The sequence below is a fragment of the Populus alba genome, chromosome 11, assembly GCF_005239225.2.
Source record: "Populus alba chromosome 11, ASM523922v2, whole genome shotgun sequence".
Classification (NCBI taxonomy): Eukaryota; Viridiplantae; Streptophyta; class Magnoliopsida; order Malpighiales; family Salicaceae; genus Populus; species Populus alba.
The window spans coordinates 22,016,712-22,297,055 of record NC_133294.1 but is presented as its reverse complement, the minus strand read 5'-3'; the positions used below and the strand labels follow the sequence as shown (position 1 = coordinate 22,297,055).

The 280,344-nt window shown below is 33.8% G+C and overlaps 33 protein-coding genes, 3 long non-coding RNA genes and 2 pseudogenes across 71 annotated transcripts; 20 read left to right on the top strand and 18 right to left on the bottom strand.

Moving 5' to 3' along the window:
• Positions 1–6,558: 6,558 nt before the first annotated feature.
• Positions 6,559–8,148, bottom strand: LOC118040814 (tetrahydroberberine oxidase-like). Its single transcript, XM_035047865.1, has one exon. It carries the CDS (start codon positions 8,146–8,148, stop codon positions 6,559–6,561), a length of 1,590 nt encoding a protein of 529 aa, XP_034903756.1.
• A 7,579-nt stretch (positions 8,149–15,727) lies between these two features.
• LOC118040809 (tetrahydroberberine oxidase-like) lies at positions 15,728–17,660 on the top strand. The gene has a single exon (XM_035047859.2). The coding sequence runs from the start codon at positions 15,728–15,730 to the stop codon at positions 17,456–17,458; it is 1,731 nt and encodes a 576-aa protein (XP_034903750.1). The 3' UTR covers positions 17,459–17,660.
• Positions 17,661–19,351: 1,691 nt separating this feature from the next.
• LOC118040808 (uncharacterized) lies at positions 19,352–22,553 on the top strand. 4 transcript variants are annotated; one of them, XR_012171311.1, is made up of 7 exons: positions 19,352–19,505; positions 20,240–20,471; positions 20,554–20,619; positions 20,709–20,798; positions 20,879–20,935; positions 21,298–21,409; positions 21,533–22,552. It is a non-coding gene; the product is annotated as an uncharacterized lncRNA (long non-coding RNA). The 4 variants fall into 4 exon arrangements; XR_012171312.1 differs by having other exon boundaries at positions 21,763–22,549; XR_012171313.1 differs by having other exon boundaries at positions 20,240–20,450; positions 21,298–22,553.
• Positions 22,554–23,364: 811 nt separating this feature from the next.
• LOC118040807 (transcription factor bHLH52) lies at positions 23,365–24,751 on the top strand. Its single transcript, XM_035047858.2, has 2 exons — positions 23,365–24,380; positions 24,468–24,751. The coding sequence occupies exons 1-2, from the start codon at positions 23,688–23,690 to the stop codon at positions 24,669–24,671; spliced, it is 897 nt and encodes a 298-aa protein (XP_034903749.1). The 5' UTR covers positions 23,365–23,687; the 3' UTR covers positions 24,672–24,751.
• A 1,193-nt stretch (positions 24,752–25,944) lies between these two features.
• LOC118040829 (probable serine/threonine-protein kinase PBL12) lies at positions 25,945–27,639 on the top strand. Its single transcript, XM_035047875.2, has 2 exons — positions 25,945–27,178; positions 27,268–27,639. Exons 1-2 carry the CDS (start codon positions 25,945–25,947, stop codon positions 27,615–27,617), a joined length of 1,584 nt encoding a protein of 527 aa, XP_034903766.1. The 3' UTR covers positions 27,618–27,639.
• A 1,681-nt stretch (positions 27,640–29,320) lies between these two features.
• On the bottom strand, positions 29,321–33,750 carry LOC118040806 (alpha N-terminal protein methyltransferase 1). The gene is made up of 9 exons (XM_035047857.2): positions 33,447–33,750; positions 33,058–33,202; positions 32,419–32,477; positions 32,179–32,298; positions 31,758–31,859; positions 31,259–31,313; positions 30,993–31,090; positions 30,023–30,182; positions 29,321–29,747 (listed from the first exon to the last, which is right to left on the bottom strand). The coding sequence occupies exons 1-8, from the start codon at positions 33,723–33,725 to the stop codon at positions 30,057–30,059; spliced, it is 984 nt and encodes a 327-aa protein (XP_034903748.1). The 5' UTR covers positions 33,726–33,750; the 3' UTR covers positions 29,321–29,747; positions 30,023–30,056.
• Positions 33,751–34,779: 1,029 nt separating this feature from the next.
• On the top strand, positions 34,780–36,226 carry LOC118040805 (uncharacterized). Of its 2 annotated transcripts, XR_004686197.2 has the most exons (3): positions 34,780–34,835; positions 35,705–35,894; positions 36,021–36,226. It is a non-coding gene; the product is annotated as an uncharacterized lncRNA (long non-coding RNA). The 2 variants fall into 2 exon arrangements; XR_012171153.1 differs by having other exon boundaries at positions 34,780–35,894.
• A 217-nt stretch (positions 36,227–36,443) lies between these two features.
• LOC118040804 (uncharacterized) lies at positions 36,444–40,526 on the bottom strand. Its single transcript, XM_035047855.2, has 6 exons — positions 40,350–40,526; positions 39,400–39,552; positions 38,938–39,031; positions 38,724–38,806; positions 38,007–38,160; positions 36,444–36,970 (listed from the first exon to the last, which is right to left on the bottom strand). Exons 1-6 carry the CDS (start codon positions 40,500–40,502, stop codon positions 36,735–36,737), a joined length of 873 nt encoding a protein of 290 aa, XP_034903746.1. The 5' UTR covers positions 40,503–40,526; the 3' UTR covers positions 36,444–36,734.
• A 4,014-nt stretch (positions 40,527–44,540) lies between these two features.
• On the bottom strand, positions 44,541–48,433 carry LOC118040803 (probable WRKY transcription factor 14). Its single transcript, XM_035047854.2, has 3 exons — positions 47,298–48,433; positions 46,343–46,483; positions 44,541–45,751 (listed from the first exon to the last, which is right to left on the bottom strand). Exons 1-3 carry the CDS (start codon positions 47,960–47,962, stop codon positions 45,145–45,147), a joined length of 1,413 nt encoding a protein of 470 aa, XP_034903745.1. The 5' UTR covers positions 47,963–48,433; the 3' UTR covers positions 44,541–45,144.
• Positions 48,434–57,066: 8,633 nt separating this feature from the next.
• Positions 57,067–64,345, bottom strand: LOC118040802 (uncharacterized). The gene is made up of 14 exons (XM_035047851.2): positions 64,192–64,345; positions 63,501–63,749; positions 62,967–63,141; positions 62,414–62,497; positions 61,740–61,981; positions 60,749–60,974; positions 60,251–60,330; positions 60,093–60,177; positions 58,895–59,026; positions 58,680–58,793; positions 58,441–58,488; positions 57,824–57,911; positions 57,674–57,727; positions 57,067–57,584 (listed from the first exon to the last, which is right to left on the bottom strand). The coding sequence occupies exons 2-14, from the start codon at positions 63,746–63,748 to the stop codon at positions 57,436–57,438; spliced, it is 1,725 nt and encodes a 574-aa protein (XP_034903742.1). The 5' UTR covers position 63,749; positions 64,192–64,345; the 3' UTR covers positions 57,067–57,435.
• Positions 64,346–69,384: 5,039 nt separating this feature from the next.
• On the top strand, positions 69,385–75,415 carry LOC118040801 (suppressor of mec-8 and unc-52 protein homolog 1). Its single transcript, XM_035047850.2, has 15 exons — positions 69,385–69,517; positions 69,609–69,972; positions 70,356–70,404; positions 70,743–70,826; positions 71,128–71,231; positions 71,401–71,487; positions 71,571–71,624; positions 72,147–72,242; positions 72,824–72,951; positions 73,190–73,316; positions 73,406–73,465; positions 73,636–73,743; positions 74,085–74,185; positions 74,385–74,436; positions 75,023–75,415. The coding sequence occupies exons 1-15, from the start codon at positions 69,492–69,494 to the stop codon at positions 75,119–75,121; spliced, it is 1,539 nt and encodes a 512-aa protein (XP_034903741.1). The 5' UTR covers positions 69,385–69,491; the 3' UTR covers positions 75,122–75,415.
• A 1,435-nt stretch (positions 75,416–76,850) lies between these two features.
• On the top strand, positions 76,851–82,099 carry LOC118040798 (pentatricopeptide repeat-containing protein At4g21300). Of its 14 annotated transcripts, none has more exons than XM_073412574.1 (5): positions 76,851–79,549; positions 80,034–80,151; positions 80,221–80,376; positions 81,640–81,678; positions 81,905–82,099. In XM_073412574.1, exon 1 carries the CDS (start codon positions 76,890–76,892, stop codon positions 79,413–79,415), a length of 2,526 nt encoding a protein of 841 aa, XP_073268675.1. In that variant the 5' UTR covers positions 76,851–76,889; the 3' UTR covers positions 79,416–79,549; positions 80,034–80,151; positions 80,221–80,376; positions 81,640–81,678; positions 81,905–82,099. The 14 variants fall into 14 exon arrangements, with proteins under 14 accessions (XP_073268675.1, XP_034903736.1, XP_034903735.1 ...); XM_035047845.1 differs by adding an exon at positions 80,597–80,698 and having other exon boundaries at positions 81,640–82,099; XM_035047844.1 differs by having other exon boundaries at positions 80,221–80,698.
• Positions 82,100–82,959: 860 nt separating this feature from the next.
• On the bottom strand, positions 82,960–84,091 carry LOC118040800 (protein LIGHT-DEPENDENT SHORT HYPOCOTYLS 5). Its single transcript, XM_035047849.2, has one exon. It carries the CDS (start codon positions 83,961–83,963, stop codon positions 83,253–83,255), a length of 711 nt encoding a protein of 236 aa, XP_034903740.1. The 5' UTR covers positions 83,964–84,091; the 3' UTR covers positions 82,960–83,252.
• Positions 84,092–88,274: 4,183 nt separating this feature from the next.
• LOC118040799 (protein CHUP1, chloroplastic) lies at positions 88,275–93,363 on the bottom strand. Its single transcript, XM_035047847.2, has 7 exons — positions 92,166–93,363; positions 90,743–91,678; positions 90,269–90,400; positions 89,746–89,927; positions 89,539–89,650; positions 88,928–89,077; positions 88,275–88,640 (listed from the first exon to the last, which is right to left on the bottom strand). The coding sequence occupies exons 1-7, from the start codon at positions 92,952–92,954 to the stop codon at positions 88,560–88,562; spliced, it is 2,382 nt and encodes a 793-aa protein (XP_034903738.1). The 5' UTR covers positions 92,955–93,363; the 3' UTR covers positions 88,275–88,559.
• A 1,503-nt stretch (positions 93,364–94,866) lies between these two features.
• Positions 94,867–96,131, bottom strand: LOC118040797 (uncharacterized). The gene is made up of 3 exons (XM_035047835.2): positions 95,974–96,131; positions 95,228–95,387; positions 94,867–95,131 (listed from the first exon to the last, which is right to left on the bottom strand). Exons 2-3 carry the CDS (start codon positions 95,384–95,386, stop codon positions 95,084–95,086), a joined length of 207 nt encoding a protein of 68 aa, XP_034903726.1. The 5' UTR covers position 95,387; positions 95,974–96,131; the 3' UTR covers positions 94,867–95,083.
• A 1,609-nt stretch (positions 96,132–97,740) lies between these two features.
• LOC118040796 (uncharacterized) lies at positions 97,741–100,724 on the bottom strand. Its single transcript, XM_035047834.2, has 8 exons — positions 100,571–100,724; positions 99,969–100,134; positions 99,508–99,598; positions 99,352–99,410; positions 98,793–98,853; positions 98,346–98,436; positions 98,168–98,244; positions 97,741–98,059 (listed from the first exon to the last, which is right to left on the bottom strand). Exons 1-8 carry the CDS (start codon positions 100,596–100,598, stop codon positions 97,943–97,945), a joined length of 690 nt encoding a protein of 229 aa, XP_034903725.1. The 5' UTR covers positions 100,599–100,724; the 3' UTR covers positions 97,741–97,942.
• Positions 100,725–103,018: 2,294 nt separating this feature from the next.
• LOC118040794 (1-aminocyclopropane-1-carboxylate oxidase homolog 1) lies at positions 103,019–105,080 on the top strand. Its single transcript, XM_035047833.2, has 3 exons — positions 103,019–103,697; positions 103,847–104,168; positions 104,452–105,080. Exons 1-3 carry the CDS (start codon positions 103,168–103,170, stop codon positions 104,707–104,709), a joined length of 1,110 nt encoding a protein of 369 aa, XP_034903724.1. The 5' UTR covers positions 103,019–103,167; the 3' UTR covers positions 104,710–105,080.
• Positions 105,081–117,275: 12,195 nt separating this feature from the next.
• On the top strand, positions 117,276–122,325 carry LOC118040793 (UDP-arabinose 4-epimerase 1). 4 transcript variants are annotated; one of them, XM_035047826.2, is made up of 11 exons: positions 117,276–117,414; positions 118,424–118,561; positions 118,725–118,849; positions 119,230–119,343; positions 119,469–119,576; positions 119,679–119,770; positions 120,303–120,444; positions 120,605–120,699; positions 121,008–121,137; positions 121,603–121,747; positions 121,837–122,325. In XM_035047826.2, the coding sequence occupies exons 2-11, from the start codon at positions 118,501–118,503 to the stop codon at positions 122,076–122,078; spliced, it is 1,254 nt and encodes a 417-aa protein (XP_034903717.1). In that variant the 5' UTR covers positions 117,276–117,414; positions 118,424–118,500; the 3' UTR covers positions 122,079–122,325. The 4 variants fall into 4 exon arrangements, with proteins under 4 accessions (XP_034903717.1, XP_034903719.1, XP_034903716.1 ...); XM_035047828.2 differs by having other exon boundaries at positions 117,395–117,414; positions 118,427–118,561; XM_035047825.2 differs by lacking the exon at positions 117,276–117,414 and adding an exon at positions 117,421–117,558.
• Positions 122,326–126,228: 3,903 nt separating this feature from the next.
• On the top strand, positions 126,229–127,901 carry LOC118040792 (berberine bridge enzyme-like 17). The gene has a single exon (XM_035047823.2). It carries the CDS (start codon positions 126,229–126,231, stop codon positions 127,819–127,821), a length of 1,593 nt encoding a protein of 530 aa, XP_034903714.1. The 3' UTR covers positions 127,822–127,901.
• A 125-nt stretch (positions 127,902–128,026) lies between these two features.
• LOC118040791 (berberine bridge enzyme-like 17) lies at positions 128,027–129,766 on the bottom strand. The gene has a single exon (XM_035047822.2). The coding sequence runs from the start codon at positions 129,741–129,743 to the stop codon at positions 128,148–128,150; it is 1,596 nt and encodes a 531-aa protein (XP_034903713.1). The 5' UTR covers positions 129,744–129,766; the 3' UTR covers positions 128,027–128,147.
• A 2,170-nt stretch (positions 129,767–131,936) lies between these two features.
• On the bottom strand, positions 131,937–135,466 carry LOC118040790 (coatomer subunit epsilon-1). Its single transcript, XM_035047821.2, has 7 exons — positions 135,188–135,466; positions 134,996–135,085; positions 133,853–134,004; positions 133,308–133,443; positions 133,070–133,225; positions 132,815–132,894; positions 131,937–132,284 (listed from the first exon to the last, which is right to left on the bottom strand). Exons 1-7 carry the CDS (start codon positions 135,350–135,352, stop codon positions 132,191–132,193), a joined length of 873 nt encoding a protein of 290 aa, XP_034903712.1. The 5' UTR covers positions 135,353–135,466; the 3' UTR covers positions 131,937–132,190.
• Positions 135,467–140,046: 4,580 nt separating this feature from the next.
• LOC118040789 (uncharacterized) lies at positions 140,047–144,126 on the top strand. 2 transcript variants are annotated; one of them, XM_035047816.2, is made up of 3 exons: positions 140,047–140,205; positions 140,852–141,800; positions 143,636–144,126. In XM_035047816.2, exon 2 carries the CDS (start codon positions 140,939–140,941, stop codon positions 141,791–141,793), a length of 855 nt encoding a protein of 284 aa, XP_034903707.1. In that variant the 5' UTR covers positions 140,047–140,205; positions 140,852–140,938; the 3' UTR covers positions 141,794–141,800; positions 143,636–144,126. The 2 variants fall into 2 exon arrangements, with proteins under 2 accessions (XP_034903707.1, XP_034903708.1); XM_035047817.2 differs by having other exon boundaries at positions 140,051–140,205; positions 140,890–141,800.
• Positions 144,127–144,470: 344 nt separating this feature from the next.
• Positions 144,471–146,427, bottom strand: LOC118040788 (beta-amyrin 28-monooxygenase). Its single transcript, XM_035047815.2, has 3 exons — positions 145,336–146,427; positions 145,033–145,220; positions 144,471–144,941 (listed from the first exon to the last, which is right to left on the bottom strand). The coding sequence occupies exons 1-3, from the start codon at positions 146,276–146,278 to the stop codon at positions 144,621–144,623; spliced, it is 1,452 nt and encodes a 483-aa protein (XP_034903706.1). The 5' UTR covers positions 146,279–146,427; the 3' UTR covers positions 144,471–144,620.
• Positions 146,428–151,412: 4,985 nt separating this feature from the next.
• Positions 151,413–155,328, bottom strand: LOC118040787 (probable ribose-5-phosphate isomerase 4, chloroplastic). 3 transcript variants are annotated; one of them, XR_004686196.2, is made up of 9 exons: positions 155,047–155,328; positions 154,553–154,680; positions 154,069–154,138; positions 153,448–153,552; positions 153,179–153,274; positions 153,033–153,089; positions 152,408–152,525; positions 152,107–152,312; positions 151,413–151,754 (listed from the first exon to the last, which is right to left on the bottom strand). XR_004686196.2 is itself a non-coding variant. In XM_035047813.2 (9 exons), exons 1-9 carry the CDS (start codon positions 155,206–155,208, stop codon positions 151,670–151,672), a joined length of 888 nt encoding a protein of 295 aa, XP_034903704.1. In that variant the 5' UTR covers positions 155,209–155,324; the 3' UTR covers positions 151,413–151,669. The 3 variants fall into 3 exon arrangements, 2 of the variants coding, with proteins under 2 accessions (XP_034903704.1, XP_034903705.1); XM_035047813.2 differs by having other exon boundaries at positions 152,246–152,312; positions 155,047–155,324; XM_035047814.2 differs by lacking the exon at positions 152,107–152,312 and having other exon boundaries at positions 155,047–155,327.
• Positions 155,329–159,367: 4,039 nt separating this feature from the next.
• On the top strand, positions 159,368–165,216 carry LOC118040786 (subtilisin-like protease SBT2.2). The gene is made up of 10 exons (XM_035047812.2): positions 159,368–159,952; positions 160,725–160,878; positions 161,157–161,554; positions 161,736–161,831; positions 161,930–162,002; positions 162,414–162,696; positions 162,887–163,218; positions 163,380–163,650; positions 163,751–164,032; positions 164,607–165,216. Exons 1-10 carry the CDS (start codon positions 159,726–159,728, stop codon positions 165,035–165,037), a joined length of 2,547 nt encoding a protein of 848 aa, XP_034903703.1. The 5' UTR covers positions 159,368–159,725; the 3' UTR covers positions 165,038–165,216.
• Positions 165,217–167,499: 2,283 nt separating this feature from the next.
• On the top strand, positions 167,500–171,883 carry LOC118040785 (gamma-soluble NSF attachment protein). Its single transcript, XM_073412365.1, has 9 exons — positions 167,500–167,658; positions 168,064–168,131; positions 168,239–168,323; positions 168,436–168,594; positions 169,239–169,376; positions 169,488–169,566; positions 169,868–169,947; positions 170,308–170,437; positions 170,814–171,883. The coding sequence occupies exons 1-9, from the start codon at positions 167,612–167,614 to the stop codon at positions 170,916–170,918; spliced, it is 891 nt and encodes a 296-aa protein (XP_073268466.1). The 5' UTR covers positions 167,500–167,611; the 3' UTR covers positions 170,919–171,883.
• On the top strand, positions 170,966–174,024 carry LOC118040784 (uncharacterized; annotated as a pseudogene).
• Positions 174,025–175,115: 1,091 nt separating this feature from the next.
• On the bottom strand, positions 175,116–181,573 carry LOC118040783 (lysine-specific demethylase JMJ18-like; annotated as a pseudogene).
• A 2,193-nt stretch (positions 181,574–183,766) lies between these two features.
• On the top strand, positions 183,767–184,866 carry LOC118040782 (uncharacterized). The gene is made up of 3 exons (XR_004686195.2): positions 183,767–184,011; positions 184,110–184,194; positions 184,320–184,866. It is a non-coding gene; the product is annotated as an uncharacterized lncRNA (long non-coding RNA).
• Positions 184,867–186,258: 1,392 nt separating this feature from the next.
• LOC118040781 (CASP-like protein 1B1) lies at positions 186,259–187,272 on the bottom strand. The gene is made up of 3 exons (XM_035047808.2): positions 186,980–187,272; positions 186,717–186,840; positions 186,259–186,622 (listed from the first exon to the last, which is right to left on the bottom strand). The coding sequence occupies exons 1-3, from the start codon at positions 187,207–187,209 to the stop codon at positions 186,389–186,391; spliced, it is 588 nt and encodes a 195-aa protein (XP_034903699.1). The 5' UTR covers positions 187,210–187,272; the 3' UTR covers positions 186,259–186,388.
• A 1,400-nt stretch (positions 187,273–188,672) lies between these two features.
• Positions 188,673–200,156, bottom strand: LOC118040779 (vacuolar protein sorting-associated protein 2 homolog 2). The gene is made up of 19 exons (XM_035047805.2): positions 199,918–200,156; positions 199,616–199,660; positions 199,438–199,472; positions 199,281–199,331; positions 198,766–198,870; positions 198,591–198,662; positions 197,880–197,951; positions 197,479–197,559; positions 197,356–197,391; positions 197,187–197,248; positions 196,156–196,208; positions 195,218–195,303; positions 192,591–192,599; positions 192,295–192,430; positions 191,135–191,245; positions 190,287–190,399; positions 189,326–189,400; positions 189,148–189,201; positions 188,673–189,019 (listed from the first exon to the last, which is right to left on the bottom strand). The coding sequence occupies exons 1-19, from the start codon at positions 199,949–199,951 to the stop codon at positions 188,978–188,980; spliced, it is 1,272 nt and encodes a 423-aa protein (XP_034903696.2). The 5' UTR covers positions 199,952–200,156; the 3' UTR covers positions 188,673–188,977.
• A 9,609-nt stretch (positions 200,157–209,765) lies between these two features.
• LOC118040778 (ACT domain-containing protein ACR10) lies at positions 209,766–213,033 on the top strand. 3 transcript variants are annotated; one of them, XM_073412203.1, is made up of 7 exons: positions 209,768–210,130; positions 210,343–210,561; positions 210,948–211,053; positions 211,367–211,700; positions 211,874–212,158; positions 212,418–212,603; positions 212,695–213,033. In XM_073412203.1, exons 1-6 carry the CDS (start codon positions 209,977–209,979, stop codon positions 212,556–212,558), a joined length of 1,239 nt encoding a protein of 412 aa, XP_073268304.1. In that variant the 5' UTR covers positions 209,768–209,976; the 3' UTR covers positions 212,559–212,603; positions 212,695–213,033. The 3 variants fall into 3 exon arrangements, 2 of the variants coding, with proteins under 2 accessions (XP_073268304.1, XP_034903695.1); XR_004686194.2 differs by lacking the exon at positions 212,695–213,033 and having other exon boundaries at positions 209,766–210,130; positions 211,874–212,304; positions 212,418–212,558; XM_035047804.2 differs by having other exon boundaries at positions 212,418–213,033.
• Positions 213,034–213,227: 194 nt separating this feature from the next.
• On the top strand, positions 213,228–218,315 carry LOC118040775 (alpha-glucosidase). Its single transcript, XM_035047802.2, has 5 exons — positions 213,228–214,669; positions 215,135–215,838; positions 215,932–216,162; positions 216,289–216,935; positions 217,025–218,315. Exons 1-5 carry the CDS (start codon positions 214,419–214,421, stop codon positions 217,907–217,909), a joined length of 2,718 nt encoding a protein of 905 aa, XP_034903693.1. The 5' UTR covers positions 213,228–214,418; the 3' UTR covers positions 217,910–218,315.
• Positions 218,316–218,451: 136 nt separating this feature from the next.
• Positions 218,452–236,281, top strand: LOC118040774 (alpha-glucosidase). 2 transcript variants are annotated; one of them, XM_073412202.1, is made up of 5 exons: positions 218,452–219,028; positions 233,101–233,798; positions 234,109–234,339; positions 234,481–235,127; positions 235,323–236,281. In XM_073412202.1, the coding sequence occupies exons 1-5, from the start codon at positions 218,772–218,774 to the stop codon at positions 236,205–236,207; spliced, it is 2,718 nt and encodes a 905-aa protein (XP_073268303.1). In that variant the 5' UTR covers positions 218,452–218,771; the 3' UTR covers positions 236,208–236,281. The 2 variants fall into 2 exon arrangements, with proteins under 2 accessions (XP_073268303.1, XP_034903692.1); XM_035047801.2 differs by lacking the exon at positions 218,452–219,028 and adding an exon at positions 232,599–232,709.
• On the top strand, positions 224,443–229,174 carry LOC118040777 (G-type lectin S-receptor-like serine/threonine-protein kinase At4g27290). Its single transcript, XM_035047803.2, has 7 exons — positions 224,443–226,154; positions 226,861–227,001; positions 227,214–227,359; positions 227,678–227,888; positions 228,176–228,413; positions 228,491–228,641; positions 228,802–229,174. Exons 1-7 carry the CDS (start codon positions 224,888–224,890, stop codon positions 229,105–229,107), a joined length of 2,460 nt encoding a protein of 819 aa, XP_034903694.1. The 5' UTR covers positions 224,443–224,887; the 3' UTR covers positions 229,108–229,174.
• Positions 236,282–237,712: 1,431 nt separating the features above from the next.
• On the top strand, positions 237,713–242,613 carry LOC118040773 (alpha-glucosidase). The gene is made up of 5 exons (XM_035047799.2): positions 237,713–238,220; positions 239,228–239,940; positions 240,345–240,575; positions 240,718–241,364; positions 241,450–242,613. Exons 1-5 carry the CDS (start codon positions 237,922–237,924, stop codon positions 242,326–242,328), a joined length of 2,769 nt encoding a protein of 922 aa, XP_034903690.1. The 5' UTR covers positions 237,713–237,921; the 3' UTR covers positions 242,329–242,613.
• Positions 242,614–244,765: 2,152 nt separating this feature from the next.
• On the bottom strand, positions 244,766–255,439 carry LOC118040772 (vacuolar protein sorting-associated protein 54, chloroplastic). 4 transcript variants are annotated; one of them, XR_004686191.2, is made up of 19 exons: positions 254,472–255,439; positions 254,086–254,148; positions 253,915–253,994; positions 253,221–253,338; positions 252,660–252,737; positions 251,903–252,059; positions 251,652–251,740; positions 250,533–250,789; positions 249,433–249,604; positions 249,266–249,349; positions 248,751–249,166; positions 248,277–248,430; positions 247,688–247,769; positions 247,444–247,523; positions 246,784–246,945; positions 246,210–246,277; positions 245,624–245,704; positions 245,237–245,499; positions 244,766–245,018 (listed from the first exon to the last, which is right to left on the bottom strand). XR_004686191.2 is itself a non-coding variant. In XM_035047797.2 (18 exons), exons 1-18 carry the CDS (start codon positions 255,276–255,278, stop codon positions 245,364–245,366), a joined length of 3,084 nt encoding a protein of 1,027 aa, XP_034903688.1. In that variant the 5' UTR covers positions 255,279–255,439; the 3' UTR covers positions 244,766–245,363. The 4 variants fall into 4 exon arrangements, 2 of the variants coding, with proteins under 2 accessions (XP_034903688.1, XP_034903689.1); XR_004686192.2 differs by having other exon boundaries at positions 244,766–244,999; XM_035047797.2 differs by having other exon boundaries at positions 244,766–245,499.
• Positions 255,440–259,535: 4,096 nt separating this feature from the next.
• On the bottom strand, positions 259,536–265,762 carry LOC118040838 (uncharacterized). 7 transcript variants are annotated; one of them, XM_073412384.1, is made up of 14 exons: positions 265,455–265,762; positions 263,749–264,341; positions 263,273–263,457; positions 263,060–263,140; positions 262,930–262,971; positions 262,784–262,828; positions 262,180–262,284; positions 261,690–261,816; positions 261,492–261,572; positions 261,142–261,267; positions 260,790–260,852; positions 260,602–260,709; positions 260,377–260,481; positions 259,536–259,700 (listed from the first exon to the last, which is right to left on the bottom strand). In XM_073412384.1, exons 2-13 carry the CDS (start codon positions 264,080–264,082, stop codon positions 260,381–260,383), a joined length of 1,398 nt encoding a protein of 465 aa, XP_073268485.1. In that variant the 5' UTR covers positions 264,083–264,341; positions 265,455–265,762; the 3' UTR covers positions 259,536–259,700; positions 260,377–260,380. The 7 variants fall into 7 exon arrangements, 6 of the variants coding, with proteins under 6 accessions (XP_073268485.1, XP_073268483.1, XP_073268486.1 ...); XM_073412382.1 differs by lacking the exon at positions 259,536–259,700 and having other exon boundaries at positions 260,074–260,481; positions 265,455–265,760; XM_073412385.1 differs by lacking the exon at positions 259,536–259,700 and having other exon boundaries at positions 260,074–260,481; positions 262,180–262,266; positions 265,455–265,756.
• Between the last annotated feature and the right edge of the window lie 14,582 nt (positions 265,763–280,344).

Genomic DNA, 280,344 nt, shown 5'->3' with positions numbered 1-280,344 from the left:
TAATATCTGTGGGGTGTAAAATTACACGATAAAGTACACCCTCAAGTCCTAAAGATACAAGGTGTAAATAAATGCAATACTAAAATTCAAACTTTAGAATGGTTAGAATTTAATTCAATAAGGTAGAGACTCCCTCATGAAGAGAGATCTGCTTTGAACTTTAGACAAGACCAATGGATAGAAACCTAACCTAGAAAAAAAAAACAATCAAACAACAATGCAGCTTACCTTGGATAAGGTGCATTGGGGGCGATACGTCTAACCCTTACACAACCAATTCCTTACCCAGAAGCTCACGAAGCATAGGTTCCTAGTGATTATAATATTAGGTGGCGACTCTTGAACATTGATCATAATTTTATGATTAAATCCAAAAATTCTTCCCAACAACACACACCTCATTAGGATGCACAATATAAAAGCCTATGTTATTGCCGACAACATTGTGGCGCACCCCACAACAAATGAGATAAAAAATAAAAAGCAAAAAAGAAAGAAACAAAAAGACAAACATTGTCTAAATCCACAATATTCTTTCTCATAGGCTTCAATGAAAGCCTAATTTCTTTTATTTTTTTTATATAATTATAATGCACTATGTAACTTAGGTATTCAAGCCTTTCAGTATAAAATTATCATTGTCAAATGGTTGTCTCGTTGAAGAAGTGAAGTTAGAAATGACATGTGAATGGTGCCCAAAATACCACCTAACTTTAAATGTAAAAAAAAAATAAATAAATAAAGATACTCACATCAATCCATGAATTTGAAGAAAAAATAAAGAAGATAGAAAAACTTGAAATAGTAATCTAAAAGGCCAAAAAGTGTGTTCGCATATAAGAACGAATGCACATTAGCCTTTTCCAAATTTATTGATATTTACCATGTTTTTTATTACAAAATTAATGCAATTAATGCTTGTTTTGTACCATTATGTAATCATTGTGCCATTATGTAATCACTGTGCTATCACAGAAATGAAAGAGGGTCTAACTCGCTACACCAATCTTGTCATATCTATCATACTAAACCTTTATGTACTGTTTGAGATATATTTGGAGCTACAAATGACATTTTGCTACAATTCAAGTTCGGCTAAAAATTAGACATCTTAATATTTTCAACTATATATGGCAAGTTTAGAAATTCATTTAGACAGGAGTTCATGATGTGTTTGAAGGCATGACTGAAATATGCCAAAAAAATATACAAAAATTGAAGATTCGGGCTTTATAAAGAAATTTTAGCATGAAAACTTTATTTTTATTATCCTATTTTATTTCTTTGTTTTTTCTTTGTTGTATTTTTTTATTATTATATGCATATTCTTTTTTTTTCTTTTTTTTTTTTGGGAGCAGCTAGGTCAACCCAAACTGGTTAGCCTAGTTAAGGTTGACCCGATTGGGGTTGACCTGATCGAGTCAACCTAGAAACATACCGAAGGATAAAAAAGAAAAAAAAATTCAAAATGGATGAAAAGAACACAAAAAATTAAAAAAAAAAAACATAAATGGATCAAAACAGAAAAGATAAAAACAAATAGACGAATGTTCTTTGTCTTCCTCTAAAGCGTAGTTCTCGATCCAAAGCAGGTTTTGAACAAAAATGGCCTTGTTCTTGCTCATAAACCTCCCTAGATCAAGAATCAAGGGTTCAAAAATCTTGATGATTGACAAATCATATGATTTTTCCCCAAAAGGAGTTTCAGTTCGAAATCAAAACTCTAAGATTAAACTCGTTAAAACCTCTTATTGATGCTAGAAAAAACCAAATTATTTATCATATACTAAGGGCGAAACTAATTGAAATAAAAATTAAATCAAACAGCGTCTAAGACTAGCACTTAAGGCAAGATTCAACAGATGAATCTGACTTCAATGCAAAAAGAACTCCTTAGAAAGCTAGCAAATGAAAACGTGCCCAAAAAGGCCATTTTTAGGCTCTAAAGTGAGCCTTTCCAATCCCCACAAACCAAACTATTGATAAGAAACATGATTATGGCTAAAGAAACAAAAAAAAACAATGCATTGATTTCAAACCTTAATAACAATCAACTCAAAACAACAAATGATTTTGACAAAAGAAGTTTCAAAATCTGACCATTTTCACTTTAAATGGTCAGGTTAGCTACTTGGAAGCAGAGACTATCATTTCATTAATATAAAGCGCCCCTACCTCCTTGTTGTAACCTTTGGCAAGCTTAAAATCCAAGTTGAATGTAAAGAAACAACAGAAAAGCAATCAAAAACATGTCATGGCAAACAAAACTTCATATTAAAAAAAAAAAAAAGATCTCGTAGGTCTTATGGACTCCACTTTCAAGGTAAGAAAATGTATAGCTTTTTGGTTTTGAAAATCTAAATATGGATTGGTTCCTAGTATTGTCTCCCTTTCTTCTTGTCTTTAGACCTTCTTAAATCAGAGCTGAAGCCTTGGAAACATTCTAGGTCGGATCCTTTCCCTTTAGCCTATTTTTTTTTTCTTTTCTTTCCTTTTACTTCTCTTTGTTTTCTCCCTAGTTTTTCTTTATGTCCTCCTTTTTTTTTTTTTTTTGTTCTTCGACCTTCTTTTTTTATAGGTAGGTTAAGGCCTTGTAAATGGGTAGCCTAGTGTTTCAAACGGCTAAAACCTAACTAGTTTTGCTATAAGGGTGTTGGTTTTGGGTTTAGGTGGTTTTATAGGGTTTTTAGGGATCAAAGTGAGCTTTTCCTACCTTTGGATCTTAAGAGAAAGTTTTTAAAAGCTTAATATGATCCTTCTGGAGGTTCTTAAATGGAAACCAATGAGAAAGCTAAACACTCTTCTGCAACTGAATATCCCTGTCAAAGCTGACTAAGTTAGCCACTTTCAAGACTTCGTTAAAGCATCCCTAATGTCAATGTCATCTGAGACCACCTAGACTTGGTAGAGGGAATGCATGCCTTTTGATCGGACCCACTCTTGCTTGATTTGGAGGTCTACAGTTCTATATTTGATCATTTGAAAGTGTCAACTCAAACAGCGTAATATCTATAACTATGGTTTTAGTTTATTAGGGATAAGATGTTGTGAAGATTCATGGAGAAAATGGGATGTAAATGTTTGATATTGCAGACATGGGGTTGTAGAGGGGATGTTTCTTGGTCGAATGGTGGTGGTTTCTGCCTTTGAAGTGGTCGGAAATGTTGTATTCAGTCGTCTGAAAGTGTCCCCTCGATCAACCAAAAACTAAAGAAGAAAAAGAAGCACAATACTTGGAACGATGTTGTTTTAATTCATTCCTATATATTAGGGTTTTTCTTTTGATTTGGGATCTGTCAAATTTTAATTCAATACTTAATCTTCCAGTTTCGCTCTATTTTATCCTTATTTCCCTTCTTTTTTATTTCATGCAATTGCATCCCTCTCAAACTTCATTTATCACACCCAATTTCAAGCACATTTTACAAGTTAGTCCTTGATTTCTAATTTGTTCAATTACCCCCTAAATGACTACTAAACTTTTAATTTTTTTTATTTAACTCCTGATTCCTCACTGGTTCCAGCCCCTAAAGTTGAGCGTGTTTTGCAAGTTGATCCTTGGCTCACAGAAAGTTCAATTAAACCCGTATTTGCTCACTAGACATTTATTTTTATGCAACTAAACCCTTAATTTGACTAAATCAAATTGTTCAAGCTTCCAAATAAGTCCCTAATTACATCAATTATTTCAAAATTAACTTTCAAAGTTGATTTTTCTTGTGATTAAATCATCAATTAAATAATTAAATCCTTTTTAAAAAATATAATTGAATCTTTAAATAAAAAAAATAAACATTTTTACTACTTGTCGCACGTTGGAAAATCCGCGCGGCATCGGCTGGCGATTTTTTTCTCGTTAATGCGTTGCTTTGATTGGTTCGTTGGAGTCGCCACCTAGTAATTGATTGTAGGCTACTAGGAAACCGGATGTACTGGTCTTCTCAAAGATAGCGGGTAAGGGAAGGTATTAGCACCCCTAACACACCCTACCTGAGGTAAGCTGCTTCGCGAATTTGATGTATTAAAGAAGTTTTAATAATTGTCTTTTCATTGGATATTAGAAATACAACTTACATATAAGTTAATAATTCTTCACCGTGATCCAATCAAAATATTAAATTCTTCTTCAATCTTTGCGATTTTATCATAAAAAAAATTCATAAAACAAATACAAACACACACATACACTTTCACTATTTTTGTTTCTTTTATTTTCTTTTCTTTTTCTTTTCTTTTCTTTTCTTTTACATCCACAATACAAAATACAAATTTAAAACAATTAAACAAAAATTACATTAAAATTACAATAACAACCCCAAAACAATCTGGAATTTACAGGAACACCTTCTGCACCACCGAAACAGTGCTAGGAACATCTTCTGGGCATCTGAACAGTGGCGGCGCGTCTGCTCCACAACCCCAAACAACTGGTGGATCCTACTCGAGTTTGTATCCTACGCAATCCAGTTGGTTTTAGTTTTTGTTCTTGGTCACGGATCTGCTTTTTTCTTCTCCGATCTGCTCTTTCTTCTCCTTCGTAGGTCTGCTCTTTCTTCTCCTTCTTCAAATCAGCTTCTCCCCCCTTCTCCTTCTTCGGATCTACTTCACAGCGGGTCCGTTCGTTAGGGGTTCCGTCTTCTCCTCTGCTTTGAGTGGCAGGTCTGGTGGTTGGGCGGCGGCAACTGATCTGTGCTGATGAGGGCAGATCCATGGTGGTCTGAGGAGATGATGGGGACTGCTCTGTGGTGGAGGAGCTAGATGAAGACGGCATACGGATCTGGCGGTGGCTGGCTTCGGGCTGTTGTTTTGGCCGCTGCTATTGGAGGCTGAATGGAGAGGAGAGGGTGGTCAGCTCATGGTGGCTGAGAAGGAGGTCAGTCAAAGCTGAGTCCTTGATGGCTGCGGGTCGCTGATGGTAAAGAAGGAGGAACGGCCGAGAGGGGAAGATTTGTGGGAATGGGGAAGGGCCCTCTGATTTTCAGCCGAAAATAGAGGCACGACCGAGAGAGGGATAAGGGAGCTGTCTTCTGTGAGGTGAGGGGCCGAGAGTTTGTGTTTTGGGGAGAAGATGTTGGAGGTGAGGGCTGTGTGTTGATGGCTGTCAAGAGGGAGAAGGAAGATGGCCGGGCATGTGGGTGGTGCTGGCTTGGGGAGTCAGCGTCTGTTTTGGAGAGAAAAATCACAACCGGGTGGGGGGCGGCTCCTTGGGTAGATAGGTTGAGGGTTAGGTTTTCCCCCTTTTTTTTTATTTTTTTTCAAAATCCCCCCCTGCAAGTGTTGGAAACCAATATTTATAGGCAAAAATGTTGCCAAGTTTTCAAACTTAGTCCCTCAACTTCTTTATTTTTGTAAATTTGATTTTTTTTAATTTTTTTTGTATTTTTTTGAAAACAAACAATATCAACGTCAACTCGATGAGGAAAATCAATAATTCAAAAATATAACGCGTGAAAAGTCGAACGCGTTCGAAAGACCTTTAAAAATTTAAATTCTTTTTTAGACGATGTTGAAAATGCTAAAATGATGAAAATATATTAAAAAAAATACTTTTTGGATTTTCGTTGTTTTTCTCTATTTTTGGATTTTTCTGAAAATTTATCAAAACATGGGTCAAAAATTAGGTAACAACACAACTAAAGGTTTTTTGTCAATTAAACCTTGGATTGCTATTTTGGCCTATCAAAATTGCTTGGCATTCTTGTCTTTTATAATTGGGCTTCGGCATTTCTTTTCAAGTTTGCTTCGGGTGTATTTTCTCGCATTTATTTTATTATCATCTGTGTGTATTTAAAAATTGGATAGCAACAAAACATTAATAAAGCATGTAAATTTTACACTAATATATTATATTACACACCCTACACATGAATGGTGAGGATACTAGTTATGAATTAATTAACATCTCTAACTAACATCCATTTTCCTTTTTCATGAAAGAATTTATTAAAAACAATTAAAAGAGTTTCATATGAAAGCTAGATTATTTAATATCACTAACAATGAATGTTTATTGATTTAACCATATTACCATTAAAGAAAATCAAAGAAACCTTACAATTGTAATTAAATCTCCACTTTTAAATTTAATTAAAGACTTAGGGTTAGAAGTACATAACCCATTAGGGTTATATGCAATTCACATGCTAAAGTATCAATGAACTAATTCAACTCATAAAGGTATAAACTTTTAGGTGGGGTCTTAAGATATGATTTATATTATTCTCTAACACATTTATTCAAGTGATAGCCCTTTGGGCTTGAAACTTGCACAAACTCATATTACCTTATACTTAATTTTTATCAAATAAATAGAGATGATGAAATTCAAACATGTGACTGCTTGATCAACAAGGCTCTGATATTATATTAAAGAACTAATTCAACCCAATAACTTGAGCTTTTAAGTGAGATATCAAGTTATTATTTATATTATTCTTGAACACAAAATATGTTTGTTTGGGATATAAAAAAAGTACTAACCAGAGACTTAGAGATTATTTATTTAAATTTTAAATTTTAAGATCCTCACAATCAAATTAACATGCAACCTGATCTCTTCTATCCTGCATAATGATCGAGATAAGGGATGCTTTGTTCATTTCTAAAGAAATTATCTGGATCAACCGTTGCCTTCACTTGAATCAACCTGTTAAAGTTATTGACCTTGAAATATTTGAAACCCCATATACAAGCTTCTTGATAGGTTGAGTTGCCATGAATATTGTTGGTTCCAAGATCAAGATCTCTATAATTGACATATGCTGTACGAGGATGTTTTGCAACATAGGGAGCCATGAAATCATAAAGCTCCCTAATCCACTTCATATGCCAATTGATTTCCTTGATGCTCTCTTCATGCCAAAGCAATGCATAATGAATTTGGAATAAGTTTCCGGCTCTATGTGGAAATGGAATGCTAAATTCTGAAATCTCATTCATTTTCCCTCCTAAAATAGTAAATTGTAATTCAGCCATCTTGGCATCCATTTTGTAAAGCCTTTTCCATATCTTTTCCAAAGCATTTTTAGGTATAGGTTCCTGGACATAGTCAGATTTTCCTTTGAAAAACATTCTTCCCTGAGGATCCCTCTTGAGCAAAACATCCAAGGATGCACCATTTGGGACTCCGGCAAAGTAGAGGGTAGAATTGATCCAACTCATTTCAATGCAATCTTTTTTCGTCAAACCAAGCTCAGGAAAGTGCTGTTGAACTATCGGAAGAAGCCTATCAACTCTACCAAGAAACAAGGAAGTGAATGCAGCCTGTATTGTTGTGTTTCCATCTTGGCTAAAATTAACTCTCCTTAAGAAAATTCTCAATGCCAAATCTTCAGGAAACTTGTCCCCCAAATATTGCCACCGATGAACAAGATTTGTGGCATTTTGTTCTAAGGTTCTTGTGACATTGAATACAGTCACAACAGGTGGCACGTCGACCAAATTTATTTTCCAAGCAACAACAACTCCGAAGGTATTTCCTCCACCACCTCGAATGGCCCAAAATAGATCTTCTCCCATTGATTCTCTATCAAGGATTTTTCCTTCAGCATTAATTATTTTTGCATCAATAATGTTATCTGCGGCAATGCCATATTTACGCATCATCATTCCCTCCCCTCCTCCACTAAAATGACCACCAACACCTACAGTAAGTCCAACACCTGCTGGGAAGGCAAGAGTACTACTTTTCTCAGCAATCGTATAATAAACTTCACCTAAACTTGCTCCGGCTTGAACCCATGCACTCTTCTTTGCTAAATCAACAGTAATATTTCGAAGATCGATTAGGTCAAGAACGACAAAAGGGAGAGGAGAAACAGAAGAAAGGCCCTCATAGTCATGGCCGCCACTTCGAATTCTAATTTGCACGCCATGCTTTTTGGAACAAATAATGGTGGTTTGAATGTGGAATGCCTTCTTTGGTTTGATAATGACTAGAGGCTCTAGGGTTTTGGTTGCCCTAACCCTAAGGTTTTGCGTATAATTTTGCAAGAGGGATGAATAGGAGGGGTTGTTTGGAGTGTTAATGAAACTAGAAATGGAATTGGAGTTTTGCGAGTGAAGGCATTGAAGAAAATCTTCACGAGTATCCTTAGCTGAATTTACCAATGAGAAGGGAAAGAGAAGAAAAAACATATAAGCAAACATGGTTGAAGGACCTAGAGAATTCATGTCAAGACTCTGGGAAATTTTTAATTTTTTTGGTGAATAAGATCTTTAGATTAATTAGAAAAATAGGACTTTACAAATAGCCAACAATTAGATGGCAAAGAACCCAAAAAAAAAATCTATGAACCAACAAGCAAGAAACTGAAGTGTGCCCTCGCCAATTTTGAGAAGTCAATAGTTTTTCACTTAATTTCACCTACCCTTTTTAATTGATTTTATTGACTTCAGTTTTTTTTTTTAGAAAAAAAACAGTTTTATAAAATTTAATTTAATTTTTTCCGTTATTTTTATTGATAACTTGTATTGAAAAAAAAAAAAAAAACTCTCAAGTCCTGCATTTAGTGTTGTATCTTCGATCTTCCATTTCTGTTTTTGAGTATTTATGAGTCTCATGTGGGCTTCACTTGACGAGCCCCACACAGAGAGGCTTAAGGACCATGCCTCTTCAATATTTTCAGGCTTTAATGTTTTCAGGCTTCAATTAGTTTTAACATCTCTAGAGTTTCACTAAAAGGGGGTAATTAGATGGTAAGTTTCTTACTATTCCATATATATCATTTAATTTTTATTTTATCAATATATGTGTTTATAAATTTTTATTTTTTTTTATTATAGGGTTGAGTTATTTGCCTATTAAAACGAGGCATGAGCTGGGTTTAGAATATCATTAGATAGTTTAGTTAATATTCAATGTTGGCATTCGAACATCGATAGGGCATTAATTTCTCTAATATTAGAAGACTAAGGGCATGAACTGGGTTTAGAATATCATTAGATAGTTTGGTCCATATCCAGTGTGGGCATTTAAAAGCATCTCCAATGAAAAATGTCATTTTGAAAAGCCAAATAAAGAAAATAGCTTTTTGAATAGTGTAAATATAGCTTTTTGTATTATATGCATTCCAATGGTAAAAAGCTATTTAGAAAAGCCATTTATATTTTAATATATTTCATGTTAAATTAATTTTAATATAATTATATAACTAATTTAGATATTTTATATATAATATAATTATGATGTTATTAATTATATAATTAATATGAGTAATTTATAAAAGTAATATAAAATTAATGAAGTAATATAAAAGTTAAAAAATATAATTTAAAATTAAATTTAAAATTTATTTATATGAATATTTTTAATTTTAAGTTTTATATGTTATTGTTAAAAATTTAATTTTTTAAAAGTAAATTCAAATTCAAACTTATAAAAGTATTACGAATTGATATCAATTTCATAACAAGAAGCTCACATTCAATGTTTAGCAATTTTGTAGTTTTCATACATGCGAATTAATAATAAGCATTGCCTTCTACTTGTTCTAACATAACAATTTGATTATTTTTTGAAACTAAAAGAGAATCGATATACTGGTTTAATTGTATTTTCAAGAAGACAAAATATAATTGACCTCAAATTAAAACAGACAATCAAAATAAATATTTATCAAAGATAACAACATAAATAAAAATTGTCTTACTTAACCCATATTAAAAACATAAAATAATAAAGAAATAAAACTCATCACAAATATTAAATTAACAACAAAAGTTCTAAAAAATCAAGAGATATTAAAACGAAAATAGAAAAAGCTTTTAAACAAGCATACCTTTTAATTTCAGCTAATTAACACAACCAATGTTAATAATTAACCGGAGAATAATCGATTCTTGTTTTTTAAAATTTGAGAGAAGAGAGGCACAATACAAAAATTTAAAACTACAAGTTTTTTCTTCATGTATTTATAGACAAAATTTTCTATGTTAAAAAAAAAAAAAAAAAAAAAAAAAAAAAAAAAAAAAAGCTATTGATAGCCGTTGGCCATTTTGGCCATTTCTACAGTTAAATGTAGAAATGGCTCTTGACAAAGCAAAAAGCCATTTTGACTATTGCTTTGCCTCTGCCGTTGGAATGCCTAAAGTAAAGAAATAAAAGGCATATGTACTATGCCTTTTCGTTGGAGCTGCCCTAAGCATCGAGAGGACCTTTCCCTAATATTAGAGGAAAGAGAAGGACACGCATTTGGTGTATCTCTTATGGTACCCACTATAAATATTAAGTAGTCAAGTGCAAAGTAGATAACTTTTGAAAGCATCTAAATAATAAACTCATCCCAAGATAAGTGTTTTTTTATTCTACCTTCCTCAAAGCCTCAAGTAAAAAAGCAGAGATAACAAAGATTCCCTAACTCTTCAAGGATAAAGTTACAAGTTTTAAGAATTCAAGAAAAGAGCATGGTGAGATGAGTCATTTATATTACCATAGGTATCAAGTGGAAGTATGCATAGATTTTACTTATGATAATCCTTTTATGGACACAGACACTCTAACAAGTAAGTTGTTCATGCCTTCTCTAATATGAACCTCGTGGATAAAAAGATTCAAAAACCCATAATCAAATTGACCCTTTCTAAGAAAGCTAAATCTAGATTTGTGATTGAGCTTCATACAATGAAACTTATATTAAGACACCAATACTATATAAACAAAACCCTCATCCAATGCCTATGAAAAAACATGAACGATAAGTGTCGAAGATGGCACAAAGCTTAGTTAATTCTTTTATAATGAAGAAACAATGCAAATTCAAGGTCAAATTGAATGATTATTAGATGAATTTGCATAAAAATTAAGTTCAAGAAAATAATCAAATTTTTAATAGGCCAATTTAATTTAATCATGGGCCAAATTGATTTTTAATTATGTTTAAGAATTCATTTTGGTACAATTAAAGGATTTAATTAAGTGCAAAGACTTAATTACACATATATGGGTCAAATTAATTTTATTTGGAGCTTAATTGGTAAAAACTTAAGTTTAGGGGCCCAATTTGGGATTAATTGAAAAGATTGGAATTTTAAAAGACCAAATTTACCAAGTTAATTTATTGAAATTAGGGGTAAAATCGTAAAAAAAAATTAGGCATTGGAGTCATTTAAGGGTCAAATTGAACAATTTCACAGCCAACGACCAATCTGTAAAAAGGGCCAAACTATGGAGGCTTAATTAACAAACACCAAGGGTGAAATTGAAGAAACTTGAAAGTTTAATGGGCAATTAGGAGGTTAAATTGCATATATCCAAGACGAATGACCATATTGAAAATGGCACGCCAATCCGAGGTTAAAATTAATGTTTTTCTAGGGACTCAATTGCATAAAATTAAAAGTTTAAAGTTGATCAGGGGTGTATATGAGATAAATCAGAAATAAAAAGACCAAAATGAACTTGACTAAAACAATGCCTTTTTGGTTACTATTCATCTTCTTTTTTATTTTTCTCTGAAATGATACTTTAAGATTGATTGCCATAACTATAACCCCATGTGAATTGTTCAGACTAATTGACAGAACAGAAGTCTCAGCTCCGGCCTAAAGTGGCCAACTTAGATAGCCTTGAACTCTCAAATTTGATAGTTCATGGTGACTACTTTGAACCAACAGTTGGAATCTTTCCAAACAAAATCAAGGGCCAAAATTTTTCTCCAATGTATACATGATTATCCTCTTCCATCTCCTATAAATAGGGGTAGATCTCATGGCATGAGTATTAAGAAAATCAGGTCCAAAATTGAAGAAAAACCAACCACTTCCCCTAGTTTTCTACCATTTCTCTCCCTCTCTCCTCGTCTTTCCAACCTTCGAACCACGTTACCGCTAGCTCTTCTGCCACTAGCTCAACCACAAAACGCCAACACAACCATCAGTCTGCCACCAAGCAGCCATTATGGCTCTCTATCTTCTCCTTCCGGCCTTTCTCTTTCCTCTACAAACCTTTTTCTTTTTCCTTGCACAGCAGACTTTGGCCACTATTCCCTCAACTGACGCCTCCTAAGCCACCGACAGACCTACTCCAAGTCCAGACCACCACTGCGCCAGGTAGCCTTATTCTTCTTCTTCATTCTTTGTTCACAGCGTGAACACTAAACGTGAATTATAATTCAGGTCCATTGTTCATGTAGTGAACTTTGGACTAGGTCGGTGTTGGCCTAGTTCAAATGGTTAGGCTGGGCCCGGCCTAGAGAAAAAATAAAATGAAAGAAAAATATGTTGGGTCGAGATCGGCCCAATCTTTCTTGGGTTAGCCCAGCCCATATATATTTAATATATATTCATATTATATATATATATATATATATATATATATATATATATATCGGGTTATATATTTACATTGTAAGATACAGATCCGGTATTAAAATACCTGGTTTTCTCTGAAAAAATTCAAAAAAATCTCAAAAATTTTAAATTAATTTCTCTTTTAAAAAAACAAAAAAAAATGTTTTTTTTTGTTCATTTGGCCAAATCCAAAAAACAAATCCAAGCATATTTTCATAAAAACAAAAAAAAAAATTACATCTTTCTCATGTTTAAAAATCCAAAAATAGATATCGTAACCAATTTATAATTATCCATTAGGATTTGGCCAAAATATCAAAAACTCTTTTACAATCTTTTTTCTTTTGGAGTCCAAATGTAGACTTTAATATCCGTAGAGTGTAAAATTACACGATAAAATACATCTTCAAGTATTAAAGATACAAGACATAAAATAAATGTGATGCAAAAAATTTAAATTTAAAATGGTTAGAATTTAATCCAATAATATAGAGATTTTCTCATGAAGAGAGATCTACCTTGAACCTTAAAAAAGACCAACGAATAGAACCTGACTTAGAAAAAAAATCAAACAACAATGCAACTTACCTTAGGTAGGGTGCACTGGGAGTGATGTGTTTTCCCCTTACACAACCAGTCCTTTACCCGGACTCTCGTAGATCATATGTTTCTAGTGACCGTAATATTAGGTGACGACTCCTAAATATTAATCATAATTTTATGATTAAATTCAAAAACCCTTCCAACACACCACATCTCATCAGGAGGCATGATAAAAACCTTTGTCGTCGCCATACAACATCGCGGCGCGACCCCACGACATCTAGTATAAAAGATATTCTTCTTTATTGATCCACGTCATTATTTTTAACCTAAACATTAAGTGATATCCTAATCACATAAGCGTCTCCATCAATTGGATACTCAACATCACTACAATCCTTAAGTGGTGGCATCTAATCCTCCTTACTCTTATCACTTTTGGATACAATCTCCCCTTACTCTATCATAATCATAACCCTTTTATTTGAATATTTTGAAATGATATATCTATTCCTCAAATGCCTAAAACACTTAAAATCACATTTGTGATTAGTTGGAGTTTTGGATTTACCTTAGATAATAGTGGTTGGTTCTTTTTTCATGGTTTTAGATGGTTAATTGTTTCTCATGGTTGTTGGCTTTGATAGGGTAGTTTCCTATCTTCTATAATTTGGCATTCACAGTGAAAAACAATTGGTACCATTTTATTGGCGCATGCTACTTTTTTTTTTCAACTGTGTCTCTATCTTGATTAGCCAAAATTTTGTCTTTCATATTAAAATTTTAACTCAATTTTCTTCTCTCACTTCAAATTAAATGGTTACCTTAAAAAAATTACTCTTATCGTGTAATTTAAGGTCTGGTGGACATTCTAAATATATAAAAAAAAAATGTTAAGATTTGATATTGTGAAGGGGAGTCGGTAAGCTCATTTGCACATAGTTGTTAGATATAGCTAATATACTGTCCCAAACATGGTATTAGATCATAATTAAGATCTTGATTGAATAGTTGCGCAATTAATGGTTGAACCAATAAATGACAAATTAAAGATTAAATTTTTCTTTTCAAAGTTCAATGTTACGCATTTCAACAATTGGTTCAAGCGTCAAATAATTAATTTGGAACAAATAAATTCCAACCAATTTCTAATTTTTTGTTTAAATGATATAATAAGATTGAAATACTGGCCCGAGTCACTAGCTTATTTAGATTTATCCTTTGTGTTGAACTGGTAGCTAGCGGATGCTGGCAATTTAGTTTGAGTTTGACTGGTTGTTGTGTGGCAACTCGTTTTATCTGTCCATGCCCGCAGATGGTCAATATATATATATATATATATATATATATATATATATATATATATATATATATATATATATATATATATATATATATATTATTGAAAGAATTTATGTAAAAATTAAAGAATAGGATTCATATCGAAATAGAATAATTATTTTACAAGTGGATAGAAAATTAACACATTTTTTCCAGCAATTCTTCAATAGCTCTAATTAATGCACAATATTCTAATTGACAGTGGAAATTAAACACAATTTCTACTGGAATAAATTATATCAACTTGCTAGCTTTTCACTGAAACTGAATATATCTACCAACTTTTGAGCATATACCACAAATATAGTTAATGTAGAATATTTGATCCTCTAATTAAGTCACAACTCAGCCACGTAAACTTACAAAATCTCAAATCATTAGCCTAATTTGAGTTTGAGACATTATATATTCCGGTATTGTTCAATGAATCGTGCTTTTATACGATTTGACATGCTAGAGATGGCTAAATTAATCTCAAGTTGGACCAAATTATGTATTCTTACCAGAGATTATTCACTACATTCAATCCCTGAAAAGATAACTCAAGAAATTAAACGAAAAGGTTTAACTCAAGAAATAATACACTGCAAAGAAATTTCTTTATTTTTATCAACTACTCTCAACTTGGAATAATCTTGTACGTTTCAACTTTGAAAATCAACTGGATCATTTTGAAGGACAATAATCGCGTTGGACGTTTATAGGATTATCTTAATGGGAAATCTCTTGTTTTGGCAAACATTGATGAGAATTCCGTGCATAATAATGACTCTGAAAAAAACTATGTTCGGAGAGAAAGATTTATTGATATAATGGAAAACAACAAGATCCTATCAAACATAAAATTTACCTACCATGCATGCATGGATATGGAAGCTTGGGGTTATCTACAGAAGTAAATAAGAATTAATAACAAGAAACTTAGTCTATTCGATACTTATAAAAACCATTTGATCATTTTCTTAGTAAATTTACTTGAAGCTTGAACCCCGCCAATTAATTGATTTATGATTTATTATTCATGGATAAAATCTTTCTATTTTTTTGGATAATTATCAAGAAATAAAATATTTCTATTTAGCAGCGCATTAGGATGACATAGCTTTACTGTTTGGCATTGCGGCCAAACCGGCTTTTCAAAAAAATTCAAAAATTTTTTTTTTTTTTTTTTTTGCTAAAATTGAGTGCGGTTTGTACTTTTTGGATCGTTTTGATGTGCTGATGTCAAAAATGATTTTTAAAAAATGAAAAAACATTATTGGCATGTTTTCCGGCACGAAAAGCTATTTGAAAAGCAACCACTATCACACTCCCAAACACCCTACCTAGGGTTCAAACAAGAAATTAAAGGTTTACTGTAGATACCGATCATTGCCCGTCAACTTACAATCTATAAATCCAAAAACACAGTTTATTGAAATTTCGATGACTAGATTGTCATTGCCCATGTAATAGAGCAGGAAAATCTAAGCAAGCCAATGGTACAACACAAGTATAGTCAACTTCGTGTCTTGTCATACAAGTTGGCTATGATCCGCGTTTTGGAAATTTGATCATGGTTGAAACGTCACCATCTTCTCCATATGTGGGGCAAAAGAATTTCACAAACAAGCACGTTAAGAACTATATAAATAAGGGAGCCTCTAGCACCTTTCTGTGTGCACAAAAGATTATCAGAATCATGAACTCTCCTAGTTCTTTGATGATCCCTTTCCTAGTTATCTTTCTGTTTTCATTCTCAAGGTTAGCTTCAGCTGACCGTCATGAGGATTTTCTTCAATGCCTTGAGTCTCAAAACTTTAACTCCATTTCTAAGGTCATTTACACACCAATCAACTCCTCATATTCATCAGTCTTGCAGTTTTCCATACGAAACCTCAGGTTCAACACAAGTGAAACCCCGAAACCACTTGTTATTGTTACAGCTTTGAATGTAGCTCACATACAAGCTACCATTATGTGTTCCCAAAAACATGGCCTGGAAATTAGGGTTCGAAGTGGTGGCCATGACTATGAGGGTCTCTCCTATGTTGCGGTTGTAGTACCCTTTGTGGTCATTGATCTAATCAATATGCGAACAGTTACTGTTGATGCTGCAAGTAAAACTGCATGGATTCAAACTGGGGCCACTCTAGGCGAAGTTTACTACGGAATCGCGGAGAAAAGTAGAACTCTTGCCTTCCCAGCAGGTGTTTGCCCTACAGTGGGGTCTGGTGGGCACATTAGCGGAGGAGGAACTAGCATGATCATGCGTAAATATGGCATCGCTGTAGATCATATAATCGATGCACAAGTAATCGACGTTAAAGGCAGAATCCTTGATAGAGCATCAATGGGAGAAGATCTATTTTGGGCTATTCGAGGTGGTGGAGGTAATACCTTTGGAGTAGTTGTTGCATGGAAACTAGAATTGGTTCCAGTTCCAGCTAGTGTGACAGTATTCAATGTCACAAGAATACTAACAAAACAAGATGCATCAAAACTCATTCATCGATGGCAATATGCGATCAAAAAGTTCGACGATGATTTGTTCTCAAGAATTTTCATATGGGGAGCGAACTCTAATCAAGAAGGAAAGATAATGATACAAGCCGCATTCACTTCCTTGTTTCTTGGTGGAGTCGATAGGCTTCTTTCGTTGATGCAAGAGAGCTTTCCCGAGCTTGGTTTGGTGAAAGAAGATTGCATTGAAATGAGTTGGATCGAGTCTACGGTTTACGCTGCTCAATTTCCCCGAAATTCATCCTTGGATGTGTTGCTTAGCAGGATTCCTCGATATTCCAACACCTTTTTCAAAGGAAAAAGTGACTTTGTTAGGGAACCAATACCTGAAATTGCATTGGATGGAATATGGGAAAGGCTCAGCCAAGTCGATGACCAATTGGCTGAATTGCAATTTACTGCCTTCGGAGGAAAAATGGATGAAATTGCAGAGTCCAGCACTCCCTTTCCTCATAGAGCCGGAACTCTATACCAAATTCACTATGCAATCAACTGGAATGAAGAAGGCATTGAGGCATATGCTAAGTATACAAGTTGGATCAGAGAGCTTTACAGCTACATGGCTCCTTATGTTTCGAAAAACCCCCGACGAGCATATGTCAACTATAGAGATCTTGACCTCGGGGTGGACAACCTAGGCAACACAAGTTATAAACAAGCAAGCATTTGGGGTATCAAATATTTCAAGAACAACTTCGACCGGTTGGTGCATGTGAAGACTGCAGTTGACGCTGCTAATTTCTTCAGAAATGAACAAAGCATTCCTCCTCTTTCATCTTGGTAATGGTACATTCTAAAAGATTGCTGAGTATTTATAGATATAAGATATGATTTGTAATAAAAGATGTGCTTATCGTATGTAAAAGAATTACTTTGTATCGTGTTGTGCCATGAGATGTGTACTTGTCATAAAAGATTACTGCATATATTCTAATGAAGATTATGTGTGAATAAATAAATAAAATAAAGATTTACTTTGTATTTCATTACTTCATATTACGGGAGCCTATACGCTTCTCTTCAATGAAAATTCGAAATCCTCCCCTTTACCCTTAGGGTTTAAAGGGTGTCAGTTTTATCCCATAAGTTTGGTTTATATCAATTTGGACCTTGGTTTCAATTTTCTCCTTCATCCATTCACGTCTGCAATAATAGGAAAATATGTGAACAGCATAATGGAGGAGTAGTCCCTAGCAGAAATTAGGGCCTTTTCTGTTTCAGTTTCATACAATGATTTAAGTTGTCATTTTTAACTCTAAGTGTGTGTTTGTATTTGAGGTGGAGGTTGAGATTTAGGTGTGGGACCCATTAAAAAGTAAAAATAAAAAAAAATAGTTTTTTGTGGTTGAGGTTTGTGCATAAATGGGTTGTACCCAATCACAACCTCAACCACAAAAGCAAAAACAAACACACCCTAAATGGGCTATCAGGCAAATAATTGATTACGAAGCGGTAGTTTACATGTCTGTGCAACGGCTACGGATCATATCAAAATAAATTTTGAATATAATAAAAAATATTCATGTTATGAATAATTATTTAATATTATTATTTAAATTACTTCAGGGTTAATTTAAAAAAAAATTACTTGATTTTTTATTTAACTTGAATTTAAAATTAAACTATATAAAATTTACCTTAATATAATTCAATTGAATTGGTCAATCCAAAAACAAACTTAAACAATCGATAAAAGAAATTATAATGATAAAATTGATAAAAAAAAATCTCTTGATTTATTTTTTTATCTTGTTTAAATTTAAAATTAAATCATGTAAGAGTTGTTTTAATATAATCAAGTCACTTGATTTATACAAAAATAACCAAGGTAATTTTTAAAAAAAATCAATTCAGATAAAAAAAATATTGTATTGAAAAAAAAAAACAATTACTTTTTACAAAAATATATGTGGCACGTTTGAAGCAGGTGAGTTGATATTGGTACACATCTAGGGTTCGGCATTTCGAAGCGCATCATCTAGCAATCATACGCCAAGATGACACAAATCTTGAAAATATAATGACTATGTTTAGTACTATGATATATGAGATATTTTAAAAAATATTTTTTATTTAAAAATATTTTAATTTTTTTTCTTATTTTTCATTTGAATTTGTGACCGTTTATTTATAATATTGTTATTTATATGTGTTATTTTATCAAAACAAATTTAAAAAATATATATGTAGTGAGGTAGAAAACATGTTTTAAATTATTAATAGGTTGTCTGTGTTAGAGAATAATATAAATTATATTCTAAAATCTCACTTAATTACTTAAACTATTAGGTTGAGATGATTCTTTGACATAATATCAGAGCTTTAATGACCAAACGATCACGAGTTCGAATCTCATCATCTCCTATTTATTTGATAAAAATTAAATACATGATAATATAAACCTTAAACTATTAGATTAAAATGGTTTTTTCATAGTATGTTATTGCCTACTTAGTTTATTTTATTTTTACACATGCATTTTGAGAAATTAAATAAAATGATTAATTAATTATTTAAGAAATTAATTAATATCGGTAATTATGACACGTAAGGGCTAAATTGATAGATTGAGGATTGCACTGAAATAACTGCGATTAGAAATAACAAGCAATTGACCAAAGTACACTGATAATAGTTTTCCAATCAGCAGCTGAGGCCAAGTGGATACTTTGTCTTTGGCCCAGTAAAGTAAACATAGGAAAGATTGAAACTTTTGAGAGAGGAGAAAACAGAGAACAATAAAACCTCTCATAAACCCCAAACAATGAAGAAAGATCAAAGCTTTAGCATACTGCAACGTTCTGTCTCTCGACAAACTTGTCTTTGATAAGGTAAATTGTTCATCTTTCATTTTATGTTGCCTTTTCTTTGATGCTACACAAAGTTCGTTTCTTTGTAAGAGAAGGATTTGACGATATGGGTTAGGACTAAGCTTGCAAAGATTTCACCTTTGCTATGTTTGTGTCTGTGCTTTTTTTTCAATTGACATGAAATAAGAACATTGTTTGCTGGGTTGGTTCTGTTTTGTCTGTTGTGATGGAATTTATAGCTTAAGCTTAGTACAATGTTTTCTCATTGCTGTTGAATTGTTTTACTTGTGTTGTTTTGGGCATTTCAAGTCTAGTTTTAATCTTAAATTGAGGATGATGAAGATAATGGACTTTTCTCTGTTGTTTCTGCCCTTAAACTTGGGGAGATACAAGGCAAGTAACTTGCTCTTTGAGATGCTCCTCCCACCCTTTTCTATATTCAGTTTCAATGGCTAATCTCATGTCAATTAAAATTTGACAAATCATTGTGGCAAGTTTACCCTCATTATTTAGTGAGTTATGAGGTGTTGATCCTCTTGTTTTTTGTAAAGATCCCCAAACCTGAACCCGACTGTGGCTACAACATTGAATTATCTTAATTTGAAACCTAACATTGTTACCAATTTTGTTAACTGCCCTTTCCGGTTTGAATGGTATGTTAGGTGATTGGTGCCAGTTTATTAACCAATAATTAGCATCCCTTCAAATCTGTTAAATTTCAGTTTGTGCTGGCTAACATGTTTTGCTATTACTAGGATCATAAATGTGTCGCAGAGCTCAAGGAGAACCTGCTCACAGTATGCCAAGAGAAAGGGCATAAAAGATGATCTGAGAGTTCTTTTGGGAGAGCAAGCACACAATGTGATTCTCTTGGTCTCTCAACAAGTTGTTAATCTTCCACACCAGCTTTTTTCACCTTTTTATGATGCTGTGTTTGATGAAGTCTCATGGGCTATAGAAGATGAGGTTAGATGAAATATGGGATGGGTGAGCTTAATAAATATCTCTTTCTGTACATGCAAGAGAGAACTTTTCCTGTCTAGCTAACTTCTTGTTTGTTTATTTGAAGCCAACGGAGGAGCTCCAGAATTCATTCCTCTTTAAGTCATATCTACTACTTAGCAAAATTTAAAAGGTTTGCTTGCCCCAGATTCTTCCTCCAGCTCTCTCTCTTTGTGCCTCCATTACCTTTTACTTAAATCAACACTCATCTATCATGACCAGCACAAGAATGCAGACAAGAAAAACAGGTTAAGTATTGATTGTGAGGAAGCAATTATATACGTTAAGCCTGAAGATGAAATTTTTCACGAGGTATATATTCTTTTTGACATCTATAATAGCGTCATGCCTCTTCTCTTTTTACTGATTGTTTCCTATATATCACATTTCAGCTCTGTTCATGGTCCTTCAACTTTCCTTATCACGACGAGCAGGTTACAGCTCATGAGGCAAGTAGTAATTTGCTATTATATCTCGAAAGGGGTTATGTTGGTGATTGTATTTCAGAGTCAACTTCAAACTGAATGCTAGTGATTTTGAACTTAAAGATAGAACCAGTGGAACTCCTGTTAGTAAAATTTATGTTTTAAACTCTTGCCTTCATTTCCTCGCATAGTTGTTTACAGCATTCTTTTGCTCAAGTTCCCTGGATGGAAAAACCTCTAAATGCCACTATGTCACCGTAGACAAACCTCCATTTGTTTTTGTTGTGCTGTGTAGACGACCAAGTCTTTTGGCAGTGCATTATTGCTTCCCCTGGAAATTTACTTGTGATGGCTTTAAAAATAAAAATGTTTGCTAATTTTTACAGCTAAAAAATTACCAGCCAATGGAATTGGTAGTGGCTGTTGAGGCAGACAAAATTTCTACATTCCGAGAGCAGCTTCATTCATTGATTGATGAGCCCTGAATTCCTATTAAAGGTGCATTACATTTAATTAAACATGTCCTTTATTCATTATCATTATTTTCTTATCTTCTGATGCTGGTGACCAAAAAAAAAAAAAGCAAAATCAATTCCAATGCTTGATCTTAATTATGTGTAGGTATCTCAGGTTCCTAGTTTTGATTTCTTCCCAGCTGTAAACAATTTTGTAGACTCAACTCTTCTTCAACCTTGTTTACCGACAAGTTTATAGGAATTTTGTTTCAGATAGGCAGGATGACATTTGTTGTTGTGTTTTGAACACGTTGTGTTATTACTCTCTTTTATACAGTTTTCCCATTTCTCGTTACACTTCTCGGCCACAAACTGAACAGTATAAATGTTTTACAGCAAAGAGGCATGTCTGAACACTACAAGGGCAATGAACCTCATGTTTGAACAACATAAATTCCATGTTTTATACACAGTGCCCTTGGAGAGAAGCAAATCCCAAGTCTTTTATATGTGCACTTTCTGCAGAACTTTAAAGAAATCTGAAGGCACCAGAAACATATCCATCATGACCTCTAAGGCGCCATGGTCAGAGCGCACACAAACATTCGACCATGGCTTTGAGCGTTGACTGGATCTTTGCAATTACTGGTCATGGGCTCACATGACTGGATGTGCTTTCAGAATTCAACGGCCGGTGGCCATATATATGAGAGCGCTGGGGAGTCAAAGACACCGAGGACAATGGCCATGTATACTGAGAGCACGTGGCGATCAATTCTCAGCATGGGAATTCTAGTGAACCTGTCACGTATATATTCTAGGCAGCCTTAACTAGGAAGATAAATATTTTGCATAAGCCCTATTCTTTTCTAATTAATTGAAATCACTAAAGTTATCAAAATTGTATTGACGAGTCGTTACCAGGTAACTAACCAACATCAAGCTTGGTGGTTTTATTTTAAACTGTTTAGAAGTTAATATAATCAAAATTGATTGATTGGGATAAACTCAAATGAGACTTGATAGGATTAATTTCAAAAAAAATTAATAAATTATTTACAATAACATAAAAATAATATCGTTTAGAAGTTGAAACTTCTAGATTAACCGAGTAGATTTTTTTTTTTGGTTGTAGTAGATTTTTTTTCCCTTTAAATTTGTTTTTTTTTTTTAATCATGTCTTCATATTTTGCTTTGGCTTTATAAACTTTTCAATATACTATTATCTTAAAAACAAACTATGCTTAATATTACTAATTATTACTACCGATTAATCATTGAAGCGAAACAAATTAAATCAAGAGTAACTGCAAGGTTGAGTAATGAGGTAGTAAAATATAGCAGCCGCCATGCATGCAAAGTAACGGTTTATAGAGAACAAATGGGAAACCCTAGCTAGCTTGCAGCTAAAGAATAGTTGAGTGCTCCCCAATAATTAGGAGTTGGTTACTACATCTTCCACCCATAATCCCCCCCTTAATCTCCTACAAATACTCTAACTTCCCACTCCCCCACTCCTCTCCCTCTCCCCCTCTCTCTCACTCACACAGTTAACAATATTCAGCAAGTCTTCAACTTTTCAAGCTGTTTGCCTCTGTGTCCTGTTAGGTGTTAGTTTGATAAGGTTTGTTAGCGAGTGACTTTAGGTCTACCTGAATTCAAAAAGACAATATTATATCTACAAGTATCTTAATCTCAGGTACCGTATCTTTCTGTTTCTTTATCTCTTAATGTCTTGTGGATTTCCTTTTATATTTAGTATTTGTCTTTCTTAAGTATCTTACATTTGTCTTTTGTCCCATGATTTTGTCTGTATAATATTATCTTCCTTTGATCTTTTCTAAGCTGTTAGCTTCTTGGCTTTCTTCTTCAGCTTCTATCAATTCTTCTCTGTGTTTTTTTTTTTTTTTCCTATGCGCAAATGGGTTATGCTTCTCCACGCTATTTCTTCTTGTCATTTCATGTGTCTTCTTGTTGTTCGAACTCGAGATCTCTGAAGATGAGGAGGACATGGATCTATGTTCTAGTTGAGCTATAGGCTTGTTCGCCGGCCTATTTGTCTTCCTTTCACTCAAGAATTTGTTGGGTTTTTTTTATTATTGATTGCAATAACTAGCAGCACTCAAGCTTAGTAATTAGTACTAATTGTTGAAGTTAATGACAACTGATACATTTATCATGAATGATAGCCATAATTCAGATAAGTAACTGCTTTTTGTTGGCTTTTGTACTCTAATTAGTATAGACTTTCTGTTTAGCTTATGATTTCCCAAATTCTGATGGAGTTTGTGATCTTTTTTCTTTTCTAGATTCTATCTTCCATGGCTCTAAGCTTTTGTCCAAACTTGGGCTCATCGCTTCAGCATCACAGCCTTCAAGAGTTTACAGAATATCCACAAGGCGACATGGAGATGGGAAATGATCAGCTCTTTGCTTGCAATGACAACATGATGTTTTCAGATGCTTTCATCAACCCTTTGTATGAGGTTGAGGAGCAGCTAGTTTACTCGGATAGCTACACCGATCTCCTCCCATACTTCTCTTCTCCTTCAGATAACATAATCTCTCTCTCCCCCGAAATCTTTCCTCTCCAAGATTTTGAGTCCTACCACTACCCGAAACGCCCAAAAACCTACACAGATCATTTCAACTCAACTTTTGAACCGAATTTCTTCGAAGGATATGCTCCGAATCCCAATCCAGGACTCCCAGAATTATTTCCAGAAATCTCAGCCCCGGAACCTAAGTTTCAGGTTCCAATAACCTTTAATGTTGGGAGGACTGATCAGAGTGTGATGAATTCAAAGAAACCAAGTACTGGAGTGAGCTTGTCTACACAGAGCATCGCTGCGCGTGAGAGGAGAAGGAAGATAACCGAGAAGACACGGGAGCTTGGAAAGTTTATTCCTGGTGGGCATAAGATGAACACTGCAGAGATGTTCCAAGCTGCTTCCAAGTATGTCAAGTTCTTGCAGGCTCAAATTGGAATTCTTGAACTCATGGGGTCAACTCAGGTAAAATCTCATTCTCTTTCAAATTTCTTGGCAGGTACTGAAAATGTTCTTCAGATTTAGAACCTTTGTGTTAAATAAATGTTACAGGAAAACAAAGGGCCAATGCACACACAGGAACTTCAAACTCTCCTTGTAACGTCTCCAACAATTCAAGAGAAGTTGTACTCAGAAGAGAAATGCTTGGTTCCAAGAGATTTTGTCCAAACCATTGCTAACGATTGTCAAATCCAATCAAAACCCTTGATCATTGAGGAGATTGATCAGTTGTTGGGGGATCAATTGCTTGGATAGTTGATAGCAGTTGGATCAGTCAAGGGTGCATTTTTTGTGTGCTTTTTTGCTCATGTCTAAGTAGAATCTGTTGATAATTTTTTTTCCAGCTCTAATTATCTTCAGTTTAGTTGTTAATTGCTAACTTTCCTTGTTGTAATGTTAGCAATAGGTGCTGACTGTCAATCTTCCTTCTAGTTTTAGGTCCTAATTTTATCAATTTCTTGTAAATTTCTTGTTTTCATGAAATGTATTGATTAATTTCCTTTATTTAAAGAGTTTTCCTTTAATTGATGTAAAATATTAATAATGTTGATGTTGATGATTGACCACAATTATAAATACATAAGTTGTGTATATGATTAAAAAAAATACTAATTATTGAAAAAATACGTTAGCTATATTAATAATAACAATATATTTAATACAAAATATCATAACAAGTATTCATAATTATCATTATCAAATCTTGTTTGGAAATGGATTAAATTATAAAGTTCAGATAAATTATTTTTATTAAAATTACATTATTTTTTTAATTTATCAAGTTTGTTAGATTAACCGAGTTTTACTATATAAATATTTATTTATTAAACTTGAAATTCTAGTTAATCTTCAAATCACAAATTTTTTATTATTAAATCTGATTGAGTTTAATAATTATAGTTTGATTCATGCAAATAAATTTATTAATGATGAAAGACAAATCAAATTTGTAAAGTCAATAAAAACATGATCAGTTTAATAAAATTTCAATCTTTTCTAATTAAACATAAAGCCTGATACAAATTAAGTTATGCATCACAGATTTTCTAAGTTAACTTTTATAAACCAAAGTCTCAATGATGTGTAAACAAGAATCATATTGTAAGAATTTTTGTTAATAAGAATGCTCAAAACTTCAGTTTTTTTTTTTAATGGAAACAGTGTTATAAAATTATCGCGTCATGTATCAAAAACTAAATTGATATTTTTTTTTTTTTTGTTATAATATCATTGAATATTTTTTTAATCCACTAAAACTATGTCCAACTCTCTAATTTACTTGTATCGAGTCTATAGAAGAATATTTTACTTCACCTAAATCATTTAAGGTTTGAATTTTTGTTTAAATATTTGACCCAAAACAAATTGATGAGATACATTTGTCCTCTCCCTGGCATGGTAACCACCAAATTTGGCACCACAAATTCAAATAATAAACCTTCTAAAACTTCCACATTGCAAATGCGTGCAAACCGCTTGAAATTTTGGATATCTATCTGACTTTCAGAGACTTCTCTCAACTTCTTTCATGGCTTCTCCACGTTTTCTCCTTCTGTTCACAACATTATCACTCACAGTTTCTTCAGCAATCTCAGGATCCGTAGTAGAAGACCTTGCAAACTTGCAACCCCCATCAGATTTCAACACCACAATCATGAAAAACTGTCAACACAATCCTTCTCTCAGATACTGCAACTCCTCTTCTATGGACCTGAAAGAAATCTTCAAGTTCACCATTGTTGCAAGCCATCTTTGCAATGAGTCAAAGAATCCAAATTGTGTCCATTCTTTCGACCACATAGACCTGCGAAACAGGCCGAAGATGGCACCTCTCTACCTGTCATACAGTTTCTTTTGGAAATACTGCCCTTTAACCGTTCTTTCCATTGATTTGTCAAACATTTCTTTAAAGGGTAGTTTTCCTAAAGAAGTTATATGTTGTGACCAAATCCAGGCTCTTGATTTGAGCCTTAATGGCCTTACTGGCGAATTCCCAATCGAGAGCTTTGCTCCTCTTACCAACCTTACATTTCTCAACCTGTCATATAATTATTTTTCAGAGAGTAAAATCTCAGATTCTCAGTTTTTCAAAAGGTTTAATGATTCAAGTTTTATTCATTCTGGTATCCTTCCAAGTGACAGGAACTATACAATCAAGGCCATACTTTTACTAGTTGGATTTCCAATCTCTGTGATTCTAATGGCGGTTTGCTTTGGATGGCTGTGTTTTCAAAGGCCGGATTACTTACCAAGAATGTTTCAAAGAAAGCACAAGTTTACACCGTCAATGCTAAGGGCAGCAACCAACGGGTTTTCAAGAAAAAACCAGATGGTCAGAAGTGAAGGAGTAGAAATTTATAAGGGAACTTTGCGAGACAGTACTCAAGTCAGGATTGAAATTTACAGGGGTTGCATTTCAAGGGAGAAACGCAAGGAATTTGTTGAGGAGTGCAAGGTTCTTGTTGAACTATGCCACAAGAACTTAGTTCAAGTATTAGGTTGGTGCAGAACCAGAAATCAGAGAGCCATTGTTACTGAATGGACAGATGGAGAGACTATTGAGATGTGGCTATCAGGTTCAGCTCCTCCATGGAAGCAAAGGTTGAAGATACTAATTGGGGTGGTGGACGGCATGCGTTATTTGCAGGAAAATTGGCCTGAAGTGGTGTATGATCTCAGGATAAACAGTGTGTTGCTCGCGGACAATCATGAGCCAATCCTTTCAAGGTTTCAGGTTGGAGATCAATACAGCAACAACAAAAGTATGTGCTCTCCTATTCATAGCTATCCCTTATTTCTCTTGTTTTTGTATGGTTTGCTTGACTGATATCTAATTTTCTTGGTGCTTCAGAAATTCACAAGTTTGGAATATTTCTGCTAGAGATCATAACAAATAGGAGGTCACAGGAATTTGAGAGAGGTGAGGCTGGATTGATTGAGCATGTCAGAGATAATTATCCTGAAAACTTGCACAAAGTGATTGATGCAAGAATGAAATTGCCAGAAAATATGTTTGATCAAGCTAAACATGGAATAGAACTGGGATTGATGTGCACTGACCAATCAATCAGCAAACATCCAAGCCTGAATCAGATATCCCATATGATAAACAAAGTCTATGAGTCTTGCCTGGAATTAGCGCCCCAGAACCATAAAAGATCTCATGGAGATGGAGGTAAAGGACACAAACATGTTCAATGAAGATGATCTGATAACATCTTGGATCTTAATTACTAGTTTCAATTATATTACAGATTCTATAAGCTGCAAAATTTGCAAGTGACTATGTGTTAGAACTCAAGTGTATCGTATATATTCTTTGAAAGCAGATGCATTTGCTATTGTTTTTTAATGATTATATTGCAATAAAACATGGAAGATGCAACCTCAGCTCTCGAACCATTACAAGAATAGGCATCTTTTCGTTTGTTTGATGAAAAGTTTCCACAGGAAAAAACAAGATGAACAAAGTAAGCAGCAGAAACAGCAGAAACCCAGACCTAAAAGATCTGAAACTGGTGATACAGTCAAAGAACATCACATGTAGCAGTCAATGGATCGAACACACACCTATGGTCTTGAAGATGACTTCCTCGTGACTGCAGTTGTAGGAAAGGATTCTAGCAATGGCGAGTCCAGACTCTAGTCATGAGATGCAGATTGCCCAAACCAGCTGCAAAGTAGCATAACCACCAAGGTTCAATTCACCAAACCACATTAGCATCCCAAAGTACAAGTTATCAAGCCACACAACCTTTTGATAGCACCCCTAGGCAGACTGAGAAATAATTAAGCAGTAAATAAATGGCTACTAGCTGTTCAATCTCAAGATTTCTATTCGATCATCTGGAGTCTTCATTTTATCTTTGGCTAAGACCTAGGAGGCTGCTTGCCGGAGGTGAAAAATCTACTAGCGAGGTTAACATGGGCTGCTATTCTGCTGTTATTGCAGGCATACTTTATTAGCTCGGCCTAGCTAAGCAGGTTAACATGGAAAACCAATTATTTGAAGCTTAAGAGTTTTAAATTAAACTAAAAAATATTAATTTGATGAAATATAATAGTTGATCCAACCAAATTTGAGTTTGGATAACTTGAATGATTTAAAAAAAAAAAAACTGATCAGATCAACTTCAATGATTTTTAAAAAAAATAATAAAACAATATTATTTTGACTAAAATAATTAACCCAGATTAACTTAATTATCCATGGATTAACAGTGACCTATTGCTTCCCTAAACTAGATCTGTTGCAAGTATGCACTGGGCAATTCTAGTCCTGTTTCCTATTGTCAGCTATAAACTCTCTACAAATAAACAACACAGATGAAGTAGAAGTTCTTTCATTACTCAGAACCCCCAGCTGGTCAGGAATGCCTGATATTTCTAAAATCTTAGTAATTATTTGAAAGTTTGTCATAACTTTCTTAGCAAAAATGCATCTACAACGTAGTGGAATTTATATTGAGCCTTCAAATGCAGAGAAATCGAGTCCCTCAATACATATAAACATTGATTATTTCGACGAAACAGCGAGAAAATTGAACGAAATATCATAATCATTCCTTGTGGTGGAACAAATGAATATTATAACTATTTTGGGCACTGAAAATATTAAATTTCAAGGAGATAAGAACTTGAAGTTCAAACTCCTTGGCGGCCAGGTCAGTTTCTGACTGTAATTAAGAGTCACTGTTGGCTGCAGTAGAGCATCTCTAATGGTGTTATCTTAGTTATAAATGAGTATTTGGAATGTTTTTTATTTAAAAATATATTAAAATAATATTTTTTTTATTTTTAAAAAATTATTTTTGATATAGCATATTAGAATAATATTAAAAATATCAAAAAAAATAAAAAATTTCAAAAACACTTTTAAAATACAAACAAAAACAAACAGGACGTGCAAAAGTTTAGCTTGTTATTCTTTAATTCAACATTCAATTTCCAGCAGCAAGTTCATTCCATTTTCCAGCAGCAAGTTCATTATCATTTTCCAGCAGGAGGCTACTTACACCCACCCAAAAACGCTAAGCTGGTGATACACCATTCTATCTAGCAGTCAAAGGAACACAAAAATCTTGAAATATCCAGTGTTCTGTATTAAAAACATTTAGCAGACTCTAAATTAACCAGCCCATCTCGGATCAGCTATTATACTCTTGAAGGTGACTTCCTCACCCAACAATGGCAGGAATGAATTTGGTCAGTTCACCAAGCCAGAATCAAAGATAGCTATCAAAGCACCTGTCTCCAGCCCGTCAATTCATTAAGCCAAATTAGAATCCCAAATTACAGGCTTTCATGCTGCAGTAGCACCCCCTTGACCAACTGAGAAACAAGCAGTGAATAAATGTTTGTCAGTTTCTTTCACGGAGGTCACAGTATACCAATCGATTTTGCGAGTTGAAAACAAAGCAGAACTTTAAAGCATGTCATGGCAATGATAACATCTTAGATATTGTAATTAAACTGATGAGAAGAAGCTGCAGACATCTTTTTAAGAGGATTTCAAACTCGTTAAAAATGTAGAAAAAATAAGTTCACCATCTAATCTCAAATGGTTTAAGTTACAGACATTTGTTTCTATAGGAGTAGGTACTCACCATTTGCAACAATTTAAAGCTCGAGAAATTATTTTCATTTGATTATCCCAGGTCGATTGGCTTGAACTTTGGATCTGGCCTTAATGACTCTCTTCGGAATATCAGTTGTTAAAGCATACATCTTCACAGCAAATAGCTCCTTGGGAAGTCCCTTTTGTTCCTGATTAAGCCAATGAAAGTAATCAAATGAACAACATCAATGCAAAGTCTCTTTGGTGTGCAGTAGAAGCAGCAATTCACTCTCGAAATCTCTGCTCAACCATCAGGATTTTTTATTTTATATTTAGCTAGGACCTCGGATACTGCTAACTAGAGGTGAAAACTTTGCTAGTCAGGTCACATGGCTTCAGGGAGAGAGGAGAGCTCTCGAACACGAATCTGATTTTATTTTTTTTCCCCTACTCAAAACTCAAATTGGTAAATTACTCAATTAAAAATAATAAAAATAAATCTCAAATTTTAGTAAATACAAGTACAGCTATAAAGTTCTGTATTACACATAGATTAAAAATCAGTTACAATAATGATTGATGCGGCTAGTAGAGGACAGCTAACCAGAAATATGTGCTGACCCATACTGTCAGGTCCAAAAATGGGCTGCCAAATTGCAGTTCTGCACTGGGCATTTCTAGTGCAATTTTTGATCATCAATCCTCTAATATCTGTTGGGGTGCAACTTAAAGCATTGCATCATTACTTGTTTGTGCCCCAACTTAAAGCTCACGAGCTATTTCCCCACCTAAACTAACAACAAGAAACTTCATCTGTGGTGCAGGGATGCAAATAGACTGTTTTATCAAACTAACTGTCTAAGAGTCCCTTTGGGAACACATTCTCACATTGCTACACTTTTTGCAATGAAGCTGAATTGAGTAGGAAGAGTAGAGAATATTGATAGAAAGCCATATAAGGTGAACTAGTACAAGCACCTTTAGTTGTCTATTTCAAGTTAAAATGCATAGAAGCTAACCCTTGATTTGTAGAGATGCAATCCACACCGACTAAAGAGCCCCTTGAAGTATGAATCAGACCTGGTTATGCTTCGATCATCTTTGTCCAACACAAATCCTGAAAACATGCAGTTTGAGTTCAGAAGTCAATAACATTAGATCCTTGCAGCAACTGCAACTACACTTTTCTTTATGGACATCAAGCACTTCGAAGGTTTCAGAATCATCTTAAATTGAAAGTGGGCCAATACATTTTTTCACTATGAAATAGAAGGAAGCAAAGTACCACTTCTTGCAAGATTCTCCTTCAAGACAAAAAATCCACCAGGTTTGAGGCCAATCTGCAATCAGCATGAAAATTAAAGAAATGACAGTACATACTATGGAAATGTAAGCTCTCACCCCCAAAATGCAACCCCAGCCACCTAGATGGTGGAAGTCAAGAACATCATGTATTTGATAAAGTTACTCGTAAGCAATTAGACTTTTTAACTTCAAGATTTTCTTTCTAATTAATGATAGATGTAAATCTTACTAGTTTTTTATAGTACATGTTATAATTTTCTTGGAAAAAATGGCAACTACAAAATTGGTAAAATACAAAATAAACACTCGAAATAAGAGAAATGCAGTCCTTAATGAACACACAAGGACAAGTCATGTTATTTCAACAAAACAATCAAAAATTCAAGAAAATATCATAATCATTCCTTGTAGATGAATAAATGTACACTATAACTGTTTGGGTATTTAAAATATTAAACTCAAGGCCAACATTGATTTACCTTAGCCCTATTGAAAAATGACACAAAGTCATCATCTGTGAGATGCCCAATACACCACTGAACCCAGATAACATCATATCTTCCTACATCTGGTGTAAATTCCTAAAGGCAAAGGCAAGCAAACTTCATTTACTGAAGAAAAAAACAAAAGCAAAGAAAAAAATAGTGAAAGGTAAGCTGGGCTATAGCCATTAATTTACAATGCACATTATATTCAACCTTTTAAATGTACTTTTCGAATGTAGTGTGACTAGGAAAATCCTTTCAATGTATAATATACTGTAGGAAAGAAATAAATTTGGAAAATTATATATTGAAAAAAAAATAACTGATTCATTGTGACTCTGCAAACTAAATTATATTGATTCCAATTTCATCCTAAAGCAAATCAAGCTTTCAAATCAATCTAAAAGTGTGTTACCTGAAGGGGGACGCAATAAAAATTAGTGGCCTTGTGCTCATCCAATGCCATATGATTTTCCTGGACCAAGCTTTCACGGGCAGCATCAAGGAAATGCGACACTGGCTCAAGAAGATCAACCTGGAAAGTGAATGAAAAGATTAATGAGCTGCATCAGGATTTATAGTTTTAGAAAGGCACAAACAACTCATAGTTCATACATCTAGTAATATACATGGACATAAGGATCAATGGTCTTACCTCATTGAAATACCTTATGAGAAGATTCTTGGTGATTCTCCCAATACCAGAACCACAATCTGCAGAGTTTCAACTTTAGAGTACTGACAAGTGATGTGCATGGCCAATAATTAATCTGATTAAGATTCATGATCTTGAAATAGTAGTTAAAACTTTTTTAAGAATTAAATGATATCTGACACAATAGAATCCAATGACCAAGATGCAGCTTCAAAGTGTGTTATACGGGCACTACATACAGAGACTTTTGTTTTCCTAGCGAGCCAACACATAGTAGCATCAATATTCAGTGACAATTGCTATCATAATGATACCATTATAAATGTCAAAAGTGATACATGAGCTTCATTAGCATCTAGAAACAATTCTTACTCGAAAACTAGTCATGATTCTGTAGCACACCAACTAATCTAAACGCTCTATTCACTTCCCTTTCGTATATGAAACTTTCCCAAATGCTAAATGTAAATAGACAGCCTTGTAAGCAAAATTCAGCTTCACCCACCTAAATAAATACTAGAATCATTAAAAATATGTGTTTCGCATATAAAACATGTTCCCATCACCAAATGACAGTGAAAAAACTCAAAAGTTTGCTACTTTAAATTCAATACTCAATAACACAGTGAAAAAGAATACCAAGAGCAACAAGATGCCTGTCAATTCCTCCGTCAACAAACAGTTCAGCTAAAAGGGTCTGTAGAAACCCTTCACTTCCCTTCACATCAGCATCATTCACATGCCCATATCCACCTAACACTCCATTCACTGATGCCTCCACACCCTTCAAACCAAACCACAAAAAGTCCAAAACTTTATTAAAAACAACAAAAGCCCACTTTAATATCTGCATCAAACTTCCATTTTTTTTTTCAATTGGGTCCTCAAAAACACACCCATACACTTCAAAAAAACAAAACTTTTAACAGAAAACAGCAAAAACCCATTATATTACTCTCATCAATCTTTCATCTTTCTCAATTGGGAGCTCAAAAAACACAAATAAAGAAACAAACAAACAAACTTACTTCCCAATAAGCAACACCATCACGGTACCATTGAGTCTTCTTGTTAGTGTCTCCAGTGTGTTCTAACCACATTTCATCTGGATTTTTGAATTCACGGCCATCGGAATCTGTGCCCGCAGCTTCCATTGGAGACTGTATGGCAGCTGCTGTGTAGTGCTTGTGGAATCTCGTGGGATGGCAGTAAATTGTGGTTTGGAGGGAAAGATGGGATTTTTTATAGGGTTTTTGGGTATAGCATAAAGGTCCAAATCTATACGGATGAGTGTTAATTAGGTGCATTATTCAATTCAATCCATGACTTTTTCTTTTTTTCTTTTTTAAATTCAATCCATGTAAGGGAGTCATAAACAATAATTTTTTGGTATGCCGTTTTTTAGTCCTTATAGTTTTCATAACTTCTTACTTTAGCTCTCAAAGGTTTGAGAGTCTTTGGATTTATCTCTATTGAAAAGGTATCTTCTTGGAGAATTAACAAATTTTTCTTTGTAAACCAAAAACTTAACTCCTTTACATCTTTTCCATCAATGTTTGATGCTATTTTCAATTTTTTATGCAATAAATTGAAGTATCTTGAAGAAGATTTGATGTGATCTGGTTTTAAAATGTGATTATATTAGATGTAAGGATCAAATTGATAAATGTTTGATGTATTAAGGATAAAATTGATAATGTAAATTGCTTTAGGACAAAATTGAGATTATCACCATGCATTAGGTATTAAAATGAGGTTTTTCCTTCTTTCAATTACTACATCCTATAAGATTATGAGTCGAAAATAATTTTTTTTGTCTTCCATGTGAATTGAAGTATTTTAGCATGTAATTATGTGTTGAAGATGAAATTGCAGTAAATTGTTAGATGATTGACATTCATGCTTGTTTCAGTAAAGGTTATTTAGTGTTTTTATTTGCGTTTCAAAAATGTATTTGGCATAAAAAAATCTTTTATTTTCTGTCTTGTAGGAAAACCATGAACACACTATAAGTCTTATGAAATCAGTGAACTGTTTTGTACGAAATTCCACCACGCAATCAAGATACCCACAATCAGGTGCCAAGAGTAGAAGTAGCAAGCCATCAACTAGTTATTACTAGCCTTTGTTTTCTTTTTCTTTTTCTTTTTTTTTTTTTTTTTTTTTTTTGATTTACGTGGGTGTCCGGACCAGCTTGCGCGCACCACGACTAATCACACGGCTCACTGAACATCCTGCAAACCCAGTAAGCATGTAAGGCACCGCAGGGGTGACAGGCGTGCATGGTGAGATTTGAACCCAGGATACAGAGGAAAGGAACAAGTCCCTTTAACCGCTGGGCCGAGACCTCAAGTGCTGGCTTTTGTTTTCTTATTACATGGAGGTGAGGCCAAAACCGAGACAGGCTTTGTACTGAGGTAAGTTCTTCTGATTCAAGTACTGATTGATAAGAGACACTGCAAAATATAGAAGATACAATGTGAGGCATGTTCATCAATGCTTCTTACAATTTAGGAGAGCAAATGGCGACAATTTATGCGTCGCGGATGATAAATTTTTGGATTTTGTCTACTAATTTATTCTGTCATCTTTAAGATTGTGGTCTGAGTCTGACTTATGATAAGCAAACATGAAAAAGGGATGCTTAAACATACAAAGTTTAGGGATTTAGGTGGGTTTCATGGTTATGAACAGCTTATTGTGAATACACTATAACCGGATCATGTGCAAAGCCTAAGCAAGCTTATTTATGGACTAGTATAATAGAGTTAAGCTCAAGAAAAGACTGAACCATACTGATGATTAGTCGGACAGAAAAACTCGTAGCTTTTTATATGCCTTGTTGAATTAGGTTTAAATTCGGTCATGAGATTATACAGGCTTAGTTCTATAGAGAATTGATTGTCCATAACTAGTCAGTGTTGGAAAGTCCTTCAAACTAGTCTTAAAAGGATGAAACTAGTGGCAAGGATGATGTTCTTTGATTCGGTTTTGTTATTTTCTTTTTATTTTCTGGATTTCCATTTTGAATTTGAATTTTATGTTGTTTCTTCTATTTGATTCTTTTAAGGTTCAGCCATTGACATATTTAAGTATGAATGAGGGCTTTAGTTGTTTGAGATTCTTTTGTGCTTGTTTTCTTCGGCTGCGTCAAGTTATTTCCTGGAATTTACAAACGAAGAGTTTACGATGAACATCATGGGATTTAGATAACACAAGTGACTAACCTAGTCTAGAGTATATTCTTGTTTGTTTTGATGAAAAATATGTGACTATGACTACTTAGGTGCTTGCATATGTGAAACCAATATGAAGATATGCAGCTCTGTGATGAAAGTCCTGCCAGGTTCATCAACTCCATTGAATTTTATCCTGCAACATAATCAGAACGTATTGGACCAGTTCTTGAGCAAGATTCCTGGAGCTTGCAACATCGAAGTTGGATTCCCTGTCTCTACAAGTGTCAACTGTGATGCGTAAGTATATTATTGCTACCTTATAGGTTCCATTGATTCTCCTCACAGCTTGTGCACCCACTGATAACTAGCAAATGATCAATTGGGCCCTGGTGATTTGCTTATGCTTTGATTTTGGTTTTGCAGGATTCACTTGGATTTCTTACAGTGGATCGAAGTCGGGCAGTGACAGAGGAGTTTCTAGGAGAGTTGAAATTTACTGCTAGTTGAATAAACACTTTAAGGCAATGCATGTGGTCTGTAGCCAGACCCTACTTTGTTTCTCAATAATCATGCGATTTGATACCATAACAAGTTGGCTTTTTAGATTCAGATTTCATCCTTTTCATTTCTTCTTCTGCTTCCTCTTATGATCTTGTTATCTGCTGAACTTCAAATTTTGACATATTGCAAGGCATGCATTGCAGTGTTGTGCTATAATATAACTAGATCAAACCAAAAATATACTGACATTCTTGTAGTTCCATTCTGCTCTTCAGATCCAGCTATCTGACATGGCCCTAAAGACCAAGCCCAATGACAGCCACAATTGTCCATTTATTACTGACATCAAAAGAAATGCTGGCATTTGCAGACCAGCCCACAATTCAATAGCTTCGAAACCCACAAGATCAATGTTAGGAAAAATTAAGTTACAAACAAGAAACCAATAAATTATTCTCATACTTAGCTGCTTGAGGTAGCATGTTGTTCGTGATGAGGATTTGCATACTTTGCATCAGGTGAACAGAGGGAAAAGGATGGATCACTCAGTCAAATCAATTTATGATCAACGAAGTAAGGACATATACGAGTTGCGTGGTAACAAAAATAGTGACTTCATTTCAGTACAATAACCAATTACCAAGGAATTTCCTGGCCATCCCAAGCAAAAAACTTGCCATTATCATGGCTCTTTGCATTATTAATGATGCTTAAGAGCTGCTGCACTGAAAACTCTTTGGTGAAAAGCTTGCCATCGGGGACATTTCTCTGAAATGGCTTAGAGAGATCTGTGTCTACCGTGCCTGGGTGCAAAAGGATGCATATTATTGGATCCCTTTTTCGCGCAAACTCCACCGACACAGTTTTTGTCACTGCTACCATCAGCCAACAGAAGTATTACCACAAGAGAGATTCAAATAATGATTGCTTTAATGTGTATGTTTTAGCATGGGACGAAACAATAACAAAAGCTAAACGAGACTATTACCACCCAAAACAGATTTATGCATGCATGCACACCAAGATACCATGCTTCCACGCCCTAGTATTATTCATTCACTTCATGTGAATATGCATATTCTTAAAGGACTGCTGATCAAAGTGATTCTAAGACATTACTTAACTGAATTATATTAGTCAGAGGAAAGTGAAGACTGGAAAGTGTACTGATTTTTTTTTCTTTTTATGATTTTTAGGGTGGAATGGACAAGATGAAGGAGGTGACATCCAGCAAGGTTTCACAATATTTGAAAGAAGAGCATAGAAATCATAAACCAGGTGACATCCAGCAAAGTTCAACAAAAGTAAATGCCATGCAGGGAATCTTTTAGAATATTTTTCGAAGACCATAGAAATTTTCTTCACAAAGTAATTATTTCTTCACTAGTATTTCCTGCCTCAAAAAGACTTGGCTGGAAAACTTCTGGATATGCCTGTGTTTCAGGACACCAAGCATGTCCTTTGCATAGGCCATCTGTAGCCTGTGCATTGGATGGTCCAAACAAAGAAAAAAGGCATACCTCACATGCATGAATAGTGTCAAATCTTAGGCAACGGTGCCCGTGACAGATTCCTTGCCAAGTTGCACTCAAAAAAGTGTTGAAAGTTGACTTATGAAATATTCCTTGCAGAGGTGAAAATAAACATAAGCCAACATAGATGTCTTCACTAAAGTAACCATGATTCTTCTTGTCATATCTAATTGCAGTACTAGAAAATAAGACAGGTAGGAGCTGAAGCCAAGTTATCACATTCACATAAAACATGCTCAGGATCTGAAAGGACTAACCATGCAGTAATGCAACATTTCATTGCTTGTGGAAATGATTAAGGAACAGTTAAAGATGATAAATTGAAGCCATAAATCAAGAAATGCATGCCAAGGGAACTTTGCGGAAGAAATCATACACTGATTTAGAGCAGCCTTTGAAGATCGATATGAATGCCAACCACCTAGATGATTATCTCCAATTGATCCAACTCTGGCACTTAAATTGGCCACCACTGCAACATCCCTTTCAGTTCCAAAGCCTCCTCCAGCCTTAAGAAGAGGCCACATGTGCTGCAAATGGAAAACAACAATATTTAGCTCCATGTGAATCATTACCCCCTTAGAAGAAACAAAAAGGCAATCGAAAAACCCCTAGTGCAACAACTTTATCATTGCCTGATAATACTAATATCAAATCCGAATGCATCTCTTCAAGGTGAACACTGTTAAGGAGTTTCTGTGCCTGTAATAATTATTCTTTCAATACTAATAACAATTACTAGTAGTTATAAACAGCACTAGAAAATCAGATGCTTGAGTTTGTTTTCCTTTTCTGTGCTCGATTCATGCATTCATCCAAGGACCAATTTAAAATGAAGACTTCTTTTCTCTCATGAAAGAAAGGTTAAAAGTGATTCTTCCTGCATTTGGCTTTATGTATTGAAAGAAAAAAACTATTGAAAGCTGACTGGCTTTAGTACTTCAATACATTTGATACTTCAGCATTCATAAATATAGCTGATCTTAACCGGAAAAAACAGCTACGCCAAAATGAATGCAGAACTAGGTTCTTCCAAAGACATTTCACACAATATGAATTATCAGTCATTAACTAAAAACAGCATTCCCCGTACCTTGATCGCTAGAATAGGACCCACAGCATTGACCTCATAAGCCAGCATTAAGGATGACCTCTCTACTTTGCTCAATGTTGTTTCTGCACTGGAAACAAAAGAAATCAATTCTTTTGCCTACCTAAGTACAGTGGCTAAAGAAGACTAGCTTCCTGTTTGCTACAATATAATACAATGCTGATGTGAAAGTATACTGCTCAACTTTTATTCCTACCTGGTTGCAACACATTTGGTATTGAGAGGATTCCTGATGCATTAATCAGAAGGTTCAGAGAGCCATATTTCTCCCTTATGAACTTTGCAGATGCCTGAAATACGACATCATATCAGGAAATTCGAAGAAAAAATAAATATAACAGCACTTTCCTTCAGCATGTTGGCTGTTGGCAGTTGGCAGTTAATCAGGGTACACAAGTGTTAATGCACCAGATCATTGCTGTGAAAATGCTAAAGGAAATTCAGAAAAATTTCTGATCTCACAAGAGTCATTCCAACATCAAGCATTTTTGTAAGTTTAAAATAATGATATGGTCATCCCAAAGAATTTCATAAGGCAGGAAGCAGAAAAAACTGAGACAACTGAGTTCAAACGATGACTCAAAACAAAAGGCAGAGGTAAACTTTTCTTCTGGCCTGGACAAAGGCAGGAGATATCAACCAAAAAATGAGCACCAACCTCTATAGTACTTTCAATGGTCAGGTCTAATGGCATAATGTTAAGGCGCTCAGCAAACTTATTTTTCAAATCAACAAGTCCTGTTGCCCCGTTAGGATTTCGGCAAGTAGCAATAACATGCCCTTTGTCATTTTTTTCCAGAAGCTGTTTAACCTGCAGCAGGCAGTAAGCAATTCAAGTTTTGCGCACAGAATTAATAGATAGTGATGAAAATTACAATATGAGTTTATGTCATTTAATTGCCCCAAAAATCAGTTGGCATCAAGAATAGTACTAAATCAACTTATTACATAGTAACTTCTACCTCGGAAGAAAAACGAGAATGGTTATATTCTTAAATAAAGTCTACTACTCATATCCAACGGGATTCTAATAAGAAAACTGTCATAACAACCACACGATAAGCTAATCGGATTGGTCCAACGGGTTTTCAACAAAACAATGACACTAACTAAAGCTGAAAAGGCAATGAAAACTGACATGGAAAATGATTTGGCATTCTTATATTACTCCAAGGATGAATTAATCCACAAAAATTCTCTTCCATAAACAAAAACCAAAAACAGGAAGGCCCTTTTATTGATTATCATGGAAATGGTCCGCATTTCCAATGCCAGATGGAAAATTGAAAAAAAAAAACAAAAAAAAAAAACTAGCAGATCTCTAGAAATTCATTAAGATGATGACAAAAAAACAGAGAGAAACATTAGCAACCAATGTGATAGATATCAATCAATAGACTTAATTATGCATGCAGTTAATTTGATTACGCTAATCAAGAAATCTAAGCTCAATTATTAAGAACCAAATGCCAATCATTTAACTTAAACATTATTCTCCAGATCTTTCTTTACAAAAAAAACACCAACCCATTTTTAGCAGATGCAAGAAACAATTGAAGCAATCAAAAGATAAGAACTTTGCATAAAACAACTAAAGTAAAAGCTTACAAATTCAAGGCCAATTCCTCTAGAAGCTCCTTGAACCATAGAGACCCCACCTTCCCATTTGAGACCAGAAGATGCAAAACAAGCCCTTCTTATTGATCTGAAAGCCAATGGTGTGGCCATGAATGCATGGGACTTTGGAAGCCAAAGCTTCATTCTTCTCTCTTTTTTTAACTGTTTAGAACTGGAAACAGACATCTAAATAGTTCATGTTAATTGAGGCCTTAACTTATATTTTTATCCTTAATTGAGCACTAAAATCAAATTAAATTATCAATTGAGTCCTTATATCAATATTTTGTTAGTATCCTCTTGCACATTTTATGCTATAAAACATTTAGGTATTTTTAAAAAATTATGGTGAAATTTCTTATTAGAAATTGATGACCCAATTGGGAAATCCTAAGGCATATCTGTTACCTAATTGATGAAATATTTTGTATTGGGACCCAATTTAGAGTTGTATGATACATTAGGAACTGATTTGAAGTTTGTGAATATTAATTATTAGTTAGTTAATAGCCTCCTTTCCCGGTGGAAAATATCTTAAATGCACAAAATGAAAAGATTGCAGATTCATAGCCCAGTAGAAATATGGCCCAATATTATTTCACCTAGTATGGGCTTTTATAGACCCAATATTATGAATTGAGCAAGTTGTTAAACCATAACTTTCTCATAACATAAAAGATTTGTTCTTAACTAAAAGATTAAAGTGAAAAGATGTTTTGATGGAGATCTTTAAAATATAATCACAATTACTTCATGTTTTTTAATGCTTTCATAAGCTATAACAATGCCTTTACATTGTTTTTGATGTCGTGTTAAAAAATAATTTAATCCATAATAGAGTTGTCATGAGTTATTTTTATTTATTTTATTTTGTTACGAAGGAGAACATATTACTCTTATATCTATTTTTATTGGTTAAATATAGATGTAATATTATGATGGATTGAGAAAACAACTCACATACCATTGCAAATATCAAATGTAAAGAAAAGAAAATTAAACAAGAAAAAGAAGAAGAAAAAGAAAAAATAAATCATATATGTCAGTAAATTTTACGGCTAACTCGTTCTATCAAAAGAAGGTTTATCTCTCAATCATTTAAGAAAAAAAAAAGAAAATATAAAATTTTTGGGTGAATTTATGTCTTTTTCAAAGCAAAATGAACCATGAATTTATTTATCTAGATATAATTAACCATGTATTAGTGTTATATGTAAAGGAATTAGACTTGTTCATGGTGCCCATAGAATCAAATCTATGGCCAACAAACACCAATGAATTTATTTATGTATTATAATGATGGATTTGAATGCATCAATCGGCCCCACTTCACTCTAATAGAGAGAGGAAAAGATACTTCTTGCTTTCAACAACTTAATTTGGAGGGTTTTTAATTTGTACCACGAATTGACTGATTAAACTTGAGATTTTGACGTAATAGTGGAAGAGGCTTGTTCTCTTTCTTTGCACCAGGGTTCAAACCTTACTATGCACGTCTGTCACTCCCGCGGTGCCTTACATGCTTACTAGGTTTGCAGCATATTCAGTGGACTGTGGGATTAGTTGTAGTACGCACAAGCTGATCCGGACATCCATGTAAAAATAAAAAAAAATCTTTTACATGAACAATTATTTTTTGTTCCCACTATGGCCAAATTGAAGTTCATTTTGTTTCACGCTTTGCATCATCATTCATGACTTGAGTTTTATAAAAATGAATTATTTTTTTTCTGTATCAAATATCTATTTTTTTAATTCCCCGACTGAGATCATGACAGGGATACTTAATAATTTATAATGGTACGAAGATTCTATTATTTCTTAGTCATGACAATTGGAAATTTGTTTGTTCCAAATTTAATTTAATAATTACTCATTTTTTTAAGAATAATATATAGCAGAACAACTACTCTTTTGATGGTATTTCATTATCATTGTTATTAATTATTAATTTTGTTGATCTATCAGGTCTTAACCGGAGTTATGGTTCATAACTTGGCCTCAAGAGTCGAAATATAGGCTAAGTGGGTTAAACCGAATCAATTTAAAATAGTGTTGGTTCAAGATTAAAAATAAAAATAAAAATAAAAATAAAACAATAATAATTTTTTAAAATCAAATCAGTTATTGATAGGCTGTTAATTTAATTCCGTCAAATTTTTTTTTTATAAAAAGACTCAATATGAATCAAGTTATGGGTAAATTAAGTTCTAGATAATCTTATCATACAAGTCCGAGTTTAATAATACTTAGTATTAATTTTTATAAAAAGACAACATGTGAATCAGGAATGGAACATATATTAGATTAGCTAGGAAATCTTGCTAATGACATGATGATAGCATTGCAATAATTATGATTAACATTTTGATCAAAAACCTAGAAAAACATCAAATGATAGTTCATGTGCATGTTTTTTTTTTTTTTTTAAAAAAAAAAAAGTCTTGAGATAAGAAGCGTAAAAGCATGCTAAGAGATTTACAACCAAACTTTTCAAAAGAACAAATAGTGGTCATGAATCTTTTGATGTATGTAATCAATTAACTCCATTTCCTCCTTCCTTTTCAAAATCATTAGAACAGTTGTCCCATGAACCCTATTGCACCTAATTTTCCTTCTCTTGCATTATGACCATCATTCCATGGAACTTTTGACTAGTTTTTTTTTAATATATATTTATTATTTAGGGTGCATTTTACGGACAATGACATGCTCGTTTAATTATTAATATTTCATCACAGGTTTTAAAATTAATTTTTCATAATATTTATAGATTTATATGGTCGATATCTTTCTAATAATACTAAGAATATCATTATTGGAGCTCTTTTTTTTTTTTTCTTCTTCTTCTCTCATTCTTTGATTCTTTTTAAAATATGAATTTACATTTAAGAGGATGAATTAATTTGGCCACGCAAAAACAATTTGAGATTACTGTGCTAGTTTAAAATATAATATATTCCACTGTGTTGGGCTATGAAAGAATCAACTTTGTACTGTTATTTTCTCCATTGAAGTGACTTGATTTCAAAGGATATCAAAACTACATTAAAGGTGATGGATTTGACAGAACTTAGTGTCACTGTTTGGCATTTGGTGATCGATTGGGTAAAAGTTGTTTCCATGATTAATACAGCCCTGAAGTTTCCAATGCTGCAACAATGCCTCGTCTGGACAGGTGTTTACTGGAGTCACATTAATACAGATGATCTGAAAATATAAAAATATATTAATTTAAAATAAAAATAAAAAAATTTTAATTTTTTTCAAAAATATTTTTAAAACACAAAAACTATATCACCTTATTTTGGCATCATATAGAAGATCTTAACCTGTTTCCTAGAAAATCTTAACTTGTCTTCTGTCGAACTCTTTCACCATGCAACGAATAAATATAGAAGAGACATAAACAAAATTTATTTAGTTATAAAGATAGAGATAAAAACATTAAATAATAAATTTATATTTAAAATAATTTTATAATACATTTATGCACTTTGTACGTAAGTCTGGCAATTCACATGCAAAAGATTCAACGCCAGCCCCCATTTGGCTGCTTATATCAGTATTGCAGTGTTCTTTTTTTTTTATTATTCTTCCGTGCTTGCTTGAAAATTTTATTTTTTTATATTTTTAAATATTCTGATATCTTAATATAAAATAAAAAATATTCTTAAGATTAATTTTAGTACAATCTCAAACACTGCATTGACAGGAATGATTTTGGATGGAGAGAAGCTAATATGGGAAGTGTATTATATAGAAATTTATAAGAAATTTGTCTGTTCTTCCCTAAACCCTAAACACTCCATTGATAACTAGCACTGAAGTCAAAAACCAAGAAAAAAAAAAAACACAACACTACTGTGGATGGAGAAGAAAAGAAACAGAAAGCTGAGGAGCCCAAAGCATTGATGATATATCTCTCCTGCAAGCACGCATCCCTAGCGATCACGACTGAAAAGAAAGTTAAGCTTTTCTGAAAACATTTAGTGCTCGTTTCGCAAATTCAAGAGTTTTTGAAATTACTGTTGCACTGAAATACCAAACACCATTTTAATCAAGTATTATAGGCTGTTTGTTTTTATAATTGAAATTGTGTTTATATATGTTTGACTTAAAAAAATATTAAATTGATGTTTTTGATATGTTAATATCAAAATTGAAATAAAATCTAAATAAAAATTAATTTAATACATTTCTAAATAAAAAAAATTAAAAAAATATCTTAAATAATAATACCAAACAAATATATATATATAGAGACACACACACTCTTGTCATCTCCTTCCATGTTAATCCCATCAATGCAATAAAAGCATGTATGTGTATATATTTTTTAATATAAGGAATGCCCCCATGATGACCAGACGGAGGGTGGAGGTTGTGTGCTTGAATAATTGTTTCCACTTGAAAAGATGAAAGGGCAAGTCCCGTCTTGTATCAATCTCTTCACTGAGCTTTCCAGTCATGTCTGGTGTATCTACTTGTTTTAACTGTTGAAACCTTCTGTTCCACAGCTTTCTGTCCCATCCACCAATATTCCCAAAGGAATGCGGGGCTCTTTAGGTCTGCTCCCAATCAACCAGCACTGACTTTTTACCCTTCTTTCTCTGGATAATTTTCCCGGCTGTTTTGGTAAAAAAACAAGAAACGAAGGAAGAAGAAAGTGGAAAGAAAAAATCACCTCTCCACATGGGAATTTCAAAGCTGAAAGACAAGTGTTTATAGCAGCAGGATCACCCAGAATGGCTATTTTTGGTTGGGGAGTGGCATTGTTGTTGTTTCACTGTCTTGTTATAGAGTACCCCCTCTTTGCTTCTCCATTGAAATGCTCGTACGTGTCCTCAGACCAGTCGAAGATACTGAATGGATCCAAGGCCTTGCTCTCCTTCTTCTCCTCTCCATTGATTCCTTTTGTGAAGAACAGGTCAAGAGGGTCAGTATCTATCTCTCCCAGTTCAGCGAAGAAGTCTTGATCAGATTGACCTGGCATTGATGGTCTGTAACTCTGAGAAAAACCTTCACTGAATTCATTATCATCCATCTCCATTTGCTTCTCAATGTCATCAGACTCCTCTTTGACAGATGCACTTGCTGTTGAGCTACCACCAATGATATCCGTAGGAGACGATGTATCGTTGCTACTCTCCTTCTGATCTTCCTTTGTGTTTGCTGTTTTTTGTGCTTGAGCACCTGTGGAGCTCTTTGAAGCTGCGTTGCTCTTCGTAGGCTGAGACCTTGTTGAGCCAGCAAGTGCATTTCTCTGTGTTGGCCATGGATGGTTATGCTCAGAAGTGTAGGTGATGACCAACATGTTTGGATCATTTCGGCTCCGCTCTACTTGCTTCCTTGCTGAGCAACCCTTAGAGCTGCTGCATCTGTAGTAACCCCTGGAAGGAAAGACAACATGTTTTAACATTCAGTGCAATTCTTAACCAAACATTTACAGACCACTTTCACAATAATAATTACTCAAAGAAAATCAAAGTTCAAAACAGAAAACTGATCAGAAAGATGACAAGAAAACCACTAATTAATAGTTCACAACAATATTATATGCTAAGAAACTCAGTGTTTTGGATTCACTTCCACCTGCCAATCATTTGAGCATGCAAATTGGCAACTCTTTGAAGCTGTTGAGCTCAAAGAACAATAGTGCATACACATTCATCAATACTAGCACTGCAAGTTACAAACAGTCAATCAATGCTTAAAATTAATGTTGTTTATGCACCAAACAACAAACTGTTTGAGCTCGGTGTCTCGGGAAGCATTACTTGGGTTCACCAGAACTTTTTCAGGGCATTACTATGCAAAAATATATTGCATTTCATGTGCAAAAGGGAAATAAGAAGAAGAAGAATTAAATCAAGAAAATTTTTCCAGGCAATGATATAATTTGTCAGAGAGGATAGAGAACTGGAAAATCCAGCTGTTTGTTCTTTGTAATCTTATCAACTTTATATATATATATTACTTACCTTGGATAAGGAGAACCCTTGATGGGTTTTTGTCCATATTTTCTCCATGCCCACAAGTCAGATGGAACTACTTCTCCACTGGACCTGCTGTTTGCAGCTGCTGGTGCTGGAATACAAACCACCTTCTTTGCTTGACTCTTCCTGAAATAACAATACAAAAATTAATCTTGGAATTTTGTTTACATTTCCAAAATCTTAGACTCAAGATAGAAGCATTTAATGACAATGATGATGAAGAAGCAACGAACAAAGATAAAAAAAATTATCAAACTGTATTTGTACAAGAATTCGATTTCCATTTTGGGGCAGCAATGAATACTTGAGCTTGAGCTATGGAGATTGAAAAGGATGGTATGTTCTTAAAGATAATTATACACCAATCAAAACACATAGCTATCTTTTCAAGTGATCACTTGCGGAAAGGAAATGAATTAAGAAATAAATAATAAATAAAGTTGCTTGAGAGATAGCTACTACCATGAAAGCTAAGTCTGTGAATGTTATTATGACACCAGTGAGGCTACCTTTTCAGGTTACTTGATTAAATCCCATCAAAGATTTGATGTTCTGTTATGTAATGTAGACAGTCATTGAACAATCTCGCCTGAAAAGAAAGGCTCCCCCCCCACCCCCACCCCCTAGCTCCCTGTACAGTCAACGAAAGACTAGTACATATACTTTATCTGAAAACCCTAAATTCCTTGGATCCTGACCATCACCATGCTTTTACTCAAGTCTCAAGTTCCAAAAAAATTCATTGATCCTGCTATGAATAATTAATTAATCATAATATATATTATCATCATCATCAACTTCAATTAATGAAGTCAAGATTAAAAAAAAAAATGAGTACACACTAAAAGTTGCATAGGAATCAAAATTCAACTATATTAAATTCCATAGAAACAAGTGGGGCAACTAAATTTAATTAACAAGACAATTCTCAATTACTCACCTTCTCTTGATCCCCAGATTCCTTGGAGATGAGATCTGCACTGATCCAGTGTTGTCAATCAAGCAACCTTTTGAGTTATTGACATTAATTACATCACTTGAAACCATAGCAGACGGCCTGAACCCTGTCGGAGAAGAACAAGCAGCTATAACCGGAGAATTACAAGGTGAAACAGGCAGCTTTATGGGATTAGTTGGTGAGATCTGAATTCTTGAAAAAATATTGCGACGAGCACTAGTGGCGGCAGCAGCAGCAGCCTTATGCATCTCATGATCTTCAAAGACTTTTTGGTGAGCAAGAATGTTGCTACAACTACCAGCAGTAGCACTATTTGCACCAACAAAATTATTACTAGTGTGATCTTGATCAACACTAGTAGTACTAAGCATGTGATCTGCAGAACTTCGGCTGCTAAAATAGCTTGAAGCAGCAACGTTAAGCTCGTGAAGAAGGGGATCTCTCATGTTGCAAAAAGGATCACCAAAAGCATTCATTCTACTATCTCCCATAATTGATGATGATGCAAGAATATTCATTGGATCAGAAGGGAATTCCCAGTTTGAAACAGGAACATCTGATTGGCCTAAAGCTCCACCAGTACTAGCTCGAAGAATATCCGTTAAATCACCTTGATAATTATCCATTTTGAGCCCAAAAACCTGCATATACTAATGTAGAATCAAAGAATAAGGGGGAAAGGATGGTATAACTAGAGGATGGTGTTGTTTTTCTTGCACCAAACGTGGAAAAACAAAACATGCAAGTTCTAGCTTAGGCACAAGGATTCATCTTGTGAGATATTGGGGTTTTGGTTAAAACAAGAAAGCAAGCAAAAAAACAAGACAGGTTCTTGAAGGTTGAAAGTAGCTTAGGTACAAGGATTCATCTTGTGAGATATTGAGGTTTTGGTTAAAACAAGAAAGCAAGCAAAAAAACAAGACAGGTTCTTGAAGGTTGAAAGTAAACTGAGATGTGCTTCTTCTTTGTTTCATTAACAAACAAAAGAGAATGGTTTCTGAAGAGAGAGAGAGGGAGAGAGTCGCTGACTTTTCATACAAAAAGGATTCTTCTCTACACGCAACAAGGAGAGGGGGAGGGGGAGAGAGAGAGTTTTGGGAAGTGTTTTTTAAACTCAAATGAGAATAACGTAATCGAAGGGTTATTGAACGACCTAGCTGGTGATTTATCTTATGGTTAGTAACGACAAAATTAGAGAGTTCGAGTCTTATGGTTAACCAGGTATGCTAAATGCGGCCTAGGTCAAAGATGTAACCCCAGTTAAATTACATTGATGAAAATAATATTTTTAAAATTTTAAAATAATATTATTTTAACCAAAAAAAAAAAGAAAAACTTTGAATGATCACGTTGTAAGATTAACTACCAGGGTGATTGAGTCAAAATAAATCAATTTTAAATTAATTTTTTTCATAAAATCCAACCTAAGTTAAGAATTTCAGGATCGGTTCAATAACAATGAAAGCTTTATGATCATCAAAAATTATATTTCAAGTTATTTAAAAAAGTTATAAATCATCTTGATTGAATGAAGATAATATGTGTATATACAACATGGATGGTAAAAATAATTAATAGATTTAATTAGTCTAACATTAAAACCTTAAAAAAATAATCCTTTAAACATGGGATAAATCCAGACTTTGTTTCATGAAGAGTACATTAAAGTGCAACATTTTCATTAATTTTAAATGGGTCATTTTCGTATAAATGTTTTAGAAATTTATTTAAAAAGGGGAATTTTGAATTTTAATAAAGCTTAATTTGGCCCAATTGCCCCCCTTAAATCCGTTTCTGCTTCCAATCTATTTTATTTATCTAATATTAAACTTGTAAATATTTATCAAAACATCATTTATTATTTTGTATATTATACATAACTTTAAAAAATGTAGACGTTCAATTATTTCATAAAATTGAAATTACTCAAACAATTGAAAATAAGATTGAAAATCATAATTTTATGTCACTTATTTAGAAAAATGCACAAATATTATGATAGATCCCTAAAATAAAATGCAAAATAAAGTAGAGGACCAAGTATATATATATTATATATTAGTCTTAGTTTTGCTCTCTTGACACGATGTCTCTCTATCTTTTTTGAAGAACAAGTGACGGCGAAGTAAAGAGGCGGCAAGCAGCCGCATTTCTCGGAGGAACGTTTCGAAACGTTTTTATAATGCCCATTTGCCTTGTCTTATTGGAAACGTTTCAAAGGCAATGATGAGCGCATCACAACGTGCTTGTTTCTTTTGCTTTTCTTGGCTCTCTCATCCCTACTGTCCCACCAACAACAAAACAACAGGAATGCGCAATATATATTTAACGACACAAATAGTAAAAACTAGATTTTTTGCGGGGTAGATAAAGTTTTTAAGAACATAAAAAAAAAAAAAAAAAGATTTAAAAGTTATTTTCGTGTTTTTCTACCGAACTCACAATTCAAGTCATGAAACCATGATAAATTTATAAAAAAAAAATCAAAAAATACTATAAAACTTAATTCACAGTCAATTCAGGTTATAAAATAGAGATAACCTCGAAGAAATTAATTTAAAACAAATTATAAAACACAATCTCTGATAAATCTCATATGAAATAATAAAATTAAAAAAAAAAATCAAATCACTGTAAAAATGTTTCGTGAGAGTATGGGTAACAAATTTGCCTTCTCTTCTAGCATGGTAGTTTTTGTTAATAATTAATAATATCTTAAATCAATTTCTCATTCTTTGTGCCCATTTGATAATTATATACAAATTACCATGTTCCCATCAAACAATACGTGTGTGTGTGTCCTAGATTAAACAATTAATGACAATATTGTTAAGTTTTATGTAGCTCATACATGATGTGAAGTGATTAAGTCCAATGTATGGATCTGAACCTACACGTCACAACCGGCTACTCTTGCTGAAACATGCTAAGCACGAAATCAAATAGACAATTTGGATGCCATCTTGTCAACAAATCAAAAACCATGGGATACGTGGTAGTTTCTTTGGAATTACTGATGTGTAAATCAGCAATTCTTTACGCAATTTGACCTAATTTAACAAGTTAACTCAATTAAGTACCATCAATTCAAAAAAATTTATGTAAATTAGGTTTTATTTGAAACCAAAATATTATTTTAAGAATTTAAAAAATCATAAGTTGAATTTGACTTGCAAATCCATAGATCATTACACTCAATCCGCGATAAGAATATTGAATCAGATCAAATTCAGATTGGATTTTATAAAATTTCGTGAATATTTAAAATGTATTAAGCATATTTTAATTTCTTTTAGAAAGGTATACTAGAAATGAATTGTTAATCAAGATGCAACCTCTTTGATTCAATTGCAATTAATGAACCACAATCAACAACATTTAATCAAAACAGAATAATTAAATGTACTAATCAATGAAACCTAACCATATGTAGTAGGAAAAATTAAAAAATTGAAATTAAACATGGATGCCCCTTTAGGGTTTTCTTTATAAACAAGGGTTTAGAATCATATGTAGTCTGGAATTAAGAAAGATGAACATAGAATATTAGAAATGTTCTTAGGAAATCTTAACGTTAAAAACTGAGTTTCCATAGGGCAAAAAAGGATATATAGGTACGATTTTGTTACTAGATCTTCTGATGAATTAAAGAAAAACTCATGAACATATAAATAGATCTATTACAAGAATTGTAATTACATGTAGTTTCCTTATTTATAATAATGTAATAAAGGAAGCTATCGGCTAACCTATTATGTAGTGCAAGAACTTTGAAACTCTCAATAAATTACAAGATTATTCATGTTTTCCTGTAAATACTTCGACATCCAAGTTAGCAAACTGTAAAAGAAAAATAACATATAGAAGAAGGTTTTAATACAATATTTCATGAAGAAAAACTGTTCTTGAGATAGTTTTTAGTGATTTTTTACATTCAAATTAAGTTTTTTTTTCTTCTTCTTATGAATAGATTTTATACAAAATACCACATGGATTCCTAAAACATGTACAGCATAGGTGCAATCTAGACCCCCTAAATCCATTCAAAGTCAAAGATGGGTAGGCTTCTCTAATCATATATATATATACAGCATTGGCTTGGTCTTGTGGACGTGATTTAATTATCTTTGCCTTTTCTTCATTTCAGAATCCACTTTATCTCCCCCACTAAATTGGTCTCACAAAGCACTTTCCGTGATGTCCAGAAGTGGAGGGAGCTAGCTAGCTTTATACATAAATTAAGGTTTGAATAAGTGTTAATCATGGTCTTTAAGCACCATAATTAAACTTGAAAAGGACAATTATCATGGGATTTAGAAGCATAACTAATTAAACTAGGGTCTCTAGTGTATGTTTCATGTCGGGATGGCAAAGGACAAGCTTCTAAGATTGGTTTTATTTATATAATTAGGATCAGTCTAAACAAGTCTAAACAAAATGTCTTTTTTTAATCATAGTTTGGGATGCTGTTTTGTAATAAAGTTAATAGGATATATTTGGAAAAGTGTGGTTAATTATTTTTTAAAATATTTTTCGTATTGAAATATATTAAAATAATATTTTTTTTGTTTTTAAAAAAAATTATTTTTTAAAAAAGGTACAATCATGTTTTCATTGAATTAGCTGCTTACAAGGTTTTATCATTAAAATGTCAAATTATTAATTAACATGCCTCTTGCCTAAAAGTAAGGTTTTCTTTTATGAAGTTAGGTGTGATTCATTCAAAGATGGTGCTAAAATAAACATGCACACACAGTCTTGTTGATGAGACATATTGAAGTGATGACTGATTTGATCCTTGAGCTTTAATCAAGGGTTCCTTTTCATGTTATGAACATATATATATATATATAGCTCTAAAACTCTTCTTGAAAAATAATTCACAAGTCAGGAGGATTGAAGGATCAAAATGATAGGTTTTTGATCTGGTTTGTTCTACTTTTTATTGATTTAAAAAATCTAAACCCTAGATAAATTAGATCCCAGGTCGATTCACCGGATTTCTCCAGGGTTTACAACTGGGATTGTAAATTGAGAAAAAATAATTATTTGACGGGATGTTGATGTGAGAGAAGAAGAGGTGGCTTTTATTTCCTATGTGATGAATTGAAGCTTTCAATGGGCCAATGATCATCAAGGGAATCACCGACCCTATAATGTTTGATGAGACATTTTGAGAATCTTCTATGCCTAACTACTACTCTCTCTCTCTCTCTCTCTCTCTCTCTCTCTCTCTCTGAGCACTTCAAGTTCTTCAAAAGACCACCGTTGCCAGCTACATATTATTACACAATAAAGTAAAAGGCGTTGAGGAATTACTGTTCTCCACGCACTGTAGCCTTATCTTAGACTTTCATGGTGAATTCCTTTTTTATATATATATATATATATATAAACTTTTTTTTAATTTCACAATTATATTGCAAAATTATTGATGAATTTGGGTTAATTTGTTAAAAAATAAAGAGATTAAAAGAGAGGAGATCAAAATTAAAACACGGAGACAATAAAGAGTTTTAATAAGTTTATGTGAAATGTGCATTTTAATCCCTAATGTTTTCAATTATAAATATATGGTCCCTTCAATTTTAAAAAATTAAGAACACCACAACATAACTTTTTGGTGACCATGAATCGTCAAGATCTGAGTAAGACAAGTGATGCGTCGTCACCTACTAATTATTTTCAAACATTTAAGGAGACACTCCAAGCCTGCATGCTCAAGCTTTTTTTCTTGAAAATCGAGTGCTTGGTTAATTTTGGTTAAAAAACTATTTAGTTTAATTAAATTCACGACTTGGCTATGATTTTAATTAATTAACTTTAATTATTTAAAAATTATATTTTATAATATTTATTCGTTTGGTGATGAATTGCGGAACAAATTGCTAGTATTGCTTATAATTGCTGCTACTTCAATTCTAGAGCGTATTCAAAGCTTTGTGTCGGGATTAGGAAACCTAAACTTTTCTTGATAATTTTAATCAACTAATTAAGAACATTTAACGGACATTCAATATGATTCAGACAATCACAGCTTAATCTCTTCTTCCTGCTTTCTTTCTTTTTTAAAAAGAAAAAGAAATAAGAACACAAAGTCACGACATGCTATAGGATCCAAAAAACCATCACCCCAGTTACCTTTTGCATGGTCCAAGCATCGTTTAGTATATATTAAACAGACGTCCTGCACTCGATTAAATCCAATTTAATCTTAATTAAATTGACATTATAAAAATGTAATCTTGGATATATATATATATATATATAAAAGACTTGCCGAACGAACGTTCTTGCATGACAAAGCCCGAAGACACTCTTCCCCCACAACAGAACAAATTGAACTGGGATTCTCTGAGCAATCTAAACAGGGTTTTTGTCTTTCCACAACATTAATCAAAGCTCAAAAGCATCCATGGCCATGTGCACCACCTCCATTTATATATTATTATCACCATACACCATATTATAAAATTCGGTGATCTCTTATTTGGAGCACATTAATATGCCAACCGTCCACTTTCTCTGCTGATGACGAATATTTCTTTCAATAATCAATTAATCTAATCAAAATGTGGGGTATGATTACAAGAAATTAATTAAATTTAAAATTAAAACGGGGCATTGACTGCCTAAAAGTCTTGTTTTAATTGTCCTGCCTGACATGACAAAAAAATATACAGAGTGCTCTAATATAGATATGGCACGCTGGAGACACTTGCATAAGCATCTCACACCACCCTACGTAGGCCGTCCACCGGCAAGTTCACCGGTTACATAGATCTTGGCCATCGATTTCGTCCACATGGACGGCTTTGATCCATTGACGTTGCCACCTGGCACCTGTTCTTTCTCTCCTTAATTTAATTAACCATTTTTTTTAGATTTTAGCTTAAATTAATAGCTTAGTTTAGTTTATGAATGAGTTGATAGAAAGAATTCGTATGATTAATTCAATTAATTCATATATTCTCGTGTGTCTTAAATATTAAAATTCATATTAAACTAGAATTTAAACGATAAATAAAATATATTAAAAAAATAATAAGATTGAAACCAAGAAAAAATAGAACCCGGTTCAAAACATGTTATACTAAATTTTATATATAATCAAATAGTAATCAAAGTCTTGATTATGTGTTTTGCTTTTATGATACTATAAATTTGATATATGAACAAGTATTCATGAGATCAAAAACAAAATCACTAATCTATCTGTAAATGTTAAGGGAAAAATAAATGTTATTTCCGAGACCCCGAACTATATATATATATATGATAATAAATAAACCTCCAAGTAAAAAAATTGTGTTCATGACACTATGAGCCAATATGAGTGGGTTCCTACTTCTCACCACCATCCACGGTGCCTATTGTCTAGGTTCTAGTTAAAATTTAAAATTTAGAGAGAGACTTGTTTTAATTTTTAAAAGAAAAAATAAATTAAAGGAATGTCTTTTTATCTGTTTTTAACAATAAAAAACAAAACTTAAACGATAAAATCTTTAATTGACTTCAGTTAATATAAGTTAATCCATTTAACTTGATCTATTTAACCAACAATTTAAATTTTAAATCCAACCCTATTTTATAACAATGAAAGAAACAACTAGTTTTAATTGGTGTAACATTAAGGTCACAATGCCATCAACTAAGGGAGCTTTTTCACAAAGCAATGCAATCCAAGCCAGGCATTTTTTTGATGAAGATCACAATCTTGAGAACATGAGACCATAATATATATATATATATATAGGAATCAATATCCATGCTATATATGCACATTGGAAACAGCCAGACCATCATCTTAGTTAATTTATAATAAGGTTAATATTTAAATAAAGGTTATGGATAATTAAGCCCTAGGATTGTGTGGCATGTGACCCTTACCCATGTGGTATAATATACTCTACTCTCAATCTTTAGGGCATTAAATGGGGGATCTCTCGGTCTCTTAGAGATCCTAAGGCCCTTTAAGTGCAGATCAATTAAGTTCAGAAAACCATAGTCATGCATTCACATCTCTTTTTTATGTTTTTCATCCACTTTATCGCCTGGGAAATAGCAAGAGCTTCTTTTCTATCATTAATTAAGGCCCTTGGGATTATAAATAAAAAACAATTAGGCTAGAAATCAGGGCACGGTACCATGGCATAAGATGTAGCAAAGCTAGCTGTTTGATGCAAATGGTGGCATAGATTCTCTGCTTTGGAATGTAAAATAAATTTTTATATTTAAACAATTTTAGTATAAATTTTATATTTGAAAAACAAAAGTATATAAAGAGATATGTCTCGAATGTTTATTATTTTTATCTTGAAACAATAATTAAATAATATCTAAATAAAATAAAATAAAATAAAAACAAGATGCACATTTCATATTAGAGTCTATCTATTAAATAGGAAAAACATAAAATTACATCTTAACATTCACCTACGTGGCTAAGAAAAAGAGATGATGGGAGTGGTTGGTAGTATGTAATTGTTTTTTTGCTAAAAAATTATATTGTTTTTAATTTCTTAAAAATTATTACTGATATCGGCATATCAAAAATCTAAATCTATAATAATTTTAAATAAAAAATTTTAAAATTTTTAAAAAATATAATTTTAACTGCATACATAAACAACCCTAAATGTATTAACACTTTTATGTTTCATAGAAATTCATGAATTTGAATTATCTTATTTTCACATAATTTATAGGCCTCGTCTTGACACAAATGAAAATGAAGTATAATGAGATTTTTTACAAATCAAAACCCTTAAATATCAAGAAAATAATAACTATAAAAAGATTTTTCAAAATGTTTATTTTTATTCTTTCATGTCTCACTTATCAAAAGAACATTATAACATTTTATATAAAAAAAAAATTTAGAAATTCTCAGTAATACCGAACAAGAAAAACTATTCCCAATAAATAGAAAAAAAAAAACCATAATAATACAAGATAGAAAAAAAAAAACATAAGATTAACTAATAAAAAACCTATTTTCCCAAAAAAAAAGAGAGAGAGCTCATGTAATCAATATTTCACGACCAAAGATGTACTATATGCAGTCGTAGGGCCTTATATATATAGTACGTATTGACAATAAAAAATCAATGATTGAAAAAAAAAATCTCTATTTAAAGGTCTTCCTCCTCTACCTACGAATTGGGCCAACCCAACATTGGGCTACTGCACCAATGGCAACCCATCCCATGGCAATACCAAGAGTGAGAATTTCAACCACGAGGCTGTTTGTTTCTGCATTTATATTTATGCGTTGTGGAAATCACGTTTCAAGAAAAAAAAATATATATATATATATATATATATATATATATATATATTATTTTGATATATTTTTAAATAAAAAACACTTTAAAAAAACAACTAATACTACTCTCGAACATCCTTTTAGCTTGAAAAAATGTCGAATTGATGTTCATTTATTAAGGTGACAATATAAAAAATAACAAAAACAATCTAAACAGAAATTATTTTAATATATTTTAAAACAACAAATATTTTTTAAAATTTATCTTTACAAAAACAGGCATCACTAGAAACTCAATATGCAAGTTTCAAGCTTCGGTTTTTATTGAATCAATATCTTAATATCTTATCAGAACCAGAGCTCCAAAAGATCCCTCGGAAGAAAAAAAGAAAACCCTTACCCATGACAAAAACTGGTCTACGAGGCTCTGAAAATACCAAAATTCAATGCGAAGAATTTTCTTTCTTTCTTCACTAAAAGGAATTGATGCCAAAATGAGTAGATATTGTAGTTAGTAATCACATCAACTGATAGCAAGAATTTACTTCTGTTGTTCTACAGTAGAAGTGGATTCGATAGTCAACACAGGCTGAGGCCATGAACTATACCCTGAAGGAAAGAATTTGAGAATAAGAAGCTGATAAGACTAAAAGTTACTTTGCCCTAATCTTTCTTTTATCTAGTTGACTATACAAGAAATCATTTCTTCTACTTGGCGCATCAACGCTAGATACAGCATGCATATATTGCATTAACGTTTTCTTCTTCCTGATTTGCATTACAAGAAATGAAAACCCTCCAAATCAATTGCAGCAACTATAAAAAATCACGGCTCAAGTGTGTACTCTTCTACTATCTTCTTACAGGCTTGCTGTTGTTATGGTGTTGTGAAGTTCGAGTGGACCGCGGAGATAATTCAGGGCTTTCCGATACCTCGACTTGGGTGGGTAAGAGGTTTAGAAAGCTTCCTTGAGCATGCTGGTCAGAAGAATCAGGTATTTCTGCAAAAGGCATGGTAAAGTGGGAGTTAGAGAAAGTAGGTCGAACCCAAAGGAGGTTGAGATTCAGGGGGGTAGGCTGTGGTTTGTACCAAATAATGACTTGATAGTTGGTCTCTTTGGTGCAGTACTCTTTTTCCTCAACTCTGCATTCAAGAACACAAATGAAGACTGTTAGTCCTAATAAAAGATTTTCTAAACATGGAATCAAGCTATCCTAATCCTCAGGGTGATACACAGACCGACGGATGGCATATCATGATCATTATTGACAATCTCGTAATTCTTGTAAGTGTAACCAACAAAGTTCACATCCTTTGATGGAAGCATCTGCAAATAACAAAAGTTAGTGAGTTCATTTATCCAATGTTCCATGGAATATAGAAGACAATATCAGGGTATGAAGAAACGACGTTATCACGGGTAAAAGAGGCATGACAGAAACAAACTCGTTAGATGCAATCAGGATGAACAACTACAATACTCCACCATAGCATAAAATGAAATGTCGATCTAGGAGTCAAAACAGTGAGCATTCCCGATATATTTTTGTTCAGCATAGGACAATGCAAGTTGCAGAAAGTGTTCCACCAAGTACTTGGAAAGTATTGAGTATGGAAAATTCCTAATTGAGAAATATGCAAGTAATCCTACCATTCAGGAAAAGCTATTGCGGTTTTGATTTTAGTGTCATTGAAATAGCAAGTGCGTAGTACAGAATGGGTGTGAATCACATGGCACTACATTTTCAGTATCAAACTGAACTTGCACTGCAGTCTGAATTCAGAGTCTAGCAAAAATAAATTTTACTGAAAGGAACACGAATCCATGTTATGATTTATGAAAAGTTTAAGCTTACCTTTCTCCACGGACCAGATTTTGATGAAGATTGCAGAGAGGTCCCCATCTGTATACATGGATTTATCAAACATGTCAATTGTCACTGAGAGTAAAAGCAGCAGCAAAAACAAAACAACATGAAACAAATTCCAGCAAGATCAAAATGCATAGCGAACACCAATCACCATTCCCTTAAGAAAACAGCAAAGATACCTCTCAACAAAGGAACCAAGTCATAGATTTACAGCCATTCCTTACCTCTTCAAACTTTTCAAAATTCTGCGTATCTAACTCATCTTTGACCTCTGGTTTAAAAGCAGCTTCTACCTGATATAATCTGTCCCATTCGGTGCCTTTAAACCATGTGTGTGACTGAGGTGTAAACAAGTCAAACGCATGTTTTAGAAACAAATCTGTCATCCCTGGATTCAGGAATTCAACTAAAGGGGAAACAATGGTTTAAGTATGCTAACTTTTATTTCATGAGCTCCTTTGGTCCCAAGCCTCTGTTCTACATTGCATAGAAGTTTTCGGATAAGGTCTTTAGCCTCAACAGACAGCTTAGCTTCTTCAGGGAATTTCAAGTGATTTCTCCAATTGACAATCTGCATGGATCAATTGACCATTGTTTGATAAAATTTATTCAATCAAATACAGCAGCAAACCATCACATGATACTAAAAAATATACATTTAATTTCAATTCAGAGGAAAAAGACACATGTAATCCTATCAATAAGATGACAGTACAAGATAAATTAATCAACAGCAAAACAAGCTTGTACGTATTCAAAGTAAATCAAGATCCAAAACTAATTCATATGGGAGTCAGACCTAACACAGAAGTTGCCCCTTAATGGAGTTATAATAAAAGCTTTTTACCAAAACAGACTTCTTTTATTTTCCATGTTTCAGATCTTTTTTCTAAGATTAAAGAAATTCTTAAATAAGCAAGTTTCAACATATTATCTTTCACAGTAGAAGGATCATTCTACGGTACAGGATTTGATATTAAGTTATTCAAAAGTTTTCTTATGTCTTCTTATCTCAAAAGTTCTCTTGGTTCTTGAGTTATGCAGATGTGGTGTCTCTCAAAAGCACATTCCTAGCAAAAATCGTCCTGCAGGACACTAAATACGACCACGTTGCTTTCACTTTTATCTTATAACCACTGTCAGTGATCCAAATGGTGTTCTAGTGACATCGGAATATCAGGATCCACATCTGCCAGTCCAGATACTAGACAGACATTAGAGCAATAACTAAAATCCTTCCTGTCATGTACAGAATTTATCCCCTTTTCTCATGTAAACTCCTACAATATGTTTACTTCCTTAAAATGCTTTTTACGTTGGGAAATAAATGTTCTTACTGTCCTACTAGATGAAAAGGATTGAGATAAGGAGCGTGACATGTGCTGCCATCCATTAGTGGCATGCAGAATAAACTAAATTGATTGCTGTACTTTTAGACTTTCAGTATCTTGTTATTAAGCAGAGAAAATTTTCTTAAAGTCACATTTTCATGTCATTTTTATTCACACCTTTAGAAAAATAAATAAAAAAATCTACCTACATAAACATGCATGCATGTGTACAAAAACATGCATGGGCACATACACACATGCTTGATACATAGGTATGTCTCTAATAGATGAAAAAAGTTTTCTTACCTTTCTACACGTTGACATAGGTTCTTCAGAATAGAAAGGTGGATATCCCACAAGCATTTCATACATAATTGCCCCAAGAGACCACCTAATAGACATATTAATTAACAAAAGGAAAAAAAATAGAATGTATCAAGCATGCCATTGGTAAGGAAACTAACCAATCACACTCCATTCCATAGCCTTTCTTCAATAATACTTCCGGGGCAATGTAATCTGGAGTGCCAACTGTTGAATATGCCTGAAAAGCAAAATATGAAAATTAATACATGAAAGAACTGAACATATGAGAAAAACTTGAAAGCAGAGCTGCGAGAAATGACATGAAAATATCAAAATTTAAATGGGTCTTTTCAGCTTCCAAACTAAAGTATATAGCAAAATAATATAAGCATCAATATAACTCATTTCTTTCAGTTAACAGCTTACGAATTTTTAGAAGAAACAAGTTTCAATTTTGAAAACCATATAAATTAACTGCAGCAAAATAATTCCAAAATGAAAGAGACAGCAAGCAGCAATGCATAACGGCATCCATCAATTGGTGCTGTTTATTGTTTTATCAAGGCAAATCTCAGTATTAAATTATCCAGAAAACATAGTTTCTACCAATTGCAGAGAAGCTGTATGCAATCATAAATATAGCTGAGAGATCATACCAATGTTCGCCTATTCTTCTGCCAGTGAACAAGCTGTTCCTGCTGTGTCCGCCTTGGTGTAGGAGGTTTATTGCCCTCTGCTGAAGGTTTCAAGTTCCTTCCACCTGCATAATCATCCTCCCTAAAATTTGGAAAGCTACTGCTGTCTAAGGGCTTACACAGCCCAAAATCTGAAAGCTTCATATGGCCATTTTTGTCGAGCAACAAATTATCAGGTTTAATATCCCTGTTATAGAGAGGTAAGAATAGATTCTCAACATACATGACTGCAAGTGTATAGATGAAAATTTTAAAGCAATATGAAAATAAAAGGTGCACAAAATTACAAGTTGTGGAAAAAAAAAACATTTTTGCAACTAAAAGACAGCTACTAATACACCAACAGCAATACATATTCCATAGAAAAAGGCCAAAAACAAACTTGGTCAGGAATACCACCCACTAGATATGTTCCCTATAACAACTACAAAGTCAGCATATCATCGATATAGCTTAAGAAAAATGGATATGAAACAAATATGTTCACCAGGGCACCAAAACAGTAAGGATTTGATGTATACATTTTCAACTGTTCAATATCTACACCAATCTTTATCAATGGTAAATGTTCTTGCAGGTATGCCTCATGACAACTTGATGGTGCAACCGTGCAAGCATTCCCAGTTGAAGCATTAATAAAACATGTCTCATAAGGCTTCCTATATTTGTACTTATGATAGCACTCACCTTTTTGAACCACCAAATAGGCAATCCTAATCATTAATCTGAAGCATGTTAAGGAACATGCAGGATGTATTAATTTTGAAAGCCAATTTCTTTTTTAGAAAATGTGAATATATGAGTTCCCACTTCCCAGTATTAAATATATGAGGAGCATTTGTATTTGATGCAGATAAACATAGTATCAGTTCCACATAGATATAAACTATGTCTACCCAATAACAGAGACAGAACTAATGAAACAAAATGCATCAAAAGATTAATAGGAAACCTGTGGATGTAGTTGTGCTTGTGAATAGACTCAATTGCAAGAACTGTCTGCCCAACATAAAACCTGGCCTCGTCCTCAGTTAAGGTATCCTTGCGCATCAGCAATGTCATCATGTCACCTCCAGGGAGATATTCCATGATAAGATACAAATATTCATCATCTTGAAAGGAGCAGTACAGCTTGACGATACAAGTACTGTCAACCTCAGCAAGGAGATTCCTTTCGGCTTTAACATGTTCCACCTGCATGAGAAAGGAGAGAAAGTGCAAATAGGGATGAATCTTTCTCATAGGACCAACTAGATGAGATATCTGGTGTTTAGTAGTGAAGTTTCCATGACAATCCCATTGATAAAAAAAAATAAAAATTGAACAGGGTACAATTTTGCTTTTCTTTTCAAAAGACACCTATTTCTTCATCAAGCCTGCAGTTCATTTCTTTATAGCATTTCCTATAAATGATATGGCTGACACAACTTTACAAGCAAGTAGTGAAGACCGCAATGAACATCAATCTTAAGCACTTTTTGAAAAAACTGTGGAGCATGTTTGGCCAATAATGCAACTAGTAGGGGAGAATAACAAAATTCAGCACCACCAAAATGAAAATAAAGTAGAATGGACAAATAAATTGTCAAAATACATTGATCTGAATGAAGCACCACAGCGACAAACCTGTCCTCTACGAAGCATCTCGGATTTCTTGAGCTTTTTCATTGCATACACATTGCCAGTAGTTTTTTCTCTGCAAAGTCTCACCTATAGTGACCACATATGCACCATTAGTGAAATTATCAACTTCTGGATGAAAATTGCACATGTGATCACAATAATATAACTATATGGAGTTCATTGGCAAGAGGTAATGGCAAAGGAACAGGAAGGACAGAATTTAAAAAACTTCAAAACAATAACAATATGAAAATTTCCTCAAAACAACTTTTGACCGACTGAAAGAGAAATGAAAAGTTATCTTGTCAGCCCCAAGAAGATAATATAAATCAGCTCATCGACACGACTAGTGAATGAAGACAGAACTTCTAAGTTTTTTAGCATAAAATTTATTTTTCTACACTCAAGACTTCTGAACAGCCAAAAATCATACAGCTATATAAAAGAAATCATTGCATTCATAATTTAAGAAAGCACTGGATAAGATAAATATCAAACTGCTTCTAATGCAACAAAGAAACAATAACTTAAGAAAAAAAATTGAATGGAGAAACACCTCCCCAAATGCACCCCTGCCAATGATGGTCAAAAGTTCAAAATCATCAACCCCCATCTTATGTCTTTGACGACGCATATACTCAGTTTCCTTCTCCTCAAACTTCTTCAGTATATTCATCTGTTCTTCCCGAGAAACATCCGCATCTGCAAGCTTCCTCTCCAACATCCATCTCCTACATTGACCAACACACCATTTTAACTACAAAAAAAACTCTAACAAATCCAAACCCCAAACCACATATACCATCCAATTCAACTAACCTAACACATTCAATCTATATTCTCAAAATTCATTTAATTTCCCCGTGCATTCGATTTGCCTTAGTACCGGTACCCATGTCAGATTATGCGGTCAGTATCCAGCACAACTACTCTAACCTAAAAAGAAACACCAAAATAACACAGCAACATAACATTCTACATTATTCTAAAAACACCAACAAACCCACATAAAAAAAATATTCCAAAGCACAATAAATCAAACTAAATACCAGAAAGCACAAAACTTTAAACCCCAAAAATTCAAAATTACCTCTCTTTCCTGTCCTGCAAATTCTTCATCTGAGATTTATAATGATTCTCAATATACTGTTTAGCTGCATCCACTTTCTGCTTTGTAGCATGTGAAGGTGCATCATTAAGTGGTGGCTTACTACCACTATTAACAACACCAACACCACCATTATTATTCTTCTTTACACTCTCTGCTGCAGCTTCTTTCTTTTTTGAATTACTACTCCCTTGCTTAAATATCTTAAACCAACTCCTTGATGACTCCATTCTTTCTCAAATCACAGAATTTCAATCAAAATCACAACATAAACAAAAACCCTTTTTTTGTAATCACAAAAAGATACAATCTTTATCACAAAATAATCACTTTCCAAACACAAAAAGATACAAGCTTCACTTCACTTTTGTGTATAAAACACAAAACCCTAAAGAATTTTAGCCAAAAAAAAGGAAATTCAAATGGAAAGGATACAAATACAGCTAATTGAAAACTGTTTAGACTATGGTGCTGCTTGGGTTTTGAAAACTTGCCTTATAGATCATGAATCTCTTAATCCTAAGAAAAATAAATAAAGTTTCTATATGGTCTAAATTAGCATATAAAACCACAGTAAAAATTATGAAAAAAAATATTTTTGGAAATCAATCTAAAGGAATATAAAAATTTGTTAATATTGAAATTAGAATTAAAAATCATAAGAAGAACTTACTTGATTAAAATTATTCACAAGTGAGAATCAAGCTAGGAATTGCAGTAGTGGTGCATTTCTTTTCTTTTCTTTTCCCTTTTCCTACTACAAAATTGAAGAACCGAAAATGGGAAGAAAATAAAACATAGAATATATATTATAAAATTTTGAATATTATTATAAACTTTATATAGTTTTTTATCTATTTGATGATTGAGATTGTCAAATTACCAAATTATCCACATGGGTTGACCTCTTTTTTAAAGGTAGAGGACTAGAAGATGTGGTCATATGCCAATACGAGGGTTAAAGAGCACTTATTTTATCCATCATAAATTATTGGGATTTTGGCAAAGTAAGGACTAAACTATCAATTTGATCAATGTATCCTTGAACTATTATTTTTTAAACAATTAAGTCCTTTTGTTAAATTGAATAGTTAAAACTAATCGTCAAATTTCGAACGTCAATACATATTTTTGCAAAACCTGAATATACGATGTCAAGTGATGACCGGAAGTCTTAACGATTCTGACAGAAGGACTTGATTGGTCAAAACATAATAGTTTGAGGATACAATCAAATTGATTGTCCAGGTCTTATTTTGCCACAAATATAATAGTTTTAGGGGTAAAATACGCCCTATAACCATTACATGAGGGGCAAACCTGTCAAGTAAATTTATTTTGGATAATTAAACACCGTGCAAGTTACGGCGATTTCGAGAGAGAAGGTGCCGTGGAGTTAAGGGAAGACCCGGTAACCAACCGGTAATTTAAGGGCAGATGAAGGGAATGAATGACTGCCACGTGGGCGTATATGATAGGAAATTTCTGCCGGCTTTAAGTGGAAGACGACGTGGAGGCACGATGAAATGGCGATTGACACGTGGGACGAGAATAGAAGGCGCGCAGATTAGGATTTAACGCGTTTTGGAGGAGGAGGGAATCTTGGCCGTACACGTGTTGAGAGAATTATAGGTGACTTGGGTTAGAAACCGTGTGGGGTCATGAAATCACTGGTTCCCATTGGGTTATTAATATCTATGATTAATTAGGGGCTAATTACAAATATTTGTGAAACAACAAGCCATTACAATCGGTAATGTAATTGTGATTGTGTTTCAAAATATTTTTTATTTAAATATTTATTAAAATAATATTTTTATTTTAAAAAAATTATTTTTAATATCAAGATATTAAAATGATTTAAAAATAGTAAAAAAATATTAATTTAAAATTAAAAATTAAAAAATTAAATTTTTTATAAATACTTTTAAAATATAAAAATAAACAAAATCTAATAAGTTAATATGGATTTTGATGAGCTGATTAGGGTTTAATAGAAGAAAAGATTAACTATTTAAAAAAAAAAAAAAAACATTACATGATTAATAATTGAAAAGAATTGTGAATGCATTTGATTTTTCATGGAGAATAATGAAGTTTCTACAAAATTATTTTTTAGTAAACGCACGGTTAGAGGAAAAAAAACAAGAAGAGAAAAAAAATATATGAATTTGTAATTGAAAATAATGTAAGTTTGAGTCATGTTTCTTACGTGCACATACGCCAGGGACGTCACTGTAATTATTTATTAGGGGGGCAAATCAAAATATAACAAGATATAATTTTTTTTAACCTACAATATATAAGTTATAAAAATAAAAATATTGCATCATTAGTTTTATTAGATGATTAACTCATGTTGTGGTACATATCAAATCAAATTTTTCTTCAATATAAAAAAATATTTAAATGTTATTAATATTTTTTCTAGTAAAAAAAATTAAATTATATAAGGGTTTATTAAATATAACATAATTAACTTTACTGATCCAAAAATAACTTAAATAATTTGTAAATTTTGATTAAATAAAATTTTAAAATGATATTTTTTTTATATTAAAATATCAATATATTGGATTAACTTTGGATAACCTGGGTTAATGTGTTAAATTTATAACCCAGGTTATTAGACTATAATAATCTCATAGAAAGCAAATTAAAATAAATAATTAAATTTAATTCTCAATTAACCTAAACAAATAAAATTTAAAATTTGGGTTACCAATTACTTGCTCTAATTAAAGATTAATTAATCTTGCTGGCTCTGCCTTGGCCTTTGCCCTCTGCTCTTTTTGTTCTCGATTCTATTTTTTACCCTTTGTGTTTGGCTTAAAAAGAAGATAATTGAATTGAGAAATTTTGTTGTTTCTTTCCACATATAGCTAAGCGAGCTTAGCATAAACTAAAGAAAATTAAAGTAAAGAAAGAGCAAATGTCTATTATTCCTTAAATCTAGTAAAGGAATAGCCCATTTATTTAAAATAAAATAAAAAATTATTCTTTCCCATGTATTTAACCACTAAGTAACATAAAAAATTCAAATGATTTGCAGGGCCTGGGCTCGGGCCTTTGCTTCCCCCTAGCCCCTGCATCACGTGATTCGCTGCACCACGTTATTAGTTTTAATGTATATTCAAGGATCAAGTTAGCTAAATTAGATTATAAAGATTATCAAGGGCCAATTTTTTTCACTAATGATTATTTTAAGCTTGATTCTGCACTAACTTTTCTAGCTTATCACCCTTATTAGTAATAGTATACTCTCAAATGCTAACCTATTCACTAATAGCAAGTGTGACACACTAACTAATGACTTAATTTTTTAGAAAAATAAATATTATCTCTTTTCTCTTTCTATCGAGTAAGCTTATACAGCCCTAGTATCTACAAATACCATGTGTTACTAGGTAAAAAGAAAAGTAAAATCATATTTAAGGTATTTTAGGACTTCATTATCATCCGACAATTATATTTTTTTTATTAAAATGCTTGGGATGCAACCACCTTTTTCATAAGTGGTAAAAGGTTTTTTTTTTTTTTCCGCCTTTCCCCCATGTTTTTTTTATTTTATAATTATTTTTTTAATTTTATCATTCAATATTCACTTGATTTTAAACTTGTTTTGATAAATTGTTTAGGTTTGTTTTCTTTAAGATTATTATAGTCTCAAACAAATATCCTGATATTTGGTTTGTGCTCAATTTCACGAATATATATTTTTTATTGTATAATTAAGTGAAAGACAGTTTAAGAAACAAAGTTCTTAGACTCGCTGGAGTCCATCACCCAGATTGTTGATTTGGTGAGTTACATTGCGAAACCCGAGTTAATCCAATAAATTATCATTTCAATAATAATAATAAAAAGTCATCTTAATTTTTTTAAAAAAACCAAACCATACTTTTTACTTGTAACCCGGGGTGCCTCCCTCTAAGTCAATTACTTCAAATTAAGGCAATTCTAACACGGTTTAATTTTAAATCTAGACTATGCAAAGAGTCAAACCGAGATGCTTTAAGGTTGGCATATTAGGTTGTATTCAGTAATAATTCTAAGTAGTTTCTCATGATCTAAAGATTTTTTTTATGTTTAATTTTTTTATTCAAACTGCAATGTAGCCTTATAAATTAGTAAATTTCTATTATATTAGTGAAACTAAAGGCACCTTTATTAGCTTAAAAGATGAAATGTATTGAATATATAATCAACCATCAAGTAAGTTACTTTGTGGCAGTAGTCCCCAAACAATCTTGAAATTTAATTAAGTCTTTTGGCTAACTAAACATAGGTTAAACATCTCCCCACCAAAAATTGATACTGAGAGTTCTTTTCTTTAAAGATTTTGTGATAATTTAGCTATTTATGAGTATTTTTTAGGGAAGTTTAAAGATTAAGGCTATGTTTGTTTCCCGGAAAGTGGTTTTTGGAAAATTATTTTTTAAACTTTCATGTGTTTGTTTGCTATTAAAAAAGTTGGTCAATGGAAAACACTTTTCAATCAAAGAAAAATTTGGCTTGTTTCCAGAAAAGTGTTTTCCTGAAAAATTTGAGCGGAAAACACTTTCTGGAAGTTGTGAAAAATTTAGAAATGTCATATTATTTGCTAATTATATCAAATTTGGTCTTCAAACTTTTGATTGCAATATATATTTTATTTTGAATATTTATTTTTTAATTTCATCTCTTAAAATTTAATTTTTATATTAACTTTGGTCTTATTTTATTTGAAATAATTTATGAAATGTTAATTATTATTATTTTAATTTCTTCATCTTTTATTTTTTTTTTAATTTTTAGATTTGATCTCTATTATTTTGATTATTATTTATTTTATTTGAGATAATTTATGAAATTATATTTTTTTTTCAATTTCATTCTCATTTAACTTTTTAATTTGTAAGATTTATTCCTCATTATTTTAATAAACTTGAAAAAAATAAAATATTAATAAGTTATTTTTCAGTTTATTTTCCATGACATAACCAAATGTTGGAAAGTGTTTTTCAACTTATTTTCCATTATACTACCAAACATCATAAAATAATTCACTTTTCCGGAACTCACTTTCCAAAAAAAAACTACTTTCTAGCAAATAAACGGGGCCTTGATTATCTTTCCTTTTCTTTTGTGAAAATAATGAAGAAAATGAATATATGATGTTAGAGGGAACCCTCTATTAACCACTATGAACAAAAAAATTGATAAGTCTTCAATAAATATACATGTTTAAGAGTTTCTAATAGTTTTTAGTGACTATATTTATCTTGAAATTGATTAATAATTTATTTTAGAGAATAATGTTGAGATTTAATATCAAATGAATGATTAATGATGGATGAATTTCATTTTATGGTAAATAAGGTAGTCTAAACCATTCAAGTATAAAGTAATTAAACAGATTCAGTCAAAGGTTTCTAGTCACTAGATTAGAGGGGTTAATTCAAGTTAATTAATAAGATATTGTTTTTAATAATTTAAAAAATGACAAATCATGCTCTAATCATGTTGTAAATGAATTCAATAGGTTGACATGGTCAAATTAAGTCAATTTTAAATTATTTTTTAAAAATCTAGCATTTAAAAATGCAGATTAACTTGTTTTTCCAACAAATTCATTTTTTTTTTTTGTGGAAAGTTAATTTTTTTTTTAATATTTTGAATCATTTTGATGAGTTGATTTTAAAAATATATTTTTTTAAAAAAATTATTTTAATATATTTTAACATAAAAAATATTTTAAAATATAATCACAACCATTTTACTAATACGAGCCTAAAATAACTTTTAATAAAAGGTTAGAAACTCAATCGATAGAAGTTTTAACATTAGGACTAAATTGAGAATTGGGAAAAGTATATACACAAAACCGAACTCAAAACCAGAAATTTAAAAATTCACTCTCTTTCGTCCTCTTCTTCTCCAACAATATCAAAAACCCTAACACCTCCTCTCTCCCTCCTCAACACGCCAAACATGGCACTCGAAATCGAAGCTCGCGAGTAAGTTCTGCTTCCTCTCCTAAAAAAAACACGACACAGCACTTGAATTTCCTTCACCTGACACTTTTTTTTAATTGTTTTTCTGTTTCAGTGTAATAAAAATTGTGCTGCAGTTCTGCAAAGAACACTCTCTGCACCAGACATTCCAAACCCTACAAAACGAATGTCAAGTCTCCTTAAACACAGTAGACAGCATTGAAACATTCGTGGCAGACATAAACGGAGGAAGATGGGACACGATCTTGCCTCAAGTGGCGCAACTTAAGTTGCCGAGGAATAAGTTAGAAGATTTGTATGAACAGATTGTGTTAGAAATGATTGAGTTACGAGAATTGGATACTGCTCGTGCTATTTTAAGACAGACTCAAGCTATGGGTGTCATGAAGCAGGAACAGCCGGAGAGATATTTGAGGCTCGAGCACTTGCTTGTTAGAACTTATTTTGATCCTAATGAGGTGGGTGAGAAAAGAAGGAATGATTTTTTCTGCTTTTCTGTGTGTTTCATGGTTTGTTTTGTGATGGGTTTTCTTGATTTTGGTTAAATTTTGGATTTTTAATGTTCTTTGGTTTCGAAAGTGTCATCGGTGTTGTGCATTGTTGGCTCTTTTTAATGCTTGTGTTTTATGGTTTTTTTTTGTAATGAGTTTTTAGTTAAATTTTGAATTTTTTAATGGACTTTGGTTTCGAAAGTGTAGTCGGTGTTAGTACATTAATAATGGGATTTGAATGGAAGGTGTAGCTTACAATGGGAGTAGTGAAGATTTAGACTTCTGTTTCTAATGAGTGAATATCTGAGTTTTTTGGGCCTGAGACCTGGAAATTGTGTGAAATATGACAGGCTTATCAAGAATCAACCAAGGAGAAACGACGTGCACAGATTGCTCAAGGTTTTTCTTTTCTTGATTTTTCCCTCTGTTTGTGTGCTTAGTGGTTGCTGTGTAAATTTGTGAAGATTCTGGAAGTTTAAATTAGAGTCAACTGTAGAATAGAAAGCAGGGAATGAATACTGTCGAAATGTGAAGGATTTAATTGGTAAATCGAGGCAACTAGAGGAATGATTAACAGATGTTGTTTCGAACACTGTGAATCAAGACAACTAGAGAAAGGGTTAAATTTTTTTGTTTTCTATAACTTCCAGAGTAGTTGTTGGATCGTTGCTCTCGTTATGCTTTTGTTTCCCGTTCCTTTTTAGTTTTACGAGTGATTTTTCTTGTTCCGTATTCAGCCCTTGCTGCAGAAGTTAGTGTGGTTCCACCTTCAAGATTAATGGCTCTAATTGGTCAGGCTCTCAAGTGGCAGCAACACCAAGGTATGTTCCGCTTCAAAATGAAACTTTATACATAGTGGAGGAAGCCTCGTTAATATTGTTTTGTTTCATTTGGATGGTAAGGGAATTCATGTTGCCTCTAAGAAATGCTCTTCTTATTAAATTTTTCCTTTTGTTTCAGCATGCATGCTTTTTTTGGAGCTTTTTTCTTACGAACTTAATGTATTCAAAATCTGGATACTGCCTCTGCCCATGGGAGTGGGCATTGGGAAACGTGATACACTTTCTTGTCATTTACTTTCACTGCAAAGATAATGGAAGCTTTTTTGTTTTCCTCGTCCAGGGTTGCTTCCTCCGGGAACTCAGTTTGATCTATTCCGAGGAACAGCAGCCATGAAACAAGATATTGATGATATGTACCCAACAACTCTTACACATACCATAAAGGTAGGTGCATTATCCAAATTTATTACGCAGATTTTTTTGACTAAAAGCGATTGTTATTTTTATTTGGTATGCATGTATTACTTCGTAGTTTGTACAGTCATACATATATTTATATTGCATCCTTAAATTGTTAGCTCCTCATATTACACCCTGCTGTGTTCTTCTGCAGTTTGGAACAAAAAGTCATGCTGAATGTGCTAAATTCTCTCCAGATGGGCAATTCCTTGTTTCATGTTCTATTGATGGGTTCATTGAGGTATCCTTTTGGAAACTGTTTCCAGATGATGAAAGATTAGTGAATGGATATTCAGTGATATTTTATTTGTTGATCACCGCTAGGTGTGGGATTATGTAAGTGGAAAGCTCAAAAAGGATCTTCAGTACCAGGCTGATGTGAGTTTTCTTTTTATAATCCTTTATGTTTGCTTGCTTTTAATGTTATCAATACCAGGAAGGAGATAGTGTATCTCTTCTATTGATAAGTTTTCATGCATTCCCAAACCTCACCTGATCAATTCCTATACCATTATTTTGTCTGTCCATTATTATGGAATGACATCTCGAAAAATAAACATCTAAGGTTGATCCCTGCATCATATATCATCCAAAACTGAACACTCTTCCATTCACCACACTAAACTGATGCTGCTCCGGTGATGACATGCTCTGTATTATTACAGAATCCCAAATTAGGTCTTCATTGGTGTCCTGTATTTTGTAAAGGTTCACAGGCAGTCAATTAACTCAAGCATGTGCCAAAACATGAGTAGAGAAAGAGTGAAAAGTAGATAATTGGAAGGGATTATTTCCATTTATCCTTTGATTATTTCAAATTGATTTAGGATTAAATAGTTTTCAGTGGAGTTGTTCTTTACTAGTTGTATATTTACTGGTAAAAATGTAAAATCTTTCCAGGAAACTTTTATGATGCACGATGATCCTGTCCTCTGTGTTGATTTTAGCCGAGATTCTGAGATGCTTGCATCTGGAGCGAAAGATGGGAAGATCAAAGTAAGTCATACCCTTACATGCTTGCATCTATGTTGTAGCTCTGAATTCTCTCTCTTTCATATATCTTACATGATATCTAATTTTATCTTCTCTAGTTCTCTTGATGGATGTGGATCTTATATTATCCATAAAGCTCCCTTCCGAGAGAATAGAGGCATGAGTTTAATAGATCTTGTGAAGTACGAGTTCTTGAGACAATTTGGTAACTCTATTGGGAGGGGAAGTGGGAAGTTTTTCTCAAGAGAATCAGGTAGCTAAAAAATTCATGAACAAGATGAAATGTGAAAAGTTCTTAGGACCTGAAACTTTAGCTTTTATTAAGGTTGCATGTATTTGAGTTTATTGACTTGCAGATTTTAGGACTAAGAGAATGCTTCATGAGTGTAGGAAAACATTTTATTTTTATATACATAATGATAACATTGATGTTTTAGCTCTCCTTTACAATTAAGCTTGTGTTTTTTCAGCTGTGGTGAAATTTGCATTGCTGGGGAGGACATATGGAAAAAAATTGATTTAAATTTGGAATTTGACATTGCCGTCTTTTTAAGAAACTTAGTCTAGAATGTACCTTTTCTCAGGTCTGGCGTATAAGGACTGGTCAATGCTTGCGTCGTCTTGAACGTGCACATTCTCAGGGAGTCACAAGTCTTGCTTTCTCTCGTGATGGAAGCCAGCTGCTAAGTGCATCCTTTGACAACACAGCGAGGTTTGTTTACAGCAATGGACATTTTTTTGTGTGCACAGCAAATTAATTGTCTATATTGACCCTCTTAATGACTATAATGTAGCTCGTGGTTTGGAGATGACACCTCTTAAGACTAGTATCTTTTTTTTCTATGTAACCCATGTGGTCATTGAGTTTCTAACTTTAGTCATTTCCATATCCATACAACAATCATGTCCCCCTATTTTCTTTTAAATAACTATATTTTACTTTGTTGTAGAATTCATGGCCTAAAATCTGGGAAGTTGTTAAAAGAATTCCGTGGACACGCATCCTATGTGAATGATGCCATCTTCACTAGTGATGGGACTCGTGTTATTACTGCCTCCAGTGATTGCACGGTCAAGGTAAGTCACACATTAAAGTGCAGTGTTTTCATGAGGTTACACTTCTTTTCTCTAGCTTGCATAACAGATTCCAATTTTTTTCCTAATAGGTTTGGGATATGAAGAGTACAGACTGTATACATACATTCAGGCCACCACCGCCATTGAGGGTACTTTTTCTCAATGCAATGTGCATGATTATGAGATTGAGTTAGCTGAGTTGTCTTGTGTGGCTTACCTGGGATAGAATACTTTTAATTCATCTTGCTTCTTGCTATATGTCTTGCCTTTTGCCTTCTATAACACCTGGCTGATTATTGCTGCTTGTGTGGTTTGTTAGGGAGGTGATGCTTCTGTGAACTCTGTTCATCTTTTCCCAAAAAACACTGATCATATTGTTGTATGTAACAAGACATCATCGATATGCATTATGACACTTCAAGGACAGGTAGTTTCTCTTAACTCGAGCTGATGCTAATATTATGCCACTCATCTGTTGCTCTGCCATGTTTGGGTTTTGGGGTTGGGACCAAAATTTATATAGTGTACTTCTACTTTTTGGCTGCAAACCATGACATTTTGTAGCATCTTCTAACATATTTCACTAGCCTTAGACCACCACAAAAGCAAATATAAACTGATAATCATTCTATAGATAGATAACGATTCTATGTTTTACTGGTTCAGGCACTTTGTTTTTGTTCACTGAAACCTTTTCAGAGTGCATAAGTAGAGGAGTTTAGATAATTCATTATCAATGACATATTGCTTTGCGTGATTGTGATGCAGGTTGTGAAGAGCTTTTCTTCCGGTAAAAGAGAAGGTGGAGATTTTGCTGCAGCCTGTATATCACCAAAAGGGGAATGGATCTACTGTGTTGGTGAAGACAGGTATTCCTTTGTCCATCTGGTTCTTATGTAAAATTTACTACCTTGTTCTGTATTTATTTTTCTCATAAAATAAGAGTTATCTTAGAAATGAAGAGAGAGATGAAATGAAAATGTCAATCTATTACTGATAATAAGCTAGAGAGATGGGCGTTTGAGATGGTTTGATTTTGTTAATAACGGTCCTCAAAATTGATTGCAGGAATATTTACTGCTTCAGCTACCAATCTGGCAAGCTAGAGCATCTAATGAAGGTGAGTTTTCACTAGGGTGGCAGGATCTAGGGTTTTGGGTTGCTCTCTATTTTGTCCTTTTCCCCATCATTTATAACCGGCAACCAATGTACATTTTGTAAAAATAAACTTATTCTCAATCGAGTGTTGTGGTATAACCCCAGAAGGGAGACAATAAAAATGAGGGAAGAAAAGGAAGAATCTGGGCAGGACGTGGTCCTTGTTTCAACTACCAGGGAGGGCTTTTAGGGTGATATATGATACGGTTCAGGATAACAAGTTTACATGATGTTAAGCTGCTATGAAATTTATTTCTGCTAATTCATTTATGCCATCATTGCTTTTTGGGGCCAACAAATTTTAACCCCTAACCTCCATGTCCACGCTGTATGGATTGGAGTTGTCGTTTTTCTTAGTGTCAGGGACAACCTTCTCTGAGCATGTAGTTTCATGTTTGTGCATGAAAGTTGCAATACAGAAGCTGTCCTTAAAACCAGCTAAAGAAATTGCATACTTTGTCGTTTTGGCTTTCTGCTTATTATGTGCCATTTCGTGCGTAGGTCATTCTAACTTTGCAAGTGCATGTTTTGACCTTTGATACTGCCAGGTTCACGAGAAGGATGTAATAGGCGTGACCCATCATCCTCATAGGAATCTCCTTGCCACCTACAGCGAAGATTCCACAATGAAATTATGGAAGCCATGAATCTTCTGCATTGACCATATTTACTTCCCTCATGGAAGACTCCTTTTAGCTCTGTTATCATTTGTTAATCGCATCTTTTCAAGATCAACTTCCAATTGTCAAAGAGCCGCCTGTAACTGGCCTGTCAGGGTGCAAGATTTAGGAACTGATAGCAACTGACTGGTAGAGACCGGAAGACTTTCCTTGAAAATGACAGTTTATTTTCCTGCATTATTTGGAAGAGAGATTCTTTGATGTAGTCGAAGATTTTGATTACATTTCTTGTATAGCAAAACTAGTTCAAGATGGCTGTTATATTCTCTCTGTCAACCTGCATCACCCTCGCGTTCACGGCACGTGCGCGCGATGAATTATCTCGCCCCACGTACACTTGGAGCTGCCATTTCTGAACGTATTACTTCTGAGTTCTGAGCTGTTCTTATTTGCCCTGTTGAGTAGCAGCCACTCTCTTCCGGTTCAGGGGAGGATAGCCTTGAAGGAAGCTTTTCCTTACACCCCGTTTCACCTTCAATTTTTTTTTTTTTTTAAAGAAACCTATATTGCTTTGCTTTAAAGTACTAGAAAGGTTTTTGTTGCTTAGGCTTTAAGAATGGAAGGTGATTTTCATAAAAACAGTAAGAAGGTATGTTAGTTTTTAGTTTAAAAAGCGTAGTAATTTTTTTTAAAAGGAAAATTGTTTATTTTATTTAAAGAACAAAAATAGCTTTATTTTTTTTTTAAATTAACTAACTTTAGTTATTTTTATTTATACATGGTAATTAACTAGTATTTAATTACATAGTTAACAACCTTAAATATTTGAAAATTAACCACCCTCAATTATCTTATTTTAAGCATATTAAATTCTAGTTTGTATGAGTCTTAATTAAATCATTTAGTACTATTTACTAAAAAGAAAAACAATGAAATGTTTTGACTTTTCTTTCATTTTTACATTTATATATATATATATATATATATGATGATACTCAAAGAAAATTCATTTACTAAGCAATTCGTTTAATCTTTTTTTAAAGAAAGTATTAGATTTCTTAAAAGTAATTGTTTAATTTAAGTCTGAAAATTTTAATTTAGGTGATTTTACTACCAACAAATACAAGGGGGTCAAATGGCATAGCACTAAAAATATAGAATTTCTAACTTTGAGAGGTATGATTCAACTTATCATGTTTTAGATTTGCTCAACAAAGATCGCTAGTTCGAGTTTTATAAATTTTAGGGTTATTAGAAACTTACATGATTGTTAATTTTAGGACTCATGAGATTAGTTGAGGTATACACAAACTAGTTTGGACATCCACATAATCTAACTATAAAATAAATAAAATTTTCTTGTCTTTTAATTGTTTTCTCTCTCTTCTTTGATACCAAGAGAGTTAAATGACATAGCATTTAAAAATTAGAAATTCCTTCTCTTTTAATTGTTTTCTCTTCTTCGAAACTAAATATTTTTTTAATATGATGTAAATGCATATTTCCTACATCAGTTGATAAATAATTTTTTTAATGTAGATTTTTAAATTTGAACTCAGAAAAAAATAAATTTCCTTAATCACTCTATAATTATTTTGTTTTCGATACAATCATAAATAATTGGTGTGTTAAAAGTAACGATCTTAAACCAAAAAATAAGAAAAAGAATTTGTTTTTCCATATATACCCTTATTCTCTCTAAACCCAAAAATACCCCTCAATCATGACCGTTTAAACCCTGCATAAATAACTCATTAACCTCGTACCTGAAGGCCAAGAAACCGAAACACTGAGGATGTCCTACACAAAACTACCTTCAGTACACAGACATTTCACAAATACTTGGCTAAAGTCGAAGTCTTTACACACAAACTTCAAACAAGGCTTTAAAGATCCAATCTTCTTAAACACCGAACACTCTTTAGCCACCCAACTTGAATCAATCTTGCAAAAACCAAGTACAAAACTTGAACAAGCAAAACAACTACATGCCCAATTCGTTGTTAGTGGAATAAACATCACCAACAATGGCTTGTTGGGTGGGAAAATGTTGGGTATGTATGTGCTATGTAATAGTTTCGTGGATGCTAAGAAGCTTTTTTATCAGCTTGAGTTTTATTATGCCATGCCTTGGAATTGGATGATTAGAGGGTTAGTGAAAATGGGTTGTTTTGATTTTGCTTTATTGTTTTATTTCAAAATGTTGGGTTGTGGTGTGTTTCCTGATAAATATACTTTCCCTCCTGTGATTAAGTGTTGCACTGGTTTGAATAATGTGAGATTAGGGAAGGTGATTCAAGATATGATTTTGGAGATGGGTTTTGATTTGGATATGTTTGTTGCTAGTTCTTTTATCAAGTTGTATGCCGATAATGGCTGTATAGAGGATGCTAGGCGTTTTTTTGATAAAATGATTGATAAAGATTGTGTTTTGTGGAATGTGATGATTAACGGTTATGTACAGTGTGGGGAATCTGATAGTGCTATTAAGTTGTTTAAGGATATGATGAGCTCTGAAGCTAAGCCTGATTCCGTGACGTTTGCTTGTGTTCTTTCTATCTCTTGCTCTGAGGCCATGGTTGAGTATGGTAGACAGCTTCATGGGCTTGTTGTTCGTAGTGGGTTGGATTTTGATCCTCTGGTGGGGAATACACTAGTGACTGTGTATTCAAAAGGCAGGCAATTGGGCGATGCACGTAAATTATTTGATATGATGCCTCAGATTGATTTGGTGGTTTGGAATAGGATGATTGGTGGGTATGTACAAAATGGGTTTATGGATGATGCTTCGATGTTGTGTAATGAGATGATATCTGCCGGTATTAAACCAGACTCCATCACTTTTACTAGTTTCCTCCCATCACTTGCTGAGTCATCGAGTCTCAGGCAAGTTAAGGAAATTCATGGTTATATAGTGAGGCATGGTGTGATTTTGGATGTGTATTTGAACAGTGCTCTTATTGACTTGTACTTTAAATGCAGGGATGCCGTGATGGCATGCAAGATTTTTAATCTAAGCACAAAATTTGATATCGTTATTTACACGGCTATGATTTCAGGCTATGTGCTTAATGGTATGAATAAGGATGCTTTAGAAATCTTTAGGTGGTTACTTCAAAAGAAAATGATTCCAAATGCTTTAACATTTTCAAGTATTTTGCCAGCATGTGCTGGTTTGGCTGCTATAAAATTGGGGAGAGAATTGCATGGTTACATCACCAAGAATGAGTTAGAAGAGAAATGTCCTGTGGGAAGTGCAATTATGAACATGTATGCAAAATGCGGAAGATTGGATCTTGCACACCTAATTTTTGGAAGAATTTCCGAAAAGGATGCTATTTGTTGGAACTCAATAATCACAAGTTTTTCCCAGGATGGAAAACCAGAGGAGGCCGTTTATCTTTTTCGTCAAATGGGGATGGAAGGAGTGAAGTATGACTGCGTTACTGTTTCAGCTGCTCTCTCTGCTTGTGCAAACATTCCAGCGCTTCATTATGGGAAAGAGATTCATGGTTTCATGATTAAAGGTGCATTTGAGTCTGACCTTTTTGATATGAGTGCACTGATAGACATGTATGCCAAATGTGGGAAACTGAATATTGCTCGCCTGGTGTTCAACTTGATGCAAGAGAAGAATGAAGTTGCATGGAATAGCATCATTGCTGCTTATGGGTACCATGGTTACCTTGCGGACTCCCTTGCTCTGTTTCATAATATGTTGGAAGAAGGAATTCAGCCAGATCATATCACCTTTCTCACTATATTATCTTCTTGCGGCCATGCTGGACAGGTCGAGGATGGAGTTCACTACTTCCGCTGCATGACTGAGGAATATGGTATCCCAGCTCAAATGGAGCATTATGCTTGCATGGCAGATTTGTTTGGCCGGGCAGGCCATTTGGATGAAGCGTTTGAAGTCATAAAAAGCATGCCATTTCCACCTGCTGCCAGTGTTTGGGGCACGTTGCTGGGAGCCTGTCGGGTCCATGGCAATGTTGAACTTGCTGAAGTGGCTTCAAGATATCTACTTGATTTGGAACCAAAAAATTCTGGTTACTATTTATTGCTCACTCATGTACTCGCTGATGCTGGAAAATGGAGGAGTGTGCATAAGATACAACATTTGATGAAAGAAAGTGGAGTCCAGAAAGTTCCTGGATGCAGTTGGATTGAGGTAAAAAACACCACTTGTGTGTTTTTTGCTGCAGATGGAAGTCACCCGGAATCTCTTCAGATCTATTCTTTGCTGAAGAGTCTCCTCCTAGAGTTAAGAAAAGTTGATTATGTTCCTCAAGCTGTAGCTTGTTTTGGAAATGATTGAATGTTGAGAATTGGACATGGCACAAGAAATTTTAAGATAAATGCAGGAAATGGAGTGATGAAACAGATGCGATCATGAATGGTATTTGTGGCTCGAGCATCCTCTCTGTCTCATCTGATTTTGATCCAAACGAGGTTAGGAAATTGTTTGTGGTTTATTATTAATGTCTGTATGTGTCAAATAATGAAATTGGTTATTTTTAGTTAATTTTTGTCTTTGTAGTCCGGTGTCAAAAAAATGTTTTTTTTTTTTTTTGCTTCAAATTACTACATGCAACATGACATGCTTACCAAGAATCGAATAAAGAGAGAACTTGCACAGATTGCTCTAGTTTTTTTCCCCCTTGTTTACACTCTAAGTAGGTATTACACTAGGCAGCCTTATACTTTGAAAATGTGATTGTTCTCACTGTTCAAATGATGAAGCCTCATTAATACACAACATTTGTGTTGCATCACGTAATGGACTACCATGCTCTCTAGAAGTCAAGTTGCTTCTAAAATGCTCCTTTTCTTACAATTTTTAATTTTTATTTATTTTATGTACGCATCAACATTTGCTTTGGTGCATCTTTTCATTATTGTATTTACTGACCCTCAAACTTTGGCTACTTGGCAGTTGGCTTATTCAGGACGGGCTTCCTCTTGGGACACATTTCCCCTTATTTCTAGCAATGGCTGTTATGAAACAAGATATAGATGACATGTATTGAACAATTCTCGCACTCAACATTAAGGTTGGTGTATGTATCCATATCTATTATGCTCATGTATGTGCATTGCTGTTTGACACCATGTGCTACCAGTTTTCTGTTGGAATGTAGTTGGATCGGACAGGTTGGTTTGGTTTCTGGTTTTCCCATGCTACCAGTTTTAATTTATGACGAAACATTCTCTTGCTGAGGAAACCTTATTGGCATCTTATTGGCGTTCCCTGCTGATCATTGCCATATTCTTTTTCAGTGAGTTGCTCTCTGCTCACTCTTTCTTTTTCTGTCTAGCTTTTGGTTGCTTGCTTAATCCCCATGTCAATTTTAGTGTCTTGTCCTTGTAACACCTTGATTATCCCCATCCAAATTTCACGGGACTGTGAACTTTCACTACTGTTTTATTTGAACAGATATTAGAGCTCATTATCAACTAGATCAGCAGTTTGGTGATAACTCCTTTGATCGAAAACAGGATGAGTCCAGGTTACCAAAGATTTATCCAGAGCAATTGGTACTCCACAGCCACGGTGAACACTATGCTAAGTTTGGCGTCCTACTTGAATTTGGAACTGAGGTTAGGATGATCAATAGCATAGATTTAGAAGTCTGTTGATATACACAGAACTTTTGTAGTTGATTTTGACGTCATTGCTTTGGTGTGCAACATATAGAAGACTGCACATGGAGAGAACGATGATAGTAGTTAAAAATACCAACGTGTCTATTCTGTTTTAGTACTCTTAAGTGAGGGACCAATCTTGCAATGCCTAGAGTGGCAAAGATAACAAAAGGGCACAGTAAGCAACACAAATACCTCAATAATCAAGTAAACTCCTTACAAGAATGCCCTATTCCTGTATGTTCTTGTTGATAAATTCTCATGCTCCTGTAGCCAGAAAAAAATCTATAGACTAACAAAGATAATTAGCAAGTGTCACAAATCACTCACCCAGGTCTGGTTTATATTCGGCAGTTTGATGATTACCATCTTGGTTCATAGGCAGTTCTCAAGGATAAGAACTTACTAAAAGAAACATGACCATATCCTGAACTGGTATTGAGACTAAAGTCCGTGGTGTACTTTATTCTCTCCATGACATTCCTTGCCATTCTGAATTGAACTTGTGAATTGTTTGTCCTTGATATATTCATTATGTATATGACAAAGATGCATGATGTCTGCAAAAATTCTTTTCGTATCTGATGAGCAGTGGTACTCCGTAGTTGATACAAAGACATCCGGGAATCAACAATTCCCTTTATTGCTATATAGCATACAAAGTTGGAATAAAAGATAAGTATTGCTATTCTAATCCCACCATGCTTTGCTGCTTAAAGTGAGGACCAGATCCTCTTTCTCTGATTATTTTAAGAATTAGGCCCCATCTTTCATTGACATAACTCCAAATCTTACCAGCATAATTTGCACCTTTCTGTCTTAATTTGATTCTGATCTGGAGCATATATTTTAATGAACCAGCTGTCTGTGATAGCATTCTAGATTTTTTTCCACAGGTGTGCCACACAGTGCAGCCGTGCGCACATACAATTCAGGTAAGAAAACATATACATCTACAGGAGCCAACCCTTACTGCATAGGGAATTTTGGGCATTAAAGCAAAACTGCTGAGGTGAACTTGGTACCTAAAAGATCTTTCCAGGTCTATCTTGTTTGTTCAGGGTGGACAGTGTCTTATTCCTTAAAGAGTGCATTTCCTTTTTTGTATCTCTCTGTGTTTCATGACCGATGATGGAAGTCAAGCTGTGTCTTTCTTGGCAGGACTGCTGTAAATTCTAAGGGAGTTGGGAGTTCCTTGCAATTCTTCTTTTCATTGAAGAGATTCTATGGCTAGAATTAAATCACATCATTGAAGCAAGCTTTGATGATTCATCTGACCTGACAGGAAATTTGTAAAACACAAGATTATGTTATTTGCAACATGATTTTATCAAATGACATCACATTTGCATATTATACCAGCTCATGTAGGGCCTAATGTGTGCAACAGATGTCATCCATATAAGATGCTAATATCTGTAATCCTCTAAACAAAGTCATGAGATAAAAATCAGTTGGATGGTATAAAATAATGCAGAAAATATACCACTACAGAGTAATGATTAAAGTTGGGGGATCTGAATTGAAGGAAATAATGTGCTCAATTGCCCATCTAAAGCAGAAACCTCTACTCACCACTACTTTGCTAAGAGAAGGAAGTTGTCAACGTGAAGACTTGGTCTTCCCAATAGAGGATTTGTGGATATGAAAAGGTGTCTTGGATACAAGAGACTTCCCATAGAAGAGCAGACATACATATCTTTGGATTTTTCTTCAAACATTGCAAAAAGAGATAGGAAAGAGAGTTTCACAAGCAAAGGAAACTGAAACAGGAGCAGAAAAAGGGGACTTGGTCAAGAAGAATCTTAGGGTTTAACTGAATATGGCCTGTTTTTCTTTGTAAACAGAAGATTGTTTAATACCAATTATTTTATTTAATCTTCCAATGCCATCATTACCCTAGATAGAACTACCTGTATGAATTACTTAGTTTTCATATGGTAATCACGATTTCTCTCAGATAGTTCACCACAGACTAAGAATTTTATGTGGGACAATGAAATCCTTTTACATGTTCTGTGCTCAAATTGTTCCATCATGTTCATGAGATCAAACATATAGCCATAGGATGGACAATCAAGTTTTCAATTTGTTATGAAGATTATTTTCTGCTGTTTTTTCATTCCTATGCAGAATGGATTCTTTTGAATGAAAATTAAAATGTTACAGATAGGTCACATAGAATCGAAACCTAGCTAATACAAAATAAAACTCGATAGAGGAAAAAAAATAATCTTAGATATTGCTCACAGTCTCTGTGCTGTCTAAATCTTAGGAAAATCTCACAAACATTTTGATTAACTGATGATTCCTGGTTCCCATAGGATCCAAAATAGGAGAAAATGATGGCTTTCTCTCTTAATTACCAACACCTGCTAACACACCATTAGCACAGATAACTAGGAAAAGTACTTAAACATCGGATAAACCCTAACTTGCATTACAATATTACCTTACATATTACATATCCTTCTAAACCCTAGATCAATTAAGAACAACTTTTATTGGCTTAGTTGAACACGTACACATCCCCAACATTAATCACAGCAGCCCCATTTGACATGACATTTCTTGGAACGTATCCACCAGTTCCACCGTTACAAATACCTTGTTGATCATGGCTGTAACAGCTGCCATTTCCTGCAGTTTGTGACTTCTGCTGCTGCTTTTGTATTGGGTTCTTTCTCTTCTTCTTCTCATAAGCTATCCCTCTAGCTTTTGCCTGTGCATCTCTTACTTCCCTTAAGTACAATCTCACAGCGCGCGCACCAAAAGGGTTTGTCTCAGGCAGTCCACCGTTCTCTTCGAAGGCAGCACGGAGACGTCCGGTGAGAGCATCAAGGCTGCCCCATGCTTGCTTGAGAGGGCAAGAGCAAGGAGATGGTGGATGGGGGTGGCCAAAAAATGGACAACCTTGGTTATGCACCTTGGTCTTTCCAAACTGATCAAGATACCTCAAAAACTCCAAAACATGAGCTCCACTGCACCGTGACAGCGCCAGTGGCGGCCTATGGTTTCTTAGGTACTGTCCGAAAGTGTTCCAGTCTCGTCGCTTCTGAGATTCGTAACGACTCAATGGTAGTGATGATATTGGTGATGATGGTGGTAATAGCACTCCTTTCTGCAATTGGTGGCTCTTAGGAGTTCCTGACGAGCCACTTCCTGCAGAATTATGTGACATAGCGGCCGCAGAGGCGGCGGCAGCAACAGCAGCTGGCATGTTACAAGTCTTGTTGGGGATGGAGCTAATTAAGAGACTGCTTGTTTTCTTGAGGAATCACATAAAACGGGAAGAGGGGGAGGGAAAGAGGAGAAGGAATTCATGGAAGAGAAGAGAGACATGCAGAGAATATATTAGCGAAGAATCAAATAGAGGAATTGGAGGAAGAGGTAGTGTTGATGTGAGATGTGGAGAAGGAGACAAAGGAGGGACCCATGCAAAGAAACCTGATGACAGTTTGAATATCATGACAAAAATGTCACCTCAATTTTTTTCACCATTCCCTCCCTGTACAGGTGCTTTAAAGGGATATCTCCCTTGATGAACAAGGGATTGCAACCCTTTTTTGATATCAAGATTCAAACCTGTAGCAATCCATGGCATGCAAAACTCTCTCAAATCCTTCAATTCTGACGTAAATAATATATTTCTAGCTAGCTGAAGCAAGAAGAAAAACTATTAGTTTTTAATTATTTAATAGTTGATTTAGTAGTAAAAATCAAAGAGTTTTTATTTTTATAATTTTAAGTTCAATCTTTATGGTTATTGATATGATAACTACTAGAGGCTTATTCAGGATTCATGAAATTAATTGAGATGCGTGTAAACTAACCCGAACACTTATATTAATAATAATAATAAAAAAACTCTTAGTTTGTGTTCGAATTGATTACACTTTGAAAAAATAGATTTCCTTAACAAAGCTACAGATTATTACTTTTTTTCAAATATTTCAAGAGAGGATCATTCACAATTGCTTGTATGAATTTCTTGCAAACAAGAATGGAGTTGAATGATCACACAACATGTGATAGTTCATGTAACATTTATGTTCTTGCACTATAAGTGAAGACAAATATCATTTATAGAGCCTGCAAATTAGGACAGTAACTTGACCCTGCCATTAATACCACATTACAAGTTCGTGTCGATGCATGGCCCAAAAAGATTCTTGCTGTGATGATAAGATGTTTCACTGAGATCTCAGTTGTGTCCGACTCTGTGGATACACAACAACATATCCAAACTGACGAGTCCCATATGCATAGTTTCCATCAGAAAATATTATTTTCAAGGTACTATCCGAGCTGATTCGCAGGTTAGGAGGGTAACCTAAACTTTGATTTAAAAAAAAAAATATTGCTTTAATAAAAAAATATCAGTTTTTTCACTAATCTAGCCTAGATTAGATGTAAAATTAGCAGGTCATGTGATTGACCTCTCAAGCCAAGCCAGGTCTTATAACACTGTTATTTTGACCTTAAAAAATAGGAGTAAAACTGTAAAATTTACTTGCTGTGTTGAGGACACAATAATTTAAACAATAATGTCATCTCTTTGTATAATATTCAGGTCTATATATATCAATGATTACAAAATTGTCTATACCCCCCATCGGTTTCCAATTATTGATGAATTAATGTTATTTCTATGGTACATAATTCAAAGTATTTTAAAGAGGAATTAAAATATTATGTTGCAGTGCATAGCTAGCTTCCACACGCTTGCTATAACCTATTTGAAATTGTAATAACAATTACAGTTAATTAAAATATATTTTTTAAAAATATATATTAAAATTATATATATTTTAAAAAGTTATTTTTGTTATTAGTAAATTAAAACGGTTTGGAAATATAAAAAATATATTTAAAATAAAATAAAATAAAAAATTTTTAGTAAACACACCAACACACTAGATTCCCTGTGGCCTGAAACAAATCTTGATATAGGGTGCTCTGCAATTTGCGGCCGTGATCCGAAGAGATTTTTGTTGAGAAAAGAATTTAGACTTGAATTCTTTAGGAAGAAAACTTCCAAACCTCGGCTAATATCCGTTAGACAAACACCATCCTATCCCTATTCTTATTTTAGCTGCTTTCAAAAGAAGATGGCCAAAAAGAAGTTGGTAGTGATGATGATACCGCGATAGTGATAATATGATGATAATAGTAATTATAATAGTGAAAGAGAAGATATATAATAATAATAATAGTAGTAGTAGTAGTAGTAGTAATTTTGATGTTAATGAGATAACAACGATGATAAAAGAAGAGGTGATGGTAATGAAATGAAAGTAATAATTAATATAGTTGAATGATATTATAAATAAATTATTATTTATAAAATTTTATGAGTTAATTTTTTTTTTCTGTAAATGAACTAAGTTTTAAAGTTAACTATAAAATATTTTATATTGATTTGTTTTCCTGTAAAATATTTTACGATAAAAATATATAAAAATATATTTAAAAAAAAAATAAAAAAATAATTTTTTATAAAATATTTTATCATAATACAAATTCAAATCTTAGAAGCGTAACGTTTCAGTTTGATAAAGGTTTCAAGAGTGCAATTTGGAACATTGTTCTAATTTTGGAAACAAATGAACAACTTTTATGACTATTAAAAAGAACACTAAGTCTGTGTTTGGTTATTAGTGTTTGTTAAAAGTATTTTTTTGGTTTAATAATATATTAAAATAATTTTTTTAATATTTTTTTATTTATTTTAATATTAGCACCTCAAAATCACTAAAAAACATTAAAAATATCAATCCAGTGCTTTTTCATGCCAAATATATTTTAAAAACGTACGTAAATATAATCTCGACCATAAAAACAAACGATACCTGTAGAAGAATGTAGAAATTAAATATAGCCTGGTTTATTAGTGTTTGACATTGCAATAGTGATTATTTTTTAAAGTATTTTTTTATTTGGAAATGCTTAAAAATAATGTATTTTTTAATTTATTTTGATATAAGTATATTAAAATGATTTAAAAAAAAAATTAAAAATCAATTTAAAAAAAGAAGGAAAATTTTTAAAAACATTGCTTGGCCGTGTAGGCAAAGACACCCGTAGAGATTAATTACAAGTCTTTTCTTTTAAAGGTAGTTTCTCCAAAGTCTTAAAATTTTCTCCATAATCCCTGGGGGTTAAAAAGAGGAAAGATTCGAGGAAGGGTAAAATCGAGAATTGAAGGAGAAAATCAATTTGATTGACTAGGCAGTGAAGATCCTTCTTTCCTTTTTCTTTCTTGTTTTGTTTGGGCCACCAAGTTGCTTGCTTGCTTGATCTTACATCTTGTCAAATGTCAAATCCCCCAGGGTCCTTTCTTTTACCCCTCTTTTTTGCTGAGATTTTTTTTTAAAAAAATTATTAAAATAATCTATGTGTTTTTAAATTAAAAAAAATGATAGATTAATATTTTTTAAAAGAAGGTTTGTTTTTAAAAGATATTAAATTGATATTTTTAAATTTAATATATCTTTAAAAATCATGCTGGAAAACAATACAAAACAGTAATAATAATAATAATAATAAATTCACTTGTTCTTTTTATAGACAGTTTCATTGTTTTAAACTGTTGTTTTTTCCAAGTATACAGGCCATTGGCCTGGTTCCCTGGGTCCATGACTGGATTTCCCTTTTCTTTGTTTTTACTCTTTGGATCATCTGTCATTGCTGTTGCCTTCAATGGCAATTTGACATGGAGCTAGCTTCCATTTCCAATAAATGAGATGGAAATCCAATTCCTTCCTACCTGACAGATTTTTTGCAGAGAAGAAGGGTTGGTAGGTTGGTTTTATCATCATCTTGGCTTGGTTATGATGGAGTTTTTGTTATTAAAAAATAATATAAATCATATTCTGAAATTTTACTTAACAGTTTAAGTTTTTAGGTTAAGATAATTTTTTGACATGTTATCAGAGCCTTGATGACCAAGTGGTCACAAGTTCAAATCTCACCATCCCTATTTATTTAATAAAAATTAAGCACAAGATAATATGAATTTGTGCAAATTTCAAACCTAAAGGGTTTTCACTTGAGGAGGTGTGATAAAGAATAATATAAATTATATCTTGTAATTTTACCTAACACCTTAAGCTTTTATATTGAGATAGTTCTTTCACAGTTTTCATGGGACTTGAACTTGAAAAAAATGTACAATGGCCAAGAAGCATGAAAGCTTCAAATTCAAATGTTATTTGCAAGCTCCTGTATCTTCATTTTGGATGAGAGTTCTTAAGATCCCTGGTCCCAATGCCAGGAATCTGATAGAACTCCGGTGATCTGGAGAGGCCCTTTTCTGAATTTGAACACCAACAACTTCCCAAGCTTGCTTGAGCAGTAGCTTTCCAGACAGAGGTATGATCTAAGGAATTTGCTTGCCTTGTCTAGTTATTTGTCAAGAGAATTCAAAACAAGCCAAGGAGCTGACTGAACAAGAGCAACTGCACCAAGAAACTGTCCATGAGAGCCATGTGTGCCCAGAAAACAGCGAGGGGGCTTAAGTGGACAAATCTGACAGAAACCTTCCAGATAGAAAACTTGAGTATGAAAAGCTGTGCGCATTCTTATCAAATTTTACATTCCTTTGTTTTAAGAATGAGTAAAAAAGCTCAAACAAAATTGCTTCCTATATCACACACAAAACTTGTACAACTTTCAACTGTTTAAAACCCTGAGCAAACCACACCATACATTACATACACTACCCCAGCCAGATCTTCACTACATAGATTAGATATCCAGGTAAAGCTTATTGAGATGGCAAGCCCGAATTGCTCCCACTCCCCACCATTCATCTTTACTTTTTGTTAAGCAGGTGAGCAAGGTTGCGAAGTTCCTCAAACGCATGCATTGTTTCTGCATCAAATCCTCCAGCAAACTGCATAACGCAAGAAAAGAATCAATAACTTTTGCCATGCATCGTTCTATTTCCCCTTCATGAACACTATTTAGATGTTTCTGCCATACGCTTCCTTTGTTAGTCTCAGCTGTTTCTTTACCCCTATCTATGTTCTTAGTAAATGCCAACCAAACCAAACAGTTCAGTTCAACAATCACGTTCTAAATGCTACTTTTCTATGAGCACAAACAGGTATCTTATTGGTGCTTAATAGAACAAGAAAATATAAAATGAACAGCCATTAAAATGCTTATCACGGTACAAACCTGATGGATTCTGAAAGCAAATCTAACCCCTTGAAGTAGCATATAGTCCAGAGCAGGGTCTTTTTCTAGCGCTGCTGCTGCCTTCGACTGGATTTCCGTGGCTACCCTCTTCATGCACTTCTTCGCCAACTTAACTGAGCCAAACTTTATCTGCAACACAAAATTAGGAATTCATTTCCACGTGAAAGTCAGTAAATACCTCTTGCCTGAAATGAAGCATGAAAGGATTGGCAGGAAGATCTGTTATTAGAAAATGTCCAGAAAGCATCTAGAAAGTAAAACCCTAGTCATATGTAGGTTTAGCATTTCCAGAAATCATTTAGAAAGTAAAAGCCTAGAGTCGTATGTAGGTGGCATTAACATAAGTATGAAATTGTTAAGACTAATTTTTTCCTTTTCTCAACTGTATTAATCCAAACGCCACTCCTTTTCATATCAATACCAGGCTTTGCTGCTTGTTCACCTCTAGTACTTTGATCCAATCCTCTTATGAAGGAGAAGAAGGAACATAATTCATTTCTTTCTTTTATTGGCCTAAATCTTGTAATGTTTAACTTGTATAATATTGAAAACTAAACAAGAAAAGAATGGAGTGACTTACTGAAGCTTACCTTGCTAATAATCCCATTGTCAAGCATCCAATCCGAGGGAATTTGGGATTCTTTGCAATTGCGCATCAAGGACTCTCTTGTTCGTAGAAGGTTATAAACTGTATGCTCCATCCTGCAGATGATATCCAATTAATATATATTTATAAACTGGAGATTCGGCACAAAATTACTATATATCTGCCACGGTGCAAAATTTCAGATTCTTACTTCTCAGACAAAGCAACCATTTTCTTTAGAGCAAGGTCACATGGAACTCGGGGATCATCCTTGTAGTAAGACACTTCAGACTCCAATTTCTTGAGATCACTAAACCCAAATGCTGCTTCTCTCAACGTGTCAGCTTTCTTTTCTGGCCAATCAAAGTGCTTCAGGACTGCCCTTTCATCCACCTTCACATAAACGAATGGATTACGAGGATGATATGAAATCCTTTTGTCATTACTGTGTACAATTTTCCCTTGTTAATTCAACTCGAGAAGTATGGATGCCATGTGCATATAGAAGTTCCCTACTTCAAGTTCCATGTTTCATGGATTTTCAAGGTGATTGTAGCCCATGTAAATGCTTTCAAAGTATATCAAGTACATGCTGTAAAAAGTGGTATAGCAGTTGCGGAGCCGTGACAGCATTTGTGGGTTTTCTTCCTAACTTGCTTTATTCGTAGCCTATGGCAATAAAATTCTATGGAATCCTTTTACAAATAAGTTAATTCTATCCAGGAAAAACTTACAAGAAAGCCGAGTTCATCATCAAGCCACTTCACAAATGCTACAACATCTTCAATGGTCTGGTAAACAGCATTGTTGACCTCTCTGATCAGAGAATTGACAAATTCTCCTTGAGTTTCAACATCTGCCTTAATCTGAGAAAAAAAAATAAGAGAAAAAGAAAGAATCACTTTTAAGCGTTTGAACTTCTATACCGCGCAGAAATGTCAAACTCTATGGAAAGAAAAAATTCAGAACTGTTTCTTTCATTTCATATCCATCTGACAATAGTCGAAAAGAAAACAATACTTGCATTCTCACAGCAGCAAATTAATCCTAGAATGTTGCCAGCTTACAAGGTTTTTATTCCATTCCTCTCTATTCATAGTAACACAATAAAATTCAACATTTTTTAACACAAATAAGAAAGGGAATCCAAGCTATTCAATGAAATCACTTGTCATTGACCTTGGGATTAGAAGTAAGAAATCACTTACAGCAAGCAAATGTGATGACCGGTTCTCAATCTCACCAATCATGTTGCTCCGAACATTCGCAACATCTGAGGCTTCACAGATTCCTCCATTTGAAGACTCCTTTCTGGAGTCTCTCTTCATCAATGAATGGTAGAACTCTACAACTTGAGGTGCTCGCTGCACCACTCCTGCTGTAGTGCTCCTAACTGAGAACTTTGGAGGCGGTGGTGGGGGAGGCGGAGGCGGTGGTGGGAGTGGAACTTGAGCTTGAACTTCCTCTTTAGGTCCCGTAGAAACAGAGCATGAGGGTCTTGGAGGGGGATTTGGAACACGCAAAGTCCTTTTCTCGACATCTAATGGACCTACAATTTTGTTGGTCTCTTGGCAGTTTGCAAGGATTTGGGGTCTTTGCATTATATCCAACTCATACTTTTCGGAACTTACAAGCTCTACTTCGTTTTCCATTTCCTTTAAACACATAAAAACATCAGATTGCCTTCTCCTATTCGGTGCCAAATCTTCTAAACAGAGCTTTGATCCGCTTATAGAGTGTCTTCTTCTAGGACTTCTCCCATCTTCCGAGGGGACCCAATTTTTATCTTGGCATTCTAAATTTGGCAAATCTTCATCAGTAACAGGCCATTTCTTCAACTTTTTAATAAAATTCAGTCTCATTTTACTATTACTTTCTAAGTAGTCATTACTCTGGCAAGAAATTGAGCCAGCAGATTCATTACTCCTCTCTACCGATTTGGGGCTTGAGGCCTTGTCAGAATTCATCGTTGAACATGAATTACGCAATTCATCTCTTAAACATGAATTGACCCACCTCAGATAGGCTAGCTCCTCCACCTCATTTAGTCTGCTCATCTGTAGACCCTCAACTTGTTTACACAAATCTTCATTTGTGTGCCTTAGCAAAGATGTCTCAGCTTTTATTTTTGCAACAACATCACTCTGATAAATTCAAGAGAGAGTTTAGTAGTGAATCCTGGCTCGTTATGTTAAACTTAGACTCTTCAAGCAAAAAGAAAGGAGAATTCCATCAATTTGACATCATTGGCCCTCTGTTTGCTTTCCAATTAAATTCTTGAACCCATCATAAAAAAGTAACTAACAATGGATGTAGACTACAGCATGGATCAAAGAACTAACTTGTCATCGACAAGACAGAATTAAAAAATGCCAAAAGAATTAAACTTTTAATATCAAGACGGAATTAAACATTGCCAAATTAAATCTATTTTGTTTTCTAGAAAAAAAACTAAATAAATTATCCATAGATTCTACTTAGTTTATCTCAAATCATTATTCTTTCCAGTCCCTAATGCTGAAAACTTCTAAATTTGAAAAACTTAACTTCATTTTCTTTTCTACTACTACATTTTCTCATCACGTAAACAAAGCACACAGAACGAAAGGAACAAGAGTTGAATATTTATACCTCAGAAGACCTGGCAAGAGACGCCAATTGAGACTCCAAAGAACAGAGCTTGCAGGCAAGGTTCCTCTTATCCATCTGCAGCTCCTTATTCAATCTCCTCAATTCCACAACTTCCATTTCAAGATTCCCCAATGAACTCTCATTCCCTTCCCTTTTCAGTACCTCTTCACTTCTCTTCTCTGAAATCAAACACAACTCATTCACTTGTTCACAAAGACCACTTTTTTCAGACTCCAAAACCGCAATTCTCTTGCAAAGCTCATCCACTTCGTTTCTTCTAGCTTCAAGTTCCCTTTCAAGATCCACAACTCTTCCATTCCTCTTAACCTCTGATAACTCTGCTTGTAAATTAAATTCCCTTTCTTTTGATTCTTGAAGCAAGCTCCTTAATTGGTCTAATTCCACAAACAAATCTCTTGACCCTGAAGATTGTCTCCTGTGATTGGCCTGGTAGGCTTGTGGGTGCACCTGGCTTCCTGTAACTGAGCAGGTTAAATCACCAATAAGTGATCTCTTGACTCTTGAATGAGAATTCACAAGAGAGTTCTTTTGTTTTGTGGTCTCTGAGCTTGCTAGTGGAAGTCTCTTGGCTGTTACTGTGATTGTTTGCGTTTTGATCTTTTTATCTGCTGTGAAACCTTTTACTATATGTGAACCCCATGAAGACTTGATCTTTGAACCATTGTTGTTGTTGTTGTTTCCTTTAATGTTTTGTGGCTTTGGTGCTTGGTTTTGATCAGCAAATTTTACTGCTTTTGATTTAGTTTCAACTGTGTTTTCTTCTCTCATTTTGTTGAACAAAAAAAGATCAAACTTTCACCTCTATAAAACCTACACAAAAAACAAAAAAGGGTTTGGACTTCTGATCATTCAACCTACAATCAATTAAAACCCATAAATTCTTTGAAGCTCAAAAATGGGTTTTCTTCAACCAAGAGGCTAAGAAAGGTAACAAAAAATCAAAGCAGAAATCATGGGTTGGTCCTCAATGGAACAGAAAGCTAGATTCTTGATGGTGCAAGAACTTGAATTTGAAGTGGGAGCTATGTGAATGGTGGAGTGTACAGCGCTAGAAATGGAAGAAAAGAGTCCAGTTCTCAAGACGGACTGATAGAGTGGAGTGAGTGAAGGAAGGAGATTATTCGTTAGAAAAGGTGGCAGCTTTTCTTTATTACAGGATTTTGAACGTTTGAAATTTGAATTTGTTTTTCTTAAAAAAGAAAACATTTTTGTAGTTTTTGAGTTTATTTTTGTTAGGGTTTGAGGAGTACGAGGGAGAGTGTGCAACGGTCGTTTTCTGTGCCAGGTGGGGTCCACATTCCACACGATAGGGTTTGGAATACAAGTGAGGTCAAAACATTTAATGGGCCACTAATTGTCAGCTTGTTCATGATGAGCTGAGAGAGACCGGCAGAATTTGTTTTTTTTAAATATATTCTTTAATGTATTAAATAATATTGTTTTATTTATAAAATTTTTATTTTAATATATTTTAATTCAAAAAATTAAAAGATTTAAGTAATTTTATTTTTTAAATATAATTTAATAACAATGCTGAACAAGGTATAAATTCAATAAAATTCACAATCAATTCACTAGTCAATCAATATGAGATATATCCCAAAATAGTTTAATAACAAACTAGATGAGAATTAATTCTATAAAAAAACACTTAATTGACTTGATACATCAACTCAATTAAAATATAATTTGAATTTAATTATCTTTAAATTACTCTTTTGATTAACTAGATCTTAGACAAGATTTTTGATTAACTAGATCTTAGACAAGATTTATGTACGTGTATAATAATAAATAATGGAGGGTAGCCTTTTTAGATAATCAAAACCCGGAAATTTAACTTATGTTTTTTAGTTCAGATTATTTAAAAAAAAATTAGTGAATTTTATTATTAGATTTGATATTATTTTATTACAAGTTGCAATTCTCCTCCTTCACCTTTTTTTCTTCTTCAGCTCCTTTCTTCTCTTTTTCTGGTTCTTTATTAGTTTCGAATCTCTCTTTCTCCTGCATCATTTGCTTTTGCCAAATTCTCTTTTCTAATTTGAAGATGGGATCTAAATCCTCTCAAAAGGGTCTCATTGAGCAAATTTTGGTCTCTTGAAGCCATCCATGAACCTGGAGGGCTTGATCCAGAAAATAGGAAAGTTTGGGCAAAAACCCTAGGAAATCTGATGAAGACTAGGGGGATCTGATGACGTCACAATGAACCTTAAACTTCACCTTGACAGGGCTAGTTCTTCATGAACTGGCATTCACCACGACACACGACACTAGTCCTTGCACTTCCCTGTCATCAATGATGAGCTTCTGGTTGCACATCAGCACCCCATTTTCAGCTTGGAAGCCTGGAAATATGCAATAAATTGGGAAAGGTGCAAAGAATATTGGCTACAAAATTTTCAGCCTTCCCTGTCAGGTATTCAGTGAGGGCTTTGGTCCTACAACTTAACTGCTCAAATAACTGTCTCACAGATGACTGAGTCGACCTGAACCCCACATACTCTTAAAAAACGCACAAGAAATCTAAATCTAACCAAGCGCTCGGTAACTCGCGCGAATAGTCACAACAAGTAAGAAGCAAGGTATGATTGCCTGGTGAGATCGGTGTTTCCGCAAAGAGAGAGAAATTGAATGGGAACACACAGGGAGCTAGCAAAGAGGTCCAAACAACTAGGGAAACCCTGAAATTCAAACGTGCAGGCATTAAAGGTTAAATAGAGAACAAAGACTTCACCGGTGAAGTTTCTAGTTCCATTGGTAGCTGCAGCCAGCCAGCAACCATGCAATTATTTAACAAGAACCTTAGGAACAACACTATCCACATGCAAAAGCAAATAATCCTTCAAAACACGAGCACAAAGAACATAAAACCGATCATGACACAAACTCCCTCCTCATTCCTTTTTTCCAATCCCATGAGACATGTTATAGATTCCTCGCCCCTGAAGTAAAAACAGATAACATGTTCAAAATCATCTTAAGGCATGGAAAATCATCAACAAGAGTTGGTACGTAAAACTAGAGGCTAGACTACTCACAATAAGATAAAGTGTGGTGCCTGCGAATGCTAATGGAATGGCAACAGAGGTGATCTTATCAAGAGGTCCTTTCAAATATGTGTGCTTGTGAATGCTTTGGAAATATCTCTGTTTCTCTAATAGCTTCTCACGTGGTCGAAAAGGTTCTTCGATCGTCATCCTTAAATTTCAAATTACAACAAAAAATCCCAATCTTTTTAAGCACAAGCACAAATCCATCATGTTAACACATAAACAACATCGAACGAGTATTGAATAAACACAATAACCAAACAATAGGGCCTAGCCAAAAAACCCAGTTTCAGTCATTAAATGAAGAAGCCAAAAAACAACCCAATTCACAGAAGTCATAGAATTCTAATTTGGCACCCAGGGAAACCATCTTGACATGAAAAGATACTAATTGGGTAATTAAAAAAACAATCTTCACATGAATTAGATACTAATTGGGTGCCTTAAAGACAAAATATTTACATGGAAACTCTCAGATTTAATTGAAACCCATCAACTAAAAATGTTCAATAACTACATTCAGATAAAATAAAGATACAAACAAACATCATAAGACCATAATCAAAGCCTATAATCCAAATTCTGATGTACCAAACTGAATAAAATCTCAAAAAATTTAAAATGAAGGATTAATTCAAAGAATCCTAATGAGAAACAGTCCATTAAAAGCCAAAAAGGTTAGGGTTTTGAGAGAAGATATTGAAATGGATAGATTGAAAGAGAAAAGGGATTACCTTGATGAATGGAGCTTAAGAAAGTCTGGTTAGGATTTGGATGCTGAGAGAGAGACCAGAGAAGTTTGTCTGTGGAGAATTGACTGAGAGAACACAGTGAAGGTCTATTTTTTTGAGGTTTTTTTGTTTAAATTACACGTTTTTCCCCATAGTTTTGTGTAATTACACTATCACCTGTGATAAATTGAGAGAAAATCAAATCCAATATGAATAAGGATATTTTCACACAAACTAAATTTTTTTTTTCTATTTTCTCTCTCTTCCCATATAGGTATTTCTCAACAATTCCTCATGTAAAGAGACTAATTTCCTTCTCACTGAAGTATTTAGACAGATTGTTCATAGTTGAATTCAAACCCAATATGAGAAACAAACCATTAATTAATTTGGTTGAAAAACACAAAAAATTAATTTAAAAATATTTAGTATAGCGTTCTTTTGCTATTAGAATTACTAAGAAAAACGAATTCAAAGCTAGTTAAATTAAATTAGTGGAATTAATTAATTTCTAAATTAATCCCATGATTCAAAGACTGCAACATTTTTCATATAACATATTATTGATGCTGCTATTTTTTTCTTGTGAAATGGTATTGCTTAATTGTTTTCTTCTTCAATGCCCTTTTCCTTCATTATTGCTCCTTTGTGATTAGTTACCGACTAGAATTTCATTTGTGTTCTTCCCACTCATGGGTAGTTCTCTTGCAACTTAGGGTTTGGTATTGAAATTTCAACACATGATCATTTTTTAGAAATTAATTATTGTTTTAAAATGAATAAAATACAACAAGTGAATTACAAGCATTTGGGCCTAGGAACATTTTTTCGAGGCAGCAAATGCCAAATAAAATAAAATGATCCGTTTATTTTTGTTTTAGCATTTTAAAAAAATTAAAATTTTTTTTAATACTTTCATATATTTTAATACGTGCATATAAAAAATATATATTATTATAAAAAAATATATATATTTTACAATACAACTACTACAAATATCACTCTTATAATAACAATAAAACTTCAAGATAACAACCTGGTTATTAAACATTATAGGTTGACTCGTAACTCGGTTAACTCGATGGCTAGATCGATCCAGGTTTAATAAAAGATCAGTTGGAATAACAACTTGACAAAACCTAGTTGACCTAACAAGTCAACCCATGATCCAGGTGAACCCGAACAAGACCCCATGTTTTTTTTTTTTAATATGAGATTTAAAACTTATTAGTATATATACTCTATGTTCTCCAGAAAAAAAAATGGTTTTTTATCAATATAAGATAAAAAAAACTTTTTTATTTAAATACTTCAACTTAAAAAGATAACATAGTATCTTTTCAATGTGAAATTTAAAGTCATTTTACATATATAATTTATCCCTTAAAAAAAATTATCTTTTTTTAATATGAGATTTGAAACCTATTAATATATACTCTATATTTTTAAAAAAATTATTTTTTTAATATAAAATGAAAAGTAAAATAAAATATTCTTTTAAATTTTATTATTTACAATATATACAACCTATATTTACATTGATTTTTTCTTAATTTTTTTATATGAATATTAAAGTTTTAAATATATATATATTTTTTATTTTTCTAAGTTTACCCATAAAACCTAGGACCCAATCTCTTGACCAAATCAACCCCCGAGCCGGTTTTAATAACCATGAATTACAAGCATAATTCTCGAACCACAAATTATCACCCGCACACAGACCCTGAGAAGAGCTCAAAAGAAATGAAGCTGAAATTTAGCTCAAGGTTAAAACAAACTCAACAATAAAATAACATGCTGTCTTCGATTACCAAAATTACATAAAGAAAGGATCTTCCTCCTGTATCACCTTGAACTACAAAAATTCAACACCTACGGCAATTAACTTCAATTACACAGGTATTCTCTCAACGATTTTGATTGATTTCACATGAATACCATTGCAAATAGTTAAATGAGTTGCATAGGTTTATGCTGATTCAACATCTGATTCATCTAGACCTTCTCTATAAAGCTCAAAATCCTCAGGGCTCCATCGGCAAATTAAGTGAAGTCGGAAGGTGGCCATCTTGGTGCCTAGCAAGCGCTGAAATAAGTAAAATACATCAGCCACGTATCTTAACCAGAAGAAAAGAAAGAAACACTGTGAGCATGCTAACTAGCAAGCAAAGTTAAAGGCCATGCCAGAACTAACCAGTATGCGAGAAGATTCAGGCGAGAGAGGCTTCCCTTCTTCACAGACAACAAAGTTTGAAACAAGCTCTATCACACCTGCAGACCACGATAAATTTAATAACAGACCTCAAGTCCTTTGTGCATGTGTGTTGTTCGGGTATGCAAGAGACAGAAAATAGCAGAACGCAATTATGTACCCTTATTCAACCGAACAGGCATCCCTTGCTTGCGCAAGAAGGGCTCCATCTCATGAGTAAACTGTTCCAGGGGACCTTCCTTGAGTTCCACCTGAAAAACCCAGTAACAAGTTAGAATTAAAGAACTTATACACAGAGCAAAAGAGTAGGTAATTGATTTATAATGCGTCTAAACTAAGCATTTATATTTTGATGAAGATGAAATAAAAAATTTGACTGTTTCCAAACTGGAGACTTCAAGTGGATGTTAAAAAAGGACAGACTGAATAGCAAGTTAAAGATCCACGATGATATTTTTCTTAGTAAATTACAAAAAAGGTATGTATATACTAATCATTATACATGTGCATGGATGTATCTAGTTATTTGATTCAATGCAGCAAGGCACTGTTCAACCTATTCAACCAGTATGTAAGTCTACTGCCAGCCATAAAAGATCTTGCATACCGTTTGTGTTGCAGAGGTTCCTGTCCTTGCAAAGTCGTATTCCTCATACTCATTAAACAACCTGCAAAAAGACAACTAAAAACATTTAACTCATGAAGTTGTATTTTTATCACAGAATAGGTGCGCAAAATTGCCAGAAATTCAACCAAATCCATAAACATATTTTCAAGTACAAGCTCCCAATAAAGAACTAGAAGTGTTATATTATAAATGATCAGTGTATATGTCCCCCAGCTGACCCGTTACATATGGCACTGCCTTACATTTTTAGAAGCACATTATGAATATGGCCCTTTTGTCACAGGTAACAAGGCATTACTTATGTGAGTGGCTATCATTTTCTTACTGAGGAACATGAGGTTTCCTCTTCTTTATATTCAAATAATAACATAAATAAAAATTATTTGAGTAATTAAAGTTTCTTTCTACTTCATCAAAAAGATTACTGGAATAATTCTGATAACAGCAAGACACCAAGACCTCTATTTGGTTCCTCTATTTTCAAACAACCCAATAGAGTACAGGATGTAACATTTATCACAATAAGTACTCGGGTTACCTTTCAACTTCTTCTCTTGACAAGTTGGTAAGAAAAAGTCCAGAATCACCGCATACAAGCTAAGAGAAAAAATGCATAAAGAAAAGGTAAGTCATCAGCATTCTTTATCAAGATAGAAAGATGTAGAAACTATGGCTGTGTATATGTTCATGCTACCTTAGAAACTTTGTGAAGACCCGGCCTGATTTCATCAGCAGCAGATCGGCCCAGAGAAACCTGCATCACTTTGTTTGACCCAAGGAAGAATCTGACAAAACCATAACAGCAAGTTGATTACGTATAGAGAACCAAGTGCTCTACAAGTTGGTAAGATGTTGAAGAGCCAAGTGCTTGAAATTCCCATGAACTAATTGTTTCAAAAAAAAAAAAATGAGATAAAGTTTTGAGGAAAACAAAAACACAAGGAGTTTCATTCAAGAAGATGGCTATCTTGAATCACATATAGTTAAAAGGCATCCCCAAACAACAGAAGGAGTTTCATTCAGCAATCCAGAAGCAAACTATCTAACCCCAAACCGATCAACATTTACCATTATTAATTTCATTTATTGATGAGAAGACAATCTCTGGTGGCTTGTCTTCTACTAAAAAGAAACAAAAAGAAAAACAGAAGCTACCTGCTGGTTAATTTATGCTGTTCTCTGAACTCCTTGAATTTGAGATTCCTCATGTTTTCAAAACTAAACACATAAATAGAATTGTATTTCTCCACAGCATCCCTTATCGAATTCACTATAGACTCTTTATGCTCCCTCCCCTTCTTCTTTGTTTTTGATAATGTAACTGCATATCACACAACGAAACCTCTATAAATAACAAAACCGATCATCCATATTGCAAATTATCATCTTCTATGACCTCCAGAGTTATTTTTTTTATTCCTTTTTTTTTCCAACAGCAACATAAAGCATGAAATTACGCAGATTTTCTTGCCTATATAATTCAAGAGCAACACAAGCTCAAGATCCAAAATACTGAAACCCCAATTAAAAAAAAAAGGTTGATCAAAACAAGTTCAAAATCCCCACAATTACGCAACAAACTAAACCCAAAAACTACAGCTATCACCCAGACTAAGTTATACCCAGTTGTCTTTTAAGCCTAAAACAACAAAATCCCAAACACCCACAAGCCAGTTTTTCTCTCAAAGACTAAATTGCCCACACAAGATACGGTCACAGTCATGTATATGCTCAAATATGAGAAAGGCAGAGCAAACCTGGCCTGTTACGCTTAGACTTAGGCATGGTTAGTTTACGAAAGGCGGCTCCTTTACTACTTCAAGGGACAAGAGAAGGTTATAAACGAGAGTGAAGCAAAGATGCGAGCTTTGCTTGCTTTGGTTTAGGGTTTTAGACGGAGATAGCAGACCTTTTAAAGTGCTACCATTGTAATATTAATAAAACAAAAGGGTATTTATGTCCTTATGAAACAATAGCAATCTTGTACAGGTATATAAAGATTCAAAACATAAACCTGCACTATACACTCCCTCTCTCTCCAAGAGTAAGTGTTTTTGTGTTAAAATCTTTTGAATTTTTTAAATTTTATTTTTAATAATTCCTGATATTTTAATACGTTAATGTTGAAATTAAAAAAAAATATTATTTTAATATATCTTTACATAAAAAATAATTTAAAAAACAATATTAAAAACTTATCAGTTATTAAGCTGTAAGAGAATTAAAAAGTATATCTTACGTCTGCTAAATTTGTCTGAAAAAATGCGCTCCAAGGACAGAATTTCCTATTTCTATGATGGTAAGTTAAAAAGCTTTAAACTTTTTTAAAGCTGTTTTGTTCTTTGCTATCAATATTAGTGAATAATGTAGCGTCCAAATTTTATTATGCATTGCTTCTTAGCTAACAAAACTTAAATGAAAGTTTTATAAAGATGGGATCTTTTTTTGTAGGTGATGGGGGCAGTGTTTGTTTTGGACCAAACCATCCAATGAAACCACACAGGCTTTGTCTGACACGCCATCTTGTTCTCTCTTATGGCAAGAAGATGGAAGTTTTTGTATGCTAGTTATGCTAAAGATTCGAACTTTCTATTGTTTTGCTGAGTGATTTTTGGAAAATATGACGTGGGATGTTTTTGTTTGTGTTGAACTTGCCATGCAGAGACCCCACAAGGCATGTCCGGTTGAGCTTGCTCAGTTTCATTCAGAGGATTATGTTGAATTTTTTGCATCGGATTTCGCCAGATACTAAACACTTGTTTGCGGGGGAATTGGCTAGATGTATGGATTTTTAGTTGTGAAATCTAGTTAAGTTTTTTTTCCTTATTTGTGTTGTTAAGTATCTGTTGTTTTTGTGTTGGGCGTGGAAAGAGCTGGGGTTCATGGATAATTAGCTATGAAAGTGAATTTAATTTAGGCGAAGAGTGGGGTGTTATCTTCTTCGACATGAAAGTGAATTGTTTTTTTCCCTAGTCTAATGTGCTTGACCTTGTGAAGTCTGGCTCATGATTCGACATGAATGAAGCTTTAGTTTAGGCGAAGATTTATTGCATGATCTGCTGGGATTTCTCTCAATCTAGCTATGATATTCCATCTTGAGTGCATTAAGATGTAACTGTAAATCATCACATGACGCCATTTGTGGCCTGTAAGGCTTTCGAATTGGTGCTTTTGAGTTGGTATGGTAAGGAACCCCATATGGTCCATTTCTGTAGAGGGGAAAAAACATCTTTACATTTGGGATTCTGTGTACTTTAAATTAATCTCATTTTTTAGGAGATTTTAGCACATCTGTTTTTTTGGGATTCTGGGTACTTTAAATTAATCACATCTCCACTCTCAGTATTATCGTTTTACTGGACTGTTGGAGTCTGATCGGTAATGCTGGAGCTTCTTGAAATTCTTGCTACTGTACTGCATCAATTCATAATTCTCCTAGCCGATGTTTATGCATGCGTCGAGTTCTTTGATTAGAAGGATAGACTAGCTCTAATAGCAATACTGAGAGCGGAGATGAGCTAATGATCTGTTGCAATACTTTACAGTGGTGATGAACTATCTTCGTGACCATGTAGCTCTGCTGAAGCTAATCACACTCCATTTTGAGGGATTTACCCATGGAAGATGAAAAACTGAAACGAGTTTCAAGTTCCAATTTTGATAATACACATTAATCTCTAAAGTAAAAAGAAAAAAATTGAGAAGGATCTGACTCATATTCAAATAAAAAATTCCCTTCAATGGAAGGACAAGTGCCATAACTCCTGCCCTGGTGCAAGGCAGGCAAGCAACCAACCAACAACTGTAAGCCCAACCCAGCTTGGATGGACTAATTTAATGAATCATCATGAGGTCTTGTTTTATTTGTGTGCTTGAAAGTCAGATCTGGGCTAGAAATATAATCATTAATCTTTTGGTTCTGATAATATGATCATCCTTTTTATAATAAAAATATATTATAAAACAAAATATAGGTGGATTATCGTTATTATCAGCAAAAAATTCTTGCTTATCTATTTAAAAATTCTCTAATGATTAAGTTAGAATCGATTCAAGAAAAATTAATTATCCCTTTAAGTAAGGATTTTTCTATTAAAATAAAATTATCATTGTTAAAGTAGGGAGAAAATTTATCAGATCCATGCACATCTGGACTTAGAGATTGCCTGAGTCCATGAATAATGGTTCTTCCATGATCAAATTGCTGGGTCTTTACCTTTTCATGGTAAAACTAACCACGTCACTTTCAAAGGTGACGAGACTCCTTGTCCAAATCCTTAAGAGCCTTACATGTCTTGAAGTCAAAATAAAATCTCAATTGCCCCTCCTCCTACCATAAAAAATCAAGAACAACATGGTGATCACAAGCTCAGCTGAAGTTCAAGAATCAAACCACGACAAACAAAGTCAGCTCAAAGCTTTTGATGACACGAGAGCTGGAGTGAAGGGTCTAATAGATAATGGAATAACCAAGATTCCAAACATATTCGTTCATGACAAAAGATCAGATGTTTCAAGTGATATTTCTGATCAGCATGCGGCTGTTCCATTGATAGACTTCGAAGGCATAGATGAAGATAGAAGTCAGCGTGCAAAGGTAGTCGAGGGAGTAAGAGATGCTTGTTCCGAGTGGGGTTTCTTTCAAGTGGTCAATCATGGAATCCCAGTTAGTGTTTTGGAGGAAATGATTCGTGGAGCAGCTAGGTTTCATGAGCAAGAAAGTGAAGTGAAGAAAGAATGGTATTCAAGGGATTACACAAGGAAGGTGCTTTATAATTCAAATTTTGATCTTTACCAAGCCCCAGCTGCCAATTGGAGAGATACTTTGAGTTGTGTCATGGCTCCTCGCCAGCCGAATCCCCAAGACTTGCCTGATGCGTGCAGGTTAGTTGGTAATAGAGTTGGTAAAAGTATGGATTCATGAGAGAAAAAAGATTTGATTTTTGTTTATAATTGTAAAGTAGTTTTTAGCTGTTGCATTTAAGGTGTTTGTGCTATGCTTCTATTAATATGTCTATTTAATCGATTTGCAGAGATATAATGATTGATTACTCAAACAAAGTAATGGTTTTAGCACAAAGATTATTCGAATTGCTGTCAGAAGCACTGGGACTTGATCCTAATTACCTTAAAGACATACACTGTGCAGAGGGACTCTTTTTTCTGGGCCATTACTACCCAGCATGTCCTGAACCAGATTTGACTTTTGGCACTAGCAGCCATTCTGATAGTAGCTTCCTCACTGTTCTTCTGCAAGACCAAATTGGTGGCCTCCAAGTCCTCCATGAAAATCAATGGGTTGATCTTAACCCCATTCCAGGAGCTCTTGTTGTAAACCTGGGAGACATGTTACAGGTAAGTTCATGTCCGAATACATACTTCATTGGCTTGTCAGGTAATGATTGTGTAAAGTTTAATACCTCTACTTGATTGATGAATGATCTAAACTGAGCGGCAGAGAGTTATGATGACTTGAATTTGTACTTCAATTTGGAACCAAATCAGTCCACTCTCTGAGACAATGCTATTACAATTTTGAATGAGAGCTGCAACTTGCCATGCTCATGATCATAACCAGATGATGCTAGCAAGAACTGTAGGTCCATATGTCTTACCTTTTCTCCATGTCTTGGTGCAGTTAATTTCGAATGACAGATTTATTAGTGTCCAGCACAGAGTGCTAGCAAGAACTGTAGGTCCAAGAATTTCTGTGGCATGCTTTATAAGGCAACACCTTCCACCTGAGAATGCCTCGAGACTATATGGGCCAATCAAGGAGTTGCTATCAGAAGAAAGCCCCGCAATCTACCGAGAAACCACCGTGAAGGACTTGGTAACCCACTACTACGCAAAAGGGCTCGATGGGATCTCTGCATTGGAGCATTTCAAGCTGTGAAACTGGTTGTGAGTGTCTTCTTGCTCAAGCTCTAGCTAGAATGCTAGTGAAATGCTGTTCCTTCGAACGGTGACACTTATGTATGAGCGAGGTTGTCTTGCTTGCCGCCTTGTCTTGTTTCATATGTTTCCTCTTCGGATCCGTTGGACTTGCTTTGTGCTGGTGATAATATATTACCTGAAGCATGTATTTCGACTAAATTACATTTAGACATTTCATATCGGCTGGACTTGCAAGCTGGTTAGGTGTGGTTGGGTTGCTGTCATTTTTCGAGGCTAGCCTGGAAGTGGCAGCCGGCCATTTTTAAAAGAAAAACTACAGCAGGAAATGGTATGAAACTTAGGATCACTTCTCTTCCTTTTTTCGACGAATTTATCTCTCGTCATTCAAGAATCTAGTTTGACAACGATGGTTATTTTAAGCTCCCATTGAAGCAGATTGCCTTAAAAGCAATCACACACGTAGAAATCCATACAAAAGATAGTACATACCACAGTTCAAAGCTTCAAACCCAAGTTGTCCTGCACAGACGAACCAATGTGTTACAGTGAGCTCAACCGTGTTTGCTTTGGCTTTCTTTTTTACTTTTTCCCAGCAATATCATTGTATATTTTTGTTCAAGCCCACGACAGCTGGAGCAAGTCAGTGGATTGGTTCCATATTTATTACCAAAGGTGTGTTTGGTATTGTTATAGCTTTTATGGTTGCGGTTTATAAAAAGCAGTTTCATAACAAGTACTTTTTGTGAGGTTGATTTTAAAAAAAGTTGGTGTTTGGTTAAAACTGTAGTTGAAGTTGTGGTTTTAAAAAAAACAGTTTTTTATGTTTGGTTACAAAACTGTGGTTCAACAATTGTGGTGGAAAAAAAGCAGTTTTGTGTTTGGTAAAACTGTGGTTCAAAATCACTGAAAATAAATATCAAGACAATGTCGTCCAAGACCTGGTGCTGTGCTGACTTGAAAAGCGCCTTTAGAATTACGTTTCATGGAAATTAGAATTTTTTTAAATAATTGTTTTTATATTTTAAAAAAAAAGTTACAATGTTGACTCGCTTCATTTTCCTCCTCTCTCTCGTCGTCCTCCTTCTCTTCTCTCAGCTCTCTCCCTCTCTCTCAAAACTCCAAAACGCTGCCGCCGGAGATGACGATGAGGATCTTAGTTTCCTCGAAGAAGAAACCGACACCGTTCCTCATGGCCACGGCCACGACCAGGACCACTACCCCGATCCAGACCAATTCGACGAAGAATTCGACAACGAAGATGACCTCGACAACTACTCTGATCTCGATGACTCCGAATTGGATTCTTACAAGGAGCCTGAGATTGACAACAAGGACGTCGTCGTTTTGAAGGAAGGGAATTTCAGTGATTTTGTGACTAAGAATAAGTTTGTGACTAGGTAATTGATCTGCAACCGTAATCCGTTGGAGGTTGACCGTAATCCGTTGTTGGGAAAGTTTGGTGGTGAGAGAGACGTGAAACCGCATAAAAGAAACTGGACGTAGATCTTCAACACTGCTTTCAGTGAAATTTTTGGGTTTTTTTTTTTACCGTTGGGAAGAGTTATTGCAAATTGATGAGGGACAGAGGAGAACAGTTGGGAAAGCAATTGGAAATCGTTGGTGATGAGAGAGAGCAGAAACGCATGAAAAGCAAAAGATAATTGCTTTTCATTTTTTGCATTTGAAACGCAGTTTCTAATAGGACCCACGTCAAATTAAACTGTGGTTTGTGGTTAACCAAACGGGTGGTTTACTTCTTTTTTACAAACCGTAGCCGCACAAGTATTGTAAATTTGATTCCATCTGTAAGGTTGGAATTAGAAACTTGTAATTTAGAAATTATTTTTATTTTTGTAATTAGAAAACGCTTTTGAATTTATTTATTTTCTCAAATTAATTTTATTTATTGTTATGATATGTCAAAAATAAATATTAAAAATAAAAAAAATTCAAATAAAAAAATATTTAAAAAAAATCACTATCACAATATCAAATACTATTTTAAAGTAATTTACTATTTTAAAAGTAATTTACTATTTTAAAGTAATTTACTAATATTGACTCATTTGAACTCAGTTGAAACTCCTCCGTCTCATGTAGGTTAATTTTTAAGATTTTTTTTATTTTGAGAAAAACAAAACAATATCATTAGGCTATAATGATTGGCCCGATGATTCACGGCCCAATAACCCACATACTTTTCCAGATCAATTCTGGAATCAAATACAGCTATTATGATATTGATAGGGCCATGTCTCTGTGACCGTACACCAGCCTGCTTCCTCTGTTTTTGGGATGTTCTTCTTCCCTCAAGGTCTTCGAGCGCGTCGTGTTGAATCTTCCTGCATTGAGGTCCCTTTTTGCTAGTATTATCATATCATAAAGTTCAAACATAAACAGAAGAAAAGGCTAAAGAGTGCCTCAAAAACAATCCCACAAATTATGTTTTCTCTTTTGCTTTTGCAGTGATTTGGTGTGTTCATGGCAAGCACTTGGAAAGAGATGGATCTGTGCAGGGCAAACCTCACATGGTCCCATGGAGGCAAAAAGGACGTGACCACTTCGTTTCTTTGTCAAATGTGTAGGATGTAGGGTAGGGGTCAATGGATTGCTTCACTCGTCCACAACAATTTCTTCTTCTTTTTAATTTTTTTAATAGAAAGAGAAGAGCATGCTTGAGATCCCTGCTCACGAATTGAAAGAACATGCGTTTTTGTTAGTTTTAAGCTAGAAATTAATGTTAGATCAAGGAATGTCGAGGAGTAATGAGAGAGAGCTTCAAAAACTATCAAGGTTGTTTAGAAAGGGAGGGCATATTGAGAATCTTAAGATTATTGAGGACTATTATGATTTCTTAAGAAATTAAGGGGGGTGATTTTTCCGCTCTTCTCTTGAAACGTGTTTGTTTTTACGTTTCAAAAACGTTTTTTAATTTTTTTAATTTTTTTTGTTTTTAACTCGTTGTAATATATTGGTATCAAAAATAATTTTAATTATATTATTTTGATGTGTTTCTCGAGTGAAAATCAATTATTATCATACTTTTAAATATAACTTTATACGTAGCTGCATCTTTTTTATTCAACAATTTGTGTGTTCTTAAAACAAAAAATTATTGTCATATTTTCTAGTAATAAAATTTCTTATAAACAATAATGTATATATCATCAATTTCTTTCTACCAATCCTTCTTGAACTTGAGCATATGTTAAATAGCATAAGAGGAGAAACTACAAACTATGAAGCACTTAGAGTCGAGCTTTAAGCATCATATTGTATCTTCTAATTTCTTTTTATATTTAATTTTTTAAAATCTTGAAAAAAATAGATATCTTAACCATTAAATCATAATCAAACTGCCAACTTAATAAGTCGTTGATCAAGTCTCTATATACAATCCAATTAAAATTAAACTTGATTTTTTAAAAAAATCTTTGAAATAATATCATATTATCTTTCTTTTAAAAATAATATTAAAATAACATAAGAGAACTTGGGTTAATTTTTTTATTTTATTACCCCGAGACTCGACTGATTTAATAACTTTGAATCAAACACCTAAATTAACCAACAAATCACAATCAAACACCCCATCTAACCACACCTTGAGAAGAAAGGTGACCTGCCTGCCTTACAACTTCAGCCAACTACAAATTAAGGCACTTTGCTTTCAATCAACATCCACTCTCTGCAAAGATTGTCCGTGGAATCTGCAATTTCGTGTTTAAAATAGTTGGCCTAAATCGGCAGCTAAAAGGGGCGACTTTTCAACACTTTGCTGGTGGAGCATGCCGACGACTCTACAGGGTAAATACCATTGTGGTCCCTTAAGTTTATGATCCTGTTAATCTTAACCTCTCTCTCAAATCTTATACGGTTATGCTTCTAGTTCTTGATTGTTCAAGCCTCCCTGTCCACTTATATGCGTGCATGTGGCCATACTTGTCAGCCGTACAATTGGCATAATTTATGTCAAGAATTTTTTTTCTTGATTTAGATGTTTAAAATATGAAGTCCAATTCAATTAATGGCAATTAAAGAAAGGAATAGTGACAAAAAAAAAAAAAACTTGTATATAGGAACAGGAACCTTACCTATCCGCTACCTAGGAAAGAAAACCAAGGCATAGAAACCGCTTCATAGATGGTTTTTAAAATGTTTTTTTATTAAAAATATATTAAAATAATATTTTATTTATTTTTAAAATTAATATATTAAAATAATCTAAAAATATTAAAAAAATAATTTAAAATAAAAAAATAATTAATTTTTTTAAAAAATACAGAAATAAATCAACATATAGTTAACTTTTAGACCCCTCCAAGAGCCAATATATTAAGTATGATTTGGTCAAAAATTTATTGATTTTCTCTTTTAAGATATCGTAAGTTCGGTCCATGTCCATCAATTAATTGGCTTAATTCCAGTATATCTCCATCTTAATCACTACTTAGTCAAAGCAATCTAGAATTTTCAGAATTTCTTATCAATTTCATTTGATCTCTCTCTCTCTCTCTTATCCTTTTACCTAACCCTAATCCTATATCATGTAGACTTCAATTGGGCCATGGGAATTTAAGAAGAGATTAATTAAGTTAATTTACAGTATTAATTCAATCAAATTGAAGGCATTAAGAAATTAACACATACAATTAGAACAAGTAAAACACATAATCTTCTTCGAGTTCCCATGACTTCATCCACTCTTTTTCTAGGATTTAAGGACTAGAATTGTCACATGATCATGTTGCTTGAAACGATGGAAACATTTCATGGATTATCCCTTGATCATGCAAAGTCTTAGGATTAAGAAACGGATTAATAGTTAATTATTTTCCTTTAAATGGAAGCACCAAATTAAAGATCTCATCTCCACTTGTCTTTTTCCTCGAGATTTGAAAGCATGGTGAGAAGGGATTTGGAAGTCACTTATTAGAGGAGGCTCTTCTTCTTCTTCAAGTCTTGAGTGTGATTGGAAAGTCAAACAATGCAAGTGGCTGCAAGTCTGAAGTCAACACCAAGTTAGGTACTAAAAAAATTAGAACGTTGAAAAATAATAAGGTGACCAAATCCAACAAACCACCACTTGTAATATTTGTTTTCAGCCTAGCTAGGACTTAGACAACCGGCCATCCATTACCTGCATGGAAAGGGAATAATTCCTTTAGTATATGAAGGGTTCAAAACCATGGAAGTCATTGAGTTTTATAACACTCAACTTAGTTTCATGGGTTATCATTTCAAGACTTTGCTTTAACATGTTAAATTAGATGAGAATTGATATGATAAGTCAACTTGTAACTTGATACAAGGTTGGAATCCAAGCTGGTGAGTCAGTTCAATGACTTATCGATTTAAAGCTTTACTCGAATATGTTAAATTAAATGGGAGTTGACATGATGAGTTAACCTGCAACTTGATTGATTGGGTTAGGATTTGAGTGATATAAAATTTATTTAATTTTTACTCAATTTATGATTGAGATTTTAATAAGTCATGGATTAAATCGAGTTTTATAACTATGTTTATGCTATAACAAGTTAGACCATGCTGCAATTATGCCATTACATGTGCAACATTATTGCCATTTCCACAATATATTTATATTTAGAATACAACGAATGAATGTGATGATCCATGGTGGAAGGCGAAATATTAAATTAATTGATCTTCTTGTAACATCACCATAAAAAAGAAGGGAAAGGTTGTTTATTTGTCAATTATCATATGATGCTTTTTTTCTTTTTTACGTGGGTTTTTTATTAAAGACTTTTTGCGCATGGGAGAGCACATTTCATAAAGGGGGTTTCGTTTGGACGATTCTATTCTTGAGGATTTATTACATGAATGTCCATTCTACCAAAACAAATAATAAAATCAAATTGACCCGACTCATGGATTAAACCAAAAACCCAATAACTCGAGACTTAAACCAGATTAATCTTGAGATAAATCAAATATTAAAAAAATGTTTTCTTGAAAATGATTAGAGAAATACATCTTTAAAGTTATTTAATATAAACAATTAGTCAAAAACACACAAAATAGTGCTAAGATATTTTCCATTGACTCCAGAGAAAAATCCAGCTGCTGATCTGTATCTGCCTAGTGCTAATCCTTTGAGAACGTGGTGCCATCTCTATACCATGAGCTTTATTTTACCTCTATCGATCCATGGCTTATCTTAAAATAATAATAATAAATTAAAAAAAAAAAAAAAAAAACTAGAGCAAACGAGAAGGAGGCAGGTGGAAGAGTAATACAGACTTGTCCCATCACATCACTGCTTTATTTGCTTGGATGCTCATGTGTTTACAATATCCTCCTCACTCCCCTCACGCTACAGTTTTTGTATTTTGAAAGTAATATTTTAAAAAAATATTAATATTTTTTTTCTTTATTTTAAATTAATAATTTTTAGTATTTTTAGATCATTTTAATGTGATAATATTAAAAATAATTTTTAAAAATAAAAAAAAATATTTTAATATTTTTCTGAGTAAAAAAATACTTTGAAAATCACTTATAACCACACTCTTAACCATGTTTTATTTTTCACATAAGGTTTTATTTGGTATTGTTGTCTAGGTTTTTTTTTTTAAATATATTTTTTAGTTTTAAATTAACTTTTTATATTTTAAAATATTTTGATGTTAAAAATAAATTTAAAAAATAAAAATATTATTTTAATATATTTTCAAACAAAAATACTTTAAAAAATACCATCTACTACACTACCATCAACTTTTATTATTATTATTATTATTAAGCTAAGAGACAATTGCATGTCTCTTGTCCATGCATTACAGAAATGAATCGAAGCAATACTTTGTTTACGTAGAGCAGGTGGAATTTTTTATTTTTTTTATTTACGTGGGTGTCTGGACCAGATTGGACGCACCACGACTAATCTCACGGCTCACTGAACATCCCGCAAACCCAGTAAACATGTAAGGCACCACGGAGATAACAGACGTGCACGGTGAGGTTTGAACCCAGGATACAGAGGAAGGGAACAAGTCCCTTCAACCGCTGGGCCAAGACCTCAAGTGCATAGCAGGTGGAATTTTTATTAATATTTGTTGCTGTCATCACTTGTAAATTATTAATTATTATTTTTATTTGTTAGGAGAGTTAATTATTGGATCGCGTTGCTTCTAGGAATTGAAAACAAAAGGAGTAAATTACAAATATTACAGAAATGAATAGAAGCAATGCTTTGTTTATGCTTGTTGCTGTCATCACTTGTAAATTTTGATTAATATTTGTTGCTGTCATCATTTGTAAATTATTAATTATTATTGCTATTTGTTAGGAGAATTAATTATTGGATCGCATTGCTTCTAGGAATTGAAAAAAAAAAAAAGAGTAAATTAATTACTTGCTTTGTTTCAGTTTTAAGTTTCGTGAAACCAATTAGATTCCTGAATCCTTGATCAAGCGTTAAGGTTTTCTTTACATAGTCTTTAATTATTGCATGGGAAAAAAAAATAAATGGAGTTAATTAAGACAAGGTAAATGTCTGTGTTTCTTTAAACCTGGGGATGAAAATTTAAGAAGTTGTTTAAAATCAATTCTATATTGTAATTGAATTCAATTATACTATTTAATTTGAATTTAATTAATAAATAAATTTAATTTATCTTATTTTTTATATTATTCTTGTTACCTTCATTTTATTTTTTTAAATGTATCTGAAAAAGATAAGAAGACAGATATATTGAAAAAGGTTAATTTAACATTAAATTTATTTTTCTTAGAATTATAAATAAGAGGGGTTGATCTCAGATTTGCTTTTATAATATTTTTGGAGATTGAATTTCATTTTAAATTCAATTATTAAAACTAAAAAAATTAAATATAAATTTTCATGAAATTTTTTTAATTAAATTTAATTAAAAAAATACCATACTGAGTGATAAAAAAAAAAAAATTGACTAAACCAAGAGAGTAACGTATTTAGTCAACTAAATTGACTTATTGTAACGTATTTATATTATTAAAGTGGTAGTGTTGATGTTTTTTAAATAATTTTAATTTAAAAATATATTTTAAAAAAAATTTAAATTTATTTTTAATATCAAAACATTAAATTTTTTTTTTAAAAAAACCAATGAATTTTCAGACATGCAGTAAAAACAACCTGCCAGCGTCTTCGACCATTCAAGCTGTCTTCCTTTTTGCGAGGCCGACTTCTCTTTTTTGTTTTTTTATATGGGTCCCGCATAAATATCTCAAAAAAGCATAGTTACAACTTACAAGTGTCGGTTCAGAATCAGTGTCTCGATCTGGTCAAATCAATTCATTATTATTTTTTTACTAATATCTCGTTTTTCTTGTCGAAAAAAGAGTTTTTTTTTCTTTAAAATATTTTTTATATAAAAAACATGTTATTAAAAATAAAATTATTTTTTTATATTTAAAAATATTATAAAAAATAAATTAAAAAATATTTTTTAATATTTAACTATATCATAAAAATTAAACTAAAAATTACTATATCATATATTTGTATAATTTTATTTTATACGATGTGTATATATATATATATATATATATTAAAAAACTCTAAAATTAATTATACTTATATATTATAATAATTATTATAATTATATTATTATATAATAATTAAGTAATATACTAAAACGCGTATCTTTTTTACTGTAGCTAAAGTTTTTTTTTTTTTTTACAATTTTTTTTTTAGTTTTTTCTTCTGTGGCATTTTTTTTTGTTTTTGGTTTTTTTTCTGTAGCAGTTTTTCTTTTTTACATTTTTTTTTTATGCGTGGGTTTTTCACTGTAGCAGTTTTGTTTTTTTTTTCCTCGCTTTTGTTTCTTCTGTTTTTTACATATAATTAAGTAATATACTAAAACACGTAGCTTTTTCACTGTAGCTAAAGCTTTTTTTTTTTTGCAGTTTTTTCTTTTGTGGCATTTTTTTTTGTTTTTGGTTTTTTTTTTGTGGCTGTTTTTCCCTCTTTTTTTTTTGCTTTTGCTTTTGTTTTTTTTTTAAATGTTTTTTCACTGTAGCAGTGTTTTTTTTTTTAATGCGTGAGTTTTTCATTGTAGCAGCTTTTTTTTTCCTCGCTTTTGTTTATTCTGTTTTTTACATATAATATATCACTGTGCATACAGTGAAACACTTGACTTCTTTTCTTTTCTTTTCTTTTTCTGTTTTGCCCATGGTTTTTTTTTTTTTGCCTTTTTCTTGTGTTTTTTTTTCAATGATTTTTTTTTTTGTTTAATTTAGTTTGTTAATGTGAAAAAAAAATTAATTTAGTTATCATACTTTCATTATACGAATCTCGGTTTTTTATATATATTAAGCTGGTTGAGAACTTAGCTTTGTAGCTTTTTTAAAAAAGAAAAAAAAACACTATGGATTAATACAGTGTTTCCCTTATATAATTTTTGTTTGGTTGCAGTGTTTCCTCCATATGTTTATTTTTTAAATTATCTTTGATAAATTTATTTTTTTAATATTGAGTTGGTTGAGAATTTAGCTTTAGCTTTAACTTTCCCCACGTTTTTTCATTATAATTATTATTATATTGTATTATATTATATGACTGTTTTTTTCTTTTGTTTTTTCTTTTTAATTTTTTTTAATGAATTGTTTTTGTTTGATTTAGTTTGTTAATGTTAATTTTTTTCTTTCTCTTCATTAGTTTTTTTCATTTAGTTTGATTTGGTTTAAAGGGTTAACCCAAGTAATTCAATTTCTTTTTCTTTTTCTTCATTAGTTTTTTCATTTCTGTTGATTTTTTTTAATTAATCTATTTAATTATCATACTTTTATGATACGACCTTATAGCCAGACCCACATCCAATATTCTTGGGTTCGGTGTTACAGTCAGGCTCACTTAAACTTGGGTCATGCAAGTTTAATTTTATTATTAATATTATAAATATTACACTTAGGTCAGACGTTGCAGTCAAACCTAAGATTCTTGGGTATAACTTTGTAGAAAAACCCAAGATTTTTAAAATTTTATTTTTTTTAATATTTTTTTATACAAAAAAAAATGACCCGCGGCATCGCGCGGGTATCAAAGCTAGTATATATATATATAACATGTTTTGTATTGGAATGTATTTTCTAGCAATATTATATAAACTAAAGTATTATATATACTAATATATCAAATAATATACTTTTATCCTAATGTCTTTTTCAAATAAATATATTAGTAATTTATTATTTTATAATAATATTATATTTTAAATTACTTTATTAATGTATTATTGTTTATATAAAATTTTACTGACTAAATTTCTTACAACATGGTTAAATATAGAAAATTCAGAGAAATATTTGATATAAAAAAAATTTTCAGTCTAAAACAATATCATTAATTTTTTAAAAAATAAATAAAAGGACACCGTTTAAATAAAAAATATATAACTTGATATAAAATGTGACTTGAATGAGATTTCTAGGTGGTAAGTCATTGGATTAATTATAAAATGTGGGAAGCAATATAATTTTAAAGAAAGTTAAGCGGTAATCATTGAATTATTATAAAATTAATTTAAAGACAGAGAAAAAGCAGAGACAAGAGCAATGACATGGAGGCACGTAACTGGTGACAGACAGAGTAGATGATGAGTTACAGATACCCAAGAAAAAGCCTTCGCCCCGCTATTTCCGCTCGAAACTCGTTCGCCTGTCATTGACTGCCTCTCCCTTTCATGCATTCCTTTTTAAAAATATATTCCCATTACAAATTTCAAGAGATTGGTATTTTCTTTTATTAAATTACTTTTAAAATATGTCATATTGTGTTTTTGATATCGTTTAAATTAAGATTTAATCTCAATTAACATGCAACGTTCGAAGAACATGATATTTCATTTTAGATTACCAATTTCGTGGTATTGTTTTTTCAATTATACAAAAATTATATAGCCTTAGTTTTTATATTAAAAAAATGAATCCACATAGATTTGGGTTCATTAATTCATTATTTTGACTATTTTTTTCTTGTTTAGTGGAATTTAATGGAATTGGAGATTTGAATCGATTTTGAGTTTTTTTTTTTAAATAATTCTAAAAATACAACTTTCATATCAATCCGGTGCTTTAATAAATAAATAAAATTCTCTTAAGATTCAAGCTCTCAATATCGATTAATAAAACAAATGCATCGTAAAAAATATAATTTAACTAGTTAGATTCTAAATTTATTTTTTAAAAATCATTAATTTGAGTCCTACAAAACTCAGAATAATTAAAGACTTATATTATCATTAATTTCAGGCCCTGCAAAATTAATAACAATGTGCACATTAAATATCCACATTAATTAAAAAAAATTGCAAAATACTAACAATCCTTCTTGAATTGATTTCTGGGTACATATGTAGCAAATGATTCCATTTAGATTTTCGAATTCATTGGTTTCTTAACAAGGAAGATATGCAGCCACTTAAAGCAAAACACCTACATGTGTATATAACGTTTTGCTACTTTTATAGCTTGAAATTCAAAATTATAAAAATTTAGGGTACGTTTATTTTGTGTAATTTTTTTTTTGTAAAATGCCATGCGTATATAATATTTTTAAATATTTAACTTGAAAAATATCTTATGGTAAAAATATTTTAAATATAAAACACTTTTCAATAATAATAATGAATGGGAAGATAGTTGACAGAAAAATACATATAAATTACTTAATGGAACTTTATTATTTGAAAATATTTAAACTAAGATTGAAGGTTTATTGTTAAATGTTTTTTATAGATTATTTTTTTTTTGTAAAATATTCTACTGAAAATAAATATAAAAAATATTTTCTATTTTTTTTGAAGACAAACAAGAGAAAATCTAAAAAATATTTTACAAACCTTTATTATAATATATTTTCCTTAAAGTAGTTGCTATCTAAATCTATCATAAATTACAATATTTTCGCCATAAACTACAAATGTTTTTCTACATTATATTATTTTGAAATTATAATAAACTAAAATAACATAATATAATTATTAGAAAACCTAAAGAAAACATCATATCATCTTAAAAATAAATTCTTCTAAAGGAAATGCGTTGCACCCGAGCAAAAGTTTTATCTCTGGTGTTTCTCAGATTGCGCCACAATTATCACGTCGCCAAACCGATATGAGCATGATGATGGATGGAAAGTGTGATTGATATTGTTTTTAAAAATATTTTTTATTTTAAAATATATTAAAATGATATTTTTTATTTTTTTATTTTGATTTTTTTTTATATTATTATATTTAAATAATTTAAAAAACATAAAAAAATTTAATTTAAAAAAAAAATTAAAATTTATTGAAACTCTAGTAAAGAAGCAGTTCCAAACAAACACTTAATTTGATATTTTATTTTCACTCATGTTTAAATATATTTTAAAAATATAGTTATATTGAAAAAATATAAAATTAGTATTTTTTTAATGTTTTTAAATGATTTTAATATATTTAATTTTTAATTTTTTTAAAAAAACACCAAAATACTGAACACGAAATAATTAGTGTTAAAAAAAAATATTTTTCTTAATTGAATTTTCAAACCTCCGCTCTCTCTCTCTCTCTCATGTTCTCATTCGATGACAGCATGGAATGCACAGAGAATCCTCCGCCTATCACTACAATTCTTCTCTTACACGTTCAAACGTACCTTAACAACCGGAACCCTCCTTTCTCTCGTCTTCACTTTTTTTCTTCTTGTACTTGTACGCCTCTCTCTCCCCTCTCTCTCTAAATTCTTACAAGTTTTCTTCTCTCTTTAAAAATCTTTAATTAATTTCTGTAGTTAGAATTCTCTCCTCTTAACGTTTTCTTGATCATCTTTTTGTGGGTTCTGCATCATTTCTCATGTGAGTGCACATGTCCTTAAATTTCAAGCGTTTTCTTCCATTCTTTGCTGTATACTTGTATCTCCAGTAAAGATAGATCTTTTTTTGGTTCTTGACAAGGAAAATTGGTTTCTTTTGGGAAGTTCGTGAGTGGTATTGATGTTAGAATTTAAGTATTTTTCTTTGAAGTAGACTGCTGCTGATAAATATTTGAGCTTTTTTCTTGTTCCTGTTTTGATTGACTAGCTCTTTTTTGATAAAGATGTGATTTTTGGGATTTTTTCAGTGTTTTTCGAAATGGGTTTTGATTGATTGGTGTTCTTGGATCTTGAGGAATTCCCATTTTGGGATTTGGTTTGTTCTTCTCTCTGTAAAGTGTTTTTCCCCCCCTTATATTTGGTAGAAGCTTTATCATTTGTCGTTCTGGGTTGTCTATGGTGGACATTCTGATATCAGAATTTTGTTTTTTAATCTCTGGTACCAGTCATGCCCTGACAAACGATTGCTATGTCTGTGCATTTTTTTAATTGATTTTATTTTTTATGTAACAAATGGAGTTCTGAGGAGTGATTTCTTGTGTTTACTGGTTTTTTTGGATCTTGAAATTCTTCTCCCTTTCTCTCTTTTAACTGGTTTCAGATTGTAAAGAATTGAACTGAGTGGTGAATTTTCCTGGGTTTTTGTTTTTCCCCATTTGAATTGTAATTTTTTTTTTTTGTACTTGTAGTGTTTAACCTTTTGCTCTCGTTGTTTTGTTTTGGCTTCAAATACTTATATAGGGCCCAGCTGGTCTTCCTTTTGGTTCTGATTTTACCTTTCATGTCTTTTGGTTTCTTCTTTTTCAAACTCTATCATTGCTAATTGTTTGAATTTGATTTCATTGCAGCAGACTGGAGCAGAAAATCACTGATACTGAAACTTAGTTTTGAGAGAGAAAGGGACTGGAATTGAAGGACTCTCCAAATGCTAAACTTTGGCAGGACCAGAGCTCAGCCAAGGTCCAATAGATCTATATCTCTTGGAGGTCTGTTTCATGGCTCTACATTTTGACATCAAAATGCTCCCTCTTTACTCCCTTGATGTTTATGGTGATGCAATTGTTTGGTTGGCTTCTGCTTGCTTGAATTATATGAAGCTGCTAGTTGCTTTCAGGGTTTAATTTTTTGGTTTTGCTCATTCTGTTGCAGGCATGGATTATTCAGATCCAAAAAGGAAAAACAACGTTGTAGGAAAGATTCTTTTGGCTGCTACCCTCACAGCTTTATGTATAATTATGCTAAAGCAATCTCCGACCTTTTATTCTCCAAGCCCGGTAACTTCTGAATCCTTTGTTCATTTGTCTTCTGTTAAGTCAATACTCTTTTGGTGTGGAAGAGTTGACATAAAAATAATTAACAGACATTTTGATTGCTTGGACTTGTCCAAGCATCCTGTTTTTTCCACTGAAGCTGCAGAAATAGCATTTTGAAACTTGAAGCATGTTTATTATTTGCCCCTAGAAAAAACAGGGTCATCACACTCTAGGAATTGTATTGCCACCTTTACTTCTCCAGTAAAGGGCATTTGGATTTTTTTGTGCGCCTCTTTTAAAATGTGAAATCAGCTGTCCAAATCTCAATTATGTTCGGCCATTGAATTACAAATTGAGTTTATGTCATTTTTTTTTAACGTACATGATGATTTGTTTTTCAGTTCTCTTTGCATGAAGAAGGGGTGATCCATGTCCTAGTGACAGGTGGTGCTGGCTTTATTGGTTCCCATGCTGCATTGCGACTTTTGAAGGATGGTTACCGAGTAACCATAGTGGTATGTTCCTTGCATGAAATATAGCAACTTCCTTTCAGATCTGTTATCGCTTGAAAGATCCTGTTATCACCCGTGATGTTAATATCTCTATGTATTTAATGCAAAGAATTTCATATTGTTAACAGGACAACCTTTCTCGAGGAAACATAGGTGCAGTCAAGGTTTTACAAGAATTATTTCCAGAGCCCGGGAGGCTTCAGTTTATATATGCTGACCTGGGAGATCCTAAAACTGTATCCTTATAATTTGATATATTTAATGTATAATGCTGATTTTAGGTTGTTTATAAAGATAGCTGAACATGTTGCAACATGTTTCCTTCACCAAAATCCTAGGTTAACATTATCTTCTCACAAAATGCATTTAATGCTGTGATGCATTTTGCAGCAGTTGCATATGTTGGGGAAAGCACCATGGACCCCCTGAAGTAAGCTTTCTTTTTGGTTTCCTGTTGAACTTGCTGCAAAATAGTTTGTGTGATTACAAGTTTAGGTTTTCTTTTTCCATTGCCACATGGAATAATAAGAAGTTTTAAGGAAGGTATCACTGGAACCACTTTTCATACAAGGGATTTTTTGGATAGCCTGATTCTATGATTTGCATACAAGAACTGCAAGTAAGATTTAGATGATGGGATAACAGGCATTAAATTATTGCCGAATAGCCTGATTCTAATAGCTTAGGGAAGCCAATTTTGGTTGAAACTTCTGTTGTATCTTGCTTATTGTGTTTCTTAGTCCAATAATCATAGAAAATCCACTGGAAGCTATAGAATACGTACAGAACATTGATTTTGAAAACTGATATAATGTAAATCAAGTCTTGAGATTTTCTTTTATCATATATTTCACTTTGTATAGATATGGATCATCTTCTAACTGAAAACCTATATTCTCTGTCAAAATCAATACACTTAATCATGTGTCCAAAATGATAATATGCTTGTCCTTGTTGTGCAGGTACTATCACAATATCACATCAAATACCTTGGTAGTGTTGGAGGCAATGGCTGCAAATGATGTAAAGACTTTGATATATTCAAGTACATGTGCAACATATGGGGAGCCTGAAAAGATGCCGATTACTGAAGTAACTCCACAGGTTTGAGTTAAAAACTTTTTAACTGGCTTTCTTTTTTCTTCTTTTTGTCCAGTCTACAGTTTCATTTAGGACGAGAGTGCAAGAATGAACACTACAACTTGTTTTCCTTTTTATCAAGTTACATGATAGGTGACTGAATTATGTTTGTCCCTCAACTCAGGTACCCATTAATCCATATGGAAAAGCTAAGAAGATGGCAGAAGATATCATCCTTGATTTTTCTAAAAACTCAAACATGGCAATTATGATATTGAGGTTGGTGTTGAGTATCCTTATACCTTTTTCTTTGAATTGTTGACTTTCCAATAGCTGGCATATTCTTACTTGTTATTTTTGAAGTATTTCTCAAATGCTTTTCGTTCAATTTACTAGTTGATCTCTGGTTTTTTTTAAAGTATTCCTCAAATGCCCTTCAGTTTTTGAACTAACTGCAGAAGATGAGGCTTTGAATACAAAATTGATATTTTAAAGCTACATCCCGTCATTAAATGAAAGTTAAATAATGATAACTGCTCACTCTTAAAGGGTATGAAATGATGAATGCTTTTTCGATCAACTTTCAGATACTTCAATGTGATTGGATCAGATCCAGAAGGCAGGTTAGGTGAGGCTCCTAGACCTGAACTGCGTGAGCATGGACGAATTTCTGGTGCTTGTTTCGATGCAGCTCGTGGTATTATTCCTGGGCTGAAGGTACTCTTACTTGGTTTTTAACCTGGAATTTCCCCTTTAGACCAAAATTGTAACTTGACTGTTGAGTTATTTCAAGGCTAACCTGTGAAAAAAGTAGAAATTTCAGTTTGTATTTTGGTAGAATTGTATGATTCTGCAATTACTGGTGAAAAAGAGATTTTCTTCGTTCAATCTTTAAGAAAAAAGAATGTAGAGCACTGTGCCTTCCTGCTTTGTAATTGTTGTTACTCTGGTTTTCAGAACTCGGCTGGTTTAGCTTTAGGTGTTGATTTCCTTGCTGAAAATTTGAACTCTTTGGGAGTCTTGGATCAGGCTATTGGGACATTTATTGAGTTTTCATACCTAGAGATTGCTAATATCTGCCTGATTCCATATTCTTTGTGCCATGCCCTGATCTGTTGTAGTATTTGCATTACGATGAATGAAATTCTCAGAATGTGCTGGTGCTGTTTTCACTTTTTGCAGGTTAAAGGAACAGACTATAAGACCCACGATGGAACTTGTATAAGAGATTATATTGATGTTACTGATCTTGTTGATGCTCATGTTAAAGCACTTGAAAAGGCAATGCCTGGTAAAGTTGGAATCTACAATGTTGGCACTGGAAAGGGTGGGTGACCAAGTTTCACTGTTCTCTAAGTGGTTTTTCAGTCTTCTTGTGTTCTCAAGCTGTTGTTTGTTTCTTGTTTCTATTATCAGGTAGATCAGTCAAGGAGTTTGTTAAGGCATGTAAAAAGGCAACTGGTGTAGATATCAAAGTTGACTATTTACCTCGCCGTCCTGGTGACTATGCTGAAGTATTCAGTGACCCATCTAAAATTAACCTTGAGCTAAACTGGACAGCGCAATACACAGATCTCCAGAAGAGCTTACAGACTGCGTGGAGATGGCAAAAATCACATCAAAATGGGTATGGATCCCCTCTGGTGATGGCTTCTTGAACATTTAGGGAAGAGTCCATAGCAGAAATTTAACTCAGACCCCCGCAGCCCCCACGCAGCACCAACTCCAGTTGTGTTTCTCTTCTCCCTTAGAAGTGGGGTTTCAGATAAAGATCATTTTTTCACCTTCTAATATATAGTGTTAGGAGCGGCCAATTCATTACATGTATTCCAACCAATAATATCTCAATAATAAGATGCCCCTGGCGCAGGTGTAGCTTCTATGTTGATTCTACCCTTTTGTTCATACCCGTCGGTTATCATAATTCATGTTCAATAAAGCTGGTTTTTTGAGAATGGGGACTGTGCTGTTTGCCTCCAGAATCATTTCATTTAGCCAAGTTAACCTGAACTTTGTGTAGAGCTCTGCCATGGTCAAACCTTGAGTGGGTGTATGAAGCACCAAAAGAGAGCATTGAAGAAGCTGCTAGGGTTACAAGATTCTAGTTTATAAGAATGTTGACCACATGGCTCTTGACATTACCAGTTCCAGTTCCGGGCTGCCACTTTCAATAGAGAAATGCAGAAGAATGACTGGAAAAAAGCCAAGCAGGCATGAAAGAAAGGAATGGTCTGCAATGAATAGGCATTAAAATCCCAAAAGTGGTTGGAAATTTAAAATAAATGTAACGTAGAGAACAAAATATCTAGTGCTTATTTGACATGCATGGAGGCTCAAGGTTTCCACTTGCAGGTGTCCCCTAAAACAGGCACCAAATCCTGAGTGGTGTACGCTAATGACAATAGTAATGGTTATTACAAAATAGTTATGGAAGCAACGAGAATAAATATTTAATTATATATAGATAAAGAAGAATCAAGTGCATAAATAGTTAATTTTTTTGAATTTTTGAAAGGTTTTAATGAACTGTTTTATATATATTCATTGTCAGCAATGGTTATACACGAGTATGCGTGCGCGGATGCGGGGAGGGAGCAAGACCCCTCCTGCTTTGTCACCAACTAGGCATTGAAAATTATAGTAAATGAAATAACATGTTCATTGTATTAGATGGCACAGGCTTGCATTGCATGATTGGTACTGATTGTTCTGTCGAGAACTGTGAACCAGAATCATTCAAAGACAATCATTATAACAAGGACTAGAGCTTGTTCTTTCTCTCGGACAATATATTTTGTAATTGACATTTGTGTGAACCAACCAGCTAGATTTAATATTTTGTTTATGTAAGAGCAGCTAGCCCTCTTCAAATTATCATAAGAAATTGGAAGATTAGTAAAGATATCATCTCATTATAATCCTAGTTATAAAACCTTATCCTGCCGTGACGAGTCAGAATATGTTTTGTTACGGGCTTTTTTGAACCCAAGACTCCAGCCTCAGACATGGTGATCCTAACATTTTAGAATTCTAACGGTTCTCTGCAGTAACTTTGCACTAATCCACACAGCAATCAAATTTGTCTGAACATGCAGCCTGGAACTGAGAGACAAAACCTGAAAATGAATGCTTCCATGTCTACAACACTCTCAAAAGGATGCTCTTTAAATTTTTTTTTAAGGAAAATTAAATTAAATTTTAATAGCGACAAGATCTCTCCAAAAGAGAAGAACGGCACAGAAATTTTGGAAACAAAGGTTTTGATTAAGGCTCCGTTTGTTTGCAGGAAAGTGAATTCCTTTTGGAAAGTGAATTCCGGGGAAAGTGAATTCCTGGAAAGTGAATTCCGGGAAAGTATTTTCCGATGTTTGGTAGTGTTATGGAAAATGAACTGGAAAACACTTTCCAGTGTTTGGTTATGTCATGGAAAATGAGCTGGAAAATAACTTATTAATATTTTATTTTTCTCAAGTTTATTAAAATAATGAGGAACAAATCTTACAAATTAAAAAGTTAAATGAGAATGAAATTGAAAAAAAATATATAATTTCATAAATTATCTCAAATAATAATCAAAATAATAGGGATCAAATCTAAAAAATAAAAAAATAATAAAAAATAAAGAAATTAAAATAATAATAATCAACATTTCATAAATTATTTCAAATAAAATAAGTAACAATCAAAAAAATGAGGATCAAATTTGATAAATAAAAAATTTCAATAAAAAAAATGATAAGGAAAAAGCAAATAGTAATTATAAAAATAAGGACCAAAGTTAATATAAAAATAAAATTTTAAGAGATGAAATTGAAAAATAAATATTCAAAACAAAATATATGTAGCAATCAAAAGTTTGAGGATCAAATTTGATATAATCAGCAAATAATGATATTTCTAAATTTTTCACAACTTCCGGAAAGTGTTTTCCCCTCAAATTTTTCAGGAAAACACTTTCCAGAAAACCAAGCCAAATTTTCCTTTTACTGGAAAGTGTTTTCCATTGACCAACTTTCCTACTGGCAAACAAACACAAGAAAGTTTGGAAAGTAATTTCCCGGAAACCACTTTCTGGAAAACAAACACAAGAAAGTTTGGAAAGTGATTTCCCGGAAACCACTTTCCGGAAAACAAACACAGCTAAGGAAAACACTTTCCTGAAAACCAAGTCAAATTTTTTTTGACTAAAATTGACTGGAAAGTGTTTTCCGTTGACCGGAAAGTATTTTTCGTTGACTAGAAAGTGTTTTCCGCTGACCGGAAAGTGTTTTCCGCTGACCAACTTTCCTAATGACAAACAAACACAGGAAAGTTTGGAAAATGGTTTCCCGGAAACTACTTTCCGGGAAACAAACAAGGCCTGACCATGCATATTGTTTTTTTGGTCCACAAATTTATATATTTCATGAAGGCGACATGATGCTGAAAAATTGTATAATTGGCAAAAACAGGCCGTAGCTTTGAACTATCTGGTCTTGACTTCATCTCTTTCACATAGAAATGCTTGTAACTATCATAAATTCAAATTGAATAATTATTTCCATTGTTTGGAATATGACATATAATTCATAGTATTTTTTTCATTGCTTCAATTCAGTGTTATTAAATTCAGTTTGGAATGAAAAGTCAACTCAATAATATTTCGATTTAAAACCTGATTTGAACTAAGTTTTATATCAAATTAGATAAAATAAGTTGTTTCGGTCAAACCTGGTTATCATTATTTTTTATCATGCTAAATTTAGTTTAATTTTTTCAAAATTATGTTGTTTTGATTTTTTTTTAAAAAAATCTTGATGCAAATATATTTTAAATTGATGTAACTTAACTTGCAACCTATGAAACAGGACCTGAAATAGGTCAAATACCGAGTTGATTTTCTTTAACTAGGCTTCAACCCTTTTTAATTATCTCGCTAATTCCAGAAATCCATAAATTGAATGGGATTGAAAAAACGTAATATATAGTATTTAATATTTGATTCCTTACTGTTCTATATTCATTCATTCATTGGTTTATAAACTGAAAATTTTCATATAATAATTCTGAACAACATTAACTCAACCAAATTAAGGAACGTAACAGTCTTAATCTTAATTATAAGGAGTTTAAAACTTCTTTTAAATATTTAAACGCTCTTAATTCAAAAGTCTTTCCTACCAGCATTTTTAAACCCAATTCTACTTAGTGGATCAACCTAAGGAGTTTTTTAAGTGAGAATTGATAAGGTGAGATTAGGTTAATTTAGTTAAAATCTAATTTAATTTTAATTTTTTTTAATTAAAATAATATCATTTTAAATCACCCGAGTTAATCTATTAAATTTGGGTTATCACCAGCAGGGTTTTTACAACTTTCTCACAACTTGTTATCAAGCCAGAACATACCCCTGCAAGTGTGCATAATGGACCATAGCATTGCCAAAGTTCTTCCTTTGCAATGCATTTATGATAATGTGTGAGCCAGCTAAGTATGCAAGACTTTTTATGCGTCAGTCAGCCTCTTGAATTTCTGAAAAGAAACATTCCAAGATATATTCAAATTACACATTCAAAGTTTTTGACACGCAAGATAGAGAAAGCATTGAATATTTTGTGATACTGTTACTATGGATTAATGGAGAAAGAATTGAATATTTTGTGCTACTGTTACTTTGGATTAATGGAGAAAGAATTGAATATTTTGTGCTACTGTTACTTTGGACTAATTAATAGAGAGTTGCCTTCCTCTCTTGCTTAATTCCTATAAGTACAGGCATGCAAGCAATGTGTCTGCAAACGAAGCCTGAAGCATAATATCCTTAAAAAAATGAAGGCTTCCATGTCTCTGAGACTCTTCGTATTTTCAGTTCTTTTGGTCTTAGTACCGCTAGCAACTTCTGAAACATCTCTTGACAGGTTTCTAAAATGCCTTCCTAGCCACAGTGATTCCTCTTACCCTGTTTCTAGAGCCATTTACGGGATTACTAATTCCTCTTTCGAACCTACTTTGCGAGCATATGCAAAAGCCAGCAGATTTCTAACCTCATCAACCCCGAAACCGCTTGCAATCATAGCTGCCATGCATGAATCCCATGTCCAAGCAACTGTTATTTGTGCAAAGTCTAACGGCTTGCAAATCAGAATCCGTAGTGGTGGACATGACTATGAAGGCCTTTCATACGTATCTAATGTTCCGTTTATCATTCTTGATACGTTTAACCTCCGTTCTATCGACATAGATGTTGCGGGGAAGACGGCTTGGATTCAATCCGGGGCAACTACCGGTGAACTTTACTATAATATTGCCAATAAGAGCAATGTGCTTGCCTTTCCGGCTGGTGTTTGCTTGACTCTTGGTGCTGGAGGACACTTCAGTGGTGGGGGTTATGGGCCTTTGATGAGAAAACATGGTCTTTCGATTGATAATATCGTCGACGCGAAAATAGTTGATGTCAATGGCAAGATCCTTGACAGAAAGTCCATGGGAGAAGATTTGTTTTGGGCAATCAGGGGAGGTGGTGGTGCAAGCTTTGGTGTCATCCTTTCTTGGAAGATCAATTTGGTTGATGTTCCTCCCAAAGTGACAGCATTTACTGTCTCTAAGACGTTGGAGCAAGGTGCAACGGATGTTGTTTACCGGTGGCAAGAAGTTGCTAGTAAACTAGACAAAGAACTTTTCATAAGGGTCATGCCAGGGGTAGTCAATGGAAGCTCCGGGAGTAACAAGACTGTTAGGGTTTCCTTCATTGGCCTCTTTCTAGGACCGAGCTGCAAACTTCTTCCCTTGATGAAAAATAGCTTCCCTGAATTGGGTTTGCAACAGAAAGATTGCAATGAAATGAGCTGGGTAGAATCCACACTTTATTGGTTCGGTCTTCCAAATGGAACATCCATTGAAACTCTACTCAATAGGCCTACCCGAGCAAGCTTTTTCAAAAGGAAATCTGATTATGTACAAAGAGCCATCCCTAAGAAAGGCTTGGAAAAAATATGGCAGACGATGATCAAGGTAGAGCGAGTATGGATGCAATGGAATCCTTATGGAGGAAGAATGGATGAGATTCCAGCTACAGCAACTGCATTTCCTCACAGAGCTGGAAACCTGTTCAAGATTCAGTACTCCGTAGACTGGAGTGATCAAGAAGGGATTGAGGCTGCCAACCATCACATAGATTTGATAACACAATTGTATGATACAATGACACCATATGTGAGCAGCAATCCAAGGGAGGCATTTCTCAACTATAGAGATGTTGATATTGGTAGCAACCCTAGCAACCAGACCAGCTTTGAGAAAGCTAAAGTCTATGGCAGAAAGCTTTTCAAGAACAACTTTATAAGATTGGTGAAAGTCAAGTCAAGGGTAGATCCTGGTGATTTCTTCAAGTATGAACAGAGTATTCCAGCTAGTTTGAAATGAGTAGTAGAGCAAAAAAGAAATTGTTTAGTTCAAGAATAAATTATTAGCTCCGTAAGCTGAAAATGGCTTCGATCATATTCATCTTAACATGTAATAAATCAGAGTTAATAGAAAGATTGTGTTTTTGGTGTGTAATAGAAAGATCAATTCAAAAACTTCAATGAAATTTTAAAAATAATTTTATGTTATATTCTGAGCGGTGAGATTATTATTAGCTTAAAGAAATCTTGCAATACAGTTTTATTATGGGAAAAGCCCAAAAACAATCACAATACACAATATTAAACTTAATTTCAAAACAATTAATACAGACTTGTAGACTTTTACTACGCCCAACGGGGAGGAATACTTTGTTCATGCTTGAAGAAATTATCTGGATCAACCATTCCCTTGACTTTCACCAATCTTAGAAAGTTACCCTTGAAGTATTTGAGGCCATACTCTTTAGCTTCCTCGAAGTTGGTCCGATTGCTCGGACTGCTGCCAATATCAAGATCTCTATAGTTTTGAAATGCCTCCCTTGGGAACTTGGTGACATATGGAGCCATTGCATCATGCATTTCTCTTATCAGACTTATGTAGCGGTCTGTGGCCTCGGTCCCTTCTTCACTCCAGTTTATGGAGTACTGGAGTTTGAAGAGGTATCCTGCTCTGTGAGGGAATGGAGTTGCGGTATCCGGAATCTCACTCATTCTTCCTCCAATAGGGTTCCATTGCATCCACATTGGCTCGGCCTTGATCATCATCTTCCATATGCGTTCCAGAGCTTCCTTTGGAACAATATGGTTCACGTAATCAGACTTGTTCTTGTAAAAGCTTTGCGCTCCACGAGGCCTATTGAGGAGAACATCGATGGAGGTACCGTTTGGCAAATCAAACCAGAAAAGTGTGGATTCTATCCATCTCATTTCGATACAGTCGCTTTGCTGCAAACCCAATTTAGGGAAGCGCTTGTTCATCATGGAAATAAGGGCTCCACTTTGTCCGAGAAAGAGGCCATAGAAAGAGATTCTAATCGTCTTTGTACCTTCGACACTTCCATTGGCAACTTGTGGCATTGCTCTGATGAAAAGCTCTTTGTCTAGCTCAGTGGAAACTTGTTGCCACTGATAAAAGATATCAGTTGCACCTTCCTCCAAGGTCCGATCAACCTTGAAAACAGTCACTTTAGCCGGAACCCGAACCAAATTGATCTTCCAAGAAAGAATGACTCCGAAGCTTGCTCCACCTCCTCCTCTGATGGCCCAAAATAGATCTTCCCCCATCGTCTGCCTATCAAGGATATTACCATTGACATCTACTACTTTCGCATCAATGACATTATCCACCGAAAGACCATATTTCCTCATCAGAGTCCCGTACCCTCCTCCGCTAATATGACCACCTGCACCAACTGTAGGGCAAACACCAGCTGGAAAGGCATGCACGTTACTCCTGTTTGCAATATTGTAGTAAATTTCACCAAGAGTTGCCCCAGCTTGAACCCATGCCGTTTCGCTGGCAAGATCTATGTCGATGGATCGGAGATTGAACATGTCGAGGATGACGAATGGGACCTCAGACACATAAGAAAGACCTTCGTAATCATGTCCACCACTCCGGATTCTAACCTGCAAGCCATGAGACTTTGCACAAACTACTGTCGCTTGGACATGGGATTCATGCAGGGCAGTGACTATCGCAAGTGGCTTCGGTGTTTTTGGGGTCAGAAATCTACGGTTGTTGATGTATGTCAGCAGAACAGACTCGAAAGAGGGGTTGGCAGTGGTATAGATGGCTTCAGAAATAGGGTAAGAGGGAAGGCTATTATCTGGAAGGCATTGTAGAAACTTGTCAAGACTTGGATCAGAATTAGCTGCCAGTGATACAGACAGCAAGAGGGCTGAAAATACTGAGAGAATTACAGTCATTGAAACCTTCATTTTAAGGCAATACTTGAGGGCTGTTACACCTTGAATGCATGGCTGTATTTATAGATGGAAGGGGAGGGGAGGGAGCCAATAAGGAATGTTTCTTTTTGGGCACGTAACCCTAACCCTATTTTATCAATGCTAATATTGCATACTTTTACCATTCCCAACAACGTACTATTCCTCTAGACCCCGTCGCCTTCATTGAATATTTTGCGTACCTAGCACTATTGTCAATAAAGATGAGCGTAGATATATGCAAGCATGGATGGTTGAAGTCATGCATGGCGATGACAAAATATATAAACGAAAGAAAAAGGCATTGTGCTGTGCTATTAATCGTTCCATGATCATGATCATAATCAATGGAGCTTTCTACTACCACAAAGTTGTTAAATTCAAACTTCCATAAACATGGTGATGGCTTAATTTTCTTCCCCTCATCAGTCATGCATGAGAGGCATACTTATCGGTAATATACGGGATAATAATAAAAAATTCCCCTTTTCATTTGTTTCTGCTAGGTCAAGTTTCTCTGGCTAGGCTTCTAGTTGATTCACAGGAAACTTCTTGCAAGCTCTGGCTATGGTCATAACAATACAAGTTTGTGAATACGGTGGTTGAAAACGCTGTTCCCAGCTTCATACATGCTTTGATAGTTCTAGGGCAAACCTCAAATTAGTTCTCCCAATATAAAATGTTTCTTGATTTAGTCATCCAGCTATCAATTTATCAGTTGAACCCTAATTAGATTCGGTATTTCCTTATCAGTTCGTTCGTATTTATCTATAACTAAATATTTCACACCCCGCGATTGAAACTCACGGGTGAATATGTTGTGCAAAGCAAATTATAGGAATCTTCACAATTTTTATTAAACTCAACAAATTAGGAATATACAAGTCCTTTTATATGCTATGCAATCAAATTCTTCTGTTTCCTAATTTATCGACCCTAGTTTGCCCAAATCTTAGATGTGACTATGCCCAATTTTCCCTCCATTCAAAACACAAGAGCATTAGGTAGTATAAAATTGCTCCAATTGTGCTGCAATTTGCCTAAACTTATCTTGAATTGCAAGCTTTGATTTGATATTTTTGCACCCACGATTCCTAGAAAACAGGTTCAGTTAGGAAACACAAGCATGCATGCTTAATTATGACCATCTCCAATTATTTTAACAAACAGATACAGATGAAGAAAGGTAGAATGATAAGATCTGTAGTTAGGGATTAAAACGAGAAGCTCTACATAGTTGCAGGACTAATACGAGGTTTGTCAAACGTTGAAAGAGTAATTTCTGACGAATGGCCTAAAGGAAAGACCAGCATCAATTTCCTCCATTAATGAGGTATGATTTTTCTACAGTCCATATTTTCAACTATGGACACCTTGTATCAAAGTCCATAAAATGCTAATTCTGAAGAATAATAGAAGCTGAATAATCCTCAAAAAACAAAAAAAGAAAAGAAAAGAAGGAAAGAAAGAAACAGTGATGGCTTGAGTTTTTCTCTCTGAGCATGAGTTCCATTCATATTGATGGAAAGTTCAAGGTCAAGTTCCTATATTTTTGTGAAGTCTTCTTGCAAAGATTTCCATGGTCAAATGGTTTTGTTTTGATTAACGTATTAACAATATACAATATTCATTGAAACACTGCTGCTTCGCAAAAGCTGACCCGCGTAGCTAAATGAAACTAATACCTAGTTTTTTTCATGATATTTTTTAAATTTTATTATTTGGTATTAGAAAAATTAATCAATTAAAATTATTTTTCAATCAACAAAAAATTTAACATAAATTTTCTGAAAAGTATTTTTTTTTTATTGAGCTAAAAACACTTTTTAAAAGATGTAAAAAATTTAAAAATATCATGTTATTTACAGATTTTTTCTAATTTAATCCTCAAATTTTTCATTGTTATATATATATATAATTTTTTTTAATTTCATCTATTAAAATTTAATTTATCAATTTATCTTTATTTTTATAATTATTATTTATTATTTTCTTATTATTTTTTTAATTAAATTTTTTTATTTACTAGATTTAATCTTTATTATTTTAATTATTATTTATTTTATTTGAAATAATTTATAATTATATATTTTTTTACTTATTAAATTTAATCTTTATTATTTTAATTATTATTTTAGCTAAATAAATAAATATGTAGCGGATGCGAGGAAATATTACAAGATCACATCAGAAGAAGAAGAAAAATAGCACTGTCAAGTTTCAATTACATGCAGCAGCAAAAGTAATATACTTCATCAAACAAGACTTTAGCAAATACCACTAATAAGTAGATTTGAGCTCTACATCAAAAACATACTTTCCATGTTCAGTTGTATATTTCTTGGCTTTATAAAAGGTTTTGCACAATCCCAAAAAACAACTGTGACAAAAGTGAAGCAACAGCTTTCACCTCGTTAACTACAGCCAAAACCAACAAAACATCAAGCAACTGACTGAACTGCTCTTTCAAAGTTGTCTTCGGCGGATGACGCACGTTTAACAAGAACGTGGTCTGGATGTGAAAGCTTCAGTTGGCTGCAGAACACGGGGCAATTTCATTAATATGATTTAACAAGAGAATCTCGAAATGGATATTGGAGAGACATTAAACAGATCAAAAACTCGTTGGGACCAAAAACATATTATAGCCCGAATGATAACGGGATACGTAGCGAACCTAGGTAAGGCTAGAAATTTCTAGCCACCAAGATAAACAAAAATCTCAGTATGCTTCAGTAAAAGCTGCCTTTTGGTTTCGGATGAATAAAAAAGTAAAACTCAATTCCTAGCTAGTGCTAGGGGACAGTTATCACAAGTCACAACAAAGGTAAACTGAATAACTTTTTTTAAAAATGCCGAAGCTCCTAACATCATTGTCTTATGCTGACCTAACAACAATACAAACATGTTGACAAACTTTCTGGCTTGCCCTGTTTCCCATACTTTAATTTCTTGTTTTGGTAAAGCATTTAGGAAAAAGCGATTTGGATCATAAAATAATTCATTTTAATGTGACACAAAAGTATAGAATGATGTTAAAATTGATCATGCAAGAGATAGCTAACCTGAGATAACGTGAAGAAGATTTGCCAATGTGAAGACTGCATACAACCAAATTGGCTAGTGTCTCTGGATCCTTTGCATCCTGTTGCAGGTACCAAGGAAAACCCAGTCAGTTATATGAATTACACAATGCATTCATGTATTAGTATAACTTATCATAAACAGACAGTCAGTTTTGACATGTTAGAGAAAACTGAACATGGTGTTGTGAGTCGTGATCTCAGCAGACATTACAAGGTTCTTTGTTTTAAACTTGCCTTGTTTAGTGCTTCAAGCAACAGTGTTTCAGCTTCATCAAAGTTACCCATGTGCATGCAACAAACAGCCTTTCCATTCAAGATTAACCCTGTCATTGGGTACTTCTCAGAGAAATCTTGGAAGATGAGATATGCTTCCTGTATCTTTGATCCACCCTGGTTTATATAACAGCATATCAGCATGTCATCATTCCTTAAAACCTAACTAATTATAACTAAACGGAGAAGATGAGCTTACAACTGCCAGATTCAACCATGCAGTTGCAAGTTGAGTCAGTGTGTGGTCCTCATCAATCTGCTGCATGATCCTCAACTGTTTCTCTGCATAGTCTGACCTGTGCATCTTGAGGAATATTTGGACATTCAATGCATGTCTGCAAAGGGAGAAACAGTATGCATCAGGATTAAAAACCAATAAAAGGCAAACCCAGCAAGAATTTTGTTTTATCTCATTGACATGTGCATACAGATGTGGCGATTTATGATCTGCTGGGATTTCCTTGCCTAAGTATGTGAAAATTCCCATCATTTGGTCCATGGTATTTTCAATTTAACTCGAACATGAAAAGAAATCAGATAAGTGCCATAACAAAACCAAGAAAGCTAACTCCTACAACATACATGTGTATGTAGATACACCAGAATATCAAAAACATTTCTGCATCAACAATTTAATTAATGAATGAACAAGAACCAAGAAAATGCTAAGCATTCTAAACAGGGGTATGTTTAGTTGTTTAGTTGCATAATATGCTAAACAATTCTACATCAAATTGAACTCACAGTTCCATTGTGCCTCCAGCATTAGTGTGTTTCAGAGCCTCATTGTAATCCTCCTCGTGCATGAATATGATTCCAGCAATCAACCTCAAGATAGCATTGTTCGCAATAGCTGAATCAGCCAACCACTCTTTCAAGCTTGAAATCGTGGATTCCTGTTTAATTTACAAGCAATCACTAAGACAGACTTCACACATTCTTGACCTTTATTTCTTTTACTTCACCTTACATACAATAAAATAACCAAATCATTAAAAAACAATTTCTGTTTCTAATTTCTAGACATGCAAACAAGTAGGCATGCACACAAATGCACAAAAATCAACATCTAAGAATACATGTTGTACTAACACAGGTGTAAGATTCTCACAATATTTGCCATAACAAAGTTTGATTATATTTTCTCAAACCAAAGACGTACAGTCATAAAAAAATCAACCATCCGTTCTCAAATGGTTCATTTTAAATCACCCTAAACTCTACCATAATCCCATTTTTAACACGCTATTTAGCAACTCTCAAATAAGCATAGCAATTTGGGTTTATATATCTTCCAGTTTATGTTACAAGCACCAAGAATCCACAGATCATTAACACATAGCTTCCCTTTCTAGATCTACATGTGCAAACACAAGAATCAACATATAAGAATATACATTGAGCCAACACAATGGTGAGATTCACACCACATTTGCCATGGAAATTTTATTATCTGTCTCTTTCATTCTTTCAAATGGGCAGATCTAAGAACTTGAAAAATTGAGCATACACTCTCAATTATTTGCACGTATTCAGATTCTTATCAAATCACTCGAAACTCCACCGGGATCCCACATTGCACACACTAATCAGCAACTCTTACATAAACTTGCAAAATCATAACCAGAACCAAACTAAGCAAAATCAGATCATTCAACCCAAAAACGATTCGCCAAAACTAAAAAACAACATTACACTCTAAACGCTTGAATTCCCTAAAATTAAGAGCCCCAAAACAGAATCTTTTCTTAACTAAAATCCCACAAATAAAAAACAGATCTCACTCACCAGCACGAAAACAAATCAATAATGCGAGAATCTTAACAAATCATAAAAAAAAATTAAAAAACTTAGTAAAAAACAACAACGGATCCAACAGAATGGGACCTTGTTTTCAGGGCTTGAGAGATACAAAGCGAGCAGTTTCACAGCCTGAAGTGGAGTAGCAGCGGCATCATCAATCTCATGAATCACAAGCTGCACACAACCAAACACAAAAAAGTTCTCAACTTTCCTCAACAAGATAAAAAAAACCCTGATAAAAAATCCAAAAAAAAAAAAGATGAAGACTTTTTAAACCTGGTAGCTGGAAAGGGCAATGTAAGAACGATAAACAAGTGAGTCACGCTCAACGGCGTCGTCAGGGGAGAGATTGGGGAGGTCGCTGGTGTTGATTGCTGCTTGATATGCTCCTAAATAGAAATTGTTACGCAAATTGAAAAGATGATCTGGTGCTCCTGCCATTTTCTTCTTCTTCTTGGGTCTCTCTGCCTTTCTTGTAGTAACTGATTTGTGATTTCTGGTAGATCTGGAGAAGGAGAATATGGGAGTGTTTTTGTTGTTGATCCTTATATATCAAGATCAAGGAAGCATTATAGAAAATGGTATGGATTTTGTTTTTTCTTTGGGGGGGCTTGGATTGATGGAATAGTAGAGGTTCAATAGAGTAGAGGATGGCCCAATGGATCCCAAATGGTCCAATCCAATGGTGTTTCCATTAACCTATTTGGGCTAACTTTTTGAGATTTTAACATGGATAGTGGTAGAGAATGGATTGCCCTAGGTTAGGTTGTTGGGTCGATGTTACTCTGAATTTATTATTATTATTTTTTAAAAATATTATTTTGTGTTAATTTAGATAGATTTGGATAGAGATGAGAAAAACACTGAAAAATTGATTAAACAGAGAAAATAAAAAAAAATAACTGAAAAAATTGAACCGTGAAAAAAAACCGATTAAACCGATTAGAATTTTAAAAAAAACTGACCGGTTCAGTTCAGTTTGATAAGCCTGAAACCGAAAAAATCAAACCAAACCCAAACAAAAAAAATAAGCCAAATTGGAAAAAACCAAGTCAAATTGAAAAAACCGAGCCAAATCAGAACTGTCGGTTTAAACCGGTTTTTGTTCTAAAAAACCGAATTGAACTCAAACCGGTCGGTTTGAACTGGTCTCGGTTCTTTTTTTAAAAAAACCGGTTTGGTTTGCCAATTTAGTTATTTTTGTTTATAAAAACTAAACCAAACAAAAAATAATTATCTCTATATATATTTGGATTAGGTTTAGTAGAATTTAATTAACCTACTTTATCATTTAAATTTAATCAAGTTAATATTAAAATTAATTTAAATTGAAATTAGCTCAATAAGAATTCGAATTATAAGTGTAGCTTCAAAAATAAAAGAAGAATTTGAATGGAATAATTTCCTTCACTCCGTACTCCTTCACGGACCATCATCTCTTTAAAGACGGAATTAAGATTGATTAAACACATCTCGTCACCTTCACCTTGTAATCATCTTGTGGTTGATGATAACCAAACCACAGCCATGGCGAAATTGAGCTAGAACTCTCAAATATGGGATATCAAAAACCCGAGAATATTGGAAGTTGAAGACTCTAGTAGAGGGATTGAAGAGAAGGACAAGGCCTCGCTGCATGAACCAGAAATTTTCACTTTGACAAGTGAAAATCAATTCAAATGGAAATGGAAGCCTTCTTGCTCTGCTCCATTCATCCTCGTCAACATAGAAAAGCTATTAATTTGGAAAAGATGAAAGTTCAATGAGGAATAATTAGAAGGAAACCCTAACCTGAACTTTTCAATTTCTGGTAACGTGAATGAAAGAAACTTAAACAGCTTTTGCATGTCATCATCTTCATCTTCTTCACCACTTCTCTTCTCTTTGAGTAAGGAAACACTGTGAAAGGTGCAGGGCGCGCTACATATTTTGAATGAAAGATTTGGTGAATAAGATGTTTATATAGAAGGAGAAAGAATCAGGGCTACATTTCCTTCAGGGTTTCCTAATTACACCATGTATTCTTTCTCTCTAGGGTTTGTTTCCTACTCGTCACCAGCTAGGTTTTTTTGCCTTGCTTAGCATCAACACACAGGGCATATTGATGATTACTGGTGCTCTAATTAGAATAAAAACAATGGCGCCATCTTAATTTCTTTGCAAAATATAGAATACCAATTAATGGATAGGGGTTTTGGTTCCAAATATCTAGCTATAACACGACAAATAATTTTCACTTCAAAAGATCGAATATCAATCAATCAACTCTTCACTTAAAAAATAGTTTTTTCACAGGCTGTGATTTTGGTCTAGACACGCGGGCTTGAATATGAACTTGGTGTCTGAACTTTGTTATTCTTGAAAAAACAAGTCGACTCTCCGATGTTAACAGCAGTAAGTAGATATATAAGAGAAATCGAGTCAAAATGCATGTGTAAATTAAGAAAACATTAGATATGAAAAACTATGAACAGATTTATAGATCTGCTGTCAAACTGCTGTCTGCTCCAGTATGTTTGTCTCCTGGTTTGCTCAACTACAAGATTTATGAACCATACCTACGAACCTGTATGAGATCAGGCTTTAATATTTTTGCAGGAAGCAGAAGCATCCGATCCGAGGGTTTAAGGAATAATTGCTCCATGACAATGTTAATTTCAATATCCTGAATGTGACAAATGGCGATCAAATTTCAAACAGAAACCTAAAACTCTCTAACGAGAGACTAAATTTCAAAACTTGAGTTTGCTCGATCCATTTTGAATTACCCTCTTACTCTCTGCATCAAGAAATGGAATGCACAGGCAATAATGGTTTGAGACTGAGCGAGAGGGGCTAGGTTTAGCTCTAGATCCCAAAGAGTGTAGTGAAGGAAGGAAAAAACCCACCATGGCCTTACGAATCCTTGGGGCTGCAGCCTGCAGGTCTAATTCTGAGAGAATCGCTACAGGCAACAGGGATGATGAGATAGAACACTTACCCAGTGAATAAGGAAAATCCCTTCAACAGCTGCTGATAAAAAAAAAAAAAAAAAAATCTGATCTCATATATATACCATGGATTTTGCAGCATTTCTTAGGCTCAAGATCCTTTTGTTTATATAGGTGATGCGATATATTACGATTTAAAAGGGTTTGACGCAACAGTTTTAAAGGAATTCTACTAAAAACCATCTTTTTAAACTTTGGTTAAAAAAATTATAATTTTTAATTTTTTCTTATTCCTATCTTCTTAAATGGCAATTATAAAATTTATCAATATATCATACACATGCTAATAGCCCATTTGGTATTATAATAGCAGTTATTTTTAAAAATATTTTTCACTTGAAAATACATTAAAATAATATTTTTTTATTTTTAAAAAATTTATTTTTGATATCAGCATATTAAAATAATTTAAAAATATTTAAACAAAATTAATTTGAAGTAAAGAAGAAAATAACAAATTCTATTTTTTTTAACGCAAAATTAATTTGAAGCGTTTTTGAATTCAGTGAGATTATAATTTTTTTTTCCAAAACTATTTCTTATTTAACTAGATGATAAAAAAAAAAATATACAATCACAAAATAAAATACCAACCGAATACTAAAATGCTATAAAACAACTAACAAATAAATATCAAACTATTTAACTTTGCAACACGGATAATTTATCTTGTTGTGTTTAATGAATTTCTTTATCAAAATTAATAAATTGTAATAGAAAAACTTATAAAATTTATAATAGAGGCCGACACACACATAAAATTTATTAAATAAAAAAAAATACAAGGTTACACATATATATATATGAAAAAAAACCAATACTTTAAAAAAAACACAAATTTAATCTATATAAAATTAAGAAAAAAAATCTCATAAATCATACCTAGCTCTTTCAAAAACTAAACATAAACAATACTATTAAAAAATTATCACAAACTAATTAAAACAGAGATCCAAAATTTATTTGAAAAAGACATCAACTAATGCATTATTTAAAAAAAAAATTTAAAGAATCAGGCTAGGTGTTATTGGGCCTGGAAGGCTAGACCCAATCAAGCAATGCCCTGCGCGCAGGCCTATACATATATTTTTGAAATTTAATGGGACGGGCAAGATATCGTATGCCCCATGCATTAGAAAAAAAATGACACATTGCCTGAATCAACAAACGACGTGTCATTTGTTCATCCCTTGAATTCAGCCATTGTGATGGTCTTAAAAATAAGGTCTTTTGTTTTTTTATTTAAAAACTCGTTTCAACCAATTCTAGACTCAAAATATCTAGAAAACACCATAAAGACCTTATTAAACTAATCCACGACCTTGAAAAGTATAAAAATTACCCTAAAACCTGAAATCCACTCGAAACAAAAAAAATTCCTAAACTCATATATGACTTTTTAGATGTTTTCAAGATAAAAAAAAATATATATAATCTTAACTCTTCTTATCACATGAAACTATTTGATATAAAAAAATAACTGTTTTGGTGGTTGGATTCCTTATAAACAAACACTTTGACAACCTCCTCTCTCTTATTCAATTAAGAAACAACTAAAAATAAGTACATTGAAGTGCGATATCAAAATTGAAGTTTATAAAATTTAAAAGATCAGCCACTTAATAACTAAAAAAGATGAGGGGCTCAAGTGAATTTATGATCAAAATTTTCAATCCATAACATATATTCTTCACTTTAGTCATCTTTCTTTGAATTTAACCCTCTATTATATATATATATATGCAATTGAGCTCTAATTTTATTTAATTGTGCAAAAAAACATTTGAGAAATAAATTAAAAATTTTCAAAATTTATATTCTTTTAATCAAGAGTAAAAATATAAGAGAGTGAACAGTAGTTTTATAAACAATAAAAACATCACATGTTTTAACTTTATTTATAATAATTATAATATCCTATTCAACATTTATTATCAAGCAAAATAATTATTTTAAAAAAAATCATATAGTAAAGTGAGCTCAGATAGACGGTTCTGCTAAATTGTCGTCCATACTGAAATCTATTGTGTATAAGATCAATCGGCTATCAACTCTAAAAGAATATACCTGTACTACACCGAATCCATTCTTTATTATACTTGACCATTTTACCCCTGCGTGCGTGTTCTCATTAATCTCCCCCCTCCCTCCCCCACTCTTTCAAACCAAAACGAAAAGCCCCCCTCTTCACTCACGTAAACCCTAATTCTTACAGATTCAATCTCTCAGTACCCGAAAACCAAAACCTTGAAAAAGAGGCTTACAACTTCCAAGAGGGCTCCTGTAAAGAGCCAGACTTTTCAGGTTTGCCGTTTTCTTTTGCTTTTTTTCTGACATTATTTTTCAGCAGAAGTTTCGATTTTCGAGACCCTGTTGTTTGTGCATTGTTTAGCTTATTTTTGGGGTTTTATGTTCGTATTTCTTGTTTTACGAGATGGGTTTTTGTTGTTTTATGGAATGGATGAGTGGAAAATGAAACCCAGATTTGGTTTTGCTGAAATCTGGGTTTTTTAGGTTTATTTTTTCTGTTTTATTTGATGTGTTTTTCGTTTTTTGGATGATGGGTAGATTGGAATGGTAGTTGTAGTGAATTTTTATATTTTTGGTGCTTGAATTTTGGAATCTAAGAGTAGGATAAGTAATATGAGAAACTTTTTTTTTGTTTTCCAATGTGTTAAGTAATTAAATGTTTAAAGAGACAAAAGGACGGGTTTTCGTTAAGAAAAATGAAATAATAGCAGTACTATCGTGTCAAATTAATTAACTAATTTTCTGGATTTTTGTATTTAGCTAAGAATGATAGGTGTGCTGTTTCAGTAAATGAATCTCTGTAAAACTGAAACAGGGTTTCTTTTGCTTCTCTGGTCTTATCTTGTTCTTGATGCAATATGGTTGTGTTTGGAGGTGGCTTTTAAAGATCTTACTTTTGGATTTTGTGATTTGTGTTCAGACCAGAACTGTTGATGCTTTTTAAACTAATGCAAGCAGTATTTGGATATATAAAGAGAGTTTGCTGAAGAAACTGTAGATTGCAAAAATGTCGATGTCAAAGAGTTCGAAGATGCTCCAATATATCAACTATCGGATGCGTGTGACCATCCAAGATGGCCGGCAGCTGGTAGGGAAATTCATGGCCTTTGATCGCCATATGAACCTTGTACTTGGTGATTGTGAGGAGTTCCGTAAGCTCCCACCAGCGAAGGGCAAGAAGAATAATGAGGAGCGTGAGGACCGCCGTACTCTTGGCCTTGTTCTCCTTCGTGGCGAAGAGGTCATCTCTATGACTGTTGAGGGCCCTCCTCCTCCTGAAGAGTCTCGTGCCAAGGCTGTCTCTGCTGCAGCTGTTGCTGGTCCCGGTCTTGGTCGTGCTGCTGGCCGTGGAATTCCTACTGCTCCTCTTGTTCAGGCGCAGCCTGGCCTAGCAGGTCCTGTCCGTGGTGTTGGTGGGCCTTCCCCTGGCATGATGCAGCCACAACTCTCTCGTCCTCAACTTTCTGCTCCACCCATGTCCTACCCTGCAGCAAGTGGTCTGCCAACTGGTGGTGCACCTATTGTCCGGCCACCTGGTCAGATGCCTCCTATGCCATATCCTGGCCAGGGTCCACCAATGGGCCGGGGTCCCCCTCCACCAGGTCCACCTCAATTTGCTGCTAGGCCCCCACAGGGTTTCCCGATGCCACCACAGTTTGCCCAGAGACCAATGGGAGGGCCACCACAGCCACAAATGATGAGAGGACCACCTGCTCCACCAAGACCTGGAATGCCAGCACCACCTCCACCCCGTCCTGGGATGCCACTTCCACCTGGTGGTCATGTTCCTGTTTTTGGACCCCCTCGTCCGGGTATGCCACCTCCTCCCAATTCCCAACAGCAGCAGAATCAGCAGCAATAGTGATTAGGTATGCCTCCTTTTGATGTTTGATTAATGGATTTTGAATGTCTACTTACTTTTCAATCTCTTAGACCTGGAGATTTACACGATGTTAATAGGATTGAGCTTGTTTAATTACATTGATGGAATGGATTTATTTATCAGCAACTTGTGTTTTCTATTTCTGCCATTTAATAATATGTTCAATAACTGGTATCATCTATCTTCAGATATTTTGATTGTTTTGTATTGAAATATGTTACTAATTGGGTGACAGGATTTGGGTTTATAGTTTCAATGAAAACAGAATTTTTTAAAACATAAACTTAGTCATAGATTTTTAGTGTTTCTATTCTGATGTGCATTGATCATTTGGATATGTAATTAATTTTGAAACTTGAATTTAGCTGTGGCAAGCAAAAAAAAAAAAAAAAAAAAAAATGCATGTATGAGGAAGCTAGCTAGCTATAAATGTTTTTAGTTATGATCCTATTTCAGTTTGCCATGCTGCTGAAGTTTAGGTCTTGGTCTCAGATCTTGGTTTGGGAGGAATTCTGAAAGACTGAGCTTGTTGCTCTTATAGTAACTGTAGTTCCCAAACTATCTGAGCAGTTGCTTACTTCTTTTTAGTTGATGAGTAAACAGTTATTTGAATTGTGACCATGCATTCTAATTTTTCACCCCTAATGTGTTTTGTGCAATGTTAGGAATTTTTTGTTATCAATTGATTTATTACCGGATTTGTTATTCCAAGTGTCTGCATATTCACCAACTTGATGTTTGATCTGGATAGTTATGAGCTTGGCATATGCTTTTTAACCAAGTAGAATGTGGTTCTTTTACTAAGGGGGCTGTTTGAGAGTATGGTAATGGTTGTTTTTTAAAGTGTTTTTCGCTAAGAAATGTATTAAAATAATATTTTTATTTTTATTTTTTAAAATTCATATTTGACATCAGCACATCAAAACGATTCAAAAACATATTATTATTTTTTTTAAATTGAAGCCAATTTTTTTTTTCAAATTTTCATGAAAATCATGTTGAACTGCATCCCCAAATAGGCACTAAAGCCTTTTATTTGTTAGTTATGCTGCTGAACTATGAGTTTAAAGTGGTTGTCTGTTAGGCTTTCAAATGAAAGTGCACTTATATGTACAGATGTATTAGATTCTTAATTTATGTCTATATCGTTAGAGATGGTGGGAATACATAATGCTCCCCGTCATCATTGTTCCTGTGGAATATGGAGTGTACTGACAAGGGAACATTTGACCCCATTGACACTGGCCCATATCACATTGTGTGGTGGTGCCATTTAGTCATAATCCACTTTGTAGCTGCCACTAAGTGCAATGTCATTTTAGTAGGTACCCCGCATGTCATATTTGGGTTCACTAAGTATTTTAGGAAACACAAACGTGGCTAAAACTAATTCTAGTGTTCAATGTTTTTCCTATTCAGTCTCGGTGCTAAAAGATAGCATTTTTTATCTGCTTCTGTTTGTGATTTTATTCATTGACTACCCTCAGATTTCACTGCTGAGCGAGTAACATTCTTAGCTCATTAAAGCTTTTTATGTGGCTATATTATGCACCCATTTAATATTTAAATCTGCTTGTTTTGCTTGCATTTATTAAAAGATTTGTATATTTTTTTCCGACTTTTTTTAGATTTGACACGACTTTTAATATTACCAAAGACTTGCTTGTTAACCAACTCTAGGCAGATTTATTTGGAGATATAAATCAGATGCTAAAAACGTTATAATGCTGTCAACATATCTCAATTGTTAGATTGCATTCCAGTTGCACTGTACTCCAAGCTTGTCCTGGAAAGCTCACTTTGATCATCTTTCTTTTGCAGGTCGTTTGTGCCTTGAACGTTTTCAGATGGAATTTGTAGAAGAAGGTTATTTCAAGTGCTGTCGTGAAGGTTTCTTGTTGATTTTGTCTGAACTCATTTCAACTTTGCAAGTGACTTCAACTACTGTGTATCTCTCTTATATTCTAGTGTAGGATCTGGGCGATGTTATATCACAATATGTTATTCTAGCAGAGCATCCACTACCAAGAGGAAAAGTTATATTAGCAAATCTGATCATTAGACGAAACAATCTTGGGGCAGTGCAGGTCTTCAACTAAATTAGTCATCATATAGTGTTTGCGATTTTGGGTGCATGATGCATGTGCTCAAGCTACATGAAGCTGATCGCCTGATGTCCAATGAAAAAAAGATGCTGTGGAAATGTGGCATTGACAATTTCTTGCCTAGAGTAAATTGAGACTTGAAGTGATGATATATCTGGATGTTTGGTGGTGTCTCTGTGCTATTAAATTTTTCGGGCACTCGCTGTATGTTTTTCCTCGACCTTTTTCATCTTTTCAATTGTAGAGATCTTAGAATCCGGCAACCTTTTTCAAGCAATTCTATTCTCGTTTTACGTTGGAATCATGAAGTTAACAGGACCTCTGTTCGATGCGCACATGAAGCTGTACAAGGAAAATTTTGTACACATACAATAAAGTCTGACTTTGGGTATAGCTCAATAAGGTCTATAGAAAAACTCGTCTTTTGTTTTTTAGTAAAATGACAGTTTTTAGGGTTTTTTATTTGAGAATAAAAAATAATTTCTTAAGTTTTATATAAGTTTTAAAAGTAAACAAATATTTTAATATATTTATAAATAAAAAACACTATGAAAACAACAGTTATCAAACTTTCAAACAACCTCTATAAAATAATTTATAAAGGGCCCTGCAGTCCGGGTCTTGCGACTTGCGAGAAGCTAAGAAGGTGACATGGCCAGTGGGTGGAAAGCTACAATCTTGACAGTAGAGAAAGGTGATGGTTAAAAGGAAGCCGGCCTTTCGGCTGGGCGTGACTGAAGGCGAATTGGAAGTCCCTTTTCAGGGGTCGGCATCATGTCACCAGCGATCTTCTCGGCAGGAAACGCTACCTCCCACCTGAACCTCTTCACCACGTTGTGAACAAAAGTCAGAATAGCTAGTCGAGCATACTCTTTTCCGGGGCACATTCTGGGACCACCTCCGAAAGGCACAAATGTGAACGGAGGAAAAACCTTTCCATCGTCGTATCTCGACGGGTCAAATTTCTCAGGATCCGGGAAGTACTGTGGATCCTTGTTTGTTGTGCTAACAGTCCAGTATATCTGCAAATGGAGAGCAAATCAAGAGTTAGTGGAAAGCATGATGTGTAAAGCAGTGCAGACAATTATGGACTTGAAAAAAACTATCACTTACTTTCCATCCCTTTGGAATGGTGTATCCTGCATAAGTAAAGTCGGTGAGGGCCTCTCTGAAAGTTCCCTGGAGTGGGGGTGTGAGCCTCATCACTTCATACATCACATTCCATGAGTATTTCATCTTCTGAATGTCATCCCAATCTAGCAGCTCCCCAGCCTTTTTATCTGCTGCAACCTCTATTTGCTCTGGATTTCAAGAACACACAGGCCATTGATAAGATCAGTAACATGAAAGTCATATGCGTGTGTGTTTGTGTTGATACTCAAAATCATCAAGAACAGGAGAGAATGATTTCTTTACCAGCTAGGATCTTAGCATAAATGTCAGGCCTCTCTCCAACATTTTTCATAAAGAAAGTCATGGCAGTAGCCACTGTACTATATCCTGCAACTAGCAAGCCCATGATCTTGTCAGCTATTTCAGCCTCTGCCATGTGCTTGCCTGAAGGGTCTGTGGCCATGATCATATGGCAAAGTATATCCTGCCCCTGTGCTCCTTTGGACATACCAGCCCTTTTCTCATCGATTATTACTCGTAGTTCCTTGCGGATTGCAGCTGCAGCCTTGTTAGCCCTGTAAAAAGTTGTTCCATAGACATTTAAAGGAATGGAATGCATCCCCAAGGTCAAATCATCAAAATTGCTGACGAGCCTAGCTATACGTTCGGGATCATCCGAGCCCAAGAAAAAGCGACACGCAAGAGACAGAGTCAGTGTCTTAGCAAGAGCAAAGGCCTTGACTTCATCTTTTCCTTCCCAATATGTCTGCATATGCAGCTGTGTGATAGAGTCCATTTTCCCCAAGTACCTGACCAATGCCTCAGGCTTCAAGAACCCTGGCGACCTTAATATTTTCGACTCAGCTTCGCGTGGAATTTGAGCAGGAGCAGCAGCTTGGTAGGAACGAAAGATCTTCTGCATCGCATGAGTTCGAAAGGCAGTGAAAAGCTTCTGCTCATTGGAGAAGAGGAATTTGTGTCCACCAGGGCCACATATGACAGCAGTCTCCTCTCCAAGAATCTTAGTCTTGAAGATATCAGAAGAGTACCTCTTCATCCTGTCAGAAACAAACTTTTCAGGCTTAGCAAACAAGAAATCAAGCGTTTCGCCGAAGATAGGCCATCCTAAGCTCCCTGGTGGCAGGTTCTTGGCACTACTGTGGGATGAGAGCTTGAAAGCAAAGATTCTAATAGCTAGTGCTAGGACCAGAAGAACCATGGACAACAATAAACATATTACCTCCATGACTGTTTCTTATGCTAAAGAATCTGTTCAGTAGTTTTGGGAGCAACTTGTGAAGATTTGAGGTTGCTGAGGATGTAATGGTGGGTTCATATAGGCAAAGATGAGTGGTGTGCTAGTCTAGAATCGCATTTTTCTGCCTGCCAATAATCTAGTAGTCAAATGTGAACCATAATCTGATGAAGTAACTGAAATCTATAAGAAAACGGACAAAAGTAATAAACTTGTTGCAAAGTTATTAAACCGAGTTGTTCTAACATATTAAAGTTAATTTAATACCAAACTCGAGACCTAACCTATTTATTTAATTCCATAATTTTCATTTTATTATCACTGTATAATTAAGAAGCATGCAATACATGCAACTAGACATCATAAAAATAACAACTTTAATTCTAAAAGGTAATTCAACTAATCAAATTTTAAATTTATTTCTTAATAATCATAAGTTCGAGTCTTTTTAAGATCACTAGAGGCTTATATAGTCATTAATTTCAGGGCTTGTGAGATTAGTCGAAGTGAACGCAAACTAACTCGGATACTAACGTTAATAAAAAAAAATAACAACTTTATTTAAAAAATTATAGTTTTGATCATCCTTCTCATTGCCTAATTTATGTCCAGCAAGAACAATTTGCTTATCATCCAATTTATCATAATTGATTTATTAATATTCTGGTTAATTACATTCTAAAATACAAAAAAAACAAAAAACATTAACTCATCATGATGTTAATGATCATATGTTAAAAATTAGATTTAATAATCCTAATTTTAACAAGGTTTTGAACACTTGGGATTTCATCATGTAGAATCGAAGAATATTCTAAACCCAATATATAGGTATCAATACTATGCTTTTTATTTTTTTTTAATCATGCACATATTCTTCAACATTAGATTCTAAGGCTTTTTATCATGCTCTTTTGCGTTGGGAAATACTTTGGACAAACTAAAACCTATAGCCAAATCATGTACTTTCCTCTCTCTTTTTTTTTTTTTTTGGGAATTCATATGAGTGATTATTCTTTTCTCCATTTTTCTTCTTGCAATCAAAACTTAATATCATAAAATAATCACTACGAATCTACAAATTTTTTTTGGAGAAATGTACTAGGCTAACATCAGCATGCTGAGGTATTAATTTTGAAACCAGTGTGAAAGAGATCTAAAAAACCAGTTCATGTGAAAAGATTTTGAATCTTCAACTTTGGATAATCTATCTACTATGTAAACTTAACTAAGAATTAAACCTAAGATCATAGCTCAAACCCTTTCCAGAGGGGGGGGGGAGAAAAGAACATAAAATGCCTAAGCAATATGAACATGAAGACAAATAATCCCAAAATATAATTTTAAACTTATTAAATAGCACGTGAAACACAAGAAAAAAACAAAAAAAAGAGGTCGGATATAGAAATTAAAAGAAAAGGGCAAAGTGTTCTTAATCCCATGTCTAATTGATGAAGAAAATAAATTGTTTTCTCTATTAGGAGACTCTTTTATGGAGTCAACAAAAATAGAGAGGAAGACAAGGTTCCTAACTCTAGTTTATGCAAGGGAAAAACATAGGAAAGGAGGATTCTTTAAAAAAATTTATTCCAAAATTATCTAGAAACATATTTATTTTACATCTTTTTTTTTTTTTTTCAATCAAACATTGTTTTATTTTTTTATTCATATCATTTATATCTTTCTCTCATTTTCCTTTTATTTTTCTTTTATGAGATAAAGTAGGGCAAAATTCTAACTTGAAATACATGTACTCCATCTCCTTTATCTTATTTATCTTATGTTCTATGACTTAATATTTTAATTAACCAGAAATAATAAGCATTCCAAAAAGAAGAGGGGAAAAAAAGAAAAGAAAAAAGAGGGTGCAGACAAAATCTAACAAGGGATCCAGTTGCAGGAGTATCTTATCTAAAGTCTTAGGTGTTGTCCCCTCAAACTCCTTTAATGTTTCACGATTAGTACTTCTCGTTGAAAAGGAGGGCTGATGAATATTTATACCGATTTATATTCTTGCACGACATTCACGTTGTTTATACCCTTAATTATAAGATTTTCACATTCTTTCTAACCATAATTATAAGATTTGTCGGCGGTGTTCAAGAGTTTAATAGTAATTATTTTATAATATATCTTTTTAAAAAATTATTTTTCATATTAACATATTAAAATAATTTTTTAATAAAATAATTAAGTTTTAATGAAACTCCGATGCAAATATAGTTCCAGGATTTTAAAACCCAGATCAAAAATTAGTTGAGTTAGTTATTTTTATCATAACAACATGTTTAGGTAAAAAACTAAAAAATAAAAAATTCTATATATATATATATATATATATACACTATTTTTTTTTCACTTAACACCTAAATTATAATTATTTATAGCTAAAATGACAACTTTTCTTTTCTACAAGACACGGTTTCAAGCATCCTTGCATCTAATAAATAAATACATAAATCTTGCCAATCTTTTTTTATTGCAAATTTACAAATACTTGAATTATTTATATATAGTGTTATTAAATCTCACTCGGCTTGATGAATTAATTTAGTGACTCATCAATCTTATCAATTCGTTGATTTTATTATATATTATCAATTTGGTGAGTTGACTCATGATCTAATTAACCCGGTTAAAATTTAGTTTAATTTTTATTTAAAATTTTTAAATTATATTATTAATCTTAATTAAACCGAGCTAATTCACACAACTTGTGACCGGAGCCGGCAACCTCTCTCTGTATTCTATTGATAAAGCTATATGTATGTCTTGTGCAAACAGGCAGTGGAGTTATTTCCATTTCTTTTCTTTCTTTTTTTGAACCACAAGAAGAACTGGAAACATTTAAAATGCTGAGTGATTTCCAATTCACTTTCTTTGAATTAGAATACTTGTTTGAAATATTGTTTTTTCCCCCATAAAAATAAATTAATGATTCAAAACAGCGACGGAGGTGTAGTGAAATGATCGGAGGGGCCAATGTGAGAAACAAGCAAAGGTTAAAATAAAAACAAAGTGAAAAAAATAGGGCCAAAGTGTAATGAGTAAACTTTTAACAGGAATATAATTGAATGAAACCTTAAATATAGGGATGAAATTTCACTTTCTAAAACATTGGGGGCCATGCCTCCCTGATTCAGCATATTTGCAATCTTATGCGATTCGAGTAGCGTTTCACTAAAATTTAAATTTAAAATTAATTATTTTATATTTTTAAATTGTTTTAATATCAAAAATAAATTTAAAAGGCCCTTTGAAAACACAACCATTATTGTAATAACATGTGCTACCCAAAACTTGATGTATTAAAAAAAATTTAATAAATTCTTCAGAATGATGACCTTAAATTTCTTAAAAAACTAAGTAAATCTTCTTAATTATTAGATGGATTCCTTGAAATTAGGAAGTTTATAATATAAAATAATAATTTAATTATGAGAGTAGGTGTGAATTAGTCAATTTGATGAACACATTGTTTTCTTGGACAATATGCAGTAAAAATTCAAGTGGATGGGTCCACATGCACCTTCCATGTAAAATATCATTTGACAACGCTATTGAAATAGTATTTCATTAAATTTAAAATTAATTATTTTACATTTTAAATTTATTTTGATATTAAAAATAAATTTAAAAAGCACTATAAAAAAAACTGTTGCTATAATAACAAATGCTACCCAAAACTTGATGTATTAAAAAAAAAATTCTTCAGAATGATGGCCTTAAATTTCTTAAAAAACTAAGCATACCTTCTTAATTATTAAACCGATTCCTTGAAATTAGGAAGTTTTATAATATATAATAATAATTTAATTATGAGAGTAGGTGTGAATTAGTCAATTTGATGAACACATTGTTTTCTTGGACAATATGCACTAAAAATTCGAGTGGGTGGGTCTATATGCACCTTCCATATAATATATTTATAAAGAAATCATTTGAAAATGTGATTGAAATAGTATTTCACTAAATTTAAAATTAATTATTTTATATTTTAAAATTATTTTGACATTAAAAATAAATTTAAAAAGCAGTATAAAAAACAACTGTCGCTATAATAACAAATGTTACCCAAAACTTGATGTATTAAAAAAAAATTAATAAATTCTTAGAATGATGGCATTAAATTTCTTAAAAAACTAAGCTTACCTTTTTAATTATTAGACCGATTCCTTAAAATTAGGAAGTTTATAATATATATAATAATTTAATTATGAGAGTAGGTGTGAATTAGTCAATTTAATGAACACATTGTTTTCTTGAACAATATGCACTAAAAATTCAAGTGGGTGGGTCCGTATGCACCTTCCACAAAATATGTTTAGTCCCTCTCTTAAGTCCCATGTTAAGTTGTAGCGGGAGACATTGTTTTCTTGTACAATATGCACTAAATATTCAAGCTGGTGGGTCCATTTCCACCTTCTACAATATATATTTAGAATGTGTTTGGTAATGTATTTTAAAAAATAAAAAAATTATTTTTTATTTTAAATTAATATATTTTTGATTTTTTTAAATTATTTTGATATACTGATTTAAAAAATAATTAAAAAAAAATTAGTAATATATTTTTTAAATAAAAAATATTTTAAAAAACAATAATAATTATATTCCCAAGCACACTTGGTTTCTCTCCGTGACTAGCCATGTGGTTGATGGAAGTTAAAGTCAACCTGTAACAGTATTTTTTAAAATAAAAGAATTATATTTGTAGATTCTTAGGAAATTTACTTGAGAATTCATCCCTTTGATTGCTAGAATAAAAAAAATATTTTATAATATAAATATTTTTATAAATTTTATCAAATTAATTTAGAAAATAAAAAAATATGACAAAAAACCTATTATTTTTAAAATAAAAAACTTACATCTCAATATGAATTATATTCTTTTATGTTTACATGTAAAACAAAAGGAAGTAATTTTTTTTAGTAATTTTTCTAAATATTCGGATAAACAAATCAAGTCTAACCCAAGAAACAATAATATTTATCAATAATGTTGATGCAATTAAATAAAATAAGTTATTTTTTAAAAATAAATTTTTTTATCGTACTTAATTCGGATGAGGCCCGACAATTTTAATTCTAAAGATTTTTATTTATCCAAAACATCTTCTGAGTTATTAAAAAATTATTCAAAACTTGCTTATAATAAATATATGTTAAGCTTGCTGGCGCACAAGTTGACCCAACAAACCCGGTTACAATAACTATTACTGATAAGTCTTGGGTCATAATTAAATTCATAGTATCCTAAAAACTGGCTTTAAAACAAAAGAAGAATCTTGTGGCACACGTGAGACCTTGGTCCAAAAACAGGATGTCTAAATTTCACTTCATTTTTTTTTCTTTGCTCAATTTCCTGTACAGAAAAGACTCAAGAAGAATCATAGCCCACACTAGGAGACAATCTATCAACAATGTTCAGACCTCCACTTTCAGCAGCAATCACAGCAGCGCATCTGCAACAAGACAATAAGTCTCATAGTTATCAGCTGAAAACACATGATCGAGGAAAGCAACCCAAAAAAAGAGTAAAAGTTTGCACATGAGAAGTTAAAAAAATGTGATGCAGTCTAATCCAAAGTTATCATACTCTAACCAAGGCCTAGATTACATGCCAAGCGTGTTAATCTGGTTTGACCTGAACCAAATCAAAAAGTTGTTTCAAGGTTTTTTTTCAAGTCAAAACAAAAATGGTTTGGAAAAAAGTCAAACCAGGGTTTGATTGGATTAGCTGAGCATGCCAGGTCAATTCTCATCCAGTGTAATTTGAAACCTAGCCTGGGTCAGCAGATTATCAAGTCGACTCACCAGGCCGGGTTTAATTACACAGATACACTCCTCCATGGTGAACTACTGTGAAAAATTTGGCATGATTTTGCTTTAAACTGCGTCGTTACAACCTTGTATGCAAGTTAAGAGTTTGGAAGGAGACAAGAAGAGAACTAACGGGAACTTGGAAATAACTCCATGATCAACAACGCCATCAACTTTATCAAGACCTTCAGCTACTTCAGCTGCAGATTAGGATTAGTGTGCGGTCGAGGAAAAGAGTAACTTAATGCATGGACAAAGAGATTAGAATGAGAAGAACTCATGATTATAGACCTACCAAGGCTTTGTATTGGAGATGTGAAGATGACATCAAGAACGTTGTGACCTTCTCTTGTAATGAAAGGGAAATCGCCCCCTGTTGGACCAGCTTGTCCTATCGATGATCTCCTCCATACCTTTGAATGCCAAGCAAGAGGAGGAAGGTGGTAGTTGGGAATTAGAGTATCAATGAAGCAACTAATCACAACTCCATGTTTCAAGAACCCTTATTGCATGATTTAGTTTGTTCAAATCAGCAGTTGTTTCAACCAGGAAGGGTTCAATAAAAATCATTTCATCAGAAAGCATTGAGAGTTAAGAGAGCCTGTTTGGTATAGCCTAAAACTGTTTGCGGCAACGATCCTCCTTAGGCAGGAACATAATTGAGAACCAAAATTTCTAATTAGATTACATCAGAAGGTACTGAGATTAGTAAATAGAATGCATGCTTTCTACCATGGTATAGACCACTGCTCATTGTCCAGGTGATATTATCTCCGATTATGCTTCCCTAATTCAGGTTCTTACATGGAAAGTTAAATTTTCTGGTACTTGAAGAAATGGCCTACTATTCTAATCTTTTAGCCATTAATTGACAGGTAATCAACTTGGTGGCACTGAGTTGTATGTTGTGAAGTTCATACCTCTGCATCACCTAAAAACAGGTCATCAATCTCTTCAGCAGTTTCCATCCAGTTGAGCTGAAATATAGATGCAAGTGTTAGTAAGATCATCAATCTCCTGTTGCAGCAGTTGATGCTTCGCATCTATGAGAATCGTCATGGCTTACAGCTTGAACCAAAACTGGAATAGAACCTTCAGGACCTCCCATGTACTGGTTTTCTGTAATCATGAATACAAGCTTATTGGCTGCTTTGAGTATTGACTGCAAGAGATAAGGAGGAGGGAAGCTAACCAGTCAGAACTTGATACTGAGACACCAAATTTGAGATACCAATTCAGAACAATTTCTCAGTAGATGCATTTGATTATTGATTTATCCACAATGGTTTAGAAAACTTACCATCAGATGCCTAGAGTATCAAAAGCTAGACTTACCTTCTCTTGAATGATGGACTCGTCGCTGTGTGATCTCCGACGTCCAATGATTGCAACAAGTGTTTCTTCTTCTATAATATCAGCATCATCAAATGCAAAATCAATCTACAAAACAGCAACTTAAAAGTGACACAAGACTAAGGTCCAAGATTTCTGATATCTGAACAGTCAAAACTATGGAAGGCAAAAGAGCGACTACAAATTGTTGATCTACCCACCCATGATGGATGAGGAACCCTTTAACCCAAAGGTAGGGGCATGCTAAGCAAGTGACTCCACGCAATCGTGGCAAGACCAAAGTCACCACATCTGTGTAGATAGATTTTAATCATAACCAGCCACTTGACTCGACGAACTACTGACAGCGTTGCTATAACCAGAGTACAAATTCTTAAAGGGATTTGTTTTCCTTCCTTCCTTCTCAATAGAAATTTTCTTCTCATGTATATCAACTTCTGACTAAACAACCTAATCTGATCCTAGAAAGTTTTCAAATCTTTCTGTCCAGGCTAGCTAGCTTTTATTTCGTGATGTTCACTTGCAAATGTATAAAACTACTACTGAACTAGAGAAATATCAATAAGAAGGAATTTTTGATAAATGATCAGAACTTCATCGCACTTGAGAACTATCTTGGTATACGTCCAATGGGATGCCAGCCTTTGCTGCTTCACTTGCACTTGTTACAGACCTGGAAGCAAATGAAAGCAAGATCTACATTCTAGCAAAAGAATTGATAGGACTACTGCAAATTGTTTTAAAGATAGTGAAAGCCGAACACAACAGATGTATAACTGTTTAAGTGTGCTATCATCTACAATAACGAGACTCGAGCACAAATAAAGACTGGAGGCAATGCCGCAGGGGAATATATATATAGCATACTATCTATCTATGAGATTGAGTTATGATAAATTTTCTTGAAAAGAAAAAAAAAGGCGAAACTAGGACAAGTTGGGAGGAATTGAACTCTGCTCTCTAATATTCGAGTATACATTAAAAAATCGATCATATAGATTCATCAAGCAGCACAGAAACCTATTTAAATGGTGAAAAAGACAATGCCATCATTGATAATGTCAGGAAATTGGGAATATGAACTCACATGGGTACTCCAACTATATCTTTTAAAGCCCCGGTTCGGAGTAGCCGACCCAGATACTGTATAGCCATACCAGAAGCCTGTCCAGACCCTAAACCAACAACCATGCCACTTTGTATGTGTTTATCAACCTGGAAAATGAACATGGCAACGAATTTGCCTGTAAATTCACCACAGATAACATTTGCATGGAAAATCATAAACATTGCAGGTGAATTGTCAATTCTTTTCTTGGTCTCTTTTTGATTCTTAGACTCTAGATTGTAACCCAAGTGTCCTAACACAAATCCCAATCAAACCAATTTCAAGAAATCCACACTTGAGATCAAGAAACGTATAAGAAATGCAATCCCAGGTCCAAGCTAGAACAGAAACTAATTTCTTGGTATTGAACACATACATTCAGTGATGAAGAAAAGAACATAATGAGTATAGCTTTTTCGGCAAACTTCCATGCTTCTCGAAGGGAAAAAAATGAGTAGGGATGATAATCATACGGTGTGCTTAGCTGCATGGAGGAGAGGAGAAGAACTGTCTGCTCTAGTAACAAGGAAAGGGACTGTTTTCTTGCAAGTTCTTGAACTTGACCTTGGCTTTGAACTAGTTTTGATTCTAACAGGAGTAGAGTACACGAGTGTTGATGTTGCTAGTGATGCCATTCTTGAGTGACTGTTGTTTTCCCTCCTCTCTTATCCGTTCCTGTTTTCTGGTAAACATCAAACAACTACCAGATTTCATAAAAAGACTGCCATTGACACCCCAAGAGAGAGGTGTTTCAGAGCCCAAAGCCATGGTATCACTTTACAGGATAGCCTTGTTCTATCTGGCCCAATGTAATAAATCTCTCCGTTGCAAATAACAGCGGAGCCCAAGTCCAAGGAATTAACATTAACAAATAAAACAGACATGTTCATCGCCAATTCTTTCACTCTTAGTCCTTGAGATTTTTATTATTTTGCACTTCGGTCACTGTACATTTTTTATTTTCAATTTAGTTCTTTAAAATCACGTTTTCCATCTTCTCAACTCTCATGCACTGTTAACTCCTCCAACTTGTTTTCTTGCGCTTTCTTATTCCCTATTTAGAGTTACCTTAGAGTGTGTTGAGAATATTTTTTAAAGTAATTTTTATTTAAAAATATTTTTATATTTTTAAAACTTTATTCAAAACAATAACAAAACATAAAAATTAAAATAAAAAAATTATATTTTTTAAAAACACGATTAAACCACAAAAACAAACATAGCCTTAGTTATTTGATGTCAATTAATGCCAAATTTTGCAATACTAATCTTTAATTTATTGTTAAAAAATTCAAGTAATAAAAAATCAAAATTAATATAAAAAATAACAAAATTCTTCTATGAAAAGGGGGGTGTGCAAAACTACAATTCCCTTTAATATTTCTCATGATATAAAGTATGCATTTATAATATTAAAATCTATTTTTGATATATTAAAAATTAACTTGAAATTATATTCATAGCATACTTAAATTTATTATTAAATCAACAGCTGAAATATAAGAATTACAGAAAAGAATCATCAAACTTCCAACAAAAAATCTCTAAGGAGTTATTCTCAATCTCCACCGATCTCATTATGGATTCACGAATCACAAAGTTAGTAGGTCCAACGGCTAGGGCACAGGGCTTTTACTCGTGATTAATAAACTATAGAAAAGGACATTCTATTCAGAAATACATTCTAATTATTACTCTTTTTAATCCCTTTAACATGAATAGAACAAACAAGATCAAATAATAATGATGAACACAGCAAAAATCTTCTTTATCAAGTGTTTTACAAGGGACAAATTTGACGGCCGAAGATAGTTGGACATCCCAATTTCTTTTATTAATGTCAGTATCAAAACTAGTCTATGCGTTGTTTAACTAATCCCATAAAATTTAAAATTAACAATTATATAAGTTTATAATAATTTTAAGGTTTATATAATTTAAACTAGCGATATTTAAAAAACAAACTTAAAATCCGACTAATTCTGAGACCGAAGATAATTGAACATCTTAATTTTTTATAATTAATATGAATATTAGGTTAGCTTGCGTGTTTCTCAACTAATCTTACGGGTTTTAAAGTTAACAATCATATCAATTTCTAGTAATTCTCAAATTTATGAAACTCAAATTGGTGATTTATAGAAAATAAATCTAGAACCTAACTAATTAAACATCCCAATTTTAATATTATGATTCAATTGAATCTATTAATTTGTGTTTAGTTAGTGTTTTCGGAAGAAATCAGATGGAAAGAATACATGCATAATGAATTAGATTTTTTTTTTTAATGGTATATAACAAAGACAAAAAAATAAAATAAATTAAGTATATGAAACAACTTTTCGAGGAGCCTGTTTTCTCTTCTCTACCGTCATTATTTTCGTTTCTTTAAAAAGTAAAAGAGTGATCAAACGCTACTTTAAGCATCATGTCAACGCGAAAAATATACTTTAAATCCAGAAGAAAAAGGAAATCTTGATTGGGACATGAACTAAGACGAGAAAAGCGAAGAAGAAGAGATTGAGAGAAGCATAAAAGCTAAACATTTTAGGATGCGATGAAGCTGCTCTCTCTCCTTTTGGTTTTATCACACAAGACATGGCATGGTCAAGCTGACCCATCTTCATCAACTCACATGGAGGCGGCCATTGATGAGAATCACAGAGAAAGTGATGCTAATGATGGTGGGAAGGGTTCTTTTGAGCACAGAAGGGACCCTAACGACTATATTTAAAGAAATAGTCTCCAACACAGTTGAAGATGATGATGGCATGATCGGATGACCCACCCCACCCACCACCTCGGCGACACCAAGAAAATCATGGCCTCATAAAGAAGGATTCCACCGAAATGGAGGTTAGAATACGATGCCAAAATCCCCCATGTTTTCCACTTTCACATGTGCACCACCGTCACCTTCAGCTTCGGTGCTCATTGCACTGCCTGCCACCCCCACACACACCCCATAGAGCATCTCTCATTCTTTCACATTGATTATTTATTATCATATGCAAAATATTCTGTGCATTGTCCCATGTTGTGTGCAATACGTATAGAATAAATATATTACGAGATAATTTTATATTATTTTAAGATATTTTAGGGTAAATTGTATTGCAACCCTTATGACTTCACATTATTATTATTTTTTTCTTATGTAGTTTAAAATTTACCTTAAGAGTTGTTGTTTAACCTATAGTTACAAGACTCTATTTACAAGACTTGATTTGAGGATTAACTATGTTTATAATTTAATGGGAGTTTCGTTGCAATTATTTTTTAAAATATTTTTTATATAAAAATATGTTAAAATAATATATTAAAAAAATATTTTTAATGTTAGTACATCAAAATGATCTAAAAACATGAAAAAAAATATTAATTTGAAACAAAAAAATAAAATAAAAATTTAATTTTTTTAAAGTATTTTTAAAATAAAAAAACAAACAGTACACTAAAGGTTATTAATTAATAGGTGAGTTGATTCTAATCAAACCAAGCTTTGAATTTATTTTTTATAAAACTAAAAAAAACACAACATAATTTAATAAACAATTATTAAGTTGATCCAGTTAACTAGTTGCTTTCCAATGCAATCATCAATACTCTTTGGTATAGTGTCAATGGTTACTTCCTGTTTTTTGCTCGGTAATATTTGAATTTTTTTTTTAATTTTTTTTAATATTAGTATATTAAAACAATTTTAAAATATAAAACAATATTCTTTTGTTAAAAAAAATCAAATTTTTAACGTGTTGCCACACAGGTACGAAACATGAATCAAATTGTGTATGGGTACAAATAGTGTCACGGGTGAAGGCAAAGACAAAATCTTGTGAAATTTGAACGTTGGGGATAATGAAACAAAGAGGGCCAAAAAATAAAATAAAATAAAAATAAAAATAAAAATAAAAGGCTGACCCGTTGACCTAACTATCATTTTCCACACACATTTCCTCGTCTCATTTTTGTCTTGTTCTATATATATATATATATATATATATAGAGAGAGAGAGAGAGAGAGAGAGAGAGAGAGAGAGCTATTTTTACTCTATAAACATTGTTTTTTTATTTAATCATAAAATATTATGAATGAACCAATGAAATTACTTTTTTTACAACCACCATTTAGAAAAAAAAAGTATAATATATATTTTTTAAAATATTTAAAATATAAAAAAGAGTAATTCATTTTGTCATTTTTTTTGTGATTATTAAAAACTCTACAATGTTTTTCTTTTATGTTGGTTCAACCATTAAGTTCTTATAAAAAAAAAAAGAAGAAGGAAAACTAGGCTTATAGATAAAAAAGAAATTATCATATAATTCATGAAAACACGACTGAAATTTCATTTTATAATATTGATTTCAATTTAAAATGCTGCCTTCTCAATAAAGAAAAAAAAAAAAACTCTCTTCTCGTGGAGATTATTAGTATGTCAGAGCTCTCCTGTCCTTGCATCCCTCGCATTCCTCGCATTCATTGAAAATATTAGCAAGCCATTCTTTAAAAAAAAAAAAAAAACTCTACAATTGACCAGCAAAGTAGAGAATCAAGAAATTAATTTCCACCCCACATGCACAATAAAAATAAAAAGTAATAGTATAATTTAATTGGTGAGAACTTGGATTTTTCTGTTCGTTAATTTCAGCATTTTGAAGATTAGTCATTATGCACGTAAAATGGCCTAAACAATGTCGGTAAAAAAAATCAAAAAGGAAAGAAAAATACAAGAAATCGTTCGTCATCAATCCATTATTTTTCTAACTTTTTATTAAACAAACGTTCATCTTCACCGTCTCCAAGAAAATTCTGAACAGTAGCTTCTTTTTCTAAGCTATAATATTTCTTCTATTAATACTTCTACTCTCCATCTTTCTCAAAAGTGAACTAAAGGGTACTTTCTTCCTCCCTCCACGATCACTTGTAGCTTCTCTGCCAGTGGAAGAAGCTTAGTGGGTTCTTTCTGTACTTCCACTTCTTCAAAGCTGTTTCCAAACTATTCCACATAAGGGTTTTTACTTCTGTGGGGTTTCTTTAGTTTCTTGAACAAAAGTTTGGTTCTTGAAAAGTGAAGTACATCATGAATTGTTGTTGCTGATCTTCTTGTTGTTAAAGAGTTAAGCTTTTGTTGTGTTTTGGTGTTTGACAATGGAAGGTATCTACTTGGTGCATTTAATGGTAATGGTGCTTAGTCTGGGGTTGTTAGCAGGCGCTTTGTGTCAGGTTGATGATGGTTCAGACAATGAAACAACAGCTGTTTACATTATTACTCTTAAACAAGCTCCTGCTTCTCATTACTATGGAAAGCTTAGAAAGAATACTAATGTTTTCAAGCATGGTGTTCCTAGAAATCCAAATCAATTTCACAATCGAAGGTACTAACTTTATTGCTTCATTTTGTGTTTCTTTTAATCTTAGTGACCGTCTTGTCTTGGTTAGTTAAATCGGTTACATTTTATGGTTTGTAATATGTGAAATTGTTGTGCTTTTATGTGTTTTCTTGTCTAATGACGAAAATTTTGGTAATTTTGTGTGTTTTTGTTGCATGTACTCGGTTTCATGTTTTTTTTTTTAGTTTAGTTTAATTTCATGTTGGTCATTTTGTCTCCAATAAAGAAGTAGCTAGATGCTGATGAAATGTAAGTTTATTGTTTCCCGCTAATTGTTTGAGTTTTTATTGCTGCTGTCTTGTCTGCTCTAACTGGGTCCTCTTGTTCCTTATGTGGGGTTTCTATGGACTTTGTGTAAGGTTGTGTTTTTCATACATCACTGGATAAGGATTTACTTCCTTAACAAACATGACTTATTTATTTTCTCCTTTCTATCCCTTCGAGCTTTACTATTGTTTATTTGTTTCTTGAACTCTTCTGTAATAATTAGTTGAGGAATTGACCGTTGCCTCCATATTTTGACGGGATTAATTAGGATCACAGAGTGTGAATTGATGAGTGCTTAGCCAGATTTTACTTTTTTTGTTTAATTATTTGTCTATAATTCACCTAACATAGCCAATGATTGTGCTTGAAATCCATGCTTCCCCCTTACAGTTTGTCCCTTCAATTGTATTCCTTTTGGGGAGGATGAACAAGTTGACAGAAACTTGATTAATTAATTATGTTTTTTTGAATGATTTTTCTGTATTTTCAGGGATAATTCGAGATCCAACTGGAGTTCTAGTTCATATGTTGCTCGAGTTCATGATTCATTATTGAGGAGGGTGTTGAGAGGGGAGAAGTATCTCAAGCTGTACAGCTATCACTACTTGATTAATGGGTTTGCTGTTCTTGTTACCCCGGAACAGGTATGCATAAATCATCATTCATCATCATTAAGTGACCATAATTGTGTGGGTTAGCACATTGATGATGCTTCTATTACTAATGTATTTTTTATGTATAGCTATTGGGCCTTGGCTACAGAACTTGTAAAATCTTTGATTTGCAGCTTGTTTTACATATATTTCTGTATGTAGCATAACAAAGTCCCTGCAAGCTTTATTTTTGTGATGGGAATTTATGTTCTTGTTTGGAAAGAAAAAAACTGAAATTCTTAATTTGGTTGTACATATCATTTTCTAAGGCCTCTAAGCTTTCGAGGAGGAGAGAAGTGGCAAATGTGGCTTTGGATTTCTCTGTTAGAACTGCAACCACACACACTCCACAGTTCCTGGGCCTGCCACAAGGGGCTTGGGTCAAAGCAGGTGGATATGAAACTGCCGGTGAAGGAATTGTGATTGGCTTTGTTGATACTGGCATCGATCCAACTCACCCCAGCTTCGCTGATGACATATCTTTGAACTCATATCCAGTCCCTAGCCATTTTTCAGGCGTTTGTGAGGTTACTCGAGATTTCCCTTCTGGTTCCTGCAATAGGAAGCTCATTGGGGCACGCCATTTTGCAGCATCTGCTATCACCAGGGGAATTTTCAATTCAAGTCAGGACTATGCTTCTCCATTTGATGGTGATGGTCATGGAACGTAAGTGTGTGCTCATTTTGTTGTTGATAGAACCAACACTGGTGGTTCCTTGACATGCATTATTGTAAAGATCTTGATCCAATTCCAGCTCTTGTGATTCCATGATATGTAACACAGTAAACATGTTCATCTAATTCTTCAATACACAGTTAGTCTTAGTGAATCTTATCTTTATTTTCAGGCATACTGCCTCTGTTGCTGCAGGAAACCATGGGATTCCAGTGATAGTTGCTGGACATTGTTTTGGGAATGCCAGTGGGATGGCTCCTCGTGCACAGTAATTTCTGTTTATCATATAATGAAAATCTCACTTTTGTAAAGCTTTTACTTGCAGTAGTTCTTCTTTTGTATTAATTGCATGTTCATCTTTTCCAGTGTTTCTGTTTACAAGGCATTGTATAAGAGTTTTGGAGGCTTTGCTGCTGATGTTGTTGCTGCTATAGATCAGGTACGTATATTTAATCTGGTCTGTTTCTGCAAATGATTCTGTTACTGTGTTGCACAATTTTTCAAAAGGGGAAAGGACTTTGAAAGTTGAAACTGCCTGGGGCATTTGATCGATTTATATGCTGCTGATTATCAATATGTCTTGTTCGTTTATGGACTGTGACTAAACTTGGCCTTCATCTAGACAGTTTTGAGCTCATCAAATGGCTGTTGCCTCTTGTCTCAGGCCACCCAATTTGTTGTTTGCCTCATTATGGCCAGATTTAATAGGTTCTAATTGCTTGGGAAACTGCTCTATCATTCCAAGTAGAGCAATTTTGCTAAATGACAAGCAAGAGAAGGCTGGCATTTTTTAATTGATATTCATATGGTGATCAATATTAAATATTTATCACCTATTTTGTATTTGCAGGCAGCTCAGGATGGGGTTGATGTTTTAAGTTTATCTATCACTCCCAACAGGCGTCCTCCCGGTATTGCAACATTCTTTAATCCCATAGACATGGCGTTGCTCTCAGCTGTGAAGGCTGGTGTTTTTACTGTGCAAGCTGCCGGCAATACTGGGCCATCACCCAAGAGCATGTCTTCCTTCAGTCCATGGATCTTCACTGTTGGTGCGGCTTCTCATGACAGAGTTTATAGTAACTCTATAATACTTGGCAACAATGTAACCATTCATGGAGTTGGACTTGCACGTAAGCTTATCATCATCACTCCATTTCTTATTTTCTCTGTACACTATCTTTTGAAATGAACTTGCAAACAAAGAAACTCAGAGTAAAATGCATAGCAGCAATTGATGCTATTATTTTCCTGTTAATCAATGGTTTTCTACATATTTCCATTGAGATAAGAGTCTAATATACTTGCTTCGTTTTCCTTCAGCGGGAACAGATGAAGACACCATGTTGACCCTTGTTTCTGCACTTCATGCCGTGAACAATGAGACAACAGTTACTACTGATATGTATGTGGGTGAATGTCAAGATTCCAGTAACTTCAATCAGGATTTTATCGAAGGAAACCTCTTGATCTGTAGTTATTCAATTCGATTTGTGCTTGGACTTTCCACAATCAAACAAGCTGTAGAAACAGCCAAAAACCTCAGTGCAGCTGGGGTGGTGTTCTACATGGATCCTTTTGTAATTGGTTTTCAGCTTAATCCAATTCCAATGAGTGTGCCTGGGATCATAATTCCATCCCCTGATGATTCCAAGGTGAAGGTTTCTGTGCATTAGCGTTTGCTGGCAAATGACTATTCTTTTCTTTTAGTGTTTAGCTTGCAAGGTCTTTCTATGATATCATTTTGTGAGTTTTTTCCCTTCAAAAGAAATTGTCACTTACGTGAAATCTTAGCCTTGAATGATCCTTGTGGCAGGTTTTACTCCAATACTACAATTCTTCTTTGGAGAGGAACGGGACTACAAAGCAAATCACTAAATTTGGTGCTGTTGCAAGTATTTTAGGTGGACTTAAAGCTAACTACTCCAATTCTGCTCCCAAAGTCATGTACTATTCTGCAAGAGGACCGGATCCAGAAGATAGTTTTCTTGATGATGCTGACATTTTGAAACCCAACTTGGTAGCTCCTGGAAATTCAATATGGGCTGCATGGAGTTCACTTGGCACAGACTCAGTTGAATTTCAAGGTAGGAATATGGATACTGGAGCGGTCCAATTGAGATTCCATGTTAGTTATAGCGTTTACACAAGTAAAATGTATCTTATTCTGTCAACTGAACCCCCTAGGTGAGAACTTTGCAATGATGTCTGGGACGAGTATGGCTGCTCCTCATATTGCTGGGCTTGCTGCACTGATCAAGCAAAAATTCCCCAGTTTCAGTGCTTCAGCAATTGCCTCTGCGCTTTCCTCAACTGCTTCTTTATATGACAATAATGGTGGGCCAATAATGGCTCAGCGTGCTTATGCCAACCCGGATCTAAATCAGTCTCCAGCCACGCCATTCGACATGGGAAGTGGTTTTGTGAATGCAACTGCTGCTCTTGATCCGGGTTTGATTTTTGATTCCAGTAAGTTTACATTTATCATATAAACCTGTTTACTAGTTATCAAGTAATTTTTGCACATCATCATTTATTGACTTGGGATGTTGGAGTTGCCCTAGTTATTATCTTGTCACTGTAGAAAATATTTTATCCACCTATATTATCCTTGCCTCCTTGGATGTATTAATCACGCATCTTTTCTCCTTTGAAGATGTCTTAAAAGCGTCCATTTAGCTGACCCCAACTACTCTATGATTGTTAAGCTTTTTTGTTGTTGTTTAAAGATGTCTTTAAACCCATTTTAAATAGTTTATTTTTTTAATAAAAGCGAACATTTGATTGATGGATTTTCATTATTGCTTAAACTCTTGTAGTCTAATAACATAAATTCTTTACGTCCTTGAACTTTATCCAGAGCCATATTTTGCTAGTGGAAGAGGCACCTTGGCTAGTCTAGATCAGTCTAGATCAATTTAATACTGTATAAATTATTACTAGAAAAAATCTGGATTTTAATTTTGCATTTGCTATCTGTGATCCATTAATTTATTTGTGAACTTCATGCATCTGATTCTAACTTCATACTCTGCTTTTGCAGGTTATGATGACTATATGTCATTTCTTTGTGGCATTAACGGATCTAGTCCTGTGGTCCTGAACTACACAGGACAAAATTGTTTGTCTTATAACTCAACCATCAATGGCACTGACCTGAATCTTCCCTCCATCACAATCGCTAAACTATATCAGTCTAGAACGGTCCAAAGATCCGTGACTAACATTGCTGGTAATGAAACGTATAAAGTTGGCTGGAGTGCTCCTTATGGAGTGACTGTAAAGGTGGTTCCGGCCCGCTTCTCTATTGCCAGTGGGGAAAGGCAAGTCTTGAGTGTGTTCTTTGACGCAATAATGAATAGTTCTATTGCTAGCCATGGAAGGATAGGACTGTTTGGAGATCAGGGTCATGTTCTCAACATTCCATTGTCTGTCATTGTCAAAGTCACATATAATACCACAACAAACGGCTGAGGACTGAGACTGGTGAGATGTCTTCTGTAATATACTTTTGTAGCTTTTTGTAGCATTCCCTTTTGCTTGTGAGATGTCTTTAACCAATTTTTTGATTCATTCTTTATCATGTAAATGTCAAAGCATTTGCGATATGTTGATAACAATTGATTAATAATCGTATTTTGTATTTTGTCTTCCTTGTCTAAGATTATGTAACTGGATGTATTGTCAGAAATCTAGATAAGTTCATTTTGTATTTTTTAGTATAATAAAGGGCATGTATGTGGGAAGTTTCAGCAGAAAGATCAATGAAATTATGTTTCTTGGCACTCTTTCCAATTCTCTTTAGCAGCATTTAATTTCTGTAGTAATCTGGCCTCTTTGCTCTCCTCTCTATGTCTCTTCCACTTGTTGGCACAATCATCAAGAGGTTTTGAGTTTCAACAAGTTTTTACACAGACAAAGAAAGAGAGATTGAGAAGGCTGACTCATAAATGTGACTTGCAACTCCCTGTATATATATGAACCCTCAAGGGTGAGGGCTAGACATCAAAACTTTGCCTAGTCATGGCTACCAAAACTTCCTCGAAAGTGGTGTTGAAACCTATATTCTTGTTAGGCTTGTTTCTGTTGATCACTTGTCTTGCACTACAGATCGATGCTCGCCAACTCAAGGAAGAAAATGGAAATCCTATGAAGTTTGATAAAATCAATGCCAAGAAGGGATTGGGAGAGATGAAGAACTTGCCACCATTTCCAAACATTCCAATTCCTGGAATCCCATTTCCTCAATTTCCACCTCCACCTCCATTTGACATTCCCAATGTCCCTCCACTTCCTGACTTTCCTTTCCCTCCCATCCCTTCCCCTCTATCTCCTCCAGCATGATCAATTTTTGAACTTTTTTGAGTACCTTGTGACCTCTAAATAGCCATGGAAAAAGATAGGAGGAGGAGAATAAATAAATAAATAAACAACAATAAGCTGTGACTTTGTGATGGTACCAAGTCATATGTAAGGGACATGTTTTGCTTCTGTCTATCCTGCTGTGTTTTCTTTTCTTATTTCTATTTTTGTATCTAACTAGTACTGTGTAATGTTTCCCTTAATCTTCCTATCATTATCTTTTTTGTAACTGCTGATGGAATTAGTTTGATGAATGCTCATGGAGCAGCATGTGTTCATGGCAATTTGCAACGTTAACATCAACCATGTTATTATAGATCTTCATTAATAACTACATCAACAATGGCATAATCCCATATTATTTGTATGGAAAAGGAAACTAGCTACAAGATGAGCATGACACGTAACATTTGCTGCCAACGTACTCAAACCACCTGATGATGTAGTTAGTTTGCAAACTGTGTAGTTCCACCTGGAAAAGGCAATTATAGCTTCACGGGCTACCTTCATTTCCAATTTCTGATGAAGAAAAGCCTGAATCCACAAACTGTGGAGGCAAAGGAATTGAGGGGAGTTCAGGGATTGATGGCATTGTGGGAATAAATGGAAAAGGAGGGAATTTGGGTAGAGGAGGCAAGTGAGGAAATGGGAAAGCTGGAGTCAAATTGACCCCATCTTGGCCAGCAGGAAAAGGAGGAGGAGCAGGAGGAGGTGTTATTGGCTGTTGAAGTGGCATTGGAAGCATAGGTAGTGTGGAACTTGGAGGTGTTTGTGTCTCTTCATCTTCTGGCAATGGAAAAGTTGGCTTTAGAAGGTAAGGTGGGTCAAGTCCAAATTCTGTGGTTACTGCCATTTTTGGATTTAGTGACCTGCCAGAAGCTGAGCAGTAATGGGAGCTGCAAAGAAACAAGAAAGCAAAGGCAATTAGCAAGAGATCAAGCTTGGAAGCCATTGTGAGACTGATCAACTCAAGCAAGTTAAGTGGTGAAATGGGGTTTGATAGCTGCGATGAAGAAGTGGAAATCACAGTGGTCTTTTATGGGAGGAGAAATGAGAGTGTTGGTCATTGTATGAGTGCATGGTGGTTAGTGTTCATGGGTTGTGCTGAAGTTCTACACTAAACCTAATTACTTAGCCAAGTTTTGCGTGTGCAAGACAGTGGTGACTTTGATTATTATTATTTTTTAATTATTTACATGTAATTAGTTACACTAGATTGCATATAATTCCATACGATAAATATTCATGGGAAGATTAAAACGTAAATTATATTTTTTAAAAAAATATAAAGAGTAAATATAAAAAAAAAATTAAACTATAAATAATTATGTAATTTTCCCTGAAAATTATGATAAATATAGTGATAAAATGTCAAATAATTTTTATTTATTTCAATCTAGACTTTTTTAACAAAAAAATCTAGAAGCGCTATTTAATATCCATTTTCACACACACACACGTGTATATATATATATGGGTAAAATATTTTTAATTAAAAAAAGAAAATCTATTTTGAAAAGTAAAATGCAAAGGATATAAATTAGTATGTGTAAAAAATGGGTATATATCAAATAACAATATAAAAATAGCATAAAAGAAAGTAAAATCCAGCAAGACTGCCTGGTTGCTGAGCTTTGCTTTGCCAGTCTGTGAAAAAAGAAAAATTAGTCCTCCATTACCATCATCATGCCCGCTTCCGATCCCGAAAAGCTAATTGCCAAGGCTGATAAACTGTAAGCCCCCTTCTCTCTCTTTCTCTCTACGTGAAAGGATTCATTCTGTTTTTTTTTTTTCCATGGTTTTAAATGATTATGTATTGATGTTGTTTCTTGATTTTTATTTTTTATTTTTTTTGGGTTAGATATGACGTTTAAAGACTGAATTCTTGAAGTTATAGATTACTGAGAAATGTGAAAAGAACTTGACTTTCTTTACTGGGATAGCTTAAGCTCAAATGGGTTGATTGTTAACGTGAATTTTAATCTGCCCATTTGAAAATATTTGATGATTTGCATGTCTGTTAGGAGAAAAAGTGTTGGGTTTTTTAGATTCTGCATTGTTATGAAAATCTGAAGGTGGCCCATTTCTTGGACTGGAATATTTTTCATTTTGTTTACTTGTATTTTTTGTTTTGTTAGGACTAAACTCAGTCTTACAAGATGGAGTGCTGATTGGAGAAATGCCACTCTTTTGTATGAAGAAGCTGGTTAGTGACTGAGTTTGTGTGCTTGTGAATTGTTTTTTTTATGCAAAATGAAATGGATTGTGGTGGGTTTTTATTTTTATTTTTTATTAATGATTGTTTTGTTGTAGCTAATTTGTTTAGGGTTGCAAAGAAAAATGAAAAAGCAAAAGAAGCATTTGAGAAGGCTTCCAAAGGACAAGAGATGCTTTCTTCGTATCCTTGTTTTTGTTGACTCTAGTCTAGGAGTGATTCATAAAGTATTAATCTTTTTTGGTTTTGATATGTGTATATCTGCGTTTAATTATATACTTAATAAGAAAATCAGACCTTGGGATGCTGCTAAAGATATGGAGTCTGCTGCTGCTCTAGCAAAGGAGCTAGGCAACTGGAATGAAGTCTCTGACTTTTATAGAAGAGCATCTGAGCTGTACATGGAGTGTGGGAGACCACAGCCGGCATCAGATGCTCTAGCTAAGGCTGCTTGGTGAGGACTTGGTTTTTCCTTTTGTGTTCAGAACTCCAATGCTTTGTATTTGAAATAAATCATTTTTATGTAGCTATTTGCAGTTTAACACTTGGGAACTCATGTGAAACTCAAGGTTCGGAAAAACTTAAGGATTTATGGAAAGTGCCAATAAAGTTTCTAATGGTTCACCAAGCTTTGACATCATTTTCTATTTAGAAACCATACACCGTCAAGATCCTAGTAACTGTATAGTATAGTCGCATTTCTTCCATGACTCAATCTTCATATCAGTTTAACTTCAGAATGATTTGTAAACAAATAACTGCATACGAGTCTAGGAGATGTGCAGCATATATGCTACATCATGTTGTCTGTTCATGATTGAAAAATGATATGTGCCCCCCTGCCCTTCTGTCCAAACAAATGTCTGTATAGTTTAATAATTTTACCTTTAATTTTATTATTTTCTTCTTTTTATCCTTTCACAATTTATTGTCTCTCTTAGTAACTTATCCTTCGACACTAGGACAAATTTGCACTTGATTTTTTTTTTTGCTCACTCCAGTTGACATGCATGCATTCTCCTTGTGATAAAATAGTCATTGTAATTTACCCGCCAAATCAGGCTATCTTTGAAAAGTACTTTCTTTCCCCTTTCATAGTGCACTGGAAGATACTATACCTGACGCTGCTGTTCAGCTGTACAATGATGCTTCCACTATTCTTGAAGAAGATGGCAAAGAACAGATGGCCTTTGATCTATACCGTGCTGCCTCTAGTGTGTATATAAAGCTTGAGAAGTAAGGGTTTATTATGTATTTGTAGTATTCACTGACCGCCTAATGTTTAATTTGAGGCTGCTATTGTACAATTCTAACTTCTAAGTGTTATTATGGTGTTCCTACCTGCAGGTATAGTGATGCTGCAGCTTCTTTATTGCAATTGGGTCTAGCAGCAGATAAATGCAATGCCACCAATAGCCAGTGCAAGGTGTGATTTTAAGTGTTGGTTTTTTTTCCTCTTGCGGCCCAATGTATTTCTTGTGTTTTCTACTTTTCACTTTCCATTGTGTGTTTTTCCTTTTCTGTTTTTCCTTCATTCAAAATTATATTTAAATCTATATTAACTAAGACACCTACTGCTGATCTTGCTCTGAGGCAACTCAACCTTTTCCCTTTATGCGTTTAGGACATGTAGCCTCTCTTCACACTGTGCAGTATGATATAGTTTTTTTTTTTTTTTTTCTGTCTAAGAATCTCTGTTAATCTTACATTATCTTTATTTATTTCAGGCATATCTTGGTGCAATTATTGTGTACCTTTACGCTCATGACTTCAAGCAAGCAGAAAAGTGCTACAATGATTGCTCACAGTAAGCTAATTTTTCTGTCAGCATCCTTTAGCTAACAGCAATTTATTGAAATTTCTTGCAGCATGTTCTATCTATATGATGATGCTTTTGTTGTGCCATGTAGCTTCTTTTTACTTTGGCTGGTACCAGAGAGTTTTGACCGGTTATATACAAAAACTTAAAAAAAAATTGCTACTAATTAATGTTATGTTGAATGAATGGATTGAACTTGTAACATTGTGAAATCACCTTCATCTTGTATCTTCAATATCCAGCATTACTAAAATTATTGGAGAGGTACTCTAATATCCTGTCATTGCGTGCTGGAAGTAGTTTACAATGATTAGTTTTTATTTATTATTTATATATTTTTTTTTGCAGGGTTGATGCTTTTCTGAGAAGTGACCAGAACCGCTGTGCTAGTAAACTGCTTTCAGCTTACACAGAAGGTGATATTGAAGAAATCAAACGGCTGGCTCAGTCCAACACTGTTTCAAATCTTGACCATGTGGTAAATCTTATTTTAATCTTCTCTCACCCTGCCAGTTGAAAATGTATCAGCTGGTCTCACATTAACAGTAACATGTCATGTATTGATTATTGGTCTTGGATTTACTCACATATCTACAAGAAACTTGGGAAATCAGACATTTTTTAGATGTATAATTAGTGGTATTTGGTAACCTTTGCATTCAATGATTGTCGCTGTGCTTTGAGGCAGATTAATGGACTCTGAAATTTCATTTGATTTGATGCCATCACCACCTTTAGGGCTTTAGTTGTTTAACCTGAGAACATAATTAACCAACTCGCTTGTACCTCAACCTGTAAACCACTTTGCCAGCCAGTTGCACTTGCTTGACATGACTTGAAAAACTTGGTTTCAGGTAATCAAGCTAGCAAGAAAGCTACCAACTGGTGATGTTAGTGTTTTGAAGACCGATGCTGCCAAAGAGGAGGAAGAGCCATTGGATGAGAATGACCTCACATAGTTTTCTCGTTCACAAGATGGTTGGTAACATTTGTTTCAAAATGGGTGGATTTTGGTGTCATATACAGCATGTATAAAGCATACAATGGTATAATTTGATGTCCAGCCTTTTGTACTTAAAAATGTGTAAATATTTAAAATCTTCCGGGTCTTCAAATTTGGCAATTGTGAGCATTGATACAGCAGTCCCAAGATGTCAAGGCCATTTACCAGGTGGTTTTCGACCCATGTAAAACAAATTCAGGTACATTAAGCTAATAAATAATGCTACTGAACAGTGCAATCTCTATGATGGAAAATGAAAGAACATGAATGATGATTGATCACTTTCACCAATTTTGGGAATGAGAAAACTGTAGAATGCATTAAATATTTTGCAAAGATACATTGAAAGTCAGCAAACATGGCCATTGAAATTATTTGTGGCCTCATCAAGCCATACATTGTAGAATTTGCCAATGAACAAATGTTATTCATAAATGATCAGTCTCCATGCTATCTTGCCATGCAAGATGACACTTCATTTCTAGATTTGCTTGAACTGTTCCCATTTTTCTCCAGACAGGGGAACACGGTTTTTCAACTTTCACCTTCTTTTGTTTTTTCCATTTTTTTCTCTCTTCAGCAATCAAAGAGCCTGCACATTGCTACAAACGGGGTCTCTCGTAGGCCTCTAACACCAAATCAAGGAAGTGCTTGTTATTCCCCGGATAGATATAAAAGTATATGAGGATCAACATATAAAATAAAATCAATTTAACCGAATACGAACTTAAAGATGTAAATCAATCATTTGGCCTTGAAACAATCTATTGTCCACCTTTGTAAGAACACATGCAAGAAGAAGATGGAAGGACATAAATATACTAGTTTTTCACGAGAAAAATAAAAGGAAAAGTTTTCTAAAAAGCCAAGAATTCTTTTGTATTTTTAATACCTACAGTTTATTGCCATTTTCTTTCTCCCTCCCTTTTTTTTATTTAATTTTGAAATAAATTATTTTATTTAAAACAAACACAATTTGTGTTTTAAATAGACATGAATACTTTAAAAATGATGCTTATAAGAGTTCAAAGTGGTACCTCCAACTAATGATGCTCGTTGCCTCTCATCACAAACACCTATACTGATGTTTAGTCCAAATGGAGGAGAAATGAGTGAGATGTCAGAGTCTAGCATTCCATTTCCACATAGAACAGGGAACATATACAAAATTCAGCACTTAATATATGGGGATGAAGAAGGGATTGTGGCAATTAGAAGGCCTACAAGTTGGATCAGAAGACTTTGCAGCTACTTGGCCCCTCGTGTTTCAAAGAATCCTAGAGCTGTTTATGTCAATTATAGGGATCTTGACATAGGGATAAATAATCCTGCAGGTAGCACAGGTTATAGACAAGCAAGCACTTGAGGCATCAAATATTTCAAGAATAATGCTGACAGATTGCTACAGGTTATAACTTCTGTTGATCCTGCTAGTTCTTCAGAAATGAACAAAGCATCACATCTCTGTAATAGCTTCAAGCCCTAGAGCCACTAACAAGATTGGAAAATCAGAATTGCCTTCGGCTATTTTCCAAAACTGCATCGAGTTCTTCAACAGTTCTTGGCGGGAAGAGTTGGTTATAAGTTAGTTACACTCCCTTCGACCCAAATTAACCAACAAGACCACAAACATCTCTCGATTGAACAAAACCAAATTCAAGAAAATCAAGAAACTCTCTCTCAATGGACAAATACTTCTCCTCCTTCCTCCTCCTCGCCACCAGAGCCACCTCCACCTTCATCTGCACTCTTAGCCCCACACATTCACCCAGTTCTTCCACCACTACAACTCCCACCACCAATACCAACACCAGCATCACCCTTAACCCCACATTTCCCCTCACTGCTGCTCCATCTCCCACAAGTACCATCTCCACACCTTCATCCACCTCTGCTCTAAGTCCCGCCAACAATACCACCTCCACCTCCACCTCCACCTCCACCACCCTCACTTCCACGCCTACAACCTCATCTGCCCCTACTCGAATTCCCACCACCCTCACCCTCACATCTGTTTTCAGACTTGCCCAAACTCCCACCTACAATTCCACCAACAACAGCACCCTCACATTTGCCCCCAGTCCTGCCCTAACACCCACAAGCATTACCACCGTCACCACCACTTTCTCACTACCACCTACACCACCACCATTAACATTTAAACAAGAAGACCTCAAATCCGTCCTTCAAGAACAAATCGACAACATAATCTATGCAGTACTTGGTGCTGGAGACTTCAAGAACTGGGCCAGTGTCCTCACCATGGCTGACCCTACCACCTTCCCTATTTCCGCCACTTTCTTACAATTCTGATAACTCTCTTTCTCCAACCACCACCACCTCTGACCCTTTTATCTTCCCTTACCATATTGTCCCTCAACGCCTCGCTTTTGCTGATCTCCAGCAATTTAAGGCCTTCTCTCGCCTCCCAATTCTCATTCTTGACAAGTCAGCTCATCACCAACAATTCTGTATCAAATTTCACTCTTCATGGCTCTCGCCTTACGCATCCCGATATCTACACCAATGCTGCCATTGCTGTTCATGGCAAAGACAACCTTCTTGATTACTCATTTTTTGGTGCTGAACCTGGCAAGAACTATTCAGAGCCAACCATGGTTGCGCCACCAGGGACTCCTGTTTCTCCTCCTCCTCCTCCAAGAATATTTGTTCCAAGTACTGCAGACGATGAGGAGTTGACTGTTCACCAATGAGAGTCAGACGCGACTTGCTTGTGCACTGAGGTTTGGACTGTATTCTTGATTTTTTGTATGATCTTGGCTTCAGAGATTCAAAGAACGAGTCTGGTTGGCCATTGATGGGTTCTTGCTAAGGAACAGAAAATATAATCAAGAACTGCAATTGCTAGTTGGCCCTTCTGTAGCTATAGTCTTGTGCTTCTTTGTTAATGTTGTAATTCAGGAGATAGGGTAGGATTGTTCTTGTAAAAGGGGTTTTAGCAGAGTTGTTAACTGATTAGAGGCAGAGATCATTGGTCTGCTTAATGATCTTTCATGGGGTTTGTAACATGTTTTAACTGGAAGCAATAAACTTTTGTGTAATTGTGCTTGTTCTCAATACCTGATGCAGAATTCATGAATCCATGGCTGCTTTAATTGGGTGAAAATTTCTTCAAAATGAAAATTTTTTACTTTTAAATATATAAAAAAATTAATTTAATATTTATTCAGATAAATCACCCTTTTAAAAACTATTTTAAAACAAGTAAACAATAAAATTCATCACTTATCTTATTTATATTTATTAAACTTGGTCTAACTTCACAAGTTAATCCAAAAACCAATTATCCCAAGACAACCATAAATAAAAAAAATTATTATTTTTAAATTTAACCCAGTAAAAAATATTGAATGAACCCATTATCTTGTTTACTTAACAAAACTCAAGTTGATTTTTTTTTCTTCAAAATCACATTGTTGCAAATCTCATAAGTGAAGAATAATCATCCAGACTTTTATATTTATTTATTTATTTTTAAATTATTAGTGAACTTGATTAGATTTTTATTAAATTAATTGAATTTTAACTAAATTAATAAAATATAATTAAATCAACTCGAACAATTATTTCATATGTCACCATATTTCTATATCAATTTCCTATATAATTTGAGAAAATATATATATACTTAAATTGCTAGGCTATTATATATTAATCAAAGAAATTTTTTTTAAAAAAAGAGTACTTGTATTTATTAATTTATGGTGTTTGCTATTGTTATAATTGCCTTAATTATTAAACCATATACCTTTTTTAATTTGGTTTTTGAGTTTTCTTTTTATATTTCAAGTGTCAATCCGAGATATTATAGCTGTTATGGGGATCCAAGAAGAAAAATAAGAGAAATTACTGAAATAAAATACGAATAAGAGATTTTTTTCGTAAATTATTTAGTAAAGGATAAAATTGAAAATTTCAAGAAATTATAAGGGTAACATTGGGAAATTCTACACTACGGGGCAGAAGTGGAACATTGTTGAATCGACAAGGGCAAAGATATAGTTTGTCATCACAACCATAACACCTTCAAGTAACCATAAGAGTAGCCACGCTACAGAAGGGAAGAAAAGGAAGGTGGTATGGTCAGAGAGAAAAGAGGAAAGATTGTCAAAGAGAACTTGCCATAAGAACATAGCTAGGAATATAACCATGAGGAACATGTATTCATTCAGGCACCTCAACTTTCAAGAAACTTAAATGGATTGTAGACAAATCTCTGAGTTCCCTCTTCTGGTCAGCCCTAGTTACAAGTTGAACAGGTTGGTAAAATTTCCTGAAGTACAAAATCTCCATTATGGTCAGAAGGCAGCAGAAATCAAGATGCTGCTGTATCTACATTACGAGCAGGCACGCTGCACAACATTTCTGAGCGATTCGTGCCTGGGAACTGTTTCCCTTTTATGAACTATTGAAAGAATGGGCCTAAATTATGAGAAAGATGTGGTAAAGCTACCCTCATTGAGAAAGAATGAAGGAACCTGAACATGTTCTTTTTATTTATCTACTTGTTTTCTGAATCTCTTCCATCAGTGTTGTGAATGCTACTCTCTGTTCAGCACTTTGCGAGTCACTGCAGAGTATTCTGTGCATTATTTTTAACTCTTCTGGACTTGCTTTCTTGAATAATCCTCGCAGCACATGCTGCACGTCTTCATCAACCGAATGATGACCTCCTACACATAAGCTACCAGGGTCCTGTGTCAAAAGGTTAATGTCAGCCTTTTCCTTTGTTTCTGCAAGACAGCAACTTGATCCAAATGAGGGCTGCTTGACTTCACTTGCATTCCTCAAATTCACAAGCCTATGATTCCAGTATTCCACACACCGATGATCGGGGTCAAGAGCCTCGATAGCCTGAAAGTAATTTAGTCAGAGTCAACATATGAATTCAGATAGTATAATCTAAGGTGGGCAACACATCATACCTTTATGGCATGTATGTGCTGCAACCTCAAATATATGACAGTTCCAATTTTGAAAATATTCCATTAGTCATACCAGATAAATGCTATTAGATTCAAGAAGCCTCTGTAACAGAAGCATCAATTAAATATGGCACGCGGAGGTTGCTTTACCTGAACAATTGGTGGGAGAGAGAAATCCAAACATTTCTAGCCCATTAATGCTCTGCAAAGGCTCCAAAGGGGGAAGGTCTCTTTCTCCTAGGCTGTTTCGTCTTAGAATTTCTCCGTTTAGTCTTTGCAGAACCATCTCCCAGCACTTCTCAATTGAAACATCAGCAAATATCTCACCAGGGCATTCTTCTAAAGATACCTGAAATTTCAGGGTGTCATTTTGAAAGCTAGATATCCATAACAAGTTCAACTCTAAAACTCTAAACCCACTTTTTTTTTCATCGGTCATAAACTCAAGCAGACTTGTAGAGGGGAAAAAAAAGAGAGACCTTGAAAAGAGGGCCAAGAGGACCAGCATCCTGTACTTCTGAAACTATAGGTACAAATTTTTGTTGGATCACGAACACTAAAAGAAACTTCACCTGGCTTCTAAATCCTGCAAAAAATAAACAAAAAATGAAACAATATATTAATGAATCCTGAAAATGTAAAAATGAATTACAAAAACAGAAAATATAATTAAGAAAACCAAGAAAACATCATAAAACAGTGTACCTTTAGGGAATATGGCCTGCTTACAGTACCAAAGCTTTCCAAAAATGACAGATCCTACATTTATTGGTTCCACACAAGGATTCAATTTCTTCACTGGGTTGCTTTGGTTTGTTACAGATCTTACATTTGATCCCTCAACCATTTCAGTTTTGAAGCTTTTTGCTGACGTCACTGAATGTGAAGGTGGAAATGAAAGATCAACCCCAAACAGCTTCTTACAAGATGCACCGAACATTGGATATGAAGGCTGGTTCTTGTTGGACAATTCATGCAACTCAGATTTACAGTCTCCAGCAGCTTGTTCCCTGCCTTGTTCTTTTGCTGCATCTGAACTGAAATGTGTGTCTTGCATGCATGGTGAACCATGCGTCTCCTTCACATTTTTACCCCAGCTATCAGATACAAGCAGAAGCTTACTTTCCCGGTCAATAGACATAACATCAATGTTCAAATCAATGCATCCCTCTTGCTTCATCTTAACTTCGTTTTTCATTACCGAAGCTTCTTTGTTAAAGTTGTTGTGATGACTCCCTGACTGGATTACTTCTGAATAAGTGTTGCTATTAAAACTGCAAGAGCCTTTGGTGCTCAAGTTTTCTTCTGCTTTTGAAGAACAAGGTGGAGTTTCCTGTCTCTTAGAATAGCTGGTTTGCAATTCCTCGTCATCAAGTTCAAGTTCAGGCACATGAGTGTCATTATCACCAACAGAAATCAATCTGTGTTCTCCAGATGCCCATTCTTTTAGAGCATATGATTCTCCCTCCAATCCATCAACCAGAGTGTTCAATTCATCCAAAGTGTAGCGAAGGAGGACATACCTATGATCTATTTCACAGGAACAAAATTGGCTTGCATGTTTAAGGCAAGCAAATCGTTTAGGGGAGCACTTACAGCTCACCGCAGATAAATGCAAGTCATAGAAGCACGAGAAACATTCTCTCTCACTTTGCAAATCAAAGTCCTTTTCCATCTTTTGTAGTCTTAAATTAGTTGGAAGACACTTTATTCTTTCCTGCTCCATCTTCACCCTTGTCTGTTGAAAGTATAATCTTAAAAAAATTAGTCTTTCCGATGGTACTAAAATATTCAATAATGTAAAGTGCATGAACATACAAGCATGTATGCATCTTAACATGACAGATAAAAGAGTACCTTAACTGCCATGGTAAGCACTCCGTCCTTCCCACAGGCACTCCTCCACCTTAAATTTTCAGGAGTTTCCTTTCCAAGAAGTAACAGTTCCTTAAGGGCACAGATTGCTTCCTGAGCTGCTCCCATCAGTAGCTTGTCATGAGATATAGATGTCTTGCGCTGCTGCTCACTGTAAAGCTCAACTGCATGCTGTCCATGTTCCAACCAATCAACAGGGGCTACATTGACTGCCTCCGCACAGTTGAAGCCACAATTAAAGCCTGAGTGGTATGCTCTAGGAAAGGTAAGAACAAACTCCCCAGAGTGTTGGACCACCCGATATGCTGGTACACCCTCAGCTTTTAAAACCGTAGGAGATAGTTGAGTTACCTGTACCCAAAAAAGGAATTACCATGTTAGATAACTTGTCACAAAAATTAGAAGCAAAGTGGGGTCAAAACAAATCAAAAGTTTTTAGTGCTTGTGGATTCCTAACATAATATGAGAGTGTCTCGCACAATGAATCAGCTTAATCATTGAGGTAAGCAACTTAAAGAAAGCCAGCCAATGAAGAGATTGTGTGTGGGGGGGGTGTTCAGCTCAAAATTTGTAAATAGAGTACAGTTAAATGATTTAGGAGTAAGGAAATGAGGCTGGAAGTCACAGCAGAACAGATCATCTTCTAGCTTTCATATATTGGACAGGTATCTAATCCCATTTGGTTTGTCCACTTTCCTCCTCATTTTTCAGACATCTTTGAAACTTTGTCCAGCTTTTATCAACAAATAACCTCTTAAACAGCTCAATTTATATCTAAATATTAAAAATAATAAATAGTGATCTTCTTACCAGACAATGAAGTAGATCAGGTTGTTCTTCAAACAAATCAGGTAAATGCTTTCTCATTGCATCTTCCAAATTGGAAGCATGGCTTTCAGGTACACCATACCATATCTTTGGATCACCCCAATGTAAATAGTTTAGCGAATACAAGTGGTGGTCCTCAACATGCTGTTTTGAAAACCAATTCAAATGGTGAAAAGGGGAAGAACAAATCAGTAAGCAAATGAAAAGGAAAGGAAAATCCAACTGCATGGGAACTAGATGCAGTACAATCAAATGATGTTAGCTTGAATCTAAAGAATAATTTTGATCAATTTATAGTACTCGGCTGATAATGCTAGAGATACATGAACCTTAAAGAATCAATAACTAAAGCAACAGACCAAGAAAACTTGATGCATGCCCCTGTCATGTTGAAATTGGTTAAACTAAACCTAGCAGAGCCTATTGTATTGATCACTCTATTCTCAAATATCTTTAAAAATAGTAGTCTGGTGACTTACCCAACAAAATGATGAGAAACACATTCCAATATACAGCCACGGAACTAAAACTCCTGAGATATCACATCCTTCAAAACACAGCACAGAACCTGGCAGGCGTGGTAAGTTGTTTAGATTCCAACCAGATACCACATACTGATCTGAATCACCTTTGGTCATCAAGGCTGAAGCCTTAGGAAACCCACTTCCAAATGTTACCGTTTCCAAATCAGCTCCATAGAGTACCTGTGATATGATAGAAGAGAAATGTTATAGAGGTCAAACATGGATATAAATTAAGACACAGGAGAAACAATCATATCAAGAACCCTATTTTCATACCTTAACCTCGTCTGTTGGTTTCTCAACAATCCGCCAGTATTCACCTTCAATATCCTCGACAGAAGGCTCCAATTTCTGGTTTACAGTCACACCATCCATGAGATGCTTCACTCCAAAGTAGCACTCTTTGAAATAAGCAGCTTCTTTCTCAAATTCTTCAAGAGTGAAATCAGAACCAGAAAGGAATCCAAATGTCTCATCAGTCTCAGACGCAACATTACTTTCTGAACAAGAATTGGTACGTCTCCTGTTGGTTCTTCTTGTGATTCCCATCCTTAATTGTCTCCTTCTTTTCCGTTTCCGACTTTTAGATTTCTTTCTCATTGGCTCTCTATTTTGAAGCAATTCAACAAACTGAATTCGTGTGGAAAACTTATTATGTTTCCATGTATCTTTCTCTTTGAGGCGGCAAGGTGGACTCCATGAAGGTGGAGGGACAATCCGACATATACCATATGGCTCTGCTTTTGCACGTATCTTTGATATATAATCAAGTGTATTCTCAAATTCCTAAATAAAGGAGCATGACACTTGTTATAAAATTAAATATAAGATAGTACTATCATCAAATGTACCAAATAACTACCTCAACAGTTGGATAAAACACTGGAGCATCCTCAATGACAGGCCTACAAGCTTCATCTGGATCCCATCTGGCTTTTACCTATACCACATGAATCATATCATACTTAAACAGGCATCAGAAATTAAATGGTTCAAAAAACAAGCTGGTACATTCTGCACCTTAAGAATTTCAAGCATTTGGATTTTGCTTCAGAAGAAAATCCGACGGTCTATTTGTCAATCCAAATAATAAAATAAAAAACAGGCAATGTATGTTTTTGCGTAAATACTTTTCAGTTGTTCATGGTGAAAAAATTCAAAGTTAAAAAACAAGAGTTATTACACTAGGTTCTCCAAATACCATTGAAGAAAAATTTTACATTTGAATTTGATTACGCATCTGAGAACACTGTAGTCCAGTACTAAAAGAGTAAACACACCACACCGCCACAATTGAAAACCAAAAAATTAGCAACAATCACATTTAAGATCATGAAACAAAAACTCCATGATCCTTACATAATCAAATTCCTCCACTCACTAAAACCAAATAATCAATACACATTGTATTCTCAATGATTTGTAACAGAAACACGAATGATCATCAAAAGATCAAAACTTTCTGCCTAACACTCCGATCGAAAGACAAATACCTAATCTTCTCAACAACCCAGATTAGTACAATGCAGATAATAACTATATACAGAACCAAATCACACCAATCTTACATAAAAACAATTCAGTCAATGAGAAACAGAACACATAAAGATCAAAACTTTAGAACAGATAAATCATGGGGCAGAATCAAACTAACCTCTTTGAGATGAGATTCTGCAGGAGATTTGAACTGTTCCATTGACTGTTCAAACAAAGATAGAATTTTGACTCGAGAAGTTAGAATCTTTACCCTGCAATACCAGCAATTTTTTAAACTAAACTAACCAAAATTCAAAACCCAGAAAGAAAAACTCTATTTCCCTAACAAAAAGAAACCTAACCCTCAATTCCCTTCTGTCCCAATTGTCTAAAAAAGGTTTCTTCTCTCATAAAACTTGCATGAACACAAAAAAAAAAAAAAAAAAGACAAAAAATAATAATAAATCAAATCCAAACACTAAGATTTTATTAAAAAGAAACAAGAGGAAAGACTCGGGTTTTTTTTTATATTTAATTTGATTGGTAGAGAGATCGGAATAATAAATCATAATATTTATAATAATAATGACAAAGCAGGTGAAATCAACATATAAATATTTATTGCCTTATTAATAAAATTAAGAACGGTTAAGATTGAAGAAGATTGAAAGAAGTTTAAATGCAGCAAGAAATCAGTCTCCTCCCTACCTTAATTTGGCAATCTAATTAATTCAGTTGATACATTTTATTTATTGTAATTCATTAATAAAACAAAAAAATCAAAAAATAATAAAACAAAATAGGGTTTAATTTTCTTTAAAAAACAATAATAAATAATAGTGGGGTAAGAGTAAGAATAGATGAAGAGAGAAAAAGACCCTAGCGGCACACAATTGTATTTGATGTAGAGGGAGAAAGTCGTTAAGTCTTAGAGAGAGAAAAGAGAAGAGAGGATCAAGTCAATTGTTGATACCCGCTAAAACGCACGCTGTTTTCAACGAAAACAACCAACTGTTTTTATTTCTTCATACGAGGACGTGTATGTTACACTATCATATGCTTCCTACGCACGCATGCAACTTCTTTTTTCAAAATGGTGAGCTTCAAATCATTGTGTTAAAACCCGATACATGGTTGTGTCTAGGTAACGACTCGGGATGGTTAATTTGAGTTAATTATATAAAAAAAAATTTGATAGGTTAAGTATTGACCAAGTCAAGTTGAGTTAAATTTTTTTATTTTTTTTTTAATTTAGTTTGATTTTGATTTTAAATTAATTGAGTCTCAAGTTAACTTACCAAGTTGACTCAAATTTTATAAGCAATGTTAAATTTTTTTTTTTTTTTAAAAACAACATAATTGTACTTTTTTTGGACATGAAATGTGTTATCCACTTCCACTAGTATAGTAGTGTTAAAGGTGTAGTTATAAAATCTTAGCATTTAATCTTCACCGTTGTTTAGTTTAGTGACTTGCTACTTTTATGACTCGTTAATCTCAACTGACTTGGACTAAGTAGGTTAAAAATTTTAATTTTAAATAAAATTATTATTTTAGAGTTTTTTTTTATAAAAAAAAATTAGATAGGTTGGTCGACCCATTTGACTCAATTTTAAATCAAATGGATCCCGGGTCAAGTTTAGATATAAATTGAGCTCCATTACACAAGATGTGGATCTGCTAGATAGAAAATAGCATAGAGTAAAATATAATCGATGTACATAAACGAGATATATGTTGTTGCAGGCTATTGTTCTAAGTTCTTTCTTTAAATTGATTATCATATGGATTAAAATTTAATCAAGATTCAATATCAATGATTGATATATCACTTGTATCATTAGGAGACTTGTGATATTACTAGTTTTCATGCATCGAGCTCATTTTAAAAAGAATTTTATTAAAATTATTATTTTGTATTTTTTATAATACTCAGCTCGATAAAATTGTCTTAACTTCTGATAGATATTGAAATTGGAGTTGCAAGAATTGCTCAATGAAAAATTGCTATGCAGTTAGTAAATTAATAGCAGTTCAATGAAATTTGACAATTTGCTAGATAATGATATCCCTGAAAATCCCAAGGTGCTTAGAATAAGTTATAAATTGGTTAATCATTTGTTATTGTAATTTGACCCACTCTCTTTAACCTAGATGATCAAAATTGGTGTAGCTTGATGTGAGAGATATTGTATCTGCAAAAACAAATTTATAATATATTAAAAGATTCTTTGATGTTTAAGTAAGTATCTTTCTAGAAAAAGAGTAATGATATTTTTAGAAAGAAATACTCTTTAAAATATATATGCAATAGAGAATTAAGAGATTCAGAACCATTTATCTAGGTAGTTCAGGGAGTATTTATATAGCATGTGAACCTTATTTTTTTTTTGTTGAAGTTGAGAAGCTAAAGAGTCATTCCACCCTTCTAAATTAATTTTGTATCGTGAGTTGTGTTTCACCCAGTCTATTTAGGATACCATTATAGCACATTGTCTTCCATTAATTTTATCTAGTTAAGAAATGGAGATATAGTAGGCCACGAGAGATTCTAATGCACCTAATGGTGTTAGTGAAATGTAAACCTATTTAATTAAGTATATTTATTGAGAAATAATCTCTTTAAGATTTATTTAAAAATATATAGAGGTATGACATTATATTCAAGTATTACATTTGAATTCATAGGTGTAGTGGATCTAGCCATACATTAGGCCTAGGCAAACATTAAGTGCCTAGCACATCTAGGATGTGATGATAAAAAATCCTAGGGCTTAACGCCCTTGGTCAACGGATATCAACCTTAACCTCGTAGGCATAACAACACCTGCTAAATCCAATAATACCTTGGTGTGGCAGGCTCTTTGCCCAGCTGTGCCTGGGCCTGGCGTCACACTAGATCCACTTACTGAGCCTCACATGTGCGCAAGCCCACCCGTGTTTAGACCTGACGCATTTGTCAAGCCCAAGTGCTGGGTCTAGTAGTGCATGTTAGGCCCAGTGGTTTTTTTTAGCCTAACAATGCATGTTAAGCCCAGGCCTGTCCAGAGATGTTTCGGGACTTACCAACATGACTTTTTGAAAAACAAAAAAAAAATACATGATCCATCACTAGCAACTCTTCTATCTCCCGTTCATCTTTCTCTCTTGGTGTTGGCTCTCAACAAGAAAAGTGGGATGATATTATTTCCCTTTAGTTTATACTCTCTCTACTTGGTTTCGTCACTATGGAGTCGCTTCAGCTCCCGTCCTTTCATTTTCTCATTGCTTGCCACATTATTTGGTTTGTTAAGGGGGTGCTGAGCTTCTTTCTTGCTCTTTTTCATATCAACGATCACATGATATGTGTCAGAGAGGATTTATTTGCCTTGTTTCACAAGTCTGTTCATTAATTTCCATGGTTAGCTGCGTTTGTTAGTTTCCTGCTAAACTTTTGCTCTCTGATCTTATTTCTATTTTTCTAGCCTTTCTTTTACCGAGTTTCATCCTTTTTTGCAGGGTGTTTGTTGTTTTTGGTTTTAGCCATGATATTTTGCCCTAGCCTCAGAAACAAATGCGTACCAGAGCATCTTCGCAACCACAGGTCACTCTCTTTTGTGTTTTTCTGCGTGTACTTTCCTCATATCATGCCTGCCATAAAATTTAAGATAAGTGGGCACCAATTCTCCTTGCTTGACCTTTTTTGCATCATGATTTGTCCAAATGCAGCAGGATTATCATTGTTGCAAACACGGAAAGCCTCGGCTTTTGTTGCATTCAAGAGAATCAACCGAAGTTTCACAGCAGAAGCTTGCAAAAAGAATTGAATTATGATTTTCAAGCTCATAAACTTTGAAGGAACTAAGAATAACTCAGAAACATGCACATCAATTCTCTGTTTTTATCATAATAGAAGGCCAGACCCATATCAAATCCAGATATTATCTCACTTTGTTTTGAAACTCAAACAGGACAAAGGGTTTCTCTTTTGAAAACCATTGAGTTGAGAGTTGGATGTATCAGTACATAAGCGGACCTTAGCATATCTGGGTCGATGTTCTATTCAGATGAATAATATTATAGTACTTTTGACTTCTACAAGCACAGAGGAATGATCCCATAGCAAGTCCAAATACCATCTCCTCAAAAGAATGCCAATTATATCTATATACTTTGAGATCATGTCTGCTGTTCATCATTTTTTTTTCTTACTATGTTTTTCTGCTAATATGGCTGCCGCAGCTTTTGCTTGCAATTACACTCCTCTTTTTTTTCGTTTGGCATTTCTTCATGCTGTGATTATCTATGTGTTGAACGTTGCTGGTTCATATTCTTAGCATCGTCCAACCATGTATGTTCAAATGGTTGGAGCTACAACATGACTGAACCCACTGAATAAATCAGTTGAGAGTGGTTGCTGTGTTAAAGAACAAAGTCAGTGGCCTAACCATGTGATTTATGACTTGATAATGCAACTTTATTAGGTGAATTGTGATTTTTTTTCAACACGATGTGATTTTCTCAGCCTACAAATCAATATGATGAACCGTTGATTCAAAGCTTGGCCCACACCGGGTTTCATGTCTAACAAATGACATCCATGAACTTGGAAATGATGGGGAACAAGGGACATAACTTGAAAGTGTATAATGCTGCAACAATCATGGCTGCCACAGATTGCTTCTCAGCAAAGAATAAACTTGGACAGCGCAGTTTTGGACCTGTTTACTATATGTAGTTTTATATAAATCACTCAAAGAACAAAATTCAAAAACCCTGTAAAATCTATGTAATGACTAATGAGATGTTTTATTTGAGGGAAATTTATCGACTGAGAGAGAGAGAGAGAGAGAGACATAAAAAGACTATCAAAGAAGTTCATGACAAGCGCTTGTTGAATTCAAAAACGAGCTTATACTCGTAGCTAAATTGCAGCACATGAATCTTGTCAGGCTCCTGGGTTGCTGCATTCAAGGGGATGAGAAGATGTTAGTCTACGACTACATGCCTAATAAAAGCTTGGATTCATTTTATCTTTGGTAAGCAACAATTTCTCTCCATGCTGCTACGCGCTTCAGTTTCCTGATATATTTCAAAATTAATAAATTTCGGTGCGACGAGCTTTAGCTTTTAGCATGTCACAGTAATATAAATTATATCTTATAACTTCATTAAACAGTTTAAATTCTTGAATTAAAATGGTTTTTTTTTGTATTAGAGCAAATGATCATAGTTTGAGGGGTGCGCTGGAGAATAACAGGAATGCTATGGACGGCATTTTTTCTCTGAAATCTGAATTCTTTAGTTTTGGAGTCCTGCTTCTGGAGATTGTGAGTGGTACAGAAAACCCAAACTTCTTCGCATTGACCCTCCTCTTCAGTTTAATTACGGGGTCGCTTTTTCTTCTTCTTTTTCAGGTTATTGTAATTCTTTTTTTATTTGGTCAATTTATTATAGTCATATATATATATATATATATATATATATCCAGCCATGCGTGTAGCCCGGGTCCACGTATCTATTTTCCTATGTATATTGATTGTGGAAGCTCGATAGAGGTGGATAGAAAAAGGATCTTTCCTTGCCCTAGAATTAAGCCATGTTAATGTTCAAACACTCTATCTGTTATGCATGGTTGTTGAGACTTGAAAGCAGCTGATCGATAGCATTTCTCTGGCCATAGCAACAAAGACGGCTCGAAGGCAACATTCTTGATTATTTGCAAGAGTAATACACAGAGCAGAAAAGGGTGCAAAGTGAATGGATTCACTTAGTCCTTACATTATGGGACAACAATGCTAGCTGCTGTCAGATTTTGGTTTAATTAGAAGCTTCATGATCGACATGACACTAATAATCATCATGAGAATAAGGCCGGCGGAGGAAGCAATGAGTGCAGCGCCACCGTGATCACAAAAAGTCTCGAATTTGTCACAAATCTTGTCCCACCTTGCATGAGAATTCCCGTTCTTTCCTAGCTCAGCCATGAAAGTCGCAGCACTAGCCCCTCCTGATAACAGAGCCACTGTCATCTGCAAACATTTGAGCAAAATAGTTTTTGTTTAACAAAGAGTCTTCTCTCCCTTTTTTGTCTCTTGGTAAAGAAAAAAGTTGTGAGAACGTTACCATATCTAAAATGGCGACCATGGCAAGGCGCAGTCCTTTGTAATCAAGCTTCTGACCACAAAGCTCCACCATAATCATCACCAAGTTATGGAAACTAGCCATTCCATTAGCTACAACAAAGAACCTGCAGTACACCATATCTCACACACATAACTAGAAATACTGAAACATTTCCATCCTAAATTCCCATCTCCTATGTTCATGTACTTACAAATGCTGATTACAGTTATGTTAAAGGAAGGAGATGAGTTGATTAGGCTTACACGAATGCTGGGGTGTGTTGAAACTTGGCAGTGAGGGTGACTTTTATTGGGGTATTCCCAACAGTGGCAACAACAAGAGTTTTGGTTTCTTTGTTGAGCGCCATCACAAGTGTTGCAGCTGCTGTGGCCAAGAACGCAACCACCCTTACCATCAAGAGAACCCATTTCCTTGGCTTTTGCTGTAAGCCAGAGCATCCAAGCTCAAGCTTTTCTTCATTATGCAAGCCCATGTTGACAGAAGACAAGAGAGAGACTGGGATAGAAGGGAAGAACGGTGTAATGATGATGGCAGACCAGCACAAGGCAGGCAGTATATATAGGTTAAGAGAGGAAGATGGATGGCCAAATCCCTTTGTTGAGTCTAGAAAGCCACATTTAGTGTGCCACTAACTTTCCTTGGGTTGTCTAACCATCGAACTAAAGTTCACAATTTTGGTTTTGGTGGTTGGGAAAAGTTGAAGTCTTTTCCCCTTGCAGTAAACATCAGATTTTTTTCACGTAGGGTAAGGTTCATGATCTTGTCATGCCAATTGCTTGTTTGTGTTGGAGAATTCCTCCTCCTGACAAATCCCATTGACATGAGAGAAAACCAGACAAACAAAAAGGCCTTTGGATGCTAAACAAGTGAAGAACTTGGGTTCCATTCTCGAAAGAAATGAAGAGAATGGTATTGTTTGATATATGCTTTATGTTCAATTTCTTAGAATTTATAGAGTAGCTGAGCAAGAATAAAAAAATTATATAAAATGTTTCGTCATCACTTATTAGATTATTAAAATAATTTTCTAATTAAAAATAATAAAAAATATTTATGTTTACTTAATAGACTTGGATGCTTCCACATTATAATTATTAGACTCGGCTTAACATCTTATCGATTTTGATAGTAAGTTTTTGAGTTAATTTGTAGATTAGAGAGCCACTCGAATCTATTCCAAAATAATATATTTCTGATATTTATTTTAAATAAAATTTTAAAAAATAATTAAAATAATATTATTTTAAATTAAAAATATTTAAAAATTCATTCAAGTTAACCAAGTCGGGTCTCAAAGTTTAACCAAGTTATAAATTCATCAAGAAAATTTCAAGAGGAAATGGGCTATGTATCATAGGTCCAGCCATCAACCACCCTCCCTAATTAAAAATACAAATAAAAATAATCAATTTAATATCTTTTCATGCTAAACACACTCAAATATTAATATATAAGTTTAATCACAAGCTAGACAGCCTCTTCATGAGGAATCTCTCCGGCTTGGACTTGTATTGTCATCTGACGAGAAAAGGAATCCACAACTCTAATCAAGACAAAATTCAAGCTTAGGAAGTGATCTCTCTTTACTATTTTATGGAGATTTGCTTATGGCTCATTTCTTTTCTCCTCCCTTTTCTTTTAGCACAAGTTATTAAAAATTGCCTTGGCGTCAATAATGTGCACCTCCCAATTCGTTTTTGAAAGGAAATACATCCATTTTCTATAAATGATTAAACTCCCAAAAAAGTCTAACTGTTTATTGCAAAGAAGTCATCGCCTTGATGAGAAACAAGTCACAACGCAGATACAACTAATTTGGAAAGGTTAAAACATGATTTTAATGATAGAACACTCAATTATACAGAATTTATCTTCAAGAATCTAGGGTTCCGGAAGTACCAAATAAGCACATTCCCTGCATACAGTATATGATAGTTCACTTTGAAAGATACAAGCACATTCACTCAACCAGATAATAGTACAAAGGTAACGATGTTTCAGTTCAGCAATCAGAGGGACAGAAAGAATGCCCTCTAAAGCTTCATATCCTCAAAATGTACATATCCACACTGCAAATTTCACTGACAGCTCGTGTATTCAAAATGGTTTTGAACAAATGTTGCTCATAGCTATTTTAGACAAAATATACATAACGAATTTTCATATCCTTCTTCACAACATAGTATGAATCTGGGCCATTTCCTACTAAAAGTATAGCAAGATATCAAAATCTCACCGGATTATTTTTTTTCTGTAGTGACACCAACAACAACATTGCTGACCTGCAATGGATAGAAATCTTATCAGCACATATTCTACTCCAAAGGAATGAATGGAAAACAAAGAATGGGAAAAATAAATCAGATTTTTTTAACAAGAAAAGTTGAAAAGTAATCAAGTTGAGTTATACCAATTTGCCACTTTCATCAACAGACATAGGGTTTTCCACAACGACAGTTTGAGTCTGAGAATGAGGCATTGAAAACAGGTATGAGAAGGGAAATAACAGAATTACTAAGCATTAGATACAAAATAACCAAGATTTTTTGTAGCATTTTCCACCAGCAAAGAAAAGTCCAGTTACTTACTGTTGAAGTAGACGGCATTGTTCCACCTATACCACTAGATCTGTTTGCTGGAAGCGGAACTCTCACATTAGCCATCTGCAAGACACGTGATACAACACAAGGGAGTGAAAAGGACAATTTTGTTAAACAATAAGCACATTTACTAAAAAAATGTCAAGATTATCTCTGCAACACATCCCAAAGCGAACCACAGCAGCAAGTACTTAGAACTATCAAAAGATCAAGGAGGAAGTTTCAGGTTGGGTGGTCACTGTGGACAAACTTTGTTTTTCAAAGACACTGCGTATTATCATAGCAAAGAGAACTGTCAAAAAGAGGAGCTATAAATCAATTTCAATGGCATGTGGAAAGCTCATTCGCAACTTATTATGTGTCCTCAACAAAAAAAGTAAAAAAATTCTGAGTTCATACACATATCTACCTTCAGGCTTTAACTTTGTACTGAAAGTTGGTGATTTGGCAATAACTACCAAGAAATGAGTAGCAGGATGTATAAAGGAGGGGAGGAGATTTGCAAAATTAATGATGGTAAAGACGGTCCTTAAAAAGAGAGGCAGTAATCATGTTAGACAAACTCCTAATGACTACATAACGTTATCCACTATCCATCCCTTGATGGAATTCAAATATTTCAACCATACAGTACAGATCATTATATGCATCCAGAGATAGAAAGACATAAAGATCTTCGCATAATTTGTAGGCAGCAGAATATTAGATAAACTATTGTTCATGAGAAAGTATGTGCCCGAACATTAACAGGAGACAATCTTGATCCAATGCACGAATGCAAAGGCAGATTACTACTTGAAGTACTGAAGTTCATATCATGAGATGGAAATTAATTTAAATAACAGAAGCAAAAAACTTGAGCCAAAACCGAAGATAATTTCAATCTTTGGCAGCCACAGCAAATTTTACAAGGTAAATACTGGTGCCTCAATATAGTTAATGCACTTACACTAATGTTAGTAACATAGTGACAGACCGCACACTTGACAGATGGAGCACCATTCGGATACATGAGTGTAGTCTGGCAGTTCCCACAGTTAACATGAGCAACCTGGTTAGGTCCTACTCACACAACCACAAAAACATAGAGAAAACAAATCAGAACACACCACCAAACAAAAGAGAAAGATAAAGGAAACTTAGCACAATCGATAAATGCAATTTAGAAATTAAATGATAAAAAGTACACAAATGAAGCCACTGGGAACAACTTCCAGTTTCATTGACAGTAGGTAAATTGATGGAAACTGGGTATCAAAATAAATCCATATCACCAATCCCAGTAACCATAAGTGCCCCAGCTACTAATCCTTCCAAACGTTTAAATTTTAAAAATTCAATAGCAATTACCTAATAAAAAAGGAACCTGGAAAATAGTGCAAACAAACTACTAAAAGAAAGCAAGTGAGATGGAAAAGAGTAATAAGCAATAAAGTGAGAACTTTTAGAAATGAATTCTCATCTCAAAAAGAAGATACCACTCTCACCACTACATTCTATAAATTAATTAGGATCATTGGTGCCCTGCTGGTAGTTCTATATACTTCTTGTCTTTTAGTTTTTTTCCCCTTGAATATCTGAAATGTTTTGATAAGGCACAGAAAATGTCCATGGAAGAAAAGAGCAATCCAAGCTTCTTGGAAGCAAATTATCAACCTAAACCTTTACACTATAAAAAGAAAAACAGCACAAGACTATTTCTGTTGTTATGGAGCAGATTAGATGAGTTAAGCTTGCAAATTGCAAATCCAAATTTGTCAAATAGTATGAAATAATTTTACAATGCTTATATTATACCTGGTGCAAAGTTCACTATGTGGCAGCAGGAGCATCTCACAGTTGTTGCCCCCCGTGCATACATTAGCAATGTCCTGCAACCTCGACATATGAGTTGAGCCAAGTCCATCCCTGCAAGTTTGCAAGTGGACTCAAATATCCTATCACCATATATTTTAATTATATCCAAGCTAAATTGAAATTCCCACCACATATTGAATTCTTTTTCTTTACTTTTTTTTATTTAAGTCAAAAGAGAACGAAACGGAACTGGAGCATTTTTATATCCTCATAAAAAAGAGTGGAGGTTCCACAAGCATTTCAATTTCAACATCTAGAATGTGGACATGTTGGGGGATTGGTTGTTTTTTATAACTAGTACTACAAATTTAGGTAACAAGGCTGTCTGTTCATATCAAGAACCAGGGAAGAAGGCTATAATGATTTAAATTACCAAATCCTTTTGAACTGCAATCTAACTTATATGTCAGATACAAATGCATATTCTCATTAGAGTCTAAGAACAAGCTAGTCCCTTCATTTTAAGAAAAGCTCAGAATTGGCACTCGGTATAAGCAATGGAAGCCAGACAATGAGCATGAAACTTTAACACTCAGTGTATAACAGCAGGGTTATGAACTACGGAAGAAGGCATTCCTGTTTTCAAATCCATGGCTAATCTTAGATGGCACTGACATCCAGTATAATACAAAAGGTAACTCTCTTTTAACAGTAAAAACACAAGTTCTAGAAGCATTTTTCATCCATTTCTAAACTTCAATTCCATAATGCAGAAAATTCCAAATTTATCCAAAGCAACAACTTCGATGAAATTCTAACCTCCAAAGCTAATCATCAAATCCAACCATAATTTCATCTAAAACAACCCAAGTCAACTAATTCATCTAAAACCCACAGCCTCCATCTTTCCCACCAACAATTCTTCGAGCAATTATCTCCTAGAACACACTAAAACAAAAGGCAGAAGAAATTTTTAAACTTGGCAGTACCAATTAGAAAGAAGAACAAAAACCAAAAACCAAAAACCTAAATCTTCCAAATTAACAACATTCATTGCGCCTATCATGAACATTAATAAAGGCGAAAAGCATTCACATAAAAACATAAATATTAAAGGGTTCAACAAACAAAACAGAGAGAGAGGGAACTGAATTATATACCAGGAGCAGGAATAGAGGTAACGGTACTACATAAAGCACAACAAACATTAGTAGCTCCACTTGGATATAACAATAAACTTCTACACCCTCTACACACCACCTGGCTCTGCATCTCTCTCCCTCTCCCTCTTTCTCTCTACAAAAAAAAAAAAACAAAAACCCAGGTCAGAAACATTAAAAAGAACCAAACTTTAACATCAAAACATGATAGTTAACAGCAAAAAATTCAAGGGCAGACATGAATTCAACGTCAAAACAAGAATATCGATCAAAATTGGCAGTAAAAAAAAAAAAACCTGAATTCCTTCAAAAAAAGAAAGAAGTTCGATTTTTTAGGGAAAAACCAAGGTGGGTTTTTTGATAGATTGATGAAATCGAGGGCTTAGAAAGATAAGATTGAATGTATTATGACTTCATTTTCTGATTCGGGTAAGAAAAAGGTAGGAAATTGAGGGCGTTTTTGTAATTTCCGTGAAAAATAAGGTGAAAGATTTTGTTATAAAAATAGAACCTGTCAACGGTATGAGTAGAAGCTTCCTTTTATTTCTGTCTTAAAGTTTTTTCTGCTTCTTGTCCCTCAATTTGGTTCTATTTATAGAACTAGCCTATTTTTTGATTTGTTTTTTGTTTTAAAGGACAAAATATTTTACATGTCAACTTTCCAGCTGGGATAATATTTTTTTTATTATGATAGTTGTTGTTTTTTTATTTATAAATATATTAAAATAATATATTTTTATTTTTAAAAATTTATTTTTAAACAATCTAAAATCATTAAAAAATATTATAATAAAAAAATCAAATTTTTATTAAATATTATTTGGACCATGTTGCCAACAACGCCTGAGTATAGATTGTCTATATAATAATATTGTATTTTTTGAAAATACATTAATTTTTATGTATTTTTAAAACCAAAATAATAATAATAATAATAAAGTTCATATGCCATATAGACGTGTTTTTTTTTCTTTCATGATTACGCCATATGCCAAGAGATATACATAGGTTTTGCGAATTTATGACATTATTAGATGACATGTTTTATTTGTAAAGGAAGAAAAATCATTTGATTGAGATTATCAAAATGTGTTTGCTCACATGGTAAAAATAATTTTTTTAAAAAAAATGTGTGAAATAATATTTTTAAAAACATTTAAAAAAATACTTGAATTATAATATTTATCACACGGTGTCTAACAATTCATACTAGATTATTGACCCCATTACAATGCAGATCACACACACACACACACACATATATATATATATAATATTCAAGTATTTTAATATATTTTTTTAGTAGAAAAAAAATATTAAGTCGAATGAACATTGGTATGATATATTCTTATTGATTTTGTGGATCTAAAAACAACCTTGATGAAAACATAATGTGACTGAAAAAAGATTTAAGGTGACATTGTTTTTTAATATTGAGACGAAAATATATTGGACTGAATCAAGTCAAATCAGGTTAACCTGTAAAATCTGTAAGCTGGGTTATGAGACTATGATTACTCTATAAAAAATTAAATCAAATAAGGTCCCTAATTATGAATCAACATAATATTGAATTATAAGACTGAAAAACAAATCAATTAGAAAAAAAGATAAAAAGACAACTCGAGTCAACTTGGATTAACCAGCCACTCCCTTGACCCGAGTCATTGGACCAAGATAATCTCTCAGAAATAAAGTGAAATAAATTATGAAATATAATTCTTAGTTAACCCAAATGAAATTAAAAAAAAAACTAGTTTAAAAAAATAACCCAAATCAACAAGGTTAAATTATTAAATCTATGACCTAGGTCATGAGATTGGAATAACCTTATAGAAAGAAAATTAAAACAAATTATGAAATTTAATTCTCAATTAACCAAACATTGAAGGATGAAATTAAAAAAAAATTAATTAAAAAAAAGAACAAAAAAACTATAGTTAATTAGGTTAACTCACTAAATTCAAGACCCATCATAATACGTACCACGCGTCTTTCATTTGGTGGAGGGGGATGATGACTTGTGTGTTGCATGCATCAACCTTTTATATGATTTTATTAGTATTTATTGATTTAAATTACTAAAAAACCTTTAAAGGCATCCTAATATTGTATAAAAAATGTTGTAAAGATGAAAACGCCCTCACTTCCCGGGCTTAAATTTTTTATAATAAAAAACTAGATATGTCATTTTACTATAGAAAAAATACATAGAAAAAAAAAAAAAAAAAAAACCTCTACAAAGCCAAAATTTTTAAGTTTTTAAGGATATCATTGTCTTTTAACTATGCAAATACAACCTCCGGACAAAAAACTTACTTTCTTAGCTTTCAAGGGTGATGAAATAATTTCACAATATAAAAGAAACATAAATTTAGTAAATCATCTCGATGAATTGACAAATAACATTTTGATTTTTAGGACAAAATAGTTAATACATTGTTTAAACCCAGAGTATTTCTCCTCATATACCACAGGAAAAAGCGAACACTTCTAGTATGTTTTGTAATAGGCTATGGACAACAACTTAGCTTGGTGTATAAAAAGATTTAATCTCAATAAACAAAAAATGGTTAAGAATTTGTATGGAGAATTTATCCAAGGACCTTCAAATTAAGAAAAAAAAACAGAGAGAGAGAGACTTGCAGGTTAAGAAAATGAATATCAATATTTTATATCCCATGGGTCTAAATTCAAAGATTTTACAAAAGTCCAGCTTAACACCTTCTGGAATCCTATGCAAATGACGATCAATTTCTTTTTTAAATATTGTGGGAAGTGCACAAGTCCTTCCCGCATGCCATTAATGACCTGCGAGGAGGAAGAATCCATGGTGGTTGGTGTAATTTCACTAACAAGAGGGACCCAAATTGAGCTGCACATAAACTTCAGGGCCATCTTGGCGTTGTTTATTTATGCTTACATATTTCTGGTCCAACGTCAAACCATGCTGATCATGATTCCAGACAAGGAATTTGAGGTCTACAAAAATCTCCTGATCCCAAAAATCTCATCGTGATTGGACCATTGACCTCAGCAACAGAAGAAGTTGCTTGGAGATTGGACCATTTGGAGTTATATTCTATGCATAAATCAACTTGATTCTTCGTTCATGGATCAATCAAGAACGGAGACAGATTCTCGTTAGAATGAATTCCTTAGCCAATTGCACGAAATGAATTTGCTTTGTGCATAAAGCTACTCTGGCTTCCAGCTTGCATTTTACTCGTAAAATATGCTGATGACAAGATGTGTTAAACAAGTTGCTTACCCCATCAGCATTATGCTGATGCACAAGGGGTTGTACGATGGAATTATTGGATTTAGTATTTTGTTTAAATTAAGTGACCAACTAAAGTTTGACTAAAGAAATCTAACAAAAATATCTTTTATTTTCGAAGTATTTGGCCAATCCCCGTTTGGAATGCAACAGGGCTAAGTAGCTTTGATGATCATGCATGTTGTCCTGATGCTCAAAATCTCTTTTTCTTCCCTTCTATGTAGCTTCATGTCTTTAGGGCAAGCTGAAAGATGATCAAAAGGGGGTTTTTGCTCCAGGACCAGGAGGCTACGGAGGCGGTTTAGGTGTTTTGGGTATTTTAGACCCTCCCATGACCCAAATGAAAAGACATAGACAATGCAAGTACAAAATCAGAATATCTTTCACTATGCAATACCTTTTCTCCTGTTCATATATATCAAGTCTAGTATGCTGGTATTTCTCATAAGTAGAATATGTATAACATAGACAATGCTGCTACTATAATTTGCATTTCATGCATCTGACTGTTCTTGTAAGAATTTACACCCATGAAGATTCTGCTCCAAGCATCACTGCTAAAAATTTTCCAGATCAAATGCGTCGGAGAGAGGCCAGTCTTTTCTCAAGATCCTCAACATTGGTAGATTCAGGACTGCATACAAATTCAGATAAAAGAGTTTGTTAGTATAACAAATTTTTGGTGAGTAAAGACTTCGTTTATATCTGCTTCCTGTCACGGGAAAAACTTCAGTTTGCAGAATATGCGCTCAGACGCTGGCTCAAAGTATTGTCCATAGAGTATTGTTCCGAAGTAACTCTCTGCGCTCTTGTTATTTTGATGGGAAATATCAATGGTGAAATCTCTTATCATCACAGTTCTCACACCACTCATTCAGAACCCCGTCTCCGAATAAAGTTCAATACAACAAATTTATGGTTTCAGCATAGACAAATCCCAATAGATTCCTCTATCTCAGATACTTGGCCCATTAAATATGCTTTACCCATTAAAAAGTGGTAATGTTCCATGATAAAATCTAAACCGGTGCCACATCCACCACCCGACAAATTGTGCCTATGATTCACACCCAACCATCACACCACCAACACTACTAGCCATCCCAGTACGCCATGGTCTAAATCTCAGAGGACAATATGATATTATAGGGACTAACAGAAATTCTAGAGTCCAAGAACCCTGTAATATTCCAACACGAGCTTGGCATGGACTACACCTCTACGCAAGTTGCAGTACTCATCAATGATCAAGGCCAGGCACTGCCATAGCTGCTTGCACTTTGCAGGTATATATTTTATCCAAGTCTAACAAAATAGCAAAACTAGCAATTTTTATCTTGTTTGCAGAATATCTAGGTGTGGTCCTAGTCTTATATAGCAAACATGAAAAGATTTCTCTTCTCCCTTTGTTCACATGTTCAGTCTCTTTTAACTAAACAGAAAAAAGCTGAGAGTATATTTTTACTTAGGCACCAATTGTGAGCCGGGGATATCACCAACTTGAAAGTTTCACTCACGAGGCAATGCCATAAATTAAATTTGCTTGAGCCATTTTTCATTCAACATGGATTAAATAATGGACATTACTTCAAAGTGAAGTGCTACGCCATACCTTGTAACAGCATTAGGAGGAGCATTCTTTGATGCGATCCGACCTTTTGGAGCTGAAGATAACTGTTAAAAACAAGGTTCAGAATCATACATATGATTAGACATCCCAGAAATTAAGAATGCATAACAACCAAGGATTACATGAGACAACTAATGTCAACAAAACAAACCTGAGATGCAATGTCCACACCAATCTCATCAAGCACCTACAAATGATGTTATTTAAATTAGAGATGGACTAGGTCTTTAGAATAAAACTAAAACAAACTAAATTGTTGCTGTTGATGTTTCACCTGGTTAGTGAGCTCCTCTGTTTCCTCTTCAGCCTCATCTTTGTCTAAAGTCTCATCTATAGCTTCTGACATCATCTCAATCTGCAAAATGTTTAATAAGATATTAGATACTCCCAGTACCACTCTATACAACAAAATCAGTCATAGAGAAAAGTTCAATCTATCCATTAAATGAAATCCATTTGACATTATGATGATAGGGGGGCATCTTGCACATATTGTCACCCTGATAAGTAAAAAAAAAAAAAAAAAAGGCACAGTGGTTGTGGGTGCATTGTCTCCTCCAAACTTTTTTATCTAAGAATAATCATTTGATTGCTAGAAGAAGTATGGGAACTCCACTTATACACAGGAATTTATAGGAAAAAATGAAATCTTGTAGAAACAAAACATAGGATTACCGTCATATCCATTTGTGCTGACTGCTTCTGGAACTCTTTGATCACTTTAGCTTGTTTTGCAGGAGCCATTTGCTGTAAAAAAAAACAAGGTATTGATATACTCCAGTCGACTGTAAAGAATGCTTAAACATATTTCAGGAGATTAGCCTCCAAAATGAGGACTACAAGCTCAATGGATTATGCGAGCACTTTGATGAACAGCTGTAATCTAAGCAACCAGCCCTGTTGTGCACCTTTTTACTGCAAAGCAGCACCGGAACACAACATTAGGTCATCCAATACTCTCATTTTTATTTTTATGCTATTTTTGACATCTCTTTCTGTCAACACCATACAAGCCAATCGACATGTGCACCATTGAAAATGTTACAGTATTGTCTCCTACAATACAGTTTAAATGGCTCATGCTTATAATGCCTCTCAGTCAATGAAGTAGAAGAAAATAATAGATCATAACTTGCACTATGAAATGTCTCCTACGTCATCTCTAACAAAACATAGCCAACACTTAAGTGCATTGAAGGGTGTGTAACTGCTGAACATGATACTATATCAAGCACTACATGGAGTATGAATGACTTCCAGTTTGAAGCGTCTCTTCCAATAAGACATGGGTTTATGGAATTATGGTTTTCTATGAATACCTGTCTCATAAATAGTATGGGTTTAGTAATAAGAACTATTATACTGTGGTTGCATCACTATTAATACCTTGTTCATAGCCACCATTGCCTTAGTTGCACCTTTCATTCCAGTGGAAATTGAAGTGCTGGCATACAGCGCCTGTGAACATAAAATAAAGACCAAGGCATCAACATCAGACAACAAGGACAACCCTGCAGATCCTTCTAAACTTACAAACAAGATTGTGCAGACAGAAAGTTACCTGTGTATGAGTAGCAACACCTCTGATTTGGGCACGACTCCCCTGCAAATTTGTTATTTGTTGCCGAAGTCGAACAAGTTGCCGGGCTAAGATTTTAGTAGCAGCCTAAGTATCGAGCAAAAGTCTTACATTATCAAGAAGCTATCCAAGAAGACATCCTCAACAGCTCCAAGCTATGACTTCGAACAAACCATGTTACCTTTGCATGCATTATGCAACACACACTTATGCAGCAACTACAGATTACTCAAATTTCTTGTGCAATTTTCACTGAATGGTCTAAGTTATCACAAAACATCTCATTCCCTAAACTCTAAAATTATTTTATCTCATTTCACCTCAATGGTGCATCCACAACTTCTTAAAGCGGACAATTTTTCCATGTTGTCAAATGATGCTTCATAACAAATCATAAAGGCACAAGATTGATAATAACTGATCATAATAGGTCATGTTTATAATTTTTCTCATCCATGAACCATTTAACCACTACACCGAAGAATAAATAGACTTGCCTCATTTCCAGTTTTTGCTGTTTGTTTTATCTCTGCCACCAATTTCTTCTCCTAAAAATACATTGCAAAGTACAATTTAGAAAAAGAATTTAAAAAAAAAAAGACCTGGTAGTAAATTCCAACCAAAACCATTGCAAAAAAAGCAACATCAACATACCTCCAGTTGAAGTGATGCAATTTCACGTTCAATTCCTAGAAATCAAAGACAAACAAAAACCCATAATAGCTTTGCCACTATTTAACACAGAAAGTTTCCAACTATACTGTTAAACCAATTGACCCAGGTAACAATTAATCAATATTTTGATCCTTCAAGGACAAACAACCACAAATACCTCTAGTAGCAACCACCATCTCTCTCTTGCTAGTCCTGAGCGCCTCTGTTGGATTCAAACAATCCTTCATTAATTTCACGCAAACTAAGCTTCAAAACTATCACATCAAACCCTGACCCTCCACTCCAAAACTCAAAGCAAACAACAGAATCATTAACATTTTAACAGTAACACAATCCCAAATAGGAAAAAAACATCCTCTACTCCACCAAAACTGAAAAAGTTCAAAAATTTACAGCACAATCACCAATCTAAAACAAAACCCACTTTAAACATTTTATTTACAACCAAAAAAACAGTACCTTTAGGAGAAGTTTTCTTCTTGAAGATGTTCATTGTTGCAAGCAGTGAACCTAGTACACTTACGAAAAAAAATCCCTTGCTCTCTTCTAAGGAGAATACAAGAAACCCTAATGCAGTACTAGATTTCTTCCAAGTAAGGAAAGTGTGTGTTACTGTAATGAAGAAAGTGGAAAATGTGATTAAAGGAGAGGAGGCTACTGCTTTGGGGAGCGTGCTGGTTTTTTTTTTTTTCCTCCCAAGATCTTCATCCAATTGTACTAGTCTAACTAGCCGTTACAGTTCTCTTCACTTCCTATAATGCCCCTTTTCATTTAATTCTTATATATATATATTCTTTGATCCGATTAGATTTATAATGATTTGATTGATTCATTTAATCTCAGTTTTTTTAATAAAAATAATTAATTTGAATTTGACTTGATAATTTAATGATTCAAGCTTTTTTCCAAGTTAATTCTAAACTATGATAATAGGGTGTCAATTTTAATAGAATAAAAATACAATATATGTGTGTGAGCGCATTATAAAATTTTATCACAAACTTGTCCACAATCTTTAGTATTGGTAGAAGTAAAATATTTATTTTCTATGAAATAGATGACCTTAAATAATATACATTAATAAGAACTATGAAAAAAAGCCAAGTTAAAAAAAAGAAAACTGAACTCACTTACCACAAATATTATCTTAATACTTTATATTAAAAAACAAAATTTGAGTTTTTAGTCAAGATAAACTTATACAGCTAACTTAGAAGTTAAGAATATTGAAATAATTAGATCATTGGAAAAAAATTTTGAAAGAGTCGAAAAAAAAAAACCATTTATTTCTTTACTTTATTTTATTTTTTCTTTACTTTAAATTAATATATTTTTGAATCATTTTGATATGCTGATATCAAAAAATATTTTTTAAAAAAATATATATTATTTTAATTTATTTTTAAATAAAAAATACTTTAAAAAATAACTACAACTATACTCCCAAATTAGTTAAGAAAAATTACATATTTCATCTTTATTTTTTAAAAAAAAATTATAATTTTTTTATTACATAGACGGTGTTTTTTTAAAATTTATTTTTTTTTCCCTTTATTTAAAACTAAAAAATAAAATAAAATAAGGTGATATGGGTAAATTTGATTTTTTAAAAAAGGTATTTTTAGAGTAAGAAACTACTAAATCATGGATGGTCGATCTTAGTCAATGGACTATTTAATTATTTATGATGCTACAAAGACTAATTGATTAATTTATTCAGTTATAGGGATTCAATTACTAATTAAATATTCCATATATAAAACTACACCTTCAAGTAATTCTGTCAACTTCCCTTAAGAAATCTGAAATTGTGGCGGTGATGCCATGAAACTGGACAGTTTATGCCTCGCCACCGTCAACAACTGCTCACTAGAGGAGGCCGTTGACAATTGTGGGAGAAGCTTGCCATTAAGGAATGGCTGATTGTTATTTTATTTTATTTTTCCTCTTTAATTTGAGAGCACAATTGTCAAATTCGGCGGCCATTGGTGATGTAGTTTGTTGGAAGAATAGTAGTGATTATATTTTAAAATGTTTTTATTTAAAAATATATTTAAATAATATTTTTTATTTTTTAAAATTATTTTTTATATAAATGTATCAAAATAATCTAAAAACAACAAAAAAAATATTAATTTAAAATTAAAAAAATTAATTTTTTTTTAAAAAATACTTTTAAATACAAAAACAATTAGAAACTTAAAATCTCATGCCCAATTAAAAAATGAATGCTTTAAACTTACTAGGCTATTAGGGATTTTAGAAGCCCAAATCAATTATCTCGGTTTAAGAGAATATGATGGATTCAAGTAATTTTATATTATTTTATTAGTTACTTTTATAAGTTCACTTAAAAAAAATAACTGAAAAAAAAAATTAGTGTATAAATTATTCTCCCTTTTATATTTATTTATATTTTTCAAATAAATTCTATAAAATAACTAATAAAATATTATTAATCTGAGTTATTACATGCTATATAGAATACTTGATGAGTGGTTCTTATTTTTCAAAGAAATATAATTTAATAAAAACATTTAGATAGACACTTAATTGGTGTTCCAAAGACACATGGTAATTTTTGTCATAAAATCCTACAAATAAAACCAATCATAGAAACACAAAATCAATAATTGGGTTTTCATATATTATGTTATTAACAATAAATTTTCACTAATTTTAAGAAGTTAATCTAGTAGGCAAAGAGATGTGGTTCATTTCTTAATTTTCTACTTTCAAACTTTGGATTTGATATTAATTTTCTCTGGGTACATTAAGGGTATGCTTGAAAACATGGTATAAATTATGTTTCTTTAAATTTTTAAATTATTTTTTGTTAATTTTGTTTTTTACCAGTTCATATCATTTTGATGTGCTGATATCAAAAATAATTTTTAAAAAATAAAAAAATATATTATTTTGATACATTTCTAAACAAAAAAAAAACTTTAAACCGCAATCGTTGTCACAATCATAAACACATCTTAAATAAGTATACAAAGCTTTTTTATTCTTGTTTGATATTATGTCAGCAATTATTTTAAAAAGTGTTTTTTACTTAAAAATGTATTAAAATAATCTATGTTTTTTAATTTTTAAAAAATTTATTTTTGATATTAGTATATCAAAACAATCTAAAAAAATAATTTGAATAAAAAAATAAAATAAGTTTTTAAAAATATTTTTAAAAAGGTTAGGTTTTCAATATAAGTTAACTAGTGAAACTAATTCAAAAATACTTACTACTGTGCATCTAGATAACAACAAATAATTCAAGTATCCATTTTATTATGTTTATTTAAGAATAAAATAATTTACTTCATAGATTCATAGACAGATAGGAACAGGTTAAGGTATGTTGTCTCTTCCATTTCTGTGGCTTGAAGGGTCTAGATCACCCTGCTTATATAAAAACCCAGACATGAAAATTCTTGAATTGACGCCTCGTGAAGATTATTAAATATCCAAGCCGGGGAGGGAGATGCGTGGCTTCAAGGGAACCGTTAGCTTTAGCTGTAGGGCAAATCATTCAAGCCAGGATTCAAGTCGCCCTATGAAGTTCATGGCTTCATGGTCAAGGCCCGTGATGTGAACTTCCTTGAACAGGTCTGCAATTATTTTTGCTGTCATTATGGCGATGATGCCATGAAACTTGACAACTTCTGCTTTGCTGATGTGCTCCCTTACAATGTCAGCATGACGAGTCATGATTTTGATCATAATGGGTCAAGGTTCATGGAGTATAGCTAGGGCTTTTTTTTATAAAAAAAAATCGCAAGTTTTTAAAATAGTGAAGATTTGCTTGTAATCTAATGGTTAAATAGTATTGGTGTAATTTGAGCTTAGATATGCTAACATGAGCTCATTATTTAAGAAGTTGAGGCTTGCGTTACTACCTAGCCCATGTAGGATGCGTGCCCCATACCTTTAGTGTTGAGCGTGCACCCTAGCATTCTTGTGGGATCAAGAGCATGTCCGGAGCCTAATATATTTGGGTCCAGACAATGTATGTGAATCAATTTCTCACTTTTAATACATTCGAGTGTAGCATGTTTGGGTTTAAACAACGCTTCCAAACCCACTTTCACCCTTTATGGGCTTGAACCCCAATACTAGCATGTTCGAGTTTAGGCAGCGCTCCTAGACCCACTTTCACCCCTCGTGGGCTCGGGATGTCACGCTCAAGCCCAGTGTTTGGGTCTAGGTAGCCCTCTTAGACCTACTTTCATCCCCATGGGCTTGAGCTTTCTCATTTGACCCAACGTATTTAGGTCACAGTAGTAGTGCGCTCAGACCCACTTTTACCTCTCGTGGGCTCGAGCACTTTATCTAAGCCCAACACTTGCTAGGGGATTTTCATTTTGTTATAGTGATTCCATACATATTATTTTGAGTCAAATAACTTAAAATATCACAAAGGTAAAATTACATTCCAAACCCTTCTCTTCATAAAAGGACAAGGTTTATTGGCTATAAATGCACCATGAGACATTTACTGTGTGTTTGGTATTGCGGTAGCTTTTGTGGTTGTGGTTTAAAAAAAGTTGTTTTATAAAAAGTACTTTTAGTTGAGGTTGGTTTGAAAAAATAGGTGTTTGGTTAAAACTGTGGTTGAAGTTGAGGTTGAAGAAAAAGTAGTTTAATGTGTTTGGTTAAAAAAATGCTTTTCAAATTGAGGTTATAAAATAATATATATATATATATATATATATATATATATATATATATATTAATACTAATGATTTTTAATTTAAATATTGTAAATTTAATTACTTATATTACATCATGAAATAAAAATTATTTTATATAAAATATTTTATATTATTCCATTAAACTATTTATAATTCCATTATGTACAAAATTTATCTGATAAGAATTACAGTTTTCATAATTTTTTTAGCGTAGATAAAATATTATCAGGTATAAAATTGATATTACAGTGCGAGTGAATTTAATTCACTCTATACTAGTTTTTCGGGAAAAAAATATTGTTCACATTACAGTACGAGTGAATTTAATTCACTTTAAACTAGTGTTTTTTTTAAAAAAAAAAAATGTTAAAAAATTTAATACCCTGAAAAAAAAAAAAAGGTGAACAGTGCATTAGTGTGCACTGTTTAACTAGTGTTTTTTTTTTTGAAAAAAAAAATGTTAAAAAATTTAATACACTAAATAAATAAATGAACTGTACATTAGTGTCCACTGTTTTACTAGTTTTTTTTTTTTTTTAAATAAAAATGTTAAAAAATTTAATACACTAAAAAAACGTGAACAGTGCATTAGTGTGCACTGTTTAACTAGTGTTTTTTTTTTATAAAAAAAATAAAAATATTAAAACATTTAATACACGTAAAAAAAAAGTGAATAATGCATTAGTGTGCACTGTTCAGTGAACAGTGCAATTAACATGCACAGTGCGTGAAAAGCATGATTTCATTGCTTTTCCTTACCTGCGGTCCGAACGTAAAAAACATGTGGGACCCATGAATAGTAATTCGCTTTTTTTCATTACCAAACGGCTGCCAACTGCGTTTTAAGTAAAACGCAGCCGCAACCGCTTACCCAAACACCATCTTAGAACAAAGATTCAAAGTCTCTTCATTCTCAACATTTCTAACATATATATTTTCAGAGTCTATCTCTCTAAATATCATTTCACTTTCTCTCTCGACAAAGTTATTGACTTTACCATTGAGGAGTCCTTAACTCCATAAAAAAAGAACATTTTGCAGATACTAGTCACAAACCACATTGGCCTACCAAACACTAAGCATAAGCTATCAACTACCTTGACTAGGAAAAATAAATGATATTGCTAAGACAAATTGATTACCTAATTATTCAACCCGAGAGCTTTATTTCTAGGCTACTTAAATTTTTTGGGACATCGTCAATATTCTTCTCCGTTAATGCTTAGTAATACCTGTGTAAGAGATATCATTCTCTATTAATGCTCATTTTATGTTTGTGTAAGAGATATTTTTCTTCATTAACTTGTGTGAGGAATATTTTGTTCCTAGTAAATATTGTTATGGTAAAATTACTCTTCAGTCCCTCTACCCATGAAAAAATAAGGTTTATGGGCTATAAATACCCTTGAACTTCCAAGTAAAATGCAAGTTTTTTCTTAAATTAAAAATATAGATATTCATCACAAGAACAACTAAAGTCTTAAAATTTAAATTTCTTTAAGTGTATTTATTACTCTTTTTATTTATTAAATTACTAATTTTATCATCGGTGATCCTCTAACACCCTAAAAGAGGATTTTTTACCCACTTTAACCTATTTATAATTCAACAACTAAAAACCCTTAACCTACAAGGCTTTTTCTGCAAGTTTTTTACTGTTGAAAATGTGATAGTCCAGATTAGGTCAACAACCTTCATTGAAGTTTAAATGGTGAAGATTTGCTTATAAAAAATATTTTGTTTATTTTATGGTTAAGAAAAAGCCAAAGCGTGATGATCTGTATGGGGTTTATATTGTTTAGACATGGCTGATTTGTAAAAATTACAAGTTAACCTGTTAGATCAATTAAATTTTTTTTTTTAAATTTAACCTGGTTTTAGAGGGTGTTTGAGAGTGTGGTAGCTGTTGCTTTTCAAATAGCTTTTCGTGCCGAAAAACATGCCAATAATATTTTTTTTATTTTTTAAAAATTATTTTTGATATCAGCACATCAAAACGATCCAAAAAATACAAACCGCACTCAATTTTAACAAAAAAAATTTAAAATTTGTCAAAAAACAGGTTGAAACTCAGCCCCAAACAGGTAGTTTCATGTTCTGAGTTGACATACTAAATCAATTTTTAAAACTATAAAGTTAAAAGAGCTGAATTTTAATAAAATTTTATAATGACTTAGATTTTTAACCGAACAGGACAGCTTATCCTTTTTATTCTTTCCTAAAACTAGACTCGTGACTCTGAAACGATGAAATCTCGACGGCAGACGAAGATTTTATGCTGGTGGTGCTCGCCGGATATTGGCCATACTTACCTGAGTGAAAAGATTCTCAAATTAATAACGAGTATGCCCTAGGCCCAGGCTACATGCCAACACAACGGGTCCTTGCGCATCAAGATCCAAGTCCTGCTCCTCCACCCACATTTCTACTCCATCGAACAATTAAATTATTAGAATCTACCAAAATTGATGACGTGGTCTCCATAATCTCATACCTCACTCGGCCATGGCTACTATTTGTGATGGAATAAAGCATTTTACATATCCTTTTAACACTTTTATTCTTTAATTCGCTTTTTTTTTTCAAGTCAATTTAGTTGGTAAGCGCTCTGCACCTTGCCTTGTTATCTAAGCACCGTTTTTTTTTTTTTTTTTTTTAGTTTGTAACGGCGACTGAGTGTATTATTTTTGTGTTTTTGAAATATTTGTTTAAAAATATATATTTTTTATTTTAAATTAATATATATTTTTAGATTATTTTAATACGTTGATGTTAAAAATAATTTTTTAAAAATAAAAAATATATATTATTTTAACATATTTAAAAAAATACTTTTAAAAGCAATTATTAACATATTTTCCAATACATTTCCCAATTTGTTTTGTGTTTTAAAACGTTTTTTTTTTTTAAATTAATTTTTTAAATTTTTTTTTATTTTAAATTAATATTTTTGGTGTTATTAGATTATTTTGATGCGCTGATGTTAAAAATAATTTTTTTAAAAATAAAATATATATTATTTTAATATATTTCTAAATAAAAAATATTTTAAAAATCAACTATTAATACATTTTCAAACACTTTTTAAGTAATATATTTGTTTTCATGGGTGTTTTTTTTTTGTTTAGTTTGTAAATTGTTTTTAAAAAATCTAAAAAAAATAATAAAAATATTAATTTAATATATTAATACTTAAAAAAGCAACAGTGGGGCCAGAGTGACAGCAGGACACGCAGAAGTGAAAAAGAAGGTGTGAAACGTGAAAGGGCTTAAAAAATATATAAAAAATCACAAGTCACAAAAGGACTTTTCTTTCTTGGAGACTCCGTTAAGATAAGCACGTGAGAGGGACCCATCAACAAAATAAGGCACGTGATGGTGGCTATCACACTGCGCTGAACTGGCCAATCAAACGACGACAAAATATCATATCGTACGCTCATTATATGATATATCATATAATTTATTGCAATGTATTGAAGTTCCAACATCTCCGTAAATGGGTATTTTAGAGGTTGGACTTTAAGAGTAATGGACCGACCACCATTTTTTTAATATTTATGGTTCAATAATGTCGGATATGTCCAGTAAAAGTGCCCTCCGAGTTATTTTTTTATATTGTAATCCAAGTTTAAAAAAAACAATTTACACAGTAAAAGATATGGTTGAAAATGAGTGAGTTAAACTTTGGAGATTTTTAAGATCGTGGATGATATTAATTTTTAAAGTATTTTTTATTTAAAAATAATTTAAAAAATATATATTTTTTTAAATTATCTTGACATCAATATATTAAAATAATCTAAAAAAAAAAATTTAAAATAAAAAAAAAATTATATTTTTAAAAAATATAATTTAATCACAGCACCAAACACCTCAGAAATCTCCCAACTAGATTTGGGTAATTTTATTAAGGCTTTAAGCTTTGTTTGTGTTTGTATTCATAACAAATCTAAAACATGAAACTCAATTTTAACTGTTTAAAATTTACTCTACACAATTTTGGTTCGAGCTCATCTTAAACTAGGCTCGCATGAGAAGTTATGATTTTTTAACACATTATGCTAAGAAACTATGATTTTTTTTTAAAAAAAAAAAATCTTAAAGATATTTGAGAACTATTTTAAACAGTCATAAACCAAAAGTAATAAAATGAAGATTTTAAGTCTTATTTGACATAATATATTGTTGGACATTTTATTGATACAATGATATCTGTAACCATAATTATAGGTTTTAGATCCGATCTAATGATTGGCCCGATTCAAGATTTAGATTTCGGGGTTTGACCAAGTTATTGAGTTGTCCGGATCATTTTAAAAAAAAAAATTAAAATGACATTGTTTTAGTAAAAAAAACACAAAAGTCAATGGGTTGCAACCAGGTTTTTGACCAGGTCTTGCCGGGTCAACCTGTCAGGTCACACTAAGTTTTTCTTTCCCATGTTTTTTCTTCAACCTTACACGATTCCAACCCTGGATCGGTCGAGTCTGGGGTTGACCCGTTGGGCTAGGTCGAGTTTCAAAACTATGACCATAACAATGACAACCAACAACTATTTTTGAAATTTTTATTTTTTTAAATTGAAATAGTTTTAGATATAATTAAAATTTTAATAACTAAATAATTAGAATATCTTTATTTTTTAATAAAAACAAAAACAATGTAATGTTCAACACGTGTAAATTCAAGAGTTTTTTAATTAAAAAAATATACTAAAAATAATATAAAACAGGATATTGAGTCATTTATTTATCATTGTGTTAACTCAAATTATTATTTTTTTTCTAAAATAATAATCATTCTATTTTTTTTTAATTCACGAGAGTTGATCACAATAAATTTTATTTAGTTTTGGTTAAATTAACTTGATAATAAACCAATCTATTAAATTAACATTAAAAACAATTCAAAATAAAAACCAGGTTAAAGTAAATTCCAAATTGCTAAGTTATTTGATCGTTTTCTAAACCATAACTTTTTTCTAATAATAAATTAAGATAAATTACTCATTAAGATCAATCAAGTCGTTCCTTTTATTTTCTTGCAATTTATCATAAAAAATACTGTTTTAATAAATAAAAAAAATGCAAATTAAAAAAAATAGCATGCTATCTGAATTTTCTATCTAAATTGACAAAAAAAAAAAAAAACAATTCACATCGTACTCTTAAACCTTCTCTTATCTTCAACACAAAGTCACAAACCCACCTAACCAATCAATTTTCAGAGCTCAAAGAAGAATTTGGAAAAAGATACTTAATAAACAAAAAATCATAAATTCCATGAATTATTTTATTTATTTTAGACGATTGTTTGCTTCCATGGTTTTTTATAGAGTGTTTAATATTCTAGCGTATAGAGTTTTTTTAAGAATATTGTTTTCTTGAAAATAGATTAATATATATATATATATTTATTTTTTTAATATTAACATATTAAAACTATAAAAACACTATTTGTTTTTTTAAATATATACAAACACAATTAAAAGCACAATAAAAAACAAACACTTGAAAATGCCGCATTGACAGCAAATTCTCGTGCTTCTCAAACTTGGAACACTGTCTCATCATCTCGTGTCCAATATCTCAATCAAAAGGTAAAACAGACAAGGAAACGACGAGAAGAAGAAGAACACAAGTGAAGCAGAAGCGAAGCAAAAATAACACAACACAACATTGTCTTCTGACTCTCTTTCTCTCTGTTTCTTTATCCGCTGCTGCTGCTTCTTCTTCCCTGTACACCACCAACAGCAACAGAAAAACCCCAGCTCGCAAGTTCAAGAAAGAAAAGAGGAGGATTAGGGAAAGAAAAGGTCCAGGAAATGGGAATTTTGTATGATGATGTAGTGATAATTAGACACTCAGAGAAAGAAGGAGACCCTGCTGTTATCACTGTGAATTGTCCTGACAAGACTGGTCTTGGCTGTGATTTATGTCGTATCATTCTCTTCTTTGGCCTTAGCATTGTTAGAGGAGGTAAGGACCCCAAAGAGAGAAAAGTCTCCATTTTTAGAGCTTGTCTTCGAGTGTTTTCAGATCAATATTTTGTTTTCCACACCTTTAGTTTGTGGAAAACAAAGTTGTGTGTGTGTGCCTTTTTAATTCTTTTTTTAGTAGTTTTGTGAAAGAAAATGGGGATTTTTGTTCTGATTTTGGGTGTTTTTGGACTTGTTTTTGATGTGGTGAAGATGTTTCTACGGATGGGAAATGGTGCTACATAGTGTTTTCGGTGGTTGGCAAATCAACAACAAGGTGGGGTTTATTGAAGAAGAGATTAGCAGGGGCATGCCCTTCTTGTTCTTCAGCATCTGGGATTTCTTATTACAGTGCAGAATTGCAGCCTCCCAGACCACCTGATGTTTTCCTCTTGAAGTTAGTTTGTCATGACAGAAAAGGCCTTTTACATGGTGCTGATATTTTCCTGGGTGTTTTTTATTCAGCTTTTCTCTATCTGATCCTCCTTGTTCAATGTTTTGAGTGTGTAGTTTTCTGCTCATACATGTAATTTTTGTTGCTAAAGTGATCACCAAGGCCGATCTGATTCTTAGCTACCTTTTTACTGCTTCTTGTTCTTTAAAAACCTTAGCTTGTCATAAGTTTCCCAGATTGCAATTCAAACTCTTTAAATTCAGCAATCACATGTAGCTTGAAGGAATCATGTTCCCTGTAAAAACCTTGCATATACCTCGCAATCGGCGTAAAGTTGTCAGATCGCCTTGTGATTTTGATGTTTCAGTGGAGAATTTAGAAATTGGAATGTTTCAAGCTGAATCCTGGAGGTTTGCTTTTGCAGATGTGACCGAGGTTCTTTGTGAGCTTGAACTCACTATAAAAAAAGTGAAGGTATCCACAACACCGGATGGGAGAGTAATGGACCTATTCTTCGTTACAGATATAAGGTTTTGATTTTTCGACGTCTCTACTCAGAACTTTATCATATATTTTCAAGCTTATGCTCCTTGTTTTACAATAATTGTGCGTTCAGAAGATTTGAGAGGGGTAAAAATAGAAGTTTTCACAGGAGGTGTATCTTCTCATAATGACCATGTTTGCGTACCTACTTGTAGGTCATTTATTGTATTAGCTCATAGAAAGATGTGAGCAATCAAGATGGACATTTCTATGACTCCCGTTTGCACAGCTATGCAGCTTCTTGAATTTTTGATTATGTTCTTGTTGAAAGAAATTTTTCTTAATGTCTTTCTTTATCAGAGAGCTCCTGCATACAAATAAGAGAAAGGAGGATACATATGATCACTTAAGAGCTGTCATGGGAAGTTCAATGATAAGCTGTGACATAGAAATGGTTGGACCTGAAATTACTGCATGTTCAGCAGAGTCTTCATTTCTTCCAACTGCAATCACAGAAAACATTCTCCCTTTGCAAATGCCAGATGAACTCCCCAGTTCACTAACTTCCACTAGTGTTTCTGTTATAATGGACAACTTGCTGAGTCCAGCTCACACCCTTGTTCAAATTGTGTGCCAAGATCACAAGGGTCTTCTTTACGACATAATGAGGACTCTAAAGGATTACAATATACAGGTAGATTAATTGTACGAGATTCTGAAATTACATAGATGGACATCTCTGCCATGTTTGCTATTCATGCAAGTCAGATTCCTCATTCTCCAAGTTGGAAGCACTTTTTGCATCACTGTTCTAATGTTTTCAGTGAATCTTTCTGGAGATAAACTAATTACTGCTTGTTTAACCAGATTTCTTATGGACGCTTTTACATAAAACGCAGAAGGACCTGTGAGATTGACTTGTTTATCATGCAAGCTGATGGGAAGAAAATAGTTGATCCTAACAAGCAGAAAGCACTGTCCTCCCGTTTGGAGATGGAACTAGTGCGCCCTCTCCGAGTAGCCGTTGTCAGCCGTGGTCCTGATACAGAGCTGATGGTGGCAAATCCTGTGGAGTTATCCGGCAAGGGCCGACCTCTTGTTTTCCATGACATCACTCTTGCTCTCACGATGCTTAACAGTTGCATTTTCTCGGTACTGAGCTACTTGCTGGCTTTGCAATTCCTGCTTGACATCACTTTGGCCTTTCCCTCTCAACAACTTGCAGGCGTCTTTTCTTTATTCGTATGAGATGATATTTGCCTGATATTTGAACCTGACAAGGCGTTATGGCTGAAACTGTGGGATTGCTTGCGATCATTACTTAAATTTGAGAGATTTGAATTCTGTAAATTAAGTGATTATAGCTATTTTCTTTCACTGTAAACGTCATATACCCTGCTTGTCTTTTCAGGCTGAGATTAGGAGGCGCATGATTGGAGATCGGGAATTCGAAGTGTACAGAGTATTACTTGATGAAGGGGAAGGCTTGGCTGTTCCACGAAGAAAAATTGAGGAACAAGTTTGGAAGATGTTAATGGGCTGGGAGCAATGAACAATTTCAAATATCCTTCCGAACATGGCAATGGTCTATTGTGAAGTAAACTTATCCCTCTAATGACTAGTATGCAATGTAAATCCTGGGCTATATATCACTGAAAGTTTGAGCTGTTCCACATCAATACTTGCAGCTCCTGTAACACAAACTTCATAGCGTAACATGAGAACTTGGTGGCAGGAGATAAGATGAGTGAAGCTGACATGGTATTTTTACACTTGAAATCATTGCAGACAGACATCTGTAGCCATGGGATGAACATTTTGGCATGGCAGATTCGTTTCCGTTGGTGGATGCATGTGGAGGCTCAGTTCAAAACCATTGTACCTTGTAGACTGTAGAGCTCCTTTCTGTACATAAAAGCTGTATGTAGAACTTGTAGTTTGGCAGTATGCTGTGCCAATTGAAGGAGCTGTAAAGAAACTATCCATGTGAAGCTAATAACACATCAGTTGCACAACACATTCTTGTATATTAATCTCCCATGGATGCCCACAGTCAAGAGCTCTCTTCCAGCAAAATATTTTACTTTTCGGTTTCTACCTAGCCCAACAATGCGATTTTCTTCTTTGAATCTTTCCTTGCAGCTCACTGTCAGGCGTCAGCCATGAAAGACTTGTTGCCTGCCAAGACTTGAACTGAATGGAGACTGGAGTAACCGTGTAAGGTCATCTCTCTTTCGTTTCCTGTGGATACTATTTTCCTAGCTTTATTCATTTGTTTTTGGTTGTCTGTTTCCCCTGGTGCAGAGCTGACAAGACAACCGGTGCCCAATTTGCCAAGGAATGTCCTTGTTCCTGGCATGCTTTTTATTAAATAAAGTTTATTACATAGAAAATATCCTTTGTCACATCAAAGCTGTCCACGCTTTATTTAGATATCTGGCATATAAAAATCTATATTCTAACTATCATAACATCCTAACACATTCGGGACTTGTAGATGTGATGTATAAACATATCAATTAGACGTTTTACCCGGGGAAATTACAATAAACCTGTAGTCATAGAAATCACAAGCCACATCTTCAAATTCCAAATACTTCACTGTACAAGGAAGATTTCCTCAGATGCTGTATGATTGTCTGAAGCTGGTGTGAGAGATGTTAACACATCGGGTTATTGACGTGGATGTCTTTGGTTAGATGTTTTGGGAGGGCTTCAAGTTTTCTAGCAACACTTGCTGCTGTGGCCATGGGAGCAATAGCCTTACAGGCCAAGAATTATAAAATACAGCAGGACAATAAAAAAATAAAAAGAAATATAACAAGTAGTGAGGCCGAACCTTCCTCTGGCAATCTTTGTTTCTGGGAAGAAAGATGACTGACAGATTGGAGAGCACCAACAAAAAGTCTAAAACCCCACCATGCTCTGTCCGTACATATACAGGCTGGTTTGGTTCTTGGCCTGTATCCCAATTTCTCAATTAAGTCCTTGACATAAATACCAATTCTCAATTGAGTTCAGAAGGATAGATTTTGTCAATTGAATCCCTGCATTTACAAGGAAAATAATTTATCCTAAATCCGATAGATACCATTTATACTTGTACGAACAGTGAGCTTTTTTTTTTTTTAGTAGTTATTTTTTCAAGTTGAGCATCCAAAGTTTTTACGTATGTATATTGACCTTCCGAGCCAGGCCAATTCCTTCATTTAGACCATGTCTTTCCTTGTAGTTTGATGAACAAGGGGAAAAGCTTTATTACCTACTTACTGTTCCAAGCAAAGATAGAGAGTGGGACAAGGCCACAAGGCATGTGGAGGAAAAAAATGCCCCTTTCTGTACCTGTTTGGACAGTGGAGATGAGATAAAGGTCAATAGGAAAGGCTCCGTTTTTCTCACAGCACAAACACAAATGACAACACCAAATAACAGAAATATTACAGCCAAGCTGTCTCATTTTATTCTGTGTTTCTTCCTTGCATCTTGCTTGGCTCCACTATCTATATCAAATGGAGAGGTAGAATCACAGCCTGTTGGTTATGGTCATAAGGTCGTGTCAGCTAGAGTTGATCCCTCTGTAAATGTTTTGACAGCTGATCTTCAACTCATCAAGAATTCCTCTACTTTTGGTCCTGACATTCAGAACCTCAACTTTATTGCCAGGTAACTTGGTTCAATACTCATTCCTAATTTTTACTTTTAAAAAAAATGTTATGGCTAGTGGGTTTAAGTATAGTTATCCCACCCGGTTCGATGTTTGACCTGACCCTAAATCAAGCCTTGCAAGTTGGTCAAGTTAATCCAAGGATTGATGGGTCAATTGAGGTTTATTTCAAACAACATTGTTTTAAGTTTTTTTTTTTTTTTTAATTGATGTCATTTTAGACAAAAGATTTTAGGAAAATCTTTGAAGTTGACATGTCGGTATCTCACCCGGATTTAGCTAACTCAATTGAGTCACAAGTTGATCAACTTGATCACTCAGATTTAACTAGAGCAAACATGGCTTGAGCCAGACTCCGAGTTAATTTCCTAATCAAACCAGGTATGATAACTCTGGATTGTCCTTCAACTAATTGAGATCTCTAACTTCCCTAGAATTGATCAATAAGAATGCCTTCCCTGCAGCTTTGACACAAAAGATCGTTTGAGAATTCGGATAACAGATGCCAACAAGCAAAGATGGGAAATCCCTCAAGACATAATTCCACGCCCAAAACATAACCTCAGCTTTGGACAAAACCATGTCCAGTCCTCATTGGCAAACTACATTCTTTCAGACCCCGATTCTGACCTCTTCTTCACCCTTCACAACACCACACCATTTGGCTTCTCCTTGTCCCGGCATTCCTCCGGAGATGTCCTTTTCGATGCGTCTCCGAACACATCCGATTCTGAAACCTTTTTTGTTTTCAAGGACCAATATATCCAGCTTTCCTTTTCACTCCCAAAAGATAGGTCTTCTCTTTATGGCCTCGGAGAGCATACAAAGAAGTCCTTTAAGTTGGAACCTGACAAGACACCACTCACTTTGTGGAATGCTGACATTGCTAGTGCTGTTCCTGATGTTAACCTTTATGGATCCCATCCCTTTTACGTTGATGTGAGATCAGAATCTCTTGACGGTAAAGTTATAGCAGGGACTACTCATGGTGTTTTGCTGCTTAATAGTAATGGAATGGACATAATTTATGAAGGTGATAGGATCACTTATAAGGTAATTGGTGGAGTAATTGATTTGTACATTTTCGCCGGGCCTTTGCCTGAGTTAGTAGTACAGCAGTATACCGAACTCATTGGCCGGCCTGCTCCTATGCCATATTGGTCCTTTGGTAAGTACAGGCTTGCAGCCACTTTTTTCTTGCTTCACATCATTAGATTTTCTTTTCTTGCTTGCCCCATATGATTGATTTTCCGGTGTGAAGGATTTCATCAGTGTCGATGGGGTTACAAAAATGTCTCTGGTGTTGAAGGAGTGGTTGCTGGCTATGCAAAAGCTGGTATCCCTCTTGAAGTTATGTGGACAGACATTGATTATATGGATGGATTTAAGGATTTCACTCTTGATCCTGTGAACTTCCCATTGGAAAAGATGAAGAAATTCACCGACACCCTTCACCAGAATGGTCAGAAATATGTGCTCATCTTGGATCCTGGTATGTGGCAACTTGAAGAAAGAAAAAGTTACATTTATCTGAAACTCCTCTAGTTCTTACAAGGTTGCTGGGATGAAAGGGTTAAATTGAATTCTTACAGAGCCAAACTGCCTCTGACCTTTGCAGGTATCAGTGTGAACACAACATATGGAACTTATATCAGAGGGATGAAGGCTGATGTTTTCATCAGACATGATGGCATTCCTTATATGGGAGAGGTTTGGCCTGGACCAGTCTACTTCCCTGATTTTCTTAATGAAGCTGGCAGAGAGTTTTGGAGCAATGAGATCAAATTGTTCCATGAACTTCTGCCATTTGATGGTCTATGGCTAGATATGAATGAGATATCCAATTTCATAACTCCATCTCCAACCGAATTCTCTAAGCCAGACGATCCTCCATACAAGATTAACAATGCTGCTGTTCAACGACCTATTAATAACAAAACCATTCCTGCAACCTCTCTACACAATGGAGACATTGTAGAGTATAATGCGCACAATCTTTATGGCCTATCAGAATCCAAAGCCACAAATGCAGCTCTAATCAATGTGACTGGTAAAAGGCCTTTCATACTTTCAAGATCAACTTTTGTTGGCTCTGGTAAGTACACAGCACATTGGACTGGAGACAATGCTGCCACATGGGATGACTTGGCATACACCATTCCTTCGATTTTGAATTTTGGGCTGTTCGGTATACCAATGGTTGGTTCTGACATATGTGGTTTCTCTAGGAACACAACTGAAGAGCTTTGTCGACGTTGGATTCAGGTGAAATTATTGCTCGTGGCTGGAAATTGCACAGTTGTTTAACACTTCTGCCTTTGTTTAATTAGTTTTCACATGTGGTTGCCATGCAGCTAGGTGCCTTTTATCCCTTTGCAAGAGATCACTCAGCAATAGACTCAACACGGCAAGAGCTTTATTTGTGGGATTCTGTTGCAGCAGCAGCCAAGAAGGTGCTCGGTCTCCGGTACCAATTACTTCCCTACTTCTACACGTTAATGTATGAGGCACACATGAAAGGAACCCCAATAGCAAGACCTCTTTTCTTCTCGTTCCCTCAAGACATCAAAACTTACGGAATCAACTCTCAATTTCTAGTCGGCAAAGGAGTTATGGTATCACCTGTATTAAACTCAGGAGCAGTTTCAGTTGATGCATACTTCCCAGCAGGAAAGTGGTTTGACCTTTTCAACCACACCAATTCAGTTACTGCAGATTCAGGAAAGTACATCAAGCTTGATGCTCCGGCAGATCATATAAACGTTCATGTTCGCGAAGGAAACATCTTGACCTTGCAAGGTGAAGCCATGACAACTAAAGAAGCTCGAAGAACAGCATTCCATCTACTAGTAGTTCTTAGTAGCAATGAAAACAGCACAGGGGAGGTTTTCTTAGATGACGGGGAGAGCGTGGAGATGGGAGGGGAGGGAAAGAACTGGAGCTTAGTGAGATTTTACGGTGGAATAGTTGGAGATATGGCAATGGTTAGATCAATCATCATAAATGGAGAATATGCTCTGAGCCAAGAATGGATTGTAAGCAAAGTAACATTCATCGGATTGGAAAAGACCAAGGGGTTCAAGTGGTATGAGCTGCAGACTCCCAAGGAAACAAAGAGCGGAAATTCAGGTACAGTAGCAAGCTTCAATAGCAATGGAGAACTTGGCATGCTAGAGATGTCAGGTTTTTCTCTGTCACTTGGAGAGGAGTTCAAGTTAGAGGTGAAATTAAGCATTTAAGCATTGCCATATCACTTTTGCCAGCAGTTTATAGTAATAAAGCAAGCAAGTGACTCAAGACTATCCTTGAAATTCATACGGTAGATGAGAGGATGATGCCTCTGCAAACTCCAGCAACCAAATCATCTGGACATTGATCTGCAGAAATGGTCGTCTCTGTGTTCAACAGTTTTGAGAGGAAGTTTCGGTCGTTGAAAGCAAAGCTGTAACGCTAGTCCGTCCACATTGATGATTAAATTATAGTACAATAAATCTCTTAAAAATTATTGAAGTAGCAGTAGTTGATGGATCAGTGTCCCTTTATAAAAAAATATTCTCTCATGAGATATTATATAAGAAGATTAATCAACGAAGAAAATATTTTATAATTAATTTTTAAATTTAATTCATTTGTACAGTTTTAGTTCGGTATTGGTCTTTAATTATTATAGTGGATTCACAGGCAACCCTCTAAATTATACATCAGCTATTATTTGGTGAAAAATCCAGAATATACAAGTGTGAAATAGGTTATCAAAATCTCAAATTATAATATATAGAATCCCCTTATAGAAGGCCGATTGAATAATTGGACATATTGCCTATCATTGACTGAAGTATTCTACAAGGAAAAAAGAAAAAGAAAAAAAAGGAAGAGTGGAAGACTTAAGGAGGACATATAGTCACAAGCTCTCCGAGTCTCTTCTTCAAGAAGCCATCCCAGAAACTTCATATCAGGATTATAAATGGTTGATGAACGTGTTTTTATATAGTGGATTCAAGGAGAGCTAACAGTCACAAGACTGAAAAGTCCATCATGTAAATTGTAAAGTTTATTTTCTTGAATATTTATAGACCACAAGAAGTCAGTGCACTCACAAAAATGGAGGAGAAGAAATACAGGAAGAATAATGAGCCAAAGGCAATATATCATTCTCATCATTCACTTCTTTTCTTATACAGTATCTTATTTTCCTCTTGCTGGGTTGCCGTATCAAGTAGGGAAGAAGTGGTTGGCTATGGCTACACCATCGAATCTGTCTCTGTCAATCTACCTGGCAAATGGTTGTCTGCTAATCTCAGCCTTATCAAGAACTCTGTTTATGGAGCTGATATTCCACACCTCAACCTTTTTGCCAGGTAATTGGCTTAATCTATCACATTATGAGGACTTTTGTTACATTAAACTCATTGTTTACTTAGATTTCTTGAAAAACTTATGATTGAGGATGTTCTTAAATGTTGTTTTGAGGATGAAGTACTTTGGTTATGGCAGAAGTGAGTAGCTCTTGCCTATTCCCTAATCTCTTCTACTTCAGGTATTTGTTGGATTCTAGACAGATTACCAGGTTGCTTAAAACAATGTTAAACTTTATTGACTAAATAAGTCGGGACCAATTTCTTAACTCTTCGCCTAAAAAAATGAGAGGATAGTTGATTTCGGCAATTTAGACGGATAGAACAGTCCGGTGTTAATCATGAGGTTATGAATCTGACAAATGTGGCTGTTGCATTTAAGTCAAAGTTTTTGAACCCCTCTCTACGCTGACAACTAGGTCATGTGAGTGGAGTATTAATTTAAAATAATATTATTTTAATTTTAATTTTTTTAAAAATAAAATTGTATGTGTTTCTAAGATTATATATGGTAACATAATATATAACTCTTAATATTAGCTATAAAGATCATCTTATTATATATAAATGCTGATTTCTAAGTAATAAGTGAGACTCCTTATATAGCAAAACCTTCTATGTATAAGGGGTTTTAAGGGGCACGACAGTGGAGGTTTATCTGCTAAGTGTATTAAAGAGAAAGAGAGGTTGCAAAATTAGGGTATTAAAAGACTATCTTGGTATTCTAGTTTTGGTTGAATGTATTAACATGATATTAGAGCCTATTCCGAATCCTTGCTTGCTTTTATTTTGATTTTTCCTTTGACTTTTTTTGTTGTTGCCTTATTTATTTTGGACCTGTCTTTTTCATATTACTCCTGGTGGAGATTGTGCAGGCAAGAGAGGAGCGATTGTTGGATCCTTATTTCATGCAATAACTTTGTGTTATTCTTGGTTTTAATTTCGTACGTAACATATCTGATTTTTGGTTTGGATTTGCTTCTTAACTAGCAACCTGTCCCGCTTTTTTGGTGCTATTCTTGGCAGCTTCAGATCTTGCTTTTTTGGTAGTGTTCTCGACAGTTTTAGAATTATTCTTCTCTGTTTTAGATATTGCGTTTTTGGTGTAATTCTTGGTTGTTTCAGATCTTGTTTTTTTGCTGCTATTCTCAGCAATTTCAGATTAGCTTCTCTATTGCTATTCTTGGTTTCAAAATTTGGTGCGTAATCCTTCTTCTATTAGACTATTTCCTTGTTAGTATCAGTTTCAGTTTCAAAATCTATTTTTTCAGCTTTATCATGTTTTCTGATAAGCCAGACTTGTTCCATATCCGTCTTAATGGGAAAAAAAATATTTTGCTTAAGAGTTTTAATTTCAATTATTCATCAAAGGGAAAGAATTGTGAGGGCATATTAATAGGAGTAATCCCGCATGTACAGATACTGATGCTTTGTTTAAATGGAAAATCATGGATGCTCAGGTTATGACCTGGATCCTTAGCTTAATAGAACCTCATCTTGTTCTCAATCCAAGGCCTTATAAAACTGCTACTACTATGTGGAATTATCTAAATAAGGTTTACAATCAGGACAACATAGCTTAATGCTTTTAATTAGAGTATGAGATGGCTAACTTCACATATGGAAGTCTCTCTATTGAGGGATACTTTTCTGGTTTTCAAAATCTTTGGGCTAATTATTCAGATATTGTTTATGCTAATGTTCCTGCTACAGCTCTCTCAGCTATTCAAGCAATGCAAGAAAGAAGCAAGAGAGATTAATTCCTGATGAAGCTTTGTTCTGATTTTGAAAATACACTCTCTAATTTGATGAATCGTTATCCTGTACCATCTTTGGATGCCTGTTTGAGTGAACTTCTTCGTGCGGAGTAGCGTATCATAACTTAGGTTGCTATAGAACATAAGGCAAATGTTAGTGCACTTATTTCTGTGGCTTATGCAGCACAAGGAAGAAATAAGGGTAGAGATATGCATGTTGTTCAATGCTTTAGTTGTAAAGCTTTTGGTCATATTGCTCGGGATTGCCTTAAGAAGTTCTGCAACTACTGCAAGAAACATGGTCATATCATCTTTACTTGTCCTATTTGACTTGAAAGGAAATAAGGAACTGCTTATTATGTCTCTATTGGTGCCTCTGGTTCTGCTGCATTGTTTACTGCCTCACTTGTTGTTCTTATTCCTACTCCTATATGGATAACAAACCCAAATACATTCACTCCTGAAATGGCACAACAAATGATCATTTATACTCTTTTTGTTGTTAGGTTCTCAAGTAATCATAAATTTCCTTTTAAGCAATGGTATTTGGACTCTGATGCCTCTAACCACATGACAAATACCACTGTTTCTCTTTCCAATGTCAGAAATTACAATGGAAATCTAAAAATTAGTATTGTTGATGGTAGTTCTCTACTTATCAGTGTTGTTGGTGATCTTTCTCCTTCATTAACTAATGTTTTTATGTCTCTTAACCTCTCCATAAATCTTATTTCTGTTGTTCAATTGGTTGATAATAATTGTGATGTCCATTTCTTCCATTCTGGTTGTGTTGTACATGATCAAACATTTGGGACGATGATTACGAAGGGGCCTAAAGTAGGACGACTTTTTCCTCTTCATATTTCTCCTTCCACCAATATTTCTAGTTTTCCTTTACATGTAATTTTATTGGTTCTGAAAATAAATGGTGGCATAAACATCTAGGCCATCCAAATTCTGATGTACTTTGCACTTTGATTAATTTTGGATTATTGGGAAATAAAACATGTTCTTTTCTTGATCTTTCTTTTGATTGTATATCATGTAAACTTGGCAAAAGTAAAGTTTTACGTACCTTTTCCTTATCATCCATCTCGTGCCTCTAAATGTTTCGATATTATTCATAGTGATGTTTGAAGGATTGCAGCTATTTTTTCTCATGCTTATTACAAATATTTGGTTACTTTCATTGATGATTTTAGTTGCTTTACATGGGTTTACCTTTTGAGCTAAGACTGAAGTTTTTTCAGTTTTTAAGCGATTTCTTGCACTTCTTAAAACTCATTTTTGTGCCTGCATCAAGGTCTTGTGCTTTGATTCTGATGATGAATACACGTATAATGAGTTTCAAAACGTTCTTCTAAGCAAATGAATAACCTCTCAGTGTTCTTGTCCTACGATACCATAATAAAACGGTGTAGCTGGGAGAAAAAATCATCACCTTCTTGATGTAGTAAGAACTCTTTTACATGAATAATTTGTTCCTTCTTATTTTTGGCGTGAAGCACTTTCTACTTCAGTTCATTTGATTAATCGCTTACCTTCTCCAATATTAAGTAATGTTTCCCCATTCTTTAAGTTATTTGGTCATTCTCCTTTATATTCTGATCTTCGTACATTTAGTTGTGTTTGTTTTGTGCATCTCTATAATCATGAACGATATAAACCTATTGCTCAATCTGTTAAATGTGTTTTTCTTGGTTATGGTATCCCTCAAAAGGTTATGTTTGTTATTATCCTCATGCTTGTCGTATACGGGTTTTTAGGAATGTAATTTTCTTTGAAAATCAATATTTCTTTCCATTTACATTTTTTCCTCTTTTGCCTAGTTTTTCTGATTCCCCAACAATGGTGGAAAGGTTCAAACCTGGTTTAGTGTATGAAAGACATCGTTGACATGAGTTTGATTCCACTTCCCTTGTGCCCCCTTCTGATCTTGACTCGGAGCCTGATCCTATTCTTATTTCCACCACTCTTCATCAGTCTACTTGTCTTTCTCGACCCTCTAATTGGTATGAATTTTTTTTTCTCGTCTCTCTTATCACTATTTCTACTCCCTCTTATTACAAACAAGTCATGGAACACACATGTTGGCAAAATGAAAAACAAGCAGAACTTCAAGCATTTGAGGAGAATCATATTTGCGATATTATTCCTTGCCCTCATATAGTCAAACCTATTGGGAGTAAATGAGTTTTCTCTATAAAACTTTGTTCTAATGGGTCTTTAGAATGATATAAAACTCACCTCATAGCTCTAGGTAACAAGCATGAATATGGGGTTAACTAAAAAGAGACCTTTTCTCCTGTCACCAAAATAACCACGGTTCGAACCATCTTAGCTATTGCTGTTTCACAATCATGACAACTGCATCAAATGGATGTAAATACTGCTTTTCTTCATGGTGATCTCCATGAAGAGATTTACATGAAGCTCCCCTCTGTATGACTACTTCTTCTCCTCACAATGTCTGTAAGCTAAGGCGTTCTTTATATGAGCTCAAACAAGCGCCCTGGGCTTGGTTTGAGAAGTTTCGTCGTACAATTCTTTCTTTCAGTTTTACACAAAGTCAATATGACCCTTCTCTCTTCTTCCACACATCTGCGTCAGGTAAAGTCCTTCTCTTGATTTATATGGATGATATTATCATTACTGGCACTAACTGTGGTTTGATTACTGAGCTTCAATAGCAATTACATGTAACTTTTCATATAAAAGATCTTGGTCACCTCACATACTTCTTAGGATTAGAAGTTCATCACTGACTTAATGGTATTTTCATGAACCAACATAAGCATATTCAAGATCTTATCACCTTAGCTAGTTTGGAGGACATTTCTTCTATTGATACTCCTATGGAAGTAAATGTCAAATACAGGAAAGATGAAGGAGACTTGCTAGATGATCCTACTCTCTACAGGAGCCTGGTTGGAAGTCTTATCTACTTGACCACTATTGACCTGATATATGTTGTTCATCAGGTCAGTCAGTTATGTCTTCTCCTTAGCATCTCCATCTTGCTGCAGTTCGACACATCATCCGCTATCTTCGAGGCTCACCTAATCATAGGTTGTTCTTCCTTATCGGCTTCTTGTTCAACTTGTTGCCTATAATGATGTTGATTCGACTGGGTGTCTGGATATACATCGCTTAACTATAGGTTGATGTATGTTTTTAGATGATGCTTTAATTTCTTGAAAATGTAAGAAACAAAATCGTGTTTCTAAATCTTCTACTAAGGTCGAGTATCGTGCCATGTCTACTACTTGTTTTGAAATTGTATGGTTGCTCGGTCTTCTCGAAAAACTTGGGTTTCCTCAAATCACCTCTACCCCACTTCATGCTGATAATACTAGTGCTATTCATATTGCCACCAATCCTGTTTTCCATGAATACACCAAACATACTAAGATTGATTATCATTCTATTCGCAACATCTTGGAAAATTAGGTGATATTTCTTCCTCACATATCTTCCTATCTCCAAATAACTTATGTCTTTACTAAATCTATGACTCCACACTGGCATCAATTTCTTGTTGGTAAATTACTGCTAGTTAACTTACTAGCATCAATTTAAAGAGGATGTTACCATATATATATACAATTATTAATATTATTAATATTAGCTATAAAGATTATATGGTAACACTCTCAGCTTCTCAATCACTCGCAAATCGATAGGGGACATCCTTTTTGACACGTCCCCTGACGCATCCGATGCTGGCACTTTCTTAGTCTTCAAGGACCAGTATATCCAGCTCTCCTCCACGCTTCCTGAACACAGGTCTTCTCTTTATGGAGTTGGAGAGCACACCAAGAGCTCTGTCAAGTTGACACCTAACCAGACACTGACTTTGACTTTGTGGAATGCTGACATAGGCAGCGCTAATCTTGGTGTCAATATTTATGTATCCCACCCTTTCTTTATTGATGTCAGATCGTGGTGTTAAATCGTTTACCTCAGTAGTGGAACATAGCAGTAGCAATAGACAGATTGTGGTTTTAAAGAGGTAATTTCTTAAGACGAATATATTCACATCTAGAAGGCCAGCCATTTCATAACATAACAAAGCGAGCTACTTTAAAAAATCTTGAGAGTGCTAATGGATTATTTTTCCTTCCTTCGTTTTTGCTTCTCTTTGTTGCTGTTTGTAAGAGTAACCACCCCTATTGACACCATGAACACAACTCAGTCAATTAGAGATGGAGATACAATAGTTTCAGCTAGTGGGACCTATGAACTAGGATTTTTCAGCCCTGGCAAATCCAAAAACCGATACCTGGGGGTATGGTATGGCAAAATATCTGTCCTGACAGCAGTTTGGGTTGCCAACAGAGAAGCTCCACTTAACGATTCATCAGGTGTTGCAAGGCTTACCAACCAAGGACTTCTTGTCCTTCTCAATCGTAGTGGAAGCATCATTTGGTCTTCCAACACGTCAACACTTGCTAAGAATCCAGTTGTTCAACTTTTGGATTCAGGAAACGTTGTTGTGAAAGAGAAGGGTGATGATAACCTGGAAAATTCCTTGTGGCAAAGTTTTGAACATCCAGGTAATACATTGATACCGGGCATGAAGATAGGGCGGAATAGAAGAACTGGAATGGAATGGTACGTGACATCATGGAAGTCAGCAGATGATCCTTCCAGAGGTAATATTACAGGCATCCTTATTCCTGATGGATATCCAGAGTTAATATTGTTGGAAGATTCAAAAGCGAAGCATCGAGCTGGGCCATGGAATGGTCTGCAGTTCAGTGGCGTGCCTCAAGTAAAACCAAATCCCGTGTACACATTTGAATTTGTTTTTAATGACAAGGAGATATTCTACAGAGAAGAACTTAAAAATAGCTCAACGCACTGGAGGATCGTCTTAACTCAGGATGGTGATGTCCTACACCTCCTCTGGATTGAGCAGACTCAAAGTTGGTTTCTTTATGAAACAGCAAATACCGATAATTGTGAAAGTTATGCGCTCTGTGGTGCAAATGGTATCTGTAGTATTAACAACTCTCCAGTGTGCAATTGTTTGGATGGATTTGTACCAAAAGTTCCAAGTGAGTGGGACAAGACAGATTGGTCAAGTGGTTGCGTTAGAAAGATTGCACCAAATTGTTTTAGAGATGGGTTTCGTAAAATCTCAGGTGTGAAGATGCCAGAGACAAGAAAATCATGGTTTAACAGGAGTATGGACCTGGAGGAGTGCAAGAACACGTGCTTGAAGAACTGCAGCTGTACTGCGTACGCAAACTTGGACATTAGGGATGGAGGAAGCGGGTGCTTGCTTTGGTTCAATGATCTGATTGATATCAGAACTTTCTTTCAAAATGAGCAAGACATTTTTATACGGATGGATGCATCAGAACCAGGTATGAGTTTCTTCTCACACTAGAAAAGTCGGTTTTTATTAAAGGACAAAATTGTAGGGTAAAAAAAAGCAACGGGAAGAAACATGTAAACATGTCCGAGAAAACTTGTATACCTAGTCTAAGCATAAACATATCGAATGATGATGAATCATGTTTGATACTTACTATTACCTACATGTACATTGTTTGCGGAAACAATTCTTCTTTAATTAAAAAAGAGTTTTCTTTCTTATTGTCTTTTCTCCTTTTTTTATTTTTCTTTGTTCTTTTTTCTCATGTCATCTTTTACTGTTAATAGACATATTTATATATAAAGGTGAAGAGTAAAGTTATTATCAAGATATGTAATCCCTTATATTATCTTGTTAATATAAATAATATTAATATAAATTGGATTGACGGCGACCCAAATCCATTTTTCCTTTATAAATATATTTAGATAGAAAGCCAGTATGCTATCGGAAAAAGGATGCACAGTTTAAAAATCTTAAAACCAAGCTATATATAGGTAGTCTGTGAGCATATTATCTAAACCTTAATTTCCTTGCGAGGCCATCGGCAATAGAGTTTCCTTCTCTTAAAATATGGCTAAAAAGAAACCCGATTAAGACTCTTAGGCATCATAGAGATTGTATTGCTCGTGTAGTGATGTCATATATCTGCCATTTGCTCTTCTTAACGCCAGTTTTTCTCTATCATGTTATAGATAAAGATGACTCTCCAAAGGTTAATACCAAATCCAAAGTGAAGAAAAGGATCGTAGTGAGCACTGTGTTGTCCACTGGAATTTTGTTTATTGGCCTATGTTTGGTCTTGTATGTTTGGAAAAAGAAGCAGCAGAAAAACAGTACGTATTCTCACCATCAAAATCCAATTATTCCTATCGCTCCATTCCTGGATTATCAAATAACAAGATTAGTTTATTTTTTCAGTAATCTAAGGTAGACTGTAAGCTGCTAGAAACTCCGTCGTGTTTAACAGCAAATAGAGATCCCTTGTCTTCCTTTCTTCTTCTTTTTTCCCAATCCATAGCAGTTATGCTGACAGGAAAAATGACAGGTAATTTTCAAAGAAGATCAAATAACAAGGACCTGAAGGAAGGACTAGAATTACCCTTCTTTAACATGGATGAGTTGGCTTGTGCAACAAATAACTTTTCTGTATCCAATAAAGTAGGAGAAGGGGGCTTTGGACCTGTTTATAAGGTAATAATTATCTATAAACAGTCATGCAATATGGCTTCTGAATTTTCATGGTACAAACTCCAGGCACCAGTGGAGTTCTGTGGTTTTGAGATTACTCCACAGCTTTTATCTGTTCAGAAAATCTTTCCAATCAGACATCCTTTTATGTTAAAAAAAAAGAGTAGGTTCTGTGGTATTGAGATTAATCCACTACAGAACCTACTTTTTTTTTTTTAGCATAAAAGGATGTTTGATTGGAAAGATTTTCTGAACAGATACAAGCTGCATGAAATTCTCAAGTCTCAGAAGACAACGTATGATTTGCTTATGATGTTGCAGGGAACGTTAACAGATGGACGAGAAATAGCTGTCAAAAGACTCTCTAAGAATTCAAGACAAGGACTTGATGAGTTCAAAAATGAAGTCAAACATATCGTGAAACTTCAGCACCGGAATCTAGTGAGGCTTCTTGGATGCTGCATTGAAAGAGATGAAACTATGTTGGTCTACGAGTTTTTGCCTAATAAAAGCTTGGACTTATTTATTTTTGGTATGAATCTCACAAATCCTTTTCTAAAAGTTATTCTAATGTTTCAAATTTAGCACTACTGAGCTTCCATAATGGATTTGGTATCAGTTGTTCTACCATCTATATTGATCTTCCTCCAAAGCCCATAGGAAAGTGGCTTTGTAGAGGAAGAGAAAAAATTCTGCCATGTATGTAATTGTAACTCAAAATTCATTGATTATCACTCATCATCTTGTTTTTTGCCTCCTCCTTTCACAAACAATATCTATCTATTTATTTATGAATCTATAATGGAATAACTTGAGCAGATGAAACTCAAAGCTGGCTACTAGATTGGCCTAAGCGCTACAACATCATCAATGGGATTGCTCGTGGACTCCTTTATCTTCACCAAGATTCGAGACTAAGAATAATCCACAGAGATCTGAAAACCAGCAACATTTTGTTGGATTACGAAATGAATCCAAAAATCTCAGACTTTGGCCTGGCTAGAAGTTTTGGAGAAAACGAAACCGAAGCCAATACTAACAAAGTGGCTGGGACGTAGTAAGTGTCGTCTCCATCATATGCATTTTGTCTTCATAGTTTGCAAATGGGACTTAAGATTCCATGAATACATGCAGTGGTTACATATCTTCAGAGTACGCAAACCATGGACTCTACTCTCTAAAATCAGACGTCTTCAGCTTTGGTGTATTGGTGCTAGAGATAGTAAGTGGCAGCAGAAACAGAGGATTCTGTCATCCTGATCACCGCCTCAACCTTATTGGGCATGTGAGTGTCAAAGCTACTTACGTTTGTGAGACTTGAACACTTAAAAATACTTGAAAAAAAATGAAGAAAATCTGAAAAACAATTGAGACCGACAGTGATCAATGGGTATGAATGCTGAATTTGCATAAATATGTATTAACAGCATGGTTTTGTTTATCAGGCTTGGATACTCTTCAAACAAGGCAGGCCTCTAGAACTTGCTGCAGAATCAAAAGTTAAAACACCATATTTGTCTGAAGTATTACGTTCTATTCACGTGGGGCTATTGTGCGTGCAAGAAAATCCAGAAAATAGACCAAACATGTCATATGTGGTCTTGATGTTGGGTAACGAAGATGAATTGCCTCAGCCGAAACAACCAGGATTTTTCACTGAAAGGGACCTTGTGGAAGCCAGTTGTTCATCAAGCCAGAGGAAACCTCCTTCAGCTAACGAATGCTCGATTTCAGTGTTAGAGGCAAGATAGATTACTTCTGTGTGTTTGTGTGTTTTTTTTTAATTATAAAAATTTGGTTAGTTTACGTGTATTTCCATCCATCCTTTAAAACCTTAAAATTAATAATTATATAAACTTTTAATAATATGAGATTTGAAATAATCGAACTAGTAGCGAGCATTACTTTTGTTTTTATTCTTATGAATACGTGCATGTTTGTCTTGTCCTAATAACACTTCTGTTGTATGCTTGCCATAATAGGGCTATGAATCCACCATGTATTCCATTGTTCTATAACAAATACTATTTGTTATGTGGTTGATGATTTTGGAGTTTATTTGTGTTTGTATTTTAAAAATGTTTTTGAAAATTTTTGAATTTTTTTTTGTGTTAAATTAATTTTTTTTAAGTGTTTTTTAGTCATTTTAATGCACTAATATCAAAAATAAAATTTTAAAAATAAAAAAACAACTATTTTAATATATTTTTAAATAAAAAATATTTTGAAAAATAATAGCTATTACAATATTACATAATCTCTTAAATGTTGTAGTGCAGAGTAGCGATTGCCAACAAAAGTAAGTCAAATAGAGGCTTCTAAATGTATTTTATATTTGGATGGAAATCGATTTGTATTAAGAAATAGCGGAAACCATGGATGAAATTGAAGAGAAAGCAACTTATCACAGCCAACTAATACATGCTCTACTTGGGAGATATTAGGCATGTTCATTCTTTGGACATCTCTGCATTCTCTTGAGTAAATTTTACGGGACAAAATTGGCTTGATTGTTTTATTTAATTATTAAGGTATATATATTTACTTGGAATTTATTTTTAATTATTAATTATTAACTAGATAATAGATGGTTCGTGATATGCCATGGGTCATTTAAAATATTTTTTAAACATAAAAAATAAATATTTAAGAGCTTATAGTGTATTTTTTTATTAGAAAAAAAAAAACACTCATAATCATTATCTAAAAATTAAGTTTCAATTAAAAAAATATTATAATAATTTAATGCAAGTATATTAACAAAAACATATTTGTATTTTATAAAAATATTTGAACTTTCATTTCTATATATATATATATTGTGATAAGTAACGGTTTTGAGAGGAAGTTGCGGTCGTTGAAGGCAAAGCTACAACGCTAGTCCACATTGATGATTGAATTATAGTACAATAAACTTTTTAAAAAGTATTAAAGTAGTAGTTGATGGATTAGTGTCCCTTGCGCATTTATATTTTATAAAAAAACATTTTTCTATTTTTTTCGCATAAATTTTTTTATAAAAAAATTAATCAATGTAAGAAATTTTTTATAATTAATTTTTAAATTTAATTCATTTGTACAGTTTTAGTATGGTATTGGTTTTTAATTATTATAGTGAATTCAATGGCAATCCACTAAAATTATATATCAGTTATTATTAGGTGAGAAATTCAGAATATATAAGTGTTAAATAGATTATTAAAATTTCACACTATAATATATAGATGACCGATAGAATAATTGGACATACATGCCTATCATTGACTGGAGTATTCTACAAGGAAGAAACCCAAAAAAAGAAGAAGAAGAGGAAAACTTAAAAGGGTATTTGTTTACGTGGTAGTTTTAGTTTTAAAGCAAATCATGTAAATGTTATATTTGGTAACACTAAAAAGCAATTTATTATTTGTGTGAGACCCATATATTTTATGTTGAAACTGCTGGTTCGCACAAAATAGTTGAGAACAGCTTCTCATGTCTATGCTAGGTGAATTAATTCACCCGGGTATTGTTAACGTAAATAGTGTCATGATTCTAACTACCTGCCACTGTTCACGCGAATAATGTCTCCAATGTTCATTGGATTGTATTCGACTCGGTAAAAAAAAATTATTTTTTAAAATTATGTTATACTCGAAAAAATAATATTTAATATTATTTAATAACATTATATAAATTAGAAAGAACATCGCATGTTGACTTAGTATTTGTGAAATATATATATGTTCCCTAGTTGACGAGTAGGATGTTAGTAATATGATATATAATTCTGATAAGCATACTTATTTTGCACACTAATTGATATGATACTTTTGATATACTCGTTTTGTTCTTTACTTGATTTATATAACTGTATTCACTTATTTAAAAATATATATTAGGATGTATTATAGTTATTACCTCTCACTAAATATTTGGACTCACCCCTCTATTCATTTTTTTGAGGTCTTTAGTTCAATTTTAACAGTAGGATTTTTTGGCTGTTTTTCTTGCTTATTTGAGTTGGTATACCTCTTTTGTTCCTCCAGACCATGAGTTTATTTTTTGTTTGTTATTCATATATACTCTATGTAATGATTTTAATTATGTTTTGAATTTGTTTTGAATTATCTATGACAGAGTTAGATTTTAATTTATTGCTTGAATTCATCAATTTTGAATATTTTTCTTTATGCTATGCTATATTTTTATTTTTATTTTTAAGATATCAAATGTGGAAGTTCAGAGATTTAGTGCAGGCATCGCACCTTGAAATACTATGTTTGTGTTGCTGGTCATGGATATGAGAATCGTGTTTAAGGAATATTTACCTTTCATTAATGACATATAAAGAATATTTATTTATCTTTAATACTATCAGGACAAGATAATATTGCAACTCCTCCTTTTTACAAAATAACAAAATTCATGAGCTGTAAAGACTCTATGAATTATTCAAAGAGTTCAAGTTTGCAATCTCCATTATTGATTGTCTATTTATTTTCAAATTCTTTCTCTAAAATATCATATTGTCTTTCATCTCAAAAATATATTTTCTCAAGTATTATAGAGTTTCAAAATCCATCAAAAGGGATATTTTTTAGGTACCAGCTACAACCTACCTTAGCCAACCAAGAATCAGGTATCGGTTATCAGCCACCTTGGCTAGGAAGAGCAGAACAAATTGTTCGAATTAAAAAATTAACTGATTATTTGACATGTCAACCCTTTAAAAATATATCTAACAATTGTTTTAACCATATATATTTTTAAAAAATATAATTAAAAATTTATTTACTTTATTTTTTTACCATAATCATGAAAATTACCAAGATACCATACACACACTTCATTTTGTGGGACCATGATGACTGAAAAGTCCATCGTGTAAAGTTTTTTTCTTGAATATTTAAAGACCATCGAGAAGTCGAGGCACACACAAAAATGGAGGAGAAGAGATACAGGAAGAATAATGAGCCAAAGGCAATATCTCATTCTCAGCATTCACTTCTTTTCTTATATTGTATCTTATTTTCCTCTTGCTGGGTTGCCCTATCAAGTGGAGAAGAAGTGGTTGGCTATGGCTACACCATCGAATCTGTCTCTGTCAATCTACCTGGCAAATGGTTGTCTGCTAATCTCAGCCTTATCAAGAACTCCACTGTTTATGGAGCTGATATTCCACACCTCAATCTTTTTGCCAGGTAATTGGCTTAATCTATCACATTATGAGGACTTTTGTTACATTAAGCTATCCTTTCCATTGTTAAACTTGTGATTGAGGATGATCTTGCATGTTGTTTTGAGGATGAAGTACTTTGGTTATGGCAGAAGTGATTAGCTCTTGCCTATTCCCTAATCTCTTCTACTTCAGGTATTTGTCGGATTCTAGACAGATTACCAGGTTGCTTAAGACAATGTTAAACTTTATTGACTAAATTAGTCCGGACCAATTTCTTAACTAATCGCCTAAAAAAAATGAGAGGATGGATGATTCCGGCAATTTAGACCATTCAGTGGATGGAACAGTCCAGTGTTAATCATGAGGCTATGAATCTGACAATTGTGGCTGTCGCATTTAAGTCAAAGTCTTTGAACCTATTTAGTTTAATTTGAAACCTAACCAAGCTAGATTCTAGATTGAAGTGAACAAGTTGAGCTGCTGGCCAGACCGGGTTTAAGTAATACTTATTTGAGAATACATGAATTGCACGCAAAGGTAGTTTTCTTTAACTAATTCCTGACTGCTCTCTGCCTTTGTGCAGCTTTGAAACAGAGGAGAGTTTAAGAATCCGAATAACAGATTCTGAAAACCGAAGATGGGAGATTCCACAAGACATCATTCCTCGACAAAACAACTCCCCAAAAAAAAAATTTCAACACCATGCCATACAGGAAAACCTGCTCCTCTCCCACTATAACTCTGACCTCCTTTTCACCCTCCATGGCACCACTCCTTTCAGCTTCTCAGTCACTCGCAAATCATCAGGGGACATCCTTTTTGACACCTCCCCTGACGCATCCGATGCTGGCACTTTCTTAGTCTTCAAGGACCAGTATATCCAGCTCTCCTCCACGCTTCCTGAACACAGGTCTTCTCTTTATGGACTTGGAGAGCACACCAAGAGCTCTTTCAAGCTGACACCTAACCAGACACTGACTTTGTGGAATGCTGACATAGGGAGTGTTAATCTTGATGTCAATCTTTATGGATCCCACCCTTTCTATATTGATGTCAGATCACCGTCTGATGATGGCAAAGTATCAGCAGGGACTACTCATGGTGTCTTGCTGCTTAATAGTAATGGCATGGACATTGTTTATGGAGGTGATAGGATAACTTATAAGGTTATTGGTGGTGTTATCGATCTGTATATTTTTGCTGGACCATCACCGGATATGGTTATGGAGCAGTACACAGAGCTTATTGGCCGGCCTGCCCCTATGCCATATTGGTCATTTGGTAAGTAGCGTCATTTTTGCTGTGATGTACTTGTTTTCCTCCTTTGTTTTCATTGTTGTAATCTCTCTTCCTCTGAAAAATTGCTGTGATGTAACTAAGAACATGACCAAAAATAAATAAATTACGTTCCACAGATTAGGAAATTACAGGCAAAGAAACATTCAATTTGAGACTTTCTGGAGTTCAATTTCTATCAGTATTTATGTGCAGAATCATCTCTACTCAATATGCTGGATTCCCATTTTATATCCTGTGGACTATGTCTCTGAGCACTCCTTTTTTTTCTTTTTCTTTTTTTTTCTGTTTTAAGGATTTCATCAATGCCGATATGGCTACAAGAATGTTTCTGATGTTGAGGGTGTGGTTGCGGGCTATGCAAAAGCTGGGATCCCTCTTGAAGTTATGTGGACAGACATTGATTACATGGATGCACATAAGGATTTCACTCTCGATCCCATCAACTTTCCATTGGAACAAATGAAGCAATTTGTTGATAACCTTCACCAAAATGGTCAGAAATATGTGCTGATATTGGATCCAGGTAAGTAGTAACCTGAAGAAAACATCAACTCTTTTAACCTGAAAATATCATATTTAGAGATCTGCTGATTTGTATTATCTTTTGAAGAAGTGCCTTTTATGACTTCTTAAAGAGAGCTAAGCTGCCTCTGATTCTCCACAGGCATTGGTGTGAACACAACATATGAAACTTACATAAGAGGAATGCAAGCTGATATATTTTTTAAACGCGATGGCAACCCTTACATGGGTGTAGTTTGGCCTGGATCAGTCTATTTCCCTGATTTTCTAAATCCAGCTGCCAGAGATTTTTGGAGTAATGAGATCAAAATATTCCGAGATCTTCTCCCCTTTGATGGTCTCTGGATTGACATGAATGAGATTTCCAATTTCATAACCTCCCCTCCCACCCCGTTATCTACCCTTGATGATCCTCCCTACAGGATTAACAACGCCGGCATTCAACGACCTATCATCAATAGGACCATTCCTGCAACATCTCTACATTTTGGTAACATTACTGAGTACAATTTTCATAACCTTTATGGCTTTTTGGAATCCGAAGCCACCAATGCTGGTCTGAAAAATGCAACTGGTAAAAGGCCTTTTGTACTTTCTAGATCAACTTTCGTTGGCTCTGGAAAGTACACTGCTCATTGGACTGGAGATAATGCTGCGACATGGGATGATCTAGCGTACACCATTCCATCAATTTTGAATTTTGGACTGTTTGGAATTCCAATGGTTGGTGCCGACATATGCGGTTTCAGTAGAGACACGACAGAAGAGCTTTGTCGTCGCTGGATCCAGGTAAATCATTGGTTATTGCTCATCTAAAGATGTTATGAAGTCCTAATAATTCAGACTGATGTGCATTGGATATCATTAACATTCATGTATACGCAGTTACTTTTTTGTTTCTTTTCTCTAGATTGGATGTCAGCATAACAAATTGTAGTAAATTTTCTGCTGTGTAATCGATGCTGAAGTTATGTTACAATGCAGCTAGGTGCCTTTTACCCTTTCTCAAGAGATCACTCAGATCTAGACACCAGACGTCAAGAGCTTTATCTCTGGGATTCTGTTGCTGCAACAGCAAAGAAGGTTCTTGGCCTTCGCTACCAGTTACTCCCCTACTTCTACACATTAATGTATGAGGCACACATTAAAGGGATCCCTATAGCACGACCTCTTTTCTTTTCATTCCCTCAAGACCTCAAAACTTATGACATCAACTCACAATTTCTGATCGGTAAAGGTGTAATGGTATCACCTGTATTGGAGTCAGGAGCTACTTCAGTTAACGCGTACTTCCCTTCAGGAAATTGGTTTGACCTCTTCAACTACTCTAATTCAGTTACTGTAGATACTGGAAAGTACATAGAACTAAGTGCGCCTGCAGATCATATAAACGTTCATGTTCATGAAGGAAACATCCTGGCCTTGCAAGGTGAAGCCATGACGACAAAAGAAGCTCGAAAAACAGCATTCCATCTGCTGGTAGCTCTTGCCAGCACTGGAAACAGCACAGGGGAAGTTTTCTTGGATGACGGGGAGAGTGTGGAGATGGGAGGGGAGGAAAAGAACTGGAGCTTTGTGAGATTTTACAGTGAGATAGTAGGAGATATGGCAATGGTTAGATCAAACATCACAAATGGAGAATTTGCTTTGAGCCAAAAATGGATTGTAAGTAAAGTAACATTCATAGGATTAGAAAAGACAAAGGGTTTCAAGTGGTATGAGTTGCAGACTTCCAAGGAAACAAAGAGTGGAAATTCAGGCACCAAGACAAGCTTTAATAGAAATGGAGACTTACATATGCTCGAGATGTCAGACCTTTCTTTGTTCCTAGGAGAAGAGTTCAAGTTAGAGGTGAAATTTAGCATGTAAGGATTGACAGCAAATATTTTCTACCGTAAAGTTGGCAAGAATAAAATCCAATAAAAAGATTGCAATTCTTGAAATTCTAGCTGCTATATTGTTAATTAACAATTAACAAGTAAGAGAGAAAGAAAACCCTAAATGAAAAAGGATATTTACTGTTTATTTCTATCCACTATTTTCTTTTTCATTTCTTAGCAGTAAATATATTCTCAAGTATGCTTTTGCATACATAAAATATATTCCACCCACATCTAGTTTTTTAAGGAAAAATCTTTTTTTTTGTTTTTCTTATTGGATTAAAAATCTAAAAGTTGTTCCTTCAATTTTAGTTATAGTTTTAAAATCGGGCCCGACCTGGCAGGTCGACCCGGGGTTGGAACTGGGCCAGGTTGAAGAAAAAACGAAGAAAGAAAAAACTCAGTGTGACCCGGTGACCCGGTCAAAACCCTGCCACAAACCCATTGACTTTTTTTTTTTTTTTTACTAAAACGATATCATTTTGATTTTTTTTAAAAAAAATTGACCCAGCCAACCCGGTGACCCAATCAAGACTTTGTGACCCGGTCAAAATCCAAAACTCAAATCTTGAATCAGTTTGGCCACCAAACCGGGTCTTAAAACTATGATTTTAGCCTGCTTCTAGCTATTAAAAAGCGCATTCAAGATTAGTCCAACATGTCATGATCACATAACATAACAACAAGCCATATAATGGTTTTATCATTATAAAATATGACTAGGCTGGTGTAGATTAATCTCAGATTTAATTTGAACTATAATTATTAAATTCAAACTGATTCAACGAGTCGACTCAAGATTTAATGACTAAACCAATCTGGGTAAGATAAAAGATCAGGATGAGCAAAAACCTAGTAAAATACGATTGACCCATGACATGAGCGACCCAGCAAAACCTGGTTGAGACATGGTTTTTTTTTTTTTCAAATATGTTTTTTCTTCTAACCAAAGACCTATCTTTTTTATATATTTTTTAGTTGATTATTAACCTTTTTCATTATATAAATACTATAAAAATATTTTATTTTTTTAATGTGAGATTTGAAACCCTTTAATATATATACTTTTAATTTACAAGAAAAAAAGTTATGTTTTTTCAATTTGTGGTAAAAAAACCTTTTTAATTTAAATACTTCAACTTAAAAAAAATAATATACTAACATAATATCCTTTTAAATGTAGAATAAAAAACCTTTTAAAATAATTTTTTAAATTTTATTTTTTATAACATAACATGTCTATTCTATATTAACATAGATTGTTTTTTAATTTTTTTTATAAAATATTAAAACTTAAAATATATTTTTTTTAATTTTTTCAGGTTAATCCATGTAACCCAGAACTTGTGATAACCATATTCTAGGCCAAGTTTATATTAAACTAAGTTTAACTCGATCAATCTTAGTCGACATGAGTATGGTCAGAATGAATGGATTGCCAATATACCCTCGTGTATCATAAGCAAATTGCAGAATTTTTTCTTGTCTCCTTCTAGCCTATTGTTTTAGGATACAAAAACAGAGGATAGTGACTGGGTGCCAATCCCAACCTAACAGATTTAGAGCACTAGTTCACTTTTTGTGGCCAAGAAAGCTCCATTTTTTCTTTGAAGTTGCTTGTGGAAACTACAGAGAGGTCACCATGGTTATGGTCATCTTGCTTTCTTTAGATATTTAAGCTTGGAACTAGAAACCAAGCACCAATGCGTCTAGCTGATCATATGACCCAAAAAATGGAGAAAGAGAGGAACAAGAACAGTTGCAGAAACACAAAAGCAACATCTCCATCTCAGAGCAATCTTCAACTTCTAGTCTTGCTGTTGGTTTGTGGGGTGCCGCTGACTAGTGGAAAGGATGTGAAAGAAGAAGTGGTTGGTTATGGCTATAAAATTGGCTCTGCTAACTCTGGTTTAACAGGCAATTTGTTGAATGCTGATCTTAGCCTTATCAAGAGATCTTCAGTTTATGGAAATGATATCCAACATCTTGATCTTATTGCCGAGTAAGTAGCTTAGTTTCTTTCCTTGTGGTTTTCATGATTTTGCTTACATTAATTTTTTCTTACTGTCGAATGTTCTTGAAAACAGAAAACATACAAATAATTATTTATTATTATTATTATTATTATTTCTTGAGACTTAGACTAGTTCTAATGTTATGTTTTTTCTAAAAAAAAAAAATATAATAATGTTTTATCTTATCTTTGCTCAGAGTAAATAAATAGACTAACCACTTAATTTATTAGTTAAAAGTTGACTTGCAAGGTTGCTTAGCCCGCCTTTTAAAAAAAAAAAAGAATCTAACTTGATTTCTCCTATTAAACTCAACTAAAAATAGAATTATATCCTTAGAAAAGAAGGGAAAATTTCATTTGGGCATGAGAAAATTCTTGTTTCTAAGGAGCATTCAATAAATTCAGCTACTTTTGTTGTGCGGCATTCAATTCATCACATGGAACTGGAAAATTTACACATATATAGTCCTTTATATTTCACATTTTACTTACATGGACCTGTTTATCACGATTTCAAGCATGATTATCCTCAAACTTTTAATTTTTGATCAAACTTGGCCTCTCCATACAATTCATCAGCATTGTAAGGTCCAGCTTGACTTGACAGGTTAATATGTGACTTGTTAGAGCTGAGTTAGGAAAAAAACCTGATTTTTTTTAACCAAAACAAAATTAATTTTAATTTTTTTTTATTAAAAATACTTGAGTTGACCTAGGCTAACCAATCTAACCTGAGACTTAGGCCTTATACATGGTTGGTCCACATGTCGGGACGTTAATATAAATTGATTTGTCCAAAAAAGAGGATAAAGAAGCTAATATGACCAGCCTTTAAAACTTAGAGGACTATGTGAATACTTACCCTCTTCAAAGAATCATGTACGTTACCCTCTGAAACAAGCAAACGACATGTCTTGCTCAGTAATGATTGACATGTCTTCCAGCTTGCATATTCCCTCCTCTACGCATTGACATGCTTTGCCTCCTCCATGCAGATTTGAAACCAAGAACCGTTTGAGAGTCAGAATAACAGATTCCAAAAACCAAAGATGGGAGATTCCGCAACACATCGTTCCCCGGCAAAACCACTCTCCGAAGAACTACCGACATTACTCTCCATTAAAGCATCGACTCCTGTTAGATAACAACCTCCTTTCTGACCCCAACTCAGACCTGCTTTTTTCCCTGCACAACACCGTCCCTTTTGGCTTCTCTGTCACCCGAAAATCCTCCGGTGATGTCCTCTTCGACACGTCCCCGGATACATCCAATCCCGACACTTTCTTGGTCTTTAAGGATCAGTATATCCAGCTATCTTCCAGGCTTCCTATAAAGAGATCTTCTTTATATGGTCTCGGAGAGCACACAAAGAGCACTTTCAAGTTGAAGCCTAATGACACATTCACCTTGTGGAATGCTGACCTCGCAAGTGCTAATATTGATGTTAACCTCTATGGTTCCCACCCATTTTACATTGATGTAAGATCAGCATCGGATGATGGCAAAGTACAGGCAGGGACTACTCATGGTGTCCTGCTGTTTAATAGCAATGGCATGGACGTAGTTTATGGAGGAGATAGGATAACTTATAAGGTTATTGGAGGCATTATTGATTTGTATTTTTTTGCTGGACCATCGCCAGATATGGTGATAGAGCAGTATACAGAGCTTATTGGTCGGCCGGCCCCCATGCCATATTGGTCATTCGGTAAGTAGCATTATTCCTTCCTTGAAACTTTCTAGTTGGCAATTTAACATGTTTCAGTCTGCAAAATTGTTTGATGCCTGAACATCAAAATCAAGAATTTTGGGCAATGAGAGATTTATTTTTTATAACTAGTGCTAAGTGATCAAACTATTCCAATTCATTAAGAGAGTCCTGAACTCTCTCACACTCCATGGTCAACTTATTAGACTTGGCCAAATATAGAAACTGCAATAGAGGCCTTAGTTACTGCTGTGTGGTTTCGGTTCCATGTGACACTGGATATTTATGGTGTGGTTTCGGTTCGATGTGACACTGGATATTTATGGAGCATACTATTTGATCTCAGTTTTTTGTGAACAATGCTTGTTCCATGTGTAATATGTTTTTTTTGGTCCAATGTGAAGGATTTCATCAGTGTCGATGGGGTTACAAGAACATTTCTGATGTTGAAGGAGTGGTTGCTGGCTATGCGAAAGCTCGGATTCCTCTTGAAGTTATGTGGACAGATATTGATTACATGGATGCATACAAGGACTTCACATTTCATCCTGTAAACTTTCCCCTGGAAAAAATGAAGAAATTTGTCAATGCCCTTCACCAAAATGGTCAGAAATATGTGGTCATCTTGGATCCTGGTATGTGATTAACATGAAGAGGCAAAACAATTATCTTCACATGAAATCCTAGAACTTATACTTCTTCTATTTGGCTTTAACACAAAAGGAAGAAAGAAAGAATGGTTCTGCTACATTCTGTTGAGCCTCCGATTTTCTGCAGGTATCAGTGTGAACTCAACGTATGGAACCTACATCAGAGGAATGCAGGCTGATATTTTCATTAAACGCAATGGCATTCCGTACATGGGTGAGGTGTGGCCTGGAAAGGTCTATTTCCCGGATTTCATAAATCCTGCTGGCCGAGAGTTTTGGGGTAATGAGATAAAACTATTTCGAGAGCTTCTCCCTGTAGACGGTCTCTGGATTGACATGAACGAGATATCGAATTTCATAGATCCAACACCCACCCCATTTTCTACCGTTGATGATCCACCCTACAGGATTAACAATGCTGGTATTCGACGGCCTATTAATAATAAAACTGTTCCAGCAACATCTCTACACTTTGATGTCATGAAAGAGTACAACGTTCATAACCTCTATGGCCTTTTGGAATCGAAAGCCACCAATGTTGGTCTGATCAATTCAACTGGTAAAAGGCCATTCGTACTTTCTCGATCAACTTTCATTGGCTCTGGGAGGTATACAGCACATTGGACTGGAGATAACGCTGCCACGTGGGATGACTTGGCCTATACTATTCCATCAATTCTGAATTTCGGACTGTTTGGGGTTCCTATGGTTGGTGCTGACATATGTGGTTTTTCAGGAAACACAAATGAAGAGCTTTGTCGGCGTTGGATTCAGGTAAATTGTTGCTGTAGTTGGATGTTGACAGACGCTATACTCTTTTTCTGTGTTTCAATTGTTCTGAACTTTTATTACAATGCAGCTAGGTTCCTTTTACCCCTTTGCGAGAGATCATTCATCGATAGACACAACGCGGCAGGAGCTTTATCTCTGGGATTCTGTTGCAGCATCAGCTAGGAAGGTGCTTGGCCTTCGATATCAGCTGCTTCCATATTTCTACACACTAATGTATGAGGCTCACATGAAAGGAACCCCAATAGCACGACCTCTTTTCTTTTCATTCCCTCAAGACATCAAAACTTATGAGGTCAACTCACAATTTCTGATCGGTAAAGGTGTAATGGTATCACCAGTATTGAAGTCCGGAGCTACCTCAGTCGATGCATACTTTCCCGCTGGAAACTGGTTTGATCTTTTTAACTACTCTAATACGGTTTCTGTAAGTCCAGGGAAGTACATCAAACTTGCTGCACCTGCAGATCATATAAACGTGCATGTTCATGAAGGAAATATTCTGGCCTTGCAAGGAGAAGCCATGACAACGGAAGAAGCTCGAAAAACAGCGTTTCATCTATTAGTGGTTCTTAGCAGCAGTGGAAACAGCACAGGGGAATTATTCTTAGATGATGGGGAGAGTGTGGAGATGGGAGGGGAGGGAAAGAGTTGGAGTTTAGTGAAATTTCATAGTGAGATAGCAGGAGATATGGCAATGGTTAGATCAAACATCATAAATGGAGAATTTGCTTTCAGTCAAAAGTGGATGGTGAGCAAAGTAACATTCATAGGATTGAAAAAGACTAATGGGATCAAGTGGTATGAGTTGCAGACTTCCAAGGAAACAAGCAGTGGAAATAGAAGGATTAGGGCAAACCTTAATAACAATGGAGATTTCGATGTCTTGGTGATGTCAGGACTTTCTTTGTTCCTTGGAGAGGAGTTCAAGTTGAATGTGAAATTGTAATGATGGACAACCATTGTCTAGCAAAAGTTATTAATAAAAATAAATCAACGAGGATTGCAGCAGCTGCGTTTTATATTTTTTATATCAGCAACAGGAAACAAAGATAGTAATGATTTGGACAAAGCACCGGCAGAGACCTGCTCGTGTTGTTTTGTTGCTTACTAGTAATGGCATGGATATAATTTGGCATGTAGCATCGAGTAGACATTCTTGCTGTCTTCTTTTAGACATGGCAGTAGACCTGAGTTGATTTCTTATATCTTAGTCGCCGCTTGCTTGACCGAATCTTTTTGTTTTTTTTTTCTTTACATCAATGTAAAGGATTTCATCAATGCTGATATGGTTATGCGAGCGTTTCGGATCTTGATGGTGTTGTTGCTGGCTATGCAAAAGCTGGCATTCCTCTTGAAGTTATGTGCACACACATTGATTACATGGATGGATGCAAGGACTTTGCTTTTGATCCTGTTAACTTCTCATTGGAACAAATGAGGAAATTTGGGGAAACCCTTCACCAAAATGGTCAGAAATTTGTGCTTATCTTGGATCCTGACATGTTCAAAGGAAATATCTTCACATGAAAATCCTCTGAACTCTAGCAATCTGCTTATTAGAATAGAGAAAACAGAACATTTCGAAGAATTCTTTTACTGCTAAAATGGATTTAATGAGTTGACGCAGCCTGAAATATACAGGTTAGGATTGAAAGGAAAATCAGAAAGAGAAAAAACAAAAAGGCTACGGTAAAAATTCTAAAGGATACACAAAAAATATCCCAAAACAGACCCGGACAACGGTTTCCTGCCATCTTCCTGCTGGTCTGTCCTGTCAAGGAAGTCCAGAGCCATTAACTCCGTACCTGACAGCTCCTCCTCCAAAATCTCCTTCACTAAGAGTTTAAACTGCATCTAATTCTTCTACAGGTATTTATGTAAACATAACCTATGGAACTTATGATAGAGGAATGGAGACTGATGCTTTCATTAAACGTGACGGCCGTCCTTGCGTGGGCTAAGCTTGGCCTGCAGCACAATGGACTGGAGACAACGCTGCTAGATGGGAATATTTGGCATACTTTATCCGGTCGATTCTGAATTCCAGACTGTTTGGAATCCCAATGGTTGGTGCTGTCATTTGCGGTTTTCTCTGTCGACGATGGATTCAGGTAAAAAATTCTTGTTTGAAATTTTCCTTAAACTTTGGTGCCCTCTACTCCTTTTCAAGAGGCCATTCAAACAAAGGTTCAAATCGCTGACAGCTTGATCTCTGGGAGCCTGTTGCTGCATCAGCCAAGAAGGTTATCAGCCTGCGATATCCCCTCCTTCCATACCCTACACCTTAATGCACGAGGCACACACTAACAGGACCCCCATAGCGTGGCCTCTTTTCTTTTCATTCCCTTTAGGCATCCAAACCTACAAAATCAACTCACGGTTTCTAATCGGTAAAGGTGTGATGGTATCACCTGTCCTGACATCAGGAGCAGTTTCAGTTGATGCCTACTTCCCAACAGGAAACTGGTTTGATCTTTTCAATTATACCAACTCAGTTTGCATCGATTCTGAACCTGCTGATCATATAAATGTTCGTGTTCACAAAGGAAACATCTCTTGGTGGTTCTTAGCAGCAGTGGAAACAATACAGGGCAAGTTTGCCTAGGTGATGGGGGGAAGCACAGAGATGGGAGGGAGGAGAGAATAGGAGTTTCGTGAAATTTTCTGGTGGAATTGAAGGGAATAAAGTAGTTGCTGGATCAAATGTCATTAATGGTGAATTTGCTTCTGAGTAAAAAATGGAACATATAAACGGTGACATTCTTAGGACTAGAGAAAACTAAAGGTCAGTTTGAAAACTGAAAGAATGTTATTGCTATTTTAATTCATTTTGGAGAAATGTTTACAGCTTTTCTATGTTCTTGTGTTTTAGTCAAGATTTGGTTAATATGATAGAACAGGAAAAACAGATAAAATAGGACAAAAATATGTTAGGTTAGAGAGACAGTAATATATAAATAATTTCATCTATAAAATAATTTTGAAGTAAATTTATGTATTTCCAAAACAAAAAGACAAGGAAACATGTCTATTCTATCTCAATTACAACCGTTTCTTTTGCTAACGCTACGTAGGTGTGTTCATGATAAAATGAGTAGGAGCACACTTAAGGCAGCTTTAATGAATTTTAGTGAACAGAGACTTGCACTAGATCACACACTACTCCCCATTACCAGAGATAAAATAAGACATTGTTTGCACAGCACCATCGCTGTTTGCAGCCAAGATTTAAAAAATTATATATATATATATAAAGGCATACACAAACCATATTGACAATGTACCCACCCTGTAGAAATTTTGCAAATTAAACGCAGTTGATGATATCTTCAGGCTAATTTATGAACCAGTACATGAAGATAGGAAAGAATGGAAGACGGACAAAATGAAAAATGAAATCGTGTTTATGGGACTAGAATACAATTATCTCAAGATTAAGCAATCAAGTGCATCTGAAAACGGCACATGGAAGAACAACTCGATAGCTAGAACCAGCTGTTCACTATTTCAAACAATTAAAAAATTGTATTATCTGCAAACTCCTACAAAAATTCTGCTTCAAAGACACTTCCATCTGCAACATTTCAATGTTGATACATATGCTGTCAACTATTTACCTAAAAGCAATCAAAACACCTGAAATGAATTCCAATGATCAGAAACCAGCAAACTTTTCCATGCACGGAATCTGGCAGGGAAAATCATTCATTCCAAAAAGGGGATGGTACATCTATCCAGTATCTTGATGGTTTTTCTATGTTCATAGTAATTTGAATTCTTTACCCCCCCTGAAGGATGAAAAAAGAATACAAGCAGCAGATAAAAGAGCTTGACAACGCAGAACAGAGAAGTACCTCAAATTTATGCTACAAGGTAACTGTATAAGTTGAGAGCTGGTTCTATCATCCCATATCTTCCATAAAAATCATGTTACAGCCACACTAGACAAGCAACCAATTTGATACCTGATGATGACATTTTTCAGCCAGCTTCAGACCCGAATCTTTGAACCAAAAATTCATCAAGTTGTCCCCAATTCAGGGTACCCGATTCACTCAAGTTACCAGAAGGTAATGATCTGATGCATCCAAGGATAAGTGTAATATCCCGATGAAGCCTGTTGCATGGAACACAAATAAAGACAACTTTAGCTCAGGAAAATGATTTTCCACACAGAAGAAGACACCATTTAATAAGCAGAATACTACTGGATGCACTTGTGAATAAATAAAAGGCAGTACCTGAACTTTGCTTGCTGACTGCTGATCTCCATCCGTGAAAATGCTTCTGAAATTTCTTTATGAAAGATTGTAACCACTTGCCTGAAAAAATCATTTGCAATGCAGGAATAAGCATTTTCTTCAAAATCCAATGGAAAAAAAAAGTTCTTGGGATTTGAGATTTGCTTGGTTTGTTTTCATGAGAATATATTTTTCATCAAGATATAATGCTCTGGATACTGTGGAAGCATTTAACATCAAAAACATTCTTAGAAAATAAGTTAGAACTACATGCATCCATTCTAGAGATGACTTTCTTTGTTTAATCAGGCCACATATTGAAGCCAATTTCAGTTCAAGAAGATTATTAAATAGATAATCTGTTTAAAGAAAAAAACAAAGAGCAGGAAGAGGCAACAAAAACTGCCTCAATATCAACTTCAAGACTTTTACCTCAGGCTTTTTTTCATCATTGGACCATGCATTGCACGACCATGAAATGAAAGTCATACTCTACATTGTGTAGCATGGAACAGCATAGACACCAAAGTATATGCTGACATTGTAGCAATCAAGTATTATTCACCAAGTTAAATTTAAAACTCACCTGAAAATTGCTTGGATATCTGCTTCATGTAAAGTTCTAGATAAGATACGTTGAAGATAGGTAACCTCCTGCAACAAATTGAACAGCCATTTAAGTCCAACCCTCCTAGGAAAAGTTTGATTGAACATCTGTAAAGAGTAAAAAAGCACCTCCCAAATTCTAATATTGTGCTGATTCTAAAAGGCACTCGAGCTCAAATTTCTTAAATAAGGCCTTTAGCAGGAATTTTCTAGATTATGTTCTTAACTAAACAAGCAAAGACAAAGTTACCATCGGGGGTGGAACACTTATCCATATCAATATAGGCAGCCACACTAGTTGAGTATTCATAATCAGGAATCAAATTGAGGACTGTTAGCATGCAGTAAATATTCACCAAACAACTCTATGCAGTGAAAAGACATCTGCATATCAACCTGCCATGTCTCCCCACACTTAAGTCTTCCTAAACTATGTGATCAGAGTAGGTATATTTGGAATTTCCAAATTGCCAAAATCTACAGTATGAGGACACACAAGCTATTGGTGTAATAGGAAGTTTCGAAGTTGGAACATTCCAATTTACAATTAGTACCTTTACAAGCGTTAGAGCAAAAGGACTAGGCTGTGAATCGGTATCTACAGGTCTATTCCAGCTCTCAACAATTTGAGGCAGACTACGTAGATGATGCAACAACCTTTCCCTCATTATCTGAACCAGCTTTGTAAGTATCTCCTCTTGATGAACCTTGTAATCCTGAATTAAGAAACAAAGCCCTGTGATATATGAAACTAAACATAAACGTCTGTGCATCCACACACAAAACTAAGTTCCAAACTACAAGAATCCCTAAAAAAAAAGGCACTGAAAGAGCAGCTCCATGAGATCTTCACCCCCATCATCCGCCCCTCTCCAAGAACATGAAGAGCTATGTGCAGTGGATGTAACTTGATATGATTGGGAAAGAAAAAAGAAGAAATGTATATATTGAACTGGGGGGGTAGAAATACTATAAGTCAATAGATGAATTCATTGTCATGAAGAAGCTATGTGTTCCTTTCACCAAAGGTATGTACCATGGCCCAATGACAACCATGATGCTTGAACTCATCATAAATTGCATGCATTATCAAATTTGAAGATTTCAAAAGTTTCTGTCTCATGCACACCATCAATCAGTAGCAACAGAACTAATCAATTGAAGTTGAACGCATCATAATATTAGCTGAAGAAGCAGCTTTAATAGACACCTACCTGTGCAACTCGATCAATCTCTGACAACAGTAATACTTTCCGTGCTTCGGGTACTTTAAGGAAAAGAACTCGCCTGATTTCTTTGCTCAGACAGGAAGCACAAAGAAACTTCAGATAATGAATGAAGAGCTCGCAATAAGAGTGGAAAAAAAGCTGTCTTTAAGACTGTCCATGCACATAACAATTTGGAACAAGAACACTTGTTAACTAGCTGAGGTACCAGCATCTCAGTCTATCAACCTACCAGGAATAATGGCATATACAAAACCGATGACTTGACTAGCAAGGGCCAAGTGCTTTGACGTAATAGACTTCAGACCCGACACCTGCAGCATGACATAGACCCCACTTAGTAGCTAAATCAGCAACCAAGCTCACTTCAAATTGATTGTAAATGAAAGAGTATAAAATAAAATAATGCAAACAGGAAGAGTGAGAGAATAAAATGTGCATGGTATATTAGTTTGTGGACAGGCACAAAGATAGATAAAGAAACCATTCAAGGCAAGAGGGTGGCGTTTGGGGAATCAGTGGAGCACTTCAAAGCTATCAAGGATGAGATATCAAATAAGTACATTCAATCTAATAAGTACCTTGTGTCAGAACTCAAATCTTTAATATTCCCTTATTTATTACCTGTGTCTACAAACTGGAATAACTGACAGACCAAAGATCATAAATGCATGCAAGACAAAAAAAAGCTTTGTTTGTCTTTATGATATTAACCAGAAAATGTTGGCAAAAAATGATATTAAACAGAAAATTTGGACCTTTTTTCTGAGCATTAGGTTATTAAAATACAACAAATTGTAGAATGCAAATCTGACTTTTACCTGCATGGCACCAGCTCCAAGAATAAGTTGGCAAGTCCTTGTATTGAAGAATTTTAAGATCTCCACGACACGATGAACAACTTCTGAAGATAGTGTTGGCAAAAAATTATTCATATCCATGTATTCTGACAACATCTTCAGCAATATTAAGCCACTGAGAAAGAATAAACACAAATGGCATCAGCAAATTGTTCGCTTCAGAAAGTTCTTTTGATGGTTGAAAAATAAAAAAAGTTAGCAAAATGAAAATAACAATACACAGTAAGGAAATCTGTAGATGATAATCAGTCAAATACACAAGAGAAAGGTAAAGTGTCATCAAGTAATGGAATGCCAAGCCACACTGGCAATAACTAATGGCATTAATTATGCATGGGATGCAAGGATTTCTAGAGGAAATAAGGAAGATTTTGTTGAGGAATTCGCAACTACATGCAAAAAACTGAAAAAAAAAGGTAAAACAAGAAAACTAACCAGTTTACCATGTGATAACCAACACCTCCACAAGAAAGTGTTTGGGAAGTAGATTTTCCACGCTCCTTCACATTATGATTGTTACTCTGAGCTGATGAAGTTGCAGCTATGACTTTATTGCTTTCAGTTGCCTCTGTTGAGGGAGTAGATTTCTTTTGCACGGAATTTTCCAAAGATATATCTGTAGAGTTCATTTGCACAAGTTCTTGTTCAGCATTTTGTGCTTCAGCATCAATCACAAGTGAACCATCATTGCCTGTGCCCACTTCACCATATCTGGTTGTCGCATCACCTTGAGTGTCATTTAGGCCCACAGATTCAGAATAAAACAATGAAGCAACCATGGCCTGAAATTCATCAGGGACATCTACTTCCACCCACATCTCCTGATCAAGCACTGCCCTAATTTTTGTCATCTACATCCATCAAGGTAAAGGTTAGCCTGAAAACAAATTGCAAAGGTCTCACAAAAAACAAAGACCTAAATAAAGGAGAAGCTGGAAAAGGAAACTAACTCGCATTTCATGCTGGAAATCAACAAAAGCTTTAGCCTGTGATTGCATTGTTCCACGAATACTATAACCCAACCTTCCACCAATCTGTTTATGTTAGCGTACAAACAGCATCACAGACACGAACAGCAAATTTTTTTCATTCTATAGAAAACTAAATAGCTGAATACCTTTTCAGTGGCAGTTATAAAATCTTGGGTGATGTTGTATATGCTTAAAAACTCCACCAATCTCAACTTTGGATGAAGAAGAGCACGGACACCAAGGAGCTTTGCCCATCTTCCATGAGCAGCATCACAAGCAGCAAAGACAGCTTCTGCATTCTCTCTCAATACATCGGCTCTGTCAAAGATTGTAACTTTCAGAAAATTACAAAGATTCAACAAATTTTTAATGCAAATAAAAATGAATCAACACCAATAATTTGGGGATGGAAACTGGAAAACCCAACTGAAGGTTCAACATTCCCTTCTTTGCCAGTCTTATTTCAGCAGGCACTGCTCAAACATCAAATGGCTAGATGGGATTTGAAGGTGGCCAAAATACCAGCCTATAAGAGAAGTGGCAGCCAGGCAGTGGCTAAGTACAACAAGGGCAACTTGAAAAACCCATCATCGCAACAGAGCTTCTGATCATCATCAGCAATTTGGAGAGTACCTCCAAACATGGAGGCATTCCCAACCTTCTTCAAGTTTATTGACATCAGATTCTATTTTTTACAGCACTCTAAGCTGGAAAGTTACTTGATGCCCAGTTCAGTTCAAGTTGTGAGAAAGGGATACCAAATAAATTCATGCTCAACTATACTATTCCATAATAGATCAGGGTGAAGGAAAAACATAACTAATCCTGTTAAAATCTCTTTGGTTTTCATTATATGGAATTTCATAACAGTTTTTAAATCTTTTCTTTGCCAAGATATTGCTCTTTAACTAAAATGAAGAAGAGGGCACCTTTTATTATGAAAAGTTGTTATACACAAATAACACGAAACATAGCTCTTGAACTCAGATCATTAAATAGAAGCAACCCACAAATTTCCATAAAGATAAATTATAATTATAACAGATCTGATCACAGGAAAATATAATGAACGAACTCATAAAATAAATAACCATAACATTGTACAAAATTATAAGCCCAGCCATTATTTATGTTGTGTAGTGACTCACGCAACATTGTGTTTTTATATAGTGTTACTCTCACTTAAAAGCTTAACATCACTCAGATAATATTGTAAAACTATCACAACAAAGGGACAAGAGTTCACCTAAAATTTCTTGAAATATTTGAGGGACTTGCTGCATCATTTGCTTTCAGCTGAGATGAAGCAAACTTGGAAATACTTCTCTGTGGAGAAAAGGGGAGAAGAGAACCACCTAGACCATCACTCTCATGAGCTGTTTCAGCAGCTGCTGCACCAACTGCAATTGCAGCAGCAACTGAATCAGCAGCATAGTGTCCATCAACGCTACACATAATCCACTCAATTGCCTTTTTCACTTCAGCAGCCCGCACTAAGTGTGCCTGCATTCACTAAAAGAAAATAAATCATATTACTTCTTACTTAAACGGCACATAATGAGAGAAAAATAGAAAATTGAATCAAGCTATGAAATCATGTTTATGATAATCAACAAGTCAAAATTCAAACCAAGTTCACCAGAAGCATAATTAGAAATTAGCAACCTAAGTATGAGTTTTTATAAATATATATAAAAAACAATACTGAAGAATTAACCCCAAACAAAGGAAAGAAGGTGAAAAAAAAATGAAAAAATGCAAATTGGATTACATCATACTGTTAGAACTTCAAAGTACTGGCTTATGCGACGTGTAACAGTTTCTTGAAAAGTGGTTCCCTTAGTCTTACAAATAGACTACCTCTTAAAATGGGCTAAAGCCCCCCATAATTTTGCAACCAGTCCATCCATCCAATCAACCTTGGACCACTGGACAGGCTAAGGTGCAGGGTAGCTACTATCTACTACAAACACAAATTCTGACCTGGGTATTCCATGCTAGTTCATGTGCCATGATTATATGAATAGTTCATTAAAATTATCATCAAATCACAAGCAGGTTTAGCAGACAAGCACACTCAGCTCTATGATTACACAGTTTAAGCAAACTCAACACTTCAGTTTGAGTCCATAAGATAGCTTCCTCATTATAATGTACAGCTTGTAAACCACAAACTCTTTTGAGCAAGGCCTAATCCAGCAACTATGCCCCCACAAAAAAATTAGATTTTGGTGGCAACAATCCACCTTCATTACATTCAGTTGGCCAGTATATATCGGAATTAAAGTAAAAAATCACATCTAGTACATCATCAAGAACCTTAGAAACTATGTATTGAGGAAGATACTTGTGAAGTATACATTACCTGTACAATGTTGAAAATAGCACTTAAAAGTAGCACAAAATTTTCGGATGACAAGCTCCTTAACTTGCTTGCAAGTGATAAACCTCCACCTGAGTCACTCGGAAGTGTTAAAAAAGGAGAGAGAAAGGAGCAGAAACAGATACCAAGTAACTTGTCTGCAATCAAAAGTGCATCTTAAAGAAAATAGACAAGTTACTTCTGAATTAATAAACTCAGGGGGGAAGTGTTAAAATCTAGTATTATGTACTTACCATCTGTATCTGCTGTTCGTTCTGCAGGTGTGAGATCTGACTCCAGAGATTGGGCTGAAAAGGTAGGAAGCAGCTCTGCAACTGCATTCTTAATGGTGGTTTTCATACTGGCTGTAAGGGTATCTCGGTATATTCTCAACACAGGGGGGAGCTTGGCCTGAAAGAAATCATTGAAACAATGAATCCAGTGCTAAACCAAGCACAGTCAACTAGTTCCCCATAATCATTACTGATAAGCTCAAATTGCAGTACTAATAACAACTAGCATCTTACAAACATGCTGAAGGATGGAACTATCTCCAACAGCCCCTACCAGGATCTGACTTCAGTATGACCATAACTTGGAAGAGTCTTATTGGATACAAGTAGAACCAGAAATTTATCCAACCCAAACTGGAAACAATATTGATTTCTGGAATTTGAACTTACAAACTCACTATGCCCAAACAGTTCTTTCCTGTTTCTCTCAGTTAAGCCTTTCTATCAATGTGAATATCTTAAAATTTACTCATGTTGGGTAATTCATATAAAATTCTAAAACAAGAACCAAGATATGGAACCAAGGAGTAAATATCAACAGCAAGAGTAAAATTATATAAGTGTTTAACGGCAACAAACAACAGAAGTTGTAACAAAGGCAGGTCAGAATAAAAACAAGGGGAACCTACATCAGGTCCATGAGCCAACTCTTCAAACAAAATATTGTGAGCGGAAAAATTTAACTTCAGAGACAGCATTTCCATGAAATAAAACTCACAGTTCTGAGTAACCCAACAATGAGAGGAAGAAGACGATCTCGAAAATTGGACATCTCTTCATCATCCAACTTAACCTGCTAAACATGACAAAGAACAGCAGACATTACTGACCAAAATTCAATAAAGAAGATAAACTAAAATAGATATACTAATCATTAGAAAGTCTGCAGAAGAACAGCTAGAAAAATTTTATTAGGCAAATCACAAGCATCAGTGAGATGGGGTACACGGACATCAAGTGCAAAACCAACAACAGTCACTTATTTCCAACTTTATATGCTTGATAGTAATAGAAATCACAAAAAAGAGCAATATCATAAGAACAAGCACAATGAAAGGTGCAGCTTAAATGTGCTGGAGTGAGAATCTTAAGGTAAGACGTAGTTCATGACTCAAGGCCATGATAGACTAAATAATTTACATGCTGTATTAAACGTCTTAAAATGACATGAAATTCAAATGGATGCTTTCATGTCTATAAATATAATCATACTAAAGTACCAAAAAAACCACATGTTCTTTGTCAAAAGAAGAAAATGGATAAGTGAAATTAAGCTTACTTCTTCATCTATTCCATTCATATATATGGAATCCCTGGCTTTTGCTTTGGATAAAAGAAGCAAATCTTTATCCCCAGCACCATGTATTGAAGCTCGCATAAATTCTGCTGAAAGGATGCTACAAAAACAAATGTAATAAGTTACAATAGACCAACAAAATGGCATACATTCCCTCTCTAAATTAAATGATATGACATTTTGTTTTGCATTATGTAACAAGCAGCACACTTCTCACAGTTAACTACTTGACCTGATAACTGGCAAAATTGCAAATACAAATAAAAGAACAAGACATCGTACACAGAGCACTAGGACCAGCCAATCTTAATAAACTTAAGGCAAACCATAAAATCCCATAAGCAGAAGCCAAGCAAGATAAAAGCTTATTTAATAGCCATTGCTGTTATCCACCCCCTCCCCCTTAACACTGCCCATCATTTGGAGACCTCATCAGGAAACTCTAGCTCAATCAATCATAAGTCTTCTTCCAACTTAAGAACAACCCTTCTGCGTCTGCTCCTGACATTTCCCATTGCCAAATTTGACCCCAAAACCATATCATCTATGGAGAGATGCAGTCATTTTGGCAAATATGAAGAGCATAAAGTGATAAATAGCAAAACCAATGCAAATGGCAGGTCACATTGGCAAATAACTGATGCAGTCATATTTTCAGAAGAATAAAAAAGGATACCTGTTTATGGACTCTATTGCAGCTGCCACATGATCCCGAAGGTGACGAAAACAATGTAGACCAGTCAGCTCATCTCCATCCTATCAAAGACAGAAAACATAAGATTTCAAGCAAAACAATATGCATGTAACTCAATCAAAATTCTCATTACATCCATAAATCAAAATATACCAAGAACTGCTGCAAATCATCAGTAACATCCAATGCTCCGGCACAATCTGCAGATGCAACAAGCTGTATACCACAAAAAATTAACTTCCATTACAAATCATCAAGAAAACCGAAGAGCAACACTTCTATAACATATTTTTCATAACAAACCTATTTATGAATAGGCCCATCATTCCCTCTCAAATTTCGAATTAATGAAACAATATGCAATGCTAATTACCGATTAAAGCACCAAAAGAGCCTAATTAACCTAATCTATGGTCATACATTAATTCCTATCAGTTACTTCTAACTTCACTCGATAAGGAAAACAACAATCGAGCAAATACACTAACAAATTCAACTTAAATCCAACTAAAAAAAACAAGAGGACACACAAGAATTACCAATTTAAGCGTGGAGAGAGCCTGATTAACATACAAAATAAGCCTCAACTTATTCTGCAAAGAAACCAAATCCCCTCTACTAACATTCAGGTCATGAATCTCCCTCGCCGACTCCACCAAATCCTTATCCAAAACCCTGATAGTCTCCTTCAACTCCCTGATCCTCTCACACCCTTCCACAATCTTCCCATTCAAATCCTCCAACTGCCCTTGCGCTTCGAAAAACGAATTCGACCGCAACGATATCTCCTTCACCAAATGCAACTCCACCACATCCAAATACTGACTCAACTTCTCCTGCAACATCAAATTCGCCGCCGCATTGCTAAACGGACACGCGGCATGAAAGGTGGGCCCGTCTTCCAACGCAAAATCCTCTTTAAAATACAGTGCCGGAACTTCCCTCAAACACGCAACCAGCGCCTCTCCTTGCCCTACAGCAGCCAAATCCGAATTGGACTCCGCATCCGCCAAATCCGACTTCGATTCTTGATCAAGGTCGTTATTTTTAGTGTGGTTTTTGATGTCTTCGAAGCGGGAGTAGGTGTCGGAGACAGCAGATAAGTAGGGGAGGAAATCCGATCGGGAAATATCAGGTGGCGGTTGTTTGGGGAGTATGGGGGAGAAATCAGGAGGAGCTAGAGTGGCGGAGGAGGACCACCAGCCGAGCCAGGCGGAGGGATCGGTGGATTTGAAGGAGTGAGGGTTGTTGAGGATGGAGGAGAGGTTTTGGATATTTGTGGTATCAGATAGTGATTTTTTGAGAGGGGAATTGGAATTGGAATTGAAGGATGGGAGAGAATCCATGGCTTTGCTTGCAGTGTATCTAGGGATTTAGGAATCTGATGGAAGGCATGAAAATGGACGAAATTGAATATAATTGAATTCCAGAGGGTTGGATCTAGAGATAAAGGAGTATTTAGGATCTGAAGTGAAGGAAAGGCATTTACAGAGGGAGGGGAGGGAGGGAGGGAAAGAGGGAGGAGAGGGTGAAGGATCTGAAGTGATTGGGCCAATGAAGAATGGGTTGGGCCAGGGTGATATTTGGGCTGCGTCTTATAATGGTTTGGACGGATGGGCCAGTTCATGATAAAAAGCCTGAAAGTGGGAGTCCTTTCGGTTTTCCCGATTTACTTCTTTGGTGGGACCCATGTACTGCTACTGTGGCGCTATATTATTACTAGAGTGCTGAAAACCAATTAAATCAAGATTTCTAAAAACTTTTTATTGTTATTTGTTTTGATTTTAATGTTTTTAAAGTTTTATTTTTTAATTTTATCAACATGTTTTTTATTTCATTTAATTTTTATATTTATTTTTTTTCTTTATTTTTTTTATTTTCTTGGTTTATTTATTTCTTTCATTTTTTTTTCTCGTTATTTTATTTCATTAAATTTTTTTATTTAATTTGGTTCTCACTCTCTTTATTATTATTTTTTTTATCATTTTCTTATTTTATTTTAATTTTTAATTTAATCCTTCATTTTTTTCTCCTTCATTTTTTTTCTTTCATTTAGTTTTTATGTCAGTTTAGTCCTTAATATTTTAATTATTATTTGTTTTGTTTTTTTAATTTTAAATAATTATGAATTTATCTTAGTAATATTTTAAGTGTTTGTCTTCTATGATGTGATTCGTGATCTCATGACTTAGGTTATTGATTTCAAATATTAGCTTGATGTAACTCTAATAATTTTTTAATGCCTTTTTTAAAAAAAGAAATTGATTATTTTTAAAATTCATCATTTGACTTTAGGTTATCAACCCTTGAATTTCATGATTTTTTTTTCATTATATTTTCTGCGAGTTATCCCAAGTCACAGGTCTATTGAGGTTTTTTTTTTATATATTTTTTTTCTTCAACTTTATCCCTTGACATTAAGTTATTGACCCTTGATCTTTATGGTTTTTTCACTTTTCTTTTTGTGGGGTTATTCCATTCTAATATCTCGAGTTGACTAAAGTTTTTTTTTTTTTCTAGTAGTTCTTTATTTGGAATTGATTGTTTTTTTCAATCTCATCTTTTTTTTCCTCATTGTCCTTTATGTGAGGTTATTTTAAGTCATGGATTAGTCAAGTGGACTTAAATTGTTTCGGCTTTTCTTTTGATGTTTTTTTTATTGATTTAACTTCGGTCATTTTTTTAGGATCTTTTTAAAAATCTTAATTTTTTTTTTAATCCTGATCTCATATTATGGGTGGCGAATTAGCTAAGTGAACTCGAGTCGACTCGGGACTTTTTTTTTTTTTCTTCGACATCCTCGTTTTAAGTTAGAAAAAATTTAACTCGACCTGCAGTATAGCGCAGACTACCTATCTAATAGTTATGAAACTCTCTTGACATATTGATTCAATGATTTTGCAACTTGGAGTTTGATATGTGTTGGATTTTTATTTCAACCTGTTTTTTCATAAACTCAAGTAACCTAGCAAATTGAATCGCAACTTGGTTGATTTGGCCAAACTTAAATAAGATTTTGTCAAATCAAATTAAAAAATTATAAACTAAAACTAAAATAATATCATTTAAAAAAAACTATATTGACCTGATAAAAATGATTTGTCAAGTAAAATGCATGACTTATGAATGAATTCATAGAACAATATATAGGATTCATTATTTATACAATATATCATATCACTTCTGATTTTATTTTATTGCAAGAGTTGATATAGTTATGTTCCATTTAGTATGATTTTTGCCCATCAAACTTCTCCACTGGTTGTTTTGCCTTAGCTACGCGTCTTGTCCAAAGCTTTGTCCCTCATTTCCAACTCTCCACTGGCATCCCAACTACGTACTTCCTCATTATTGCATCTGAAGGATATAGACATAGTCGATTCATTGCCACCAATGAGATCTTAATCCTAGCTTCATTGCTATTTTTTAGATTGATTGGAGTTGGGTTGACTGCCGTCTTGTGATTGTCAAAATCTATTTCTTGATCTTTCTCCATGTTCTTTGACACCATGGATTGACTGTGCCATCTTGTGATTGTCAAAATCTATTTCTTGATCTTTCTCCATGTTCTTTGACACCAAAAATTTAAGGGCCATTACAGGTTGTCAGAGAGAAAAATTATTTATTCAAAACCAAATCCAATCTAGGTGATGAAGACTTTGCCCTGTGCAATGTGGCAAAGAAAGTTGGAAGACAATGCAAGGAATTTCCTTTAGCAATTGTGGTGATTGTGGTGGTGGGAAAGGCACTAAAAGGTGGAAAAATCTATAGAGAAGTGGGAAATCGCATTTCGACATCTTAAATAGATCCTTGTGGTCTCTGTAGAGACGAATTACAGAGACGAAAATGTCTGTCCTTGTCTTAAGATGAGTTATAATTATTTGGAAAGCAAGGCCAAGTTATTTCTAGAAGATCACGAAATTCTTACTGAGGACGTGACTAGATGTTAGACACTGACAAAGAAGAACATGTGAGAAAGCATGATTTGGTTCGCCACGTTTCTGTCCAGATAGCATCGCAAGGAGAGCATGTATTCTTGGTGAAAACTGGCATGGAGTTTCAGGAGTGGCCAAGCTATGAAGCCTTCATGGTTCTTCTATTGAAGAACTGCGGGATGAATTAGTAGGAGATCTCAGTGGTTAAGATTGCTGGACTTGAGATCGTGCGAGCAGCTAGAAAGGGTTCCTGTGAACTTGTTTGAGAGATTGGAGAACTTAGAAGAGCTATACTCTGGGGAAAAGCTTCAAACAATGGCGTGTTGCGGAGACAAGCTCGCAAAGAATCAATGCTAACTTTACAAAGCTAAATTCATTGTCTCAGTTGGCTGTATTATTCTTGAAAGCACCTGATATCAATATCAAGATTTACTAAGTGTAATCTGTGGATCTCTGGTTTACAAACACCTGAACTGGTTCAGGATTTAAGCTGTAGCTGCTGTCAACCAACTGGCACAGAAGAACTCAAGATGATAACAGAAAACACTATCTAGAAAAGAACAGGTAGTAGAAGAAGAAGAAGAAACAAAATATTCCTCATGTTTATTTGGTCAGTGCCAAATTGAGCAAGATATTCCTCAAGATAGTGCTCAAGATGGGAAAGAGCACCTAGAGCAGGATACTGACAAAAGGGAAAACTCAGGAGAGGTTATTCAAGAAAGTCATTACAATGAACCTGAAAACCTTCAAAAGGCTTCAGAAGAATTGTGGAAGAAACCTCTCTTTCTCTCTCTACCCAAGTAATGCACTCAGGCAATCAGCAGGAAATGTCAAAGGAAACTGTCCTTGAGCCTGTAGTTATGACTGAAACAACTACAAGTTGCAAGACCCCAACAATAGAGACTGAGCCCAGATCATCAGTTCCAAATTGTACAAATTCTTTGACAAGGTTAACTTTCATTCCTGCTCAAACCTTACTTACATTTGATTAACTTTAAAAGTAACATACTTAATTTGAATTTTTTGCAGCCTCCAGCTTTTGCTGAAGCTTCTGCGAATATATGAAGCAGCAAAGTCCAAGAGAAGGTCCGGCAGAGTATCAGGTTCCTCGCAGACGACTTCCAAAACCCAAAATCTCTGAAGTTTATGAAAAGAATTTTGATGAAGACCGAAAGAGATTAAGTGAGCTGCTCAATATGAAAGCTGGGGATCTTGTTGATGATCAAGAATTTGAGGAACTTTAGGACTTGCTGGCGAAGTCAATTCAGTTGGGAAAGATGGTCTCACTATTGAGGCTCAGGTTGATGTTGCCGATATTGCCGATTCTGTTAAATTCTATAGCAGGTGCATGCTGGACAGTGGTAAGAAGAAAACTGAAGTGGCAAAGCAAGTTCAGGAAAAGGTGAATGCAGACCTGCAAATGTTCCTCGATGAACGTGGAATGTTAGAAGTTGAGAATAGTTTCAGAAAGGTTTCTGAAGGTGTTTGATATTTTTCTTATTGCTTATTGCTTGATGAATGTTCAAACACCTTGGCTATTTATATAGTCTCACATTGTAATCTAACTGGAGTTCTAAAAAAACATTGCAACGGTAATAAAAATAATCCTAATCTGAGACATAATCTAAGATAGATAATTCTTGTTTAGAAGACTCAGAACTCAAAGTCTTCAGAATTCAGAACTCATAAGTGAGAGATCCTAATCCTGTCACTTCTGCTTCTGACTTCAAATTGAATTCTGCCACATCATGGAAATCCTTGCTTCTCATCATTTTGCCACCATTTACTGAGATTTATGCTGTGGAAAAACAAATTCAGGATCTTCAGCTGCAACTGCAGAGTAGAAAAGAATTACTTTCTGCTAAGCAACAAGACTTCATTAGCTTGTCCATAGAAACAGTCTCTTTAATGGAAAACAAGAGTGAATTTGACTTGTGACTTTGGAGGCTGAAGAGTAAAGTCAAGAAGAAAAATGGTGCAAATACAGGGAGAAGGACATACTTGACAATGAAACCATGGCTGTTGGTTGCAAGAAAATTCAGAGGTTTTCACTTTAAAGATTTGAAAATGAGCCAAGAATATTATGCTCAGGCCATGTCCCAACAAAAGAAGTTGCAAAGATCATTTTCTGATGCTAGCATGCTGCAAAATTTCAATGCTGCTACGTACTCTTTTTCTATTCTGCCAGCTTCAATACACATGGATATCATTGCCAACAAAAATCTCTCCTTAATTTCAATTCTATCACTACAGGCTCATATCAGTGACAAGCATGTGAGATTGGCAAGAGAAAACAGGCCTATCGAATTCGAAGAGCGGAACCAAACAAAAATAAGAGGACTTGATTTGATCATGCATTAGAAGGGAAAAATTCATTTTGAATTCTGCAGGCATGGACAGATGCTTTTCTTTAAATTTATTAGAAGCTTCTCCATTGGTTTGTTTATGTATCTCCACATTGGAGTGACAATTATGTATCTGCATTCTTGCTGTCTTCTTGTTCACTAACCACATTAGCCTTTTGATGCCCCACCAAATTCTTCCAAGAGACGCTCGATAGTCTTTCTTGATGTAACTTTGTCAATCTCAAATGCCTTCATGTCATCTCTGAGACCTGCATGATCGACAAGTGAAAGAGGGTTTTAGTGTATAAGAGTGGACCTGCGTTTAACGCCGAAAAGAAATATTCTCTATTCATATCTAAATAATCTCCACATAATGCAGAAAAACCAACTTGGTCTATGCATAGCTTTGAGTGGCAGATGGGAGGCATTTGAACTGAAGAAGGATAGCAGATTCCTCATAAGCTCCACAGATTCAGCAGAGACCAGTATCTCCCTCTAAGTGACACCAAAAAGATGCATAAGAATAAATTCAGTAAACAAACAAAGAAATAATAAAACCAAGAATTTCTTCATAACTTGAAGTTCTTCTCAGCATCATAATATCCTGATACAATCATGAGTAACCGAAGCTTCTCCGACTCTGAGATTTAGCAACAAAGTAGTATTGGCAACTTATAGTCAAATGCCATCGCATAAATGGATGGATGAAATGTTATTAACTAGAAGACATTGTAAAAGCTAATGACAAGCAGGGAGAAAGCACAAGAACAGGAAACATTTTGGCATTTGCATGAGCCCCCATGTAAATAATTTCTGTTAAAGTGTTAACAATATGCTAGATTGACCATGCAAAGATATCAGTTGATCATTAATCAAGAATATGTCCATAAAATTAGATTTCAATTCTAAATGTTTATGCAGTTACTCACGCTGGAAATACTTGATTTCTTCTTTCGAAGAACGTTCATGAGCAAGAAACTGGTCCAGTGATATGCCAATGGAGCTCATCCCAATATTTGACACCATCGATCTTGAACCAGTAGGATCTGGCTTACCTGGTCAATTGCAAGCATACGAAAGGCTTTATTCAGAGAAAAAATTATCTCACGACAAGGCATAAGGAACAAAATGATAAAATTTATTACAAACAAGGTGAAAAGTTTCGATAACAACTACTTTCTCTAAAATGTCTCAGGCCAATAGTGAAAACTTGTTCTGGCACTGTCATAAATCAGTTGCATATTAAATGATAAATATGGAGAAAAGCGAAAGTCCAGACCTCCTCTTGTCCACTTTTTAAAATCCTTGCGCAATATGTCAACTACTTTAAGATCAGAGATATCATACATTTTGTATCTCACTGCAAAAGCAAGGAGTTAGCTCAAAGATTAGAGAAAAAGCAGCACATACACAAGCTTTCAATTGCTTGCAGCAAACTTTAAACACAAAATAGAAGTTCAGGCCAAAAGAGACTCACTTATTTGATAAAGACCATTGGATCTGAAGCGACCAGCGCCATTGAGTAACAAAGTAGCCATGTACTTGTCTTTGGTAGTGCAATGAGGACTAGTAAGGTTTCCAGTATCCATTAGGATGCCAGCTAACTGATCGAAAAATAGCCAGATTTAAGAAATTTGGTTGAAAAGTCAAGATTGAATAGAAACATTCATATATTTGTCCAAGGTAGCCTGTCCTTTTGTAAACCATAAAGTGAAGGGAAATACAGGATTCTGTTGTTTTAAAGTTATTCAAATCCAACTGACAATTAAAGAAGATGTGAAGAGAAAACCCTCAGGCAGGATTTATATAGATTTTGCACTACTATACTTTACATAGTTTTGTAAGCATGTGATGGTGTTGAGAAACATATAAAGATAAAGGTCTAGTTGGTAAATGATGATAAGAGTAGAAAAACTGAAGAAAACTAAAAGAAAATGGAAGATTTTGTCTTTAGAGGCAGTAGGTACCAAAAGTTCACTGAATCTTTGCCCTGCCAAAAGCTCAGGTGAAGTCAGGAATAACTTTTCAGCAATAAGGCTACAGCATAAGCAGTCCTGTGCAGAAGCAATAGCCTAATCACACACTTGTTCAGAGTGGTAACAGAGAAGTTAAAGCATCGAGATGGCAGAAAAATTTGCACATGAACTCTGTTTCTATTCTTAGTTGTCCGAGTTTTCACCAGCAAAATAATACTTTGGATGGAATGTTATTTCTAGATTGCCTTTCATTTCTTTACTTCAGCGGTGTTTAGGATTAATCTCATGCATGGATTCATAGTCCACAAAGTAGGCTAGCAACCAGGATTTGGAAGGCTTTCATTCTTCAAAAGGGAATCGATATGGGAGAAAATTAAAATATATAAGAAAAGAAACAAATACTTGGAAGTATACAAGAAAAGAAACAAAGTGCTCATGGTGCACGATGATACAGGTTAGCTTAGAGTAGGCCCGGCGCTCAGCAGTCATCTCCACAGCAAAGGCAATATGAGTTTCTGATATGCAGTAGATTACCTATCATTTAGTCATTCAATTGATCTAATTTATATGGATTGCAAAGCTTCAAATATCATACCTGATCAACAGTAACAGTCTCAACCCAAGGATACACAGATTCACCCTGTAAAACAGACAGAAATTTTAGTCATTTCACTCTATGAAAACCAATGGAAAGAACAAGAGAAATGTCGAAGAGAACCACCCTGAGCTAAAAGAATTCACCTTTCTGCAATTGAATACTTCAACGACCGCTTCCTTTAATGCCTGTTCAATGAGAAACACAAATAAATATCATTCTTACTTACCAATAGCTGTTTTAAAAACATAAGAAATTTTTCCAATGAGCCACTACCTCTTGTCTTGTTGGGAGCTTGTGTCCATTCACTAGCACTAGCTTGAGACACCCGAACAGGTCAAAGTATGACAGATCAATCTGCTCGATGTAACCAACAATTCAGAAGAGCAGACTTTAACACGAGTAAGTTGGTTAAACTTTAGTTTAAATCTGTAGTTTAAGCTACATATATGACATGAACCCAGCAACCAATTTAGTTCCGAAGAATACCTCATCTACGAAAAGTAAGGATGGCACATCAATATGACAAGAATCCAGAAACCATTTTAGTTCTGCATGAGAACTTAGGTCTGTCCTCTTCATATTAATGATAGGTACAGTGCAGAACTGGTCACTTTTGATTGTCTCATTCAAGTAGAGAGCATACATGATGGTCGAAGCGATGGATCCAACGTCTATAAAAGAAGAAAATGCAAGTCACATCACAATTGTAGTTACATGTCCTTTACAATTGCTTAGAATTTTCAAAACCTGAGTTTCAAGAAAGTAGAAGGAGTAGACTAAGTTATAGCATTGTTCCCAAACTCAATTCCCGGTAGGCTAAGTTTCTGCAAGAATCTTCATGAGTGCGGAAGAATGGTGCATGATCTTAAAAACCAGTGACAAGTAAAAGACTGAATTTTGGGAGAGAAAATATCAAGAAATTAAGTTAGTTAAAAGAGTCAGACTAGAAAAAAGGGAATTACCTGAGACATCATAACCAATCACTGCATGCAAGAATTTTCCAGGAACACCAGCACTCACATCATCCTTTCCTGCTTTCAAGTATAAATGTAGCCTCATGGTGCTTTCACATGATTCCAAAATTTCAAATTGTGGGGAAAATCCATTATAAAATGTTGCGGCCGACTGAGGAAGTGGAATATTTGACAGGTTTGATTTCCTTTTGTTCAGAACAAATGATTTTTCAATCATAAGTCTTGGTAGGAAAGGTACAACTTGGTGTTCTTCAGTTGTTTCAAAGGTACCATGACTGGATTGTTTCACTAAATGATTTGAACCATCTAAATCAAAGCTCATATCAGATTGAGAACTTTGGGATTCGAATGATGTTGATCTAGGAACTTTTGACAAAGTCCCAAATGTAGTCTGCTCGAAGGGTTCGAGAATGTCTGAGACTGAATCCTTTACTGGCAAGTCCTTAAACTTTCCAGGAATATCTGAAAATCTTATTCCTCTCAAATCACCAATATCTGATCTTGACGGAGAGGCTGCCAGTGTCGTTACCTCTTAACAGACCAGCAAAGTATGGATTCTCTCGGCCACGAATGTACGAATCCTGCGAGCCAAAAGAGAAATGACAAACTGGTAGCAAATAGAATATCTGTGTGTCCAATTACTATCATCATTTTGGCCATCATTATCACTTTCTTAACGCCTGTTATACTCAACTAACAGTACCACTCGCAGTAATTTTTTACTCTATGCAAGGTTGTAGATGCGAACAAACTTAGGCAGGCTGCTGAATGTAAGAGAAAATGTGCGGCAGCAATGGATTTCCAAAAAGAACTTCATATGACAAGGACACGAGGGGCAGAGAATTCATGGCTTAGATGTTGCCTCGGAAACTCTATCTCGATCTTTATCCTCTAGAAGCTAGTTTATGTACTAGCCTGGTATATGCATAGATAGGCCTATTGGCTATGTTCTTGAACCAACTTTCAAAGCTTCTGAGCAAAATGAGCGTATAATATTCTTGGATGATAAAATCTCTAACCATAATGGTTAATGATTGCTTACAATTTGTTCACTTGAAAATTAAATCAACCTCAAAAAAGGGTATTCAACAAAGTATTAAATTGTTAAATACTACTGTTCTGAACAAGACTCTAAATCACTAAATATAACTAATCTAATTTATGAAACTGATAAATACCCTAATAAGATTATTGCCGAATCTTGAAAGGAATGATCATATGTGCCAATATCTTCTTCTTCTTCTTTTGAACGGTTAGGGTGTTCTTAATCCAGCTTTGACAAGCATTTGATTACTTGATTATTATCACCTTGTAACAGAAGAAAAGAAGACAGCGAGAATAAAAGAACATGTATCTCTATAATTTATGTTGTGAAAGTACAGAAATTTTTTCCAGTACTATTTTAAAGACATTTATTTTATGTATTTTGATTCTGTTTTTTTCAACCAAACAGTTTCCTTTTTTTAAATCTATCCATTATTTTCTAGGATGCTAACCAAATGCAAGGTGTCGTCATGCCCCATGCCTCACACCGGTGGGTTATGAAGAATCACTTCGAGACTGGGCCAATATCTATATATGCTTGTCGCCAACACTACTTCCTACCCTTGAATATTAACAGTCTTAACGATGAATTCATAAGGGAAAATTAAGGCAGGCCGAAAAAAAGAGAAAAAAGGCTTAGACCAACTAACCTGAGGCTTTGCTTTGGGAGGTCTCATGTTGGTGATGATGGCAATGGAGACTGAAGAGAAGAGACACAGTGAAGTGATGTTGTAGTAGTTTCGAGTGCTTTACTAGACGGCAAATTCCTAGAGAAAAACAGACAAACCTAGACAATACAGTGGTAATCTTTGTTAACATCGCCATTACAGCAGTTCTTGCAATGTCGAAAACTGCAAAACCAAAGTCTTCTTCTTGTTTTAAATGTCTATAAGCTGCTAGATGAGTTACCTGGAAGATATAGTTTTATATTATTCTATAACCTATCATTTTCTTTCTCTATTCACATTATATATATAAAAAAAAGTATTGCTTCCTTTGGCTGTTTTTTTATTTCTTTTCAAAATAATTAAGAATTTTTCTCACTTACATGGATTGATTTCAGTTATTAGAAGTTCCACAAATTGGAATCGATGGGAGTTCATGTTTCTTGTATATCTATGGAAAGAGAAGGAAAAAAACAGCAATCTTCCTCAGAATTAAAACCCATAACCAAGCATTAGCATTAACCATTAAGATTAATTAATAACAAAAATCAAAGGCTAATAAAGAAACATCATCTGACATTTCTCGAACATGGTCTTGAACAACTTATTCCACATAATAACAGATATGATGTTGCCCAATGAACTGCTACTGCTCATCTCATGGTTAGCAGCACTGTAGTGTAAGATAAGATCATGCTATAAGGCAATCATGATGTTCATGAACTGTAACTTAATCATTAATCATTGTCCAAAAAAGTTGTTTTCTTTTGAATTTCATCTTTTGACTAAAAAAATTAAGCTCTGGTTGATTGGCTTCTGGGATTAATTCTCTGTTGGCTACTTCATTGTCAAAAGCCACCTTCGGCCCTATCCCATCATGCCAAATAAAGCTCATTAGACATGGAATTCTCCTCTATACTTTCTTGCTTCTTGATATAGACATCTAAGCTGAAAAAGGCCATCTCTGTCAACCTTTTTTTTTTTTTCGAGGACAGTGTACGAGTTTCATTTTTCTTGCCCATCATGCGCCCTTACCCTATGGCTGCTGTTAATTGCTATAATTCCAAACCATCGACACGATATAGATGATCCATATTTATGATTAGATCCAGATTGAATGTGTTCATTTTTCTTGCCCATCGTGTCGATGCTCTACGTTTTTCCACTCTTAGTTTGGTGCCTGATTGGCACTGCGATAGGTTATGCATTTTAAAGTGTTTCTTAGATTATATTTTATTTTAAAAAAATATTAAATTAATATTTTTTAAGGTGTTTTTAAATAATTTTAATGTGCTGATGTTGAAAAAAATAATAAAAATATTATTTTAATATATTTTTAATTAAAAATATTTTTTTAAAAAATACCATGTATTATATTATCAAACATTTGGGAATTAAAGTAATGATTTGACATATTAGAATTTCGGTGACTAAATTTCAAGGTTTAGCATGTCAATTATTTCTCACTTTTCTTTAATCAAATTTATGTTAATTATAAGTTGCTCAAATAAGTCATCAAACTTTTTTTATTTTCTTTTAATTATGATGTGCACCTCTTGATTACATGGTCAACCAACCACTAACAAAGTAAATAATAACCTATAAGGCCAAAAATTAAATTTGATAAAACTTTGACTCAAATGTAACTCTGTATCTAAGAACCAAAAGTATTAGACAAAAACTTTGACACCAAGATATCTTGTATTTAAGAATCCTAAGTATACGAATGACGTCACACGAAGCCAGTTAAATATCTTCAATAAATTAATGTATGATCTTTGTTCCTATAAAAAAAAACGTCGTCTTACTACAAACAAACAAAAAAAAAACTACATTTAGTTCAGTTTTTTGCTTAGATTTACAACTAAAAAAAAAACATAATATAAGCTTCTTTAACTAACCCTAATGTATTTTTTTTGGGTTGCAAGCTAATGGATTTTAAACTAAGTTTAATAATTAAATAAATCCCTAAACAATGTCTAATAAGCCAGAACTAACCAAAATTAAAAATAAGTATTCAACATTAAATAAATATATAAATAGAATAGAATAATAAGACAAAGTTTTCATGCTAAAATTCCTTCATATAGTCCAAATCTTCAATTTTTATACATTCTTGGCAAATTTCAATTTTGACTTCAAAGACATTGTTCTATCTTATTTGGATGAATTATTAGGCCTATTATATATGATTGGAAAGCATGAAATGTTTAGTTTTCATTACAACTTGAATCACATCAAAATCCCACTTGTAAATCCAGATATATCTCAAACAATATATGAAGGTCTAGTCTGACAGATTTGACAAGATTCATTTAATAACTTCAGCCCTTTGAAAATAAGATGTTTCCAAACTCTCTTTTAGCTGAAAATTTATCATAATATAGATCCACGTGTCTAGTATTTCTTTGTAGAATTTCAGCTCACTTCATTGTATGATTTGAAAGATATGTCAAATCTCATAAAATTAATCAACATATATTTTAAAGTCAAATTCAGACCTAACTTGATTCATATCAAATTTTATATGTTATAATATCTTAAAAATAAAAAAAAAATATCATGTATTATATTATCAAGCACTTAGAACCAAAGTAAAGATTTGACATATTAGAATGTCTAAATTTCGAGGTTTAGCACTTCAATTATTTCTTACTTTTCTTAATTTTATCAAATTTCTATATATTAATTATAAGTTGCTGAAATAAGTCATCAAACTTTTTTATTTTCCTATTAATTATGAAGTGCGCTTCTTGATTACATGGTCAACCAACTACTAACAAAGTAGATAACAACCTGTAAAGCTCAAAATTAGATTAGATAAAACCCCGACTCAGGGGTAATTTTATATCTAAAAAACAAAAATATTAGAAAAAGACTTTGACATAGAGATAATCTTGTAACTAAGAACCCTAAGTATGTGAATGACGTCACGAAGCCAGTTAAATATATTCAATAAGTTCAATGTACAATATTTGTTTTTGTAAAGAAAGATTGTTTTGCCACAAAAAAAAAAATATATATATATATATATATATATATGTTTATTCTTCTACTTTTTGCTCAGATTTGTAGCTCAAAAAAAAAAAAAACATAGTATGGTCTCCTTTAACTAATCCTAATGTATCCCTTTTGGGTTGCAAGTTAATGGATCTAAACTAGTAATTCAATTATTAAATAAATCCCTAAACAATGTCTAAGGAGCCAAAACAAACCAAAATTAAAAATAAGTATTCAACATTAAATAAATAAAATAATAAAATAAAGTCTTCATGCTAAAATTCCTTCATGTAGCCCAAATCTTCAATTTTTGTATATTCTTGACAGATTTCAGTTCTAACTTCAAACACATTTGTTCTCTCTTGTTTGGATGAATTATTGGACCTATAATATATGGTTGGAAAGCTTGAAATGTTTAATTTCCATTATAACTTGAATCACATCAAAATCTCACATGTAGATCCGGATATATCTCAAACAGCATACAAAAGTCTAGTATGACGGATTTGATAAAATTCATCTAGTAACTTCAGCTCTTTAGAAATAAAATGTTTCCAAACTTTTTTTTACCTGAAAATTTACTATAATATAGTTTCATGTGTTTGGTATCTCCTTATAGAATTTCAACTTGATTCAATGTACAGTTTGAGAAATATGTTTGATCTCATAAAATTGATCAACATATATTTTAAGGTCAAATTTAGACCTAAACTTGGCCCGTATTAAATTATATATGTTGTAATATCTTAATTTTGAATAATTAAGGGTGATGACTATTAAGGGTCTATTTGGAAGCATGATTGAGATTGTTTTTTAAAGTGTTTTTTACTTTGAAATGCATCAAAATAATATTTTTTTTTTTTAAAAATTTATTTTTGACATCAAAACAATTAAAAAACACTTAAAAATAATTTAAACTAAAAAGATTAATATTTTTTAAAAAATATAGTTAGACTGCAATGCTAAATAAAATTTAAAGCTATGAAAAATGTAATTAATTTTTTGAAAGACTTAGATGGTAAGAAGAAGAATCATTTCGAAGATTTTGAGTCCGAATCATATCATTAGGAATCACGAGATCTGTTTACTTTTTAGTAAAATCACTGCTAAAATCATCTCGAAAACTATATATTTTAACTGTACGGACTCCTGGATTCATTTTCAATCACTTCAAACTGTGATCATTCCATTTTCTCTTCATCTTGTTCGAATAAAGCTATTATTTTTTCCGGTCAAATAACTATTGCTTTACACTCGACTACACATGCAACCAATGCCCAGCTTTACAAAATAAATATCTATAAATAATTCTGAGCATGTTCATTGAAAACATTCAAGTGTATTAAAAACATTCAAGTTGTGTTTGGTTATTGTTTTAAAATTTAAAAAAAAAATATTAAAGATAAAAACATGAGAATAAAAATTTATTATAATATATTTCAAAGCAAAACACTTTAAAAAACAACCCCTATTATATTCTTAAATAGATCCTTAATAACCATCATCTTTAATCATTCAAAATTAAGATATTATAATACATATAATTTGATATGAATAAAATTAGATCTGAATTTAATTTTAAAATATTAATTAATTAATTTTATAAGATCAGATATATCTCTTAAATGTATAGCTGAAATATAAAAAAACAAGTAAATATTTTATCTCTTTTATTCTAAAATAGTAATGAAATGATACCCAGCTTTTAGCTGCAAAGCATCGGGCTGAAAAAGATACTCCACTTGAAACCTTTTTAATTAAATTCTTCTATCTCTCACAGTACTCTTTATAGTATTTTGTTTTTTCCTTTTCTTCTTTTTGACTAATTAATCTTGATTTGACTGCAACAAAAGTATTTTTCTTGGCTAATCATGTTTAATGCCAAATTATTGTCTAAATTTCCAATCCCCCCATTTTTCATCTTAGGTTCTGAGTACTGCTCATGTTTTTATCATGTCAGTTTGCAGCACTTACGTAGGTTTTATAGAAAATACTTGAAAGAATCTTAAGCCAACATATGCTTTGATATACACTCGTGGTGTTTGTATGATGCTGTAATAGCTTTTATGTTAAGATTTGAAGAGAAAAAAAGAATTATAATTTATAGTTTTTTTATATAATTAAGATTTTAAATGAGAATTTCTAATGAAACCATATAAAATTATAGTGTATATTAATTAATCAAATACTTTGAAAAACTGTGATTAGATTAGAACACAATTTCAACCATGCCTTACCACACTACAAAAAACATTATTAGTATCTTAAGCTAAAATATATATATATATTCTTATTATACATGTTTTTTATGTGTTGAAATCAAAATAATTTTAATTATATTTTTAATAATATAGTTGAAAATGGTTTTAATTTGAAAAGGTAATAAATCAATGTTTTTATTAGTATTTTTTAATATTTTATATTAAAATTATTAAAAATCATCTTAAAACCGTCATAATTGAATTTGATATTTTTCGTACCAAAAAAATTTTGGAAATTACCGTAAAAGGCACCCAAATCATAGCACTAAATGACGCCTAAACTTTGTAGCTATATATCCTTTAATTATGGCTCAATCAACTACTTAATTTGTACATGCGATTTATAAAATCAATTAAATGCTAGTGTTAGTGTTTACTAAAAGATTCTTTATCGTTTTTTTTTATATGTCAAAAAGTTTTCAATCTTTTTATAAGTTAATTTAATCTTGAAATTATCTCCTTAATTATTTCAATACCAAACACGCCCTTGAAACTTCGAAAAACATTAGATTAAAAATACCTAGAGAGGCTCTGCCAGCATAATATGGACGCTAGCTGGTGCCTGTCTGCTACAAGCAAAGAAACTTGTAGAGAAAAAACTACAGCATCACCATCACCATCACAGGAGAAAGACGAACACTGATCGAGGAACAAAAAGCACAGGCACAGTAACCTGCGTAAATGAAGCTTCATAGCATATAGACCGACCATTTTAAATGGGTCCTAATTGAGAGATTTCTTGTCTATCCGAAGTTGAATATCCAAAGTGTTATAGCAGCCCAGATTGAAAGAAAGATGATCAGTTGGGAACCACCTAAGGGTGTGGTATGATACGAATGGATCATTCGAATTTGTTCGGATTTAAAATTCGAGTAATCTCGTCACAGTACAAAAAAATCAACAAATTGAATGCAGTAAGATCTGAGAATTTATTTTTGAACGGATTAATTCGGGTTAATTAACATTTATTTAAAATTATATAGTTTCAAGATTTATTAAAAAAAAATCCAAAATAACGTTGTTTCTAAAACAAATTTAGTTAAATTAGATTTTGATTGAATTACTATTTAATTTCAGTCAATTAGTTAGAAGGTTTAAAGTATTTACAAAGTCAATTTTTATTTATTTTATTTTAAAACTGGACTCGAGTCAAATCATGAATTATTAACCATCGTGGTAAGTTGAAGGCAATGTAAATCAAATCAAAATTTGACAATGATCGATGTGATTAATTTCGAATTAATTCCAAACTAGTTCCAAATCATGAAAGACGGATTAAGAATTATGGAGGAGTGTTGTGGAAATACGAAGGATCCACATATATCAAAAGGAAAGAAGACAATCAAGTGGGGACATGTAGCAATCGTCAATCTTGGTTCTGATATTTGACCTAGAATAGATCATTCAAAAGCCCCTAGGAGGCTTGTCTAGCCACGTGATTGGCTTGTTCTTAAATTGACACTTGAGCAGTGATATTGTAGAACCCTAAGAAAACGTTACAGATGCCTACCAGAGAGTTTCATAGTGTTAGAATAAGTAAATAACATTTACACATGAACCATGTGTAAACACTATTAATAACTACTTGATACTTGGAGGAAAAAGAAAAAAAGAAAAAAAAATCATGTATCATCCCACTAGAACGTAATAAAAACCCCCTATTTCATAAAAAATAAAAGATATAACATATGTGATCTCCAGACCATATGTAAATACTGTAAATGAACAATATGTTTCCAATATGCAGTACCTGTCATGTTTCATTCCAAACGTGAAAGAATTTGAAATCAAAATTAAGATGTAACATGCAAGTAGACCATCAATCTTTTTCCTCTAAAAGAAGGGTTTTAACTTGAGCATGCAGATTTTATCAGGAAAGAAACAGTGGCCACTCATGTATTTTAGAACAAATTAAGGCAAAACAGGAACAAAAGTACTACTGTGTAAGGATCAAGATGATGCAGGTAGTAAGGTTTAGATTCAATGTCTCATTGATAGGCTTTGGTTGGCAAAAGGTTCCCGAAGTCCTCCATAGGGCACCCGACAAGCCTGGCTCCAGAAGGGAAAAGCATTCACCTTTACTTGAGAGTGAAAGGGAAAGGCAAAACCTATACAATCAAAGCATTTTGAGGCTGGCCATGGTTTTAAAAAGAAACCAAGTTTAAGTTTGATACAATAATAGCTCTTGTAATTACAGTTTGAAAACAAAAATAAAGGTTTAAGAACGTTTATAAATTGTAATTTTTTTTACAGCTAGCTAGAGTTTCCTGTGAGATCTGTACAAAACTATAGTATATGATAATTAATTAAATATTTTAAAAACTATAATTAGAGCTAAACAGAGTGTTTTAATCGTACCCACCACGCTAGAACACACTAAACAAGTGTTAATCTATTAGGAAAACAAAGAAAGAGAAGGGGGGCCCGGCGGGTTTTCTTTTCAGAGGGTAACTATCCCTGTGTGGAATCTCATGGCCATTTGTGGTAGGGGCTGTACTACTAGCTAATGACATGATTTGTTCTTTTTTGACTTTTTAAGGATTTTACCCTTATATAAAAATTTTCAAGAACTGTGTATCCCTCTGTTAATGATTCCATTTCCATTGTGTTGAATACTATTTATTATGTTCTAGTCACTTTAAATTTAAAAATTAGAAATATTTAACAAAAAATGAAAAAAAAAATAAACAAAAAACATCTATAGGTTAAAAAATTAAAAAAAAAAAAAAAAAGAAGTTGAAAACAAGTATAGTGAAAAGGGAATTGGGTTATCAAAAAAGAGAAATATAATCCCATATCGATCTAATACATAAAATTTGTTGATTTCATTGGATCTCCAACTTAGCCTCTTCCTTCAAATCTAGAGTAATCGACAAAATAATTATGTATTAATTGGTGAAAAATCACTCAAAATTAATAGCCATATCCTTTTCTTTTGAATTGTTCTATTTAATTGCCAACTTATTCACCTTCCATTTTAAAAATTCTAAGACTTAAAAGTCGTGAATGAATGAAGTTAATAAGTTTTTTTGGAATTTAGAAGAATTTTAACAAGTTTTTTTATGCAGATCCTAAATGGAATGAAGTATATTTCTTTAACCATTGGATTAGTTTTTTGGAGTTATGATTTAATTATTTTGATCGAAAAACTTGATAAGAAGGCAAAATTGTGGATGAGGATCTGAATATTTCTTCCATCGATCCAAAGTACATTATGTTTCTTCATGTGTGTGTGTGGGAAAAAAAAGGGACAGGGAAGGGATGGATTTTTATGCCTTTCGGTTGATTTATATTTTACGTTTTTGTTTGATTTTAATTAAAATATTGAGCCATTTCTTAACATTTTATTTAAGAAATCAATTCGTTTTTGGTAATTCTCACTATTTTTAAAAATAAAAATATGGGGAATAAACTTACTAATAATAATAATAATAATAATAATAATATAAAACAAATCCATTGATCTGTCACTTCAAAGGTTGAGACAAGCATGTCATACACTTAGAAAATCACCATAGGTCAAATATAAAAGCCATGCCATGCTCTACCTAAACCCATATAGGTGGAATTTTGTATGCTACGCAAGAAGAAGCCTGTGAGAAGACTTACAAAAAAAGTTTTTTTTTTTTTATAGAAAAAACAAAGGAAGAAAAGGTTCCTGCAGTGGTTCGGTGCCGATCGATGGTGGCTATAGTGTGAATGTGTACGTAAACAAAAAATGCTCTCTTTAATTAGAATTCACTATTGAGATTTTAATTTTTTAAAAAAATATATCTGTTGATGGTGGATTTATGGCATTATATATGGGAGGCTTTTTTTTCTCAAATGGTAAGAAAATTCTACTCTTCACTCCTTGCTATAGCTCTCTATACATAGAAGAAGCCTTCTACGTTCACCCCCTTGATCTGGGTTTGCTCTTCTCTATATATCTCTCTAGTCTTTCACAAGATTTGTGTCCGTCAATGGAAGCAAGAACAGAATTCGAAAGAGAAGGGAGATGCGTCGAAGAAGGAGGTGAAATGGGTTATGCCTGGCTCCCTGTATGCCACAGCAAAGACCAATCTCTTCTGTCTTAGATTGGCTGCTGCCGGTGGCGTGCGAGGAGCCAAGCATACTCTCTCCTTTCTATCTCTATATATGTGAGCCTCTGTTGGTCATCATCATCACTCTATTCTTTGCATGTGCATATCGAGTCTAGAGAGCTAACACACTGCTTGCATTAAATTAAATGGAAGAATTGTTTCTTAATTAAAGGAGTTAGTGCTAGCTTAGAGCAGAGAAGTTGTTTCGTTCTTGCAACAAAGAATTATTTTATGTTTTTTTAAAGTTCTTGTACTCTCGATAAACTTATTTCTAGCAGTTATCGCTTGAGATAATGCTAAATTATTTTCCGAATAAATTGAATATTATCACCCGCATTGAGCAACCCTTTTTTTGTTTTTTTGCGTGTGTGAGAGTATATTTCTTGATTTGATCTAATTGGAGGAGCAATGTGCATGAACTTGCTAGCTGGTAGTGTTTTTCTTCTTCAGGTTTCAGCTTTAAGAGCTTGATCGCCAGAATCAGTGGAGGATTATATTGGCGTGGCCTCTCTTCTTGCAAGGAAATCCCCCCGTGAACTTCTGATTCGATTCCCACCTGGCTACCAATCTATGTAGCAGAGAAGCTCAAGGGCCATGCTGTGATCAAGAACTACCTTCTAATGGGGAAGAGAGAACATCGTCGCAATTTGCCAGAGATCAATGATTTTACTCCTCCGTTGTGGGCTTGTGGTTTAAGAGAATATTGTTGCCTTGTTTTTCCTGAACGGCGTACGTACATTGCCTTCTCTTTCTTGTGTCTGTGTGCTAATTTGTTGGCTTACATAAATTTGTATGAATGAACATCAAATAAACTAGCTAGCCGCTCGGTTGTTACATTACGAGCTGTATTACGATTTGATCTGTATTACGATTTCTTTGAGGTTAAATCCTTTGTTATTATTATTATTTTATAAACATGGATATTCGACTAGTTTATATGTATCTTAACTGATTCTACGGATTCTAAAGTTAAAGATTATATAAATTTTCAACGGCTTTAAGGTTTATAAGACTTGAATTTATGATCTCTAAAAATTAAATTTAGGATCTGACTAATTAAGATACACCCTTTAGTGTTTTATTATTATTATTATTTGATTAATGAAAGATGGAGGGCTATTTTTAGGATTAAATATAGAGTAGTTTTTATAGTTTTTTGGAACTGATTAGTTAATATATGTAGTTTGAAAAACAATTAAATATTCTTTTGAATGATATTGATCGGATCATCTTCAATTTAGTAGTATTCTGTTTCAGAATTTTTTTTATTTTTAATCAAGTTTTTTTTATAGCTTCTCCTTTTTTTTATTATATAATATTGTAGGAAAGAAAAATAAAAAGAACAGCAATGGAAAAAGAACATGGAATTGGAGTAGATAACTTTATAAACAGATTGTAAAATGTAGGAGTTGTATGCATAATTCTTTAAATTATAAGGGTTTATTAATCAATTTTATTAAATTATATGGGCTGGGTTATATTTATCTCCTACTTTCCTGTCATTGTTCATCGGTGAGGTGATATTACGGAAGCTCATCATGCATGAAACCACATTCGATAATTTTGATACCGAAAATAAAATCAATAATTTAATGTTTTTCATTCAAAAAAAAAAACATCAAGACTCATATGTATCCATTCACAGGGAAAAAAAATGAAATGAGGGTAATTAAGTAGGAAATTAATATATCCACTAATATTTCTCTAATTGATTTCTTAAAAAATTCTTTTTCTATATAGATACAAATGGTATTGATAATGCATAACCATAATAGATTTCAATCACTAATGAAAAATTAATCTAGCGATTAAGACATCATTATATCCTTATAAGAGTGAGAATATAAGTTTGATCTCCAAAAAATATATTTGTTGGGAGAGGTAGTCATAAATCTTGAATATGACTAGTTTTATTTTTTAAAAGAAGTGTAAGAATAACTGGATTAAAAAAAAAAAAATCAATCATAAGAAAATATTTCAAAGATTTGGTAAATATTTTGAATATAAAACGTGGGGCTCATGCCATGTTTCTCACCCTTGAAACGTGACAATTGATTGTGAATCAGCATTTTTCTCTTCTGCCCCAGTCTTAGATTTTACAGCAATGTGATGTTTGAAAAGAAGAGCACATAAAATTCCAGTCAAAAATGTCGTTCCGTGACTTGCGCACGTTCCTTCGACACAGAATATATATTTTAATTTTCTAAACTACCCATTGTATTTTTTTTCAAATTTGAGTTGGGTGTTCACTGACCCGGGATTTTTATTTGAAATTACTTGGATCAATTTAATTTTTTATTTTTAAAAAAAATTAATATTTTTTTTATAGAATAAATCACTTTTTTTATTGACTTGACTCATATGAGATCTTGAATCGAAGGGTCACTAAATTGATTTACTGGACCGGATTTTATAATTATAGTCTTAACCTTTTAAGGTATGTATTATATTATCATATTTTGCTAAGATTAAGTTTACTTTAAGTATGATTAAGATAGGTCATTCACTTTTAAATCAGTGTGTTTATGAGAAGTCTTCTCTCTTTTTCCCCGAGGGAATTCACTTATTGTACGTCTTTTCTTGTGCTTTACAGGTTTTTTTTTTCTTAAATGATATTATTATAGTAAAAAAATCAAGTTTTCAACTAACTTAACCCTACTGAATTGACTTGTCAATTCAGTCTTATAACTATTTTATCTTATCAGTTTGGTTTTTATAAAAAGAAATAATTAAATTAATAAAAATCAATTCAAATCGACCAGTTTTGATTCGGTTCAGTTTTTTTAGAATAAAAACCGGTTTAAACCGTTTTGGTTCGTTTATTTAGTTTAGCTCGGTTTTTTTCGATTTGGTTTCAGTTCAGTTTTATCGTTTTCAAGCTTATAAAACTAAACCAGTCAGTTTTTCAAAAATTCTAATCAGTTTTTTTTCACGGTTCGGTTTAACCGGTTTTTTAATTTTTTTGCTCACCTCTAATTTTAGATATTTATTATATTATTATTTTTTATCTATTAGAACTTAGTTTTTATTTCAATTATGACATTAATATAGGGTATATATCCCTTTTAAATCAGTTATTTATACGAAGTCTTTTCTTTTTCCCCCCTCAAAATGATAAGTTTTATTTCAATAATGTTGAGCCATTAAAAAAAACCTTATTACGAAACAATAAAGGAGATAATTTCTACGAAAAAAAATAAAAATATTTAGACAGAGAGAGAGATTCTTTGATCCACTGCCATTAAGTTTTTTTTTTTTTTCAAGAAAAAATCTTCAGAAGATATTGAAAAAAAAAGTACTTTTGAGTACTGATTTCAAATTTAGAATATAGAAAATCCACGTTACTTATAACTGTTACTTTTATGTTTATTTTTGTATTTTAAAAATATTTTTAAAAAAAATTAAAATTTTTTATTTATTTTAAATTAATATTTTTTAAAATTTTTCAAATTATTTTAATACACTGATTTCAAAAATAATTTTTAAAAAATATATTATTTTTATATATTTTTAAATGAAAAATATTTTAAAAAACAACCGTAACTATAATTTTTTTAGAAAAATTATTTTAGTTTTGAATTTATAAGAGAATTAGGGCATTAATTTATATGTTTAGTTTGGTTGGTTTTAGAATAGAAGGACAAATACAGCAAGAATAGAAATATATTAATTTGGTTAAAAGAACGAGGCTGATACACTAAAAATTATATTTTTAAAAAGTTTTGATAATTTTTTATGTTTTCAAAGAAAATGTATATAATTTCGTCTTTTCTATCTAAATAAAACAATAAAAAAAAAATATAGCTTGGTTACTGTCCTCTATTTGATGTGAATTAGAATTTACTAGAAACGTGGCCACGCTATGCTGCGGGTCAATTTTTTATATAAAAAATATTAAAAAAATTAAAGTTTAAGAGTGTTAGGTTTTTTTACAAAGTTATACCTAAAAGCATTGGGTTTATCTGTCACTCCTGATCAAAAAATTATATTTATAATATTAATAATAATATTAAACTTACATGACTTAAGTTTAAGTAAGTGTGGTTGGAACATGAAACTTGGAATCTTTAATATGAGTCTGCTTGCAAAGGTTTTGTTATAAAAGTATGATAATTAAAAAGGAAAAAAATTTAATATTACAGAATAAAGTTTAAAAAAAAAAGATTAATTGAAAAGAAAAAACAATAAAGCAAAGCATTATTTCGATGAATAGTGCTTTGCAGGGAGGGGTACAGTAAAATCTCCTCATGAGATCACAATAATTTAATGACCAGTAAACAAAACAAATCATAAAGTTTAATTCTTAATCAAATCGATATTAAAAGATGAAACTCAAAGAAAAAAACTACTTAAGAAAAAAAAAACCTTAATCAACTAGTTTAACCCGTCAAACCTGGGATTCGTGTCAGAAAATTGAAAGAAAAAAGATTGATGTCTTTTAGTTATAGTTAATTACAATATTTAAAGATGAAATTGAAAGAAAAAACTAATAAAGAAAAAGAAAAAAAATATGAATCAACTAGGTTAACCCACCAAATTAGGTTAACCCGTCAAACTTCAGATTCGTGTCATGAGAGTGTGATAACTAAATAGAAAAAAATTAACATTAATAAACTAAAATGAACAAAAACATATTAATTAAAAAGAACAAAAACAATGGAAAAAAACCTACAGGAAAAAATAATTAATGAAGAAAAAAAAATCTGAATTAACTGGGTTAACCCGTAAAACCAGGTTAATCCGTCAAATCTGAGATTCGTGTCATGAAAGTTTGATAACTAAACAAAAAAAAAAACTTAATATTAACAAACTAAATTTTAAAAAAATAATTAAAAAGCAAAAAAAAAAAACAAAAATACTAAACAAAAAAATATTAATTAAAAAAAAAAAACAAAGAAAGAAAAGCCTACATGAAGAAAAAAACTAATGAAGAAAAAGAAAACAATCTGAATTAACTGGGTTAACCCTTCAAACCAGGTTAACCCGTCAAATCTGGAATTCGTGTCATGAAAGTTTGATAACTGAATAGGAAAAAAGAAAATTTACGGGTTAACCCAGAATTAGCTGGGTTAACCCGTCAAACCTGAAATCCGTGTCATGAAAATTTGATAACTAAATAGAAAAAATTTAACATTAACAAACTAAATTAAACGAAAAAATTAATTAAAAAGAAAAACCAGAAAAAAAAAAATCTGGGTTCACGCGTCAAACCCGGAACCCATGTAACGAAAGTTTGATAACTAAATAAAAAAAAATTTAACATTAAAAAAAAAAAGTAAACAAAAAAAATATCCATTAAAAAAAAACAAAACAACTTAAGAAAAAAAAACAAGAAGAAAAAACAGCTCAAAATAACAAAGCAAAAAATAAAAAGATAGCTAGGCATTTCAATGTGGACTACACTTGAAAAAATTAATTAAAAAAAATCTGGGTTAACCTATCAAACCCAAAACCTGTATCATAAAAATTTGATAACTAAATAGAAAAAAAATTTAACATTAACAAAAAAACATTTATTAAAAAAAAAACAAA

Bases quoted from the DNA above. Each gene is read 5' to 3' on its own strand.
- LOC118040814 (XM_035047865.1), bottom strand. From the start codon at position 8,148: ATGTTTGCTTATATGTTTTTTCTTCTCTTTCCCTTCTCATTGGTAAAT.
- LOC118040809 (XM_035047859.2), top strand. From the start codon at position 15,728: ATGGTTGAAACGTCACCATCTTCTCCATATGTGGGGCAAAAGAATTTC.
- LOC118040807 (XM_035047858.2), top strand. From the start codon at position 23,688: ATGGCTCTAAGCTTTTGTCCAAACTTGGGCTCATCGCTTCAGCATCAC. The intron at 24,381-24,467 runs GTAAAATCTCAT...TAAATGTTACAG, and splicing joins AACTCATGGGGTCAACTCAG to GAAAACAAAGGGCCAATGCA.
- LOC118040829 (XM_035047875.2), top strand. From the start codon at position 25,945: ATGGCTTCTCCACGTTTTCTCCTTCTGTTCACAACATTATCACTCACA. The intron at 27,179-27,267 runs GTATGTGCTCTC...TTGGTGCTTCAG, and splicing joins TCAATACAGCAACAACAAAA to AAATTCACAAGTTTGGAATA.
- LOC118040806 (XM_035047857.2), bottom strand. From the start codon at position 33,725: ATGCACCTAATTAACACTCATCCGTATAGATTTGGACCTTTATGCTAT. The intron at 32,299-32,418 runs GTAAGACCATTG...TTCACTTTCCAG, and splicing joins TCATAAGGTATTTCAATGAG to GTTGATCTTCTTGAGCCAGT. The intron at 31,091-31,258 runs GTACTTTGCTTC...GCATGTTTTCAG, and splicing joins GGAGAATCTTGCAAGAAGTG to GATTTGTGTTGGACAAAGAT.
- LOC118040804 (XM_035047855.2), bottom strand. From the start codon at position 40,502: ATGAAGCTTTGGCTTCCAAAGTCCCATGCATTCATGGCCACACCATTG. The intron at 39,032-39,399 runs GTTGGTGCTCAT...GTCGTATTTCAG, and splicing joins CCATTGAAAGTACTATAGAG to GCATCTGCAAAGTTCATAAG. The intron at 38,807-38,937 runs GTAGGAATAAAA...TTTCCAGTGCAG, and splicing joins ACCAAATGTGTTGCAACCAG to AAACAACATTGAGCAAAGTA.
- LOC118040803 (XM_035047854.2), bottom strand. From the start codon at position 47,962: ATGCAGGTTTTTGGGCTCAAAATGGATAATTATCAAGGTGATTTAACG. The intron at 46,484-47,297 runs GTGAGTAATTGA...TTGTTATTTCAG, and splicing joins AATCTGGGGATCAAGAGAAG to GAAGAGTCAAGCAAAGAAGG. The intron at 45,752-46,342 runs GTAAGTAATATA...CTTTCCTTCCAG, and splicing joins AAGGGTTCTCCTTATCCAAG to GGGTTACTACAGATGCAGCA.
- LOC118040802 (XM_035047851.2), bottom strand. From the start codon at position 63,748: ATGGAGTCATCAAGGAGTTGGTTTAAGATATTTAAGCAAGGGAGTAGT. The intron at 58,794-58,894 runs GTTAGCATACTT...TTTACACCTCAG, and splicing joins AAGGAGCTCATGAAATAAAA to TCACACACATGGTTTAAAGG. The intron at 57,728-57,823 runs GTCTGTGTATCA...TCTTGAATGCAG, and splicing joins TCATGATATGCCATCCGTCG to AGTTGAGGAAAAAGAGTACT.
- LOC118040801 (XM_035047850.2), top strand. From the start codon at position 69,492: ATGGCACTCGAAATCGAAGCTCGCGA. The intron at 69,973-70,355 runs GTGGGTGAGAAA...GAAATATGACAG, and splicing joins CTTATTTTGATCCTAATGAG to GCTTATCAAGAATCAACCAA. The intron at 73,317-73,405 runs GTAAGTCACACA...TTTTCCTAATAG, and splicing joins CCAGTGATTGCACGGTCAAG to GTTTGGGATATGAAGAGTAC.
- LOC118040798 (XM_073412570.1), top strand. From the start codon at position 76,890: ATGTCCTACACAAAACTACCTTCAGTACACAGACATTTCACAAATACT.
- LOC118040800 (XM_035047849.2), bottom strand. From the start codon at position 83,963: ATGCCAGCTGCTGTTGCTGCCGCCGCCTCTGCGGCCGCTATGTCACAT.
- LOC118040799 (XM_035047847.2), bottom strand. From the start codon at position 92,954: ATGAGAGAAGAAAACACAGTTGAAACTAAATCAAAAGCAGTAAAATTT. The intron at 90,401-90,742 runs GTAAGTGATTTC...TTTTTTTCTCAG, and splicing joins GGTCATCACATTTGCTTGCT to ATTAAGGCAGATGTTGAAAC. The intron at 89,928-90,268 runs GTAAGTTTTTCC...GTTTATGTGAAG, and splicing joins ATGATGAACTCGGCTTTCTT to GTGGATGAAAGGGCAGTCCT.
- LOC118040797 (XM_035047835.2), bottom strand. From the start codon at position 95,386: ATGACGATCGAAGAACCTTTTCGACCACGTGAGAAGCTATTAGAGAAA. The intron at 95,132-95,227 runs GTGAGTAGTCTA...TTTTTACTTCAG, and splicing joins GCACCACACTTTATCTTATT to GGGCGAGGAATCTATAACAT.
- LOC118040796 (XM_035047834.2), bottom strand. From the start codon at position 100,598: ATGCCTAAGTCTAAGCGTAACAGGCCAG. The intron at 98,854-99,351 runs GTAACCCGAGTA...GTCTTTTTGCAG, and splicing joins TCAAGAGAAGAAGTTGAAAG to GTTGTTTAATGAGTATGAGG. The intron at 98,437-98,792 runs GTATGCAAGATC...TGGGTTTTTCAG, and splicing joins GAACCTCTGCAACACAAACG to GTGGAACTCAAGGAAGGTCC.
- LOC118040794 (XM_035047833.2), top strand. From the start codon at position 103,168: ATGGTGATCACAAGCTCAGCTGAAGTTCAAGAATCAAACCACGACAAA. The intron at 103,698-103,846 runs GTTAGTTGGTAA...ATCGATTTGCAG, and splicing joins GACTTGCCTGATGCGTGCAG to AGATATAATGATTGATTACT. The intron at 104,169-104,451 runs GTAAGTTCATGT...GTCTTGGTGCAG, and splicing joins ACCTGGGAGACATGTTACAG to TTAATTTCGAATGACAGATT.
- LOC118040793 (XM_035047826.2), top strand. From the start codon at position 118,501: ATGCTAAACTTTGGCAGGACCAGAGCTCAGCCAAGGTCCAATAGATCT. The intron at 119,577-119,678 runs GTATCCTTATAA...CCAAAATCCTAG, and splicing joins ACCTGGGAGATCCTAAAACT to GTTAACATTATCTTCTCACA. The intron at 120,700-121,007 runs GTTGGTGTTGAG...ATCAACTTTCAG, and splicing joins ATGGCAATTATGATATTGAG to ATACTTCAATGTGATTGGAT.
- LOC118040792 (XM_035047823.2), top strand. From the start codon at position 126,229: ATGAAGGCTTCCATGTCTCTGAGACTCTTCGTATTTTCAGTTCTTTTG.
- LOC118040791 (XM_035047822.2), bottom strand. From the start codon at position 129,743: ATGAAGGTTTCAATGACTGTAATTCTCTCAGTATTTTCAGCCCTCTTG.
- LOC118040790 (XM_035047821.2), bottom strand. From the start codon at position 135,352: ATGGCAGGAGCACCAGATCATCTTTTCAATTTGCGTAACAATTTCTAT. The intron at 134,005-134,995 runs GTCCCATTCTGT...TAAATTAAACAG, and splicing joins TCTCAAGCCCTGAAAACAAG to GAATCCACGATTTCAAGCTT. The intron at 132,895-133,069 runs GCAAGTTTAAAA...TACCTGCAACAG, and splicing joins TGCTTGAAGCACTAAACAAG to GATGCAAAGGATCCAGAGAC.
- LOC118040789 (XM_035047816.2), top strand. From the start codon at position 140,939: ATGTCGATGTCAAAGAGTTCGAAGATGCTCCAATATATCAACTATCGG.
- LOC118040788 (XM_035047815.2), bottom strand. From the start codon at position 146,278: ATGGAGGTAATATGTTTATTGTTGTCCATGGTTCTTCTGGTCCTAGCA. The intron at 145,221-145,335 runs GTAAAGAAATCA...CTTGAAATCCAG, and splicing joins TTATGCTAAGATCCTAGCTG to AGCAAATAGAGGTTGCAGCA. The intron at 144,942-145,032 runs GTAAGTGATAGT...CTCCATTTGCAG, and splicing joins CCATTCCAAAGGGATGGAAA to ATATACTGGACTGTTAGCAC.
- LOC118040787 (XM_035047813.2), bottom strand. From the start codon at position 155,208: ATGGCATCACTAGCAACATCAACACTCGTGTACTCTACTCCTGTTAGA. The intron at 154,681-155,046 runs GTATGATTATCA...TTCATTTTCCAG, and splicing joins TCCATGCAGCTAAGCACACC to GTTGATAAACACATACAAAG. The intron at 152,313-152,407 runs GTAGGTCTATAA...CCTAATCTGCAG, and splicing joins ATCTCCAATACAAAGCCTTG to CTGAAGTAGCTGAAGGTCTT.
- LOC118040786 (XM_035047812.2), top strand. From the start codon at position 159,726: ATGGAAGGTATCTACTTGGTGCATTTAATGGTAATGGTGCTTAGTCTG. The intron at 161,832-161,929 runs GTAATTTCTGTT...CATCTTTTCCAG, and splicing joins GGGATGGCTCCTCGTGCACA to TGTTTCTGTTTACAAGGCAT. The intron at 162,697-162,886 runs GTAAGCTTATCA...GTTTTCCTTCAG, and splicing joins TCATGGAGTTGGACTTGCAC to CGGGAACAGATGAAGACACC.
- LOC118040785 (XM_073412365.1), top strand. From the start codon at position 167,612: ATGCCCGCTTCCGATCCCGAAAAGCTAATTGCCAAGGCTGATAAACT. The intron at 169,377-169,487 runs GTAAGGGTTTAT...TCCTACCTGCAG, and splicing joins GTGTATATAAAGCTTGAGAA to GTATAGTGATGCTGCAGCTT. The intron at 169,567-169,867 runs GTGTGATTTTAA...TATTTATTTCAG, and splicing joins CCACCAATAGCCAGTGCAAG to GCATATCTTGGTGCAATTAT.
- LOC118040781 (XM_035047808.2), bottom strand. From the start codon at position 187,209: ATGGGCTTGCATAATGAAGAAAAGCTTGAGCTTGGATGCTCTGGCTTA. The intron at 186,841-186,979 runs GTAAGCCTAATC...GGTGTACTGCAG, and splicing joins CAACACACCCCAGCATTCGT to GTTCTTTGTTGTAGCTAATG. The intron at 186,623-186,716 runs GTAACGTTCTCA...AAATGTTTGCAG, and splicing joins TGGTCGCCATTTTAGATATG to ATGACAGTGGCTCTGTTATC.
- LOC118040779 (XM_035047805.2), bottom strand. From the start codon at position 199,951: ATGAACATCTTCAAGAAGAAAACTTCTCCTAAAG. The intron at 199,661-199,917 runs GTACTGTTTTTT...TGAATCCAACAG, and splicing joins GAAGAAAACTTCTCCTAAAG to AGGCGCTCAGGACTAGCAAG. The intron at 189,401-190,286 runs GTAAGTGCATTA...CGTGTCTTGCAG, and splicing joins ACTATGTTACTAACATTAGT to ATGGCTAATGTGAGAGTTCC.
- LOC118040778 (XM_073412203.1), top strand. From the start codon at position 209,977: ATGGGAATTTTGTATGATGATGTAGTGATAATTAGACACTCAGAGAAA. The intron at 210,562-210,947 runs GTGCTGATATTT...TTGCTTTTGCAG, and splicing joins CAGAAAAGGCCTTTTACATG to ATGTGACCGAGGTTCTTTGT. The intron at 212,159-212,417 runs GTACTGAGCTAC...TTGTCTTTTCAG, and splicing joins TTAACAGTTGCATTTTCTCG to GCTGAGATTAGGAGGCGCAT.
- LOC118040775 (XM_035047802.2), top strand. From the start codon at position 214,419: ATGACAACACCAAATAACAGAAATATTACAGCCAAGCTGTCTCATTTT. The intron at 216,163-216,288 runs GTATGTGGCAAC...TGACCTTTGCAG, and splicing joins TGTGCTCATCTTGGATCCTG to GTATCAGTGTGAACACAACA. The intron at 216,936-217,024 runs GTGAAATTATTG...GTTGCCATGCAG, and splicing joins TTTGTCGACGTTGGATTCAG to CTAGGTGCCTTTTATCCCTT.
- LOC118040774 (XM_073412202.1), top strand. From the start codon at position 218,772: ATGGAGGAGAAGAAATACAGGAAGAATAATGAGCCAAAGGCAATATAT. The intron at 233,799-234,108 runs GTAAGTAGCGTC...TTCTGTTTTAAG, and splicing joins TATGCCATATTGGTCATTTG to GATTTCATCAATGCCGATAT. The intron at 235,128-235,322 runs GTAAATCATTGG...GTTACAATGCAG, and splicing joins TTTGTCGTCGCTGGATCCAG to CTAGGTGCCTTTTACCCTTT.
- LOC118040777 (XM_035047803.2), top strand. From the start codon at position 224,888: ATGGATTATTTTTCCTTCCTTCGTTTTTGCTTCTCTTTGTTGCTGTTT. The intron at 227,002-227,213 runs GTACGTATTCTC...GAAAAATGACAG, and splicing joins AAAGAAGCAGCAGAAAAACA to GTAATTTTCAAAGAAGATCA. The intron at 228,642-228,801 runs GTGAGTGTCAAA...TTTGTTTATCAG, and splicing joins GCCTCAACCTTATTGGGCAT to GCTTGGATACTCTTCAAACA.
- LOC118040773 (XM_035047799.2), top strand. From the start codon at position 237,922: ATGCGTCTAGCTGATCATATGACCCAAAAAATGGAGAAAGAGAGGAAC. The intron at 239,941-240,344 runs GTAAGTAGCATT...TCCAATGTGAAG, and splicing joins CATGCCATATTGGTCATTCG to GATTTCATCAGTGTCGATGG. The intron at 241,365-241,449 runs GTAAATTGTTGC...ATTACAATGCAG, and splicing joins TTTGTCGGCGTTGGATTCAG to CTAGGTTCCTTTTACCCCTT.
- LOC118040772 (XM_035047797.2), bottom strand. From the start codon at position 255,278: ATGGATTCTCTCCCATCCTTCAATTCCAATTCCAATTCCCCTCTCAAA. The intron at 251,741-251,902 runs GTAAGTACATAA...CGAGTGACTCAG, and splicing joins ACGAACAGCAGATACAGATG to GTGGAGGTTTATCACTTGCA. The intron at 245,705-246,209 runs GTGAGTTTTAAA...TGATTTTTTCAG, and splicing joins GATATCCAAGCAATTTTCAG to GCAAGTGGTTACAATCTTTC.
- LOC118040838 (XM_073412384.1), bottom strand. From the start codon at position 264,082: ATGAGCTTTGATTTAGATGGTTCAAATCATTTAGTGAAACAATCCAGT. The intron at 262,285-262,783 runs GTATGATATTTG...GTGTGTGATTAG, and splicing joins AGACTGTTACTGTTGATCAG to GCTATTGCTTCTGCACAGGA. The intron at 261,268-261,491 runs GTCTGGACTTTC...GCAATTGACCAG, and splicing joins TAAAAAGTGGACAAGAGGAG to GTAAGCCAGATCCTACTGGT.